The sequence below is a fragment of the Pipistrellus hanaki genome, assembly GCF_964339955.1.
Source record: "Pipistrellus hanaki genome assembly, chromosome: 1".
Classification (NCBI taxonomy): domain Eukaryota; kingdom Metazoa; phylum Chordata; class Mammalia; order Chiroptera; family Vespertilionidae; genus Pipistrellus; species Pipistrellus hanaki.
The window spans coordinates 165,432,410-165,720,767 of NC_140503.1; the positions used below are offsets into that span (position 1 = coordinate 165,432,410).

At 43.2% G+C, this 288,358-nt stretch overlaps 5 protein-coding genes across 12 annotated transcripts; 3 read left to right on the plus strand and 2 right to left on the minus strand.

Moving 5' to 3' along the window:
• Positions 1-25,144: 25,144 nt before the first annotated feature.
• On the plus strand, positions 25,145-25,746 carry LOC311621199 (RNA-binding motif protein, X-linked 2-like; the record flags this gene model as incomplete). The annotated part of the gene is given in 2 exon segments (XM_084881022.1): positions 25,145-25,520; positions 25,523-25,746. Coding segments are annotated over 2 exon segments (597 nt in total). The 5' UTR covers positions 25,145-25,147.
• Positions 25,747-49,129: 23,383 nt separating this feature from the next.
• On the minus strand, positions 49,130-58,178 carry CCNG2 (cyclin G2). 2 transcript variants are annotated; one of them, XM_084884074.1, is made up of 8 exons: positions 57,849-58,178; positions 56,781-56,918; positions 55,952-56,089; positions 54,637-54,887; positions 54,378-54,456; positions 54,179-54,277; positions 51,905-52,110; positions 49,130-50,567 (listed from the first exon to the last, which is right to left on the minus strand). In XM_084884074.1, the coding sequence occupies exons 2-8, from the start codon at positions 56,916-56,918 to the stop codon at positions 50,444-50,446; spliced, it is 1,035 nt and encodes a 344-aa protein (XP_084740200.1). In that variant the 5' UTR covers positions 57,849-58,178; the 3' UTR covers positions 49,130-50,443. The 2 variants fall into 2 exon arrangements, with proteins under 2 accessions (XP_084740200.1, XP_084740199.1); XM_084884073.1 differs by lacking the exon at positions 57,849-58,178 and adding an exon at positions 56,999-57,139.
• A 48,690-nt stretch (positions 58,179-106,868) lies between these two features.
• CCNI (cyclin I) lies at positions 106,869-131,511 on the plus strand. Its single transcript, XM_084883604.1, is given in 8 exon segments — positions 106,869-107,448; positions 116,238-116,291; positions 116,293-116,394; positions 119,756-119,884; positions 122,912-122,986; positions 123,126-123,266; positions 123,557-123,787; positions 129,950-131,511. Coding segments are annotated over 8 exon segments (1,248 nt in total). The 5' UTR covers positions 106,869-107,376; the 3' UTR covers positions 130,394-131,511.
• On the minus strand, positions 131,218-228,077 carry SEPTIN11 (septin 11). Of its 7 annotated transcripts, none has more exons than XR_014794857.1 (11): positions 227,856-228,076; positions 179,554-179,668; positions 165,595-165,790; positions 158,037-158,223; positions 154,194-154,355; positions 152,528-152,624; positions 149,950-150,118; positions 147,641-147,773; positions 145,665-145,852; positions 139,888-142,165; positions 131,218-137,364 (listed from the first exon to the last, which is right to left on the minus strand). XR_014794857.1 is itself a non-coding variant. In XM_084881933.1 (11 exons), the coding sequence occupies exons 1-10, from the start codon at positions 227,880-227,882 to the stop codon at positions 139,931-139,933; spliced, it is 1,299 nt and encodes a 432-aa protein (XP_084738059.1). In that variant the 5' UTR covers positions 227,883-228,077; the 3' UTR covers positions 131,218-137,364; positions 139,888-139,930. The 7 variants fall into 7 exon arrangements, 6 of the variants coding, with proteins under 6 accessions (XP_084738059.1, XP_084738058.1, XP_084738062.1 ...); XM_084881933.1 differs by having other exon boundaries at positions 139,888-139,955; positions 227,856-228,077; XM_084881932.1 differs by having other exon boundaries at positions 131,218-138,010; positions 139,888-139,955; positions 227,856-228,077.
• A 30,085-nt stretch (positions 228,078-258,162) lies between these two features.
• Positions 258,163-262,286, plus strand: SOWAHB (sosondowah ankyrin repeat domain family member B). Its single transcript, XM_084881541.1, has one exon. It carries the CDS (start codon positions 258,303-258,305, stop codon positions 260,742-260,744), a length of 2,442 nt encoding a protein of 813 aa, XP_084737667.1. The 5' UTR covers positions 258,163-258,302; the 3' UTR covers positions 260,745-262,286.
• Positions 262,287-288,358: the final 26,072 nt, after the last annotated feature.

Below are 288,358 nucleotides of genomic sequence, written 5' to 3' on the forward strand. Positions count from 1 at the left end.
TACTCATACACATTCACCAGAAATACCACTTAATAATTGGGGCATTGTCATAGGGCTGTGCTCCATCTACCACCAATGACAAGGTCCACGTGGCCAGGCAGACAGTGAGTAATCCAGCCTAAGTTGAAAACCATTATTACCGCCTGCTTTCTTGGACCTCTCCTGACACCAACCATCTCAGGTGAGATTGTCTAGAAAGATGAGAAAGAATTTGGTGTGCAGGATATTAGGAATGAATGCTTATGGAAGGGCAGGGTAAGTACTAGAGTTAGTCAGAGGGAAAAGTCAAACTGCAATGGAGACCTTAAAAAAAGCCTCAGCCAGCTCTGTGCTGGGACATGTCAGCATGGTGGTCTTCGCATGGACAGCCCAGCCCAGCCGCTCCTGTCCCTGAACCACAGGAGGATGCCAAGGAGGTGGCTCAGGCCTGAGGGCAAGCAACTAAGAAACAAGCAAGAAAAAGAAAAACTTACTCCCAGAGTGATGTGGGCCACCTACCTCCAGCACTTTATGAAATTCGGCTCCGAGCATATTTCTCCTAGTTTGGCACTGTTATGAGATTCAGGCTGTCCAGAAGTAAAAGGACTAAATAGCAGAGGCTATGCCTTTGTGGAATTTGAACTTGAAGATGTTGCCAAGAGAGTTGCTGAAACAATGAACAACTCCCTTTTTGGTAAAAGACTCTTGTAGTGCCGAAACCGGTTTGGCTCAGTGGTAGGGTGTCTGTCTGCGGACTGAAAGGTCCCGGGTTCGATTCCAGTCAGGTGCATGTACATTGGCTGCGGGCACATCCTCGGTAGCGGGTGTGCAAGAGGCAGCCAGTCGATGTTTCTCTCTCATCGACATTTCTAGCTCTCTATCTCTCTCCCTTCCTCTCTGTAAAAAATCAATAAAATATATTTTTTTTTTAAAAAAAGACTCTTGTAGTGTCATTTTATGCCACCTGAGAAAGTACACAAGGAACTTTTTAGAGAGTGGTGGCATCTTCTGTTTAAGAATCCGTCTTATCGTGAAGCCGGTTTGGCTCAGTGGTAGAGCGTCGGTCTGCCGACTGAAAGGTCCCAGGTTCGATTCTGGTCAAGGATATGTACATTGGTTGTGGGCACATCCCCAGTAGGGGCTGTGCAAGAGGCAGCTGGTCGATGTTCCTCTCTCATCGACATTTCTAGCTATTTCTCTCCCTTCCTCTCTGTAAAAAATCAATAAAATATATATTTTTTAAAAAGTGTCAAGTAAAATTTAGTATTATATGGTCAGTAAACATGAAGACTATAAATTGGCCATCCTTTATATGCCATTCTAGTTAAAATTTTGTTTCTTGTTCTTTTAAATTGGAAATAAAGTGCATATCAGGAAAAAGAAAGAAAACACCTCAACCAGTCCCACAGAGAGTTCTGGAGGATATACAATTCTGAGTTATCCCACAGTGGACCTAACTGGCCTTAACACTTGCAATATAGTAGATGCTAACATGTGGAAGGGTTATACCTTAGAGTGGTGTGTCTCTGCAGCTAGAGCAACTTGAAAAAGCAGAGAGCTGGAGACTACTGACAGCATCCCCAATAGCTTGGACTAGTCATTCCATAAAGGGAAATCCGAACATCCTATTATTGATCTTAATAGCACAATAACAATCACCCTGGTTCCCGATATGACTAGACAAGTTGTTCCTACAGGATTTTGGGGAACTGTGCCACCAGGAATATCAGGTTTAGTCCTAGGAAAGAGTGAAAATACACTAAAAGAACTTTTTCCTGAAGTCAGATTCAGAATATAAGGGAGAAATCAAAGTAATTTTAGAATGCAAACATATTATGCAAATTATTCCAGGACAAAAAATTGCTTAGCTCCTGCTTTTACCTTATATTCAGAAAAGTGAAGTTATAAATAGGAAGAAAGGGATACAAGGATTTGGAAACTCAAATATATATTGGATACAGAAAATTAACAAGATCCATCCTATAATTAATCTAAGAATAGAGGGAAAACTGTTTAAATGATTAGTAGACACTGGAGTAGATATTAGTGTCATCAATCAAGAATTCTGGCCTCGCCCTAACTGGTTTGGCTCAGTGGAAAGAGTGTCAGCCCGTGGACTCAAGGGTCCCAGGTTCTATTCCAGTCAAATGTACCTTGGTTGTGGGCACATCCACAGTGGGGGTTGTGCAGAAGGCAGCTGATCGATGTTTCTCTCTCATCAATGTTTCTAACTCTCTATCCCTCTCCCTTCCTCTCTGTAAAAAGTCAATAATATATACACATTTTTAAAAAGAATTCTGGCCTCCAGTTTGGTCCATGGTAAAAGCTATAGGCTCTATCACGGGTGTTGGAATTCCTAATAACAAGCAATGCAGCGCTGTAGTGTTAAAGTGGAAAGATGAGGAAGAACAAACAGAATGTTTTCAGCCCTATTATATAGCCCTATATAGTCTCTGGAATTACAGTCAACATATGAGGCCGAGATGTTTTAGAAAGTTTACAAGCTTGTATTATTACCCGCAAGGGACAATAGTTAAGAACTCAGATGGGATATCGAACTGATCAAGGTTTAGGAAAAGAATCAGGAGATTAAAGAATCCATTCAGGCCAAAGAAAACACAGGAAAACAAGGATTAAAACATCAGCCTTTTTAAGGAGTGGTCACTGCTCAATCTCCTCACTCCCATGCTGAGCCTATACAATGGAAAGATGACAGGCCTATGTGGGTGGATCAATGGCCATTATCCAAGGAGAAATTAAATTATATTCATGAATTAATATAGAAACAAATAGAGGCTGGTCATATAGAACCTTCCAATAGTCCTTTGAATACTCCTATATTTACAATACCTAAGAAGACAGCAGGAAAATGGCGATTGTTACATGATCTTAGAGCTGTTAATGCTACTATGCATACCATGGTAGCTTTACAGCCTAGACTCCCAGCGCCTTCACAAATCCCTCTAGATTGGTCTTATAGTAATAGATCTTAAGGTTTGTTTCTTCACCATTCCATTGGCACCGCAAGATAAACAAAAATTTGCCTTTTCAGTGCCACCTATCAATAATATAGAGCCTATGAAAATATCAGTGAAAAGTTTTGCCTCAAGAATTGCCAATAGCCCTATTTTATGTCAAAATCATGTAGCTCAAGCTATTCAGCCTTTAAAGGACAAATGTTCCCAGTGTTATATTGTCCATTACATGGATGACTTGCTCCTAGTGAATCCATGGGAAGAACAGACTTTAGCAATGTTTTCTCAATTAGAAAAGGAAATTCCTAAATGGGGTTTAAAATTTGCTCCAGAAAAAGTACAGAAAGAAATACCTTTTAAATATCTAAGTACCATAACTGAAAACTGATAGGTCCTCTCTTGCCCCAACTGATGGATGGAGAATGACGTAAACTCCACCTGCAGCCCAGACATTCCTGAGCACCTAACAAGGCACCTTATATGAACTGTACATTAAACCACCAATCAGCACCTGCCAAATACTCTAAGCCCCCGATTCCTAAGTCCCTAGGTCCCTAATCATGTGCCTTACATGAAACCACCAATCAGCGTGTGCTGAGTGCCCTAAGTCTCGGTCCCTTTTCCTCCCCTCAAAAGGCATGTTCACCCCAGCACATGTGTTCTTTCTCCTTGAAGGTAGCCAGGCAGGGGTCTTCTCCTTCAATAAAGCCTGTATCTTTGTCCTGTCTCCGGCCCTCTGTTCCATCTTTCATATTGGTGCTGAACCTGGGTGAACATGGATGATCCTCTGGCCCTGCTCGGTGGCATGGTCCTGGGGTCGATTGGCCCGTTCACAACACTTCTCAAACCCTGCCGTGCCAGGACACGTGGGAATCTTGTCGCTTCCTTCTAACATGCAGGATTCAGGGATCTTCCTGACATGTCCCCCCCACCCTGGTTCCCTTGATCTGGAAGGACCTCAGAGTTTTCCTGTCTACTCGGCTACAATGCTGGGAAAACTCCGCTCTACTCCACAGGAAAAGTCTCAGGGTGACAACCTTGAAACCTTCTCTCATTCCTTTCTTTCTACAAGTTGGCTGAAAAGAAGGAGGCGTCTTATTCTTTCCCCAACTTCTCGGTGGCCCTTTCCCTCAGGTCATGGGAACCTCTCAATCCAAAACACACCCTTAGGGTGTCTCCTTGCCAATCTCTCAACCCTTGATCTTTCTGGCTACATCAAACCAAAAAAAGCTCATTTAAAACAACACTTTTGATTCCAACACCCTCCAAGATCTAGATAATTTTTGCCACTGGACAAGGACACCTCAGAGATTCCTATGAACAGGCCTCCCCGCCCACCCCACCCCACCCCACCCCCCCCCACACACACACACACACCACTCCCCAACTCCCGCTCTCATCCCTCGCTTTACTCCTCATGTTCCCCATCAGATCCTCCTCTGGAAGTCCTCTTTACCCTCTCAAACCCCTTTCTATGTCTTCTGACTCTTTCGACCCAGCGGAACATCTCTCTCCACGTGTCTCACTCCCACCACCTCCTTACAACCCTAAACCTGTCCCTCTCTGACGAAGCACTTTTTTTCGCAGGTCAGCGCCAGAGTGCAGGAGTCCTTGGCGGACTTTGGGAGTACTTTTACCAACTTTTTTCCTTTCCACACACTGGTCCCATCCACTGACCTGCGGTGGCTGCTGCAGCCACCACAGCATGGCGGAGGAGCTCGCACGCCCCTCCCTGCGCAGCCCCTCCTGGACCCGCCCTCATTACGGGAGGAGACTGAGCTCCCAAGCCCACCTTCCCCTGTGCTCTCCGCCTAATCTCTGCTGCAGTGACTGCCAGCAAACAAATTCACAGGTGGCTGGCCATTTCCCTTCTCACTCTCTAATCTTTCTCAAATTGAAAAATGCCCAGGCTCTTTCTCTTCAGACCCTCTTAACCAGCAGCTGCCTTCTCCCCAGTCCCTAAGAGCTCAAATCCTGAGAACCTGAGCTCCAAAATAGCCTTTCCCATCTAACACTCATTCTCAGGCCACCCGAAGACTGCCTTCCTCAATAGTCTCTTCTATTCCCACGTCCCTTCTACCCCTGAGGGAGGCAGCAGGAACTGAGGGCACAGTCTTAGGTGGGGTTGTCAGATGATGAGAAAGAATTTGGTGTGCAGGGTATGAATTTTGAACCCTATTTAGGAAGTCCCTAAGATCCTCAAAGAGAAGAAGCTCCGCAAGCAGGGCTGGAGGCCCCACCCCTGACCTCGGGAATTGGAGGACCCACGCTGCCTGAGCCCTCACCCAGGACGAGCCGGGTTCTGGGAGGCTGGCCGTGGGTTTTGGGCCCCAGGACCCCCCCCCCTCAGGGCTGAAGGTCCTTACCGGGCTCCCCTCTGGGCTCATTTCCTTGTAAAAACCTTCACTTTGTTATGTTTGAAGAAACATCCCCAGGCTGCTTCTCAACCAGGTACAAGCTTAAGAGGACTTCCTCCTCAGCTGCCCCATGTTCCCCCGCCTCCCTTGTCAGTCAGTGTCATGTGCATCCACTCGGTTTAACCGTGGTCTTTGAAAAGGATTCCTTTCCCTTCATTTGTCAATGATTGCCTAAGACTTGGATAAACGCAGACGAGTGTAAGTAATAAAGCACTACAAATTCCAGCACTCAACCATAAAAAAAAACAAACAAAAAAACAAGAGTGGAAAATTCAGCACTGATGATCCTCCCTTCCCCCAACTGGTGGGTGGAGTACGAGTAGCCAGGACATCCCTGAGACATTGAACCACCAATCAGCGCGTGCTGAGTGCCCTGGGCCCCACCCCTTCCTGTTCCTCCCCTCAAAAGGCTGTCCACCTCTGCATGTGTAGCTGTCTCCCCAGTCTGCGAGACAGCCTGGTGGGCCCTTCTCCACATCCTTCTCCTCTAATCCTGGTTTTTCTATCTCTCTCATTAGTGCAGGATAACTTCCTCTTTTAACATGCCTTGGTTTCTGACTCCCGTTTCCTGTGCCTCGAACCTTACAAGCACATTACAGGAATACCATATAATTCCCAAGGACATGCCATTTTTGAATGACAGCATCAGTGGCTAAAATCCCAACTTGAAAAAAAGGGGGGATTATGGAAAAATCACCTGTGGGTAGGCTGCACCAAGCCTTTAGGCTCCGGCCCAGGAACCCAGCTGGGGAGCACCCTCTCGCAGGCTCCATCTGCCTTGCCGAGCTGCTGTACCCAGGCTCCCCCTTGAAACCTACATTTGCAGGCCCTGCAGCTGCTAAGGCTACAAAGAGCAGGGGCTAACCAATGGGCGGAGGGCAGGCTCCCAGGCCAGCGGGAGATAATCCCAGCTAACAAAGCTTTCAATCATCTGGGGATTGGGAAAGGCCAGGCACTTTTTCAAAATAACCAATTAACTTCCCTAGCTTCTAAGGGCTTTGCTGGGTCCGCCCCTTAAGCAAATCCAATCTTTCCCCTGCTACACTGATGGTGCCAGCTGAGCTCCTATTGGGCATGTCCTAGAAGCACCTTCCCCCACGCCATCTCGACTTCTATTGCTCACAGCTAAAGTTCTGTTGCATCATCTGGTTTCCACTGCAGGTGTCCCCATCAGGGGAACTTCCCTCTTTCTCCCCCATAATCCTGAGACCGCCCTAGTGCTCTAGGGAGACTTTTCCTGTTCCTCCAAGGATTAAATCTTCAGGGCAGGGTCTCCTGGGTGTGTAAGTGAGTCCATAAATACTATAGCTTCCTGGTAAATCAGGCTTAATAGAATGAACTTTCTAATGAAGCAGATTCCACTTCCCTCGTTTATTAGGGATAATATTTGATTCAGCTCCATAGTTGATGATGGTTAATGTCTGAGTTCCTTTATTCCCTTACTTTATTAATATCCAGGTTGAATATTGAATGTCCTGAGAGGTCAGACTGCTGTCAAACATGGCCCATAAACATGGACATAATAAAATGAACTTCCAGGTTATAAACAATGGAAGATAGAAGGCACAGTACAGGAGGAGCTATGCCCAGGCTCAGGAATCTGTGGGGCCACAGAGAAGCTTGGAGATACATGGTTGGCTTGACAAACAATGTTTCCTATGTTGATGAATTATTAAAAAGGATTTAAATAGGGATTTGCTGCATCTGTGGTAGCTTGTAGGGGTTGAATATTGCCTGGAATCCCAGAATAAAGGTTAGAACCATCAGGCCCAGCTAGTTAATACTGATCAGAACCTGCAATGCTCAGGGCCAGTTTATTTTTTCCATAGTTGCCAGTAAGTAAGAATCACAATTTTACACCAAACAGTCCTCATTATTGAATAAAATATCTCCCTCTCAACTATTGCCACAAAAGCCAGATTCCAAAAGCAGGTATATTCCTGAGCCATATGCCTTAATTTTTTAGGCATTTAAGGACCCCTGTCAGCATTTCTATAATAACACTGTCTCGGAATTAGGAAACAGAATTGGGTTCCACATGCTATCTAAACAAGAATCCCAACTTCAAAGCATCTTAGCTGTACTCCAGGATTATGGCAGTCTTGAAAATTTGCTTCTCTGACTTCCTCCTTAGGGGAGACTAGTTCATTGACAGTTCTCCCTACAAACCAACTATAAATGGAATGACAAGTGGCTTATTTGATCTATTTCCATTATCACTTACTTGAGTGTCTTTCTTAATAGAGACTGGCTTTAGTTTTTAATAAAAGGTGGGTAAGCATCCTTCATAAGATGAAGTATTTTATTGAAGCACTTTCAAATTGTGTTCCCCAGTACCCTGTATATTCTGAGCCCACTGGGGAAGTAGTTAGAGAAAGGGTTATGTACATTCTCCTGCTGCTCCTACAGCAACTTTTTCTTACTTCACCATGTGAAAATATTCCACACAAAAGGAGGTTCAAAAGCCAATGGCTTGAGTTACAACATCTAATACTAGAGGCCCAGTGCACAAAGTTTGTGAACTGATAGGGTCCCTAGTGGCTGCCTGCTGCTGGCTGCTGGCTGGGTAATCCCTCTTTTTCCCAGGCAGGCCTGGCTCCTTGGTTGAACTCCGGGACATCTCACAGTCAAGGGGACAATTTTCATACTATGCTTTTATTATATAGGATTGTTTCACCTCCATATAGATATATGGGGTTTGGAGGTCATGATCATTACAATCAGAAACAGCTGCCTTCAACAAATCCCTCCAAGGAAACTTAATAGCTTCTCCCAGAGGCACAGGTTTTACTTCACATGTTTGCAGTTTCTATCATTAAATTCCCTCACCTTTGAGTTTTCCTGCTACCCCCTTTTCATTGCTTAGTCTTATCTGAGTAGCATCTTACAATTCAGATAGCAATAGCTATCTTTGACCATAAAGAATTGCAGGTATATTGGTGCTAAGAAATATGACACATGGCTATACCATTCTCTGGGCAAGTAGCCACTGCTCTAGGTGAACTGCTCTAGGTGAACACTGGGTTCTAAGCAGTAACCTACAGAAAGTTGAACCCAGATTAGCCTTGGAATTTCAGTAAAGGCCACCCCCTAAGAATTAGTCAGGGTTTTGAGCCATTAAGAGTTAGTCAAACAAGTTTTAAGAGAACATATAAAAGGTTCAGGCTGTACTGTGCCCAATAGATAGAAAGAAGGCAGAAAACACTACAGATACAAGTTCAGAGAGGTGTCCACACAGAAGAAATGGCCCGAGGCACAACCATCTTCCTATGGCCAGGGAATCCTGCCCTATCCCATGTCTTGTTCTAAAAGAAAAGTCACAATTAAGAAGCTTCTTATTCAACCTCTTCTCCAATTACAGTTGTAAACTTGTCTCCTCCTTACCCTCATACCATGGTTTGATAACTAGAGCCACATGGCTCTCTAGAACCCGTATGCAGTTAACACCAACCACAAATAGTTTTATAGATCTCATCTGCCGTTGGGACCCCCTTAATTGATTAGTTGGGTAAAAGAGGATGGCAGTTGTTTTGCTCTGCATTTCTAAGGTGGGAACGGTGAACTTTTCAGTGTCTCCACTGTTAATATTGTATTAGGAAGTCAGTACTGTTCTCTTTGCCCAATAATCCACTGGAGTGTTTTGTATATAGGTTAACTTTTTGGGTTGTTTTTTTACTTTGTTTTCATAGTGGTTGAATTTACAGAAATGGAGAGGGTTTTAGTAGACAAAGCATGCCATGCATTTAGTATCTTAAAATTCACACTTAAATTTAACCAGATTCTTCGATAACAGAATTAAATCACTAGTCCACTCACTTTCAAATTCCTGGAAGTGAAGAAATGTTGCTATTAGTAAAGGGACTCAATTACAGGTGAGAACTCTACAGGATGAGTAGTCAGAAACTAGTTTTCAGTGATATCAGGCAGCTAGAGGCAGCAGCATCAGGCAGCACTGCCCTGGGGCCTCTTCCTGTAGAACCCTACCACACCACCTGTCCTGACACCCCAGTTCTAATTATCACCATTAACTAGCACTGTTGTTTGGAAAGACTGGGACTTTCAAGACCCTAGATCTCATATGCCATGTAATTATTTGTCCAACCTCGCTTTTCCGCACAGAACTATGCTTCTCTTGAGTAGGGAATCTACGCAAAGGCAAGGTCTCTGCTCTTCCCCTTGAACTCTGCTTCTTTCACACATACAGTGTAAGCAATGTAACTCCACTCATTGGTGATGAGGGTGGACACAGGAACACATTCTTCCTTTTACTTTTTCTCCATTTGTCCAGGTTTTTTCTAAAAGCAGGAAGATCTAGGTGTTTGATATAGTGTGATTTTTAAAAGAAACATCTTTATTCATAAAGTTGACAGAGAAACAGCAATACAATTTGCTGTATAGCAGCCATAAAATGGTCAGTCAGGATAATAAACGTATCCATCACATAGCATGCTCTTGATGCAGGTCACAAAGATGCCCCATTATCCCCTTTCCCTATGACATTTTTCTCTGGATAACCTCAAGAAAGCCTCACAGTTCTCAGTGCTCTGGGTAGCTACCATCTAACCAGATGAAGTTTCTTCCCTGTCCCAACTGGCCATTTACCTATCAGAAGAGTGCTCTCAGGTGAGTAAAGAGATTGAAGAGCCTAAGATGATATAATACATTCCACTTCCCCACCTCCACATTCAGGTGGAAGGGCTTCAGCCCACAGGTTTTAGATTATTTTCAGATTAGATGGCAGTTTTCAAACGGAGTAAGGTTAAGACCTTAACTCCCGGGTAAGAGGGTTCAATAGCTGCATGATGGCTGAAGTTCATTTTGAGATGCTAGTGAACAGAACTAAAGGACATTTTCTTCTCTCAAACAAATTTAATTCAAAAATAGTGTCATTTTTCCCCCATGGTTTTCATCCAAGCTGATCCAACCTATAGTCTCTAAAGCAAATAGGAAGGGAGCTAGCTTTTCCTCACCTTCAGCCAAGTCTAAAGAGGAGTTTCTCTCCAGTAGATATTTTAGGATCCAACTGAAGGCTAGAAGGAAGGCATTTAGAAACTTTTCATGAAAAAAAGAAAAAAAGAAAGCGAAGTAGGATTACCAAGTTTTCTTTAAGCATAGAAGCTCCAAACTTATAAAGATTTGTTAAACTGTAGTAAGATTATCTGGAAGAGTGATTTTGCTGAATTTTTGTTGATCCTCACCTGAGGATATTTTTCCATTGATTTTTAGAGAGAGTGGAAGGGGAGAGACATAGAGAAAAACATTGATGTGAACACATTGCCCTGACCAGGGCCAGGGATATCCAGCCTACAACCGAGGTTTGTGCCCTTAACCAGAATCGAACCTGGGACTCGTTAGTCCGTGGGCCAAACTGGCTAGGGCTGAAGTATCTTTTATGCAAAAGGTTAAACAGAAGTAGAAAAGCAATTGACTTCTAGAAAGATTTAAGCACGAGAGAAGAAATTTCAAAATTCAAGATTCAATTTTAAGCTTTAAGAACTGAGTCCCTTTAGAAACTCCAATAGTTAGAAAAGTTTCCCCTCTTTATTTCCAGGAAGAGACGTGCCTGACAAAACAACTTCAGGCAGTTACAGAGACCACCTATGTTCTGTCTGCGCAAACACCGGCTCCCCTTCTTTCCGGTTCCTCAACCTGTCAGCTTAGATTCTCTTTTCCTTTTTTCTTTATTCACCTTTCACTTCTAAAGGAAGCTAACCAAAATTTCCCTTGAGATCTGTGAAAAGTTTGGTTCATTTCCACTGACCCCTCCTAACCATCAGATACATTTTTAAGCCTAGAAAACGTTGGACTAAAGTTTGCCCCACACCACACCCAGCAACACCAGGGCAAGCAATACTCCCTCCTATCAGAGCTCCTCTTTTTTTATACTCAAAGCCCCGCCTTCTTCTTGGGTGTGGACCAAAGAGAATGCCAATTGGTCCCTGACTTCTGGCATGTGAAAACAAGTCTCTGGATGTTTGGCTGCCCTGGGGCCTTCTCTTTAAGCTCCTTGTTTTAAAGAGGCTCTGCTTCCCCTGCCTGCTTCTATACAACGATGTAAAAGCATCTGAGTTGTTAAAGACATATTTTGAGGAAATAGAGACATCTGCAAAGAATGGCTGAATCAACTGCCCTTTTAGCACTTTGTCCTTTTAAAAAAAATATTCTATTGATTTTAAAGAGAGAGGAAGGGCAGAGGGAAAGAAACATGATGTTAGAGCAGAACATCGATTGGCTGCCTTCTACATGCCCTCTACAAGGATGAAGCAAAGACACTGGGCATGTAATCATCTGGCAAACTCCTGGTGCACGGAATGATGCCCCATCGAGCCTCTCTGGCCAGGGCTAGCACTGCGTCTTAATATGGAAGATTTTTAGCATGCCCTGAGGAATTTCAGAATCATAAATATGAGTGACTACAGGTATACTTCGTTTTATTGCACGTCATTTTATTGTGCTTCACAGGTGTAGCTTTTCTTACAAACTGAATGAAGGCAAGGCCCTCCGCCAGCAGAAAGATCACAACTCACTTTACTGCAGCACTCTTTTTATTATGGTGGTCTAGAATCAAAACCCCATTATCACCTAGGTACGCCCTTATTTGGTCAGACACTAGTGTTAGAGTCAAACATCTTTACCCTCAGGTAACACTATTTTATTGCTCACTAGCGTGTGTCATTCTTTTATTCTTTAATTCACAAGTGTTAAAGCCTATGATTCAGAGAAAGCAAGGAAGTGACCTAGTGTGGCTTTGGGTTTTTTCTCTGTTTCTCAAACTGCAGGCGAAGTGTGTGAGATGCACATGTTTCTGTAAAGTCAATTCTACTTGTGGGTGTTAAGGTAAAAGGCATTGTTTTATGTTAGGACAATAGCAATCTAAACTGATATAAATGATTTATTTAATAAAGAAGATTCTTCACAAAAGAATTTAAAAATAATATATATCCATACTCCTCCATCCAGGGAGAATAGTTTAATTTACCTCCCCTTGAGTGTGGTCTGGTGTTAGTGACTCACAGTTCTAAAGAACAGAGAAGGAAAAGGGGAAGATGATAATATTACAGTGAAGAAACCTGGCAAACACTGCCCTAACCAAGTGATGCAGGTTAACATCACCAGTGCTAATTCCTGTTGCTATTATATACCCCTGACATGATGTGATGAGAAAAGCACCTCACCTCAAAACCCATCACCCCAATCTAACCATGAGAACAGCATTAGACAAAAGAAAATTGAGGGACATTCTACAAAATCCTGAGAAGTTAATCAATGTCATGAATAATACGGAAAGACTGAGAAACTGCCATAGACCACAAGACACTAAGGAGATATGACATCTAAATGCAATGTGGTACCTAGATGGAATCCTGGAACTGGAAAAGATGTTAGTGAGAAAATTGGTGAAATCCAGATAAATTTTGGAGTTTAGTTAGTATTAATGTATAAATGTTGATATTTTAGTTTTGGCAACTGTACCATAGGAATATAAGATGTTAACATAGGAAGAACTGGGTAAAGGTAATGGGGAACTCTCTTTACTATCTCTGTAACCTTTCAGTAAATCTAAAATTATTCCTCAATAAAACATTTACTTAAAATAAAACACGAAAAATTTTTCCAAATCTGCATAAACCTTTAGGATAAAATGTGAGCCTTTGAAGAAAGCTTATAGCAGACTTCTTTAAACTAGGCCCTCTCCATCCCCCACCCCCTCACTTGCGGATGCAGATTTACACTGTTAGGGGTCATTTGGAAGAAAAGTTTGAGAAGCAGCCTATTGAACTTGATAATCCCATAACTGCTTGGAGGGTTGAGGTCAGAGAGCTGAGAAGCTAGCTGAAATCGATCTGGGAGGTAACCAAGTCTAAGGCAGTAAATCAATATACAACTAGGAACAACTTGACTTATTAATTCCTGTGATGGCTACCAGTGCTTTCTGGGAACTTACTAATTCAAGCCACTCACTTTATCCTGAGTATTTACACACCAGTAGTCAGGAGAAATGAGATCCTCTTCTCAGGTAGTCAGAGAGCATCAACAGAAGTGTCTCTCTGTGGGAGACAGAAGTCGAAATTAGAACATGTTCTTTGGAGGCAGACAGAAAAAGCTGGGTTTAATTCTCAACTCTACTAAGAAATATCAGAATGGAGTCACATGTTCATTCCAATTATTCAACTTACTGTGCTCACTCCTTTATCTTCCCTACATGGTAAAAGTTAGATATCCCAGAGATCTAGAACAGTGTTTTTCAACCTTTTTTGGGCAAAGGCACACTTGTTTCATGAAAAAAATCACGAGGCACACCACCATTAGAAAATGTTAAAAAATTTAACTCTGTGCCTACATTGACTATATATAAAGTAATTCTCTTGAATAGGAATCAAATAAACACAAAGAAAGTATTTTATAATTACTTTATTATGAAATATTAAGTAAACAAAATAGTGAAAAATTATAAAATTCTTGTCTTGTCTGCACCTACGGCACACCAGGCAACATCTCGCTGCACACTAGTGTGCCGCAGAACAGCGGTTGAAAAACGCTGATCTAGAAAGCTCCTATGGTCAAGAAAGAATATTATGTGATGAAATATCCTAGAAGGAGATGAACCCACAGAAGACACACTTAGTTGCATATTATTCTGTCTAATGATGTATCTTCACTATGCATGGGAAAAAATGTGCATAGCAAATTGTATTTACACTTTAGGAAACATGATGCTCAAGCACAGGTGATTCTGAACACCCGATATCCTCGGCTATTATCACACTCACCTAGGTATGTGCATGACAAGAGCTAACTCTGCTTCTCTGATGCATTGGTTCTACTGTCTCTTCTAGAGTTAATTTCCCCAAGAGGTTATCTGTCTTCTTTCCCCTAAAAAGCTTACGTTTCTGCATCGTCTGCAGAGCTCCATTTTCCTTTCTCACTTAGCCCATTCCATTTTCCCAAAACTATCTCCCTTCAAGGATATCCATTAGGACCAACAAGTCCATCACTAATGGTTCCCTCCACCCAGAAAGCCCTCTCATACACAGCCCAGCTGGGGCTCCAACTCACCTGACGTGGCTCAGAGAACTCAGAGCTCCCCATAGATTGAATGCTGCCATCTCCTGGCCAAAACGCTGAACTCAGCCCCAGCACATCTACCCCACAGGTCATCCCTGGGTCTTACTTGATTCCTTCACCTGCACTTCCCGCCAGGATAGCAGAGATATTCAGAATACCCACAACTTAAGGCATCGATTTTAGAGAATTAGTTAATAGCAATGTCCTAGGGCAGTGGTCAGCGAACTTATTAGTCAACAGAGCCAAATATCAACAGTACAATGATTGAAATTTCTTTTGAGAGCCAAATTTTTTAAACTTAAACTTCTTCTAACACCACTTCTTCAAAATAGGCTCCTCCGGGCCGTGGTATTTTGTGGAAGAGGCACACTGAAGGGGCCAACGAGCTGCATGTGGCTTGTGAGCCTCAGTTTGCCAACCAAGATCCTAGGTAGTCAGAAATCTCACAGGGGTTTGCTCACAGAGGAAGATCCTGTCACTTGATCCTCCTAGTCAAATGAGCTGAGATCTACAGAATGGCTATGGAGCTATCAGGTTCAGACTTGCCTTGCTTGACGCTTCTGGTTTCTGAGTGACAGCATTTGGAAGGCAGACCTTCTCACAGAACACTCCATATAAATGCAGAGTACACCCTTTTTGATCTGCACGGGGAGATGGACTTTTGTTTCCCCCAAAGACAAACTGACAAACAAAATGCAACATTTCTACCAAGGATCTTCTCTCAAGGATGTGTAACCAAGGGGAAATCTCAGCCTGACCCACAAAACATGAGTCGACCAGTTTGAAGTGTAGCTTAAAATTATGGCTTTAGCACATATACATCAATAATACACCATTCCTCAACTTGTAACACCAGAACTGGCTCGATAATAGCTCCCCTGTTGATGGCCAAGTGCTCTTGCAATTGAGTGGGCCCAGGCCCCTCCATCACCCAGGACCATAGGCCTGCCTGTGGTCTAGGACTCCCCCTGACATCGAAGTTCACCACTATGGATACAGTTAGGCACTGACCTAAAAAGTTAGAGAGGACACACACATGTCCTTTAAGTACAGACATATTTGTACAGATATCTCATAGAGTTCTTCTTAGCCCTAGAATTTTTGCCTGTAGGAAATGGGGAAAGATAAGCCTTCACACTTAGCTAGATCTACACAGAATCTTAGAATAGGACATTAGACCTTTCATATGTCACTACTGATTTCCTTCTCACTGTGAAGGACAAAAACAATGATAGATGACTCCTAACATTTATTCAGAAAAGAAACAGAGCTTGAGGTCAGGGTCTACCAACTGGATAAGAAATCTCACTGGCAGATGACAGTCCTCGTTTCCTAACCTACATGGAACATGGATTCTGCCATCAGGACCAACTAGTACTGATCAGAACGTGCAATGCTCAGGGCCCGCTTATTTTTTCCAAATTTTCCAGTAACAGAGAATTGCAATTTTACATCACGCATTCCTCATCCTAGCTAATAAAAGAGTAATATGCAAATTGACCATCACTCCAAGACACAAAATTACCGCCCCCATGTGGTCAAAGATGGATGCCTCCATGTGGACACAAGATGGCTACCACAAGATGGCCAGCAGGGGAAGGCAGTTGGGAGGGACCAGGACTGCAAGGGAGGGGAGTTGGGGGGGACCCAGGCCTGCAGGGGAGGGAAGCTGTGGGTGATCAGGCAAGCAGGGAGGGCAGTTAGAGGTGACCAGGTTGGCAGAGGAGGGCAGTTGGGAGAGACCAGGTCAGCAGGGGAGGGCAGTTAGGGGGAATAAGACTGCAAGGGAGGGCAGTTGTGAGAGGACCAGGACTGAATGGGAGGGAAGTTGTGGGGGAGGCGGAAATCAGGCCTGCAGGGGAGGGCAGTTGAGGCAGACCAGACCTGCAAGAAAGGGCAGTTGCGGGGGGTGGGGGGGAACCAGGCCTGCAGGGGAGGACAGTTGTGGGTGATCAGGCCAATAGAAAGAGCAGTTAGGGGTGACCAGGCCAGCAGAGGAGGGCAGATGGGAGAGACCAGGTCAACAGGGGAGGGCAGTTGGGGGGACCAAGGCCTCGGGGGAGGGCAGATGGGGGGAAACCAGACCTTCAGGGGAGGGCAGTTAGTACTTGAAGTACTAATGCACAGTACTTATTCTGCAGAAGAGCATTTAGTGCAATAACTATACTTTAATTCTTGATAATACCAATCTATCATTCTGCAATTGTAATTCTTTTATTAGTCACCTATTATTGTAATTAATATAAAATTTATATTTTCCCCTTTTGTTCTGATTATGTTTATAAAAATGTAGTTTTATGTCTATTAAGTTTAATAGAATTTGGCTTTTATTTTTTCTAATAGTTCATTTTACAGTATTTCATAAGATGTTGGCCCATGACAGTTTAGAAACAAATTGGTTCTACACCAGATAGTCTGAGATGCTCCAGTCTGGGCCACTCCAGCCTACTAAACTCATTTGATAAAAATGATTACTGCCTAGAAAGTTAACCATTTTTTTCCTGTCATCTCATTCGCCCCAGGTCCTAAAATTTCCATCTAAAAATAGGAAAATATTATTGGGGAGGGGGAGTATGTCTTTTGGAGACCAATCAGAAGCTGGTGTTCAGGGTCCCAACCAGCTCAAAATTACCAGTTCTACCCATTCTCAAATATCTTGAGCAAATGAGACCAAAGCAACTAGCCTTTGGTGGGGAGAATGAATATCAACCCCAAAGATATCAACCTGGGGTAAGAAACAATCTAGAAAGTATCAGTCTTGACAAGGAAAGGCCCCAACAATAAGACCATGTCAAATACATGTCAAAGCAAAGGCCACAGGGAGATGACGTAGGCCCTAAGTCCTAGGTGGTCTAATGTCATGGCCTCGTGTTTGAGAAGCCTTGGTTCAGGTATTAAATACACAGGGCCTTGCTATTTGAGCATTTTTTAAAAAATATATTTTATTGATTTTTTTACAGAGAGGAAGGGAGAGAGACAGAGAGCCAGAAACGTCGATGAGAGAGAAACATCAACGAGCCGCCTCCTGCACATCCCCTACCGGGGATGTGCCCGCAGCCAACGTACATGCAGCCAACGTACATGCCCTTGACAGGAATCAAACCCGGTACCTTTCAGTCCGCAGACGGACGCTCTACCACTGAGCCAAACCGGTTTCGGCTATTTGAGCATTTTAGAGCACTACCACTAATGAGAGCTTTAAACACATCTTCCAGCAGAGGGCACTTAGTAACCGTAGAAAAAGAGGAAAGCTTTAAGTTAAAAAACCATGACCACTTTTACTAATTTGCCTGAAGTTTGGGGTTGAAAGTGTGAATACTGCCACTTTTAAGAGGGATTTGCTTTACCACAGTGAGACAGAGAAAAATATTTTTAGTTGGAGAACACTAGAAGATACTTGTTCTCCATTTCATACAATCTTCCAGGGGGAAGGTGGGGCATGACTGTTTTCTGAGCTTGTTAGAAATAGTCACACAACGGAGTGCAGCGGGGGTGGCGAGGGAAGGTATGGGGGAAAGGGGTTGCTGCCACCGCTGCAGCCATCGTGCCAGCCCCTCGGGTTTCAACGAGGCTGGGTGACGCTCCAGAATGGGAGGCAAGCCACTTTGGGAGCAGATTAGATCCAGCTTCATCCAACATTATCAGCAGTTATTTGACAACAACAGAACCCAACTAGGCTCAATTTACATTGACACATCATGCCTTACGGGGAAGGACACCGTGGAGAAGTTGTCTAGCCTTCCGTTCCAGAAAATCCAGCGCAGCATCACGGCTCAGGACCGCCAGCCCACGCCAGATATCTGCATCCTCGGCGGGGCTGTGGGCCAGCTTACGGCCGATGGAGACCTCATCATGGGGTTCCACCCGATGTTCCTAATGACATGTTCAGGCTTGCCCTGCACAACTTCGGCTGACCTTCTCCCAGCCAGGCACTCATGCTGTTTCCTCCTCCCTCCTCTTCCAGGTACTATTCACACTCTTCCAGATGCTCCAAATATCACACACAAATGAGCAGAACCCAGGAGGGAGCGGGCGCAGTGCGCTGCTGTTGCCTATGTATTGTGCATGTTTGGACACTAGACTAGTGACATCTGACAGGAGAAGTTTGTGTTGTACCAGCGCTTGCCTTGGAAAGACTTAAGTAATGCAAAAGGTTGTCTTTTTTTTTTTTTTTTTTTTTTTTTTTTTTTATCTACTGACAAGTTGCTCTAGTAACCCAAGGAAGTGAAGGAGAAAGCAGCTGCTGCCTCACCGTCCAGATACTGATTTGTTCAGATGTTTCAATGCCTCATGATACAATAAAACCACAAAAATTTTCTTAACAAAAAACAAAAACAAAAACAACAACAAAAAAAAAAAAGAAAGGAAGGAAGGAAGAAAGAAAGAAAGAAAGAAAAGAAAAGAAAAGAAAAGAAAAGAAAAGAAAAGAAAAGAAAAGAAAAGAAAAGAAAAGAAAAAAGAAAAGAAAAGAAAAGAAATAGTCACCCAAGGCCTCCTAATTAGGACAAGTCACTCAGCATAGTTGTGGAACTTCCTCATATTCAGAGCCTAATGTCTCAAACTACCTTGTAGAGTTTGACATTATTTGTGTCTCATTACACAGTCCCAGGACTTAGTTTCTAATAGATACCAGAGGGTGATTCAGAAAGGAGTCAGTGGGAGGAACCCATCTTAGAGTATGGCAGCTACTTAAATTGGTGAGTTTAATATGACAGAAATGCTGAGAATAAAGTCAAAACACAAATTTCAACTCATACTACATCAATTTGTGGTCATTAATGCATGTTTTACCAACTTATTTATAATCTCTGAAGTGAAGGGGAAGTTTTTGTTGTGAGAAAAAAGCAAAGGTTACTTGTTGAGATTTTTGTTTTGTGTTGTATTGTTGGTTGTGCTGTCATGTGGGTTTTTAAAGAGAAATGTAAGCTTAAATTGCCCCGAAATTTTGTTTTTCTGGCTTATCCCCTTACTCCCCTCTGCTGTTTGGCAATTGGGAGAATCCAAAGTCACTCATGAATTTAAGGCATATTATTCCACCATATTCTTTAATAAGTACCTAATTAATATTACCTATTTCTTTATTATATCATTATTAATTTACCCAAGTTCTACCTCTCCAATATTAGGGCAAAGTAGATACTTTGGTTCATGCTGTGTTGAGGTTTATTAGAAAGGCATTACAAAGAGAGTTATAAAATTGTTACTTGGGAAAAAAGACAAACTAACCAGGAATAGAGTCAGCAACTGGAATATTGAGATAAATTAAAGAAGGCAACAGACCGGAAATCCATATGCAGACATAGAACAATCTTAATAGGACTGAAGTGGGAAGACTTAAAAATGCAAGCTAGGAAGGAAGACGGGTCATTGAGTGAAACAACTGGGTTAGTTATTTGGGAAAACAAAGTGCAAGGTGTTAACCACCCTTTCAAAAGGAAGTAGAATAAAAGCAATGAACAGTAAGGTGAGTCAAGGGATGAGGGAGGCGTTTCCATAAACATCCCATCACACCTGCATGCAGTAGAACTAGCACCTGGCTTTGGAAGGTGACCTGGGGCTCAAAAATCCCAGTCCCTCTTATAAGGGAGACTTAAAATAGACTCAGCTTCTATGCGTCACCTATAAAATTGATCGCTACCTAGGACTGATTAGTTGAGATTAATTTACCTGACATTGGGCCAGTATTTGAATGCTTTCTTAGTCAGTGGAGGTAGAAACTGCTGTAATGCCTCAGAGTAAGATTTCCACATCAATTCTAGTTTATCAGGTGAAAGGTGCCGATTGCTTCACTGAATCAGGTATTCTGTTAAGTGAACCTAGATTTTACTATTAAATAGGAGAATGAAGTACATGCATGTGATAATCATGTATGACAAGCAGCAGCCCTTAACTGTGTTTTACATTATTATTATTATTATTATTATTATTACTATTATTTTAAATATATATTTTATTGATTTTGTACAGAGAGGAAGGGAGAGAGATAGAGAGTTAGAAATATCGATGAGAGAGAGTCATCGATCAGCTGCCTCTTGCATAACCCCTACTGGGGATATGCCCACAACCAAGGTACATGCCCTTGACCGGAATCGAACTCGGGATCCTTCAGTCTCCAAGCCGACGCTCTATCTATTTAGCCAAACTGGTCTCGGCAATTATTATTATTATTCAAACATCCCAGAGACCTACTGCATGGAGTTAAGCCACAAAATAAAGAAACAAGAGCAAGATATTGGCACCTCCGGAGCACCTTTCCCTTCCCCCTTACCATCCCCCACAGGCAAGAATCTCCTCCATTCTAAAGGACCCCACAAGACCGGCAATCAGGGGAGCAATGGGAAGCAGGAGCTCGTCCCAGGCTAACCTCCTGAATCTGTCCCCCTTGTCTCCGATTCTCCGTAAGCTGGCAGCAGCCTCACCCTGGCTCACTCTTTCCCATACTGTTTCTAGAGAGCCAAACCAGCCCCCATCAAGTCCCTCTCCTGTTGCTTCTTCTAACCTCAGCCCTTCCTTATTTCACTGTCTCTAGCTTTAATGTTTTTCAAAGGAAAGTGTGTTCCAAATTATTATGACACTTATTCCACCTTTTTATGTCTATTTGGTCATTTAGTCTGATGCAAACATGCATGACTAAGCTTATGATACTCAACCAGTCACCTTGCCTCACCAAAAGCTTCCGTTCGCATAATGGTAGGAGCTCCCTGTTACCCACAGGTGACATTTGAGTCAGTGTATACGAGACAAGTAAACACATCGGACTTTGTGATACAGGAAGTGACTATTGTTCCCTTAATACATTTAGTTTCCTGCTCAGCAAGGTAGGAATGACATCTACCTCATTATGTGTGGTTTGGGTTTATTATAGACATTTGGTTTGATACCTAACTACAATATTGAGCATTAAGTGAAACATTTGCTCTATAGTAGTGCTATAAAAAGCCACTGTAAGGGCAGTTTAATTTACACAAAAACAACTTAGGAAATTATTTGTTTTACGTTGAGAGATTGAGAAAGTTAAGGTTGACTTAACCTCCTGGCCTCAGAATTTTTTTCTTTATAAAGTGATGAAACTGCCTCATAAGGCAGTTACTACTAAGGAATAAATCAACCAGTACACATAAAGCATTCAGAGCAATGGTAGAAAGGCTTAGCTACTGTTGCTACTGTTCCTGGTCCACATCCACACATTTTATTTTATTTTATTTTTTTCAACTTTATTTATTTTTATGCTTTGTATTCTTTTTTTAAAATAAATCTTTATTGTTCATATTATTACAAATGTTCCTCCCCCCCCCCATTGCTCTCCTCCACCAGGTTCCCACTCCACCCTCTGCCTTTTCCCCACCCCCCATTGTCCTCATCCATAGGTGCACAGTTTATGTTTAGTCTCTTCCCACATCCCCCTCTCCCCTTTTCCCCCAAGAATCAGTTCACTCCCCTTCCATACCTCTGATTCTATTATATTCAACAGTTAATATTGTTCATCAGATTTTTTTAATTTCCTTGGTTTTTAGATTCACATGGTGATAGTTACATATTTGTTGTTCATAATTTTTATCTTTACTTTCTCTTCCGAAAGAACCCCCTTCAGCAATTCATATAATTCTGGTTTGGTGGTGATGAACTCCTTTAGCTTTTTTTTTTTTTTTTTTTTTTTTTGGTGAAGCTCTTTATCTGGCCTTCGATTCTGAGTGACAGCTTTGCTGGGTAGATTATTTTTGGCTGTAGGTTCTTGCTATTCATCACCTTGAATATTTCTTGCCATTCCCTTCTGGCCTGCATGGTTTCTGTTGAGAAATCAGCTGACAATCATATAGGTGCTCCTTTATAGGTAACTACCTGCTTTGCTCTTGCTGCTTTTAATATTCTCTCTTTGTCTTTTGCTCTTGGAATTTTAATTATGATTTGTCTTGGTGTGGTCTTCTTTGGATTCCTTTTGTTTGGAGTTCTGTGCACTTCCTGGACTTATAAGTCTAATTCTTTCACCAGGTGGGGGAAGTTTTCTGTCACTATCTCTTTCAGTATGTTTTCGATATCTTGCTCTCTCTCATCTTCTGGGACCCCCATAATTCTGATGTTGGTTCGCTTGAAGTTGTCCCAGAGGTTTCTTACATTATCTTCAATTTTCTGGATGCTCTTGCCTTCTTGCTTTTGCGGAGGAGTATCTTCTGGCTCTTTATGTTCCAAATCTTTGACTTGATTCTTGCGATCTTCCAGTTTTTAGGACTCTGTATAATATTTTTTATTTCAGACAATGTATTCTTTGTTTCTTGTTGATCCCTTATTATTTCTTGTTGATCCCTTATTATTTCTTGTTGAGTCCTTATTATTTCTAGTTGATCCCTTTTCATATCCTCATTGGTCTCGTTTATTTTATGGGCCTTTTCTAGGAGATTCTTGAACAACCTTATAAGTGTGGTTTTGAACTCTATATCCAGTCGTTTTTTGTCCTCCATTTCTTTCATTTGTGATCTATTTCGTTGCCTCGGCATTTTCGCAGCTTCCCTAATGGGGCGGAGTTTCAGGGTGGAGCCTACAGGTTTGACTTCCGTCAGCCATGCCCTATGCGGCTCCTGAGTCTCAGTATTCCTTAGGGTCCTTCAGAACTCCCTGCAAGCACCTCTGAGAGAAAAGTGCCCTCGATTTTCGCCTCTATCAAACAGTCTAGGCTCTCCCCCAATGAGCCCAAAACTGGGGTTCAGTTCAGTTGGAAGTGGGGTTGGAGGTGGCATTCGGAGCAGTCTGGAGCCCCTGTCTCCTTCCTGCCAGGGCAATCCTGCAGCACAGCCAACCGTCCCTTCTCTGTGCACAGTGTGCGCGCCTCCGGGGGCTTTGCCTTTTGCCGCTCCCCCGGGGTTCCACCTTATAGCCCAGCTCCCTCTGGATCAGCCTGGGTCCCTGGGGTCTGGCCTAGAACTGCGGTTCAGAGCAGTCGGAACTGGGGCTCAGCACAGTCTGGAGCTTTTGTCTCCTTCCCGCCAGGGCAATCTGGTAGCAGAGTCAACAGTCCGTCCTCTGCGCAAAATGTGCGCGCCTCCAGGAGCTCTGCCTTTCGACGCTCCCCTGGGATTCCGCCTCACAGCCCTGGCTCCCTCTATTTGAGCCTGGGTCCCCAAGGTATGGCCTAGAACTGAGCAGTCGGAACTAGGGTTCAGCACAGTCGGAGCTTTTATCTCCTTCCCACTAGGGAATGCCAGCCAGGCACTCAGCTGCCCCTCCTCTCCGGCTCCGTCCTCTCCACGCACGCCACGTGTCTCCGTACCTTAGGCTTTTACAGCAACTCCGCTTTTCCTTCTGTTTTTTTCCTTGCTTCTCATTGTAGAATTTCCCGTCAGTCGACTTTCCTATAGTTCTGGGTAATGTACATTTTATATTTTAGTTGTATTTTATTGAAATTGTTGTGTGCGGCTGTGGCTAGGTGTTTACCTGTGCAGCCATCTTAGATTCTCCCCACATCCACACATTTTAAATAGTCATGACTCTAATCTACTGTTCACATAACTGTCACCAAGGTCCTACATATTTGAGCAAGAACATGTATGTAGCCTTAAAGTGCTTATGAGATATGGAAAGGGGGAACCAAAATATTCAATATCCACTAGAGATTAAAGTAACGTGGTAAAAATGGATTAAGGATTGAGGACAGAACGCAAACATAAATGGTCAAGAGAGGTGAGGGTAAAGTGGTATAAAGTTAGGCAAGAAAAGCAGCCAGTTCCACAAAAATGGAACCAGAAGAATTTTAAAGAGACCCCAAACAAGGTGTTTTTCTTTTCTTTAATATATTTCTTATTGATTTCAGGCAAGAAGAGAGAGAGAGAGGGAGAGAGGGAGAGAGGGAAAGAGAGGGAGAGAGGGAGAGAGAGACAGAGAGAGAGAGAGAGAGAGACATCAATGATGGGAGAAAATAATCAGCTGCCTCCTGCACGCCCCACACTGGGGATGGAGCCCACAGCTCCAGCATGTGCCCTTGACCAGGATTGAACCAGGGACCCTGCAGTCCACAGCTCCACCCACTGAGCCAAACCAGCCAGGGCAAGGATGCTGGGTGTTTTGTTTTTTCCTAATCTGGAACACTGCGTAGAGCTGCCTCTTCTTCCCTTTTATTTTAAGGATACAGGGTGTTTTTTAGGAAGATCTCTGGAGCCAGGCCTCCTTGCCAGCAGCCAGGCCACGACGCTCCCAGCCAGCGCCCAGCGACTCGGTGAGGCTGGTGGGCAGGGCCCCAAGGATGGCGCCGCCCTTGTACCCCATGGACTGGGAGCCTCTATTTGCTATGGTAACATTTGAACTCAGAGCTTGTTATGTTTTCAACCTGGCATGGTGTCTGCACGTGGGAACAAGGCCACGCCTGGCCACGCCCACCTCCCTGAAGGACTAGAGGTTCCGATGATGACGAAATAAAAGAGCGACAGTTACCTCCCATCCCCCGCTTCCGCCTTGGCCCGTCGACGCCGCAGTGTTTCATGGGAAAGTAGTTCCCGGGACGGCCGTGGGCCCAACACACTGAGCCCAGACTGACCTTCCCAGCAAGCAGCGCGCCGGCCCAGGACCGGAAGCCAGTGGGCGGAGGGCAACGAGGGTGTTGTGCGGCCGTAGGACCTTCCGCTGCCGCCATTTCCTTCAGCTTCAGGCGCCGGGGATGTCCATTGAGGCCTGGGCGCGGCTCCGGAAAAGGAAGGTTTGTTGAAGACACCCCACCCGGCAGAGATGAACCCTTTAACTAAAGTCAAGCTGATTCAGGAGCTGAATGACCGCGAGGCCCAGCTCGGCGCGGCCCCGGGGGTGTCCTGGCACTCGCAGTACAAAGACAGCGCCTGGGTCTTCCTGGGAGGCCTGCCTTACGAGCTGACGGAAGGGGACATCATCTGCGTGTTCTCACAATATGGGGAGGTCGTGAGGATCCACCTGGTGCGCGACAAGAGGACTGGGAGATCCAAAGGATTCTGCTTCCTCTGCTACGAAGACCAGAGGAGCACCATTTTGGCCGTGGACAACTTGAACGGGATCAGGATCAAAGGGAGAACCATCCGAGTGGATCACGTGTCTCATTATCGGGCCCCTAAGGATTCAGGAGAAGCCGATATGTGACCAGAGAGGTCCAGGAGAAGGGCTGTGGAGCTCAAACCCCTTCCCCTGGGGGCTCTGAAGATGACAAACCCACCAAAACACACACACAGAGACACAGAAAAATAAAAAACAAGACTGATCTGGAAGTACCCGCAGAGCAGCCAGCCTCCTCTTCAACTCCCAGAAGCAAGACAATAATGGAAAAGGATGACCCCTGCTCCAAAAAGCACTGCTGGTAAAAGAATTGATTCTGACGAGAACTGCTTTGATAAACCAGTTGTGATAAGGAAGAGAGCAAGAGAGCCTGCCACCAGGTTTCTTACAGAAAAAGCACCTCCTTCTGGAAAATAAAGGAGGAAAGGGAAGGAAAACAGGGTCGGATCCGTTATTGGGGTGAACTTAAGAGGAAGACAATGGCTGAGGACTAGAAAGAAAGACTTGGAGGAAGAAATAAACCTAATGGAAATTTTTCAAATGAAATTATGGGTAACCTGTGGTAAGATAACTTCCTATGTATTACAAATCCAAAGTAAGAATGAAAAAGTAAAGCATGATGAGTTCAGTTTAATGGATTTCTTGTATAAATTAATAAAGGGATTGAGTTGACCACAAGATTGGTACAAACTGGGCTGCCAAACAAAAGGATCTGAGAAGAAAGACACGTTTTTTAGTTACACAGAAGAAACGGGTGTTCAGAGAGGTAAAGTCATTGAGTGAAAGGCATCTATAATAATAAAAGCCTAAGCGACCATCAAAACCGAAAGGATGACCAAACAGGCCAGCAGGGGGCGACCAGGCCAGTAACGGAGCAGGGAGGGGCAACCAAACAACTGAGCAGCAGGCTGCATGGGGCAACCAGGCCAGCAGGGGGGTTAGTGAGACCTGGGGATCGGGCCTAAACCAGTAGTCGGAGGGGTGCCAGATTGGAGAGGATGCAGGCTGGGCTGAGGAGACACCCCCACCCTGTGCATGAAATTCGTGCACCTGGCCTGTAATAGTGTTATAAGAAACAGGGCAGGCCCTGGATGGCTTGGTTCAGTGGATAGAGCATCAGCCTGCATACTGAAGGGTCCTGGGTTCAATTCCAGTCAAGGGCATGCAGGAGGCAACCAATGTGTGTCTCTCACATCAATATTTCTCTTTCTGTCTCTCCCTCTCCCACTCTCTCTGAAAAGCAATGGAAAAATATCCTCAAGTGAGGATTAAAACAAAACAAGAAAAAGGGCAGGATTCAAAACCTACTCAAGCTGCCTCCTTTCATTATGCCTCTGACATGGCAGAGGATAGGTGGGCACCAAAGAAGACATACTTTCCTGAATAAAGAAAAAATGCCACATAATTTTTATATTATAAGTATTATATATAAATATTGTAAATATTAATATGAGCTAGAATTTATGGAATATATACTATTAGTGTGCCAATGGATTTATGTGAGTTAAATTATCTTGCAAGACTAACCCAAGAAAGCTTCTATTACTCTCTTACTTTACAGATGAGGAAATAGATTGGAAAGACGAAGTAACTTTCCCAAAGTACACAGAATTCAGAATTCAAGCTCAGGCAACCTATATTTCTGGATCATCTCAGCAGCTAGCCTGAATACATTAACTCATTTTAAGCATTGAACAAGGGAGTATTTATACCTTTTTATAATAAAAACCTGCAAATTGTGATTTTTTTTATTTTATTTTTTTTTTTTGAGGTTGGGTTGCTACCAGCAACAAAATACTCTAGATTTGTGATCACACGGCTCCCTTGATTTTTCAGCCCCAATTTCCACTGTCTTGGGTACTGGTATTTTTCATATTTTCTCTTTGAAATGAGACTAGCAGTGGCAGCTTTGGAATCCCACAGTTTCCTCAGAACACCATATGTTAGAAGAGGCCCCCTGCAATCATCCTGGCAGCAGCTCTTGATCCTCTCTGTGGGCCTCCTTCAGGTCCTGGAGCTCAGGAAAGAGGGGGAGGGGAATTCTTTCAAAAGAGAAGAGGAAGAGGAAGCATTGTTATTCTCTGTGGCACATGTTCCTAACAGTAATATCGCTGGGCACTTCGATTTTGACGGTAATGTTACTTCATTCAATAGGAGTGATGGTCTGCCTTTTATCTGGAATGTTCTTGATGAGCACCATGATCAAAGATGCTGCTTTGACATTTCTTGGACTTCTTAAAATACTTTATATAGAGATATTAAAGCATTTGTTAACATTGTCATTACATTTGACATCACCTGTAAGTTTTGAGAAGATATTATTACTTCCATTTTATAGACAGTAAGAAAACGCCACATCGAAAAGTAAGCGACTTATCTAAGTAATAAGTCAGTGTCAAAACTGGAACCAATATCCAGTGTTTCTGACTCCAGATGAGATTAATTCATTGATAGATCCTCCCTTCCCCCAACTGATGGACAGAGTATGACGTAACTGTACCTGCAGCCTGGACATTCCTGAGCACCTAACAAGGCACCTTAAATGGACTGTACATTGAACCACCAATCAGCACCTGCCAAATACCCTAAGCCCCCGAATCCTAAGTACCTAAGTGCGTAATCATGTGCCTTATATGAGACCACCAATTAGCGTGTGCCAAGCACCCTAAGCCCCACTCCTTTCCTTTCCTCCCCTCAAAAGGTACCTTCACCCCTGCATATGGGCTCTCTTCCTTTGCAAGGCAGCCCGGCAGAGTCCCTCTCCTCTAATAAAGCCTGTAGTCCTGGTTTTCGGCCCTCTGTCTCATCTTTCACTTATCTCCTAAAAATATCCTGTTTTTCCTCTCCATATGTCCAAAGCCGCCATTACCTGCAGAATAAATACCAGTCCTTTAATAAGAACCAGTATCTAGTAAATACCTAATAAGTACCAAGTCTCTCATGATGCTACATGTTTATGTAGGGTAAAAAGTCAGAACCAACCTTCCATGACATTTCTTTAGACAAGTGGACAAAAGCATTTGTTTTTTATCTTTAAAAGAGAAGATCTTGAATCCCAGACTCATCCCTTGATAACTATGAATTTGGGGGATTATTCCTTCACAGCCCTGAGTTTTAGTTTTCTCTAAGATGGTAGATGCTGCTAGTTGCTGGCCCAATATGTACTCCCCTTTCTTTTTTCTACCAGAAACCTGAGCATCAATGTGCCAAGTAGAAACTCTTGCTTCCCCAGATTCCCTCACAGGTAGGGGTGCCCACCAACCATGTGACGAAGTTCTAGGCAATGAGTCATAAGTTAGGGTTTCTGCAAAGCTTTGCTTCCCTCAATAAGTGCTCTCCCTCTTCTTGCTAGTTGGTCCCACTTTCCTTTTTCTTCAACACTTGAATGCTCGTTTCCACATATATTCCCATTACGTTATGTCTTGGATAAAATAGTTACTTCACTAGTGAAATGAGAATTCTTCCTTCAATACCAACCAAAGATACATTCTAAATATCCTCCTCAGCACCTTCTGACACAGCCTGCTGAATCCAAGGCTTACTTGAAAAACTGGGGGTTTTATTTATTAGTGTTTTTCAGAACTTCTCAAATTTTAAAGACTAAGTAATACCATGTTCAGATGATCCAGACCCAGTTTCCTTATCCCTCTTCCTTGACTTAGTCCTTGAGGTGTTCAGCATCATCTCTACAAAAGTATAAACAAAGGAAATGACAGAGTATCTTCTCTTTGTCCTTCAGATCTGCTCTTGGGTCTTCTCTCTGTGTTTTCTACCCAGGAAACAGAATTGATGGACCACATCAAGGAAGCTCTCTGGCTTCTAATTGGGCCAATGGGGAGCCCTTCAAGAGACCAGAGGGAAGGAGGAGTGTAATGTTGAGATATTTATTCCCCCGGTTCCCACCCTCAGGTGAGCTATGCCTCCTGAACCAAAGTCACAAATCCTGTCTCTAGTTTTCTCTCCTTTGGGGTTCCACTGAGTATATCCTCCTTTTATCTCTTTGGGCATAATTTGTTTACAGCTTTGTTGTTTCTAGCTCTGACTCACTACACTATCCCTTGCGCTTTCCCTTCATCCCACCTTCGCCTTTGAAAATAGTCCTCTTATTAAATCCTCTTTAAATTATCCTAATTTCACTGTGTCATCTGATGATGAGTGATACAGATGAGAAAATCAAAACAGTCCATTTTCACTTATTCATATTGCTACTCAGATTTCGCAGGTGTCCAGGGCTCACACACTGAGGGGACAGATATCCAGAATTCCCAGCAATACAGTATTCTCCACTTAGTCTCCATTCTCACCCAGACTTTTTTAAAAATATATTTTCATTGATTTCAAAGAGGAAGACAGAGGGAGAGAGAGATAGAAACATCAATGATGATAGAGAATCATTGATTGGCTGCCTCTTGCACGCCCCTTATCCATTGAGCCAAACTGGGTAGGGCTCACCCATACTTTCTTCAACCATGTTTAAAGCTTAACTATTCTGGCCCTGGACAGTGTGGCTCTGTTGGTTGAGCATCATCCTATGCACCAAAAGGTTATCAGTTTGATTCTAGTCAGGACACATGCCCATGTTGCAGGTTTGTTCCTCCATTGGAATATGTATGGGAGACGCCAATAGATGATTCTCTCTCTCGCTCTCCCTTCCTCTCTCTCTCTAAAAACAATAACACTTTTTATAAGTTAACTATTCTGTATCTTTTTCCCATGACTCTGTCTCCCAATGTGACAGTTAACAAATGTGTACACCAGTGCTAGTACGTTAATGAAGAAGGCTGACAGTGTTTAATAGTCTTCTATAAGAAAAAGCTGCATCCACTGGTCATCTCCCTAGACACTGCTCATTGACTTTCATAGTCTATAGCAGTGTTTCCCAACCTTCTCTCATGATGAGAATCACCTGGTGGAGTTGTTAAAACACAGATTCCTGAATCCCAACTAAGAAGTGCTAAACTAGAATTTTTGAAAACATATAGGTAAAATTGCATACCTAAGAGCACTAAATGCTAAACTAGAATTTTTGAAAACATATAGGTAAAATTGCATACCTAAGAGCACTAAGTTAGGTATGCAATTTTACCTATATGTTCTCAAAAATGAAAACATATAGGTAAAATTGCATACCTAAGAGCACTAAGTTAGGTATGCAATTTTACCTATATGTTCTCAAAAATTCTAGTTTAGCACTTCTTAGTTGGGATTCAGGAATCTGTGTTTTAACAACTCCACCAGGTGATTCTCATCATGAGAGAAGGTTGGGAAACACTGGTCTATAGAACTCATTATTGTCCCACAGACTATAATTAATTAAACCTGAAGATTCACCTAAGAAGTACAGGCTTTGCTTCATTGTTTCACTGCAGGAAAACCAATCAAATAGGTTACAAATGTCAGGTGTTTTTTTTTTCTAAATATGGTTGCTAACTGGGACTTATAACCTTAGTTTACTCTGGGGTGCGAATAAATGCAATACCTCTTGATAAGAGTGTAAACCACCTCAGGAAGGACACTGAGTGAATACACACCATCCTTTTTCCAGGTTTAGTCTTTAGCCTTTCAGACTTTAACACTATTTTCTTAGTGTACTCAGTGGATACCAAAATAACAAGAAATGGAGATATAAAACAAAATGCCAACTTACTAGTTTATATTAAGGTATATTAGGGGAGGATTTTTCTATATATGCTGTAAGTTATAGGAACCAGGCAATGGGTGTATCAGTTAAGTTCAAGTAACAGGAAAACAAACCAATGGATTAAACCAGAACACTATTGATGTTTTATTCAACAAGAAGAGAAAGCAGTCTTATCATTGTCGTCAAGGAACTACATCCTTTAGCATGTTTGCTCATGGCCTCCTGCTAACAAGACGTCTACCACTCCAGGCATCAGTGCTGCATTCAAAATCAGAAAACAAATAGCTGGTTGGGGAGGGCAGAATGCTTTCTTTTACAAAGCCTTGTCTTTTACCTGGTTAGCTTCCCCGAAGCCCAGCTGGCCAGAAGCTCCTTGTGAAATAAGAAACTTGGAAACAACTTTGAATAACGTGGCAGCTTGTTCAGCTTCATGAAGGGCATTTGGCTGACAGCTTCTAGCAACAGTGCCTTCAGGGTACACCACATGTTCAAGCTGAGGCCTCATTTTCCCTTCGTAGCCCTCAGCCAATACCGTCCAAGCTGGGAGTACTAGGGACAGGCCGTGTGGGCCCAAAGTGGGACTGCTCTCGTCTTTGTCTGGAGCTCCCTATGCAGTTGGTAAAGACGGGTTCAGATCCATCCACAGCACAGCTGAAGCTCTGCCTTCCCATTTCCTTTCACAGGTTTCAAGTCTGCATTGTGGTCTGAAAACTTTTTCTGCCCCACCTTGCTTTCCTCCCCCTTTATCTTACATGGCCATTCCCCACCCCCACCCCCACCCCACAATAAACCTCTGTACTCCAACTCCATCTCAGCATCTGCTCCCTGAGGAGCTGAATTTGCAGCAAAGGGCTATGTCTGCATAACTGTTCCCTACAAGGAAGTCTCCATGGAATTCAAATGTTTGTGCTAAAGAATATAGGGCCATTGTCCTGACAAATCCATTTTTACTGAGAGAATATTCCTAATGTGGATACTAGTCTCTCTCATTTCAGACAGGACGTCTATGCCCCCAGCCTACACGGGTAAACACTAAAATGTTGGTCTCTGATTCTCTGACTCCTGCTTTCCTCTTTCCATTCAAATCATTCCTGTTCTGTTGGTATGTTCATTCTTAGCCATGTTGATTCCCACATGGAATGCTATTGCCATGCCCTGTTTTTTCCACCTCGAGGCCCAGAAGACATTCTCTATTCTTTTTTCTTCATTTGTTTGCTTGTTTTGTTTTTTGCTTTGAGGAAATTCTCCAAATACCTGCTCTCTTCCAAAATGCGTTAACTTGGCCATTTTAATTCTCAGAGTCCAGGGGAAGCCTCACTGCCCCTCCCTCTTACTTATTATGGGATCTTACTGTAGGTCCTTAAAATAGCATCACTTTTAGAGCATAACTTCCTCTGAGAAGCCCTCAAGTAGCTTCATTTGTTTATGTGTTCATTCAACCTTCATTTGTTTTAAGCAGCTGCTATGTGACAAGACTCTATGAGATACTGGGCGTACAGCAATGAAGGAGACACAGGCACCCTCCCAAGAAGCTCATGGAAGCTGTTTTTAAATTAAACCAAGATGGGGGGAGAAAGTTAGAAGAGGTGAGACGTAAACCAAGAGATGAGTGAATCACTCATCAGAGCTTTTTTACATCTTAGATATTTTAAGCTTTCAATCCTCCATGAAATACAACTTCAGAGACTTTTTGGACTAGCATCGCCTCTCTACATGCACTTGATATTAAATATAGATGTGGCTTATTTTCTACTAATCTATGCTGCTTAGCACTGTCTGGTGCCATCCTAAGATCCCGTCTACTGATGGCTCTGCCTGCCTGCGATGGCTTCTCTCTCCCCAGGGCTTGGAAAATAATTTAGTTGCCCAAATGGGGACTGTTCCTGCACCAGGCACACTTGCAGCACATTCCCTATATATCTGTATGAAGGTTGTCATCCTTATCTTGGTTCTGATGTATTTGTGCTGAGTGTACTCATTCTTACTCATTAATGCTTATTATTCTATTTTCCCACCATAATTATTTATAGGTAAAAATTAACCAAACTCAGGACAGATGGACTGCATATAATCCAAAGCTTAAGACAGACTTGATTGGATCATGGACTGGATGTAATCTTAAAAAAAAAAGATTACAGGCCCAGCTGGTGTGGCTCAGTGGTTGAGTGTTGACCTATGAACCAGGCAACTAAGGTTCAATTCCCAATCACAAGCCTGGGTTGTGGACTCCATCCCCAGTGGGGTCAAGCAGGAGGCATCCAATCAATGATTTCTCTCATCATTAATTTTTCTATCTCTCTTTCCCCCTCTCCTCTTTGCAATCAATAAAAAAATATGTATATTTAAAAAAAAAAAAAAAAGATTACCACTGGGAATAATGACAGTCCCCTAGTCAAGGATTTAAGATACATTTTCCCAGAAGACACGAGTCTTAAGTTGCTTTAGCATTCTCTTCTAAGTTTTGGAATGAGAATGGCAAGCTACAGTGCACCTCAGAGAGACACTTAGCTCACCCCCTCACTGTATAGAGAGGAACGTTAGCTCCAGAGCAGTAAGGTAACGTGCTTAGGTCGGACAGCTTTGACAGACAGGGGATTAAAAGATTAAAACCCAAGATTCTTCACTCCCAGTCCATGCTTTTTCCGACAGCTGCCCCGCACTGAATTTGCTTGGTCCCACTGGCTTCCACAGCTAATTCTTCTCCCTTCCACATGGTAATCCCCACCGCACCCCCTCTACATCATCTGCTGTCCTCTGCAGCTTCCTTTCTTTCTCTCTTGCTTCTCCCTCCACGGTTTTATTTTTTTACATTTCTGTCAGTGTTTGAGTGTTCCCTCTTCCTCAACCCTTTGTTTTTTCTGTCTTCGTTATCGGTAGATTAGAAAACCAATGCGCATGTCTACCTTTGTATCTACATTTAGTACTTTCTTTTTCTTCTAAAAAAGCTCATGTATATGAAAATTCTGAACTATCTTTGAAATTACAATTCTATAAATATACTCTAAAGTCTACTGGAAACATAATACTACCAAATTCCCAAGACTTAATATGAAAGCTCTTCTGGAATGTGGAATGGCAGAGTAGGTTTTGAAATGATTGCTTAGGGGGCCCTCAGGACTTCGAGAAAAGATATAAAGTTTCTAAAGGGGAATTACAGCCTTTTGTAATATAATCAGATCAAAATGTAAGGGATGATATTAACTCTCTGTGGTGGCAATGGAAATGAATGACTACAGAGTGAAAAAAAACAAAAAAACAAAAACCAAGTCCTGCCAGGCCAGTGTGGCTCAGTGAATGAGCATTGATCCATGCACCTAGAGGTCACCAGCTCTATTCCTGGGTTAGGGCACATGCCTGGTTGTGGGCTCAATGCCCAGTAGGGAGTGTGCAGTAGGCAGCTGGTTGTTCCTCTCTAGTCGATGTTTCTATCTCTCCCTTCCTCTCAAAAAAAATCAAGAAAAACAAAAATTTTTAAAAGTCCCATCAGAGTAACTGGAGAAAGCTGTTTGGTGCACTGTATTTCATCAGGTCTGCCCGGCACCATGCACAGAGCCACCACGCCTACTGTTTGTCCTCAGACCGTTCCAAGCAAGGGCTCGCTAATAGGATTAGCTCCTCATCTATTCCACTAGCAGGAAGGGCATAATGTTAGCATTTTTTATGGCAGACATTAACATTCTAGATCCAAAGAAGGGAAATCCTCTCATATAAATTAACTAGTACCCCCCCAAACACACACACATATACACACACTCTTCCTTTCACTAAAAAACTGATCTACTCCATATGTTAGATTCTAGCTCTCAGCCTGCAGAGATGAGGTTCTAACCTTAAACTCCGGTGACCCCATGAGTGTTGTCACCATGATCTCTGCCCTGATGTCCAGCCAGTTTCCCTCTTTAGCATATTGGGGCCCTCTGTAGCTTCTGCAAGCTCATAGAATCACGACTATCTATTGAGCATAACTGCATGGCTTTGGCTGTGGTAGGTAACTTGCCCTTCAAGGGTGGAAAATCTCGTTGATTTAAACACACCAGGAAGAGTGGGTACTAATGAGTTGATGAAATGTATAATTTGACCTATCTCTCTCAAAGCCATCTTTTTTCATGTTCTTCTAACAGCATGGAGAAAGGAAGAGAAAGCAGTTCTGAGAATCCCTGGGCCTGGGCCTGGGCCTGGGCATGCACACACACAGTTCTCCGCACTCCCCACACAAAGGAGAGTGCCTCTGGCAAGACCCCTTCTCTTCTTGCTTGAGCAGTCCTGCCTATTCTGGAACACAGAGTCCTGGAAACTACATAAAGGAGCTGTGTCATTGAGCTTCAGACAGGGCTCCTGTAAGTCCAGGCAGCAGCTGTTCCGCAGCTGAGCCATTGTGCTCTAAAGCTGCTCAGTGTGAGATGCCCAGGGAAAGGGGACCGGCTCTGGGGCTCTGGGAGAAATAGAAACCCCTGTGACAACAGCTGACCAGGGATGTATATCATGAAGACATCTGTGGCATTCGAATGAATACATAATGGATGAGCTTTCCATTAGGATCTTAAGTTTAGGATAAAGCTTATACACTCAAGTATTTTCAATTTAAGAAAAATTAATAAGGAAAAAGAGAGGAAAAGGGACCATTCTTGGCAGCTGGTGCAACATGGGAAGAGAGGCCGGTAAGATGTGGCTCCCTGTTCCCCTCCTCCCCAGCGTCCCACCCAGAAATAGCATAAAAGGCTTCCCTAGAGCAACCAAGATAGATGTCTGCTCCTGAAGCCGGGTCCCAAGTTCAGGCACAGCACCACTTCTGAGGGCTGGCAGTTTGTCTAGCCTTTGAACAGTTTTCCTTCATGGACACGTCAGCTTCACTTCTCTTTAATGTGCAAGATGGGACAAGAGCGTGGGGCAGGCAGGTATAGCTGCAGGCAGGGCTTTCTCCAAGGCTGGGCAGAAAGGCTTTTGCTTGCCCAGGCCGAGGGATGCAGCTGCTGCTGCTTGCCTGCCCCAGTCTATGAAAAGGAGTGTGGCTTAGGAGGTGTGTGAGCGGGGACCTGGGACCAAACAGAAGGCAGACAGCAGAAACATAGACAGAGGCCCTATCCTACTTTTTGAGTCCAACTTTTGGGGTCTATGTTTCCCCCTATCCTCTTTAGGAATCTAATGATCTCATTCACTGTTTCTGAGCCCTTCTCCCCCGACCCCCTAGCAAAATCCTCTAGTTTGGAAATAAGAAAACTCACTGACATGCATTACTGGTGGGAGAGCAAATCTATATAGCCTTTCAGGGGAATAGGTCAACAAATATAAATTTTAAATGTCTATTCCCTTAGAATAGACCCAGGAATTTCACTTTTAGAAATGTATCCTAAAGAAATTATTGCATGGGTAAGCAGAAGTGTGTGTACAAGAATGTGTATTGCTGCTTTGATTAAAAGTACTGAACAATTGGAAGCAATGTAAGCATCCATTAGAAGGGGATCTTAAATAAATTATCACATAAGCATACAATGAAACAATCTGTAGCCATTAAAATAATATCGATTGACACTGACATATGCCCCATATACTGTTAAATGAGAAAAGTATATTATAAAAGAGTATATAGAGTAAGATCTCACTTATGTTAAAAAAAAAAAGTGTTTATATTTGCATCAAAAGAATGAAATGATAAATACCTTTTTGTTGACAGTAGTATCTCTGAGGGGTAGCATTGTAGGCCTTATCCACTTTCTCTATATTGTTTACATTTTTAGAGGAAAGATATATTAACAGAAAAAAATTTAAATCCTTACTCACAAAGTTAGGACTTTTTGCCATTGATTTTTAGAGAGCATGTAAGGAAGGGGAGAGAGGAAGAGAGAAGGGAGAGAGAGAGTGTGTGTGTGTTCGACTGAGATTGATTGTTTGCCTCCTGCTCAAGCCCCAACTGAAGCCGGGAATTGAACCTGCAACCAAGATATGCACCCTTGACCAGGAATTGAACCCAAGATCCTTGGGTCCTCAGGCCAACTCTCTAACCACTGAGCAAAACTAGCCAGGGCCAGAAAAATATTTTGATGCATTTTTCAAAGCACTCTCTCAGGAAAATATATGCAACCACTTGTATTTGTAAAAAGATTCGCAGTTTACAAACACTTTTATTTTTTCCATTAATCTGTTCAGCCCTCCTAGCCCTGGGGGGCAGGAAAGGCAGGTCTCAGAATTCTCAAAGACCAAAGGAAAGAGCTGAGCTCCTTTCAGATTCTGGGCAGAGATGACTGCGTGTTTCAAAGGGACATAACGAGAATGAAATGAGAGCTAAGGGAGGGGAAGCAAGTGAAGGCTCCATGAAAAATTACAGAGAGTCAGTGAGTGTCAATGTGATAGGCCAGCTGTGTCTACAAGCTGGCAATTATGGAAGCTGGAATTCTATCTTCCCACGGAGATTTGGAGACAGAGGCCCTATCCTTCCTGATGATTATATTTCAAAGGAATGGCTTTTAGATCCTCCAGAAAGATACCCTGAGTTATAGGAACTACGTGTACATCTCTAAGGGACAGAAAAAGGTTTCACAATGGTAAGCCCTTTTTGGTAAATGCTCTAGGAAAGGGCTGTCAGGTTTTGGCTAGAACAAACAGTCAATTCTGTTGACAGCCCAGAACTTTTCCAGACAGGAACTCAGAAGGAGGCTGGGTCGCCCAAGGGACAACACCTAAGGCTGCTAGAAGCTGTGTAAACGTTTGGTCAAGCCCATTGGTGCACGGGTTTGAATGGAATGTCCTTGTCAAGAATTTTTGCGGTTCTTAGTATCTCCCTTTTCAGATTAAAAAACGAGTTCTCAGAGAGGTTATGGAGGTGCCCCACAAGGATCCCCACACGGATCTCCCTCCAGAGCAGTGGTTTTCAACCTTCCTAATGCCGCTGCCCTTTCATACAGTCCCTCATGTTGTGGTGACCCCCAAACATAAAATTAATTTCATTGCTACTTCATAACTGTAATTTTACTACTGTTATGAATTGTAATGTAGATAATATGTGTTTTCTGATGGTCTTAGGTTGGGAACTGCTAGCATGGTCTTAGGTTGGGAACTGCTAGCAGGGTCACCTAAGACCATCAGAAAACACAAATATCTACATTACAATTCATAACAGTAGCAAAATTACAGTTATGAAGTATCAACGAAAATAATTTTATGACTGGGGTCACCACAACATGAGGGACTGTATGAAAGGGCCGCGGCATTAGGAAGGTTGAAAACCACTGCTCCAGAGAGAACCTGCCATTTTGCCACGAGGGTGGCAGCCGTAAGCCTCCAGCAGCAGCCCTTCAAGAGCCGCCTCAGCATTCCAGCTGAAGCCACCCTCTTCCTGAGTAATCAATCCTCAGGCAGCACCTGAGCACTGGGTGCTGGGCCTAGCCATTTCCATCCAACATGGGGTTCTTCTAACTGGTGACATGTGCTCCCAAGTCCCAGATTGGCTGAGTTTTGTCAGATCTGCATCACAGTCCCAGGCTCTCCCTGCCCAACCCTCCTTCCTCCTTCCTCTCTCATTCACAGGTGTCGCCCCCCATAAATCTATTGCACTCTGACTCCATCTGCTTTCTGGAGTACCCAAAATAACACATGTGCTTGCCCAAAATTATATGCATGGTGAATGGGTGCTCAGCCCCAAACCACAGTTTCTGAAACCCTGTTGGTGATATTTACATTTTATCCACACTCAGCATCTTTCACTAAAAGAAATGGGGATGACAGGATGAACTAGAGGGGACAGGGATGTAAGGGGCACTGTGAAAAGGACAGACCATCAGGACCTCCCTGGAATGACTGAAATCACACCAAATGGCTTTCTAGTTCCTTCCGGAAGATCTGAGAATACAGGCAGAAACAAAGCCAGGACACCAGCACAGGGCCGTGGACGTATTTCTAGTACTGTGCTTCTTCCACGGCATGGTAACTGATATGTCTGCCTTTCCTTGGAGTATGAACTCCTCAGTGTAAGACCTATGCTTTGATTCCTTTATGCATCCTCAGTGCCTCAAACACAACTCAGCATATCACAGTAGTTCACTAATACTGGTAGTGGAATAAATAATTGAGTTTTATCTCAGCAGGGAAGTAAGAGGATATGGACAAAAGTAAGGTAATAATGATTATAGTTAATATTTACTGCTTACATATCAGGCACTGTTCCAAATTCATTATCGTGTATTGTCCTGTCATTCAACACACAGAGTGACCCCATGAGTCAGTACTGCAGTTGGTGGTTTTCAGGTAGTAGATTCTGAGACAAAGGCTAGGTGCAGGATGTTCATTATGAAATGCCTTGGAATCAACAGCTGTGGCAGGAGGGGAAGAAAGCAAGGCTGGGAGGGAATTGAGTCATGAAGCAGCTTCAGCCAACCCTATCAGGAGCTCTGAGACCAAAATGATCCATCCTGTGTTATATCAAAGTAACCAAGCCTTTAGATCTCCTTCCACTTTAATTGATCACTAGATGTGGTCCCTCCTGGACAGAGCATGACACTGGGTCAGGCTGCTCCAGAGGTGAACATCTCTAAAGGGGCTGGCATTTAGGTAGCGCATTTTCGTATCCATCAAAGGTTGCTAATGTTATTGACCCCCTTATACAGATGAATAAACTGAGGCAGAAACACTTTAGTTAATAGTCAAGTCAGATAGTCAGTGGCCAAGCCAGGATCAAGTCCTGACTGTCTATTTAGAGAGCCTGTATTCCTGATCTCTATATCTTACTCTCCAATAAGGTGCACATAAGAGTGGCAGTGGGCTATGTCCCCCTGCACACCCTAGGAATGATTTGAAATCTTAACACCGGAGAGGGTGACTTCGTCCTTGAATGCATGGAAGTTCACCTTTACCAACTATGAATTGCTGAGATCAAGAATGGAAAAGAAAGTCAGGTGTGACATGTGTAAAAAATGTTGACATATGTCCCCGCTTTATGCTAGGCATGTTAAAGGATATGGTCTCTTTTCACGAGAAGCTCAGAGTTTAGGCAAGGGTGAAGCTGCAAACATATGAAATAATTATTGGCAAAAGCCCGGAGCAGTCAAGGGGCAAGTGGCAGGATGATTGCTATGTTGGATAACAGTAAAACAGGCAAAGGGCAAGTAAGGCTTCAACAAAACAGTCCTCTATTGTTACAGAGTTCCACCCTCCTCAACACCCAATGACTATGGGCCTTGGGACCGAAGATAATGATGAAGTATAAATTGCCGAAGTGTAAAAGGAATTAGACACACAAGGGTTGGGAAGGGCCCACAAGCCTGAGTACGAAGACGTTCCCAGGGCAAATTAAAATCCCCAGCTTTTGATGAGGCTTCATCTTCTCTACCTGGAATTTGCTCATGACCATATTTGACTCCTGGGTAAAGGATATTTAATTCTAAATTTTAGCCACTTTTTCTTTCTATAAGTGAGAGCAATTGAACAGGAAAATACTGTGGTTTATTTTACTGGTAGGATGAGTAGGATATTCTTTATAAGAACTTTTATTGTTTCGTGCATTATACAACTGTTTAATGAGTACCATCAAAGTTTGGGTAGTAGTTTAGTATTGTGGTTAAGTGTAGGGTTTGGCAGACAGGCTTGGTTTGAATTATAGCCCGGTTACCTACCAGATCTGTGTTAAAGTATTTCTCTAATTCTTAGTTTCTTCGTATGTAAACGGAACTAATAGTAGTGCTTGTCTTGTGGTGACAATTAAACAATTCCTGGGAGGTGCCTGGAACATATTAAGTGGTCAGTGAAGTTACCTGCTACCAGTAATTGCGGGAGGAGTTTGGGGGCCAGATACTGTGTTGGGAGCTGGAAATTCAACAATGAACAAGAAAGACAAAACAGCCCCTGCCTTCCCAAAGCAGACAGGTAAGGTAAGCAGACATGGGAGACAGACATAGTATTTGCTGCTAGAAAAATACAGTTATATGAAAACCTGCAGCACTGACAACAGAGGAAAGTTGGGGAGTTCCAGGAAGATTTCTTAGAGAAAAAAAACATCATCACAACCTTTAAAATTATATTATTTACTGGCCAAGTGGTTCAGTTGGTTGGAGCATCATCCCATTCATCAAAAGGTTGTGGGTTCGGAGAGAAACCAAGATGGCAGCATAGGTAAACACCTAAACTTGCTGCCTCGCACAACCACTTCAAAACTACAACTAAAAGACAAAACAGACATCATCCAGAACCACAGGAAGGCTGGCAGAGTGGGAGAAATTCTACAACTATTGATAGAAGGAAAGAGAAAAGCACACTGAGACTTAGAGGAGGTGCGGAAGGAAAGTGCAGAGATACAGAAGGCATGCGCATGGAAAGGGCTGGCAACTGAGGACAGGGCCATCCTTCTCAGTCAGGAGGGAGACACAAACTCCTGACTGCTCTGAAATCCAGTTCTGGGTAAGACTCTGGGGACCCAGACTCATACAGAGAGAAACTGGGCTGTCTGGCATTGGGCAGAATTTGAGGGCGGCTTTCTCTCAGAGGTGCTTGCAGCGATTACCATGGGACACTGAGACCCAGGCCTCTTAAGGTAGGGCTGACAGGAAGCCATTGCTGTTTGCTCACTGCCCGGTGAATTCCCTGAGACTCCACCCCATCCAAGCTGTGCACAGAGGCTTTTTCATATGAATGGCTTGGCCCTTTGCAATCTAAAATTACTGCAGCTGAATCAGAGAGAACCAAAACATCCAAAAGAAGTCTCAAGGCTCCACAGCAGCTTGCATTGTTTCACAGCTGGGCCTCATCTGGGCACCTCCAAACCCCAAACAAAGAAGAGGAATCTGCAGATCTCTCCATAGCTCTTGCTTGGTGGCCTCAGGCAGAGGCTAAATTAGCACCTCCTTGAGATCCTTGAGATCCAAGAGCCAGTGTACCCAATTGTCAGAGTGAGACCATCCAGATTACAACTCCTCAGATCCATAAGGGACACACTCAAGGGGCAGACTCAGTGAGCACCAAAGTCCCACTGAAGCAAGTCTTGCCCTATAAAAGGGTGTCTCCAGCACAGAAGTTTTCCCATCACAGACACAACTGATTCTCACAGCCAATTAGCCTGGAGGTCTGTTCCTCCCAGTGATACCAAGGCTTAACAATAATCAAGGCTTAACTACAATAAGACTGTGCACATAGCCCACAAAGGAAGAGCATCAAGAGAGTAGATAACTAGGGAGCCTGAGCCACTGGGCCCTATAGGACACCTAGCACACAAAGTCATTCTATCAACATCAATGAGAGAAAAATATCCATCAGCTGCCTCCTACACACCCCTTACTGGGGATGTGCCCATAACCAAGGTACATGCCCTTGAGCCGAATTGAACCTGGGACCTTTCAGTCCGAAGGCCGATGCTCTATCCACTGAGCCAAACCAGTTAGGGCTGGAGCATCTTTTTATATGATTTTTGGTTATGTGTGTCTTGTCTCAGATCCTTTGCCCATCTTTTAATTGTCAGGGGTTTTATTTTGCCTTTTATTGTTGAGTTGTAAGAGTTCTTTATATATTGTAATACAAGAAATGTGGTTTTCAAATATTTCCTCAATTTGTGTCATTTCACTTTAATGGTGTCCTTTGAAGAACAAAAGTTTTAAGTTTGAATGATGGTTACTTATGTTTTTGGAATAATATCTAAGGAACTATTGCCTATTTGGAGTCACAAAGACACTTGTGCGAGACTGATAAAAGTTTCCTAAAAATTCGCTGAAACTGGTTTGGCTCAGTGGTAGAGCGTCGGTCTGTGGACTGAAGGGTCCCAGGTTCGATTCCGGTCAAGGGCATGTGCGTTGGCTGTGGGCACATCCCCGGTGGGGGATGTGCAGGAGGCGGCTGGTCGATGTTTCTCTCTCATCGACGTTTCTGGCTCTCTGTCTCTCTCCCTTCATCTCTGTAAAAATCAATAAAATATATATTTAAAAAAAAAAAAAGTTTCCTAAAAATTCAAAATCAGAAATAAAAATGGGATCACTGAAAATTTTTAAAGACATTATAAAGATTATAAGAAAATATATGTTAATGACTTTGAACATTTTAATGAAACAGAGAAATTCCTAGAAAAATACAACTTAAAAATAACAGGAGACATAGGAAAAAAAAAAAAAAAAAAGTCATTCTATCAATACAGGGAAGCAGCCAAAATGCAGAGACAAAGAAACAGGTCACAAATGAAAGAAATGGAGAAAAACGAACTATTGGATATAGCATTCAAAACCACAGTTATAAAGTTTTTCAAGAATTTTCTAGAAAAAGCCAATAAATTTAGTGAGACCCTCGAGGATATGAAAAAGGACCAACTAGAAATTAAGCATACACTGACTGAAATAAAGAATAATGCTCAGAGATCCAACAGAAGACTAGATGATCACAAGAATCAAATCAAAGATTTGAAATACAAAGAAGCAAAAAACACCCAACCAGAAAAGCAAAAGGAAAAAAAGAATATAAAAAGTTGAAGATAGTGTTAGGAGCCTCTGGGACAACTTCAAGCATAACAACACCCAAATTATGGGAGTGCCAGAAGAAAGAGAAAGATATTGAAAACCTATATGAAGAAATAATGACAGAAAACTTCCCCCCACCTGGTGAAAGAAATAGACTTACAAGTCCAGGAAGCACAGAAAATCCCAAACAAAAGGAATCCAAAGAGGACCACACCGAGACACATCATAATTAAAATGCCAAGGGCAAAAGACAAAGAGAGAATCTTAAAAGCAGCAAGAGAAAAACAATTACCTACAATGGAGCACCCATACGATTGTCAGCTGATTTCTCAACAGAAACTATGCAGGCCAGACGGGAGTGGCAAGAAATATTCAAAGTGATGAATAGTAAGAACCTACAAACAAGATTACTCTACCCAGCAAAGCTATCATTCAGAATTGAAGGTCAGATAAAGAACTTCACAGATAAGAAAAAGCTAAAGGAGTTCATCACTGTCAAACCAGTAATATATGAAATGCTGAAAGGTATTCTTTAAGAAGAGGAAGAAGAAAAAGGTAAAGATAAAAATTATGAACAACAAATACATATCTATCAAGTGAATCTAAAAATCAAGTGAATAAAAATTCTGATGAGCCGAAACCGGTTTGGCTCAGTGGATAAAGCTTCAGCCTACAGACTGAAGGGACCAGGGTTTCATTCCAGTCAAGGGCATGTACCTTGGTTGTGGGCACATTCCTAGTGGGGGGTGTACAGGAGACAGCTGGTTGATGTTTCTCTCTCATCAATGTTTCTAGCTCTCTATCTCTCTCCCTTCCTCTCTGTAAAAAATCAATAAAATATATTTTTAAAATGCTGATGAACAGAATAAACTGGTGAATATAATAGAATCAGGGGCATAGAAAGGGAATGGACTGACAATTCTTGGGAGGAAAGGGGTGTTGAAGTACAGGAAGAGACTGGACAAAAATCAGACACCCATGGATGAGGACAGTGAGGGGAGGAGGGAGTAAAGGAAGAAGGGGAGGTAGCAACCGGGTGGAAGAGAGCTATGGGGGGAAAAAAGAGAAACAACTGTAATAATCTAAAAAAAAAAAAAAAAGATTGTAGGTTCAATCCCCATGACAGGCAATGGATAAATGTTTCTCTCCCACTTTTTCTCTCTCCCCAAAATCAATAAAAACATATCCTCCAGCCTGACCGGCATGGCTCAGTGGTTGAGCGTGGACCTATGAACCAGGAGATCATGGTTCTAGTCCCTGTCAGGGCACATGCCTGGGTTTCAGGCTTGATTCCCAATAGGGGGCATGCAGGAGGCAACCAACCAGTAATTATCTCACATGTTTCTATCTCTCTCTCTCCCTTCTCCCTTCCTCTCTGAAATCAATAAAAATATATTTTTAAAAACAAGAAACATATCCTTGGGTGAGGATTTTAAAAAATCTATTATTTCCTGTGAATTTAATTATTTGGTTCTGCCACCAGAATGTAAGTTGCATGAGGACAGGGACACTGTGCATTCTGTTTGGTTTTATACTTTAAGCACTTATGTGGTGCCTGGCACAGAAAAGGCACTCAAATATCTGGTAGGTGAATGAAAAGCTAATGAAGTAACTCCTAGGGTGATAAGTAGGATTTTACCTAATGGGGATGACAGGAAAAATGTTTCAGGCAGGTGAAACAGTGTGCATGAAGTCAGGTAGCGAGCAAAAGCGAGCAAAAGCATGGAGAGTGGGAGGAGCTAAAATGCAATTAGGCTGGAAAGTGTGTGTATGTGAATGCCATGCGAGAGAGGCTGAGAAGGGGCCAGGGACCAAATCAAACAGGGTCTTGTAAGCTATGGTAAGGGGTTTGAATTTAATACTTAGGAGCACAGGGAAGCCATGAATTATTTTAATTAAAGACATAATCAGTATTTAAAAAATATTTTTTAAATATACTTTGATTTTTTTTACAGAAAGGGAGAGGGATAAAGAGCCAGAAACATTGATGAGAGAGAAATATTGGCAAGCTGCCTCCTGCACCCCCCCTCCCCCACCAGGGATGTGCCCGCAACCAAGGTACATGCCCTTGACCAGAATCGAACCTGGGACCTTTCAGTCCGCAGGCCAATGCTCTATCCACTGAGCCAAACCAGTCAGGGTCATAATCAGTATTTTTAAAAGTTCATTCTATATTCTTTTAATACACTAATAATTCAAATCCATTTGGGGGGAGGATAAAGACTACAGATAAGCATCATTAGAAAAAAAAAATCACCTGTTAATCTTACCACTCAGATATGACCATCATTTGACTGTAAACAATAAGCAATCTGCCTCAGTTATCTGTTGCTGTGTAACAAACCATCCCCAAATCTAGTGGCCTAAAAGAACTTATTTTTCATGAGTCTCTGGGTGGATTGGGATCAGTTGGATGGCTCCTCTTCTGTTATGTAGTTAAGGATACTCTGCAGGTTACTTCAGCTGGGAGTTTAGCTGAGGCTGTAATATGCGAGATATGTCAGGAGCCTCTCTCCACATGACCTCTCATCTTCTCAGTTATCCAATCTGAGCGACTCTGCGGTATGGTGGCTGGCTTCCAAGAGGGATAAAGGGAGTTGCCAGCCCTCTTAAAGCCTGGGCTTGGGCATGCCCAGAACGTCTTCCACTGCACTTTACTAGGCAAGGCAGGCACAGGGCCAACTAAATTCAAGGGGAATAGACTCCTCCTCTTTTTTTTTTTTTTAATATACATTTTATTGATTTTTCAGAGAGGAAGGGAGAGGGATAGAGAGTTAGAAACATCGATGAGAGAGAATCATCGATCAGCTGCCTCTTGCACACCCCCTACTGGGGATGTGCCTGAAACCAAGGTACATGCCTTTGACCATAATTGAATCCGGGACCTTTCAGTCTGCAGGCCGACACTCTATCCACTGAGCCAAACCGGTTTCGGCTAGACTCCTCTTAATGTGAAGAGCACTTCATGCCCTGGGATGGGAAGGCTCATTTAACTATCAGGAAAACGACCACACAACCCCATTTGTTACATACAAAGACGGTATGTTGTTGATCATTTCTGGTACAAATAATTAGAAATACTGAGTTCAAAAGTGACAAATGAAAAACACAAGGTCTTTGTCAATATAAGAATCATATACTTTGGTTACCTAAATAAGCTGACAATTTGCATATGCACAAGGGAAGATGGGAGGCAGAAGGGAACATCCTATTTTAAGCCCAATATTGAAATGAAAGAAATTGAAAGAAAAAGCCAGAGCCTAGATAAAGAAAATGGTTTAAAATGTGAGAAGTATTCTGCAACCAATGCCTCTGTACTTCACCTGAGTATTCACTTGAGTGTGACAGAGGATTAAAACACATTATTTGTCCAAACTCACTTCCTGAAAGTCAAATTGGTGGAGACCAGGGACCAGGCAAAATGGGACTGCAGCATGTTTAAGAGCAGAAGCAGCCAAGTATGCACACCACATCCCAGGGAATGACAGAATCAAACCTGGAAAAGCCAAATCTCTTGCCCAAGTCAAGGATCCAAAATGGTAGTCTTCGCTCCCTCTCTACTCTAAATGGTGCAGGAGACTGAAATCTCAATTTTATTCATCAGTCATGGGAAAGCCACCTGGCTGAATGGCCTGAGGGCATAACCAGGCTCCTAGACTTGTCTTGAGTCTCCCAACAATGTCTCAAGAAAACAGATAGTGCTTCTCAATTCCTCCCTCTTCCTCATTTCCATTGCTTTAGTTCAGTCCTTCATCACCTCTTATATTTGTGCACAACTTTTTTTTTTTTTTAAATATATTTTTATTGATTTCTTACAGAGAGGAAGGGAGAGAGATAGAGAGATAGAAATGTCGATGAGAGAGAAACATCGACCAGCTGCCTCTTGCACACCCCTACCGGGGATGTGCCCGCAACCAATGTACATGCCCTTGACCGGAATCGAACCTGGGACCTTTCAGTCCGCAGACCGACGCTCTACCACTGAGCCAAACCGGTTTCGGCTGTGCACAACTCTTGACCAGTCTCCCTCCTACTCATTTCTACCTGCTCCAATCCATCTTCCACATAGCTTTTCGTTACCTTGCTTAACACACATTTTCTAGCTCTAAGAAATGGGAAGAGGAAAAATAAGGCCAAAGACAGGTGTAGTGTTCTGGTTAGGAAAACACTTGTATACAGACTTAGTTATCATACAGACTTTATTCTGATTGAGGTACCTATTGAGCAATTTTTCAGAGAGACATATTTGCATATCTTTAAATGATTCCCAGGCAGTAAGGGAATCAGGAGCAAGCCTGGAGGCTGAGAGATCACTAAGTTGTAGCAACCCTGCTGATAAAGTATACAGGTCTGAATTAAACCTGTGGCAGAAAAGAGAGTCATACCAGTAAAGTATAAATGAAATCGTACCAATGGTGACCTCCAGTAAACAGGTGGGAGGAGACTAGGATATCACTCAAGATTCCTACTTGGGTAGATAGAATACATTTCCACCAAGATAGATGATACAGGAAGAGCAGGTCTGGGAGTAATCAGGAACCTCCAAGTTAGATGACCAGTTGTGACTAAGCAGGTTGAGAATAAAGAGCCCTAGACAACACGTACTGAAAACCAGAAAGGAGAACAGCTAAAGCTACGTGTGGACAGATTCACACAGAAAGAGAATATAGTACGAAAAGTAATAAAACCCTGTAGGAACTAAAGGTTTCAAAATTTGGAAAGCCACAAATAACATTTACATCTTAGCCATCCAAAATCTAAAAGCAGCTCTAGCTCGTTTTGGCTCAGTTGATAAGAGCGTCGGCCTGCAGACCAAAGGTCTCAGGTTCAATTCCAGTCAAGGGTATGTACCTTGGTTGCAGGCTCCTCCCCAGCCCGAATCCTGGTCAGGGTGCCTCTCTCTTCCACTCTCTCTAAAAATCAATAGAAAAATAACCCAGGGTGAAAATTAAAAAAAAAAAATCTGAAAGCAAAATATATTGCTTACTATTTACCAAAATATGTAAGCAGAGACTCTCCACTAGCAGAGTACAAAAACATGCCCCTATTTCCAAGGAAGAAGAGGTATCACACGAAAAGCACACTCAGTATGATTCTCCAATCAACTAGAGAAAAATAATGGTCTATAAAATCAAATTCAATGGGAAACTTATGTAAAAACAAAACAAAAAGCAAAATCATCACTTGCAACACAAGCCGAAGGCTTAGAAAAAGAGGTCCAGAGCCAGAGGCTGGCAGGGTCCAGTCACAGCCAACAGCACCCCTATGTGCTGATTCACCAAGAAACCTGGTTAGAATTTGGTTTGTCTTCAGAGATTGTACTAATCTGCCAACCTGAGTATTCTGGTCTACTTGATACCTGTTGCCCTTCACTACAAGTTCATAGACATTTTGTTTAATATGAGTCCATCCCAGAGAGAGGTCAATTCTCAAATGACAGATTCACTTTCGGTATCTCCCAAGGCTATGAGCCAAACTGTGATAAGGAAATATTACCTAGAGGACTTCTGGTTACCAGATAAAGGGCTTATCCTAAGACACTCCAACCTCACTTCAAGCCACCCCACTGAAATAAAGCAAGCACTTTTTCTTTTACCAAGAAATTAAGATATGATTGCAAACAAGGAGTACAATTCGTTAACATTTTTATTTTGAGTTGTAACCCATTATTACTTCAAAAAGATCCACTTCAGAAAATATCCAATGGATGTTGACTTACCATTAAAAGTAAGTCATCAATGTTTGATTTGTAACACACAATACACAATAAATTATATTTACATGCAATTACTAGACTATCACACACAAGGTAAAAAAATACAGTATTTTATGTACATTTTTTTTAAGATTTACATTTTCATACACAATTTATAAAATTTAAAAATTCTCTGTACAGAATTTCATGTGTACAGAGTTTATAAGTCCCCTATTCTTATGGCTGTACCACCACACAGATAAGCTCAAAACTGTAACACTACACACACTTAAGTTTTCTTTACTTCACATTCAGTCTTGGCACTCATATACTAATACCATTATTTTTGAAATGTGAATTACAAAGGAAGTAAAATGGAATCATGCAGACTTTTTTTAATATATGAAAATGAGATAAAATGTGCTACTAGATCAACATTTACCAATTTCAGTTTCCTAGTTCTGATCAACCTTCTGCACTGCTTTAACATAGGTACATGCAAAACTATCAGATTATAGATTGTTTTAATAACATTAAAATAATACTACAGTCTGAGAATACTTAGGCATTAGGAATGCAATTACCTAATAACCATAGCCTGTTGATTATTTCTGCTTTGGCTAAAATCTTAACACATTACATACTAAAATTCACAGACATGGCAACATTATAATTCCCAAGTTTATAGAGTCTGCATCAGATAAGTGATTATTTTTAAAAAAAGAAAAGAAAGAAGGTGTTTGACATTTAAGAGTATACTAGTATTCTCTGTTCTGAGAATGGGGGTTAGGGAGCGATTTAAGATAAACCATTAAAGGTTTATCCATTTTCCCTGCTAAGGAAGTACTGGCCCACTCCCAATTTGTTTAAATAAAGACACCTGAAGGCTTTATAAAAAGTTTAAGATTACCTATACTATTCATCTTCAAAAATTCTTGAAAAGTAATAAAATTGAAGGTATTGATACCTTCCCTCCTCCCCCAAGTAGCTAAAGATCAACGAGAAAAATAAAGTGCCAATGTCTAAGTATTGTTAATTGTTCAAGAGGCACTAACCCATTTGATGGCTTAGGATTAAATATGAAAATAGGCCAGATCTGATCTGAATAATAAATAGCAAGTAGGTATATTCCAGTCTATGCAATTCCTGTCTAGATGGGGGTTGGATCAGAAAACTACCTACTCCCCCATTTATTGCTTGGAAACCTGAACACACACTTTAAATTCTGACACAGAACAGTAAGAATTCTAAGATGGGAAGCACAGTGTCTGTGCCACTTTGAAGTTGAAAAAGAAAGTGCACTCTTGATCACTGGAAGGAGAGCTACTGAGACTCTCTTCTCCACAACTCATATCTTCACAAGAGTCCTCACTAAAAAGAAAAGAAGAGACAAAGCAAAGTCCATTATTTTAAATACACTTAAATATTCTACAGACAAAATAAAACTGCTAAGCAAGTATCTCTAGTCTCAGAATTTTTATATTCAAAATTTAAGCTTTACAGTGAGAAAATTTTACTTATAAGGACTTCCTAAACTGAAGTCTATTATAATATCCTTGGGAAAAATACAGATTTTCTTAATAGGTTTAAACAAATTACTATTTTCCAAGCTATTATTCTTGTACCAATAACTCTATCATCAATTAACTGCACAATTTTAAGTATGTTAGATACAATAAATACAGGCTAAGGACAATGTATCTCCTATGGCATAATTTCATCATCTTTCTTGCATCAATAATTACATCACTAATACTTTCAATATCAAACCAAAAAAACAATTAAGCTATGAAATGGAACTTCTGGTCCTTTATCCCTACCACGTGAAACAACTTAATAAAGACAATGGCATTTGACAAAACTGTAAAAATAACTATAGAATTTTGCTACCTTTGTGGTGGTGGTGGTCCCTCCCCTCCCCCCTCCCCCAAGGCATTTTAACCACAACCTCTTCCCACAGACCATATTAGGAATTCATACTAACACTGAAAAGCCCAGAATGCTGTTTCACTTAAAAACAAAAAACAAAAAAAACCCTAAACTATATTTCAAAGAGCAAAGGAGATGGGAAACAACCAGTTTTGTAAAGGGGAGGAGTGAAACATCAGTGGAAAGACAACATACTGTTTAATCTAATACATGAAACCTAAAAACAAAAAGAAAAAAAAACCAGAGCTCATAAATTCACTAATACAGAGAACAGATTGGTAACTGGCAGAAAGCGGGGTTTGGTGGGTAAAACTGGTCAAAAGGTACACACTTCCAGTTATAAATCTTGGGAATATAATGTACAGCATGATGTTTTGTTTGTTTTTAGTAAGAAAAATGGGGGCCCTGGCTGGTGTGGCTTGGTTGGGCATTTTCCCATGCACCAAAAGGTTGCTGGTTCGATCCTGGGTCAGGGCACATGCCCAGGTTGTGGGCTCAATTCCTGGTAGGGGGTGTACAGGAGGCAGCCCATCAATGTTCCACTCTCTTCTCTCTTCCTTTCTCTCTAAAAGTAATTAAACTATTAAAAAAGGAGGGAGGGGAAGCACACTTCTAAATTATTAGCTTATTTTAATAATTAACTATTTCTGGCTAATTTTCTCACCTGAAGAAAAGATGCTATTAGACAAGGGACTTTCTCTGATGCCTTATAATATTCCCGGGTCCCATTTTGAGTGTATTTTGTCTGGGAAGTCTAATCAGTTAAGGAATCTGCTTACCTTTCACTTTCATCAAAACAACCCCCCTCCGGTATTGTTGGCAGCTCAGGGACACTATAGTAGCTGTTGTGGAGATTCTGGGCTGTGCGCCTTGAAACAATCCAAACCAATTTCTTAAGATCTGGTTTGCAACATTCAGGAGAAGAATATTCAGCGAGGCATTTAGAAACTAACTCCCTCCAGTAAATGAATTCAGTGTCATTAACCTGAAAAAAATATTTTAATCAAGAGGTTAAAAGAGTGGTTCCCAAGCCTTGCTGTACCTTGGAATCACCCTGCACTCCATAAAAAAATACTGATGCCTGGCTTCCACCCCCAGTATTATTTAATCGATGTAGGGTAGACCTGGGAATCAGAAATTTTTTTAAAAGCTCTCCAAGTGATACTAGTGTGAAGTCAAAATGTGGTCACCACTGGTTTAGGAGATGAGCACCAAAGGTATAGGTAATTTACATAGGATTCAATACACAGAAAGTTTTGCCTATTAAGAAAACACACTGACCTAAAAACACTTGTCTGTTACTAAATCAATTATCAAGTAGTATATTCTTTAATAGTCTCAATGCCAAGGAAATTAACAATTTGGGTTTCTATAACAATGCATTTTTTGATTGCTAAAAATATGCATGTACACTAAGATACCAGATATATGCTAATGAAGAAGTCAGCAGTATGACAGAAGAGGAATTTCCCCAAAAGGGCGTAGTTTCTCCATGACCAGGGAGTGCCCCAGTTTTATTTCAAGGAATCAATTTTCACTGAAGATATTTCCAGATAAATTATAAATGGTTTACATTAAAACTAATAAATTCCTGACTAAAACACAAGCTAGACGTTATCTGTTAAAAACAAAACACTTCACAAATACTTTTAGCACAAACAGAAGAGTTTTGTATCATCTTGGCCACCGTTTCCATCTAATCCAGCTACATCTTAACCCCCCTGCCTTCTGGCTTCTACCACTCCCTTCTCATTGTACTAACCTCATCTCCTAGGTATCCAATGACCTCCTTCAATTCCCATTATAATGGGCCTCTCATCAAAATTCAATACTCTTGGCTACCTTCTTCTTGAAAACCTCTTCCCAACCTGATAGTGCTCTTACCTGTCTGGTGTACCTTCCTTCACTTGGCTCCTAATGGTGAAACTGCCAACACTGAAAGCCCAGCCAACAGAATTTCAACCAACCTCTAAGCTAAAGACTCCAACTTTCTTAAGGCTTTAACTATTATTTCATGAGAAATTTCAAATCTTGATCTTAAACTATGATTTATCTTGAGTTTTTATTCCAGACTGCTAAATACCTGCTAGAGATCTACTACCTGGAAGGTAAAAATCATACGTCTTTGAACACAAGTTAATTTATCTCAAATTTCCTTCAATGATACCAACATTCTCTCCATCATTTGTTCCAACTATTGATCATTTGTGGCTCCTTGCCTCATTCCATGCTTGGCTTCTAAAACCACTCAACTTAGATATTCTCACAGCTTCTTGTGACCATCACCTAGACATTCTATCTACAAGCCTACCCTCAAATAATTCCCAAACCCTTCTATAGTCCACCAGCTTCCTGACTATAATAAGCCTTTGCTGCCCAAACTATCACTGTTAAGATTCTTTTAGTCTACACCTTCCCAATCACAGTGCCTCTCCTAGTTTACCTTACTCCTCTGCTAACAAAACTCCAAAATACTCCCTATGTTCAGTATTATCTGGCACTCAGACACAGAATAAATAACAGAACATACCACTACATATTAATTTCCATTTATCTCCAACTAGACTGTGAAAATGACTCTCTCTTTAATTGTTTTACACCTCTTTATAACTGCCAAAAACGTATTGGGCTGGCCTAAGGAGTTTAAAAAGAATAACATAGCTAATGTTATTTTGGTAATGCTACTAATGGGAGAATCAGCCCTAAAGTTGTAATGGGATGCCATCAGTTTATGTAGTAAGTCTACTTCCTTGTGTGTATTTTAGAACAGACCATTGTATTACCAATTTGCAAGAATACTACAGAAGGGACATCTGAATGCTGAAAGAAGCTAGGCTAAGGACAGGATTCCCTTCCAGCTTAATATTGATTGGATCAAAGCTGCATTTTGAGAATTTCAACACTTGAGATATTTTTTTTAAATGAGTGTAAAAGTTAAGAGAATCCCATAAAAAAGTATTATTTAATGTTTATGTCACCACAGTGGGGGGAAACACAAAGTAAAATATTAGGAAGAAAACTTGCTTTAAAGAATAAGAACTGAATATATTTACCTTGGAATGTTTTTTAACAAGCAGAAGAATTTCCAATAATTCAATGGATTTCAACCTTTCTACTTCCAAATTGAGAAGGCACAAAGCTAATACAGATGGCTAAAAAAAAAAAAAAAAAAAAAAGTGTTAAGTAAAATAAACATTTTTTTTAATTCAAAATAGAAAACGTGAATCATATATAAGCAAGAAATTGACTTACTTTTGCTTTTGAAAAGGTAAGTCGGCAGTTGCAAGCTTTCAGCTGAGCTTCTAGTTTATCAAGGTTCAGTATTTCTTTTCTATACAATGAAAAGAAAAAAACAATTTACTTACTAAACTTGCAAAGATTTAAACAAGTTTAAGGACTTGCCATTAAAAAGCTTGGTGGAAGTAAAACTATAAACTTCACTGCATTCTAATTCTTTACTGTTAGCAATAGCAATCTAAAGCATAAAATTTTTAGTTTTAATCCCACTGACCTTTCTGAAGTCTGACAAAATACAATAGTATGGTATAAGTGCAAAAAGTTTAAGGCAGTAGTAGCTTCCAATTCATAGTGCAATTTTTCCGAAATTATTTTTTCCATCCGCTTTATGTCAGAGGCAGTACATTTGCATTGACTAATCCTGATTACATCATGAGTAGAAGGAATATTGCATTCTTCTTCAACTATTCTAGCAGCCAGCAAAAAACAACAGACTCCAATGCAAGACAAATGTTTAGGTTTCACCTGAAAAACAAAAAACAAAAGTCTTCTTCTACCAATTGTTACTTGATCTAGCAAAGCAGACACTTAAGAATATTGTAGTAATGCCCCTACTTTTAAGACAGAACACAAACAAGCTGCATCTCTTACCCACAATTTTATTTAATCATTTTCACAATTTAAACTGTCTTAACCTTTCTTTTAAAAAGGGTATTTTGGGGCATTTAAATTACTTATTTAAATGGGGATAAAAATAATTAAGTACAAGTTCAAAAACCAAGTTTCTAATACTGCCTATACTTTGTATTTCAAACTCATGCAATTCGTGAATAGTACGTTCTTCCTCAAAATAACATAAAGCTTTCAACTCCTAGAAAATAAACTACTTCTTTGGATATAAAAATAACACATCCACCTATCTTTTAATCTTCTTACCTACTTATCTCCAAGAATCATCCCATACTTCAATGCAACTTTGACCAAGAGAAATATTGCATCAATTGTGCAGTGAAGCATGTGTAAAAGCTGCCATGGGCAGATGGCTGCCCTTTTCTTTTCAGTTTCCTGAAAACTGACCCCGCAGCTGACAGCATCCTACTGGCAGAAAAATCACCACATTTCCCTAACAGTTGCTGGTAACTGTGACTATGCCTCCCTGCTTTGAGCAGACTTATAGGAGAGGCAGTTGCTCACCTTTAATAGACTGATATACTTCCACCTATGGTTCAGTATTAAAAACATCTAGGCTCCAACAAAAACATGATGGGAGATGAAAACCTTACATTAAGGACTGTATACATACTGGTATAAAGAAACTACCTAAAAAACAGTAGTCTTCACTACGTTAAATCTTCAAAGGGAAGACATGTAAGACATACAGCAAAACCTAACATAAAATACAATACACTTAATTTTGTGGTCTCTTAACCTGACACTAAAGATCATAGTTCTAATTACTAAAAGTGTTTATGGATGGTGACATAAGTACATTCATTTGCGAAATATTTATCCAACCCTCCTATGCTGGCCATTGTAGTAAGCACTGGGTATAGAAAAGTGAAGATTTATAAAAAAAAATTATTAAATACCTTCATAAGAGCCAAGAATCTGTCCAAAATATTGACAGCCAGGACAAAAGTTTCAGTGCAAGATCCAAAAAAGTTGGTTAAACTCCTTAAGTCTTCTACTTTGGCATTTCTCAATCTTGGACACAAAGTGTTATCATTCTGCAATAAAAACCAAGAACCAAAGTTTACTATTTTCTTAGAACTAAATTGATAATACACACAAAGGTCATTTTTTCCCATAACCTTCGAGAATATGGGGGAAAGGGTAATTTTTAACTAAAGCAATACACTTTTTCAGATACAGAAGTGAGTGTGTGTGTGTGTGTGTGTGTGTGTGTACATATATATATAATTGCTTTTTGAAAATGTACAGCTCAAAAGAATTCGGCAATTCACTATAAAAGTGAACTGGGGCCACACTTCCAGAGGGTTATAGCAAATATAACTCCATTCCCTGTAATGAACATCGATTATTACTTGCTTGTTTTATGGGGTTTTTGTTGTTTGTTTATTAACTATTTGAGAACCTACAATAAGCATTCCATAGACAAAGGGTATTTCCACAAATGAACTGCTGAGTGACCAGGGAGTCTCCCACCCAGAAGCTGCAGGCTGGAGTGCCTCATCGAAAGAAAACGCTTCACTACAGTTAGCATCACTCTCATTCTTGTTAATCAACAAAAGCTTGACCCGGTATCAAATGTATCTCAGTACGCCTCCAGGAAGCCCCATGCTGGTCTTCAGAAACTTGTCTGTCCTCAGTCTCCATTCAACTCAACAACAACAACAGAAAGTCATCCCTCTCCACGCCCTATCGGCGGCAGCTCCAGCAAGTCCTCCGGCCACTCACCTCCGAGGTAGCCTCGATCAAGCTGAGCCCTTTTTCTCGAGGTTGGAATCGCGGTTCCTGCTCCAGGTAGAGGTTCAGCAACCCGAAGAGCTGGACCCCTTCACGACCTGCGAAGTGCTCGGCCCCCAAATCCTTCATCTGCAGCAAAGACACCGCACACAGTGAGTGTGTCCTGGGGGAGGTGGGACCGGGAGGTAGAGGGAAAGGGCAGGAAATACCTCCGGCGAGAGGCGCCCCAGCCGGCACACCAGGCGAGAGCGGATGAGGGGCCCGTCACGTCCCCGGGGCGAGCCCGCAGCCCCGCCGGGGAGGGGTGGCCGGGGCGGGGCGGGGCGGGTGACGTCGGGGGCCGGGCTGGGCTGGGGCTGGCCGGCTCCCCGGCCGGTTCACCACCAAGAAAATGTCCCCGGGCTGGGGGTGGTGTCCCAGGGCCCGCCCCACCAGAAGCCGGGCGGAGAGGGATCTCCCCCGGGCGGGATGCCCCGGGGACAGCTCCCGCCCGGTCCCGGGTGCCAGCTTTGCACAATGGGTGTGTGTGTGGGGGGGGGGGGGGCAGGGGGGTGGTGGTGGAAGGAGAACAAGTCTCGCGACCGAACAAAGAACCGGAGGGAGGAGACTCCGGAGCCCCGCCCTCCCGGGGGCCCGGCCGCGGAGCCCCCCAGCGGGACCCCAGCCCCGAGCCTTCCCCACCCGCTGGTACCCGAGTGGTGGAGACCCGGGGGGGGGGGGGGGAGGCCAAAGTCCAGCCCGCCCCTTGTCCCGACCACCCGGGCCAACCAGGGACGCCCCGGTTCCGCAACCGTGCGGGGCCCCGGCTGTCAATTCCAGGAGCACCACCCCAGCGAACCCCGGGGACAAAATGGGGGGCTGGGGGCACCCAAGAAATGTCCGAACTCTCCATGCATTCCACCAGCATCTCCCCAATCCGGTGCCCACGCCCCCGCAGCTGGAGCAGCTGGGGGCGGAGCGGAGTCGCTCCCGGGGCTGGGGGCTGAGGGCTGGGTACCCCGAAGCACCCCGCCCCCGCGTCCCGACCGCGAACAAAGGAGCCCGGGCAGGGGCACTCACCGTGCCGGAGACGCGCCTCCTCCACCGGCCGCGGCGTCGCCGTCCGTCCGTCCGCCCGCCCGCCCGCCCGTCGGGGACTGGGTGCGGCGGGGGCGTCCGGACCTGTCTCCTGAGCACCCGCCGCCTCAGCGGTGGCCCGGGACCCGCATCCGCCCCCTCCCCACCCCCCGTCACCGCCGCCTTTCCTACAGCCCCGGCTCCATGCTGGCCCCGCGCGCCCACCCTCCAGGGGCGAAGCGCCCACCCCGCCGCGCCCTGAGCCTCCGCGGGCGCTGCCCCCACGGCCGGCCGACGCGAAGCCCGGCCGAGCCCCTTGTTTTTGTTTTGGGCTCCCGAGGCCCCCCTCCCCCCGAGGGGCGGGGCACGTGACTCGCGCGGAGGGATCCTTCACTTCTGCACAGGGTTTGGTTAAATAGTCCCGCCTCTCAGCCACCGTCCCCAGCGGGTTTGGGGAGGGGGCCTCGGAGGCTTGCCTGGGCTTTCACGAGCCCGCTCCTCCCTCTCGGTTCCTGGGACGTCGTCTTTATTCGGCGATAGAGCCGGTCGGGGAAGAAAGGGAAGCGACGGGATTGACGCGCGGAAGGAGACTGCTTCCGTTCGCTTTGCACCTTTTAAAGGTCCCTGATTTGTTTTGTTTCCTCTGTTTTGAAAAATCCGCCCAAAGTAGCCGGCTCCCTGATTGGACGCTGGCCGAATGCCGAGGCCCTGGTTCACTCCCGGATCTAGATTGGCTAGTTGATTAGCCTTGGAGGCCCCTGATTGGCTGTCGCCGCGCGTTCTGCGCCTCCGTCTTCCTCGGGGCCTTAGCAACGCGGGAGTCTGCAGTGCGCATGCCCGGCGAAGGTGGGCCTGCTCTGCAGGAATGCATGGACCTGTGCCTGGGGTCTGCTCCCTCCCGCCGCCTCCGCCAGTCCCTGGGGAATGCCTCTCGGTTCTGAGCCAGAACGGCTGCAGAACCTAGGGATGCATACTCTGTGTTTCTTCTTTATTTTGTCGTGAGGGTTTTTACTTGTGTGGACTTTGAATTTTTTCCGTAATAAAAAAATAAATGTTCAATGAGGGGACATTAAAAAGAAATTACCGGTGCGCATTGACGAGGGCACCTAAACGTCTAATCATTATAATAGTGTGCCCCCAGAGGCTGTAGTTGTGCCGTTGTTTTAATGGAGTCGCTGAGAGGTTCATGGTCACCCATAAATTACCATTTACAGTCCATTATGATTAGCGTTATTAAAAGGTGACACCTCTCCTGAGGCGGTGCAAAAAGCAAAGCAAAGGAGACTGGAGAAATTTTCACACGGAATACCTTTGGGGGATGTGAGAGAATCCCTTCAACATTTATAGTAAAACTCTATTTTCTTCCTCTTCAGTTCTCCACTGTCATCAGCCAAACACACAAATCACAAGACAGCACGTTCTGAGTTGTAATCTAAATAATCAGAAAGCCCCTAGGCAAAGGTTTCTCTTTTCTGCTCTTCTGCATGTATTCTGTGAATTGTTTTATTACTTGTAAATTATGAGAAGTCACATAGCATAGCAGCAGCTTTCTCCTCTTTCCAGAGCAGCAAAGGAATTTTAGAAACAGATCCCTCTGCAAATTAGCTGGAACTAGACACAGACATCTGGAGCTCAGAGCAACTGGGGGGAGGAGAGCTCAGAGAGCTAATCCTCTTACTTCAGAGACTTGAGGCCTTGTTCAGGGTTTGGGGAAATAAATAAAATTACATTAAAAGTCACTGCTTTTAAGTGATTTACAGCTTGCATAATTTTGTTCAATACTTGTTTGATCTTTTAGACATTATTAAAACTCTTATTTGACATAAATCTCTTGCTGGAAATCTGTGCTGAAAAACATAAATGAGGGCCTGCAACCAAGATGGAAAATAAGAGCTAAGATTAGAATTACATAGATGAGGCCTCCTTGTACAGTGTATAAAGAAGCTCAGTGGACAGAGTCCAGAGAGAGAGAGACAGAAAGCAGCTGGATGGAAAACATGAGAGAAAGAGTTTGTGACCAAAACATGAAGGAGATTGGGATTTTTTCCAAGAAGGAGAGCAAAGATACAAAAGGAACATAAGATATAAAATAAGTGATGTGAAAGAAGAAATGTAAAATTACGTGGTAGAAAATTTCTAGAATAATAGAGAACATATCAGAAAAAGGAAGAGATGATGTCAAAGTTGTTCTTTGATTGGTTCACTACTAGTAAATGTAGTTGTACAAAATGTCTACTACAGTATATGTTGCATAGCTAGTATTTTATATATTCTTTAACAGGAAGCCAGCCTCTGGCATGGTGAGCACTTCTCTTAAGAGTAAGACAAGAAAGTTTTGCAAATGGTGTTGAATTTCCTGCTCCTGGCAGGTCCTGTTCAGTTCAGAAAAGACTAGTTAAATTGTCCAGCATGGAGTCCTTTATCCTCTTTTGTCCATTTATTGTTTTAAGGTAAAGCAATCATTGCCCTAGCCGGTTTGGCTCAGTGGATAGAGTGTCATTCTGTGAACTGGAAGGTCCCAGGTTTGATTCCAGTCAAGGGCACATGCCCAGGTCGTGGGCTTGATCCCCAGTGGGGCCTGTGCAGGAGGCAGCTGATCAATGATTCTCTCTCATCATTGATGTTTCTTTCTCACTCTCCCTCTCCTTTCTTCTCTAAAATCAATTTTAAAATATATATTTATTTATTGATTGATTTTTTACAGAGAGAAAGGGAGAGGGATAGAGAGCTAGAAACATCAATGAGAGAGAAACATCGACCAGCTGCCTCCTGCACACCCCACACAGGGGATGTGCCCGCAACCAATGTACATGCCCTTGACTGGAATTGAACCTGGGACCTTTCAGACCACAGACCAACACTCTATCCACTGAGCCAAACCGGTTTTGGCTAAAAAATATTTTTAAAAAGAAAAACAATCATTTAAAAATATTGGTCCAGCCCAGCCAGTGTGGCTCAATGATCAGGAAATAAAGTACATCAAATCCGACGTAACCTGAGGACTATCTATAGTTACATCATCCTTTTTATTTCCCCCAAAAAAACAGTTCTTTTTAACAATTATGATATTTTTGGGTAGCAAATGGTGCTGGTTTTCTCATTTTACTCTGCTGATTTTTATTTGTTTTTAATACTAGAGGCCTGATGCATGAAAATTCATGCACTGGAGAGGAGATCCCTCAGCCTGGTCTGCCCCTCTCACAGTCTGGGAGCTCTCAGAGGTGGGAGGCAATCCAGCGATCAGGGGAAGGCGACACCCCATCACACCTTTGCTGCTGCCACTGCCGGCAGTGCAAACCTCAGCCGGCCCTGGTTACCTGAGCCTTGGGCAGCCTTGGGTAGCTGGGCAGCCACCATCTGAGGTTTGCCTGTGCCTCAAGCTGGACCTGGGCAGCTGGGCAGCTGCATTCCAAGGCTTGCCTATGCCATGGGTCGGCCTTGGGCTGCTGGGTGCTGAGAGGACTTGGGGACTGCAGAGGCAGGTGTGCAGAGTGGCAGGACCTGCCCTCAGGCCAGCCTGGCCTTGCCATTCACCTGCCAACCCAGCGCGGCTGAGGGGACTGGGCACCACCATCTTGTGACTGTGGGCACTGCCATCTTTGAGGGTGGGACAGTCAATTAGCATATTCCCTCCTTATTGGCTGTGGGTGCTGCTATCTTTGAGGGTGGGGAAGTCAATTAGAATATTCCCTCCTTATTGGCTGTGGGTGCTACCATCTTTGAGGGCAGAGCAGCAAATTAGCATATTCTCTCCTTATTGGCTGTGGTACTCCCATCTTTGTGCATGAGGGTCAATTAGCATATCCCCTCTTTATTAGGATATTTTTAATTTTTTAAATGTTTCAATTTTTTTATTTATTTTTAATATATTTTATTGATTTTTTTAAAATTTTTTTTTACAGAGAAGTAAGGAGAGGAATAGAGAGCTAGAAACATTGATGAGAGAGAAACATCGACCAGCTTCCTCCTGCACACCCCCTACTGGGGATGTGCCCGCAACCAATGTACATGCCCTTGACCGGAATCGAACCTGGGACCCTTCAGTCCACAAGCCTATGCTCTATCCACTGAGACAAACTGGTTTCAGCTAAATGTTTCAATTTTTTAAAATGACAGTCTTTCTCCAGGCTCTATTGTCTGTCTGTCTGTCTGTCCATATCACTTTTGCTTACTTTGCTGCAGCCCTAGGTGTTATTTATTAAATAAGCATTCACCCTTAGGCTAATCTGCCTTTACCTGTCAACTACCTTTCTATCTTCCCTAAGTTTTCTTGAGGTTAACTTCCCTACAACACACACATACAAAACAGAGGATCAGAAACTTGGCAGTCCCCAGGAAGGACTTTGAGGAGATTTGTCCTATAAGAGGCTCAGTGCACAAAATTCAGCCTGCACCCTCTCCAATGTGGGACCCCTTAGGGGATGTCCAACTGCCACAGTGATGGGGCCTAAAGCGGCAGTTGGACATCCCTCTCATAATCTGAGTCTGCAGGCTCCTAACCACTCGCCTGCCTGCCTGCCTGATTGCCCCTAACCGCTTCTGCCTGCCAGCCTGATCACCCCCTTATTGCTCCCTTGTGGGCCTGATTGACATCTAACTGCTCCCCTGCCATTATGATTACCCCTAACTGCCCTCCCCTGCAGGCCTGGTCACTCCCAACTGCCCTCCCCTGCTGGCCTGTTCTCCCTAACTGCCCTCCCCTGTCAGCCTGATCACCCACAACTGCCCTCCCCTTCCAGCCATCTTGTGGCAACCATCTTGTGATGATGTTGCACAAATGATGCCACTTAGGCTTTTATTACATAGGATAAAATCCTAATATTCAAATTGTCCCCTCAGGAGTTACACCAGGAGTTTGACTGCTCACTATGACCAGGGGTCAGCATGTAACACGGCAGGCATCAGTGGCAAGGCATTGGCAGCGGGCAGCAGTGGAGGTGCTGCTGGCCCTGATGGGTCCCAACGAGAGCGGGACCAGGGCGGGATGTTGGAGCAGGTGAGCGGTCGGTGCCAAGTCAAGGCAGGTGCAAGCAGGATCACCCCACAGCTTCACCCCACAGATAGCAACCAGTGGGGGTCAGGGCCGCTGCCTGGCTTCTAGGCACTAAGGGAGGTCCTACTCTGATCAGTCGTCCTGCAGGCAGGATGGTGGAGCAGGTGAGGGGACGGCACCAAGCCAAGGTGGGGTGCCAGGCGGGGTTGTGGGGCTGTGAGCTGGGGCCCAATCCCCACAGGCCACCCCAAGGGACTCGCCGATGCAGAAATTTGTGCACCGGGCCTCTAGTTCCATTATAAGATACTTGGTCTACAGCACAGTGATAAGGGTGCAGCTGGAATGGGTTATCCTCTGCCCCCAATAACTCCACGAAGGCCTGACAGTGACCCTGTTGTTCTCAGTAACATCTGAGACCATGAAGCAGAAGGTGGGCATGGAACAGGAAACACGCAACGGCACACCCACAGAGAAAACAATGCCTTCTTTCAGCGAATTCTTGACTCTGAGGAGTGTCCTTACTCCTGCTTCTACCCAGAAGAGAAAACAGGGCATTCCCAAGAGGCTGCTGCAGAGCTTCCCTGAAGGCTTTGTACTCAGCTTCCCTGCACTTCATGAGGCATCATAACTCCCTCCCCACTTTCCAGAGATATCTTTCTCCTCAAAGGTGGTAGTTTTAGACAATAAATCCTATCTTTTCACTCAGCACCTTGCTTTTAGCTCAGTGAGACCCATTTCAAATTTCCGTCCCTTTGAACTAGAATATGGGAAATTTGTTTTAAGTCACTAAGTTTGTCATTTGCTCTAATAATAACATGAAATTAGAATAGAAGCTACTAGTATGAGAGTGCTGAAGCTGGTTCATAAAAGGAAGTACAGTGTTCACCTGGTTTTCTCTAAGCCTTATCTCCGTGCCATGAGGAAGTGGAAAGATCACACCAAGAAGCCACATAAGTAGGCGTTCCGGCCACCAGCTGAGGTCCCAGCCCATGGTCAGCATCAACTCTGGATGCATAAAATGCCCACAAGATGACTGCAGCCCCAGGCACCATCTGACAGTAACTTCATGAAAGACCCTAAGCAAGGATTGCCTAGCTGAGCTCAGACAACCCGAGAACTGTGAGGATAATGAATTATTGTTGCTGTTTTAAGCCACTAAGCTGTGGGTGATTCATTACACAACAATAGATAACTGGAGTGAGGATAGGTCAACTCTTAAGAATTTACACTTTTTCTGGATTTGTCTCATTTATAATAAATATTCACTTTTCTATCTAGTTTTGCTTTTATGAATTCTACTCTTCTCCCAGATAGAACCAGCACTGCTCCAAATTTAAAGCTTCAACTACCCTTATTTCCCTTCCCCAAATCTGTTTGTTTGTTTGTTTTTCTCCTTCCTGTAGTCGCAATTTCTTATTCAGAATGTGGTTGAAAAACATAATAATATAAAAAAAATTACAGACCTGAGGATTAATCTTTGAAATGAAGCAATCTTTCTTTTCAGAAGTTAAGAAAACTTTATTTTTAAGACATTTTAAAATGTCTTTTCTCCTTTTTATTGAATTTATTGCCACTTGTTAACAAAATTATGCAGACTTTAGGTGCAAAATTCCATAACATATCATCTGTCCACTGCATTGTGTGTTTACTACCCCAAGTAAGGAAAACGTTAATGAGAGCAAAATTTAAGCTTTTATTGCTTATTCATATTACTTTAAATGTCAATTGCCTTTTCTTTTGAAATCAAAATAAGATATAATTACTTTCACAGAAAATAAAAACTTCCTTTAGGAATAAGATACTTTTAACAGATGTGTCCTAAACGACTCTGCTGACAGTGTCAGCTTCCCATAGCACTGTGATGTCAAGACAGGAAGTATCAGACTTAGGTTCTTGGAACATGTCATAAAAGAAGAATGTGTTATGTAAATAATAATGTACAATGTCCCAGTCTGGGCCACAAAAAAAATAAATAAATAAAACATATTTGCTTTGGCTCATACCCATCATTTTGAGATAATCAGCTGATTTCAGAAATCGTCATAACCTTCGTTGCACTCTTCTTTGCCAGTCTTTCCACACCATTTCCAAGCTACTCCATTATCTCAGTTGATTTTTAGCATAACAGAAAAGCTCTGGATACTGAAGTAATGAATTGGGCACAGAGTCTAATGAGCATTGAGTTCCCAGGTTTCAGAGAGTGTTTACATAAGTCTAATTTACTTGCATGTTTAGTAGAACTTGGAGGGGCTAAAGTGACTTGGCTGGAAAAACTCCTGCTGTGGTCATTCACTAAGCTCTATAGCAGTATGGATAATTCCCACAATTCCAAAGCTGAGCATATCCATATGTGGGAATTAACTGTGTTGTGACTATCACTAACCCTTGTACAGATAAATATAAGTTCTCCTGGGAAAGATACAGGATGTTCTATCATTAACAACAACACCAGCAGCAGCAACAATAGATATGTGTATATACATATCCTATCTAATAAAGAGGGAATATGCTAATTGACCATCAGTCCTCACAAAGATGGTGGTGCCCACAGTCACAAGATGGCGGTGCCCAGTCCCTTCAGCCCCTCAGCCACGCAGGGCCAGCCCAAGGCACAGGCAAGCCTTGGATGGTGGTTGCCCAGCCTTCAAATCTTCAAATCCAGCATCATAGCATCTTCAAATCTTTCTCAAATGTGACTCTTCTGCCTTCCTTTCCCATTTACGAAGATCCTGGTGATTACATTGGGATCACCCAGATAATCCAGGATAATTTTTCTATCTCAAGGTCAGTTGATTGGAGACCTTAATTCAACCTATAATTTTAATTCCCCCTTGCCATGTAACAGGACATATTAGTAGGTTCTGGGGATTAGGACATGGATATCTTTGGTGGAGGGAGGGGCATTATTCTCCCTTATTCACCATTCCTTCAGCCACAGTCACATGTCTACTCAGGCTCAAGGCTCCAGGGGAAGAAACATACACTCTACCTCTCCATGAGAGGAATTCATCACCATGTAAAAAAAATTCAATCACCATCTGACATATGGGACATATGGCAGGGATTATCTCTGGAAATAAACTCTTTACACTCACAAACATGCAAAATCTAGGAAATAGCCTGAGCCAGTTTGGCTCAGTGAATAGAGTGTCAGCCTGTGGACCAAAGGGTCTGGATTCAGTTCTGGTTAAGGGCATGTACCTTGGTTTCAGGCTCCTCCCTGGCCCAGGCCCTGGTTGGGGCTTGTGCAGGAGGCAACCAATCAATGTGTTTCTCTCACATCGATGTTTCTCTTGATATTTCCCTTTCTCAATGGAAAAATATCCTCAGTTGAGGATTAGCAAAACAAAACAACAATAAAAAAATCCAAGAAGCGTCATGATATATATATATTTTTATATAAACTGCCTGACACATGGCTATAAAACTTTTGCCAATATTTTTGGCTGGAAAATCTCTGATCAATTCTCCATAAGATAACAGTATTGTAATATGGTTTTCTATAGAATCAAAAAGTTTTTTAATTTAGTTTTTCCTCTACCATGGCTATTGATATTTAAAGATATTTCTTTCAGTTTTATAACTATGATCATATTACATTTTGTGATTGATGTCTGATTTGAGAAAACCTTTATCAAGTGTTTTTCATGTATGAGCTGTAAAAATTCAGGGCATCAGTGAAAACTGGCTGTATTCAGTAGGTAGCTAGTTGTTCCTTTATTACAGAAGCACGTTTTGAGTTCTATGTTTTCTTTGTCAATGTCAGTATTTTGTAAGAAATCTCTATTTTTCCCAACTGACATGATTCCTCTCTCTTCACTAACTAGATTAGAATGTCAAACTATCTAAGAGCCTACCTTGCAGTTCTACTAGAAATTTCTTCCTTCTTTTAAGGAAATTATGCTTTTGGAATAATCTGGGCAGGAGGGATATCTGTTAAAATTAGTTTCTTGTTGTCCAAACATTCCATTGATTTCATCATGTACAGGGTATCCCCCCAAAAATATACACACTTTAACAGCTGCTAGCTCAATTTTGAAAATGAAATATATTTTATTAAACACTGCCTTTATAATTACTCAGTGTGTGTGTGTACATTTTGGGGAGACCCCCTATGTTTTTATCAGAATTTTCTTAGTTCTTTAATAAAAGTACTTACAAATGACCCCAAAAATGCATCTTCCTATTACATTCAAATCAGGAGTCTGTGGTTTCTCAATGGTTTTATTGAAACATCCCAAAATGTGTTTCCACATTTCAGTTAAAATGGTATGTCTCCAACTCAGCTTCCCCTTAGCCAGATTCATTTTATGATTGATGTCTGATTTGAGAAAACCTTCATCAAGTTTTTTTTTTTCATGGATGAGTTGTAAAAATTCAGGGCATCAGTGAAAGCCCCTCCAAACAAAAGGGAAAATGGTACAGTGGAATTTGACATGGGAAGAGACAGCAGCCTTAACTGATTGCAGTTAAAATGTCTTACTTTTACAAAACTCAAAAAAACTTATCTGTGAACACTGCCAGGGCTCATCCTGAGACTTTGGAAAGAACCTATGCATGTGCCCGGCTGGTGTAGCTCAGTGGTTAAGTGTCGACCTATGAACCAGTAGTTCATGGTTCAATTCTCAGTCAGGGCATATGCCCAGTTTGCAGGCTCAATCCCCAGTAGGAGGTGTGCAGGAGGCAGCCAATCAATGATTCTCTCTCATCACTGATGTTTTTTTTAATCTCTCTAGCTCCCTCCTTTCCTCTCTGAAATCAATAAAAATACATTTTTAAAAAGAAAGAACCTATGCACGTCAGGGGCCCTGAAACTAAATTTTATTAGCTTCACAATAAATCAACACTTAGTAATCAATAATTAACAGTGCTTAGTGATTTATAGGTATTGACATAATTTTAATGCCCATAACACACACAAGTGGTAAGTATTATTGCACAGATGCAGGGAGTTTAAGTAACTTGTTCCACAGGCAGACAGTGGTGGAATCAGCATTCAGTCACAGGCAATCTGACTCTAGGGCCCACATTTTCAACCACTCTGATTCTGCTATTCAGGAAGAAGGGAAAACTCCAAACTGTATATAAGCTTGGTCCTTTTAGTTATACCTTCTGTTAAATTCATGCAGAATGGTGCATCCGTAGTTTAGGTGAGCATAAACCATGGCAATTTGGATTTGGATGTTTCGTTAGGAAATTTCATCAGTGAATTACTCACTTGTGTGTGTGTTCTTCATTTTTCTTCAATAGCAAGTGGCGATACTTTTTAAAAATCTAAATATCTAAAAATCTGAATTTCTCTATCAAACTAATCTGAAAAGACATTGTCCAGCTAGAGACCAGGTCTACCAGGATTAACTGCCTTTGCCTGAAGTTTTGGATTAACATGTTTCTAACAAAGCAGGCCAACTGATGAACCAAAAGATAGATATAGAGACAGTATATCAACAAGTAGACTGTCAAATTACAGAGGGGAGGGGAGGAAGATCTGGGGGAGATAATAGATCAACCGAAGGACTTTTATACATGCATATAAGTACAACCAATGGACACAAAACTCTGGGGAGGGAGGGGATGTGTGGGAGGGAGGGAGGGGGGCAAAAAAAAAATCAATAAAATATATTAAAAAAAAAAAAAAAAAAAGCAGGCCAATTATTTCAGCACAGCCTCTAGGAAAGCAGCAGCAGAAGAAAAAAGAGGCTCTTTCTTTTCGGCCTTTCTTTAGATATCACAGAGAGAGCTCTTAAGGATGTTTGAAACATCATGTGAGTATGCTCTCCCAGTAGTTTGCAGATATTTTGGTGCCTGAGAGAAATTGCTGCTGTGTTGCTATTGGCCCTAAGGGCTATTTTGCAGGCATTTGAGCTGTTTTCCATATTATTGCACAGAAGCATTTTGTGACTTTATTACAGAAGATTGTAATCAGCAAATCTTCTGATTGCCTTACCATGGCTTGTTCTGCTCTCCTATTTGCAGAACATTCTTATCATCATGCTAAGTGGAAGTCAAGTCCCTCCAATCACTCACTGTTAAAAATAGCAGATTTGCCCAGCCGGCTGGCTCAGTTGTTGAGTGTCAACCTATGAACCAGGAGGTTACAGTTCAATTCCTGGTCAGGTCACATGCCTAGGTTGTGGGCTCAATCCTCAGTGTGGGGGGTGCAGGAGACAGCCAATCCATGATTCTCTCTCATCATTAATGTTTCTATCTCTCCCTCTCTCTTCTTCTCTGAAATCAATATAATATATATATATATATATATATATATATATATATATATATATATATTGATTAAATCATTCTTTAAAAAAATAAAGAAAAATAAAATAGCAGGTTTGAGCTTTCAGCTTGTGCTGATAGAGATGGGGAGAAATTGGGTATGTAGAAAATATTCTTGGCATGCACCTGGAAGTTACCAATTTATTGTGCTTATTGTTTTGGGCAATGTGTGTAAGTTTTTATGATGGACATAACATCATCTCTAGAACTTATATTTAAATATTGTAGAAAGGTACTGAATCACTCTGCATGAAGATGCACTTCCAAGAATAATCAGGTTTCCATAGCCATGTTTTATAAGCACAGCCCTAATTGCAGTTTGAAATCTTTGCTGCTTCTTTGGTTCAGCTTAATAAACACTGTCTTGGCAGCTACTTGTGCCGTGGTGGAAACAGGAGATACATGGTGACTATGGTTAGACCCTGCCTACCGGGAGCTCAGAGACTAGTGAGGGAGAGCTGAGTCAACAAATAGCAATGCTCCTATGTGGCCTGTGCAACCAGAGGGGTGTGGACAAAGTCTAGCAGCAAGATGGAGAGAAGAGTCATTTCAGGAGGAGGAGAAGGGAGATTAGGGAAGTCTGCATAGAAGAGGCAATTCTTGGCTGCTTCTAAAAAAAAGTTGCTTCTGCTGTGTGACTTTGTCTTTCCCCTTCAATTCAGAATGTTATATTCATTTTTTTAAGTGAACAGCTTCTGTCCTAAGAACAGATTAGTAGCATCTGAGCTACTCAGAAGGACATGTCAGTAGAACTTCCACTTTTAGGATGTTCTTTTCACACCTATGTTTCTCAAATATTTGTGAAATTCATTTTCTAGCTAAAAATAAAACTACTTCAAGTTATATTTTGTGACTTATTTAGGCTAAGTGAGAACATTGCCACTTCCCTATAAATGAATTGCTTTAATATATTTTAATTGTGAAAATAATAAAAACACATTACAGAAATCGTGAAAAACAGAAATGCCTTATAACCAAAGAATTTAGCACAACTAATGTTGTTGGGATGATATAAAATCTCCTGGTCTCTTTTCCAATATACATAAAAGTGAATATACATACAGGTTATGAACAATTTAAAGACTATTGATAAAATAAGTAATTGTATATTCACCACCCAAGGGTGATAAATAATATATAGTATTTAGCTTTGAAACCTCTGGATGTCTTCTTCAGATCACATCCCCACCTCATCCCACCCCCCTCTCCCACCCCCACTCTAAAAGTAGCCCAGGTAACAAATTTCAGTTAATTGTTCCTTTTCTTTTAAAAGTAGATTACTTTGGCCCTGGCCAGTACATTCAATAGTTAGAACCCCACACTGAAGGGACATGGATTGGATTCCTGGCCAAGAGCATGTACCTGGATTGCAGGTTTAATCCCAGCCCCAATATAGACATGTGTGGGAAGCAACAAATCAGCCTCTCTCTCTCTCTCTCTCTCTCTCTCCCTCAGTCTCTTTCGCCATCTCTCCCCTTCTCCCTCCCTTCCACTGTCTCTAAAAATCAATGCAAAAAATATCCTTGGATGAGGATAATTAAATAAATAAATAAAAATAGATTACTTTGTATGTATCCCTAAATAATATATTGTTTAGTGTTTGAATTTTATATAAGTAGAATTACATTGAATATATTTTCCTGTGATTTCTTTTAAAATAATAATCTCCACTTTAAAATTGTTTCAATTGATTTTGAGAGAGAGAGAGAGGAAGGGAGAGGGAGAGAGAGAAACAACGATGTGAGAGCAGGACATCTAGACATCAATCAGCTCCCTCCCACATGCACCCAAATTCAGCAACCTTTCAGTGTATGGGATGAAGCCCAACCAAGTGAGCCACACTGGCCTGGGCCTGTGACATCCCCCCCCCAAAAAAACATGGTTTGTTTGTTTGTTTGTTTGTTCCTTTCGGGAGAGGACCTGAATGGGAACCCCAGAAAATACCAGGTGCTGTCAGCTTCTGCTGCCCTCCCCAGCTCAGCATTATATTTTGGAGCTTTGTCCATGTTTGCCGACAGCCATAGCAATTTTTATTGCTATGTAATCTTCCATTGTAAACAAGTATGTCACTCTATTTGTTCATTCTACTGTGGATGGACTTCAGGAATCTTTCCAACTTATTGCTATTACAAAAATGCAGCAATTCATGTTTTCCCCATCTCTGTGCCACATCCAAGACTTTCTCTCTAGCAGATGCCTAGGAATGGACTTCTGGGTCTCAGACGATGAGCATCTTCAACTGGACTGGACAGCATTAACCAGTTTCCAGAGCACTTGAACCAATTTCCACTCCCATCAACTCTTGGCGAGAGTTCTGCTCTATATGACACATCTTCACCAACACATGTTACTTATTTTCACAATACTTCAAAACAAGGACCAGAATGACATACTTCTCTATCCTCCTCTTTACATAAAGCTAAGTACAGAGCAGATGCGCAGTAAAAATCTTTCGATTGCTTGATTTTGGAGGATTTATTCTATAAAGTTAAAGACTATACTGTACTTAAACATACAATTATTATTTCCACACATAGGAGAAAACTTTGCTTTTTCAAAAAATTAATGCATGCATACATAAACCTATATTCAGACACATGCATGTACACAGAAGCACATAAATACATAATGCTTGTGTATTAACACAAAAGGTTGGTTCAAGGAAATAGCATTTCTTTAGTTATAAAGAAATGTTTTGAATTTTTTTCCTTACACACATATGCATGCATGTGTGTATGAATGTGTGTACCTCTTAGATATTTGCATCTGAGAATAAAATGTCTTATATGGAAAGCTAGTTAACTTTTTTAAAGTTAGTTAACTTTTTAAAGCCAATTTCCTTACCTGAAAATGGTAGATTATGAAAATTAAATGAGACAATACATATTGAGAGCTCAAGTACAGAGTAGATGATAAGGGTTTGGTAAGGGTAACTATTATTCCTCATTGTTACTTATCTTATTACCTATATAAAGAGAAAAATTGCTTTAAACAATTCTTTCAATAATAATAATAGATTATATCAAATGTGGGAGAGTCCTGAATTGGATAGCACACAGCTATGGCAAAGGTACAAATTTTTCCTTCTATAGAGCTAGCTAACCAAGGTGAAAACTGACCCTTGTCCTTATTAGGTAACTGGGTGAACCAACCTGGACACAAATTGCATAAACAAATTTCACATGCAAAGAATATTGTTGCAAAGCCCAGATATCAGTATCAGTATACTCTGATGAATATTACACTCCATAAAATGCTTGGGTAAGGATTAACATTGCTTGTTTATTTCTTACAAGGACACTTCAATCATATGACCTATTTCTTTCTCTTTGCTTTGGTTTTCATATCACCCTGTCCTTGAAAATCTATACTATGTACTTCCTTATCACCCATTTCTACAACCAAATGCCTTTGGCTATCTCCACCCAGCTGCCTTTTTTCCATGTTTTTCTGAGAGGTGGACAAAGTGGGTTACCATGGAGAAAAGCCACGTGCTGCCTCTCACAGGCTCAATTCTCTTCCCCTACAGCCCTTGAGGTTAGACATCTCCAAAATGTTTATGACCCAAATTCAGATCAGCAACATGTTAGGGAAACCAGACAGCTGTATGGGACAATTCTGGCTCCAAATGATGCTAACCCTTTATGTGATTTCATTAGAAACAAAACAAAACAAAACTAAAGGGACACAGTTGAAAAGTTCAAAATGTTTGTTGTATTGTAGTGTGTGGCACACAGAACAACAGTAATGTGAACCAAGAAGTATTGTTTTATTTGTCCATTAAGTAGACAGCACTGTGTGCTTTCAGAAGCCAATTTCTGATCTTATCCCAACCAGTTGTACAAGTACTGAGAATCATACACCTGTTTATTTGTTAATGCAACTGAGGAAGCTCGATTATTGGGTTTCAATGACTCTGAAATATACACTCTCATTCTATTTCAGATCAAACAATGTATTTCCTTCCATATATGGGTTTGTTGTGATAATCAATTTCCTTTATTTGCATTAATGACATTATATCAATTGGACCTGATCAGGACCTGAACAGAGAATAATATTTTCTATGATTTAGTAAGACATATGTGAACAAGAAAATAGGAGATAAAACCTCTGAAAATTCAGGGGCTCATTATCCACATGAAATTCCTGGGAATCAAATGGTATGGAACACCTCAAGGTATCTCCTCCAAAATGAAAGATAATGCTGCTTTTTGCATAATCTACTGCTAAAGAGGCACTGGGTAGATCTTTTTTTTTTGGATTTAGAGGGAATATGTACCACATTTGACTGGCATTGAACACAGAGCTGGAAAGAGATCCACACAATTGCTCTCATGAGCCAGTGCCAGTGAGGTCTAACATGCCACTGCCTTATTAAATATTGTTGAGGACCTGAAAGAACTTTATTTATGTGTGTTATACCTATAAATATGTATAGCATTAGAAATTAGAATGAAGAAGTTCTTAAAATTTTAATTTATTAGTTCCATTGAAAATAACAATGATGCCCGACCTGTGTGTCTCAATGGGTGAGCATCAACCTATGAACCAAGAGATCACAGTTCAGTTTTGGTCAGGGCACGCATGCCTGGGCTGTAGCTCAATCCCCAGTCTGTGCAGAAGGCAGACAATCAATGATTCTCTCTCACCATTGATGTTTATGTCTCTCTCTCCCTCTCCCTTCCTCTCTGAAATCAATAAAAATATATTTTAAAAGATAATAATGATAATCCCACTACTTGTTAGCATAAATAACATTTTAATAAAACATAACTATATTTTCCTGAACCAAAAAACAATTAGAAAGAAGAGAAGTGTTTTACATTTTGGCAAATCTTTTAACGTCTGGATTCTCATTTCTCTTTCTACATTCATTCTGTTGTGGTATGTTGTTTTGATTTAAGTATAGTATATGAAGAAAATCTGGACCAACTGGATATATTATTAGAAAAAAAATGAGTGTATAATTCTTTATATTTTTGTATTGATTCTCAAGAGAGAGGAAGGGAGAGGGAAAGAGATAGAAATATTGATGAGAGAGAAACATCAACATTAATTGGCTGCGTCCTACATGCCCCCATGGGATGGAGCCCAAAACCCAGGCATGTGCCCTGACTAGGAATCTGTGCAAGGTAGGGTCCCTAGCAGCTGCTGACTGCCAGCCAGGGCCGCCCTTTCCCAGCTGCTTGCTGCTGGCTGAAGCCTTCCTTCATTCCGAGTGATAGTGAGCGATCATCATAGTGAGCGATCAAACTCTTGGTCGGTCGAACTCCTAAGGGGACACTTCACATATTTGGATTTTATATATATAGATAATTTTGACCTCACAGACTCAAGAGGATCTCCCCAGGAGACTACTGACCACAAGACAACTGAAAAAAAAATCTAGCCATAAGTCCTCTTCTGGGAAGTTGAAATATCTATAAGGACCATACAAATGTGAAAGATTGGACATGTCTGGAAAGCTATTTCAGCAGGTCATTATGCTAGAAAGAAAGAAGAAAGGAAGAAAGAAAAGACTTATTGAGAGCTATACTGAACAAGTGACTCATATCCATATTCCTTCCTGGAGAGGCAGCTCTACGCTGTCATGATTTATCATGAGACCCTATGGCTCTTTCATAACACCCATCATCCTTATTACCATCCAGCTATGACCTTGGACTGAGGACATGCAACAGAAAGGTTCATAGAAATCAGGATATTATGAGGACATTAATGCAAAAGTTCTTCTGAAACAGAGAAAGCAGGGTCCTTCTTGCCAAGTTTTTGGGGAATTAAAGAAACCAAAGAAAAAGAATCTGTCAAGTGTAGGTGGGGAATAAGCTTGGAGAGAAAAAGTCACCCAAGTAAGGTAGTCAGAGTGATAATAGGTCACAAACATAATAAAAGCTTTAATAAGCTGAAATACAAGAAAGGAGATACCATGGCTTAGGAGTAACAACGAGGTAGAGAAAGTGGGCTGAAAAGAGAGTGAGCAAGTGGGTCAGTAGAGGCAGAAGCAGTGAAATCAGAAACAAAGAGGAATCAAGTCACCATGATGGTGGAGGGTCAACAAGATTCTGCTGCCAAAAGGCTAACTAGAAAATCCAGTTCTTAGAATCGCTCTGCCAGGCTCGGCTCTTAGCTGAGATTCCTTTTGTCCTGTATACCTTTCCAAAAACCTCCTCCTTCTCCTTCTTCTTCTTCTTCTTCTTCTTCTTCTTCTTCTTCTTCTTCTTCTTCTTCTTCTTCTTCTTCTTCTTCTTCTTCTTCTTCTTTAGAAATGAGTGAGTCTCTGTTCCTTGTCTCCCTTGGAGCCTAATTAACTCTACTGGGGAAGGCGTACTAGGTGCTTTCACATCATTATTTCAATGTTAACCATCTTTCTCGATTTAAGTATATGCACCAGCTATGCTGCCACACATCAGGTGCAATGAGAAATGACAGAGTTGACATGATTTTCATATAGAGGCCACAAGTCAGAGGGTACTATGTAGTTGAAGATTTTTGTTAACTTTTGCTTCCTGGTTCAAAAAGAGAACAACAATTGAACTACATAGCATTGCAGGGGTCTTCAAACTACGGCCCGCGGGCCACATGCGGCCCGCAGAGGAGTCTGATCCGGCCCGCCAGGTTTTTTGGGCAGTGAGCGCAGCCGAGGTGTTACAGTAGGAATTAGTAGTTCATATAGTCCGGCCCTCCAGCTCTCTGAGGGACCGTGATCTGGCCCCCACTTTAAAAAGTTTGAGGACCCCTGCATTAGGGTGATAAGAGAAAGGGGTGTATCCAGTTGGGATTCTTTTAGTTACTAAAACAAATCCAATTGTATTACATTAAGCAAACAAGGACAATTTATCCTAAGACACAGGGATATCTCCTGAAAGCATTAAGAAAGGCTCCGCCTCAGGAAGAGCCACATCTGGATTTCCTTTGTGTCTCTGTTTCTCTGAGTCACCTCTGCATTCTTCTGTCCAACCTTCCTCTGTTTTCCTGTGTGGGCCAATAAGGCTCCCCGCAATTCCTGAGTTTGCAGGTCTTTGGGTTACCTTGCTGGGACATTGAATCAATCTCCTTTTCCTTTCCTTCTTTCTTCCCTCTACTCTTCTTCCATCTCCATCCCAAATTCATCAGGAAAGTGCTCTGATTGGCCAACTTTGGTTAAATATTCATCACTGGTGCAGTGAACTGCAGCTGAGAGGCAGAGTCAAGGAACCACCTTATATAAAACGGAAATGATGGTGGAATAATAATTTGGGAGCTGGTCTAATCACCGTGGATCACCAGATTGGGGCAGTTAGGTGGAGGCGGTGGGGCTATTTATTAATAGTAGCTGACTCCAGAAGATGTCCACGAAAAGTATGAACCATATTCCTCCACCACATTAAACAAAACAACTTTTAAGTGATCCCAAATGGATGATGCTCCATCTCATGACCTTGGAAAAGAACATTCCAGATTCACCACCCTCAAAAAATAAAAAAAATAAATGCTGACCTTCAGCAGTGATGTCAAAATGTGTTTTGGGAAATCTCTCCCTTGGCTGATGTCCCTCTACCATGTGCCCATGCTTCTCAGAGCCCCATTTGTTACTAGATTTGGGCTGGTCATCCCCAGGCAATACCCCCATTCCAGACCTGTTCCTTTCCTTTCCTTTACTCAAGCAAAATCTATCACAGTCCTTTGTTCCATAATAACAGCTGGAAAAGTCACCTGTGTGACTGGGGAAGGCGTGCTAGGTGCTTTCACATCATTATCTCAATGTTAGCCATCTTTCTCGATTTAAATATATGCACCAACTATGCTGCCACACACATCAGGTGCAATGCTTGAATGGTCTGATGCTGTTAACCATTTCAAATAAGAGAAATTTTAATTAGATATAATTTTGTATTTTAGAGGAGGGATTCTGATGATAGCAACAACCTTGAGCTGATTAGAAAAAAAGGGAAAGGAACGTTAAGAAAGGAGGTCTACCACTGTACTCCTTGTCATGCAACCCATTTCTTCTAAAATGTGGGACTCGACCTTTCCTTCTGTTTCCATTCCAAACTGGCAACATTGTCTCACGGATCTACTTTGTAACTTTTGTCTCTGGGTTTTCCCATCATAGTTGTACTCTTCTTTGCATAACAAATAACATCATAAAACAGAGACATTAAAAGCAGAATGTCAAGGTGTCTGCATTTGTGCAATGCCTTCTAACACCCTAAAGTAGGGGTGTCGAACTCAATCAGAGAAGGGGCCAAAATCTAAAATCCAGCCTAAATCGCGGGCCCAATGGTTTACTGAAAAGTCATAAACTGACAATGTCATAAACTGACAGTGGAGTGCAGTGATGACAGCGCGGTGCGGGCCACATTGCAAGGCCTGGCGGGCTGGATTTGGCCCGCGGGCCTTGTGTTTGACACATGTGCCCTAAAGAATAAACAAATTTGTTTTTTTTTTTAAAGCTCTGAGAGCTTTTAAAGATGAGATTTTTCTAATATTTGCAGTTTCTGTTTTCTTAAATGCAAATTTACAAATGCCCAGTAAGAACTGTGTGGTTTTTTATTTTTTTTTTAAGGAAACATTGGTGTATGCATACATTATAACAAGTATTACTTTTACTTGCAGCTCCCTTTTCATTTAAGAGTCTATACATCATTTTAGAAACTGACCTACTTAATTTAAAATTCTGTCTGTAACTAAGGTACAGCAACCAGTGAGATGAGGTTATAAATTATTCTGTAAGCCATTCCAGCTCACTCTCTCAGTTATAAAATTTATAGCCAGATCTTAGGCTTTGATTTTCCTTATCTTCCACACAAAAAGGCAGTATGTCTTACTAGACAATGGGTTCAATGACTTCCTAAATTTAAATCCTTCAGTTGGGAGACTCTGGGAGGGTTGTTAAGCTCTCTGTGCCTTAGTTTCTTCACCTATAAAATGGGGATAATAATACCAAAGGTTATTATTTCACCAACTTTATAACCGTCATAGACTTTTGGTTTCTACTGATAAAGACTCTCGTCTTGGACTAATTTTAACAGGAACTTTCTGTTGGACTAGGCCAGATCTTGAGCTTTCCTCTTTCTCCTTATAAAATCCATTTGAGCAATAATCCTGTTAAAGCTGCTTAGCAAAAAGCTCCCAAACCTTAATATCTTATCACCCTGGCCTGCCTTCAGCAAGAATTCTGTGACTCTTCCACCAAGAATCCTTCTTATCCCTGATATTTTCTCCTAGTAATTTGTTATCCACTGACCCAGCCCCCCCCCCCCCCCCCTGCCTCGGCCAGAAATCCCACTTGTCCTTGATGGAGTTGGAGGTGAGTTAGACCTTTCTCCCCTAATACAAAAATTCCATTGAAGTAGCCCCTCTTGAATAAAGTCTGACATACTGTTTCTAGTACATCATGACTTTTTTCCTTTTAATTTGTGATTTTATTTATTTATATATTAATCTTTATTTTTTATATTATTACAGATGTCTCTCCCCACATTTCCTCCTCCACCTGGATCCTGCCACACCCCAGGCCCTCATCACTATTGTCTATGTCCATGGGTAATGCATATATGTATATAAGCTCTTTGGATACTCTCTTCCCATCCCACCCCCTTTCTCTCTGAGATTCATCAGCATGTTCCATTTTTCCATGCCTCTACTGGAACATGTTCCATGTTTCCATGCCTCTATTCCATGGTTCTATTTTATTCATCAGTTCATTTTGTTCATTAGATTCCTTGTTTGTTTATTTCGATTTTTAGATTCAATTGTTGATATGTATTTATTACCATTTTATTGTTCATATTTTTCTCCTCCTCCTCCTCCTCCTCCTCCTCCTCCTCCTCCTCCTCCTCCTCCTCCTCCTCCTCCTCCTCCTCCTCCTTCTTCTTCTTCTTCTTCTTCTTCTTCTTCTTCTTCTTCTTCTTCAAGAGACCCTTCAGCATTTCATATAATACTGGTTTGGTGGTGATTAACTTCTTTAGCTTTTCTTGTCTGTGAAGCTCTTTATCTGATCTTCAATTCTAAATAATGGCTTTGCTGGGTAGAGTAATCTTGGTTATACATCCTTGCTTTTCATCACTTTGAATATTTCTTGCCACTCCCTTCTGGCCTGCATAGTTTCTGTTGATAAAACAGCTGACAGCCAAATGAGCACTCCCTTTTAGGTAACTAAACTGCTTTTCTCTTGCTACTTTTAAGACTTTCTCTTTGGGCCATCTGGCATGACTCAGTGGCTGAACTTCGACCTATGAACCAGGAGGTCATGGTCCAATTCCTGGTCTGGGCACATGCCTGGGTTGTGGGCTCCATCCCAGTTTGAGGCATGCAGGTGGCAGACAATCAATGATTCTCTCTCAACGTTAATGTTTCTATCACTCTCCCCCTCTCCTTTCCTCTCTGAAATCAATAAAAATATATTTAAAAAAAAATAAGATTTTTCTAAAAATAAAATTGTCTCTTTGTCTTTAACTCTTGGCATTTTAATTATGAAGTCTCTTGGGTGGGCCTCTTTGGGTTCATCTTGTTAGGAATTCTCTGTGTTTCCTAAAGTTATAAGTCTAATTCTTTCATCGTGTAGGGAAATTTTTCTGTCATTATTTTTTTTCAGGTAGGTTTTTAATTTCCTGTTCCTTCTCTTCTCATTCTGGCACCCCTGTGAATGTTGGTGCACTTGAAGTTGTCCCAGAGATTCCTTACACTATCTTCATATTTTTAGATTCTTTTTTCCTTTTTGTTGTTCTGATTGGGTGTTTTCCCTTCCCCACATTACAAATCACTGATTTGATTCTTGGTGTCCTCTACTCTGTTGATTTCCTGTAAATTATTCTTCATTTCAGTTAGTGTATCTTTCATCTCTGATTGGTGCTTTTTTTTGTCATTGATGTTATCACTAAGTTCCATGAAGTTCTCACTAAGCTCCTTTAAGTTGTCACTAAGCTCCTGGAAGTTTTCATTAAGTTCCTTTAATATTCTATAGGCATTGTTTTGAACTCGTATCTGATAGTTTTCTTGCTTCCATTTCATTTATTTTTCTGGAGATTTTTCTGTTCTTTCATTTGTGACATATTTCTTTGTCTCCACATTTTGGCTGCTTCCCTGAATTTGCTTCTATGTATTAGGTAAATCTGCTATGTGCCCTGGAATTGGGAGAGTGGCTTTGTGTAATAGGTGTCCTGTAGGGCCCAGTGGCTCAGCCTCCCCAGTCACCTGAGCTGGATACTCTTAGCATGCTCCTATGTGGGCTGTGTGCACTGTCCTATTGTAGTTAAGCCTAGATTGATATTGGCATCATTGAGAGGGATTGACCTCCAGGCCAACTGGCCATGAGGACCAGCTGTGACTGCAGAGGAAGAGCTGCTGTGCAGGAAATGCACCTACAGAGCAGGACTTGCTTCAGTGGGTCATTGGTGCACACCAACCCCACCCCTTGAATGTTTTGCTCATGGATACAGTAGGATTGTAATCTGGCATAGTTTGAAGTTGACTACCAGGTGCACTGGCCCTGGGGCCTCCCAGAAGGTGCAAAGTCAGCTACTGCCTGTGCCCACCCAGCATGAGCTACAGAGTGATCTACAGATGGCTGCTACTTGTGTTGTGCTTGGAGGTGCCCAGGCAAGGCCAAGCTGTGTACCTTGGAAGGCTGCTGCTTGTGCCAGGCCTGGGGTGACTTATCAAGTGAGTCCAGCTGCTACTTGTTTGAGAGATTTTAAGAAAGTCTGAGCCAGGACAGGCCAATGTAGAGTAAGCACTGGGCCAGCTTTACTTCATTCACCATGACACAAGCTTCCTTCCTGGAGCTAACCCCACCACGTGACTCCAAGCAGAGAGCAAGGCCAAAACTGGAGTCAGCCCACAGGGCTCCCGAAGACTGACTCACGTGAAAAGCATTTGGTTTTCAAGGGCTTTAACCTTCACAGAAAACAGGAGCATTAAAGCTAATCCTATGTTGATTCAATACAGAAACTACGTAAGAGTGCTTTAAGAAGAAAGGAAGACGGGGAACGCTATTTCCCGAAGGAGGAGGAAAGAGGGGTGCTTCACTTCTTCACATTTGCCTTCAGTGTGTGGACAAAAGGGGCCAAGTGCCGACCTGACAAGCTCAGGGGAGGCCTATATGGTGGTCTTGCAAACTCAGCCGCTCAGTAACCACAAAGGATGGTCTGAGATTAAACTTTAACTAAAAACAATTATGGTGAATAGTTATATTCTAGGCCGGTATTTTTCACTGACAAGCTCAACCTTTACCTTACTGAGCCTATCTGTCTTTTTGCATCTATAACATACCTTTGAAATGTCTGGGTAACTTGTAACTTCCCCTTTTCTGGACCTCTTGGGGCACAAACTAATGTGCTGGGCACCAGGACAGATACCACAAATTTCTTCATTGTTACCATGTTAATTGTTCCTGCACCCACCTCAGTATGTGTTTATCATTTTGCTTGTTATCCACTCCCAGGGGTTTCCCCACTTTGCTTTCTCCAGCTTCTCTAGTCTATCACCAATGGATTTCATGTAACCCACCTATGTCCCTTCCTTTGATTGCAACGTGTAAATATAGATGTAACCCGCCATTCTCCGGAGCATTATCCCAATCTGTTGAGATTCTGCTTCCCAGCAATTGTCGACAGACAACTCAATAAACTCACAGGAATCATTTACAGATATGAATGTTTTTATGTTGGCAGGTTGAACGCAGTGTTGTTATCAATGCCTGTGATTAAGAGAAAGCAGGCAGAGTGGTCTTTGGGCTGCAATGGCTGGAAGGGAAAGCTTGCTTAAGGAGTGAGCCCAGGATCAGAGTTGGCTTTTCTGGCACCTGGAGCGCCTGATTCTCAGGCAGAAATGAACCACACGAGCACCATCTCTTAGCACCTAACTGCCGGAGCGTGGACCTGTCCATGTGCTTTCCACTACACGCCGCTGAGCTCCATTTCCTTGTGCTGTCGAGGTCCAAGCTTGAAACTACACAGGGAATCCTGCTCTCGGGCTCCTGCCTCCGCCTCTGCCTGCAAAATGGCCATGGCTTTTTTCTTTGACATGCCTTGTCTTTGTCTTTGTCTTTAAATAATCATTCGCCTTTTCTGCAGAGTGGGGGAAGAGGCATATTTTGGAGATATTATGGCTCTAATACTTTATTCTTATCTCTAATAATTTAACCCAATTTATTAATATTTAAGAATTTGGTAGTGGAATATTTGTGACTTAACTATACAGGAGAGTCAAAAAGGAAAATATGATTGCTTTGAGGGACCAGCCTGTGAGACTTAGCGAAATGTACAGCAGGAGTTGTCTACCATAAAAACTAGTATTATATTAAACAAATTTAATTTAATTTTTATTTTTTAAATATATTTTATTGATTTATTTACAGAGAGGAAGAGAGAGGGATAGAGAGCTAGAAACATCGATGAGAGAGAAACATTGATCAGCTGCCTTCTGCACACACCCCCACTGGGGATGTGCCCGCAACCAAGGTACATGCCCTTGACCAGAATCGAACCTGGGACCCTTTAGTCTGCTGGCCGACGCTCTATCCACTGAACCAAACCGGTTTTGGCTAAACAAATTTAATTTTAATAAGGTTTGCTTTAATACTGTTCTTTATTGTACAGTCACAAGCTCAGTTTGCTGAAATGTATGAAAAAGGAATATAATAGTTTATCTCCCAGCACCTTATTAGAGCTTTATCAAGGATGAATCCATTTCCCCCAAATGGTTTTTACTCTATTATTCTGTAAGAATCATAGAAAAACATTTTTTAAAACTAAACTGGTTTAAATAGCCACATAATTGTGGGAAAGTGCTAAAACACATATAATTCATGTAGATACATACATATTTATTGTCCTATTATGTTAGTTTATTCACCCCCAAAATACCTCTTATGTGCCAAAAGTATTAACTAAAAGGTCACAGTGAAAACTAGATTGTTTAGTCTTTAGCAGAAAAATAGAGGGAATGGGAGGTAGCATGTTACATGTCCAATAGATGGTAAAAAAATGTCGGGGTCTATTAAAAACTTTTATAGACCTACATAATGTTACCAATCCTATCCTGGACAATGCAGCTAGGAAACTGCTCGGCAATCTAAAGCAACACCAATTGTCTTAGGTTGGGTTTTGGAGTAGAGCCTAAGAAAGGGGTTCCAATGTATGTACTTTATTATAACCCTTTCTTAAGCAATTTCTAAATTCAGATTTTATTTTGTACTTTCGTTAAGTAACCTCATGGTGTTTTCCTTCATGCCCTTGTCACCACCCCACCTGCTTATATTTTCCATTTTTCTCTGCATATCAACAGGAGAGGAAGGATGTCGAGTCTTGTGGTCAAAAGAACAGCTTGAGAACCCAGAGATCCAAGCCTTATTGCTCTCTTCTCAGATGCCCAAGTGAAGTCACTGAACCTCTCAAAGCCTCCAGTTCTGGGAAAGGAGAATAAATGCTCTTTAGGGAAAACCTATAAAGGAGGAGAAGCAGCAGGATCAGAAAGAGCTGACTGAGGGTATGGTCTCAGGTAAAAGTTTGGGGAGGCATATGGAAGAGTGCATATGAGTCAGTCCTTGGCTACCCTTGGATAGGAGAGGCATGTAACCTCTTAGGAGACTCCAGTGAAGGGCTCCACGGAGCCAAGGTCAAGTCTCTGGAAAAGGTCACAAGTTGGAGCTCTTAGCCAAGGCACTGACAGCGGCTGAACAATGGGCTGCCCCAGCTTATAAAAGGGATATGGGCTTGGCAACAATGTCTGCCACACAACTCTTCATTGTTCTTCAGTGATGATTTTTAACACACGAGAGTGGGAACTTTATTCTGCGCATTTCTGTGTTCTTGGCACTTAGCATGGTGCCTAGGAGATGGTACATTTTTAATAAATTGTTTCATTCATTTAAATTACACAGCGAGAGCCTCCTATTGAATTGACAAAGCAATTTCCTAATTCAGATTTTATTTTGTACTTTCGTTAAGTAACCTCATGGTGTTTTCCTTCATGCCCTTGTCACCATCCCACCTGCTTATTTTTTACATTTTTCTCTGCATATCAACAGGAGAGGAAGGATGTAGGGTCTTGTGGTCAAAAGGACAGCTTGAGGACCTAGAGATTCTAACCCTATTGCTCTCTTCTCAGATGCCCAAGTGAAGTCACTGAGCCTCTCAAAGCCTCCAGTTCTGGGAAAGGAGAGTAGTAAATCCTTAAGAAGATCTGTTTTCTTTCCTCCAAATATCCACAAGATGACCCAGACTACTGTGTGTAGGTCCTACCTGAAGGTCAAAGTGGAGATGGCAGGACCCATCTTAATGACAAGTATGGCTATTAATTGCTTCAGAATCTTAAAGGAAAACCTTGTGGACCATGTGATATGGGATATTTAGGATAACATATCAAATTGAATATCCAAAGAAGGCATTCAGATGATAATTTATGAAATCTGGTGATTGGCCTTCTCTCCTATACTGTTGGCTTCCTAAATTTATCTACCCATCTGATTTTCTTGAATTTGATATTTATGTTTAAAAGTGTTTGTGTATGTATGTAAAAAGGAACCATACATTTTGAGACTTAGTAAAGTAAGAGACATGACTATGTTAAAGTGAGAAGAGGAAGATAGCTCATGTTTGTTTAAGGCCACATGTCTTTCATTAAACTTTAGGGATGGTGCTTTAAAAAAAAAAAAATGATGATCTGTTTTTCTTCACCTGTGGCTACATCTTTCATACCTTTCTTTTTATGTTAAGCCTGTTTATGTTACACATTGTGACAATGATCTAAAGCACCTTCCTGCTGATGATGGGAATCTGGAAGTGCTGCTCTTTGGAGAAGAGAACACATTCCTGGAATTTTAGAATCCTGAGATACTGGGCTTGTATACACTGCTAAGGACAAAGAGCTAATATCATCTAATGCACATGGGCAAAGAGGGTAGGCAAAAGGGATCTGAGGGGTGGAATCTGATGAGGTTACTAGCAAAAGGACATTGCTCCCTCAATAGAGAGGGCCCCGGGCCTCTCAAAATGCCTCTTTAATTCCCAGTTGGACTCCCTAACGGTACAAAAAGAAATGCCTCTCTAATTCTCCTCTAGGTTTCATACAACCTTTATTTCTGTTTACAATCGTTTGAGCATGCATGCCCACAGAGCAGAAGTCTGAGCCCTGCCCAAGAAAACCCTAACTTTTTGAAAGGATTGAGATAAATTGACCAAAATATCTTGGTATTGAAACTATGTAACTGAATGCATTAAATCATAGAAAACCGAGGAATAAGAACCAATGAGGAAAGTACAAGGGTCTTATTGTGAACGACATATAAACCCAAACACTGTAATGGAATTAATAGCCTAATTAAAGTGTTTGCTCATAAATTACATCTAGATTAAATTATGCATTAATAAAGTCTTTTTATAACCACACATTATACCAAGTATTTACCTCATGAATAATCATCTGGCTCCACCGGAGCTGAAGAAGGTTGAACTTGAAGAAAGGAAAGAGGGGGTTTGGAAACTGACATAAGGAGAGAATTTCTGAGGTTGACTCTGCAGGCTGGAAGCTCACTGTGAGTGTGGGTAACTAAATGTGTGAAGTGGGAGGAAGCGCTGGGTTAGGAGGCAGGAATAAAAGGCCTAGGCTACTTTGGAAGCAAGTAAACAGAAAGTCTGTAGACCTTTAAAGAGAAATCTTAAGTACTTCAAAGATTTTCTTACATTGCTGTCTACTCTCTCAAGGACTAAATAGAACTCACGTTCTCCTTTCTAGAAATTGATGCTCTTGAGAGAGAATTACACACCCCTTATCATTATGTAGTGATAGAGCCAGATGGTATACCATCTATCATACCATGGCAGGGATGGTGAATAAGTTTGAAGAAAGGAAAGCTGGTTTCTACTGGTTGTCCCTTCTCAAGCATGAGAATCTTATCCATTGAAAGGTTTAGCTTCTGTCCATACATCACCCCCACTATCCAAACCCTCTTCTTTCTTAGCCTCCACACTTTCCCAGAGAGGATTCAATTAATTTGTTAGAGTCATACACAGAACTCAGAGAAACATTTTACTTCCCGGACCACTGGTTTACTATAAAAAGGCTATAACTCAGAAACAGCTGAATGGAAGAGATGCATGAGGCAAGGTGTGGAGAAAGGGTGGGGAGCGCTCACGCACTCTTGTAATGAATGCTCCACTTTCCCCCAGTCTCCACGTGTTCACCAACCCAGAAGCAATCTAAACCCTGTCCTTTTGGGTTTTTATGGAGACTTCATTACATGATCTTGATTGATTAAAACATTGGCCATTGATGATTGGTTCCAACTCCAGTCCTCTTCCCAACCCAAGGTAGGAGTGGGGAAACCACTGAAATTTCCAACCCTGTAGTCACAAGGTTGGCTGCCTTGTCCACCAGCACCCATCCTTAGGTGCTTTCCACAGTTACCTCCTTGTCATAGCAAAAGACACCTTTGTCCCTCACACTTAGGAAAATTCTTAGGGAGCAGGGAGCTGTTAGCTTGAACTGTGGATGAAGCCCAAATATACATGAGAAATACATTTTGCTCATCTGAATGACCAAATATATATTTCTTATAAATCACAGTGTTGCACACATATTGTGAGGATTTTTTTCATTCAACCTGAGTAAATTATAAATGAAGTTAAATTTGTCTGAGAGAACAGAAACTCTGACTTCCTAAATTCCAACTTACTTTGATGAAACCATATTTGTTTTTTGGTTCTCCATCTGTTCCTATAGTAAATCTTTTTTTTTTTTAAATATATTTTATTGATTTTTTACAGAGAGGAAGAGAGAGGGACAGAGAGTTAGAAACATCGATGAGAGAGAATCATCGATCAGCTGCCTCTTGCACACCCCCCACTGGGGATGTGCCTGCAACCAAGGTACATGCCCTTGACCGGAATTGAACCCGGGACCTTTCAGTCCGCAGGCCGATGCTATATCCACTGAGCCAAACCGGTTTCAGCAGTAAATCTTATTATCTCCAAAAATAATTCAAAAGATTTAGAGAAGCTTGCCAAAGCCGGTTTGGCTCAGTGGTAGAGCGTCGGTCTGCCGACTGAAAGGTCCCAGGTTCGATTCCGGTCAAGGCCATGTACATTGGTTGCGGACACATCCCCGGTAGGGGGTGTGCAAGAGGCAGCTGGTCGATGTTTCTCTCTCATCGATGTTTCTAGCTCTCTATCTCTCTCCCTTTCTCTCTGTAAAAAATCAATAAAAATATATTATTAAAAAAAAAAAAAGATTTAGAAAAGCTTCCATAAGATTTCCATTGAGGAAAATCAATTCATTGTCTATGTTAAAAAAAATTTAAATTAATTTGAGTAACAAATAATGATTCTTTTAAGTTTTCTAAGTGTTTCTTTTTTAACTAAAATTCTAAAAATTAGACAGACTAATGGTGGTCTTTTAATTTTATTTATTTATTTATTTTTATAAATAAATCTTTATTGTTCAGATTATTACAAATGTTCCTCTCCCCCCCCCCCCAATTGCTCCCCTCCACCAGGTTCCCACCCCACCCTCTGCCCTTTCCCCAACCCCCCATTCTCCTCATCCATAGGCGCACAGTTTATGTTCAGTCTCTTCCTGCACCCCCCACTCCCTTTTTCCCTGAGAATCATCAGTCCACTCCCCTTCCATACCTCTGATTCTATTATATTCAACAGTTAATATTGTTCATCAGGTTTTTTAATTCCCTTGGCTTTTAGTTTCACTTGTTGATAGTTACAAATTTGTTGATCATAATTTTTATCTTAACCTTCTTCCTCTTCCTAAAGAACCCCTTTCAGCGATTCATATAATTCTGGTTTGGCAGTGATGAACTCCTTTAGCTTTTTTTAAATTTTTATTTGTGAAGCTCTTTATCTGACCTTCGATTCTGAGTGATAACTGTGCTGGGTAGAGTATTTTTGGCTGTAGGTTCTTGCTATTCATCACCTTGAATATTTCTTGCCATTCCTGTCTGGCCTGCATGGTTTCTGTTGAGAAATCAGCTGACAATCGTATAGGTGCTCCTTTATAGGTAACCACCTGCTTTTCTCTTGCTGCTTTTAATATTCTCTCTTTGTCTTTTGCTCTTGGAATTTTAATTATGATGCCTCTTGGTGTGGTCCTCTTTGGATTTCTTTTGTTTGGGGTTCTGTGCGCTTCCTGGACTTACTTGTAAGTCTATTTCTTTCCCCAGGTGGGGTAAGTTTTCTGTCACTATTTTTTCCAATATGCTATCAGTATCTTGCTCTCTTTCTTCTTCTGGGATCCCCATAATTCTGATGTTGGTTCACTTGAAATGGTCCCAGAGGTTTCTTACACTATCTTCAACTTTCTGGATTCTCTTATCTTCTTGTTTCTGTGGAGGAGTGTCCTCTGGCTCTTGTGGTCCAAATCTTTGTCTTGATTCTTGTGATCTTCTATTCTGTTTTTAGGACTCTGTATAATATTTTTTATTTCAGACAATGTATTCTTTAATTCTAGTTGATCCCTTTTCATATCCTCATAGATCTCATTTATTTTATCGGCCTTTTCTAGGAAATTCTTGAGAAACCTTATAAGCATGGTTTTGAACTCTATATCCAGTCGCTTCTTGTCCTCCATTTCTTTTGTTTGTGATCTATGTCCTTGTCTCGGCATTTTCACTGCTTCCCTGAGTTGGTAGGGTGGCTTTGTGTGCTAAGGTGTCCTATATGGTTCAGTGGGTCAGCCTCCCAGTTACCTGAGGTGGACAGTCTTGGTGTAGCTCTTTGTGGGCTGTGTGTGCAGTCTTGTTGTTAAGCCTTGCTTGTTGTTATCACTGGGAAGCGTTGATCTCCAAGCCAATTGGCTATGAGGGTCAAAAATGTCTCAGCTAGGAGGGTTTCTGTATTCCACTTGGATGGGGCAGAGTCTCAGCAAGCTTTGGTGAATCCCACAAGATTGGTTGCAGGCACACACACCTCTTTGGTATAGGCGCAGACAAGCTTTGGATTCCTGTTTCCCCCTCCCTAGGAGAGTCCTATTAGCGGCGAACGAGAAAGCTAGCCACTGGAAGGGCTTCTGTGCTCCCCTTGGATGGGGTGGAGTCTCAGGTGGTGCAGACAAGCTTTGGTCCTGAGTCCTGCAGTAATGGCTGCTGGCTTCACACACCTCTGAGAGATCTCTGCCCACTGCCTGACAGTCTGGCCTCTCCCTGTCTGGGGCCTTCTATCAGAGCAATAGGGTGGTTTCTGTTTTCCTCCCAAACAAGAAAGCTAGCCGCTGCGCATTAGCTGTCTGCCCTCTCGCGCACTGGGAGTAAGCCAGCGGCGAACTTGGCCAGCCCTCTCCGCACTCCTCAAGCAAGCTAGCAGCAAAGTCAGGTGCCCGCCTTTTCGCGTGCACAGTTCACCCCACCTTTACAGTTCCTGAGGTCCAGTGTGCCTTCTTTCTCCTTCCCAGATGGCAGAGTCTCCTCTCAGCCAGCCATCTGGCGCTTCAGGGAGATGTTTCCCCTGTTTTCCAGTTCTAAATTCAAAATTGTTGTGGTAGGCTGCATTCAGGTATTACCCTATGCCGCCATCTTGATTTCAATCTGGTCTTTTAATTTTAAATATCCCAATATATAACCACTAAATATAGACTCTCTCATGTTTTTCCTTTTGCTGCTTTAATTTGCTATGTTATTTGAGTAATTTAAAACCTTCATGAATCTTGGGCAACATTCAATCTATTATAGATGTTAAAAACAAGACAAACAGTGCCCAGCCAGTGTGGTTCAATAGTTGAGCATAGACCTATGAACCAGGAGGTCACGGTTCAATTTAAAAAATATTTTTTAAAATTAATTTCAGAGAGGAAGAAAGAGAGAGATAGAAACATCAATGATAAGAGAGAATCATTGATTGGCTGTCTCCTGCACACCACACAGTGGGGATTGAGCCTGCAACCCAGGCATGTGACGGGAATCAATAAAAATAAAGTCCTAGCTGGTTTGGCTCAATGGATAGAGTGTCAGCCTGTGGTTCGATTCCATCCAGCGGCACATGCCTGAGTTGCGGGCTCAATCCCTGATGGGGGGCATGCAGGAGGCAGCCAATCAATGATTCTCTCTAATCATTGATGTTTCTATCTCTCTCTCCCTCTCCCTTCCTCTTTAAAATCAATAAAATATATCTTTAAAAAAAAAAACTCAAGCTATAATAAGAACATATCAGAATCTGAATACTAATAATGAACAGCCATGGTGTCCAGTACCCAAACAAAATACAAGATATGTGAAGAAACAAGTGTGTCTGGTTTCAAGAGAAATAACCAGTCAATAGAAACCAACACAGAAATAACAGGGTTGATAATAAATCACAGGAAAATGTAAAAAGTATATTCAAGTATTTATAATAAACATAAAAATAAACAAAAAGAAATGAAAGAATACACACACATACGCACACACACGCACACGCACACGCACACGCACACGCACACGCACACGCACACGCACACACGCACACCCCGGGTCCTCTATCCTAAGGGTTTTAAGGGGGAAGGTTTTAGGGGAGGTCCCAGGAGATCTCAATAGACTATTCAACAGTTTTCCAGGTGTGTCCTTCAGGGGATCATTATTCGATGCAGCTGGTCCAGACACCAGCCCAGGCTGGTTTTATTGCTTATCTGGGCCTGGAGCTAAAATACAACTGAGGCATTGATGTTATCGCTGGAGAGGAAGGGTAGGCCCAAACCGTGTGACCAGCACTATGCTAGGGGAGGAAAGGTCACCCTGAGGGCAAGGTCCACCCTAAAACTGATGATTTGTTGCTAGGCACCTGGAGCTTTTCCACCCTGGTGACCTTCTGTACCTGACCCGTCGTCCTTGCTCTGCTCATGTCTGTCCAGCTTCCTACCACTAAATGACAGTGGCAAATACAAGAGTAATGCCTAAAGCCAGCATGTCAAACTCAAAGGCTAGCACAGGCCAAATAAACAAGGTTTAAATTTATGTAGGCCGCAAAAAAACAACAGCTTCAATTCTCATAGAAATGTAGGTTTATTTCGATGGAGACATGCTGAATACAAAGGGCTGAAATAAATGAGTGATCGTTAACATAAAATAATGGAACATTTTAATAAAAATTAATATCTTTTCTCGAACATTAACTTACCAGACACTGAATAACTGCATAATTTAATAAGCGTAACACAAACAAACCTATTTTTCTTGTTCTCTGAAAGTGAAATATTTCCTGTAGCGCACACCAAATGAGTCAGTCCAAGGCTAATGACGTAGCAATCGGCTGCTAAAATATTTGCTGCTGGTATTATGCACGTAAGGGAAATGAATGCAACACGATTATGGTAATCAGTCATTAGCAAACATTGTAGCTTGTTGCCCTGACTGGTTTGGTTCAGTGGATAGAGCATCAGCCTGCAGACTGAAAGGTCCCAAGTTCGATTCCAGTCAAGGGCGTGTACCTTAGTTACGGGCACATCCCCAGTGTGGGGTGTGTGTGTGTGTGTGTGTGTAGGAGGCAGTTGATCGATGTCTCTAACTATCCTTTTTCCTTCCTCTCTGTAAAAGAATAAATAAAATATATATTTAAAAAACATTGTAGTTTGTTAATAATTATGTAGAGCAGGATATTGTAAAAATTAAATGATGAAATGTTTATTAAAACGTTTCTTACACACCGTTAAATTGGCTGGGCCCCAAACATATTCATTGTGGGCCACATGCAGCCCGCAGGCTGCGAGTGTGACATGCGGGTCTAAAAGAAGCCCTGCACGAATAGGCACTACATTGGGAAGGAAGTTTCTATATGAGAGCCTAGAATTTCACTTGACCACACTACGGAAAAGTGCAGCGCAGGAATGAACACAAACCCCACTCAGGTTAGCATAGGTTTATTAGTGACTTAAACAGAGCATTCTGTAGGTGCTCAAGTTTGCAACTAAAATGAGTAAGGCTGTAAATCACGTTATAGCTTTAAAACTCTTACAGGAATGTCTCCAGGAAGCAGCGCGCTATGGGATCACCTGATGACGGGTTCTGAAGCTGCGCTCATCAGGGACATTGTGCTTTGTGTCCCAACGACTCTCTTGGGGCATATGACTTACCTGGAGTAGGTAACCCAACTCACTGGAGAATGCAGCCCGCACTCCAGAAGTGCCTTTGTGCTTAGCACAGGGGTAGGACTGAGAACCGGGTTTGGCCTGGGGCAGGGAGATACTGATAGCAGCTGGAAACAAGGAAATTTTGTAAATGAGCCACTGAGCCGCAGGGCTTGGACTGCACCATGGTTTCCTAACTTTCTGGCAGAGAGGTTTTTTTTGTTTGTTTGTTTGTTTTATAAAGTAAGAACGGTTCTTTTTTCCATTTGGGGCTAGAGCGTTTTGTGTCTAAAATAAACAGGATTCATGTCCCAAGAAAGCGCTGTTCTAGTGAACTCTGTACCCTTGGCTGACTTATGCTCCAAATCCCCTGAGAACCTGGTCTCTGATTCCCAGCTCTGAGGTGATACCTTTGCCCTTTATTTTCCCGGCCCAGGAGGACCGGGTCACCCTGGAGGAACCAGTCTCCGATTGGCTGTGTCTCAAGTGTGATCACTCTGTGGTTTTCCCTACCTCATTTTGCTACCTCTGGAAGTCCCCTAAATTTACTGAACAGGATTTCCCTGAAGCTATAAAGTCAGGCTGTTGTGGTTTTCTTCCTAACTTAGGAAGGCTTTGATTGCAAATATGAATTCCACAAAAATTCTGCTGGAGTACCACAACTTAGGCTGTCAAATTAGTTTTGTATGTTAATTCAGTTAATTCCATGAACTGACTTTTTTCTATCACAAATAGATATATAAATAAGCTTTTCAGATATGCATGTTTTGAACTTTAAGTATATTAGCAATACGTTAATCTGACCATTATGCCACTCAGAAAAACCCCTATTAACTCAGAATATCAATCAAAGTTTATTTATATCATTATTAAATCTCTATGTACATATAGGCATTACACATGTATCATAAGCATATATAAAGAACCACATATAGCCAAAACCGGTTTGGCTCAATGGATAGAGCGTCGGCTTGGGGACTGAAGGGACCCGGGTTCGATTCCGGTCAAGGGCATGTACCTTGGTTTTGGGCCTGTCCCCCGTAGGGGGTGTGCAAGAGGCAGCTGATCGATGTTTCTCTCTCATTGATGTTTCTAGCTCTCTATCTCTCTCCCTTCCTCTCTGTTCAAAATCGATAAAATATATTTTAAAACACACACACACACACACACACACACACACACACACAAACATGAAAGATTTCAAAAGAAGCTATGTCCAAATAAAAAGGAACCAGGGGTTCAGATGCATCCCCATTTCCAGGATCTGATACCACTGCAGAAGAGCCTGCAGTTGCCAATTCTTGAGCATGATTGGATGAAGACAAGAGGCAGTAAGTTACCTGGTGATGGGAATGGCTGACCTGTAGTGCCCTTTGGGGAATCACCCCTGGTACCAGGTAAGGTATTTAGTTTGATGGCATTTTGTAATTAATCTCATGTTTAACTCTCAGATGATTTCAATAACTCTGCTGAAAGTCTGGGCTGGGATTAAAAGTATAAAAAGCAAGGTCTACACTAGATGTCTCAGTCATCTTCTCATTCACAGCCCATTCTGAGAGAATCCTCCTTCTACCCTCTGCCTATACGTGCCTCAGGTGACTCCACTTTCCTGGCTACCACTGGTTGAACCAGGGATAGACATCTGATTTAGACTGAGCCAATCCAATGTTTTTGTGTGTGTGTGTGTGTGTGTGTGTGTGTGTGTGTGTGTGTGTTTAATATATTTTATTGATTTTTTACAGAGAGGAAGGGAGAGAGATAGAGAGTCAGAAACATCGATGAGAAACATCGACCAGCTGCCTCCAGCACACCCCCTACTGGGAATGTGCCCGCAATCATGGTACATGCCCTTGACTGGAATCGAACCTGGGACCTTTCAGTCCACAGGCCAACGCTCTATCCACTGAGCCAAACCGGTTTTGGCCCAATGTTTTCATTTCAGAAGATGAACCAAAATACAGAGATTGAGGCTTTTCACATTGTGCAGAGGAGCTCTCCGCTGTGCGAGCATTGAGGCAAACATGACATCGTGGCAAATGAAAGCCTCAGGGGAGAGCTGAGTGAACCTCAAAAGCCTTGAAAAGATTAGAAATTGGTGGGTTAGAGGAGAGGAAACAAGTGGACATATCAGAGAAACAGAGATGCGAGATCATCTGATTGATCCCAGAAAGAGTAGCTGTCTCATGACTCTTCATTTCCTATGAAATAGAACTACATTCTGAAATTAGATTCCCTGATATTCCTGGAAGCCCTGTAATAAATGTCCTTCCAGCTATACTCATAGAGCTGAGTTGAGGCAGTTTTTGTTTCCATCCACAGAGATCCCCAATCAAGACAATGGTGTGCTGCACTTCTTGGCCAGTGTTCAGAGCGGCTAAGGAAGGAAACACATCCGGTGGAATGTGCTGAGGACTGCAGGGCTTCCTGTGGGAAGCAAGCAGAGTGTTGAAGGTCAGCCTGGTGGGCATCAAAGAAGCAGGAGGCTGAGGGTCAACAGGGTGAGGGTAATGAGGGCCCCAAACAAGAAGACACCCTACCTACAACCCGTAAAGTGAAGGCCATCCACATTATTGTGATTTTAGCCACATTGGAAAGGGGTACATTCAGCTTCACAGTCCTACTTGTGTAAGTTATAGCTTTTTAAAAATATATTGAGTTCAGAGAGGGAAAGGGAGAGAGAGATAGAAACATCAATGATGACAGAGAATCACTGATGCTTGCCTCCTGCATGCCCCCTACTGGGAATTGAACCACAACCCAGGCATGGGCCCTGACCAGGAATAGAACTGTGACTTCCTGGTTCATAGGTTGATGCTCAACCACTGAGCCATGCCAGCTGGGCTATAAGTTATGTCTTTAACATGTTATAGAGTGAATGTACATTCAGGAGAAGGTGGTGAAAGAGCAGTCATCTGGCTCTTTGTAATCCTCTGGCAGAGGCTACACTTTTTTGCTGTGACAGTCAGTACAGGTGCCCCACTGAACAGCGGGCTGAGATCAGATCTAAAAGCTTTTCTTTACTTTTCTCCACCTGCTGCCCCAAATACTAGCAAGAATCCTAAGGGAATGAGGATGGAAGTGATACATCAGCCAAAGCACCAACTACAAGTTGTTGCTTTTAAAAACCGTTTTTAAAGAGATCTGGATCATGTTCGTGTGTGGTCAAGCTTGCTAACTATCCTCTCAATAGCCTTTATCGTCCATACTAATAATAGTGCAAGCTGGGCCCAAATATAGCATAGTGCGTGGAATGTGGGCAAAGTGACGTAGGCAACTGGTGAGTCAGGTGCTTCCCTCACTCTTTTCCCTTCAAGTGGGCTGGAATCAGGATGTGAGCCATTTTCTGCCATAAAAAAGGAAGCCAGCCGAAACCGGTTTGGCTCAGTGAGTAGAGCGTCGGCCTGCGAACCGAAGGGTCCCGGGTTTGATTCCAGTCAAGGGCATGTACCTTGGTTGCGGGCACATCCCCAGTTGGGGGTGTGCAGGAGGCAGCTGATCGATGTTTCTAACTCTCTATCCCTCTCCCTTCCTCTCTGTAAAAACTCAATAAAATATTTTTAAAAAATAATAAAAAAAAGGAAGCCAACTCCCTAAGGATGGGGAAGCAGCAAGATGGACGGAGCTGCATTCTCTATAGAGCCACCACTTCAATACCTCGGTATTTTTGAGTCTGTTGCTTCAACAGTCCGGCCAGTTTCCTAAATAAGGCCATTGTTATGCAGACCTCCCAGATGATTCTACACATATTGAAACCTGACACAAATCTAGAAGAACACAGAACACGTTTAGAGAGATAATAGATATATCGCAGCACAATGAACCTACAACATGAGCAATAAACAGAGGCCTGGGAGGTGAGCCGGATCCACTAATACCTTAATAGGATCTTAGAATAAAGGAGTGCATTTAGGTAGAAAAGTGGGAACTCTATTTCTTAGGACACCTAGGAAAGTGTGAGGAGAGGTATAATTGTAAGGAAGTTCACTGGTAGGTGAAATAATAATAAAAGCACAAAATAGCTGACAAGTGATAGTTTCCCAATGATGATAGCATTTTGTTTCCTTTGGGGAAGGAATATTTTGGGGGTCTCCAAAAAATGTATAGCTTAGTAAAACCTAACGGCCAAGATCCTAGTTATTTAAAAGGCAGTAAGAAGCATTTGCCCTACTTACATCAGAAAAATTTTCATATCAAAGCAATGAAAAATGACTTTTAGGGCATTTGCTTCCTTTCTATCTAGTTTAGAAAGAAAGCAAATGGCCTTTCTAAACCCCAGCGAATAAGCACAAACCCAATCAGATATCAAAACAAATTTTAAAAATGTCCTCTGAATTAAGAGCTCTGTGACTTGGTGAGTAATTTCATTCCAGATGTATTATATACAGAAATTTCTAACTTTGTTCCATAAACTATCTGCATAGTTGTTCTCAATTTTTTCTTAACATTATGATCACTGCAAATAGTATTTCCCAAAAGACATACTTTTGTTTGTGATAGTATCTCCTGGTTTTGTTGTCAGGCCCTGCCCAAAGATGGTGCTCAATCAGTATTTAAATGAATGTTTGTTAATTGAGTCAGAAAGAGTCTGACTAACTCCAGCTTTTATTAGTGGCTCGCAAAACCCCCTCCAGCTGCTATGGAAGATGAGGATATGTAGTAAAGCAAACTTTACTAAATATAGAGTGTCTCTCCCCCAAAATGTATACACTTTAACAGCTGATAGCTCATTTTTGAAAGTGAAATGTGTTTTAATAAACGCTGCCTTTATAATTATTCAAAGTGTGTGTATACATTTTTTGGGACACCCTATATTTAAATGTAAAATGATTGCCTCAAAGAAGGTCCCCTACTCAAAAAATTATTTTGAAAAATCTTTCCTGCCCTAACCGGTTTGGCTCAGTGGATAGAGCATTGGCCTGTGGACTGAAGGGTCCCAGGTTCAATTCCGGTCAAGGGCATGTACATTGGTTTAGGACACATCCTTAGTAGGGGGTGTGCAGGAGGCAGCTGATCAATGTTTCTCTCCCATCGATGTTTCTAACTCTCTATCCTTCTCCCTTACTCTCTGTAAAAAATCAATAAAATATATTTTGTAAAAAAAGAAAAATCTTTCCTAATGTTGGATTTTATTCTAATTTAACTCCTAACATTAGGAATAATTTTAGTATTATTATAAAGAATTCTGACTTTGGTAGCATAAGAAAGTATACTTTGCCTTGGTTCTGTTTATTGTATATCAAACTTATAAAATTTGATATAACCTATGTGACATTATCATTTTCATAAATTCAATTTGAATTCAGTGATTGAGAACTTAGTGCACTACTAAGCTTTTAAACAGTTTTAGAAACTAAAGCAGTAATGTATTTTAAAGGTAAAGGCAAATAGCAAGATATTATGTATAAATATAAAAGCAATTCTATTAGTAACATAGCCTTTTTTTTTTTTTTTATATGGATAAGACATGTTCATGACCTTAACTGTAACTTTCTACAGTAAGGAATATGGTGCATGCAAGGTGGGGCAAAAGAGGTTTATACTTGTTGAAAAGTAATGCAATAAATAATAAATAATGCAATAAATAATAACATAAGAATAAACTCTGTGTTTCATGTACTCAAAACTTTAAACCTACTTCTGTTCCACCTGTATATTATAATGTATGTGGGAGTAGCTGTCAAAGGAAGTCTATTGTTCTATTCAATAATCCTCTGGGTGAAAACAAATGACTTGGCGTTCAAATCAGTCTTTTAATAGTCATTACCTATTTATATGTATATTGAAAATTCCTGATCGTGGTCAGGAGGACAAGTTTCAAAGGATGTATAAAAATTGATCAGTAGCCCTCTCTGAGAGGTATGATAGATTATATCGGATATTGTGGGAGGAAAGAAAGGCCCCATAGAATATTGCAGTTTCTTTAGCATAAAGGTTAATTCTTTTCATCGTATTTCTCCAGCATTATCTTTCCCCCTTACCCAACCTTATTCTCAAAACATTCATAAGACATTTTAGATTCAGGAATGTAATTATTTTATGCTTTAGAGTTGTGGATTTGGGGTATGTAAATTTTTGTTTGTTTGTTTGTTTGTTTTAAAATGCAAATGGTTAAAGTATAAATAAGATTTAGGCCAAAATTAGCTGCCCATTTTCTCTGTGGGTTGAGCAAAAGAGTATTTTGTATGGTTAGACCTTTGAGTTTTAGTTTTTGTTATCACACAGTTCAAATGAATAACATATTAAATTTAGCTTCCTGCCCAGCCAGCAATGTGGGTGGGCCTTACCCAATCAGTGGAAGACCTTGGTATAACAAACACTGACTTCCCCTGAGCAAGAAGAGATTCTGCCAGAAGACTGCATTTGGACTCAAACTGCAACCCTTCCCTGTGCCTCCAGCCTGTCACTCTGCTCGGAGGATTTTGGATTTACTAACTCTCCATAATCATATGAGCCAATTCCTTATAACTCACTCTCCACAAAGATATAGATATGGATATAGATCTAGACACATCCTGTTAGTTCTAGTTCTCTGGACAATGCTACCCAATACAGGTAGTGATAATATCATGGATTCTATAATCTCAAATATGGGCTCAGGGTATCTTCCATTTACTAACTGTATATTTTGGAAAAGCTACTTTGTCTCTCTAAGCTTCAGTTTCCTCATCTTTAAAATTAGTATAACAATAATTCCCTCCATTCTCCAGCTATAGATTACATGCCATCTAATCTCTCCCTCCCTCCCTCCCTCCCTTTATTTTCTCTCTGAAAAGCAATGGGGATGGGGGATAGGGAGGGGTGATTACCCTGAGGATTAACAAAAAAATAAAGGGCTTGGCATAGGGGAAGCAACAGGAGAGCCCAGGCTGGGCTCTTTAACAAAAGGGCCAAAGTGAAACAGAAGGGGCCTTGGGGACGGGTTCCAGGGGTTTTCCCGGGAGAAACTCCCCACTGCCCTGGTTGCAAGTCTGGTGAAGTCCCTTAGAGTCTAAGAGATGCATGCTTGCAGGGAAGAAGAGGGGATGGAGGCACGGAGGCACTCCTGGGAGGAACAGTGAGCCTCACAGCTTAAGTTTTGAGGCAATGTGTTGCACAGCAAATAATGCTACATTCAATTTAAGTCTATAAGAGAAGTCCCTCACCAATACACAAAATGGCTCCTTTCACAGTTTCCCCATAGCATTCTGCATATAACTATAATAAAACTTTTCATGTTATATTAACAATGTTTTTATTGGGTGCTTGTTTCCTTTCCAATTGTATTAAGTGGAGAAAAAAATCAAACTCAAGCCTGGCACATAAAGAACTCTTACAGTAGTTAAGGTAACAATCAGTTTTTCCTGCGAAAAACCGGTTTGGCTCAGTGGTAGAGTGTCGGTCTGCGGACTGAAAGGTCCCAGGTTCGATTCCGGTCAAGGGCATGTACATTGGTTGTGGGCACATCCCCAGTGGTGGGTGTGCAAGAGGCAGCTGGTCGGTGTTTCTCTCTCATTGACATATCTAGCTCTCTATCTCTCTCCCTTCCTCTCTGTAAAAAATCAATAAAATATATTAAAAAAAAAAGAAAGAAACCATCAGTTTTTCCTATGTGTTATATGTTGTTCTAAGCCTTTTATAAATATTGTCTTATTTAATCCTCATAAAAACCTAGGAGATTTATTATTACCCCCATTTTACAGATGATGAAACTGAGGTCAAGTTATAAAAAGAGCTGATTAATTTAATTGTGATCATACACTTAGTAAATGTTGCTGAATTAAAGAAGGAGTGAGTGAAAAAGTTTCCTATAAGCAGAACCATACATGAATCACCTCAGAATCTCTTACAGTGCCCGGCCCATGATGCAACTGGGACTCAAATATTTATTAAATCATCGACTGGTGATAAAAGCAGCTTAGTTATATGAGAAAGAAGTCTTGGAAACTTTGGTTATAGATCATTTAAATGGATTCCTAAAACATAATTATTTTCCTTTACTGATAAAAAAAATAAGGTTTATAGTAAACAGATGTCCTGAAGAGACTAAAAATACACTTTGGAAGATGTTTACCTTTCTCTCCACCCCTTCTCCATAAATACTTGACAAGAAATAATGTAGGTAGTTTAATTACATAATATCTAAAAAAATAATAATAATTTTTTTCCCCCTGAACTTACCAAATTTGGTGGCTCAAGGTTCAAAACCAGCCGAAACCAGTTTGGCTCGGTGGATAGAGCGTCGGGTCTGTGGACTGAAGGGTCCCAGGTTCGATTCCGATCAGGGGCATGTACATTGGTTGCGGGCACATCCCCAGTAGAGGTTGTGTGGGAGGCATCTGATCAATGTTTCTCTCATCCACGTTTCTAACTCTATCCTTCTCCCTTCCTCTCTGTAAAAAATCAATAAAATATATTTATTAAAAAAAAAATTCAAAACCATTGTGAGAGAGTAAATGGTGTTCTTTCAATGATGTATTTTTCTTCCAACAGCACCAAAAAAAGAAATACTTCTACGGAAGCTTTTAGATTTACAAATTCAAATAGGTGGCTGCTATGTGACTGCTGGGGCTCCTCTTAATGAAGCATGTGACCAGTGATCCCAAGCGAGGTCTTTCTAAATAAGAACCTAAATATGAGAACCTAAAGCCAGTTCACAGTCAGAGCTGACCAAAGTCTGAGAAGCAGCTTGAGACTTCCTGTTTTAGAATTTTTTTACTTGTTTGCTCTGAAAATTTCCTAACGGTAAATAGGAAGTCTTTTTTTTTTTTTTTTTTTTTTTTTAAATATACTTTATTATTATTATTTTTTTTTTTTTACAGAGAGGAAGGGAGAGGGATAGAAAGTTAGAAACATTGATGAGAGAGAAACATCGATCAGCTGCCTCCTGCACACTCCCCACTGGGGATGTGCCTGCAACCAAGGTGTACATGCCCTTGACCGGAATCGAACCCAGGACTCTTCAGTCCGCAAGCCGACGCTCTATCCACTGAGCCAAACCAGTTTCGGCAGGAAGTCTTTATATTGGTGAATTGGCACTCCTTTTCTCTTGATATCTATATGGGATATTTATTCCTCTTACATTCTGTCTAGGTAGAGTTTAATGAAAGCAAATATTTTGAAAGCTGTAAGAAGGACCTTTGACCAGCCAGTATTGCTCAATGGTTGAGCATCAACCTATGAACCAGGAGGTCCCAGGTTCGATTCTTGGTTGGGGCACATGCCAGGATTGTGGGCTCTATCTCCAGTGTGGGGTGTACAGGAAGCAGGTGATCAATGTATCTCATCATTGATGTTCCTATCTCTCTCTCCCTTTCCCTTCCTCTCTGTGGGCAGATGCTAAAAATAAGCGATTATAATGATAACTAGAGGCCCAGTACATGAATTTGTGCACTGATGGGGTACGGTTGGCCTGCCCCCATCGGGGCGATGGGACCGGCTGGCCAGCCAGCCCCACCCCCTGTTGGAACTCCCTGTCTAGGGGACAATTTGCATATTAACCTGTTATTATGTAGGATAAATCACTTCCTTTGTTCCTGTGGGCCAGAGTATTTACTACAAGATAGTACCTTCACAGAGTGTCTGCTGGAAATATTACCCTAAAAGTTTCCTTTAAGACCATTGAGTTCAGAAATGTCTGTTATTAAAAATTAAATAGCCTGGTCTTCTGAAGTCATAAAAATGTAAGCAGTGTCTTGAAAGATTAAGTCTAGCAAACCTCTTTGTGCTCATCAGCTTGATTCTCTTTAGTTGTCCTGGCTTCTGAAGGGGTATCACTTTACACTGTTTTGCACTTCAGAAGAGAGCTTTCATTATAAAAGCATGCTGTTTCTTAGGTGCTTCCTTACTCTGCCACTCTGCAAGGCAATTTATACATCAAGAGTCAATATGCCAGTCAAGAAAAAAACATGACTAAGAATATTTCAATAACTCCTTTCCAAGCAAAGTTCAACTCTCCAGCAACACAAATATAAAGTGCTTGCTAAAAAATGCGTGTGTGTTTTAACATTTGTTCTAAGATTTAATAACCACAGTGTGAGTATTTCTTGTTTGAGATTTAATGCAAGCCAGAAATACCCACAGGGTGAAGCAGTAAAGGGTAGTGATTGAAAGCACAAGCTGAGTTTGAATCCTGTTGTGGTTCTCCAAGCCGTGTGGATTTACTTGATCTCCTTGTCTTCTGTGAAATGGGGACAACAAAAATCCTTCTGGAGAGGAGTGCTGTGGGGATGAAAAGGAGAGGATGCAATAAAAGTGCATAGTGTAACGCCTGGCACATAAGGATACACACACACACACACACACACACACACCACACACACACACTTTAATCTTTACCCAAGGAGTAAGGCTATTTCTCCCATTGGTCTTTAGAGAGAATGAAAGGAAGGGAGGGAGGAGTGGAAAGAAAGAAACATCAGTGTGAGAGAAACACATCAACTGGTTGCCTCTCATAAGTCCTGGACCGAGAATAGAACCGGGTGCTCTAACCACTAAGTAATGTCAGCCAGCGCGGTAATCAATATATTTTAGTTATGCCCTAACCGGTTTGGCTCAGTGGATAGAGCGTCGGCCTGCGGACTCAAGGGTCCCAGGTTCAATTCCGGTCAAGGACATGTACCTTGGTTGCAGGTACATCCCCAGTAGAGGGGGTGCTGGAGGCAGCTGATTGATGTTTCTCTCTTATCAATGTTTCTGACTCTCTATCCTTCTCCCTTCCTCTCTGTAAGAAGTCAAATATATATATATATATATATATATATATATATATATTACTATTATTCTAAAATACAATGTAAAAATGTAGTTTATTTTTACTATTTAGGACATAAGGGAAACATTCCTAAACATATTTTTAAAATGAAAAAAATATGAATTCTTTACCAATATATGATATAAATGTTTTCTTTATATACTTCATTTATTTTCTCAGGGAATTGCAAAGGCTTTCTGTTTTTTTAAAACTATGATTCATTGTAAAAGCAACATTACAGTTATTGAGAAAAAAGAGATGTTGATGAAAAGATCTTACGAGTGAATAGTGAAGAAAAATAATGTCCATGTTTTTTGTTAGGAAACTGAAACTTGTTCCTCACCATTTTTTAATTACTTGTAATTATATGTATAGTATTGCAGATCATATTGTCACTGGCAATCTCACAGACAGAAAGACAGTTTTAATAAACATAAACTTCAAAAAGGATAAGTACATAATGAAGTGGGAGCTCTGTTCCAAGTTACATTTTAATTGGTTCAGCCCCTCTGCCAAGCAATTTGGCAAATTGGTAGCCATCAAAAGCCTTAAAACTATAAATACCACTGGACCCAGAGAAGTAATACAAAAAGGTTATACCTAAATATATTAATTGTACTGCTTTTTTCTGTCTTTTCTTCATTTTTATAGGGTAAAGCAGTACTGATATATAATTGACATTTCATACAATTCACCCTTTTAGTGTACTACTTAATGGTTTAGTTTGTTCAGAATCATGCAACTATCCCCACATTGATCTCAGAACATTTTCTTCAAAAAGAAACCCAAAAGCCCTAGCTGGTTTGGCTCAGTGGATAGAGCATTGGCCTGCAGACCAAAGTGTCCCAGGTTTGATTCTGGTCAAGGGCACGTAGCTTGGTTGCAGGCTCCTTCCTGGGCCAGGCCCTGGTCAGAGCACATGCAGGAGGCAACCAATCAACGTTTCTCTCCATCTTTCCATCTTCCTTCCACTCTATATAAAAGATCAATGGAAAAAATATCCTTGGGTGAGGATTAACATAAAAAAGAAAAAAAAAAAGAAGAGAAAAAAGAAACCCAACAATATAGTTATCATCCCCAATTCCATTTCTGCCCCTATCATAAACGCTTATCTACTTTCTGTTCTACAGATATGTCTATTCTGGTCATATCATGGAAACAGAATAATTATGCTAAGTGAAAGAAGCCAATCACAAAGGACTGTATATTATATGTTTTCAAAGGTTACCATGTTACACCATATATCAGTACATATTTTTATGGCCAAATAATATACTAGAGGCCCCGTGCATGAAAATTCATGCACTGTAGGGGGGTTCCTCAGCCCAGCCTGCCCCCTCTCCCAGTCAGAAGCCCTCAGGGGTGGGAGGTGAGCCAGTGATCAGGGGAAGGCAATACCCCCATCATAAGCTTCTGCTGGCCCAGGTGGTTCTGGGCTGAGGCTTGCCCGTGCCTCTGGCCGGCCCTTTATGGCTGGGGCACTGAGGGGACTGGGGGACTCCAGAGGCAGATGTGTGGAGCAGTTGGACCCACCTGGGGACGGGCCTGGCCATGCCACGTGCCTGCTGGCCCCGAGGGGCTGAGGGGACTGGGCACCACCATCTTGTGGCTGTGGGTACCACCATCTTTGAGGATGTGGCAGTCAATTAGCATATTCCCTCCTTATTGGCTGTCAGAGCCGCCATTTTGTGACGGCATGATGGTCAATTAACATATTCCCTCTTTATTAGATAGGATACCACATTTATCTTATACATTCATCAGCTGGTGGACATTTGTGTTGTTTCACCTTTTTATTATTATGAGTAATGCTATTGTGAACTTTCATGTAGAAGTTTTTATGTGGACATGTTTTCATTTCTCTTGGCTGCATACCAAGGAGTGTTTTTATATTAGAGGCCAAGCAGGTGATTGAAATCACGTGAGGAGGTGCCCCGCCTCCAGCTGTGGGAGGTGGTGCCCTGCAGGGGGCTGGGACCTGTGCCTGACCCCAGTAGCTCCTGCCGCCTTGTTGTGTCCGCTGGGGTGGGTGCAGGCACTCCTGTGTGTTGTGTCTTCACTATGGCTGACCCCCAGCCCGTCTCATGGGGCTGGGGACAGCATGCAGTCCCCTCCCACCCATCTGTGCATGCAGCTCCTCCTGAGCAGTTGTGATGCCCGGCTAATTAGCATATTCCCTGTTTATTTATATATATGTATATATTTTTTTTAATCAGAGTAAAAATCATGGTCCAACAATGTAATTTTGCTACACTCTCAAAAGTATTATGCAGAAATGCAACATTCTCAAGAGTATTACACAGAAAAACATGGTTTTGTAGAAGGAAGAGCACATAGTCAAACGGAAGAAAGACTACACAAAGTGAAAAAAGCAGAATGTACGACCACTTCAAATCCTTCCTGGGCTGCTTCCCACTCCCTGCTCCATCCCGGGGCCCTATGCACCTCTGCTCTCTCCCCCTCAATTCTCCGAGGGCCAGCTCTACTACCTTTCAGAGATTTTTTTAGACTGTCTCCGCTTCAGAGCCTTTGCAAATGTTGTTTCCTTTGCCTGTATCACCCTTTCCCCACTTCTTTGCCCAGTGGTTTCAAGTCTCAGCTTAAATGTCACTTCCTCAAAGAAACACTCTCTTATATCCCTAACGAGGCTAGGGTGAAGTGTTTCCATGGCAGCCTGCAATTTTCCATCTTAATACTTCTGATACTTGTAATTGTTAACTCAGTCGGTAATCAAATACTGAGAGCCTTTTACATGCAGGGATAAAGAGTGAAAAACATGGAGGATCCCTGCCATCCAAGACCTTATATTCTAGGGAGGGGAATACAATGTACACGTAAACAAATCAATACACTGGGTAATTTCAGATAATGACAATTAGCTCAATGTTTATCCCCTAGAAATTGTAAACACCATTAAAGCAGGAGCTATTTCTATTTCTGTCTGCATTACTTCCAGTTTGGTAGAGCTAAGCGCTGAGCCTGGCCAGGTGAATAAGCTTTAACACGAATTTGTTCAATGTCTTCAAATAGGCATATGAAAGACAAATTACAAACACAACGAAGACTACGCCTGTAAATAACTGAGGAGTCTTCTCCCCTTTTCTTTTTCAAAACTTTCTGTAATTCTAAATATTATTATAATTAAGACAAAAGATGAGCAAAAATTACCCCAGGTGAGTAAAAGAGCCCCAAATAAAAATACATTTGTATGTCACCACACACTACTTGTCAAACACCTGGCAATAAAACCCAGCCTGAAATGCTCAGATGGGTTGGTTAAGCGGATAGGATTTCCTTGGCGCATGACCAAGTAGGTTCCCGGCCTTCAGCGGTATAATTTACCGTTTTAAGAGGCCCTCAGCAAAAAAAATGCTTAAGGATATGATCACCCAAATGTCCCCATTTCTAAAGCGCTTTGGAATCTCCCCCCACCCAGGATGTGGCAGAGAAAACACCGCAAATCTTTTCACACGTCAATGACAAGGGAACACAATTGTTTGTTGTTTTTTGCGAGATCAACAAAGAATACAATACCCTGACACAATATATATAGTCTCCTACCAGCCCCAGAGACAGACTAGCTTGGAAAAACCCAGATAGCTCCAGCTTCGGCCCGAGAAGCATCCCCGACAGGAGCCCTCCCCCCGGAGCGGAGCGCTCCGCTCTTCTTTCTTCCCGGGGCGCGTGCGCAGCAGCGGGGCTGGAGGGGGCGCTGACGTCATCGCGCGGAGGAACCCGCCGCTCCTCCACGGAAACGAGTCCGCGCACCTGTGGTTTCCGTGGCCCACAGGACATGTTCTCTCTCCCTTTGCCCCAGTGCCAAAGCTTCCCCAAGCTCCTTTCAAAAGGCCTAGGTTTTTCTCCCCCCTCCGGATTCCTCTGTTCGGTGCATGGGAAAGGAAAGGGGGATGGAAAGAGTCCCACACAGTGTTGTTTACAAAGCGAGCGCGGCCTAGGGATCCGTCCGCGGGGGCGGAGCCAAGGAGCCGGCCCTTCTTCCGCCCTCCCCTCCCGCCCCAGCCTTCCCCGCGAGCGAGCGGACGCGGCAGCGCCTCGGTCTCGCTCTTTCTTATTTTCCTCCCCCTTCCCCTTCCTTTTTTTTTTTTTTTTTTCTCCTTTTTTCCCCCTTCCTCCCTTTCACCATTTCCCCTTGGAGGCGCTTCCCCCGGGCAGGGGCAGAGCCGGTCTCCCTCCCCGCCTCTCCCCGGCCCCCGCCGCCCTATGGAGAGAGGGAGCCCCCTCCCCACCCGGGCACTCGCGGCGGCCGTCGGAGGAGCGAGACCGGCGCTGGCGGCCTCAGGCCCGGGGTCGTCATGGAACTGATTCGCTGACCGACCCACCGGCCGCAGCCGTGCTGTCCTGCTCGACTCCCAGGTCCCCCGCCCCCCGGCCCCGGCCCGGCGCCCCCTCGTTTCCCTCCTCAGTCGGCTCGCCCGGCCCTGGTCCCGCGCGCCCCGCCGCCGCCGCCGCGCGCCCAGGAAGATGAGGTGGTAGCGGGACCCCGGATGACCCAGCGTCACTCCTGCGAGGCCAAGAGCTCTGCCCGGGAGGAGGAGGAGGAAGAGGAGGAGGAGAAGGTGAGCGGGCGGGGGCGGGGGGCTGCACGAGTCCCGGGACCCGCGCGCGCCGCCCTCCGAGGCCCTCCCATCCCCAACTCCCACAGCACCTCCCCGCCCCCCAATTCCCTCACCCCCCCCATCACATCCCCCCTCCCTCAGCATCCCCCCCTCCAGCCACATCTCCCCCTCACCCCCCGCCCGCGCCTTCGCGGGGACCTTCCGGACGCTCCCCCGCCGCGTCCACATAAGAACAAACTCGGCACCTGCCCAGTTTGCCAACAGATCTGCTCTGTTCCTCTTGTTTCCTTTTGGGCTTTTTTTTTTTTTTTTTTTTTTTTTTTTTTGGTCACCGAGTAACTTTTTTTGTAAGGACTGCAGATTGCCTGCGCTGCCGCGCATGTTCTGTGCTCGGCGAGCCTGCATTAGTGCACAAAGAAGGGGACTCACTCTCCCTCCCACCCGGAGACCTCGGCGCTCATGGCGGGGAGAGCGCCGGAGGGAGGTGGTTCCCATTGCCGCCAAGCAAGCGGGGCGCTTGCCCAGGGAATGGGGTGAACACAGAAGAAAGGGAACGTTACCCAGGGTGTGGGTGGGGGAAATGGAAGAGGAGGTGAGATTTGAGTTGCACCCTGAAGGGCAGATGAAAAAAAAATAGCGAGTTTTTTTGGGGGGGCTGGGGGAAGGGAGGAAGGGACACGGCTGAGCTCTTCTAGGTTCTGTTGGTGATCCTAGTGGAAGGAGTGGAGAATTGGATAGCAAAACAGTGGAAAGTGTCTCGGGAGGCCGGATGGCATCAGATTGAAAAACCTCAGATTGCTAAGCTCAGCTGGTGAGCCTTTGTCCTGTCACTGAGGAGTCGGCCAGCACTTCAGCAGCCGTGTGAGGCTGTGGTCTCATGGTGGTAATAACACTTGTTGAGGCTTATCAGGCAGTTACTGTTGGAAGTTGTTTGCAACTCACTGAGTCCTCAAGGACTCCGAGGCAGGTTTCATTGAGGAGGCTCCTTTCACAGATGAGGGAAACTGAGGCTTCAGAAAATGAAGTAACTTCTTCCGTAGATGGCACAGCTAGAACCCGGTGGACAGAGTTTAAACCCAAGCAATCAGGTAGTCTCTGTTCTGAAAATGCATCTGTCGAAAAGATTAACAGTGGTATTATCTCTTTCTAGCTTTTCAGGTCATTTGTGGCAGCCAAACTGAAGGGAGTGGATACATAGAGTAAGACAGAATGCTGCTAATCTGGGACCAGCCAGATGAGTGAGTCTTGAGTTTCTGGACCAGGAAAATCTTAATGCTGATGAAGAGCAGACTGGTAGAATTAGTGTGTTGGGAAGGCGAAATAAAGATGATTTGCCTTATAGATGACTGAGTTTATGTGGCAGTGTGACATCCTAGTAGGCTAAAATGGAACTCTGCAACATTTTCCGGTCAAGTTTAGAAGCTCACAGTGTGTGTACTGGCTTATTCTGATTGTATAATGCTTTGAAAAGTGTTCACATGTCTTTGCATGTTTCTTCATCTTTAAAATGAACTTAATAATACCAACTTCATAAGGTTGTGTGAGGATTAAATCAGTTAATATGACAGACTTTGAATAATACCTGGCCACGTAGCACTCACTGTTTTTGTTGTTAACTGTTATCTGAGGATATATTTTCCATTGATTTTTTTTAGAGAGTGGAAGAGAAAGGTAGAGACAGAAACATCTGTGTGAGACACACCAGTTGGTTGCCCAGAGGTACATCGTCAAGTGTCTGTGCCCTTGACTGGATCAAACCCTCACCCCTTCAGTCTGTTGGTTTATGCTCTAACCAGTGAGCAACCGTCTAGGGCGCACTCACTATTTTTACTTGTTAATCACAAGTGTAAATTGAAAGAACTGTGGAAAGGCATGGAGATTGGAAAAGAGAGCAGCCTGTTTAGGAATTATAGGTAATGTAGTTCATTATTATGTTAAGGGCATAAAGTCAAGAAAGTATATTAGAACATGAGGTTCTTGTATGGTTACATTAATAAATCAATCTCAGAAGATGAACTTAAGATCCAGAAGTCAGCACCAGTACAGAATAATTAATATAGTTGGAGTTATAATGACAGTAAATATAATTCCATCTTAGTGAAGTTGTTTATATTATACTAGAGGCCCAGTGCATGAAATTCGTGCATGGGGCGGGGTTGGGGAGTGGGGTGTCCCTCAAGCCAGCCTGCACCCTCTCCAATCTGACATCCTTCTCACAATCCAGAACTGCTGACTCCCAACTGTTCGCTTGCCTGCCTGCCCGATTGCCCCTAACCACTTCTGCCTACCAGCATGATCAACCACTCCCCTGCCAGTCTGATCGACACCTAACTTCTCCCCTGCCTCTCCCCTGCCGGCTGATTCCCCTAACTGCTCTCCCCTGCAGGGCTGGTCACCCCTAACTGCCCTCACTTGCAAGCCTGGTTGCCCCCAACTCCCCTCCTCTACAGGCCTGGATACCCCCTGCCAACTGCCCTCCTCTGCCAGCCTGGTCCCCCCCCAACTGCCCTCTCCTGCAGGCCTGGTCACCCCTAACTGACCTCCCCTGCTGGCCTGGTTCCCCCAACTGCCCTCCCCTTCTGGCCATCTTGTGGTGGCCATATATCCACATGGGGGAGGCCATCTTTGACCACATGGGGGCGGCCATCTTGTGTGTTGGAGTGGTGGTCAATTTGCATATTACTATTTTACTAGATAGATATTCATCACTGTGCAATAGTTTCTCTCAGATGAGCAGGAGGCCCCATATATCCTATATAATCTTATATAATAAAAGCCTAATATGCAAATCAAACAGCAGAATGACCAGTCCCTATGATGCGTACTGACCACCAGGGGGCAGATGCCTAACACAGGAGGGAGCACCGCTCAGCCAGAAGCCAGACTCATGTCTGGCTAGCGCAGTGGCGAGAGCCTCTCCAGCCTCTGAGGCAGGGCTAAGGAGCAGCTGGCCAAGTGGTAAGAAGCAACGAGCAGGCAGGCAAGGCAGTAAGGAGTAAGGGCTTGTGTTCTGGGAGAGAGCCAACTTCCAGCAGGCAAATACAAGGGGTCCTGGACTGTTGGTGCAGGCGGGGTTGAGGGACTCACCTAAGTGCACAAATTTTCATGTTCTGGGCCTCTAGTAGATATATAATATAGTTTATGCTGTACAATAGGATTTTATAAACTGCACTTAGACAGTAAGCTATTTGATAAACATGGAGAAAGAAACAGAAGTAGCAATTGAAAGAATAGAGAGAAGAGCCCTACCCAGTTTGGCTCAGCGGATAGTGTCGACTTGTGAACTGAAAGGTTCCAGGTTTTATTCCAGTCAAGGGCTGGGTTGTGGGCTCAATCCTCAGTGGGAGACTTGCAGGAAGCAGCCAATCAATGATTCTCTCTCATCTATCTCTCCCTCTTCCTTTCTCTTTGAAATCAAATTAAAAAAAGGGGTAAGAAATATGAAAGAAACTATCATAAAGTTAGAAGTGTGTGTAATATGCCAACCAAAATACAGCCTTTTTGGTTTTTAGTTCCTTTAGACTTTTCTATCTGAGCATTCAAAATTCTGGCTGTAACCAACAATGTGCAATATAATAAGATACAACTATAACATTCCATTACATAAAACAGTAAAATTATATCTTACGTGTTTGTATTTTATTCCTTAGCAGGATTCATTATTCATCTAACTCAATCTGTTTTACTTATTAGAAAATAGGCTGTGTTCTGCCAGTAAAAGAAGTAAAACTTAAGCCAGTGCTTTCTCCATTGTATTATATTATCTATCTTACTGGAGATTAAAAATGGAATATAGGCCCTGGCCTCATGGCTCAATTGGTAGGAGCGTCATCCTATACACCAGAGGTTTCGGGTTGGATTCCCAGTCAGGGATTGTGGGTTCTATCCCTGGTTGGGACATGTATGGGAGGCAACTGGTTGATGTTTCTTTCTCCCAAGTCAGTAAAACGTATCCTCGGGTGAGGATTAAAAGAAAAAAGAATGTAAATAATAGCCTGCTAATATAAGTTACTTCTATAAATTGTCTTTTTTTTTTCTTTTATACATTTTAAATAATTTCAAAAAGAAACCCGTTACCTGAATTAACCTATTAACATTTTGTTTGTTTTATCATTTGTCATCCATCCCCAATGTATGTATGTGTATAAGTTGTGTACATGATGGCTCATTATTCCTAAATTTTAGTATGTATTTCCTAAGAATAGGGATATTCTCTTCCAGAATCACAGTAAACATATTATTTTAGTAAATTTAACATTGTTACATTTACTTTTTTTAAAAATCATTTTATGTTTTCCATTACATTTGAAATAGATCATTATATTAATTTCAGGTATACACCCCACTGACCAGATATTACATAACTCAATGAGAGTTAACGACTTTCATGCACTGGGGCGGGAGTCCCTTCAGCCTGGCCTGTGCCCTCTCATAGTATGGGACCCTTCAGGGGATGTCCAACTGCCAGCTTAGGCCTGATTCTGGGGATTGGGCCTAGACATCCCTTTTGCATTCTGGAACTCCTTGCTCCTTATGGCCCTGCCTGATCAATGCTCCTTATTGCTCAGTTCAGCTTGCTGCTCCTGCCATCACCACTGCACTTACCAGGGGGCAGCTCCTGCGTTGAGCATCTGCCCCCTGGTGGTCAGTGCACATCAGAGTGGTCGTTTAGCCTAAGGGTAGCTTAGGCTTTTATTATATAGATAATTGACCACCCCAATAAATCTGGCACCCATCCTGCAACATGCCTAGTTACTAGAATATTTTATTAACTATGTTCTCTGTGCTTTACATCCCCATAACTATTCTGTAACAACCAATTGGTGGTTCTTAATATTGTCACACTTTTTTCTGCTATGTTTACTTTTATCTCATCTGTCCATGTTCCCGTTATGTCATTTGACCCAAAAATTACCTTTTTAGCATTTTTCTTTCTCCAATACAAGATCAGCCTAAGGTCAGATTCTATAGTCATTTAATCTGGAGCATCCCCACAGATGCCCTCCATTCTTTTTGTCTTTCACTTGCATTATTTATAGCCCATTTTAAAAAAAAGTTTAAGCGAATTTAATCTTTCCTTTTGTTTACATCTTAGTGTGAGCAGAGAATGATTCCTTTTTCTTCTCTCTTTTTAAAAATATATTGATTTCAGGGAGGAAGAGAGAGGAGAGATAAACATCAATAATGAGAGAGAATCATTGGTCAGTTGCTTCCTGCATTGCCCCCACATGGGATTGAGCTTGCAACCTGAGAATGAGCCCGCAACCCGGGCATGTGCCCTGAGTGGAATCGAACCCAGGACCCTTCATTCCACAGGGTGATGCTCTATCCTCTGAGCCAAACCAGCTAGGGCCCTTTCTCTTCTCTTAATATGGTATATTACATGAATTGATTTCTGAGTGTTAAGTCAACTTTGCATTCCTGTGCTAGATTACATTTCGTTATGGTGTATAATCTTTATGTTGGGAAATTCAGTTTGTTAGTATTTTGTTGGGGCTCTGTATATTTAGAAGAGATACTGAGCTATATAGTTTTCTAGTGATGTTGTTTTTGTTTGGTTTTGGTAACAGGATAAGTAACTAGCCTCATAAAATGAGTTGAGAAGTGCTCCTCATCTTTACTTTTGGAAGAGTTTGTGAAGAATTTGTATTAATTTTTCTGTTAATGTTTGGTGAAGCCATTTGGGTATAGGCTTTTCTTTGACGATAATTTGTTTTCTAATTCAGTTTCTTGTTATATGGCTATTCAGCTTTTCTGTTTCTTCATAAATCAGTTTTGCTGGTTTGTGTTTCTAGGTATTTGTCTTCATCTAAATTATTTGATTTATTTGTATATAGTTTATAAAATTTCTTTATAATCCTTTCTGTAATGTAGGTAGTAATATATCCCCACTTTATTCCTGATTTTAGTACTTCGTCCTTTGTTTTTCCTTGGCCAGTGTAGTAGAGGTTTGCCAGTATAACAAACAACTTTTTGGGGTGGAGGATGCCAATTTTGATAATCTTTTCAAAGAACCAACTTTGGTTTCATTGACTTTTCTATTCTTTACTTTATTCATTTCCACTTTGATATTTGTTCTTCTGGCTTGCTTTAGATACAGTTTGATTTTTAAAAATATAGGCATCTACAGGTATTACTTTGTCTGTAAGCACTGCTTTCATTGCATCCCATAAGTTTTGATATTTAGGTAGTTTTTTTCATTCATCTCAAAGTATTTTATAATTTCCTTTGTGATTTCTGCTTTGACTCAGAATTCTTTGTTTTAAAAAAGTTGATAAAAGCATCTAAATAATGGATGTCTTACTGAGGACCTTAATTGGTAGGAGATTGGAGAATATGAATTTCTTGAACCTGACCGTATTTTTCTTGATGTTCCCTTTACGTTCTCCCTAAAAATAATCTTCAAAGGAAGCATTGTAGGGGAAAAGTAATCACCAGGGGCAGCCAGCCATTGGAGTGCATTGAGTAGGTTGGCTAAAACTAATGGAATGAAATAAATAATTAGTCAAGTAAAATCTTGAAGTTGTGTGATTCTTTTTTTAATTTTTTTTTTTTTTTTTTTTTTTACATTGATTTTAGTGAGAGGAAGGAGGAGGGAGAGAGAGAAACATTGATCAGCTCCCCTCTTCTGCTAGGGATTGAAAGAGGAAACCCAGACATATATCCTGATTGGTAATGGAACCAATGATCTCGTGGTTCATGGGACATCACTCAATCCATTGAGCCACCTTGGCTAAACTAGTAAACTTGAAGTTTTGAAAAAAGTTAATTATAGACTAAAATTAAGTTTACAAGAATTTATAATCTGTGAAGTTCAATGTCCATTCAATATAGGTGTTTTTTCTAAATATCTTTTGACAGGTGGTCATCTAGTTTATACTTTATTTCTAAGGTTACCATTTATGCCTGCATCAAATGAAATTATAGCGAGTCTATTCAATGTATCCACTTGTCCCCTCAAAAGGCAACAAGTTCCCACACACAATTGGATGGGGCAGGTAAAGGGGATGTACTTAAGAGTTGTATAATTGACCATAAATTATACTTAAATAGCGTGTTGTGGCCTCTAAAAAATAGCTAATCTTAGATTGCATATGTGCAGTTAAACTGGTGCTAATTTAGAAGAGCAAACATCTTGTCATTTGAGGAACTCTTGAACAGTTTTTCAGATATGGAAAAGATGAATTAGTGATATCATTAGCAGCCTTCAAACATTTGAAGACTTGGCTTGCTAAAGAGAGATTAAATTTGGGCTTGTTTTACTTTTTTTTAGTCCCAAAGGTTGAAAGGAACTTTTGGTTGAGTCCCTATTTCATCAAGATACTGTGCTGTGGGCACAGTGGGTTAATAAATAAAAAAAAATGATATTAGTAGGTGTGATCACAAAGGAATTTATAATTTAGTATGGGAGAGAGTAGGAAGCTGCTTTCTCCTATACTAAATTATAATTTTAGAAAACAAGCAAACTCTGAAGCACATACAGAATACAGGTACATAGCTGAGGAGCTGAAATAGTTATAGGAGGTTTATAATAAAAAACAGCATTTCCCTTCTGCAGGGCTCCTCACACTTTTCTCTAAAGGTTAATTGTTATCAGCTCTTACCTGTTCAGCTTGTTATTTAAGATCATATTTTCAAATAGCCTTACTGCTATTTTTTTATATTTTAGATTAGTATAAATCTAGCTCTCACTCTGTCTTTCAACATCCATTATCCTCTCAACATATAGTTTTAATAACGTTTATTGAAATCCCGTTTAGTGTTTTCATTATTATTGCTGTGTTAATAATGTGGTGTATAATTATATTTACCTTCTTACATAACCTTCTTATTTTTCTGAAGTTACCTTTCCAGTTGTTAGCTTTTCATCACATCTAAGTCTTCAGCAATTCTCAATTCAGTTTTCTACACACAGTCATAACTCTCAAAACTAGTTTTCCCTTTAAAATTTTATTTTTTCAGAAATTTCTCTTGGACTCTCAGTTGCCTGATCTAAACTGTGGCTCTTTAAACTTGCTGCTCGATTTAGAGTGCAAGTCATCTTACTATTGAGTTTACTGATCAACCCTGCCCAATAAAACTTACTGCATTGATACAAATGTTCCTTTTTTGTATTGTCTAATGCCATATCTGCTAGTCACTTGTAGTTTCTGAGCACTTGAAATGGGTCTAGTGTGACTGAGGAGTTATATTTTAACTTTATTCAATTCTAATTTAAATATTCACATATGAGGCTAGTGGACACTGTATTGGAAGCTCATTTCAAGATTGTTTCATAATGCCTTTTCTTTATGCTATTTGTGTTTTTGAACCATGAGAATTAATGAAGAAAATCAAATAAATTTAAAATTAAAAAGTTTCATACTTAAGTGATGGTTTTATACTGATTAAGTGGCAGTGGGTTGGATTTAATGTAATTGATGTAACTTTTTTTTAAGAGGAATATTTGGGACTACTACTTCTAAGAATTCCTAGAATAAAAAGTTCATGACTTAAAATTCTTTGTCAAAGTTTGACACAGTAATAATATAGTTTGATCAAAGTCCAGGAGTTCTATCAGTCATAAAGCCATGTTTTCTCTTTATAACTGAGTTTCCAATTTAAGGTGAGAATGCAGTAGATAACTATTGTAAATTTTTAATACATATTTTAAAGAGCTATAAAATCCTATACTGCCTAATAATCTTATTTTGTTTTATGAATTGCTTAATAAGAGCCAACATATTTTTGCAGTGCTCTCCTTATTCTATAATTACTTAAAGAGCATTGTCTTATGTTTGATTTTCTAGGTAGCTACATCAAGCTGGGAGCCAGGCAGAACCAAAGGATATCATGAAGTTTCCAGGGCCTTTGGAAAATCAGAGATTGTCTTTCCTTTTGGAAAAGGCAATCTCTAGGGAAGGTCAGATGTGGAAGGTAAATGTGCCGAAAATGCCTACAAACAAGGTACTGATATTTCTCTTTAAATAAATTACTTTTATTAGAAATAAGCGTACTGCTGTCGTATATAGTATCTTGACATGCACTACAGAATTATGTACACTTAAAGGAAATGCTCTATTCTTTATTTTAGAAATATTTCCTTGTTTTATTCAGAAACAAAACAAGAACGAACTGTTTTTGTTTGCCTGTTTGTTTTATTTTTATTTGAATTACAGCTTTAGGAAGATAGGTATGTCTGTTTTCTTTCCTCAGTCTGTGCCGAGCCAGCACAGCCAAGGGTTCGGTGAGCCTGAGTGAAGGCGGTGAAGGATTGAGAAAAGACAGGCAAGAGAACATAGCTGGGTCTCTAAGGCCACAGAGAGAGATCCAGAGGGCAAGCTGAGCCTTTATTTTATAGCCAGAGGTAAACAAGGTAGTGGTCACCATAGTTAAAATGTTCTTAAGAGTTTCACTGCACCTCCCACAGCCCATTAGCTACCAGATAGGATCTAGGGGGCTTCATAAGGTCAAGCTTAATTATGCCAACAGCCCTAAGTTTGTGGCTTTGCCAACAGGTCAGTCTGAGGCTTCAGAGTGAGTGTTTATATAGCCACTCCCTCCAATAGTCAATACGTACAGTAGTAAGCTGCCTTTATTTCTACATAAATAGCTAGCCATGGAAGCTGAGTATATATCATTGTCTTTAGGAAACGAAACAAAACAAAACAAAAAAAGCACCATATTTCTTGTATATTTATGAGGAGTTCAAGTAAACTAAGGTAATACAACGTTGGAAGCTTCTAGGGAGATAGCCAATTGACGTCTCAACTACTGTTGGTTATATGCCCTTTTTTTAAAAAAAGCAAAAGTTCAGTATAAGTCAACATGAAATTGCTGCCAAAACAAAACAAATTATAGGGTTAGATTAATGAAATAACTAATCTAAGACAAAGTGAAGTAATAGTTTTACTTTATTGCTCATTCATGACAAATGTCTCAATTTAAGACACACACTAAAAAGAATATATATAGAAAAAAAATGAATGGTAAAAGGGAAATCATGTCAAACATAAAATGGTTAAAGAGCAAGGGATGTTTAATCAGGAAAAGAGATGATTTTATGGGTTTAACACCTGTCTTTAACTAAAGGGCTATTGTTTAAAATACGAAATGGCTCTATTCTATATTATTCCAGTGGCTAGAACTAGAACCAATCCAAGTGACCACTAGAAAAGCAGGTTAAGATTCAATTTAAGACAATATTGTGAATATAGTGAAGAAAAACTTTCCAATAATCTATATAGCTTTTCCACAGTGGAATGAACAAATATCCAAAGCAGAGGATCACTTATCAGAGATGTTAGAACTTTTACGTTTTATGGTTAGACTGAATCAGTGTTTCCCAAACTGAATGCATGTTAATAAAATTATGAAGATTTTAAAAATACAAATTTCCACAGTTGCCACTGCAAGCCCAGTGGGTGTGGGTGGGGCCTGGAAGCACTCACTATGAAGGGTCTCCTAAATTATTCTGATTTGCTTGGTAGCCAGTGGTTTAAGATCCTCTATTTGAAAACCACATAATTAGATGGCCTTTAAGATTCCTTAAGAGTTCCAAAATAGTGGAAGCCGTCTTTATATAAACAGCTTGAAGCAGTTTTATGTTTGTATATGAAAAGCACTTGGAAAAATAAATTGGAAATATCTAAAAGTGCATGTCACTTTTACCATTCTTTAATCCCCCAAAAAGCATGTGGCGAAATTATCTTATACTTAAAAGTGCTATTATTATATAAAAGAATGTCTCTAACCTGGATGAATTATAAAGAAATGATCATCAGTGTTCATTTAATGAATGTGTACTGTGACCCCATTATATGCCAGTGAACAAAAATGTTACAACCCTACCCCAAGAGAACTTAGCCAAATCACCAAGAAACTATAATGTTATCTCAAAAGGAAAGTAGAGTGCTATGGGTGTAACCACTATCCTAAACTAAGGGCTAGGAGATGAAAATTAAGAGAATTGTGAGAGATCCTTGAAGTAGGATTTAGGTGGGGGGGAAAGAGTAAGGTAAAAAGAGGGAATTGGAGAAAAGAAGCAAAAGGTTGGATTAAACCTTTATTTGTTTGGAATACTCACTGAAAATACTCCTCTACTAATCTCAGAGTCATTTCTGTACTTTGTTGTGTTTACCTGGTAGAAGTAGTACTCATATGGATCTGTTTTATATATTAGTAGATTAAGTGTTGCCAGATTTGTTTTGTTTTATTTTTATGATGCTTCAAGAGTAAAGGCATCTAAACCATTATTGCTTTAAAGTATGTACCTTCTAAAAATTAAGCCTATACTCACTCAGCAGTTAAAAAATAAGATATAGGAAGATTGAAACAATGTGCATTGTGTTTGTGGAATCTCTCTAGTAGTAAGTTAGTTCAGGTGACTTTTCCTCTTCAGTATTTTTTATCATTTTAAAATGTAATTTGTCTGTTGTCCCTTGTGTCTTTTATTTATTCCTGTTGACTGTAGCTTTGTTTTCTTAATCATCACCAGAAGACGTTAGAGAAGAGGAGGTGGAAGGAGGGAGGGAGGGAGAGAGGGGGAGAGAGAGAGAGAAACATCAGTGGGTTGCCTCCCAATTGATCTACTGAACGATGTTCCAACCAGCTGAAATGAAGGGCTAGCTTTGTTTTTAATGGGCTATCTCATTCTGTTATTGTAGTCTATTTATATTTCCTAAGATAATTTAATGACTATTATTTGTTGTCTTAGAAAATCACTATATTATTCTCAAGAATTGGAAAAACTTAATTCCAAAATTGCTATCAATTAATAACAGTGCTATCTAAATTAAAAATTATATTATTTGAAAACTTCAACATAATTATCAGTAAATGGTGAGATGACATAATGAATATTTTATTTAATAAAGTGAGAATATTAGATTTTTAAAAAATATATTGATATTAGAGAAGGGAGAGGGAGGGAGGTAGAAACCTCAATGATGAGAGGTAATCACTGACTGGCTGCCTCCTGTATACCGACTACTGGGGATCAAGCCTGCAACCCAGGCACGTGCCCTTGGTCAGAATTGAACCTGGGACCCTTCATTTCCCAGGCCAGTGTTCTATCCATTGAGCCATGCCAGCTAGGGTGAGAATGTTAGATATTGATGTTAAATGCTATACCTAATATATAAATTTTTATCTTCATTTATCTTATTTGCTAGATTTTGAATAAACTTGAAAACATTTTTAACATTTAAACACTATTGCATAGCTCTTGCTAACCTTTTATAAGAGAGAATTCTAAACATACTCTTGATGATAACTTGAAACTTTTCTTGTTTTATTTTAATTTTATGTTTTAATTGTTCCCTTATAGAATGTTTCTCCATCCCAGAGAGATGAAGTGATTCAGTGGTTGGCCAAACTCAAGTACCAATTCAACCTTTATCCAGAAACATTTGCTCTGGCTAGCAGTCTTTTGGACAGGTTTTTAGCTACTGTAAAGGTAATTAATTATTTAGGATACACTTAAACACAGCCTCTGTTTGAGGCTTTATATGCTAAACTCTTGGCTATTAGTAAACATTCTATAAGATGGAAAGGAATAGGAAAACCTTCGTGGATTTGATACATGTACCTATAAGAAAGCATGATGTCTTTTATTGTTTTAAATTTTCAGGAATGTTTCTAATTGTGTAATTTTGTTGCTACGAGTATTCCTAACTTATGCTTAACTTGTGAAATTTTTTTATCTAATTTTATTGCTCACCATATAGCATTGGCAGAATGTTTAGTCACCTTTTTACATAATGTGGACACTGAATCAAATTAGAAAAGTATAAGCCTATTACACATTTTTCTGTCACTTGTTTATTGAATATTGTCTGGTTTTCTGAACAATATATACTTTCTAGAGGTATACATTTGGAGCATAACAAGATGAACTGAACTGTCATAAAATAACTTGTATTTTTGTTGAATGGCAAATATATGAATATGTTTTATATTGACCCTGTTGGTACATTTTTGGTTATATTATGCAGAATCAGTCATATTGGACCCTCAACAGATTTAAAGCAGAAAGTTAGCGTTTATTTAATGTCAAGGCATAAAAAATTTAAAAAGCAATTCAATTGTTACTTGTATGTCTAGGATTATATAAGCTGGGGGAACTATGAATTCAGTACTGAGGGTTCTTCTATACTCTTTCTTACTAGGTATGAAACATAGAAACATTTGGATGGCTATTTAGTTAGCTTTTTATGTTTCAAACTAATACTCTTAAGAGACTTTAAAAAACCTTAATTACAGTGATACTAATTGCCTGAAATCGGGGTTACTGTATCTGAGATGCCTACTTTTATCTCAGTATCAAGTCCCCCACCCTTCCATCCTGGCTCCCTATAACAACTAACCTCCCTTTCATAGAAAAAGATGCTTTTAAGGTCAGTATCTTTTCTTGGGTCATACTTTCTTCAAAAATTATTAATGAACTTATAGCTTTTATTAAAGAAAAGATTACTGACCTTATTAAATGTTTTAAATTGATTTGGGCAAGTTTTGAAACAATTTTGCCAAGTATAATCTGATTTTTTTCATATTTCTTATTTAATGGGTCCTGTCATGTTGTTAGCATCAGATATAGTACTGTTAATTCAGATGGTTAGTCTGCATTGAAGTAATCTAAAATGTATTCATAGTTTAAATAAAGGCACTTAAACTTTAAATAAAATTTAAATAAAAGGGCTACAGCAAAGAGTGGAACGTTAATCCTAGCTGTGCAGAATAAAGTGCTATGAAGCTCTTTAAAAGTGTGGACCCTGAGTCCTCTCCCAGACTTACTGATTGTGAATCTCTAATACATAAGATCTGTATGTTTGTATGTGAAGAATACATCCTGATGTTCATCCAGGACTAAGAACTACTGTTAGTTTAAAACCAGACATTTGCTGCTGGGAGTCTTTATATTACTATTTTTTTTATTATTTTTATTTATTTATTTTTTTGTGCCCTTGATTCAGGGGTTGCGTTGCCTACTTGAAGTTATTAACTGTTGGGATCTTTGTAATGAACTCTGATTACCTCATAGATGTGGGTTTGATATGTTGTATACATGGGAAAATAATGGAATCTGGAAGACTATCTTAGCAACAAGATCTGGCTCACTTCCTAGATCACTTGGTGTCTCTAACCTCTGAGACATGTTTTCTCATTTATAAAAAGATGTAATAGACATGACAATATTTATGGAAGTACTTTCTGAACTGTATTAACTGGTTAGTAGTAGTGATTATTTTAAGATATTGGTAGTATTAGACCAGCTTTTATTATCACATACAGGCAGAAAATTTAGTCTAAGATTCCTAGACAGTATGCCACTTGTACTGAGGCGTAGTGGTCATTGGCATGTTTGTTAAAAGTTACTTAATCAGGGTTGTACTATGATCATTGGAAGGGTCTCTCGTTTCACAGAAATGAATGTAATATTGAAGTATAAAATACATGTTGATACAGGCTTTCTTTGTGCTGTATAACTTACCTCTGTCATCTATACATATAAAAGACTAACATGCAAAGTGTCCCCTTGGGAGTTGAACTGAGAGACCGGGAGTTTCAATTGCTTGCTATGACATGTTCTGACCACCAGGGCATGGCACGGAATGAAGAAAGGCCCCAACTGGCAGCCACAAGGCCCCTAAATGGCCCTGATTGCAACTAGGCTTAGGGACCCTACCTGTGAATGAATTTTCTGCACCAGGCCTCTAGTACAATATAATAGGACTAAGTTGTTTTGGTTACTTAAAACTGGATTCTGATGCTGGATTGGCAAACCCTTATTCTACCAGTAAGGTAGGAAGTGGACTAACTTTATTGTAGATATGGAAAACAGGCAAATTCCAACCCTACTATGGGTGTCAAACCCAAGAACTTCTTTTAACCCACTGATTAATTCTGTATATATTTAGGATCCTTTCATTCTTATAATGGAGTTTGAATATATAATTTTGTATGTGTGCACATTAATGATTAGAACATTTCTACTTGTCGGCTATCATCTTATAATTTTTTTTTAAAGCATTTGAAATTTATTAATTGCTTTCTTGTATGTATTTTCTTCTATTTAATTCTCCTAACACCTCATATGTTAATTTTACTGATGGATAGGTAAAGAGAATAAAACTAGCTTAAAAATACACATACACTAATATTTTTTTTTACTTTGGAGAATTTTGTTTATTAAACAAATTGTCTTCTAAAATCAAGCTCTTGTCTGCTGGATAGAAATGAACTTTGGCTAACTAGCGTTGGTTGAACTTCTAGCAATGGGATGATGCTAGTCTTTCCATAGAATAACAAATGGCTAGGGTTGTGAAGTTAAAAGTCAACTGATCTTAGAAAGCAACGGGTGGGAATCAAATGAATTGCTTTCCATCGAATATATGCATACTTATCTGCTTACCTAGTTTTTTTAAATAAACTCTTAACTTTTGAAGAATCACTGAAGTTGCTTTTTCACTCTTTATAATTGTAGGCCCATCCAAAATACTTGAGTTGCATTGCAATCAGCTGTTTTTTCCTAGCTGCCAAGACTGTTGAGGAAGATGAGGTAAATTTTTTTTAAAAATTAATTATTTCTCTTTTGAATATTTCTCTCCATTTATTCACCTGCTTTTTGTTTACTAAAACGAAAGTTAAAAATGAAAATTTTCTGTCCTTTCCTCCCTGTCCCTCTTTGGTTTGGATAGAGAATTCCAGTACTGAAGGTGTTGGCAAGAGACAGTTTCTGTGGATGTTCTTCATCTGAAATTCTGAGGATGGAGAGAATTATTCTGGATAAGTTGAATTGGGACCTTCACACAGCCACACCATTGGATTTTCTTCACATTGTAAATATACCTGAAGTTTTTTATTTTCTTATTTGAATATATAATCCTATTTCAGTAACTTGAAAAGTAGATTGCCTGCTCATTTGTTTTATTCTGAATTTTAGCTAAGGAAAAATTAGCAATTTAAGGGTGTATGTCAAATCACTGAAACTAACATTTCAAACTTAAATTTTTATACATAATTTACCTAGACATTTAAGTAAAACTAGAATGATGGTCTTGTGATTTTTTAATTTATTATTATTATTTATTTATTTATTTATATTTATTTATTTATTTATTTTTACCAGTTCCATGCCATTGCAGTGTCAACTAGGCCTCAGTTACTTTTCAGTTTGCCTAAACTGAGCCCATCTCAACATTTGGCAGTCCTAACCAAGCAACTTCTTCACTGTATGGCCTGCAACCAACTTCTGCAATTCAAAGGATCCATGCTTGCTCTGGCCATGGTTAGTTTGGAAATGGAGAAACTCATTCCTGATTGGCTTCCCCTTACAATTGAATTGCTTCAAAAAGCACAGGTAGGTGTCAGTCTAATTAAATGGTGTTCATTTCAAGTGTATCTCTTACTTGGATAAATAGGATTACTAGATGGTTATAACACTAAGAGACATTTCTAATCTTAAAATGGCAAACCATTTTTAAGAGTAGGTAAAGGTAAAGAGTAATTTACACTTTAAATTTATGGGCTAATCTTTTTTCTTCTGTAAAGCTTATATAGTATTTATTGATTCTTTTAAACCTTAAACCCTTCTAGATTACTTAAAATCTTTTAAGAGTCTTGAAAAAGTTAATATGATTTTCAGTTATATATTTTCCTTTAGTTTTGTATGAAAAATCTTCCTAGCTGCATTTGTAGGTTTCATTGTAGTACTTCCATACTTCACTCATTTTATAAAAGATGCATCAAAAACATAAATTGTAAGAAGTTGTTTTTTTTAGGTTAGAAAGTGAAGTATTTGTACCAGAGTTTTTGGAAAGTAGAAGCTCTCTTTCTGAAAGAGGGTTAGTCCTAATAGTTCCTGTTTTTGCCTGAGATTAGTCCATCACTTGTATTTGCAAATTGGTATAAAATGTTATGGGTCATTTAGATTTTTATCAGCCATCTATATAAAATGTAAGGGTTTAGTGGGAAAAATATCATTCCAGTGGAAAGTTGATAGTGGTGCTATATGTTACTAATTATTTTGAGAGAATTATTATTAGTTCTACTCCTGTGACCAAGTAGAACTTACAGATTTAGATCTGCAAACCTACTCCTGCCAATTGAATCCATAAATGACTTATGAACTTACTTTCCCTTTATATGTCCCTATTCTCATTTGGCAGTAGTTATTCTTATTTGTTTTATTGGATTTTGTTTCAAGAAAAGGCTTAAATTCTGAGCATAAACACATTTTTAAATATATATATATATATATATATATATATATAATTGATTTTTTTACAGAGAGGAAGAGAGGAATAGAGAGTTAGAAACATCGATGAGAGAGAAACATCGATCAGCTGCCTCTTGCACACCCCCCACTGGGGATGTGCCCGCAACCAAGGTACATGTCCTTGACTGGAATTGTACCTGGGACCCTTGAGTCCACAGGCCTACGCTCTATCCATTGAGCCAAACTGGTTTTGGCACATTTTCAATATAGAAACTAATTTTAGCAGAGACTGCAGTTTTATTAATAAAATTTATAAGAGAATATTATAAAAGAAAAATGAGAATACTTGAGTTTGGTGTTTTGTATAAATTAGTTATAACTAATCATGTTACAGATGTGAGCTGTAAATGTCAGCAGACATACAAGGGCTACCTCTCAGCTTTGAGAATTTCAGGTCCTAGTTTGTGAGCAGAGAAAGTCAAGCTTTTTTATAAAAAGGGTAGCGATCAGAGTAACACATTAGCCAGAGCACTACCATTCTTCTGTGTGTTTTGTTCCACTGTTTTTAGCATGGTTCAGCTTGTTCTTTATTCCTAGGACATGTGATGTTAATGTAATAAGGGTATTTCTTCTTTATAAGTGAGATGATTCTTTTAATAGCATATGTTACATTGAAATCATTGAGCAGTGTTCATTTCCTTTGAAGTAAATGCTATGTTGAAAGTCAGTCCTAGGAGAAAGTTGCTATTTCGTGAGAAGGTTTAGAAACTATCATAAACCATCATACCATATATAAATAGTATAGGACAGAAAATTTATTTTGCCTACCTAGAGTGTTGGAAAAATGAAATTTAATATTAACCATTACATTATATTACATTATGTTAGACATATGTGGCAGTAGGGAATGGGCATTAATAGAAAACCACCTATGCTATATTTTACTAGAGGCCTGGTACATTAATTTGTGCACCAATGGGGTCTCTTGGCCTGGCCCGTGGGATCGGGCCCAAATTGGCTCTCTGACATCCCCTGAGGGGTCTCAAATTGTGAGAGGGCACAGACCAGACTAAGGGACCCCCAGTGCATAATTGGGACCTGGGAGGATGAAGGAGGTTGGCCAGCTGGGGAGAGACCAAGGAAGGGCTTTATGGCATGTCTAGCCTGTCCTGCTCAGTCCTGATTGGTCGGACCCCAGCTTCTGCCCCCTTGTGCATGTCATAGCAACTGGTTGACTGGTTGTCTGCCCCCTTGTGGTCAGTGGACATCATGGCAAGGGGTTGAGTGGCTTTAGCATATCATTAGCATATTACACTTTTGATTGAACAGATGACTAGACACATAGCATATTAGGCTTTTATTATATAGAATTTTTTTTATTCAAACAAATGACATCCTTCTAAATGCCACTTGATTTGGTCTCTGTGCCTATTCCCAAGCTAACACAGAAAATTTTGAAGTGTTACTATTACGGAGAAAGGACAGACTTTGAAGCATAAATAAAAAGAATGCTTTAAATAGCATGTGTATTTGTAGCTTTAAGGGCTGTTCTCTACTGAAAAACACTGGAGAAGCTGCTGCTTCTCTCTCATAAGTCTGGTGCTGGAAGAAGGAAGTGTTCACTGAGTCTTGTTTCCCCTTTTACTGAAGGAGTATCATAAGCTTGGAATTGAAGGCATCTTCTTAGAAATAATTTCACTCAACTCCTTTATTTTATACCTGTTGTCCAGGGAACATGAGGCTTTTTCAGAGATACACAGGACTCCTTAGTAGTAAAAGTAGACAAAAACACCGTGCTTTTTCAATACCACACAAACCTTAAAGATTCCAGTCCAGTGGTTTTTAGAGTTTTTGCAGAACTGGAACTCTTCCCCTCACCCCCAACACACAATCCCAGAATACAAAATAGAAAAGTATTACTTGATTATGTGTTTGGGACAGAGACCTTTTGGGTCCAAAGTCCTACTCAACATGGCCTCTTCCCTTCTGTAAGCTGTTTGGATATAGTTTGAAAACCACTGTTCCATTCTTTTATATAATATAAATAGCTATAGTCCACAAACATTTATTTGGAATTTTATGATCTAGGCACTGGGAATACAGTGATTCTAAAAAGAAAGTCTGCCCCATGTAGTATGCAAGTTACAATGGGGGAGATAGTTAAAAACAAGGTCAGGAAACTTTAGAGACTTTGGGATTTGATCTTAGCAGTTCTCTAAAATCATCTTGGATTGGTGGCCAACCCTTGTGGCCCAAACCTGATGACTCCTGATTTTTCAAGATTCAGTTCTGTCTTCGCTAAATTCGCCTGTGTTTAGGTAATCATTGTGATTATTGATTTTTTGCAGAGAGGAAGGGAGAGAGATAGAGAGCTAGAAACGTCTATGAGAGAGAAACATCGACCAGCTGCCTCTTGCACACCCCCCACCGGGGATGGGCCCGCAACCAACGTACATGCCCTTGACTGGAATCGAACCTGGGACCTTTCAGTCCGCAGACCGACGCTCTACCACTGAGCCAAACCGGTTTCGGTAATCATTGTGATTAGACCTGGGACAAAGCCATAGTAATATCAGATATTCCCTCTGGATTTCTGATTCTGGTGTAGGAATTACTTCTGACATGCTCCCTTTTGCTCTGAGAGGACTGTCAGTGGCTCATCATAGACACTTTGTGCTATGCGGAGACCACTGTCACTAGCTCTGCCTGTGTTCCTTCCAGACTTAAAACTACAGTGAGTGTTCCCTGGTTTGAAAAACAAGCTTCCTCTTGTCCCTCCTAGTTTCCCCATTCCTATTAGCTCGTATGCTACCTGTTAGTCACCATTCTGAGATGCCTAAGCCCTTTTCTCTTCTTACCCCTTCTCTCATTACTTTCTGTGGCTAGCCTCAGTATCCTCCTTTTCCTGACTGATGAGGCCCTCCTTGATAGTCTTAGGATGTTAAACCTCATCCAAATTCATGTAGTGGTCTCTCGATCACTAGCCAGGCAGTAGTCAAAATAGATGTTCCTTACTGTGGTATAATACAAAAATTAGAGTCGTGAGTTAAAGAAGCATACTATCCTTACCAGGATCTCCCAGTTCTTCTTGAAGGTGTCTAAGGTCAGACTGTTTCAGTAGGATTTCTCAGAGCTTCATACTGTGCAGTGAACCCAAATTCAACTGAACCTATTACTTAAGTCTTGCTGTTCTGTCCCCCCTTTCCAGCAGTAAACTATTTGGACATCTACCCTGTAAACTTTCAGTGTTTTAATCTCTAATTTCTTTTTAGTTGTTATCATTTTTAAACAACATATTTTTATTGATTTCAGAGAGAAAGGGAGAGAGAAAAAAAATCAATGTTGAGAGAGAATCATTGATCAGCTGCCTTTTGCATGTCCCCTATGGGGTGGGGATCAAGCCCACAACCAAGGCATGTGCCCTTGACCAGGATCGAAACTGGGACCCTTCAGTCCACAGGTCAGTGTTCTATTCACTGAGCCAAACCAGCTAGGGCTATTTGTATAATTTTCTGCTAGTTCTCATCTCTGTAACAACCCATTATTTCACAGAGAAAGATTATAGTAACATAGTTTTTTATTTGAAATTCATCTCTTTTCATAATTTGCTGTGATATTATGCCTAATGATTAAAGCAATAGAATATTTGTAGTACTTGTATTTTCGTATACGTGCTGCTGAAGCCAGCACTGTAGTACTTGTATTTTTCTAGGCCACTAAGTATCATTCATTTGCTAAGGCACAGTTTATTACACTAGGTATTTACTTTTTAGAAATAGTTTTTACACTACAGTCTTTTTTCACTTCCCAGTTTCTTTTATTTCTATCACCTCTTTTTTGTAGGCTTCTTGAAGTACTGGATAGGGTACCAATTGCTTTAAGGAACTTTGAAATCCCATCCCTTTTCTGTGTGCTTTGTCCCACTGTTTTCCTGGTTAACAAGTAATGAATGTATTTAGAGATAAAAACAATTTGTGACCACATGTGTTCTTGTAAAGTGTGTTATTTTTCTTTATTTTTCTGTGGTATTGCAAATAGTCATGCTTGTGTGCTACAGGTTATATATATATATATGTGGATAAAACTTGGTTAAGAAATATCCAAAAATGCTTATGAAATATATGACTGAAAAGTTAACCTTTGATAGTTAAATAGTCAAGATAGGCTTCCAGAAAGATGGTGGTAATTAGCCAGATCTAGAAGGTATTAGGTAGGTAATGCAATTTCAACAAGTAGAAACAGGATGAGTAAGGGTAAAGTAAGAAAGGGCAAGATTTGTACAGAATAGAGAGCAGGCCCATTTGGCAGGAATGGAGAGCACAAATTGGAATATGTTAGGAAATAAGGATGGATAAGAAGGCTGGTGTCAGATTGTGTAGACCTTATTAATAAGCCAAAGAAGCGAGCTTATTGCTGTTAGGCATGGGGTGCCACCAAAGAATTTTGAATAGGGAAGAAATATATGTTGCTAGAAGAAGATTATTTTGAGTACAGCTATAATTACAGAGAACAGAAGGCCAAGAGACTAATGACTCTTTACCAGAGGTAAGATTTTGAAGGCCTTCCAAAAGATCTTGGGATCTTGTAGTCTATAATAGAAAAGTTAAATGTTTAAATAGATCATGCTGATACAATGTGATTGACTTTGATGTCAAGTTGGTATAGAAACAGATGATTCTGGAGTTTGGGTGGAGTCAAGGGTGGCTTCAGGAAGGATTGATATTTAAACTGTCCTCAAGGGTAACAAGGACTTAACTCCCAAATTAAACAAAAACATTTCTTCCTAGTGTTGTCAAGCCTGTTACTTTTCTACAAAAATATGTCTTGTCAAAAGTTCTCACTTACTGTCTAAAAAAGGAAAATACTTAAATTATTCTCAAGGCCCAGAAGCCTTTCCCATTTCTTATTTAAATTTTTTTCTTGCCTCTGGCTTCTTCCTTCAATTCTTAATTTTAATCACTGAAGAGATTAGAAGAGGCAGGAGAATGGACTGGACCAAAGCAGATGTGGGTATGTAGCAGTGAGCACAAGAGCTCACGATTTTACTTTCATGAAGATGTTCAGCATATAATTGCAAATACAGAATGCAAGTTTCAAAGATATTTATATTAAAATACTGCATTTGGGCAGAATTCCCAAGATGATAGGTAAGCTGGAAGAATAGATGGGTTTGAGGTAAAAGATAAGAGGCAAGGAAAGGAAGCTGGGGTACAGAGGGCACAGGATAGGAAAGCAGCCAGCAAAGATGACAAGAGCAGCTTATGTTAATTAAATTATCAACTTTTTTCTTCCCACCCCTCCCAGATGGATAGCTCCCAGTTGATCCACTGTCGGGAGCTTGTGGCACATCACCTTTCAACTCTGCAGTCTTCCTTGCCTCTAAATTCCATTTATGTCTACCGTCCCCTCAAGCACACCCTGGTGACCTGTGACAAAGGAGTGTTCAGATTACATCCCTCCTCTGTCACAGGCCCAGATTTCTCCAAGGACAACAGCAAACCAGAAGTGCCAGTCAGAGGTACAGCAGCCTTCTATCATCATCTCCCAGCTGCGAGTGGGTGCAAGTATACCTCTGCCAAACGTAAAGTAGAGGAAATGGAAGTGGATGACTTCTATGATGGAATCAAGCGGCTCTATAACGAAGATAATGCTTCAGAAAATGTGGGGTCTGTGTGTGGCACTGATTTATCAAGGCAGGAGGGACATGCTTCCCCTTGTCCTCCTCTGCAGCCTGTGTCTGTCATGTAGCTTCAGGTGTTACCTTTAAGTGCAAGCTGAGGTCTACCACTATGGGAGCAGGAACATGGAAGACCAGGGAAGGTATATACCGAATCAGGCTGATTTGACGTGAGCCAGAAAAGAAACAAAACCATTTATTAGTGTGGCTAATTATAATTTAACATTAGACATTATTTAAGCACTTAAAGACCCCCAAAAAAGTATAAAATTTGAAAGATCCAACAATTTTAAGTAAAAAAATTCTTTGTAGTTTTTGTCAGTTCTGCCATTTACTCTGCTAAAATGTAATGTAGGTTTCCCCATGTCAAAAGTTCACATTCAGTGTTTTTTTTTTAAGTTCCAAAATTTCATAGCTAACAAACACAATCCCATGTCCTGACTTTTTTGCTTGCTTTTATATTGAATATTAGTGAATTTTATGCGTGTTGATCAATAGCCTGACTTCCACTGATTAGGAAACCCTCAAAATTATTTTTTTAGCAATTCAGTGAATAGATTATTTCAGATTGACAGCCATATTTAATCCATGATTCAAATTCAAATTAATCTGAAAAGGATACCTCAGAATTGCCCCAAAGGAATCAGAGATGATAATAGAAAAAGGACTCACATTGATTTTTATGTTTATCTCATTTGTTTCTAGGATTTGGAAAAAAAAAAATTTATTTTTGATGATCTTAAACTGAAAGTTAAAAGTGTCGTATAATTAGGATACTCTTAGATTTGCTAAAGCATTTTTGACATTTGGATAAGAAATTTGTGATAAAGACGTCGAGGTACTTATCAAAGAAACATGTAACAACTAAAATTTAGATTTTGTTTTTTTGTAATTTATCAGCTCCTTTTCACTCTGTAATCAGTAGGAGAGACTGTTGTGATGTTGGGACAGCTCTATGATTGGGTCTGTGACATATAATAACTGAATTTAGTTCCCTAGTTTTATGTTAAGCTATTAGGATTTTCTGGATAAAAATTATTCTCTGCCTCCCAAGCTACCTATTGTATATTTCTCTTAATGACTCCTGTAATCTGAGCTCCCTTTGCAGTCTGAAGAAGGTATTTCAGCCAGAACCAGCCATGTACTGATGATGATAAAAGCCTCTGGTAGCAATAAATGTTGTCCTTAACCTTGTCGTATCTTTCTTCTACTTGTGAAGAGGTGCGAGTTTTTGATTGCTTAGGCACTCCTATTTAAACTGGAAAATAATAGAAGTCCTAAGAATGTGCTTCATAGAAAATAATACATGAAGGAAGTGATTTAAATATGAAGGATGCTTGGCTTCCTCCATCCCCTTCCTAGAGGCAAACCATGCTTCCCGCTCACTCCAGCTCCATGGCCGCCTCCATCTTTGTTGGGTTAATTTGCATACTCCAGATTGGCTGGTGGATGTAGAGGAGTGATGGTCAATTTGCATGTTTCTCTTTTATTAGTGTAGATAATGAGGTAATATGCAAATTGACTGTCACACCCTCAAAGGATGGCTGCCTACAAACCAGGCCAGCAGGGGAGTTGGTGAGGGACGACCAAATGACTGAACAAGCAGGCTGTGTAGGGTGACGAGGCTGGTGGGCGGGGGGTGGTTAGTGAGGGATGACTCAATGACTGAACAGCAGGCTGTGTGGGGCAACCAGGCTGGCAGTTGGGGGTGACCAGGCCAGCAGGAGGGGCAGTTGGGAGCCACCGGGCTGGCGGGGGGGGGGGGGGGGGGGGAGTTAGGAGTAACCAGGCAGGCAAGGAGGGGACAGTTGGGGGCGATCGGTCAGGCAGGTTGGTGAGCAGTTAGGAGCCAAGGTCCGGGACTGTGAGAGGGATGTCGGGGATTGGGCCTAAACTGGCAGTTGGACATCCCTCAAGGGGTCCTGGATTGGAGAGAGTGCAGGCTGGGCGGAGGGGGACACCCTCCCCCCTCCCCCCCCTCCCATGTGCATGAAATCTGTGCACTGGGCCTCTAGTTTAATCTATAGTCAATTAAATGATAGTGCTTTGGATACCAGACCCTTCTGAGCACTCCCATAAACCTGGGCTGTTGTAGAACTTTGTCTCTGAGGGGTCTGAACTCATGGATTGGGACAGAAAAGCACAGTATTCTTTAAGAATGGGGAATTTTTCATTAATATTTCTGTTAAATTATATCCTGTTTTACCTGAAACTATTCTCATTAGCCTACCCCAGGTTACTTGACTTAAATCTTGGCATCACATCATAAGCTTTTTTCTTCCAAGATTTGAAAACTGGACCTTTATGGATCATAATTGTCAGGTGCCTCCTGGTGGTTAGAAAACCTATCATTCATTAAAGCCTGCACGAAGGTAAGAGAATAAATTGGATGGGCATAAATCATTTTCTTACCCTCCAATCAATAGAGATGAAAAGTGCATACTGAATCTCGAAGATCAAACTAAGAGAAGCTAAATGTGTACTTCATTCTTTTTGCAAGATTGGTATGAAGTTGGTTATCTGTGGAGAACTAAGTGTTTTATCTATAGGTGATATCTAATATTAGTGTAGAAGGGGAGGGGAGGTTTGGAGAGGGGTGGTACTCCAAATGTCAGATACAACTGATTATCAGAAATGTTCTTGAAACTATGCCTCTGGCTCTGAAGGAACTAGATCATAGGTCTTCACTCAGCCAAGCTGATGTGAGCATCTGAGCCTGCATTCCCACCATTGAGGAAACTTAGACATTGCTTTCTGACCTCACCCCAAGAAGTATTCTTTTCTCCTGTGTTGTTAAACAAATATGTGTGCATGTCCTCTGCACTCCACATACCTGGGTTTTCAATCTGTCCAATGTACTCAGTCAAGGGTTCCTGAAACAAGCAGCACAGTGGCCTTTCTCTAAAAATGTGATTCAATCACCAAGGCTTATCCAACATGGTGGGAACTTGTTATCTTCATCCTTAAGGAAGTTTGTACACTTTCAAATGGAAAGGGTAGATACCGTGCCAAAGGTTCTCACAACCATCCTGGGAGAGAGCATGCCTCATCACATTAGCAAGTTGGGAGTTGGATAATTGTCCAGTGCCATATAGCTAAGACTTTTTTTTTTAACAAGTTTCAGATTCCAACTCATATCTCTAGCCTTTACATTTGATATCATGAAGTTTCTAATGTAATTATTACTTCAGAAGCCTCCAGAATTCTTGAAATTAGCCTTTAAACTGTGTTAATTCAGTGTCTCCTACACCTGTTATTGTGTTGAGATTTGGCCACTAGATGGTGCTTCCAGGAAAAGGAAACATCTTACATTTTTGGGAGAAATTGAGTTTGGTTTACAGTACCCGGAATGCGTAGTTGAATACTCATCTCGTTACTAGGCAATATTCAACATCAATTGCAGTTACATATTCATGTCACTGTACACGTGGGACTGAGGGAAAATAAGCAAAATCTGTGTTGATATGAGACAGGTGGCTGGCTAGATATGTCTCTTACCAAAAAAAAAAAAAAAAAAAAACAAGCAAAGCAGTTTTACAAATTAATACCTTGATGTCCTCCTTTTGAGTTGGCTGTGACCAACCCTTATGTCAGAAATGACAAGAATACAGGTTTTTCCAAGGAAATTAAAAAAAAAAAAATCTGATGAACAATATTAACTGTTGAATATAATAGAATCAGAGGTATGGAAGGGGAGTGAACTGACGATTCTTGGGGAAAAGGGGAGAGGGGGGCGTGGGAAGAGACTGAACATAAACTGTGCACCTATGGATGAGGGCAATGGGGAGTGGGGAAAGGGCAGAGGGTGGGGTGGGAACCTGGTGGAGGAGAGCAATGGTGGGGGGGGGGAAAAGGAACATTTGTAATAATATGAACGATAAAAACTTATTTAAAAAAAAATAAACTGAAGAAATGCAAAAAAAAAAAATACAGGTTTTTGTAGCACAACTTGCATTAAGGACTTAAAATGAAAGAAAGCTTCCCTCACAATATTGAGTTTAGTGGTTTTTATGATGTAATATGTGCAGTCCGTGTGTAGGACAGACATAACTCTTTGACATCTCTTGGTTATTGAGAAGGTGTAATAAGAGGTAACTAAGAATGACTTTGTCAGAAGAATGACTGTCACAACTCTAGTTCTTTAGTTCCCAGGGACTTCTGAGTTAAGGATGAAATGGGAAGAACCCCTCTCTCTTAACTCTTAAAGTACAACCTTTTAGAGCAGATAATATGCCAGAATTGTTGACCTCTGTGTTACACAACAGGGCGGGGGGGCGAAGAATAGCATAGTGAACTGGCTTCTCACTTCTCAGAAACGCTTAGTTGGGCAAGAGGACACTGCAAAATAAAGGGCAACCTTAAACAAGCAACTACTGAAAAGCAATTGGTGGTGGTGAGCTTTTGCTTTTCAGAATATGATCCATCCAGCAATTTAGCATTCAAAGGGCTTACCTTTTTACTCCAGAAGTTTGCTCATGAGGTATACAGAAAGACAGCACCTGATGTAGGCCTAATGCTGAATATAGAATAAGTATTTGGAAAAGAGGGAGGGTGTGGAAAAGGTGGGTGGATGGGTGGGGTAAGGGCAAGGAGAGGTCTAAAAGCATTGTACAGAGAATGTGTAGTTGGCCAAGCTCTCTATAGAATGCTATTCTGCACTCTCCCCCATACACACTTGACTTGGGGGACAGGGACCAACCTCGTTATATAATAGCCTTTGCCGCCTCTGATCTATCAAGATGCCATAATTTAGAGAAGTTTCCACAGTGAACTGAAATGTCATTCAACTCACAGCACTGAGTGCATAACTGACTTTGATCTGAATGTCTCACAACTAAAAGACCTCACTTGTATATAGCTGCTTGTCAGAATAGTCAAGTTGGGGAGAGAAGTGAGTGGGTACCTAGACTCTCAATGAACATATCCTCACCCCTCACCGCCATGGGGGTGAAGTTGCCTGCTAGAGATTGTTCTGAGAGCCAGATGGGGTCCATCACAAGGACTAAACACCAGGGCCTTCAGAAATCAAGTACAGGATATTCAAAGTGAGCGGCTTTGCCATCAGTGCCAATCTCCAGGGTAGAAAGATAGTAAGTCATCTGCCAAGCAAAAGGTTTTGTGTAAAAATGTCATTTGAATACAGTGAAAGTTATGCCTTTAGTTTTTCAGATATTAGAACTTTTTTATCCATAAGCTGGACCAACGACAGGCAAAAATAAAACCAAAAAACTAAAGTAACTATGAAGGACGTTTCATTTAAAGGTATAGTTGGTGGGGAAAAGTTTGGCCAAGCATATTAGAAAGATGACCTAATTTTATCTGCCCCACTTCAGCACATACTGATTCAGGAAATCAATCTCTCCACCCGAGCTGTGGCAGCCTCCAGCAGACCATCCAGGCCACATCTGGGGCAATAAAGCACTGCCTGTATTTGAAACCAAGTAATATTTTTAAAGATTGAATGGAAAATAGCTTGTTATCAATGCAATATATAGGCTTTGGGGATCAATTCTTGCTTTACTTTTTCAGTCTACCATGGAAGTGAATTTTTATTACTGAAGATCATTAGCTCTGCGGTTTCATAGCCAGAACTTGAGAACCTACCAGTGTTATCAGCACTTGAGAAAAGGCACCCTATTGGAGTAAAAACGGTGGTGAGCTTTTGGGAGAGATGGCAGGCATCTGACCTGTTGTGCGTGTCCGTGATCAGCTTTTCCTTGGTAACTGAGCAGAAGCTAATGTACTTAGAATAGCTTGTTCCCCAATCCCTCCATTAAGATGATTACTATTACACTTTCTTTAATCTGAGAACTAAAAAGGGGGGAAAAAGAATAGCAACAATAGATTACATATTTCCCTACTTAAAATAATCCTGCCTAATTTGATTTTTAAATATTGGTCAATAAATGTCTACCACTGGATGCAGAATTTGTTTTTTAAATGATGGGTAAAGTTGATATTAAAATATTAAAAATAAGGAATTTAAAAATTTAAAGTTTTTTACTTAGTGACAACAGTAGTTTCACAGGCAATAGTTTACTATATAATTGATGTGTTAATTTGTCATGTTCCGGCATTAAATGAGTGAGTACCCACCCATCCACCCCCTTCAACTACTGGCCACTAGCAGATTTCTATCATTGAGGGATGGCTCTTTACTCATAATCTGATCATTTAATGGCTCAGACGAATCTGACTATTGCATTTAATCACAGTGTCTAAGTAAAAAAATACAGCAAGCTCATCTAATTGCTCTAAACTGCTTTCCAAGAATTAAATGATTCAAGAGGCAGGGGCTGTTCCTGTATCTCACCTTCCAACAGAAGCCTGTGCCACCATTCTTAAGGAGAGGGGACATTCATGCACTCGGGCCAACAACGTTTTTGTGATCTACCTACCTACTGGGGGCTGAAAAACGATGGAAAAAAAAGCAAAAACTACAGACAAGTAGTGAAGTTAAAGGGAAACTTAAAGCCGCCTGGGTGATTCTGAGAAGACGGGGGGGGGGGGGGGGGGGGGGTCAGAACCATTGCTGTGAGGCTGTTGTCTGGGCGGCCGAAGTGCTTGTTTGCGGTTCACTCCCCACGGTCCCAAACACAACTCTGGACAGAAGGTAAAGCAGAGCTTCACATAAATACAAAGGCAGGGATGGGCCAGGAAGTGATTTTAAGGTACCTTTAAATAGAAATTGAGTCCCAGAGGCAGAAAAGGCTCTAAACAGTACTGACGTATTTGAAACATGGAGGTCAAAACCTCAGTGACAGCAAAAGGTTTTGTGTGTACTTGTGTCTGAGATGAGACCATTTTAAGAGAATTCTGTGACTTAAATTTCTCCTTGAGCTTAAAACTAGCTTAATTTTGATACCAAAACTAAGTTTGAATAACCAATACATAAAGCAGAACTGGCTTGTTTTCTTTTTTCTCTCAAAACAGAATTCTAAAACAACAAGGGATGCGGGTAACAGAAAAAGTCAAAACAACAGAAGTTCGTGAATTTAAAGGATGGATGCCCACTTCTCTCTCTCAAGAGGCAGATGGTCAGCTGAAAAATAAAAACATTGTATCAATAGAACACACCAAATAGAAAAAGATGCAGCCATCTCTGTTCATGCAATACCAAATAATTAAGAAAACCAAACCATCCCAAACTCCAAAACAACCCATAAAAATAACAAAGGGAAGAAAAGTGTTGCCCAAATCTCATGGCCTGCTTTACGGTTGAGGGTCCTAATGGGGTGGTGGTTCAGAATGTCATTCATGGGGCAGAGGTGCGGAGTTAACCTGAGGTCAAGTGTGTGGACCCTGCAGGTGGGGCCACCTCGGGTCAGGGCACTTGCTGTGAATTCTTGGACAGCAGCGTCAAGAACCTGACGGCTAAGCAAGAGGGTCCCAGCACAGGGCTGCCTTGGGTGTTGGCCCGAGTTCTGTTTCACTCGATTTCCTTGTAAATAGTAGAGCTTTTTGGTAGTGATAAGTCACTTCAGTAACCACTCCGGGTAGTGGCTTGTAAACAGACATTGACAAATACAACAGTGAGATAGTCAACCCAGACTTGAGAAGGAGGCGATGGTGGAAATGAGGTAACTCTTCCCCAACACGTGTGAACAGACAGCTCCTGCTCTTCTAATGCTCTATGTCCATTAGGAGAGAGTAGGGCTTGTCAACAGGATGGTTACATAAAGAAGAAGCTACAGAAGAGAAAAAAGAAAGTTCAGATTCAAATGTGGTTCATAAAGGCTTAAACATACGAGTGTCTCTATTGTACTGGGAAAGGACAGCAGTCAGTTAAAGGGACGACTTTCCTAACAGGTGTGAGTGCAGCAGGGCCGGCAGCAAGGGCCAGGCAGGAAGAGGTGCCTCCGCTGGGCCCGGGCAGTGGGCACCCGGGGACACTGGCCAGGACGGAAGGGCCTGGGATGGGGGAGAAAGTGCAGAGATGGCATGTGAAGAACAGGACAGACACCAGGCGGTATCTTGGCGAAGTGGGTGCTGCCCGCCAGACCAGGCAGGGAAGCCGGGCCTCTCCCGTTTCCTTCCCCCGGGTGATCAGCATGGGTGCACATGCATATCCGACAGGGACTAAAGAACTCACAAAAGGGCACACAAGGTTTTGGGTAAAAATATATTTCCCCCCACGTTGTGTGTTGGCACTAGTGATGTATGCATAGATTACCTGGCCACACGCTCCTACCGTAACAGACACCACATTACTGAGCATGTTTGCTAAGTGATTACCTTCATACTTGAAAAAATATGCTTCACATCAATACAATTATTTTAGTTAAAAAAAAAAAAAAGACAAGGCTAACATGCAGCTTACATAGATGACAATTTTGCATTAACACTGAAAGTAGAGTACACAACAGTTTTAGAAACACAATGGTTATTTTCCAATAGCAAAATGACAACGATCCACTACATTTTAAGGCATATCAGCATATTTCAAAATTAGGAAATAGACAAAGTTCTAATGCTGTTCACAGCTTAATTTTCAATTTATTAAAAAAAAAAAATTCCCCTTCATACCTACATACAATCTAGACTTTGTAGGTCATAATTTCCACTCAAGAGTCATACATACATATTCTGTTAATGGAACCAAGACTTCTGGAAGCGGAGACTTGACAGTTTCAAACGCTTGCAAATGAAAGAGCAGCTGGTCTGAATGGACAGTTTTGGCAGGACCACACAGAGACAGTATGACAAGGGTGGCAACAGCTGAAAAACCTGATCAAACTGTGTGAAACACATGGATGTGTCAAGGAAGCGAGGAAACCAAGCCCGTTTGTTTGAGGTGCACAGATGTGAAGAATATTTTTATTGCTGGTGAGATTACAAAGCAGAGGAGGAAGATAAGTAGCCTGTGCCCAGCCTTATGTTAAACGCCCCCTTCAGGAGGTGCCCTTTCTGGACAGAACCCTGACCAATGAATAAAGAGCTGAAGCAGGAAACAGTCTGACCTCCCCAAAATTCTCACAAATGTTTTCCCACCACATCCTACTGCAGGCACAACTGCTCCGGTATCTAAAGTCCAGGAGAGGCACAAGGTTGGCCATTATGGTTGAACATGAGATGTGGGGAGGGGCTGGCTGGAGCCGTCTGGCTTAAAAAATAGAGGTGACCACTGCCAGCAGTCAGCACAAGGGCCAGGCCGTTCAAGCAAGATCACAAAATTTAAACAGCCACAGAGGCAGCCTAGCATAAGCAATGCTTCCTCTCAATTTTCACCAGTGGGAGGTGGCAGTTTCTCATTCTAACTGTATTTACATAGAACCAAGGCCCTCTGTGATACCTGCTGACACCACAGTGCTATGCGGTGGGGGGCTAGTGATTTCTGACTTCCATATTGATATCAAAGGAAAATTGAATTTATGTGTTTCTTGTGAAAAAGATATAAAATTGGCCGTTTTAAATATTGTGAGCATTTCTTTTAAACCAAAAGCTTCTTAAACCATTACCTCCCTTTCCCCCTGAAAAGAAAAAGAAAAAAAAAAATCCACCTATCCCATACGTTTCTCTAATTTTAAAGTAAAAAATCTCAAATGTTTCTTACTGCCGTACTTACATGCAAAGGCGAAAGCACATCCAATTAGATTGGAGGGTATCATTTACTCCGTGCAGAGCCAAGGACTACTGTGAAAAAAGGCACAGATACAGAAAGAAGGACAGCAATAACAAACTAAACAGGGCCAGGGAGCAGGTAGGCGAAAGTTCAGAAGCAACGCATTTTTAAAAAGCTTCTATAGTCTATTTCTTCTGTCTGTTTTTTTATTCTCTGACTCTCCATAGGATTTATCTTACTGTGAAAAATTTAACGGGGAAAAAAATCAATACTCTTAGAATCGAAGTCAGCCTGGTGCCTTTCAGGGCTAGGCTTGCCTTAAAGTGATGCATTTTGAGAATTTGGAAGTGTATTTTCCGTTACAAAGCACAAAAATGCTCACACAAGCAGCCGTTGGGACAAGCATACAACACAAGGATTCAAGCTTTTGTCTGGTGCAAGCGAATGAGCAAATTCAGCCCGTGGTTAGAATCAGCAAGCCATCCGACAGCCGCTGCTCCACAGCCAGCATCACACTAAGATCATAAAAAAAAGAAAAAGAAAAAAAAAAGACGAAACCTTGGCCCAGTTACTCTGAAACTTGTCTCAATACCACTAATGCTGCTCCTAGTTTGTAGTTTCTGTCCCTACTTCAATGAAACCGATTTCTTAACTTGGTCTAATTAAGCCAAATCAGTTCACAGACCATTCCTTTCCCCTACGAGTATGGTTGAGGACCAAGAGAAGGGGAAAATAATCTTTACTGGAATCAGACTTTATAGTGTGTGTGTGTGTGTGTGTGTGTGTCAGGGAAGGGGCAGTGTATTCTATGCTTTTTATGTAGGACTAGTAAGTCCAGAAGGAAATAAAGCATCGGGTTCATGAGAAATGCACTCTTTAATGTAAGAAACAGGAGACTATAGAGTTAGAGGGAAAGCTGGTAGGATCTTGGTATCTTGTTATTAGAAAGGGGGGGGGGGGAGAGAATCAAGACAAAAGGATAAGCCTTATAAAGGAACAGAATGGAAAAGAGGTTACATGTGCTATTTCCATACAACAATGGGGGTAGCCTATGTGATGGCATATGGGGTTAGTCCTAGCCTTCACTGACTGGCATAAAGAGGGAGGTGAGCTAGTTGTGAAGGGAAAGGTGAGGAAATTCCTTCAAGACAACTGGATTTGAAAGACCAGCTGTAACACTTTTTCTTCTCTTTATTGCCAAATAGCAAAAGGACCCTATGCAAGGAGATGGGAGGCTAAGTTGAATTTCTTTGACTTGAGGGTTTGTGTTATGTTCCTTCCCATTTCTACCTGACATGGACATGCCACCCTCAGATTTGTGCTGCAGATGGTACAGAATTTACAACACATTTTGTATTTGAAGGATTTCTGCAAAATTTCTTCTCATGATTATTGAAGAATGTTATTGGAGGTACCGAATCCCTGGCATCAGTCGTTAGATCTTCCTCTCCACTCACTGGGGGCAGATTTCGGTGTTTGTGGAAGACAGCAATTCTGAGGAGTAAGGAGGCTGTGGCAAGCTCACTATCCTTAGTAGCTTCTTCTAAGCAATGCTGTTTATCCAGCTCTTGAGACTATGATTGTGTTCACTTTTATCAGGGTAGCCTTGATCCGTTTACAGTTCAACTTGGCCAGAATTTGAGAGACGGGGGTTCAGACACATTTTTAAAGCCATAAGCAGAGATGGTCAGTCTGAACAGACCCACAATCCAGACCAAATAATGTTGTTATAATAATGAGCGATCCATGCAAGTTTAAAAGTCGCACACAGCTTACCCACCGGCCTGCCTACGTGCAAAGCTATCTTGGGTTTGGGGTGGGTGTGGAGAAGAGCCAAAGCGAATTCAGGGCTTTCGCTATCATGAATCATTAAGAACACCAAGTTGTCATGGATGTTCAGGTTTAGGGTTCAGCTGCTGAGGAGGTGAGTTTTCCTGTCAGGCGAACGTGTAGCAATGTACCCTCCTTCCCTCCGTCCAAAGCAACACACAGGCAGCAGGCATGCTTCCTGCCGCCACTCAGAACAGGCACGAAAGGCAACTCATGTACTTCCAGAGGCCAGTCCAGCTGCACAGAGCTTTTGCTGTCATTCCCTTGCTCTATCACTTTCCAGCACCCAACAACATTCAGCAAAATGAGTTAAGAGTTATTGGTATCTGGGGGAAGGTAAAAAAAAAAAAAAAAAAAAAAAAGGACACAGATGGCAGCGATACAATATTACTGCAAAAGCAGGTGAATGCGGGACCATCCTTGGCTTGCCAGGCTTTATGTGAAGCTTGCACTGCAAGTTAAAAAACAAAACAAAAAAAGTTAGAAATAACAACAAAAAAGAAAAGGGAAATTAGGAGCGCCAGCACCCGCGTTTGGTGATGGTGAATGCTCATGCAATGATTATGAAACTGACAGAAACAGAAACCAAAAATCTGAACAAGCTCTTCTACACGACAAGCAAAAGCAACGTTTTGGCACCGAATTAAAGAACACGTGGTTAGTCTCCACTTGCACGTGATTTGGAATTCACAGGTGGCTCCGGGAAACCACTGCATGTTCTCATGGGAGGATTTACGGTTCTATTTTCATTTTGCCCAATAACACAAAACCATTATCTACTGTGTTAGGTCTGGGTATCACCTCTGTATTAAAGAGGAGTCGCCTCTTCCATTTCTGAGCTCCTGGAGTAAGAGAATAAAAATGCTATAAATGACTCTGAATAGTTAACTTGGGGGCTGCGATACGGTGGATGGAGGGCATGCTATTAATCCGCTGGGGAAGGAAACGAGGAGGGACAACCATCATGTGGTCACAGCCAGAGCAACGCCAGGAGCCTTCCCCTCTTACAGGCTCAAGGCAGTGCCAAGTCCCAGACCCACACGTCTCACTGGAGGCAAGCCCAAACCATGCAACGTCATTCCTTAGCAAGGATCAATAAAAAAATAAATAAAAAGTGAGTGGATGATTGTATAAACTTAAGAGTTACCCGATGCCAGCCAGGTACAGTTTTAAAATGATGAATTTTAAAACTTATTTTGAATGTATTGTAGCCGGCTGATGGCTGCCAGCCGCTGTGCAAACGTCTCCGAGAAGATGAACCCTGTCGGCTGGACCACTTACCGTCGGCAGTCCCCGCTCTGCGGGGTGGCCGCAGACAAGGACAGGGACTTGGTGGCCAGAGATGGCGGGAGGTGGGGTCCAGCTAATGGCAGTGCCAGGGTTAGTTCTACTTTGTCTGTAAATCTTAGGAAATGTTATATGATCTCATGCCACTACAGGTCAAGGAGAAGTATAAAGCCTTACCTACATTAGAAAGGGAGCGCGTCATTAAAATAGAAAGACAAAAAAAAAAAGAATATAGAACTATTAGAAACTGAGTCAGGCTCTGAGGTGGGAACATGGCAGGTGGGTAACTAAGCATCTCTCCTGTGGCTCTCTCCCTGGAGCCAGGCCCGCGCCAAGGGGCTGCGCGGGGACTCAGCCTCTCCCGTGGCAGCGCAGGGAGGAGAGAGTCCTCCGTTTACCTTAGTGCTGCTCTGGGCACCCCGGCTACTGTCTGCCTGTGGTCCTCCCTCCTCAGCACTCTCCACTGGCAGTCGGGGGAGCGGTGCTCCTTTTGTTTTTGTTTTGTTTAATTTTAGACGTCAAAACTCCAACGGGCAGTGCATCTCACTGCTCAAAGGGCCAAGTGTGGACAAGGGTGGAAACCCTAGACGTTTCCGAAAAATACGTGCCGTTGTCAGGCACAAAACCTGGTGATTCCTGCGCCCCAAATGAAGCCCGATTCCACGAATACTACATGGGAATCTGTAAATAAGGCTGAAGTAGAATTCACACATACTTCACACATGTACACACACATGGGGAGCTTCAGACATCGCTCAGGTCCAGGGATGGGAAGAAAAGAATCTGCCATGCTGAGCAGGGCGAGGAAAAGCCTCCCTGTGCTGGGAAGTCTGTCCCGGGACAGATTTTTTTTTTTTTAATGGAGGCACGATACCCATTAGCTCTTGGAATTTTTATTGCTTGAAGGCACATCCAGTAAATGTGAAATATCCTTATAACATTGCTGGTCTTTTATAAACACTTTTAGTTCTAAAATATATACTTTTACATACATGAGTGCTTCAGGATAAGAAAGACTTAGCTTTGGGTTTCCTAAGCTGTGAGTCAGCAGCTTTTCCCGTTTCATTCATGCCTATAGACACACACACACACACACACACACACACACATTCACCCCTATACCTATCTCTGTCTCGGGTGAGTGGATCAACAAAGGTCTGCTGTCCGATGGCTTTCCGTTTGTCTCCACCACCACAGCTGCTGAGCTGGCTCTGCCCGGGAATGTCACCGCCAGGGGCCGACGCCCTGTGGCGTGTGTAGCCACAAAGAGCCTTCCTGAGCTAGATTATGTTCGAGGCCATCGTTAGCCAGAACTCACCTAGCATAACTAAGTTTTCGGCCCTTGAAATCCTCTCATCACTTGGGTCTGCACCAACCCCGTTAAAATCACACCTCCCTTCCCTACCCTGACGCCTGTCTGTGGCTTAGAAACGTGCCTGCCCCTTGCCCTCCGCACGCACTCTCTGCTGCCTCCGAGCCTGTCCCGTGTGCAGAGGACAACGGAAAGCACCCTCCGTGGGTCACGGGAGCAGTGTTTCAATTTCTACCACGGGCTCCGCGACACGATTCCTCAAGGGGAGTCTGTTCACCAAGACACGGTGACCAGTCAGTCCCTAGGGCAGGTCTCAGTTCCTGTGCAGACTCAATCCTGTCTTCCACATCTAAAAAAAGGGTCTTTGCCCGCTCGAGTGCCACCACTTTTATGGTTTACTTGTCAGCTTCTCCCTTAGAATGTTAGGGAGTCAGGATGGAGAGCAAGAACCCTAAGCACATTCCGAGTGGTCCTAGTGCTGCCCTGTGGTGTGTGTAGCTACAAAGGGCAGCGTCCAGGTGGCCATCCAGCCGCATACAGCTCTTCCAGGCCTCTCACTGACCCCGAGCCTCCCGTCAAACCAGCAGCTAATGCCTTAAACTGCACTGCCTGGTCTTTAAGGGATTTGACATGAACTTCAAATCACCGGAGAATGACAAGGCAGGCCCTGAGCTCCAGAGGCTACGGGAGCTGCCCCTGGAGCATCATGGGAAGTGACCAACACGAGAGCAGGCTCTGACCCTTTGGCTCATTAAACCAAAGCCACGTTTAAAAATGTTTTTTCTGGGCGTGGGTACAGGCGTGTCTTGAGGGTTGTTGCGGGTGGTCTTAACTGGATGGGATTGTGACCCCATTTTTGCAGTAAAACAACTTATCATCTTGTTGAATTTAGAGGAAAACTAGTGGCCACTAGTAGTTCTTCCAAATCTTTCCTTTGGGGATCAATGACCGGCTTATCAAGCCTAACAATGCGGACTAGAAAAATAGCTGTAACCATCGCAACTTTGGGATGCTCCTTACAGGGAGTCACGTGGACCGTCTCCGAAGGGTCGGGAGAGAAAGAAACCGTCTTCCCCAAAGTCCTAGTGTTGGTGCAGAAGACGAGACTGGAGGCAAAAGTGAGTCCAGTCCTGACTGCTTGGCCATGCGGCCAAGCCTCGTAAAGCAATGTTTGTGTACCCTTCAGACATACTTTAAAAACCCGTGTCTTCTTCCCTGCACGGTAGAGAAAACACTTGCTTGGATCTTCCTGGCAACAGACCAGTTTCCAGTCTGGAAATGGGGAAAGTGGAGACATGCAAGAGGAATGAACGGTTAGAGGGCCCCGGCACCGGGGGGGACACCTGCTTACTTTTTCTTATCCTTGTCCTTCTTGGTCTGCTGGGCCCCAGACTGCTGGGCCTGGGTCTGCAGCAGCTGGGCAGCCGCCTTCTTCTTCTGGAAGTTGTTCACCTCCTCCTCCAGCTCCTTCTTCTTGTCTTCCACCTTCTTCTTCTCTTCCTGGTGTGTCCGCTTCAGGAGGTCGAACTTCTCGTGGAGCTGGAGAGGGCGGGACAAGCGTGGTGAAGGGAATAGCCAGCAGACAGGAGTGAGGTGACTCGGACCCGCTCAGAACAAGGCCTGCGCCACGTTGCTGTCTGTGCTCTAACTACAGAAGCGCAGCGGCGGCCAGGGCTCCGGGAAGAGCCATGTGGAGGCAGGAAGGCACCCTGTGGAGCCCTGTTCTCCTTTGACACGTGGACCCTGTGGAGCTAAAGGGGACGCTTGCACACTTCTATGTTATAAAAGCCTAAGCGACTGTGACTGCAGAACAACCGGCCGGCCGCTATGATGTGCACTGACCACCAGGGGGCAGATGCTCAACACAGGAGCTGCCCCCTGGTGGTCAGTGCGCTCCCAAAGGCGAGCGCAGCTCAGTCACAAGCCGGGTACATGGCTGGTGAGCGCAGTAGTGGTGGTGGGAGCCTCTCCCGCCTCCGTGGCAGCTAGATGAGCGGAAAGGAGCAGTGAACAGGTGGGTGATAAGGAGCAAGGGGAACAAACTACGAGAGGGTGGTCTAACTGCTGGCTTAGGCCCATTCCCCATGGGAGCAGGCCTAAGCCATCAGTCGCATATCCCCTAAGGGGCCCTGGACTATAAGAGGCCGCAGGCCAGGCTGAGGGGACCCCCTTCCTGCCAGTGCATGCATTTCGTGTACCGGGGCTCTAGTTTTCTGATGATACATATTTATTATAAAGAGCATAAGGGAGAAAAATTATCCATGCTCCGAATAAGAAACTCACCCTAGTGGGAAGAGTAGTTCTTAATCTCTAAGTTTCAATTGTCTTCTTTTAAAAATATATTTTTATTGACTTCAAAGAAAGAGAGAGGGAGGGAGAGGCAGAAACATCAATGATGAGAGAGAATCATTGATTGGCTAACTCGTACACACCTGGCACTGGGGATCGGACCCACAACCCAAGCATGTGCCCTTGACTGGAATCAAACCTGGGACTCTACAGAACGCAGGCTGACACGCTGTCCACTGAGCCAAACCATCTAGGGCTCTAAGTTTCAGTTGTCTTTATCAGGATCAATTAAAAAGGGGAAATTACACAGCTTTATTTGTCAATGTATTGCACTATCAGCCAAGCACTTGAGATACTCATGGGGGCAAACATATTTCTGTCTCTTTCTCTCTCTCAATAGGATGAGTGTCCTCTCTCTCTCTAACTCTCCCTCTGGGATGAGTGTTATTGCAGAAATCCATGGGAGCTTCTAGGAAGCAGTTCATTGGCCTGGTCCTGGGGAAGGAGACAAGCCAAAGGGATGTTGGCGCAGAGAGCTCACGCCCACGAAGGGAAGCATGAGCAGAGTGGCAAGCATGTCAAACTCGTGGCCGGCGGGCCACATGCCTCGAGTTCGACATACTTGGTATATAGAGACCATCACCTATCAGTGCTGAAGAGCCATCCACTGTTTAGCTAACTGAATTGGCTGATAGAATAAACATAATAACAACCACAGAATCTGAAATCTCTTATTTCAATACAGAGGAAATACAGAGGTACAAAGAAAATGGGACCAGGTCTGGAGACCTGAGATTGAGTTTTAGTTTCAGCTTTGCTATAAACTAGGTGTATGACTGCATAAATTGCTTAACCTTTATAACTCAGTTTTACCATCTGTAAAATGGGGATGAGAATATCTCGCCTGCTTTTCTCGCTAGGATAGTTTGCCATGCAAGCGATAAAATGTTTGTAGAAGGTATTAATACTTAACGTAAAGGATTAATAAAGCACCTTGCTTATTTCTCTCCCTTGAAAAAGGACAGGTAAATGGCTTACCTCTTTCTCTGCCTCTTTAAGCTCAGCTTCTTTCTCCTTCACTCTCATAACAAACATTTGTCTCATTTCTTCTTCTTTCTTCTGAAGTTCTCCCAGAAACTCATTCCTTTTCGCTTCGTATGTCTCCTGAAGACTATTCAAAAGACACAAACAGGGACAATGTCATAAAATTGCATAAGAAACTTCAGTTCATAGAGTTTCTACCCACCGTCTTCCAAAAATTAGAAAAGGCTGCCACTGACCATGTCAAAGACATGGAAAAGGGCACATCTTCTCTCTAGCGGTGATCAGAAAGACAAGTGCATCAAGAACAAGGGTGAGCCCATAGGAAGTGCCCAGTGGTAGCACAGGGCAGCACTAGCAGGCTGTCTCCCACTGGCCAAGTTTTACCCACATGTTCATACACAGAAAGCCTGGGCTGGGCTGGCTGGTATATTCCAGATCAGCTCACCAGGTAGACCCCAAAGACACGATTAAGACTTTTCGGAGAGAGAGGTGGTGTGTGTAGGGAGAGAAATGCATGGGGACTAGGGCCAGACAGATCAAAGCTTGGATTCTGGCCATAGCGTGGGACTGGCAATTCTAGGGAAGGGCACAGCCTCTGAGCCTCAGTGTAGAAGATGTGGGTGGATGGAGCAGGACTTACCTTCCGGGGATAGGACTCTGGGAATGAATGGGGGCAAAGTGAGTAAAGCACTCAGTGCTTAACGAATATTACCCTCCCCCCTCATTCCCCTCCCGTCCTGTTTAGAAAACAGACTCAGCGAACTATCTCAAGAGCCACTAGGACACCTAAAGACATTTCACAAAATTATTACTTTTAAAGTTTAATTACCAATCACAATAGAGCAGGGAGGAGTCCTATTTTTATTTTAAACCATATCCTCCCCCTGACCGTCTCCCCCAGAACGTGGAGCCCAATAGTTTAAATCGAATGCCATGCCTCAGCTTGATCTCTAAGTCAGAACAAATATATTTACAGAAATATTACCTTCGGTAACACAGCTTAAGAAATCCCACATTCGCACCCGTACAAACAGAGAGGCATTTGCTGGAGTTTATAAGGTGCTATTGCTACGTCTCCCTAGTTTCCAAACTGCCTCTATAGCAAATCCAAAAAAAACCACCACCCTAGGGCAGCTCAGATCTGGGGGCATGGAGTCTGCTGCCCGCACACAGGCTGCCGCGGGCACTGTGGCCAGCCAGCTCCCAGGTATCAGAGTCTGAGTTACAGTAGCCATAAAGGAGGAGGAAGATAGTCTTTCCTGAGGACCTTTGCCACACCCCCCTCTCCCCTCAGTAAAGACACCGAGCCCAAATACATGGCACATCCACATGAAGAAATTGTGAGGGCTCAGTGTGGACAAAGCAATCCTTTCCTGCGAGCCTGGCGTGGCAGGCCCCCTCCCTCCCTTCACCAGGCCCGGCACCCTCCCCGGGAGGCCCCTCTCCATGTGGCTCTGACAAGGCGTGGGCCTTTGCTAAGCCACTAATTACGCATTCATTTCCATATTTCCCCCTTCACATGTTGCCTCTTCATCTCTATCCATCAAATTTGTAGACTGTAAGCCATTTTCTATCAGTTATCCCCTTTCCTACTCATTTGTTGTCAGAACTGCATCAAACCACCGGAAGCTAGTGGAGCACTTCTGAAAGAGCAAGCCTGGGGAAGTCACACCGATCTGGCACAAATGAGTGAGGCAGACGTAAGGTGCAGCTGCGCCTTTGTAAATGCCTGGGCCAAGCTCTGTGCCTCTGCGAGTAATGATGAAGAGCATGGGTTCAAAACTTCCCCTCTTGCCAAAACTGGTTTGGCTCAGTGGATAGAGCGTCGGCCTGAGGACTGAGGAATCCCAGGTTCGATTCCAGTCAAGGGCATGTATTATACCTTGGTTGCGGGCACATCCCCAGTAGGGGGTGTGCAAGACAGCTGATCGATGATTCTCTCTCATCAATGTTTCTAGCTCTCTATCCCTCTCTCTTTCTCTCCGTAAAACCTCAATAAAAAATACTAAAAAACAAAAAAACTCCCCCCTCGTCACTTCCTACTTGTAGGACCTCGGGCTGGTGGTTTACACTCCAGCGCCTTAGCTTCCTCCTCCGTCAAGCGAGGATGATGACAAGGACATCAACCACACCTCTGGAAGACAATCCCGATAAAGTGGTTGTCACCGCGCCTGGCAACAGGAGATTACCTGCCCCACCAGGTGCTTTCCTCCGACAGTTCACTCCAACAAGCACTCCCGCGACTCACAACGCCCCGCCTTCCCCACTGTCCCGGAACCCCGGACTGCCCGGGGGCCGCATACCTGAAGGGCTTGCTGTCGGGGTCCGTGTCCTTGAACCCCATCTCCTCCAGCTTACAGCGCCGGTACAGCTCATAGTGGCGGGTGTGAGTCTGTTCCCGCAAGTCTTCCATGTTCACGCGGATCAGCATCTCCCGCAGCTTCACAAAATCACAGTGGTTTTCATTCTCCACTGCAAGAGACGGGGGAGGGGAGGCGGAGGGCGGGGCTGCTGTCAGTCTCCGAAAATCAGAGGGGACGGTTCCAAGATATTGTGACCACCGCTCCTGAAATCGCTCAAAGCCACCGGAGAATGCTCTACTGCAGTGTTTCCCAACCTTCTCTCATGATGAGAATCACCTGGTGGAGTTGTTAAAACACAGATTCCTGAATCCCAACTAAGAAGTGCTAAACTAGAATTTTTGGGAACATATAGGTAAAATTGTATACCTAACTAGTGCTCTAACACAGATGTTATATACAGAGCACTAAGTTAGGTATGCAATTTTACCTATATGTCCTCAAAAATTCTAGTTTAGCACTTCTTAGTTGGGATTCAGGAATCTGTGTTTTAACAACTCCACCAGGTGATTCTCATCATGAGAGAAGGTTGGGAAACACTGCTCTACTGGATCCACCTCCCTTCCCAACGAAGACCACGTTTCTGACTTTGACCAGAATATTGGTGACAGGAGTGACTGCCAAGTGCCTGCCCAGAGCCGGGCACTGTGGGAGGAGACAGACAAATACTGTCTTTACTCTTCCTAATGACTCCTGCTTTGCAGACACAGAAGCATGGATTAGCTCACACAGAGGAAGCAGAGTCTACATTCAAACACCATGACGTCAGGCCTACCCCGGCAGGTGTGGCTCAGTGGTGGGGCATCCACATATGAATCAAAAGGTCATGGTTTGATTGCCAGTCAGGGCACATGCTTGGATTGCCAGCTAGATCCCCAGCAGAGGGTGTGCAGGAGACAACAGATCAATGATGCTCTATATCACTGATAATTCTTTTTCTTTTTTTAAAAAAAATATATATTTTATTGATCTTTTACAGAGAGGAAGGGAGAGGAATAGAGAGCTAGAAACATCGATGAGAGAGAAGCATTGATCAGCTGCCTCCTGCACACCTCCTACTGGGGATGTGCCCGCAACCAAGGCACATGCCCTTGACTGGAATCGAACCTGGGACCTTCCAGTCCGCAGGCCGACGCTCTATCCACTGAGCCAAACCAGTTTCGGGCATCACTGTTATTTCTATCTTTCTTTCCCTTCCTCTCTGAAATCAATAAAAATCTATATATAGAAAAGCCTACATGACCGAATGGTTGCTATGACCCACACGGACCACCTGGGGGCAGGCACTCAATGCAGGTGCCCCCTGGTAGTCAGTGAGCTCCCACAGCCAGCCTCCCACGGCTGGCCAACCTCTGATGGTCCCTCCCCTGCACTGGCCTGCCCTGAATGGGACTGGGTGATACAGCCCTGGATCGCCTGCCAGGCCGAGGGACCCCACCTGTGCATGAATTTGTGCACTGGGCCTCAAATATATAATAAAAGAAAAAGACAGGCCTATTTCTTCCTGCTGTCTGGAGCTAGACAAGGATTTTTTTATATACCATCTCCTTTAATTTATCAATAACACTATGAAGAAAATTTTCTCGTGGTAGAGTAATTGATAAGATTCATAAAAATTACAATTTTCCTAGGATCTCAAAGGCACTGTTTCTTCTCACAGACTATTGCCTTTATTCTGAACAAAGGAAAAGGAGGATGCACAGATCTCAAACCAATGAAGACCTTTCTGGAGCCATCGTGCTAATCTACAGCGTTGGACACCCGGTCAGAACACTCGGCAAGGGCAGGTGACACCGTCCTTGCCCATAAGGTGGCGTCTGGGAAGCTTCTTCAGGTTAGAGACTGTGGTCATGGTTCCCAGCGCCAAATATAGGCCAGACATCCTCTTAATTCTCAGATATTTACTGAGATAACATTTATTATTTTTTCAAAATAAATTTTATTGATTTCAGAGAGGAAGGGAGAGGAAAAGAGAGACAGAAACATCGATGAGAGAGAATCATAGATCAGCTGTCTCCTCCATGCCGAGGGATGTGCTCTGACAGGGACTCGAATCATGACCCCCAGGTTCATAGGTCGACGCTCAACCACTGAGCCATGGTGGCTGAGCCTGAAATAACATTCAATTGGAGGACAATGTTCCCAGAGATGAACAAGTATGGAGAGATAAGTATTCTCTTGTTTGCAAGAAGCTCTTTGCAGCTTTCTTATACTTTACTGATGACAATGGTTCAGACTCCTAGGGAGGAACTCTCCTATCAGGAATTTATACTGAATTTCCCACACGCCATTTTTTAGGGGCTGCCTCATTGGCAGTAGGGCTTTGCAGCCACTTCTCTCCCCTGTCACCATCGTCCTACCTGGTCCCTGTTCTTTCTCACCTCCACAACTGCAGGTGTACAACCCTGCCACTCCCTTCCACCTGCCCACGGTTAAGGAGCCCCTCCAAAACGGTGGGGAGGGAGGAACGTGGTCCATTCATGGGCTAAATGTGAAGAATCCCTTCCTGCCACACACATACCCTGCACCACGCCCCACGGGTACTGCCTGGCCTTGGCCATCTTGTTGCCGATCTTCACCTCTTCGGTGCTGCCGACCACGGCAAATGGCAGGTGGACCTGCCAACAACACAAGGATGGAGAGCACAATGAGTCCTCTTGGAAGCTGCAACCTTAAGTGAAACGACCATAAAAAGAGATAGTTTTACCAGAGTCTAATTGACAACAACAAGAGTTAAGTTCCTATGGCATACTGCTGGTCACAAAAACATCACCAAAATTATATAAAGACCCATATACTTCTGCACATGGAAACGCATGTGAGCTACACATACAGTGAAGGAAGATTAATAAGAACAAGTAAGATCACTATTTCCCAACATGCTGGCCAGGGCCTCTCCCGGAAGCTCAGAGCACCAGAGGGGACCCTCCCTGGACAGGACGCCCGCTCTTCCACCACAGGGTGCCCTCGCACTCACACTCACACCCACGCCCACCCCCACACACACACACCCACACCCACACCCACACCCACACTTGAACTGGGACAATTAGATACACGTGGTTCATCCAACATGCACATAGAGGATGTGGGGGAGCACAGAGTATCCAGAGAAAACCCACGCAGATATGGGGAGAACGTGACAACACCACAGGGACAGTGGGCCTGGTCAGGAGACAATTTTTCCTTCACGCATCGAAGTTGTAAGGAAGCGACGGTGAACAAAGTGCCGTTATTCAAGGACCTGCTGCAGTAATCCTCCCCAGCTCCACGAAGGCTGGCTTCCCACCTGCCTCTGTACTCTCCCCGCTGCTGCAGGCCTCTGCTCAGGGGCAGAAGCCGGGAGGGGTGTGTGTGTGTGTGTGTGTGTGTGTGTGTGTGTGTGTGTGTGTGTGTGTGTGTGTATCCTACCCAGCCACACCCATTCGGGATATTTGATCTGAGCTAGATCCATGGGTAAACTGCCTGGGTCTTTGCAACTACACAGAAAGCTTTAGACACAAGCTGTCCAATACAGTGGCTGCTAATCTATGTGGCCCCTGAGCATTTGAAATGGGGCTCGAGGAATCCAGAAATGGAATTTCACTTTCCTGCAAACCCAAATCTTCAAAAAAAAAAAAAAAAGAAGAAGAAGAAGAAGAAGAACCAGTTTTGTCAATGTGGGTGCAAGTGTTAAGGAAGAATGATCTTTTGGGTATTTATTTTATACTTAAAAAACCTTTAAGTTTGTTAGGAGTAACTAGGTGCACATCCAAGTTGGAATGTTTTATGAATGTCACATACTCGTTGGATTTCAGACTGACTCTGAGAAGGGGGAAAGGCAGGAACCGATCTCAGAAGCGAAGTGGGGCAGTGGCCATGTTCCTGCCAACCCTGGCACCAGCGGGCAGAGATCTACTTCCCTCACGCTGCTCCGTGCCAAATGGTGCTGGGCTGGCACCCCCTCCAAGGTCCGCTGTAGACACTGTAACTGTGGGGAGGAGATGTGCGGTCACCTTGCTTAATGCTCCCATTAGACAGATGGGAAAACTGAGTGGCACAGTGGCTACATGACTTGAACTGGAGGCAGAGCTGGGCCACACCGAAGACATCAAATTCCAGTGTAGGTCCTAGTGGCTCTCCCATGCTAATACGAAGAAAAGCCTCTGGAAAATCACTGCTCGGTCCTTTCTCCCTAGAGGACTTACACTCATTGTCGCGTTGATCTCTGCCACCGTTTCTTCGTCCGTGGGGAACTGGTATATCTGGACTCCATTGCTGACCAGTTCACTCATGATCTTACTCTTGAATTTGTGTAATTCGTTCTTGGCGATGGTGTCAGCTTTTGCAATTATTGGGATGATGTTCACCTATAAAGCAGATATAATTCCAACGTAAGAAAAACAGACAAATGAATAAAAAAAAATAGGAAATAGATAAGTGAAAACGTTAAAACTTCACTTAAAGAATAGATCCTCTGACATAGGTGCAAAATTAAGAAGATATAGGATGATTTTTTAGTTCCACCTGCGAACACTCTCACTCCCCCCTCGGCGCTGGAAGCCTGCTTGCCATTTCCTTCAGCACAGAGTAAAAGGAAGTTACTCTGTGAGAATAGGCGATAACAAAGAAGCCTATCCTTGGAATAACCAGCCACTCCTTTGAGACCCCTCCTGCTCCTTGGGAAGCTGATTTTTGCACGTTCATTCCTGGCAGTGTAAAGTTTTCGTTCGTTAGAACAGTGGAACAGTCAGCTCTATGCAGGAAACATCCTTTTGTCCTTCTGATAACCTGAGGGGAGCACCTAAGTATTTACCAAAACAAACATGGTTTCGCCTACTTTTAAACTTTTCAAAATCACACCAACCAGTTCTCCAGGCCAGAAGGAGACCTATGCCCGAGGCCGAGCTTGCTTTCAGTATCAGTGACCTGGGCCAGGGGATGTGACAGCAGAAAGCCCCGAAGACAGCCTAGTGTCCTGCACGGCTAGCCCCGGACCCTGAGGTGCGTCTCCCAGCTTCTGTCAGCGCTGTCCACAGCACACAGTCTTAACAATTCACCTTTAAGATTTACTTTCCTCCGCTCCCTGGCAGGTACTGAGGCTCCAATAAGATGCTGCTGCTGCCATCCGGTACCTGCGACCCTGCTCTCCACCAGCTCAGGAGAAAAGGGCCGGGCTCCAGAGAAAGTGGCCTGGCCAGAGGAGAGGCTCTATCTAGGGAGGCTTTCCAGGTCACATCTGCATTCCTTTGATTCTCCTCTTATCCCAAGAGCCAAATAAAAAAATCCTTGATAAACCAGAATGAGACGACATGTGGATAGAAAACCCTGCTCCTCGACCAACTCCCAATCTCATCACGCTTGGGCTTCCCCCAGCAAGTGGCAAAGTGGCAGACTAAGAACAAAATCACACCCCTGACCGGTGGGCGGAGGGATAGGGGAGGAGAGGGGAGAGAAATGGTGGGACATTGGGATCGGGACCTAAGGAACAGCTCTCACTCGGGCTGGTACACACTGACTATTCAGGTAATATCCACACAGACAAAACGTCAGAGGCCACTGGTGTTGGGCCAATAGGGTCAGAGTAGACAGACAAACCAGGCAATTTAGACTTCAGGTGTCTTTGTCCTCATCCTCAGGGACTTGCAAACCTTTTCTGAAATTATCCTGGTCTTAGTTGGAGTTTGGTAAGACTTGGTATTGAACTCAAAAGGAGGTTTGGATATAAGAGAAAATGCCACAGCTTTGTTCTGTGGTTGTCCTCATGTGCTGCTGATTTATTTCAGAAATCTATTACCTTCCATTTACCTCAAAATGAAAAATTTAATGAACTGAAAGGTAGATCAGTCCCTTGCAAATCTTTGCAGAAACTACCATACCTAGTTTCAGTTTGACCTTAGCTCTCCACTTGACTTGTATAAACAAACCGCTGACAATATGTTTTGTTTTGTTTTGTTTTTTGTTTTGTTCAGATGCCCCTTAGTACTAACTACTCCAGTTCTCTGAAAGCAGTATAACCTGCTTTGTGGTGACTTTTCCTTTGTCAGCTGTTTGTTTTTCCTTTTAAAATCAACTCTACTGCTGAAGCTGGTGTGGCTCAGTGGATAGAGTGTCGGCCTTTGGACTGAAGGGTCCCGGGTTCGATTCGGTCAAGGGCATGTACCTCTGTTGCGGGCACATCCCCAGTAGGGGGTGTGCAAGAGGCAACTGATCGATGTTTCTCTCTCATGGATGTTTCTAACTATCCCTCTCTCTTCTTCTCTGTAAAAAATCAACAAAATATATTTTAAAAAATTAAAATCAACTCCACTCAACATTCTCCTCTTGGATATGAGCATTAGCCCTGCCTGGTCTATCCACAGCCATCTGCCTCTCGGCTCTTCCCCGCCCGCTTTCCAGGCTGGATGGCAGGGAACAGCCTCTCTGGGCGGGTCCCCCCACCTCGGTGCAGATGTGAGGAAGGGTTTCTGTTTACCCTCCAGCAGCACTCCAGCTGCAGTCACCCTTCCAGGCTGCTGGGGTGTTCTCCTGTGAGCCAGTGCTGGGCGCCTGAGGCGTTGGCCCTGAGTCCAGCCACTGCAGGCCCCCTGAGGGCCATCTACCCGGAGCCACGGGGACAGGCTGCCTTCCAGCGTTCTCTCTGTTATGTCCCCCTGGAGAGAAAGCATCTTCACACAAGAGTTGTCTGGACAAAGATAAAATAAAGTAACACCCAACAAAACCGCCTAAGAATGACAAGACTTTGTATGGAACTCAAGAGGAAGTGAGAATTTAGGAGAAAATACCATAGCTTCGTTTTGTGGTTATTCTCATCTGCTGCTGATTTATTTCAGAAATCGACTATCTTCCATTTACCTCAAAATGTGAAATTAAATGAACTGAAACGCAGATCAGCTCCTTCCTTCAAATGCTGTGGAAAAGAGAGGTTATCAACGTGGAAAGCTCAGGGGTCAAACTGAAACCAGGACTTTACTTGTTTTCAACTCATGGGTGCAGTCAGCTTCAAAATCTAAGATGGACTGTTATCACATAGATAAAACATTAACTTTTTTTTTCATTCTAAACTTCACATTAAAGCCACACCTTTTAAGAGACTTAGTGAAAGTTTTTAAGAAAACCAAGAAATGGTAAGTTTATGCTTCAATCTCGCTAAATGTAACCCCTCTTGTGACCATTTCCCTGTCTCCACTAAGTAATTTCCCAACTCACCAGACCATACACTGATGCTAATATAAGAACCAAAAATAGCCCTGGCCAGTGTGGCTTATATGGTTGGGTGTTGTCCTGTGTACCGGGAGGTTGCCGGTTCGACTCCTGTTCAGGACACATGCCCAGGTTGCAGGCTCAAAGCCCAGTAGGGGGCTTGCAGGAGGCAGTCAATAGATGGATGTTTCTCTCTCGTTGATGTTTCTCTTTCTCTTTCTCTCTAAAAAATCAAATCAAATCAATCAATCAATAAACTATTTAAAAAATAAGAAAAAAAAACCTAAAAATACTTTGTAACAAAGCTACATGGCTTTGTTTTTTTTGTTTTCTCCTAACATCCAGAGAAGTTTTGAAGCATTTTTCTCAAGTTGCTCAACCCTATGGTTCTATAAACCAGAAAACACAAATGATGGGGTTGGGGGAAGAACAGGCAGAGCATGGGGGTTTTCAGGGCCATAAAACTACGGTGTCTGATACTATAATGATGGACACATGTCATTACACATTTGTTCAAACCCACAGAATGTACACCAAGAGGGAACCTTAATGTAAACTAGGGACTTTCAATTGTAACAAATGTACCACTCTGAACGAGGACGCTGGTAATGGGGGGGGACTGGGCATGGGGCAGGGGGCGGGGGTATGTGAGAAATCTCTGTCCCTCCCTCTTAATTTTGCTATGAACCCATAACTGTTCTAAAAAACGTGTTGTTTTTTTTTTTGTTTGTTTGTTTGTTTTGCAACAAAACAAAAAACATTTACACTGAAAGCAGAGAATAACGTGGGGCCTTGGAACAAAGGTGAGCAGACAGGAGCGTGGCGGGGAGCAGACGGGCGGTGAGTACCTTACTGTCCAGCTTCTTCATGGTGACCAGGTCCAGGGACTTCAGGGAGTGCCCAGTCGGGGCGATGAAGTAGAGGCACGCGTGAATCCTGGTGTCGTGGTAGTTGAAGAGAGACCGTTTGATCTTCAGTTCCTCCTGTAAGTAGGCCTCAAACTGGGCATCGATGTACTCCACGATGGGCTTGTAGCTGGAATGCAGAAGAACGCTCTCTAAAGCACACTTCCCATCAGCACGCTTCTAGTCGAGACCCTCTGGCAGTTCAGCATGGTACAGTGCTCCAGGAATGTCTACGGTTCCCCTGGCCCGAGAGCTAAAGCCCACTCCCCTGCATCCGGGGCCTTCTGTCTGTCTTGGGTCCCACACCATCCCGGCTCATTGTTTCTGGCCGAGCCACGCACACCAAGCTCTGCCTTCCCGCCTTGGCTCACACGAGCTCTTCTATCTGGGACAGTCTCCTTCCCATCACTGTCCTGCCGAACAGTCATTCTCTGAAACAGAGGATAAACAAGTGTAGCCTGCGGTCGACTCCCCCATGGAACCCTTGAAGAGACTGCTAAGAGGCGGTGGCATTCTTTCCTCTTGGGGCAAAACTGAGCCTGCAAGTCTGTCCCAACAAAGTGATGCTGACGGCCTGCACCAACAGACTGGCTCTGGTGCACAAACTAAAACTGGTCTGTGACTTCAGGGTATGGCCTCCTATTGGGAGCCCTGGCCTGGTCCCCTGCCTGCTCCTCCAGAGGTTAGGCGTCCTCTGTGCGCCCAGAAAGCCCTGTGCACATGCCAGGATTTCAGCTATAAACCGAAATGCCTGGACCACTGTGATCTTCTAGGTCCTTTCCAACTCTAAATGTTATGACTTGAAGATGCATTTTATAACCCTCTGCTCACCAAGTTATAATTCAAATCTTTTCTGGGTGATTATGTATGGTTCGATGACCTGACCATAAACACACCATTAAAAGCACATCAGGTGGTGTACAGGTCACTGGATAAGCCATGAACTCTCCCGGGTCCCAGGGGACTAGCTGCTCAGGAGAGGTTGGTCAGCAGCAATGAGACCAGCCTATTGGGAATACAAAAGGTTGATTCTCCCCAACTTACTATGGTGCTGAGGAATGATTTAAACTTTAAGAAATATAAAAGCCTTCCAACACTAAACCCCAGGACTATAAATTAACTGAAACCCCTGAAAGGGAACTACAAATCTTTTAAAATGTAGTTGACATCAGACACCATAAGTGAAAAACAAAAACAAAAACAAAATAAAAATGAAATAGAGAAACCAAACAAATTTATGACTCAAACCAAAACCGTCAAATAAAAAGCTTTACGATGACATTTTTTTTTGAAACTTATCACAAAATCCTTGGTTCATTTTAAGCAGACAAGTCTCTAGAGGCTAAAAAAAAAAAAAAAAAAAAAAAAGAAATGGAATGTGCCTCAGCAATAAGCACAAGGTTCTCAATCATGGCAAGCAAGATTCCAATGAAAAGGATGAGCAAGGGATAAGTCTTCTACGTTTTTCAATTTTAAAATATAGGCAGGCATTATATAACAATAGTAATCCTCATCTTTATTCCAGAATAGTTATATAGGATGGTGGTTAGAAGCATAGATGCAAGCTAGACCACCTCAGACCACAGTCAGGCTCTACAACTTAGAGCTGTGTGACTCCGAGAAAGTTACTAAATCTCCCTGTGTCTTAGTTTCCTCACAGATAAATTCAGGACAAAAATGGTATCTATATGGAAAGCTACTGTGGTAAACAAGTGAGCTAATATATGTGAAGGATGAGCACATAAAGTAAGATATAACTATTTCACTGTCATCTAAGAAACAACAAATAAGAAATAGCGCCCTAACCAGTTTGGCTCAGTGGATGGAGCGTAGGCCTGCAGACTCAGGGGTCCCCAGGTTCGATTCCAGTCAGGGGCATGTACCTTGATTGCAGGCACATCCCAGGTAAGGAGGTATGCAGGAGGCAGCGGATTGATGTTTCTCTCTCATCGATGTTTCTAACTCTATCCCTCTCCCTTCCTCTCTGTAAAAAAAAAATCAATAAAATATATATTAAAAAAAAAGAAATAGCATGCCTAACATTTTTATTTATTTACTTTTAATATATTTTATTGATTTTTTTTTTTTTTACAAAGAGGAGCAGAGAGAGATAGAGAGTTAGAAACATTGATGAGAGAGAAACATCAATCAGCTGCCTCTTACACACCCCCTACTGGGGATGTGCCCCGCAACCAAGGTATATTCCCTTGACCGGAATCAAACCTGGGACCTTTCAGTCCACAGGCCCGACGCTCTATCCACTGAGCCAAACCGGTTTTGGCTTGCCTGACATTTTTAAAAGACAAAGGGAAAAAAAAACAAGAGAACTTTACCCTCACCTGGTTCCATGGCAACCCCTCTGCCACTGAGCTCATACCCAGTCAGGGAGGGGCCAGGCCCCTCCAATGAAGGCCAGTCTCCTGACACTGAGCATGTGTTGGGGGAATCAAGACCCTCCCCCAGCACCCTCCCAGCCCCAAGGGGAGGAAAAGCAGCTCACAGCAGCTGTTCCCCAGTTCCTGATTTGCTTCTCAGCACCTCCTCCCCAGCAGTTGTCCAAGCATGTTCTGCTTTCTATTAATTTCCCTTTTAGCCTCTGGTTTGATTCTGATGTTCCGTAATCTTGGAGCATCAGCGGTCTGGTAGAGTTAATTATGCTGATGAAATAGTTCCAGTGGCTTTATCCTCTGGTTCACAAATATTTTTCATGTTAAAAAAAAAAAAAAATGGAGAGAGAAAGAGAATCATCAATGATGGGAGAGAATCATTGATTGGCTGCCTCCTGCATGAGCCCCTCCCCCCCACTGGAGATTGAGCCTGCAACCTGGGAATGTGCCATGACTGGAATCAAACCATGACCTCCTGGTTCATAAGTTGATGCTCTATCACTGAGCCATACCAGTCAGGCCCATCATCTCTCCATTTCAAGTGAGGAAAGCTTTCTGCCCTAGATTCAATATAGCTGAGGAAATCTATTGTGCTCTTACACCTCAGGCCTCCTCTGACTTCCTATTACGAAGTGCTGGCCAATCTTTCCATCTCCTTCTTTTTCTCTGCATGGTCTCCCTGGAAAGTCACAGCTTTTCCTGTTTCACTTGCCACCCACCCGATGATGATCCACAAATCTCCACTTCCAGCTCAATCCTTCACCTGAGCATCAGACCCATCCATCCGACTGCTTACTAGATGTCTCCAGATGCTCTCCTAGCGAAATGAGTCTAAAACCAAACACTTCAGCCGGGACGGGTTTGGCTCAATGGATAGAGCGTCGGCTTGGGGACTGAAGGGTCCCGGGTTCGATTCCGGTCAAGGGCATGTACCTTGGTTGCGGGCATATCCCCAGTAGGGGGTGTGCATGAGGCAGCTGATCGATGACTCTCTCTCATTGATGTTTCTAACTCTCCCTTCCTCTCTGTATAAAAATCAATAAAAAAATATATTTAAAACCAAACACTTCATCTTGCCCCCAAGCCCACACTTTCCCACAACCCCCAGCATAGCGATGGCACCTCCATCCACACCGCTGGTCAAGGCGGAAACCTCGGTTTCCCCTTCCTACCTCCCACACACAAAAGCCCATCTATTTTGTGTATTGATCTAACCCAGTATTTCCCAAAGTGTGGTACGCATACCCCCAGGGGGACGGGAAGGGTTTGGTGGGGGTACGTGTTGCACCGGAGTTCAGTGGGGATATGCACTGCACCGTGCTTAGCTGCGCCTAATTCTATGTTCTCATGAGTACGAAGGGTACCCAGCGTTACGAAAATTATAGAAGGGGTACACAGATGTCAAAAGTTTGGGAAACACTGATCTAATCTAATAAGAAATGTACTCCGGGAGAACTCTACCCAAATCACTAGTCCTGTGTGGAATATTTAATTATGCTGATGAAATAGTTCCAGTGGCTTGATCCTCTGGTTCACAACCCTTCACACAAATCCTCTGCCCTGTCTCCTCTCCTCTCCACTTCCCTTCCCAGCATTTCAGTGACAAAGACAAGGACGCTGACTCCCTATTTTGCCTTTTGCCAGTTTCCCTTCTTATAGAAAGGACACCTATTTATATTCAGTGTGGCCGATGCTAACGTCCCTGGATGGCAGCCATGTAAACCAGAGGAAATGGGGGGCGGGGAGAGCACATCATATCTAGCCCTTCCATTTTCACATGATTTCCTTTTATGGCATGGGGCTATTCCCTTTTACCCACCACTCATTTTTTTCACATTCCTCCAGCCATGAACAACACAATAAAAGGGCAAATGTTTGACTATGAAACTGAGGGACTATATGTCCACACAAAATTTCTTATCCACCCACTGATCATTCTTGCAAAATAGCCAATGCCATCATTCAGGGCTGACTCTCCATTTTATAAATGACCAGGCACCTACCACGTATTTTTTTTTTTTTTATCTTGCTATCTGTTAGCCAAAGTCAATTTTCATTATTAAAAAAAAACAAAAACAATTTTTGCCCTAACCAGTTTGGCTCAGTGGATAGAGCATTGGCCTGTGGACTGAAATGTCCCAGGTTTGATACTGGTCAAGAGCATGTACCTTGGTTGCAGGCACATCACCAGTAGGAGGAGGTGTGCAGGAGGTGGCTAATCAATGTTTCTCTCTCATTGATGTTTCTAATTCTCTACCCCTCTCCCTTCCTCTCTGTAAAAAAATCAATAAAATATATTTAAAATTTTTTTCATGTTAAAAAAAAAATTAGAAATCAAAGACCAAACAGTCTACTTCAATTCCACTTTTATAACTCTAATGAAGACTTCATAAGTTTGAGGATTCTCTCTAAGTGAATTTTAACCATTCATGCTTTTCAGGGCTGTTTATCATTCTAGTTAATAAGCCACTGACAGTCTATCTCCAAGTCCCAAAGGAAGGACTAATTATTCGATTTCCAGCTCTACAGCAACATTTGGTTTCCTTCTTCTCCAGACCCCTTTCCTTCTTCACTGAAGAGCACAGACAACAAAACAAGGAAGTCCTTAATCCACAAAGAGTTAATCGTGCTATTAAACATAACAGGAAACCTTACCAGATCTCTCTTCCTGCCTCCTTCTAGCTAGCCTGGTCCCAGGCAGATAATGCTGCAGGAAGGCTGACATGTCCGAAGCCTATATAAACAAACTGGGACATTCTTGAGGTCTTGCATCAATGGCAGAAAAGCTTGCCTAATCCCCAACTGGTAAAATAATCATGGGTTCAGAGACACAGCACATCCTTTACCATACGGTTACACATCAATGCAAAAATGCGTATCCCACTTCCAATTTTTTGATGGACGCAGGGCCTATCTGAACAACTATTTTAAACAGTAGTCATTTGGGCTCACAGTCCATAGTGTCAACACTGCCTTCTGGGGCACAGAGTTCTAAATGCCACTGAAAGAGGTTATGCAACAGCTATCAAGAAATTTCAGAAGAAAAAAAATATTTGGTATCTAGGTTAGGTTAATATCACACTTCCTCTCTTCGAAATCTCCTTGGAGACTACTATTTGACCCAAATGAGTCAGATAATTTCTTAAAGAGGCCTCCAACTGCAGCGATGAGGATCGGCACAGGACCGGCCACTTGCTGGTCTGAGCGGGTGAGTGCAAACTCACCCATCTAAGGCAAAGTCCCTGGTTAGAGGCGGGGCACAAGCGTAGGGGCAGGACTGAGGCACGGCGCTGAGCTGGAATAGCACGTGGCATATTAGCAGCTGGATGCTGGAGGACAGTCTTATTCCCGCAGAAGGGGATCCTAAAAAGGTCCAGTTGCTGCCTTCCCAATGGAGTGCACACACTTTAAGCCCAGGGAGAAACCGTGCGGGTTGGAGATGGAGACACGCCTTGCTCTGAGTGTGCACTGGGATTGCTCGGTGACCAGGAGCCCCAGCTCTCTCCTGGGCTCCCACAATGCACCTGTGCTCTTCATCGGGTCACCAGGGTTTTCTCTTCATCCACTCCACTTGGCATTACCAACAGCCTTCAGGCAGTACCCTCGCCATCATTGCTTGGCACTGAGGCCGTAAGTTAAGAGCAACTGCTCAGCTGCAGGGGCTGAGCTCAGCTGTCCCCGACTCCTACACAATGTACAGATAGTCCATTTTGACCAGCAAAATGACATCTCTCACTACGTCTAACACGTTCTCCTGTTATTACCGGACAATGTTTATTGAAGAGCATTTAAATTGCTCTATAGATAAAAATAGAGCTCAGCTATATAAGGAATTAAGTATTTCTTTGTCACTATCATGGTGCTCATATAGATAAGGGAGAGTTAAAATCCAGGGTGGGCAAAAGTAGGTTTTTAGTCGTGAGTACACGAAACAGACTTAATTCTTATATTACTATTTATTAATTATTGTATTACTTTCCATACAAACAACTGTAAACCTACTTTTGCGGCCTTCCCCCTCCCCCCCCCCCCAATCTATCTAGGCCAGTAGTCAGCAAACCGCAGCTCACGAGCCACATGCGGCTCTTTGGCCCCTTGAGTGTTCTAACGCCACTTCTTCAAAATACACTCGCCCAGGCCAAAAACCGACTTCTGCACATGGGCCACGAAGTTTCAATCGCACTGTACATGTGCACCCGCACGTGGTATTTTGTGGAAGAGCCACACTCAGGGGCCAAAGAGCCACAGGTGGCTCGTGAGCTACAGTTTGCCGACCACTGATCTAGGCAATGCACATTTCTAGATAAGAAATAGTTCAAGTTCCTTTATACAAAACACATGTATATAACATACATAGTTTTGAATAAAAATCCAAACAGGAAAAACCTAATGAAGTTTCTAAGCTCTAAGTAAACATACCATCATTTGTTGACGTGGTGTTTTATTCCCATAATGCTGTCACTGCTCAAAAATGTCCCTGGAAGCCCCCCTCCTGAACGCATCTTTGGGCCTGAGACAGTTTTATTTTAACTTTCTCAAACTTCTGTTGAGATAAAATGTGATATTTAAAAGTCAGCCAGACACTAAGATTTTCCCAACAGATCTTTCATAAAAAATGTTTTCTTCACTTAGGGTTTTTAGGAGCAACCCAAGGCAGAAGTCACACAGGGAAAAGGGTTCTTCTTGCAGGCGATGGTGGAGGCACCTGGCTATCTGGACGCACTTGGTGGCGGTTCTAGGGACCTAGCCCAGGGTCACCGCTGGCTGGTGGCAGGGGTTTCCGCTAACTGTCCTGCGGGGCAGTTACATGTTTCTATTCCTTTAGATTGACTTTCCCGATGGGAAATCCCCCAAACCTGGCTCCATGGTCCTCCTGGAAAAATGCCACAAGTTATCTTATTCCTCCCAACACATCCCGTTTCCGCTTACACTAGCTGGAATCAATCACACAGGCTGTTTCTGACCTGAAGAAAATTTCTCAGGACGAGAATGTCTCATCTTTTCGTCGATACAGTTGGACCAACTCCCATCATCAGTGAACAGTCAGCATTTGAATTTACTGGTCGTGCCATTGGCTCATCCATTTATATCCCCCACGAAATCCCAAGATATACCTGTCGTCTTTATTTATCTGGTCTCCAAATCCCACGGTGTCCACGATGGTTAATTTCAGCCGGACGTTGCTTTCCTGGAGCTCGTAACTTCTGGCTTTTAACCGGACGCCTGGCTCGTTGTGAGTAGCGGGGTCACTTTCAAACTTGGTGTTGAATAAAGTGTCCATTAACGTGGACTTGCCGATGCCCGTCTCACCTACGTGACCACAGGGGAGGAATCGGAGAGCGTGTCAGTGCCTCGCAAGAGTGTTTCATGACCATGTCTGTACAACTTCTAAAAAAGTCACCATCACCAGTACGCCCTCCACAACAAGACCATTCTTTCCAGGTGAGCTGTATCCAATACCTCCTTAGAAATGTCTTAGTAAGTTTTAGAAACGATTCAGCAGAAAAAATCTTGGACTTACTGATCAAGGTACTCTTCTTTAGCTCTAGAGAAACAACCTGTTTGTACATTACAAAGACATAACGGGTATCTCTTCTCCTAATTGTTGGTGTGTAAAACTGTTACCTAAAAGAAATTATACTGCTGAGTTTCTGTTACTAGAAAGAAAGACATACTCCTTTTATATTGAATTATCTGACACCAGGTACTGTTGCCATAAAAGATGACATTTTTCAGAACGACGCTTTTGAGAATAACAGTAATAATCACACACCCGCTAAGTGACGGAGGGCTGATTTTGTACCAGGTGCTGTGGCAAGAGCTTCCAATGCCTGAGCTAGTTAAGCCCTATCACAATCCTCCGTGAAGCAAGCAGGTGCTCCCGTCCCCTCCGTTTCACAGATGGGGCACCGAAGGCTCAGGCAGGGTGTAGGTAACTTGCCTGAAGTCACATTATTAAGTGGCAGAGCAGGGTGCTAGCCCAAGTCTGTGTGACGAACACCTACACTGAGCCAACAGAGCCAATCCTGACTTTCCTATTACAGCAAAAGCTGTCTGCCTATTATTTCCCAACTATAGTTATGAGTTTGTGTCAGTCCTCTATATCAGTGGTTCTCAACCTTCCTAATGCCTCGACCCTTTAATACAGTTCCTCATGGTGTGGTGACCCCCAACCATAAAAATATTGTCGTTGCTACTTAACTGTAATTTTGCTACTGTGATGAATTGTAATGTAAATATCTGTTTTCCGGTGGTCTTAGGTGACCCTGCTAGCAGTTCTCGGCCTGTGTGTCTCTCAACCCATGTGTCTCGCAACCCATCAGAAAACACAGGTATTTACATTATGATTCATAACAGGAGCAACAAAAATAATTTTGTAGTTGGGAGTCATCACAACATGAGGAACTGTATTAAAAGGGTCGCGGCATTAGGAAGGCTGAGAACCACTGCTCTATATGATCCTCACTGTCTTTTCCTATTCAGCAGGAGTCCAGATGGTAAACATTTAGTAGATAGCTCTCCCAGCTTCAGAGTGATGTCTGCAACAATGAAACTGAGTCATGTTAAATGACCTGCAACAGTGGCCTTACTAATTCACACGGATAATTTAAGTCACTAAGTGTTTACCGAGAGCCTAATATGTGCAGAGCAGAGTGGCAGGTGCCTGGTACCACTCTACCAATCAAGTGGTGAGACTCAAATGAGGAGCTACAAAGAGCTTTAGCCTAACCTTCATCATAAAACCAAGCAAAATTCTCCTTCATTCTAATTCTAATTCCCAAATTAATTCTGAATCAAAAATAGTTGGCAAGGAGAAAGAACCCACCCCACCCTTGTCACTGGTGCTGGTGTTAGTGATTAAGTATGTGATGGCGGGAAAAGGGAAGTAGAAATCAAAGAATATTATCCATCAGAAAGACTTTTTATTTTGAATTTGGAAAATCTCCCTGTTAGATTTCCAACTCAATCTGAGCATGCTAATATGCTGCAACCCTCCCAGCAAATCCTAGAAACAGTTCCTTTTCTCAAGGGTCTCGATAATGCCGGTCAGGATGGTGACCACTGCACGGGGAAAGAACAACTCTGGGACTTACAGCCCTGAGGCAAGTCTCCCACTGTAATGGCAAAACCCACTTAACAACTGTAAACTCCATATTACTCACTGTTTTCCAACATAATGCAAAAGTGAAGTGGGATGGAGTTTTTCTGGATCTGAGCTTTCTCTAGTTAGCAGCCTTGTGTGGCTTGCCATTGACTGCAATGATTCACTTAGAGGATGAGTCGGTCAAGTTTGTTTGCCTTACTTTTTAACCTTGCCCAGTGGGCCCCGGATACACAAAAGATCAAAGCATTTCCTCTCCTTTCAGCCTTCATTCAGCCAGTATTTTTCCACTGCTTACTCCGTACCAAGCACTGTGTCACATTCTGGGACTACGAGGAACTAGCCTGCAGTGGTATTCTCCCACACCATAGAATCTGACCCGGAACAGGACTGAATGAATACCAATCCGACGCTAATTTATTATGGTGGGGATAATATTCTAAGTGTCTGCCTTAACCACGTTCCTCTTCTGAGCAAGACGATACTTTATACCTAGTGACCACAGGGAGCTAAACCAGGACTGGCGCCCTCAACAGAGGCACCCATGGAAGCCTAACCATGATGCTCTGAGACAGTGCCCCATCCTGGGCAGTGACCTGTCTGTCCAATCAGAACCCTCCCCCTTGGCAGTCTGGGTGAGAGATACACAATCTGCACACATGGCAAAGGCATAAGAAAAGATACACAGAGCAGTGGGTAAGCAGAAGCCATGAGGCAACAAAGGCTTCCAGTAAATGGAAGATGCTGACAGACCATTAGCTGGGAATATAGGAGAAAGAGAGCAGATAGACACAAATAGAGCTAAGTGTCTGAAATTCAATCTATACTAAGAGAAGGGTAATATGCTAATGAGGGTGGATGTCTTCCAGACGACATCCTGACAAAGCCACAGCCGCTACAAGGCCTGGGGCTCAGGCAACTGCCGCGGCTGGCAGTGGCAGCAGCGGCAGCAGCAGGGTGATGGAGATGGTGCCTTCCCCTGATCAGCCCGGTTGCCTCCCGGAGAAGGAAGCGTCAGTAGGACATCCCCTGAGGACTCCTGGACTGTGAGAGGGGGCAGGCCAGGCTAAGCCCCCCACCCGCACCCTACCCCCAGTGCACGAATTTTCCATGCACCGGACTTCTAGTCATTAATAATACTTGAGCATTTACTATGTGACAAGCAAAGGTGCTGGGCATAAAATGGTGAATAAAAAGAGACAGCATACACTGAGTGAACTTCTGTAACATCCTGAATGTCATTCCAGATGTCTGTGAAGTCTGCCTGTGTAGCAGTTGAGACGTTTTCCTGTCTTCCTTACCTTCCTGAATATTCTTACTAGAAGGCCTGTAGTGAGAGTAATCTAAACTAGTCTGTGCTCCCTAACATGACAGAGCTCAACAAACTCATACCCATGATTCATGGCCTAACAAAATAACTTTGAGCAAAACAAAGTTACTGTATAATATATACAGAAAGAAAACAGGGATCTCATTCTTTTTTAAAAATATATATATTTTTTTATTGATTTTAGAGAGGAAGGGAGAGGAAGAGAGAGATAGAAACATCAATGATGAGAGAGAATCATTGATCCACCACCTCCTGGGGATGGAGCCCACAACCCAGGCATGTGCCCTTGATCAGAATCAATCCTGGGACCCTTCAGTCCACAGGCTGACACTCTATCCACTGAGCCAAACAAGGTAGGGCAGGGATCTCACCCTTAGGGTACTTAGAATCAGGTAGGCAACCCAATATTGTAGGTACTCCAGTCATTTTATGTCCCTGTCACACATGTAACTTTTTCAAGTGCAACAAACTTCTTTTCACGATTTACTTATTTTCAGGCCACGGACAAAGGGACGATAGCAGAACTACCTTATAAGGTAAAGGTTCTGTCCGTAGAAAGTGATCCATTCAACTTTCATCTCTTTCCCTAAGGACAGCAATAAAGCCTTCCATTTCCATGGTAGGGACTCTCGGTTACCATTGCAGGACTGAAATTATCATCTCACTGACTTGGCTGAGAATTAGCTAAAGCTCTCGTCAATCAGGAACACTATGTGCTTTGCTTTTTTTCCCCTTTTTTTTAAGGTAATTTTAATTATCATTTACATTAGGGAGGAAATTATGAACAATTAGCATTCCAGGCCCTACTTACAGCTCAGGGTTAATCAGTGGGTTGGGAAAACCACTGTTCCTTTAAATTTCAGAGGGCTTTACTTTCCATTTCTAGGCCCTGTGCTTTTAAGAGCTATAATTAGATACAGCTACTCCAGAAGCAGTGTGATTCACCAAAAGCAGTTCAGTAAGAAGTGACAGCTTTTGGGATAAAAGTAATTCTAGAACCAGGAGAGCTTTTCAGTGCATTCGTTTTTGAGGCCTCTCTCTAGCCTCCCAAAGGAGGACATTTTCTCTACTTTTGAGAAGAATATCTCTGTTCATTCTAACTGAGTAACGGAAAGTGTACCAGGCATAGGTTCCAATTCAAACTAAATAGCGGTGACACTATTTTGAGAAAATTAATGACTGACACCAACCAACTCTGAAGTATTTCCAAACTCCTTAGCAGAATACCTGGCCTTCATTAAAAGTTCATTGGAAAGAAAAATAATCCTGATGATCTTTTATGCTGAGATTTGCACTTGGATAGATTTTTCCAAGTTTGTTGTTTTTGTGTGTGTGTGTGTGTGTGTGTTTTTTTTTTTTGTGTGTGTGTGTGTGTGTATGCTTTTTCTGTTGTAAATTCATCTACCTGAATGCTTAGTTGTTAGAATAATTAGAGATTTACTTTTGTAGCTCCCCACCTCTCACCTCCCCGCCTTGGCTTCTGTTTTTCTGCTCCAGCTGACACTGGTGAGCATGACACCAAGGTCACAGCGGAAAGCAGCCCCGCCCCTTCCGTTCTGTTCTCAGGCTTACAGAATCTACAAGCTCTTAGTTGGACATTAAAAGAACAAACAAGCAGCCAAAACCGGTTTGGCTCAGTGGATAGAGCGTCGGCCTGCAGACTGAAAGGTCCCAGGTTCCATTCCGGTCAAGGGTGTGTGCCTTGGTTGCGGCACATCCCCAGTGGGGGGTGTGCAAGAGGCAGCTGATCTATGTCTCTCTCATCGATGTTTCTAACTATCTCTCTCCCTTCCTCTCTGTAAAAAAATCAATAATATACAATGGTGCCTCACACAGCGAATTTAATTCGTTCCAGGAGCAAGCTTGTTATGCGAAAAGTTCGTTATGTGAAACGCGTTTTCCCATAACAATACATGTTAAAAAAAAATAATTCGTTCTGTAGCATAAAATATGCTAAGATGACATAAAAAAAGATAATTTTTTTGTTATTGTTTTTATTTAGATACATCTAAAAACATAATTTTTAAAAAAAAAAAACACACATTTTTTTAATTTTAAGACAGACTAAGTAGAGTCTACCGAATCTTGCACATCTTCATCCATTTTCTGCTTTTTGGCCGATGGTTTCATGAAAAACCTGTCCAAAGTCGTTTGTTTTTCTCTTTTCTCCAACATCTGCCGGAAATAACGGACAAGAGTATCGGAGTAAAGATCGTTGATCCTGTTTGCTTCAGCTGAATCCGGATAGTGGGCATTGGTAAACTCCTGAACTGCTTTCCATTTGACCAGGATGTTCTTGATGTCAGCAGTTAGGATTGGTTGATTGTTTGATTGTTGCTCCTCGTTATCAGATGACGCTTCCCTTTGAGCATTGTCCTGTTGCTGGACCAGAAGTGCTTGGAGCTCTTCAGTTGTCAGCTCTTCTTCGTGTTCCTCAATAAGCTCCTCTACATCCTCTTCCTCTACCTCTAATTCCAACCTTTGGGCCACTGTGATGATGTCCTTCACCACTTCTGTGTCATCAACTACTGCTTCTTCCTGGGTCCACGAAGGCACAAGCATCTTCCAAGCAGAAATGAGGGTCCTTTGTGACACTTCTTCCCAGGCCTTCTGTATAAGTCGTATTGCCATAAGGACATCAAATTTCTCCTTCCAAAACTTTCGGACAGTCATATCGTCTCCATCAAACTCGCATTCTTCAAACACCTTATTAAAGAGGGCTCTAGTGTAGAGTTTTTTAAAGTTCGCAATAACTTGCTGATCCATTGGCTGAAGAATGGATGTGGTGTTTGGTGGCAAATACTGCACCTTGATAAAAGGATAATTTTCCTGCAATATTTCCTCTAGGTCTTTTGGGTGAGAAGGGGCATTGTCAAGTATCAGAAGGGCTTTGAGCGGCAGTTCTTTTTCCAGCAAGAATTTCTTCACGGCAGGAGCAAAGGTTTCCAGAATCCATTCGTTGAAGATAACTTGGGTCACCCAGGCTTTTTGATTGGACTTCCAATGGACGGGCAGTTTGGACTTAATAACGTTATTTTTCTTGAAAATTCTTCGATTTTCAGAGTGATAAACCAATAGAGTAGGGGTGTCGAACTCAATCAGAGAAGGGGCCAAAATCTAAAATCCAGCCTAAATCGCGGGCCGAATGGTTTACTGAACAGTCATAAACTGGCAATGTCATAAACTGACAGCGGAGTGCAGTGATGACAGCGCGGTGCGGGCCACATTGCAAGGCCTGGCGGGCTGGATTTGGCCCGAGGGCCTTGTGTTTGACACATGTGCAATAGAGGTTTGATCTTGAGGTCTCCGCTGGCATTAGACGAAAACATAAGGGTAAGTCTGTCCTGGCAATTTCTTTTCCTCTTTTGTAATGAAGGTTCTGCTCGGCATTCTTTTCCAGAAAAGACCCGTTTCATCGGCATTGAACACTTGTTGTGGGCAGTATCCTTCATCCTTAATACATTTTTGAAAGTTAATAGAGAACTTTTCTGCTTCTTTCTTGTCAGCACTGCCAGCCTCACCATGCATAGTAACACTGTGGATTCCACACCTTTTCTTAAATCTAAAAAACCACCCCCTGCTGGCTTTGAATTCTTCTTCATTATCTTGATTGCTGCTACTTCCAGGAACGTTTTTCTTTAGATCGTCATAAATTCTCTTGGCTTTGTGACAGATAATATCTTGGGTTGTTACGTCACCTTTCACCTGCCTGTCCTTAATCCAAATCGCTAATAGCCTCTCCATTTCCTCGTGGATTGAAGACCTATATTTTTCATGAAATAGTTTTGATACTCCTTTGGCTACTTTGGCTGATTTGATTGCATCCTTATTTGTCAAAATGGTGAAAATGGTGGTCTTGCTGAGGCCAAACTCTTTGACGAGATCACACTGTTTTACCCCACATTCACTCCTTCTAATTATTTCCTGTTTCATTTCAACAGAAATCACCTTCCTGCTTTTTTCAGAAGCCATGATATAAAAAAAATATGGAGTTTAACTTAAAAGGACGACTGTCGTGATACGTGCGTGATTTAATTCGTAATAAAGAACGATTGCCGAGATACGTGCTTAAGTTAAGCGCAGTGACTAACAACTGCCTGCAGTGCCTGCGCGGAAGGATGCAATACATCGGCAGCGATCGTGGAAGCTCGGGCGAAGCAGTCGTGGAAGCTCGGGCGACTTCGTTGTGTGAAACGAAGTTCGTTGTATGAATCATGAAATGACGTTCGTTGTGTGCAGCGTTCGCTGTGCGAGGTGTTCTTTATGCGAGGCACCACTGTGTGTGTGTGTGTGTGTGTGTGTGTGTATATATATATATATATATATATATATATATATATATATATATATATATATATATATATATATATATTGGGTCGGCAGCTAAGTAATTGCGGGTTTCACACATATATGGCTTCAGTTGAATTTTTAGGTTTGCAGACGTAGTACAAATGTAAAACACATTTTGTTATTTGATAGTTGGCTATTCAGCTGTTAATCAGTAAAAAAAGTTTTTTGATCTGTTTTGTAGTTTTCGTTTGGCGTTCGTTGAAAAATGGAAAATCAAAAGGAACATTTTCGTCATATTTTGCTTTTTTATTTCCTCAAAGGGAAAAACGCATCGCAAGCTCATAAAAAGTTATGTGCTGTTTATGGTGCCGAAGCCTTAAAAGAACGGCAGTGTCAAAATTGGTTTGCCAAATTTCGTTCTGGTGATTTTTCACTCAAAGATGAAAAACGCTCTGGTAGTCCAGTTGAAGTTGATGACGCCCTAATCAAAGCAATAATCAATTCGGACTGTCACAGTACAACACGTGAGATTGCAGAGAAGCTTCATGTATCACATACATGCATTGAAAATCACTTAAAACAACTTGGCTATGTTCAAAAACTCGATACATGGGTTCCTCACGAACTGAAAGAATCACAGTTAACGCAACGCATTAGCAGCTGCGATTTGCTAAAGAAACGTAATGAAAATGATCCATTTTTAAAATGACTGATAACTGGCGATGAAAAATGGGTAGTTTACAACAATATCAAGCGGAAAAGATCGTGGAGCAGGCCAGGTGAACCAACTCAAACAACATCAAAAGCTGATATTCATCAAAAGAAGGTTTTGTTATCAGTTTGGTGGGATTACAAAGGAATTGTCTACTTTGAACTCTTACCACCCAACCGAACGATCAATTCTGATGTTTACATTGAACAACTAATGAAATTAAACAATGCAGTTGAAGAAAAGCGGCCCGAATTGACAAATCGAAAAGGTGTTGTATTCCATCATGACAATGCAAGGCCACACACATCTTTGGTCACTCGGCAAAAATTAATGGAGCTTGGTTGGGATGTTTTGCCACATCCACCATATAGTCCTGACCTTGCACCATCTGATTACTTTTTGTTTCGATCTTTACAAAACTCCTTGAATGGTAAAAATTTCAATAATGATGATGATGTCAAATCATACCTGATTCAGTTTTTTGCTAATAAAAACCAGAAGTTTTTTGAACGTGGGATTATGATGCTGCCTGAAAGATGGCAAAAGGTCATTGATCAAAATGGGCAATACATTACAGAATAAAGTTATTTAGTTCCGTGAAAAAATTCTTTGATTTTCTTTTAAAAATCCGCAATTACTTAGTTGCCGACCCAATATATATTTTTTAAAGAACAAATAAGCAAAAAAAACCAACAACAACAAACTAGGAGAAGCACTATATTATTAATTAATTAGAAGGGAATTATAGATGGATCAAACAGTTGCTCTGTGATGCAGCATTTTTACTCTGACGGCCAAGGCTGAGTATTGGAATGATTAGCCAGTCCCTGTGCAGGAAGGCCTGCCACCTGCTCTAAAGACTCTCCCTTTCATTCTTGGTTGGAGCCAGATAACCAGAGAGCTGTGTGCCTAAGCTGTGTCGTTTCATCTTGGAGAATCGCTTTTGATGGAACATGCGTTGGCTAATCCCACAGCCGGCATGAGGGATTCGAAAGAAAAGCATGTGACTCCTGGCGTCGCATGGGTCCATCGCACTGACCTGGGGACGCTCAGGAATCAGACCGAGATGTGGGGACATGTGTCTTTTCTTCTTCCAGGTGAAGTTGTGCTTCCCCTAGGGCAACTCTTATTTTAACTTCACGATACTATAAACCTGCCATTGTTAAACTGTTAACATATTTGAACCATAACAAGTGCTCAATACGCATCTGCTGAATGGCTCTCCTCCCTGCTCTGCCCGCTGGCTGAAAGGCAAACGCCTTCCTGACAGGCAGGTCTGATGGCTCTGAGTTCGGACTCCATCTCTGACTTCGCTTTCCTTTGGCGGGTTAATTGTATCTATTCATTTACTCACTCATTTCACCCTGTCAGCCACTTTATATGCCTTCCTAGATACGCAAGATGGGATTTAAAAAATTTCACGATTTGACTGTAAAATCCTACAGTTTATGTTGGCATCTATAGCCTTGGCTAAAATAATCTTAAATTGGTCAGTTTTCTATTCCTCTTCTGTCATTCTCTCAAACCAATTATCGTTGAGTTACTTTAAAAATATCTATTTTCAAAAGGCACCGTTAATTTACTTTGGCCCTGCTATTGAGCTGGTTCCCCTCCCAAAGCTGGCAGCTGGGGCGCTGCCGTGTTTTCTCCATCTCTGCCTGTGCACAAAGACCCCACAAACGGCCGCATCAATGCTGGCGTTTCACTAGAGTCATTTTGGAAAATGAACGAGAAAGATATTTAAATTGTAAATGGTGACTAATTTAGATTCTCCGGAGTAATACAGCATGGGTAAGACAGAAATGGCTTTATTTAAACCAGCGTGCAGCTTTGGGGTGTCTCGGTGTGTTGCCAGCAAGATGGAGAGTGAGGGAACCATGAACTCCTGGGTGCTCTGGTACCCGGTTCGGCTTCCAGAGTTCTCTTCCCGGTGAAGTGCACACTACTCTCTCGCTCTTGGTTACGTTGCTTTCCAGAGCTCGAGAGAGACGGATGCTGACAACAGACCTTTAATTCAATGCCTCTAAAACTAGACTAAGCGCATGCCAGGGTTAGTTTCTGCCCCGGTTCATTTCCTCTGTCTGCGACCCACGGTACCTTGCCACAAAACGAATTCTGAGAATCATCATCAGTTTCCTTCCTAGGCTCCTAACTTTTTAAAAAAATCCTCAATTCCCTTCCATACTTACCACGTGAAAATAACTTAATGATGCTATAAACAGCAAACACACACATACTGTATAAAAAACAACAGACAGACAGTGGGATGACAAGGCGAAAAGAAAGTACCATGGATGCTCTGAAGCTAAATAGGACACCTATTCCCCCGAGGGCTGTCAAAAGCTAGAACCCTTTTTCTCACAGACTCTTACTTTAAAAATAGATGGGACCATTGATTGACAGAGAAAATTGTTTTCTTCTACAGATATTTTGCTGTAAAATATTTATGGTAAGAAGATTTGATGCACTTCCCTCTCTGAGGATAAGTATGCTTAATATTAATGCCGACACCCCCGTGTCCTAAAGAGTGAACGTTGGCTTTCACCACAGGGCGCCAAAGAGTCATGGAAAAGAATCTGTGGGCTTGAGATACTGGAAGGACAGCCAGGACTTACTGTGGAGAGAGAGAAAGAAAACACAGCCCGGCCAATGTGGGGTCGTGGTTGAGCATCAACCTATAAACCTAGAGGTCAGGGTTCCATTCCAGGTCAGGGCACATGCCCAGGTTGCAGGCTCAATCCCCAGTGTGGGTCGTGCAGAAGGTAGCTGATCAATGGTTCTCATCATTGATGTGTCTATCTCTCTCCATCCCCTCTGAAATCAATTATATATATATCAAAACCCAGAAGAATATGATCTCTAAAACCAAAATTAAGAAGTTCTTGTATAATTGTGAAAGAGCTGCTGTATATGTTCTCTCTCATGCCCGTCTGCCTTCTGACCAAGTCTCCTTTCCCATTGAAATCTCTTGTGTTTGGCGCTGGTCTCCCCACCTCCCTCCCTGAGGACTCAGGCCACCATTCAATATACGGCCTTTTTGGTGTGGGGGGTTGAGGAAGAGTCTTAACAGAGTGTAAAACTGGATTTTAGCAATTCTCTATGGAAATTTTCCTACTATTAGAGTGAGGGAGAGAGGAATGCAATGCTGCTGGCTTTGAAAATGGAGGGTCCAAGAGCCATTAGAAACTAGAAAAGCAAGGTCATGAGGTCTCCCCTAGAGCAGTGGTCGCAAACCTTTCGGACCTCATGGACCACCAGAGGTCTGTAGACCACTGGTTAGCGACCACTGTCCCAGAGGTTCTGGAAAGGACCATGGTCCTGCTGATGCCTCGAATGGAGCCCGGGGGCACACAAGCTGAACTTCTAGAGAACCACAGGGTAATACTGATAGTAATAAACTGGTGTTGTTTTAAGCCTCCAAAAATAATTTCCAAGTACAGAAAGATGTAAAGTTTCTAGAAGAATATCAGTGTTAATTCTGTGGAATGGAAATGAGGATGAAAAACGAAAAGGGAACAGGGGATTGTTTTTTTAAACAGAAAGGATGAACTGTTTTTGTTCGTTTGAAAAACCAATTTTAAACATGTCTAAGCATAGAACCAGAATCTAAAAAATAATCTAGGAATCATAGGTATTGTCACCCACCCACGTGAGTTAAAATAGTAGCTGCTCTGCAGACCCAACAGGGCAGCATGGACGTGGCTTGGGAGGAATTCTGGCCAGCACTGTAACGGTGCTATTCATTTAACACGAGGGGTCAGCCCAGGAACCAGCACCCCCACCTCACACCATGCACCCTGTCCAACCAGGCCGTCCAGCAAGCCCAGTCCCCCTGGGAAATTTCCCAACCTGCAGGAGCTGGGACACAACTCTCCCATGTGTTTGTGAAGCTGATGTTGAAGACAAGGCTGGGGAGGCAGGGGAGAGAAGCCAGAATAGTAATCAGCCTACAATTTAGCCCACTTTTCAATAGGGAAAAAAAAAAAAAATCAACAAATTGCCAACAAATTGCTATGCTAATGAGGAACGGCAGGCTCTGCAAGCAGCATTTACTGTAAGAGAAAAGGCAATTCATTTATGCCACGTTGCACAGCTAGCTGCCACTCAGGAGGCGCCCTGCTGACTTTTAAATGGCTCCACTTCACGTGGGGAAAGGAGAAGGCAAGCTGCAGAGCGGGCTGCCTGGTCCTGTCTTCCTCTCACGCAGTGCCGAGGACCGCCCGCCAGAGAGCGAGCCGGTCCACGTGCCAACCCGCGGCGGCTTTCTGCTGACGAGCACCCAGTGCAGCGGCTGCATGCAACATGTCAGGATACTTCCAAACAGGGGAACACCTGCCCCCCGCACCCCAATGGGTATCCTTTAAAAATGGTGGGCCCGCCGAAACCGGTTTGGCTCAATGGATAGAGCGTCGGCTTGGGGACTGAAAGGTCCCGGGTTCGATTCCGGTCAAGGGCATGTACCTTGGTTGCGGGCACATTCCCAGTAGGGGGTGTGCAAGAGGCAGCTGATCGATGACTCTCTCTCATCGATGTTTCTAACTCTCTATCTCTCTCCCTTCCTCTCTGTACAAAATCAATAAAATAAAAAAAATTAAATAAAATAAAAAAAGCTTTCCTTTTAATAAATAAATAAATAAATAAATAAATAAATAAATAAATAAATAATAAAAATGGTGGGCCCGCCGAAACCGGTTTGGCTCAGTGTATAGAGTGTTGGCCTATGGACTGAAGGGTCCCGGGTTTGATTCCAGTCAAGGGCATGTACCTTGGTTGCGGGCATATCCCCAGTGGGGGGTGTGCAAGAGGCAGCTGATCGATGACTCCCTCTCATCGATGTTTCTAGCTCTCTATCTCTCTCCCTTCCTCTCTGTACAAAATCAATTATATATATATATAATAAAAATGGTGGGCCCTAGCTGGTTTGGCTCAGTGGTAGAGCGTTGGTCTGCTGACTGAAAGGTCCCAGGTTCGATTCCGGTCAAGGGCATGTACCTTGGTTGCGGGCACATCCCCGGTAGGGGGTGTGCAAGAGGCAGCTAGTCGATGTTTCTCTCTCATCGACGTTTCTAGCTCTCTCTCTCTCTCCCTTTCTCTCTGTTAAAAATCAATAACATATATTAAAAAAAAAAAAAAAAAAGATATTCCCAGAATCCTGATGGGACCCTCTATCCTAGGGCAGATCCCGTACCCTTTAAAAAAAAAAAAAAGAAAAAAGAAACCCCTAATGGAGGTTATTGGTGCCCTGCAATGAGAGACCCTAGAAACACATGCTTCAGAGGCTTCTGAGTGGTCTTACTGTGTATGTACATCTCAGTTCCTGCTTTTAACTAGTGACTAGTTATGGTCTAAGTCCCTCCCCCTATCAAACGTGAAAATAAATGACTTAATAACAATATTAAACTGACCACTAAATGAAAATAACTTGAGTAACACCACAAAGCATGTACCCACATACAAGAATCTTGGTAACGGTGGGAACATATAGACAGTGGGCATTATTGTCCTGTTTTTCTAATGAAGAAAAAAAAAAAAAAAGTGAAAATGCCATCCTGCTCACTTCCTGAAACGAGTCCCTGTCCCAGGCACCTGCCAGCTCAAGGTCAGCCTCCGTGCCCGGCAGCAGGTGAGGAGTCACTTACCAACACACAGGATGTTGAAACAGAACCCTTGGGAAGTGGACTTGTTGACCAGCTGGTCAGGAAGACTGTCAAAGCCAACATGGCCGGAGAGGGACAGGTTCCGGAGCTCTTCGTTCTGGAATCACAGAGGGGACACGTTTGAGAAGCCACGAACGGCGCCACCTGGGCACCACGCGCACAGACAGCGCCCTCTCCCTTCCTTCCTTCCGGGCATGCCCGGAAGAGCGTGCCTCTCTCCCCACACCCATCTTGGCTTCTACACAACTGAAGGTCCAACAACCCAAAGCCACGCTCTTTCCCCAAAGTCACATCCACTCCAGGTGGATGGTCTCCAGCACACCTCACTCCCTGCTACATGTGCACGGGTCCAGGGAAAACAGAGCTTCTGGAGGTGACTATTTCAGATACTTACTAGTAAAAGACATAAAAAAAAAAACAAAACTCCAACCATTTTGGGAGCTTTGAACACTCAAGAAAAATTTTCAAATGACTTCCAGCCCACAGTAAAAACTAAGTGACACTCTCTCCAGATACAGGGAAGGAGCTCTGAGCAGCTCCCAGCGGAGAAGCTTCCTGCATCCCTCTGGCAATCTGGGACCCCTTAGGAGATGTTGGACTGCAGGGTTCGACCCAATCCGCAAAGGGACCCACCGGTGCACGAATCCATACACTAGGCCTCTAGTATGCAAATAAGATATTTGGCTAATCTCTTCATGCCCTCCCTGCACCCGCTTCCCTCTGAGATTTATCAGTCTGTTCCATGTTTCCATGGCTGTGCATTGAGTGTCTTCCCCTTGGTGGTCAGTGTGTCATAGCTACTGGTCGAACGGTCACTTAGGCTTTTCTATATAGACTAGAGGCCCAGTTCACGAAATTCGTGTAGGGGATGGGAGTAGGGTGAGGTGTCCTTTAGTCCACCCTGCACCCTCTCCAATCTGAGACCCCTCGAGGGAGGGATGTCCGACTGCCCATTTAGGCCTGATCCCTAAACGGGCAGTTGTACATCACTCATAATCCAGGACTGCTGGCTCCCAACTGCTCACTTGCCTGCCTGATTACCCCTAACCACGTCTGCCTGCCAGCCTGTCACTCCTAACTGCCCTCCCCTGCTGGCCTATTCCCCTCCCAACTGCCCTCCCTTGCAAGCCTGATCATCCACAACTGCCCTCCCCTGCTGGCAATCTTGTGGTGGCCATCTTTAACCACATGGGGGCAGCCATGTTGTATGTTGGAGTGATGGTCAATTTGCATATTACTCTTTTATTAGATAGGATGTCTACTGCCTCCATGACTTGGAAGGCATCCCAAGGATGTTAGAGATGACCTGTGAAACCTTTCCTTCCCAGGAAAGCAGAGGTCAGTGACAGTCCTTCAGTTATAATACCACAATCTTGGGATTCCAGAAACTAGACACTGAAAGCCTTCTTGAAAACACGACTCCTGGTGTTCTGGTTATGTTGCCCATGAACTTTATATTCAAAATGCTAAAATTTGGATAAGAAAAAGAGCTCCCAATTTACAGTTTAATAATAATTTTTTTAAAAAGGCATTGGCCAGGGTCACTTAGTCAACATTTTTAAAAAACAAAACGCAGGTTTCCTTTATGCCTATTTGTGGTAGATAATGATGGGAGGGATCTCTTTAAGTAATCTGGGACAGAGACTCCACGTCCAAATCGCCAGGGTCACTACAGAGGCAGAGAAATGTGATTCCCTGGACCAAGTGGTTTTAAGGGACTGTTGTCTGAACGCTATAATGTCCAAGGTCCTTGCCAGCTCTAGAATCCCGATTCTCCGAACAAGACTGAAAGCCATCGCGCTGCCTGAATACCATGGTGGCAGCTGCAGGCTTGAGGTCAATGGGACAGAGAACAGATGCTCCGTCTATGAATAGTTTCCTTGAAACCTGCCAACAGTGAATACGAGGCTCAAGAGTGGGCACTTATCCTTGAACAGGATGGCACGGTGGGCAGCTCACCAACAGCTTCCGGAGCAGGCTCCCGTGGGCAGCGGGCCCGGTAGCTGGCCCGTCCCTCCTCCTCCCACCCCCCGCACATACCACACGGCCCTAATTCTACTCTCTCACCCATCCCTTCCTCTTCAGATACCTCAAGACTCAGACAGCAGGTATTTTTAGGGCGTGGACCACATCCGCCAAGGCTGGGGGAGGAGGGTTTGAAATGAGTCTGGGTTATATTTAGACCTCTTTCCATCGCAGCTGTGCAGCTGCTGCTGTGTGTCAGGCTAGGAGAGGCCACACCAGCCTGCATTTCAGTCACATCCCTGATTCGGACCCTCAGCAAATGGCACAAGAGAAGACAAGGCCCAGAAGAGCCATCGTCCTACCTCCCCTCTCCTCTCCATCACACTTTTAATTTCCAGGGATGGGGAGGGGGCGTGGCTCCCTGCTCGGGATTCTGGAGTGTTGGGTTTTTAATCTCAGATACCCACCCAGGAGCCAGTCCTGGTAAAGAATCAGTTAGTAATTATAGCTCTCGTCCCAGGACCCAACGCTCGGCATCTCATATTCTCACCATTTCCAAAACACGAGAAACCACCCCCACGTCCACTGAGTATTTTTATACCCACGGAAAAACCACACACAAAATGAAGGGTTATAAAGCAGTTTGGTCCTGAAAAAAATTTTTTTTTTTATTTTAATTTGAAGGTATGTCTTCAGTCTCCGTCTTCTAATGTTGTAACAAAAAATATGTAAATGGTATAGGGCCGTTTTAAAATTCCATAATCTGAGCCCAATTCTCTGCCCAATATTAAAGGAATCCTGGGAGTTACTGCCCATCAGCATGTGATGGGGAAAAGGGAAACCGGCATTTCTCTTTGGATCCGTGAACAGATTGGAGAAACTGGAAGGCACATGGGAAATGTGAGGAGAGGTCTAACTCACACCGACCAGCGGCATCAAACCCTGCACTCCAGGGCTTCCTGCTTCCTGCCTCAGCTGCTTCTGCCCAAAGAATGTGCGGTCCCTTCGGAGGCTGTGGGCATGGCCTCAGGCAATCTCCTCCTTTCTGTCTTTACCACTCTCAGAACCCAGGCACTTGATCTCCGACACTGATCTCTCTGCCTGCATTCAGTTCTGAATTCCTTTTTTTTTTTTTTTTTTAAATATATTGTATTGATTTTTTACAGAGAGGAAGGGAGAGAGATAGAGAGCCAGAAACGTTGATGAGAGAGAAACATCGACCAGCCGCCTCCTGCACACCTCCACCAGGAATGTGCCCGCAACCAACGTCCATGCCCCTGACCGGAATAGAACCTGGGATCTTTCAGACCTACGCTCTACCACTGAGCCAAACCGGCTTCGGCCAGTTCTGAATTTCTATGAAGGGGTGTTTTTCTTGGGTTGTCCTATCTGTCCCTCAAATTGATTTTCTCCAAACTGAAATCCTATTCCTCCATCCTACACCACCCCTATGCCAGAGTTCCCTATGCCTGTTAGTGGCATTTATCTATGCTTGAGACCCACCTACCCCGGGTATTCATTCCCAAGTGCCAGCAATGCACATCCTCTTCTCTCGTCCTATTAATCCAACAGCCTCCTAGCTGTCTCCTGGCCCAGATCCTGTTCCCTCTAATCCCCTCCGTGCCTCGCCGGCAAAGGGACCTCAGCACTCAGAGGCCCACAGTCCCAAACCCTGGCCGGCCACCTCAGGACCTCCCTGGGCTAACCCCAAACCTCGATTCCTCCTGGATCGCCCACGGCTCCCCATGGAGCACAGGACACTGCGGTTCACCTGAGTTCCTCGCCTTTTCTGGGCCAATCCCAGGTTCCTCCCGTCAGAGTTCACGCTCACGGTTTCCTCCATCTGGGAGGTCCAATGTTTACATAACCTAACCTTCTAGATCCCACTGAAATCTACCTCCATCGTTGTCTTTATGATGAAATTCCAGTGAACATGCTCCGTATCAAGAAGAGAAAAAAAATGATGGCATACAGGTGGCTCAAGCTATTTGGTATTCCATGATCATCATAACAGCTAGTATTTACCGACCATTTCCAATGTTCCAGAAAAGCGTAACCATGAATGAACTAGTTCATGTACCTTAACAATTCTATGCGGCAGTTACTATTATTAATTACCCAGTCCCAACTCACAGATGAGAAACCAGAAGCTCCGTAGCTTACCCAAGGTCAGACAGCTGGTACACGGAGGAGCTGAAATGTGCCGTTAGTCATTGCTGTCTCACAACCTGAGTCAGCCATTTCCCACCTTTTTCATCTCGTGGCACACAAACTAACTACTAAAATTCTGGGGCACAGCAAAAAATATCTTTTTTGCCGATCTGACAAAAAACAAAACAAAAACACAACGGTATAATTTTGAATCATTCACACTGGACAGCTATTGTTATGTTGGCTGTTGTCTTTTTTTTTTTTTTTTTTTTAATTAAAAAAAGGAGGGGGGAAGAGGTCAGGTCTTGCATATTTGTTGTTGTCGTTAATTCTTACCCGATGATATTTTTCACTGATTTTTTTTAGAGAGTGAAAGGGAGGGGGATAGACAGAGAAAAAGAAACACTGATGTGAGAGAGACACATCGATTGGTTGCTTCCGCGTGTACTCCAACGGGGGCCAGAGGTGCAGCCTGCAACAGAAGTGCATGCTCTTGACCAGAGCAAACCCAAGACCCTTCAGTCTGCAGCCAACGCTCTAGCCACTGAGCCAAACCGACTAGGGCAGTACTGTGTGTTTTAAAAGAGTTCTTGCCGAAACCGGTTTGGCTCAGCGGTAAAAAGCGTCGGTCTGCGGACTAAAAGGTCCCTGATTCGATTCCGTCAAGGGCATGTACGTTGGTTGAGGGCACATCCCCGGTGGGGGGTGTGCAGGAGGCGGCTGGTCGATGTTTCTCTCTCATTGACGTTTCTGGCTCTCTATCCCTCTCCCTTCCTCTCTGTAAAAAATCAATAAAATATATTTTTAAAAAAAAAGAATTCTTGCAGCACACCAGTGTAAACCAGTGATCTAAGTTCCTGGTAGCCCCAGACAATACAATGATTTGAGTGTTATAAAAATCTAACATGTTAAAATAGAAAGGAAAAAATATTCTAACCTTGTCATTCTCTAAAGTTGGTAACTATAGGAGGTAGAAGTCAAGGGTTCGTATTGGCAAAGCAGCTCCACATACATTTTCACTGGTCCTGGCAAGGCTGAGAGTAGATGTTGATTTTCGCAACTGTGGCACATGAAGCCAATAATATAAGGCTTAGTTTTGACCAACACGAAGCACTAAGTAGCAGACCTTCATTGATGTAGTCCTCCACTTGCTAACCTACCTAGTTTTGTACTTGGATGATCTGCATGCTTCTTCTACCTTGGAATGGGCTGTGACTAAATTCTGTGATATGAAATAAAATCACCAGTGTTTAACTTGACAATCCTGTTTTTCTCTTTTCAGAGTATCTCCACATGGATACAATTATTTGTTCATTCAAAAATACTCACTGCTCAGGCACAAGGGAGCAAAATATGCTATTTTTGTAATTCACTGAGAAACACTTCTCCTGCCTTTACAACAGACACAATGCAGGGACAGAGAAAGGACATAAGTAAAGATAAAGCCTCAAGAGTAACAGCAATAAATGCCATGACTTTAACTATGGGGTGATGGGGGGATGGGGGGATCAGAAGACTCCATTTAAGAAGGCCAGAGCTTCCAAATCTACCAGGATAACAGAAGCCCAGTTTGCAGAAGACTTCCAGATAAACGCCCTCAATGCCTACAAGGTCTCTTTGTTACGAATGTGTGCTTTGAAGTGGATCATTCATTGACAAGTATTTCAGAAGATGCCAGGCTGACTTCATTACTGAAATCGTTACAGGACAAATTATGTAAGAATGTGTGCGCACACTTGCATTGAGTGCTGCTTTAAAATACGTTCTATGTTCCGAACCTTGCGTAACCAGAAGCAGGAAGGTGAAGGCTGGGCCTCAGAGGGCCGTGGGTTTGAACCTCAGAGCCTTGCTTCCTACTTGCTCTAGTCCAGGGGTCCTCAAACTTTTTAAAGTGGGGGCCAGATCACGGTCCCTCAGAGAGCTGGAGGGCCGGACTATATGAACTACTAATTCCTACTGTAACACCTCGGCTGCGCTCACTGCCCAAAAAACCTGTCGGGCAGGATCAGACTCCTCTGCGGGCCGCATGTGGCCCGCGGGCCGTAGTTTGAAGACCCCTGCTCTAGTCTGTTTCTCCATCAGTACAAATAAAGCATTCAGCGGGGTGCTGGGAGGAGCCAAGGAAATGGCATGTATGAGAGTGCCCAGCCTTTAACCAGTCCTCAGGAAACCTGGGTTTCCTTTCCCTTAATGGGGTGGGGGGAGGAGAAGGCGGTGATTTCAAAGTCTGACGTGAACCCGGGGCTCTCCTGCGGCTGGAGCATGCCGGGAGAAGGGCTGATCAGGCTCACCAAGGAGGAGAAACCACAAAGGAAAGAACCGAGTGAACAACAAGGAAATGGAAGAGCATGGGGATTGTAGCAAGGAGAAAATCCACCCTAAATAGGAGTCATTTACAAAGCTGGGGGAGAGCCAGAGACCCCATTCCTGCTGGGGGAGGGGGATGCCATTCAGGCTGGAAACCATTCTGGACCCCCACCTTCTCTCTTACTTCTATTTTAATCCAGCCCGAAGCCTCTTGAAATTAACCCACTAAATGTGCTCAGATGGGTTCTATTCACCATAACTCAAAAGTGAAGTGCTATCCTTCTTTACTTTTAAAACGGAAGGCCTCATCTACAGCAGCTGATCCTTATCAGTGGCGGAAGCCTGGGCCTGTTACCAAGGCGATATGTGCTTTAATGTATGCTGAAAACAACAGACTTCATCTTCACCTTCGAAAGTAGATATTACAATTTAGAAAGACCTTTGCCCCTTAAAAAATTTAAGTTATTTTCTAATTTTAAGAGAGTACTTCTTTTTCACATTCATTTAGAAAGCTGGAGGTTTCTGTTGGCAAGAGGTGCTGATTCTAATCTTCTCAACGCCTCGTTTTATGATAATTACATTGATCCAAGTCACTGAAGCCCCAGTCATATGTTTTCTCATTGGTTAAATGAGGAGATCTAAAGAAGCGACCTCTAAGCAGTCTTCTGTTCTAAGGTGAATTCTAAGGTTTCCTGAGGCTGGATGTCAGAGGTGCATAAATCTAAATCTGTCAATTTGCTCAAGGAAAGCCAACAAGGGATGAAAAATTCCGGGCCGTCTATTTTCTGTTGCCAGATCAGGACGGCTCACTTTCTCAAGGACCCTTGGAAGGGATCTTCTATCAGCCGGCCTGCCAAGCTCCAAACCTAACAGAAATCTGTGTGCATACCTCCGTGTTTCCCACCCAACTTTTTTAATGTTTGCGTGTGTAACTATAATAATTATGACCTGGTTTCAAGAAGTTATAAACCCACCCTCTGTAAATGCCCTGCTTGGAAACATCCCCCTCCCCGCCTTCAGCTCTATCTGCAGCCTTCTACAAGTTTTTGAAGAGTGGGTTTACAGCCTCAAAACAAAACAGGAAATAACTCATGTGTAAGTTCATCATCTGTCTTCAGGAAGAAAAGTAAACCGTTACTCATGCTTTCATTCATTCAACAAATATTTATTGAGTACCAACATGTGCTGGGTAACTGTGCTAAATGCTAAGGGGATGATGGTGAGAACACAGAGCATGCCTCACTTTGGAGCTCACACAGGTGCTAATCAAATAGCCACAGATGCACTCCCATAAGCAATCCGAAGTCCCAGTGCTCTGCAACCTTAGAACTTAGGTGATTAACTGGTCATCCTTCCCGTGACCCCACCAGTCTCCGTGGTGTGTGAAATCACGGATTTGTCTGCAGCATTGTTAACTACTATTAATTGAGTAGGTAGCTCCTATGCACAGGCAATATATGCAGGTTTTATATATTCACATGAAAAGAGAGAGTCCTTCTGACAAGCATTGCCTAATGCGAGGAGATAGAAATGATGAAGACTCAAGTCTTAAGAAAATGAATGCCCAATTTTAACTGGAGCGGAGATGGAGCCACGGGGCACCCTCCCTTTGCTCTCTGTCTTTTCTCTAAAAGGAAGATGCCCACTCAGAGAAAAGAAGGTCATATCCCTTCATCGCGGGTTGTCTTCTTTTTTCTTTTCTTTTTTCTTTTTATGTTCTGTTGAAGAGAAGCAAAGAAAACATGCTGCTTTTCACATTAAATCCCTGACTGACCACTGGCCACTTGCTGCGATTTTGAGAAATTCTAGCCTCACAAACAGTCCAAGAAGTTAAGTTTTACCCAAGTGCCTGATGGATCGCTTTTGTAAATACATACTCTTACATAAGTACATCTTAGAGTGAACTGAACTGGTGTCCCAGTCTCTCTTAAAGAAGGGAAAGTTGGAGGGAAGACGAGGGGAACGCCCTCAAGTTCCCATGCAAAAGGGAAAACACTGGAATGCAAAGTATCAACCCAAACCACAGCTATGGAGCCTGCGCCGGGATGCTTTCCAGGCGAGGCATTGCTGGGGTGTAACGCTCATACCGTCGGTGTCCGAGGCATCTCATTACCAGTGAGGGTCGTGTTCTGTAAGGAGGACTGGGACAACATTTGCTGTTCTGCTTGTCATCTACACCACGGAATCCCAAGGCTGGAGCCAAGAAAACCCCCAAGGAAATTGTCTCACACATTCAGCAGAATAGAGAGCGCCAAGAAGGAGAGGGGGACAGTCAGGAGGAAAACCATATGAGGAAAGAACTTGAGTGCAGCCCAGCTAGTAGCGATGAGTGAGACGCAAGGGGACAACTCCCAAGTCACAGAGCCAGGGACTGAAGGAAGCCACCCGAGAAAACACCACCAAGGACCCAGAAAAGATCTCGATTAATACTGAGTAGCTGCCCCAATTTCGAGTGCCATCTCTAAGGAACTCTCTCTGAAAGACTGCCAACGGAGAGCAAAAATTTGCTTTACCAGATCCTTGCAAAAATAATGTGGTGTTGCGGTTTTTCTTTAGGGGTGGTAGGATTATAGGGAAATTTTACTTCCTAATTGTTATGTTTCTGTAATATTTGAATTATTACCTCCCCCACCCACAAAAAAAACCAAACCCTACCTCACACTTTTTAAAAATAGAGAGTGAGATTTTAAAAATTAGGGTATGCTAATAACAATAATAAATACTAAATAGTAAAAAATCTTTTTAAAGGAGACAAGCCTGAAATTTTTATTGCAGCAAATAGGTGGGTATAAAATATATGAGGAAAATATGAGTTTTTCTCTAATAACAGAAGATAAAAGTAAGCAGAACAGTGGGATAGTTCAGCTGTGATCTAGGGCACATGTGTCAAACACAAGGCCCGCGGGCCAAATCCAGCCGGACAGGCCTTGCAATGTGGCCCGCACCGCGCTGTCATCACTGCACTCCGCTGTCAGTTTATGACATTGTCAGTTTATGACTGTTCAGTAAACCATTCGGCCCGCGATTTAGGCTGGATTTTAGATTTTGGCCCCTTCTCTGATTGAGTTCGACACCCCTAATCTAGGGTAAGTCACTTAACCTCTCAGCACTACCTCACAGGGCTGCTGCAGAAATTAACACTTGACACGCTTTTCTTAAACGACCTCTTCCTTGCCAGTGACTTTAGTGACCAACCATGGGCCAGCCACTCCCCAGTCACAGCCCCCCCTCCCTCCTGTGCATCCTCCGCCCGGCCGGGCATCTCGAGGCCGGCATCTCCTCGTGGGACTCAGCCTACCCACCCCACCCCCACTCTCAACTCAAATCTGTCCTACTTCCAATTTCTTATGTCAAATGGCAGCATCTACTTCGCCATGTGAGAGAGGCCCTAGACCACATGTGTCAAACACAAGGCCCGCGGGCCAAATCCAGCCCGCCAGGCCTTGCAATGTGGCCCGCACCGCGCTGTCATCACTGCATTCCGCTGTCAGTTTATGACATTGTCAGTTTATGACTGTTCAGTAAACCATTCGGCCCGCGATTTAGGCTGGATTTTAGATTTTGGCCCCTTCTCTGATTGAGTTCGACACCCCTACCCTAGACTAACAGCAATTGGCGTGAATACCGCTAAAAGTCTGAATAAATGTACAGCCCGCCCTCCCTTGCAGAAGGAAAAGCCCACTGCTTTAACCAATCACCTCACACTCTCCACCACCATCTGAGTTGGAGAGTGAAGGCTTCTTGAAGATACTGCCCCAGATTAGCTCTTCTCCTCTACACCCAGATGCAACAGCCGCCTATCACACCTTCTCTGTGGTCAGCCTCTCCCACCAACACTCTTAACTGGCATAAGTGCATTCCGGCTACCAGCTGACTTCCATTTCTGAGCCCATCTGCTAACACTGCCCCAATAAGACCACACCAAAATTTGTACCCTGTGTGATGTTCTCCAGAAATTCTGTTTTCCAACCTCCTTATGCTCAGGTAAGGAGGCAGGTACACTGACAGGGCCGGGTGGAGGAAGAACCACAGCCAACACCCGCAGCCCAGTGCCCGGGCCACCCTTTCCTCCATTACCCGCAGGCCAGCTTCAGAGGTGAGAACTCATACGGCTGTGGAGGGAAGCCTGACACCCAAGGCCAGAAAAATACAGTGTCATTTCTGCTCTCCTTCTCCCACCTCTGCCTCCCGTTCTGTCTCCTGCCCGTCTTCTCTACCTCCCACCTTCACATAAAACAGCATCTGCCCACGCTCCCTCCAGAACCGTGCTGGTGTCTCTCCTCGGCATTCACCTCCGCCCCACCAGCGACCCGATGTCCCTCACAGCAACGAGCCCCAGGCTGTCATGTCACACCGAGAGCGACAATCCCAAAATGAAGAAACGTGGGAGCACTTTCTTCTTTTACTTTTTAAAAATATATGTTATTGATTTTTGCAGAGAGGAAGAGAGAGGGATAGAGAGTGAAACATCCACGAGAGAGAATCATCCAGCAGCTGCCTCTTGCACACCCGCTACTGGGGATGTGCCCGCAACCAAGGTATGTGCCCTTGACCGGAATCGAACCGGGGACCTTTCAGTCTGTAAGGCCGACGCTCTATCCACTAAGCCAAACCGCTTTCGGCAGGAGCACTTGTTTCCTGCAGACGGGATGTTTCCCTAGAAGTCAGTGTCAGCGCTGAGAGGTTCCATCCACCCCGGTGCTGAAAACGAGCACCGCCACCAACACAAAAGATGTTTCCTTTAGTTTCCCAAGACCAAGTGGCGAGTGCCTGGAACAGCCGAATGCCACAAAGTGCTGATCGGCAGAAAGGCTCGTGCTCGGGAGAACAAGGCCCACATGTGCATTCCAGGGACTCACACATCCGGCCGTGCCCACAGAGGACGGGGTGGGAAGGGAGCGATGTGACAAACAGGCCGAAGTGTTTATAAAGGCTCGATCCGATTAGAAACAGATGCTCTGGCTGCTCCCTCTCACCCCGACATCCCAGAGACGGTGAGAAGCCCAGCCCCCTAGGAGAGCTAAGGAGACGGACAGCCACGGAGGGTCAGTGTAAAGCCTGCTGGCCCTCCAGGGCCATCCCAAACAACCCGAGCCCATTTCAAACACAGCCCCTAGCGTCTTGCAGAGGAGAAAAGCCACCAACCAAATACTCACAGTTGCTCATTTGGGTCATTTTTGTCCCATCTGCCCTGCCTTGACGGTAAGGTCTATTTTTTTCAGACAAGCTTTTTCAAAACAGTGATGAATAGGAGGTCAAAGATAATGAAGGGACCCACATCAGTCTTGTCCTCAGCTTTTAGTTACAGTTTGTCTCCTTATAGTCACACATCCATTCCTCGGTGCTTCCTATCTGAGAAATATTGTGGCTCAGTTCACGAATTCTAGGCGCCGCATGCATTCATCATCAAGGAATGAAATATAGATCGGACATTTCCTTCCCTGTGCCACCGTTTCTCCCTACAGATATAAATTAGCTACTTCCTTTTGGAAAGATATTGTTTATTTCTGTCCCTTTCTGGAAGTGGAAGGGGCTCTTAGTTACTGTGATGACCGTGTAATGACAGTCTCTGAGAAAGAAGAAGAAACACACGCAAACCAGCTCTCCGGCAGCCATCGACAGAAGCCCCCGGGACGTCACAGCCTGGCCACTTCCTCCTCCTCCTCAGGCACCTTCGGTTCCTCGGCTGGGCTGAGGGACAACATCGCTGAGTGCGGAGAGTACATTTCTAGCAACAGGAAATTGAGGGCCCACATCAAAAAATGGCCGAAGCCATGGCAAATACATTCTTAGAAAATAAACGTACACGTTAGCGTGCGCTATTGCCTTGCCAGCATGACTTGTAAACAGTCCTGCCGGAAATACTCCAGCTCCCTCATCGGCATCCTCATCACAGCCCGGGATGGAACACCACCGGGATGGAATAGAGGTCGTCGATATAAATTTGGGGCATGTCTGAGTTTCCTATCGCCATGTAACAGATTACCACAGACTTGGTGGCTGGAACAAAGCCTATTTGTTCGCTCTTGGTTCTACCCGTCAGAAGTCTGGGTGTGGGGTGGCTGGATTCTCCACTCCAGAATATCACAGAGATTTCGGGTATCACAGGCTGAAAGCTAGGTGCTGGCCGGGCTGAGTTCTCATCTGAAAGCTTGGGGGGTGGGGGGGGATATTTCCCTTCCAGGCTCATTCAGGTTGTTGGCTGAATTCAATTCCTTGCAGCTGTAGGACTGAGTCTGCACTCAGCCCTGAAAGGTCACCCACAGTAATTAGTCATACGGGCCACCTCAGCGTCCGGAGAATCCCTCTCACATTTCAAATCCCCGTCTTCAGGAAGAGCCTTATCCCTTTTAAGGGATTGATGAGGTCAGATGCAGCCAAGACAGTCCTATCTTCAAGTCAGCGGTGCCGGAACCAACCCAACAGGGAATGAGGCCCCATCCTATTCACTACTCTGAGCCAGACGGCCATTTCCACACTGTCTGACACCCATGTGATAAGGCCGCAAACAGCTAACCAGCTGGAGTGTCACTCGCCTTTGGAGGAAGTAATGGAAGCAAACTGCAAATAGTTAGGTGGGTCTTGAGGAACAAGAATTCTAGGAAATGCAAAAGCTTCTTAAGGAACTTACGCCTTGCTGGGGAGAAATGACACTGCAATAAAGGAGAAGGCAAATGCAAGATGTTTGATGGTGAAATATAGCACAGAGGTTATCGGGGGGTGACAATAGAGAGCAGCGGGGACCAGAGCCAAGAAGGAAGGCGTTCTTAGAGGGAGTCAGACCTGACCAGGGTCAGGAGAAGGTAGAGACGATCTGGGTGGCTGCTGAGGAGGAATGGAGACGGGAGGACAGGAAGGGGGAGAGCCCGCCGTCAGGGAGGCAGCAGGAGGAGAATGAGGTCCAAAGCTCATGGACAGCAATGGGCTGGAAAAAAACTGAAGAATAATTAAGAATGGAGGGCATAAGATTTTGAAACCGATTCACATTTCAGTCTGTTGCAAATATTCCTTTAAGTGAGGCATGCTAAAGACACACATCAGCCATACGTAACGAAACAAGTGTGTGCCCGCACTGTCCCGGGGTGTCCCAGCGCTGAGGGACAGACAGATGCAGGAACAATCACTGAGCAGCCACAGCGTGAAAGAGTTTTCTGTTTCCCACCACCCAGGGCACTTACTGAGGAGCACAACCTCCAGGGCACAGCAGCCCAAAGGATCTCCGGTATAGAATTGCGTTTTAGCCAAGGTTTGAACCCAGATTAAGAGCCTGGGCAAGGATCCAAATGGTAAGCTATTTGATACAAACGTCCTTCCCAGCATTAAAAGAACCGAACGCATATCTTGCAGAGAACGTAACAGATTGACTCCATTAGTTATGGCTACAATTTCTGCCATTCTAATCAAGCTAAAGCTTTCTTGTTTCTTCCTTACTTGATTCTTCTAAAAAAAAAAAAAAAAAAAATAGAACCAATTAATCCCTAAAAAACAAATGCTCCCATTAGCAGAACAGACAACTTGCTGCCATACAGAAGATGGACCACACGTCATAGAAGATACAGGGGAAACTGGGCTTAGGGGTTTCCTCATGCCTATTGGTGTGCTCAGGAAAGCAGACCCGAGAGGCGGCATCACAATTTTCCTCTCTTCTCAAATGTTTCCTACTGATGGATCATTTCAGATGCAGGCTTTCTTGTCTGCATCAGCTAAGGCAAAACAAACCTTCTTTTCACATGCGGCCACAAAAGAATGTTCCCACGGTCCCTTCCCCCTTCCCACCGACTCTTAAAGAGGCATTTCATTATCATCATTACCCTGGTATTTCTGAATAATCAAGGAGGACACTGGGAAACCTCTACTATGGACAACAATCTGTTTATAAAATCCCAGCAGCTCTTAAACATAGATGGTCAAATATGTGCAGCAAACACCAGAGGCTTCATTTCCAAGCATGCAGTTCCCACAGAGCACAGGCTTCACGCTGAGAAGGGGTCCAGTCCCACCTCAGTGCTCCTAGATTACCAGATTAAGAGTTATGGGATACGTAAACAGGAATACGCCTCTGACCGGCTCTGACGGCATGATTACAGGGAGGCATTAAGCTGAAATCGAAACTTGAGAGATTTTAGCTTGGCAGGAGATCCCTGCTGCAATTCATACATTCTGTAGGAAGGAGACACGGAGAAAGCGAAATGGGACCCAGGGTGAAAGAAAACAGAATTAGCAAAAAGTCGTAGGCACTGATCCAAGTAGCTGCCCTTAAACTCTTCCAAAGCCCAATGGTTCATTAGAATAATTGTTATGCAGGTAGCAAAGGTGAAGGGCAGGCGGAAGGAAATAAATGATAATTATATGGGCAAGAAACAGGAAGAACAACTTTGGCCACTTGGATTTGAGGAAAATCCAAGCCTCAAATCCCTCCCACAGAGTGAGGGTCAGGCCATCTATCTGGCTGTAATCATGGCTGCACAGAGTGAGCTCCGCTGGCCACAACTGCACCAACGGCACATACTTAGGTTGGTTATTACCACGAGTGGGTTTCGTGCAATGTGGCGACTGCAACCACCAAGGAAAGGAAACAAGGCTTGCCGGCTATCCCCCAGAATGCTCGGTCCAGCTTCCTACACACCCTGCAGCCCAAGTCATCTGGCTGCTCGCTTCGGTAAGACAGTATGACAACCCCAAGTCATCTGGCTGCTCGCGTACACACTCAGGGAGCCGCCACTGTAAGACCAGCTGTCTCCGGACAGAAACAGTGAAGCTTCCCTGCTCCTGGAGAGCAGAACACTAACAAGTGTTCCTCGTATCTCACCTCATTCTGGGGTCAGGGTGGAAAGTAGATTGGTATCTTTTAAAAATACTCATTCAAAGTTGTCTGGGGTACCCCAATAAATGAGGGTTAAAGTATTCACAGAGGAGCAAGGTCTGGCCAGTGTTGCTCAGTGGTTGGGTGTTGCCCCATGGACCAAGAGATTCCCTGGTCAGGGCACTGGGGTGTGGTCTCAATCCCCAGTAGGGAGAGTGCAGGAGGCAGCCGAGCGATGTTTCTCTCTCATTGATGTTTCTATCTCTCTATCCCTCTTCCTTCCTCTCTCTCTAAAATTAAAAAAAACAAAAACAAACAAACAAACAAAAAACACGTAAAAAATATTCAGGCAGGGAAAAGAAAGAACAAGCTCTACCACTTCTTTGACCAGAGAAGTAAAAAGCAGGGGTTGAACACTTCTCTTGATCAATCAACCAAAAAGCAATCATTGAACACTTACGTAAAAAACACAATGCTAAGTGCAGCTTAGCAAAAAATGAACAAGATACTCCAAGACCACCATGCTTGGTCTGCCCTTCAAACGTTTCAACGCTTTCTTCCTTCCATCACAACAATAGTTTACTGGGCACTCCTTTGTCAAATACCATACCTGGACCTTTAAAAAAAGCCTTCCCACTCAACCCTCAGAACCCCGTGAAGCAGATTACTATTGGCTCCATTTCACAGATGAAGAAGCCAGAGCTTAAGTAAATGGCAGAGCCAGCACTCAAACCGGTTTTTTCAGATTCCAAGTCCATCGCCACCCAGCCACCCATACCTCAAGCCGGACAACCGATTCTCTTCAAAGCACTCACCTCTGCACAGAGAACGCCTCCATCCTCAACTCTGTCAAATCCTACCCATGCCTCAAATTCCAGACAAAATGCCATCTTCTTCATTGGCCTTCCCCGTTTCCTAAACGTAAACACCATTGCGTTGTATTTTACAAATGTGCGTTGAATTCGGGCCACTTGTCACATCCTGCACCTAGTAGTACACTTTGCCAGGCCCCCAGAAGGATGTAAATTTCCTGAGGACAGGAAGTTATCGAATAAACTCAAAAGAATCTGGAGGCTGTGGCTAGAAATAAATGATAAAGATTTATGCAAGGGTTTTAGGGTTTGCAAATGGGAAACCCAACTGGGCCAAAGCCCAGAAGTGTCCGAAGTAAAAGGAAAGTTGGGAGTGATAGTGAAAAGCAGATCCTTAAGAAGAATCAGTCCTGCATTCTTCGCTCTGTCTAGGAGTGGTCCAGGATGGTTATTAGTCAGATGTCAGGCAATCTGGCTGACGATGCCAAGTGGTCTGATGTATATCCGGGCATTTGACGCAGGACTGGAAAGTTCAAAAGTCTACATTTCCAGGCTAGTTGAAACAGGAATAGAATCACTTCCCCATACCTCAACCTACTTCATTCTAGTAATTTAGCAGCTTGACTATAGTAACTCTATAGTTTATTTCTTCATTCTATTTCTCCAACCCTATCTTACTCATTTACTTTGAACTTGATTTACCCCAATGTCACATGTAGCCACTACTGTATGTTTAGGATGAATGAATACAGAGTCTCAGTTCTCACAGAGTGAACAGCCTGTCCCTCCCTCCCCCAGTGAAAAACAACTGCCATACAGAAGGGAGAATTCATTATGCTAAGGTGTGTGTGGTGGGGGAGGTGAGGTCTAAGAGGCCTTGTAGAACGGAAGAGACAGAACCGCTAGTGATCCCGCAGCATGCTTCGGTAGGATCCCTTCCCAGCACTTAGCGGCAACCAACGTGGCCTAGTTAGAGGTCTAACACCACAGTGGCACTTGCTCTCAGGAAAATTGTTCTGCTAAAGTTAGTATGTACATATGTATGTATGTATGTATGTATGCATGCATGCATGTATTAATGAATATATATAGTCATGCACCACATAATAACATTCAGTCAAAGATGGATGGCATATACGATGGTAGTCATACACATACACACACACACAGTATTTTCCGGTGTATAATTCTACCCCCTAATTTTACAGTTAAAACACAGGTTTAGGCCTATATTCGCTGTATAAGACTACCCCCCCACTTCAAAGAAAAGACATACTTTGCCATCAAGATCTGCAGGTAATTTTTGTGCAATTTTGGTCTTTTGCCCCCCGATTTTCGGTTGACTTTTTTCGTTTCAAAAGTCGTCTTATACACCGGAAAATACGGTGTGTGTGTGTGTGTGTGTGTGTGTGTGTGTGTGTGTATATATATATATATATATATATATATATATATATATGCCTAAGTGACCGTCTGACCAGTAACTATGATGCACAATGACCACCAGGGGGCAGATGCTCTGATTGGTAGCTATGATGCCACTGACCACCAGGGGACAGACACTCAACTCAGGAACTGCTGAGCAAAAGGAACTTTGCAGAGTGCCCTCTTGCACTCCGGGACCCCTTGCGGGATGTTGGACTGCCGGTCCCCACAGTCCAGACAGAGGGACCCTACCTGCTGGAGGGACCCCGCTCACTCCACAGACGCCCTTCGAGCCCCAGTGCCACCCCAGGTGCAGCCAGCTGGGGAGGATGGCGGGAGGTTGGCTCCAGGGTGTGTCCGGCCCAGCTCCCCCAGTCCCACCCCGCTGGCCACCTTCTAATTAATTTCCTTTCAATGTGCACGAATCTGTGCACCAGGCCTGTAGTAAGATTGTAACGGAACTGAAAGATTCCTATCGCCTAGTGACATCCTAGCCATTGTACTACTGTCTGAGAGCAATGAATACATTGTGTTACAACTGCCTACAGTATTCAGTACAGTAACATACTGTACAGGTTTGTAGCCTAGGGACTGTAGGGGAACAGAAGTTGTCACCCCAAAATGTTTCTTTGGCATAAGGATTATTTTAGGCTGGCTCATTAAAAGCAAACACACACACACAAAACCAGTAAGCCTGGGGGAAGCTCTGAAAACAAAGTAGAAGTTACCCTTTGTATTGTAACTTTACCATTTATATGAGAAATCTCCATTTGCTAAGGTGTCTCCCTCCCTGGACGGGTAGAGAGGGATGACCTTATTGCTAGAAACTCTAATCAATGCAGAAGACAACCATTAATGTCTGGGTAACAATCGTACCTGGTTCACTGGGCTTTTCGGGGTAAACTCCCATAACTGACTCCTTCCACACCAGCTAGGGATGGTGTTTAAGATGGTGGCTTCAGCCATTAAAAAAAAAAAAAAAAAAAAAAAAGGTAAGTACTCAGTTTTCCTGGGGTCTGTTCCTTGTATGCATGTTATTAAACTTTGTTTTTCTCCTGTTAATCTTTTACTACCGGGATATCTCAGCAAGAACCCAGAAGGATAAAGGGGAAATGCTTTTTCCTCCCCTACAGACCAATAGTCTATACCATATCGCCTGGGTATGTAGCAGGCCATCCCATCTAAATTTGTGTAAGTGAACTCTACGATGTTCGCACAACGATGAAATCACCTAGCAATGCATTTCTCAGAACATATCCCTGCCATTAAGCTGTACATGACTTTGTGTGTGTACTAATTCATTCCAGGCCCGATCCTGGGTACATTACATTGAACTCACTTTTCTCTCACCATCTCCTCTCAGGTATGTACTATATCAGTGTTTTTCAACCTTTTTTGGGCAAAGGCACACTTGTTTCATGAAAAAAATCACGAGGCACACCACCATTAGAAAATGTTAAAAAATTTAACTCTGTGCCTATATTGACTATATATAAAGTAATTCTCTTGAATAGGAATCAAATAAACACAAAGAAAGTATTTTATAATTACTTTATTATGAAATATTAAGTAAACAAAATAGTGAAAAATTATAAAATTCTTGTCTTCACCTACGGCACACCAGGCAACATCTCGCGGCACACTAGTGTGCCGCGGAACAGCGGTTGAAAAACACTGTACTATATTATTCCCATTTTATAGTTCAAGGCAACTGAAGCTCAGAAAAAACTACTTCTAGTCAACCTTTTATGAACCGCAGAGTGATGTGTGTGTGTTGGTCATCAGGGGACATCCGCAGCCACACACGAGTGTGTTACACACCCTACAGGGTGTTCATCTCCCAATGCTGGAAACAGCCGGAGAGGGCAGCTCTGCCATGCACACGGCTCTACGCCATGTGGGAACACATAAGGAAAGGCAAGGGGAGTGGGGAGAGCAGAAAGCAAGAGGAAAAAGAACCCAGAAGCGATGCATTTCCACTACCAGTACTGGAGTGGATTTCTTATATCTCTCACACAGAAGGCACCGTCTAACCTAAACATTACAGGTTAAAGTTGAGCAGTCTACAGCCATCACTCTCACTTGTGTAAAAGCAAAGATTATCAAACCTTCTTTCTTATTTACTCTGGCAAAGCCATAATAAAAAACCAGATTATCAAACCTTAGCTGTTTTGGCTCAGTAGATAGAGTGTTGGCCTACGGACTGAAGGATCCCAGGTTCTATCCCAGTCAAGGGCACATGCCTGGGCTGCGTGCTCGATCCCCAGTGGGGGGCGTGCAGGAAGCAGCCGATCAGTGATTCTTTCTCATCACTGATGTTTGTTTCTAACTCTCTCCCTCTCCTTTCCTCTCTGAAATCAATAAAAATATTTAAAAAAAAAAAAAAAAAAAAAAAAAAGCAGTTCCAGAGAAAAATCAAAGCTCACACAGAAGATGTAAAGAAAATGCATCAAGGATGAAGAAAGAGAGTATGCAGCTAGCAGTTCAAACCACAGGACTAACACATCAGAAACTCCTATCACAATCTCCTCTGCTTCTCATGGACCACTATGAGGAGCAAACCCACAAATGGTTGTATCCCCTTTCCCCCATTAAAAAAACCCAAACTCAGAAGTAAGGGCTAGAGAAGAAGAAATGTCTTCTGTACCCCTACGTACTACTATGTGCAAAGAACTAGCAAGCCATTTTACCAACTTAATTATTCTAAAACATCTTTTGAGATGAAAGAACATCTCCAGATTCATTCTCTCATCCTTAGAGCAGAACGCTGAAGAGCTTTATCATCCAGACTACAGAAGCAAGAAATACCTTTTAAAAAATTTTTTTATTTTTACTTTTTAATCTTTTTATTATTATTTTTTAAATTTATCTTCATTGTTGAAAGTATTACAGATATCCATTTCTGGGTGTGTTTTGTTGTTGTTGTTTTTCCTCACTGACCCCCTCCTCCCTGCACCTGCCCCTCCCAAACCTTCGTCACACTATTATTGTCTGTATCCAGGGGGAAAATATTGATTTACTGATGGAATAATTGATTTACCACTTTTTCTTGGCCAATATTAAAAAGTAAGCCTTTTAAAGCTAATAATATTTTCATCTGCAGGGAAACTAATATTAATATTCACAACTGTAAAGCCTATCCTGAGCTAGGCATGAGCTGGCAATTTCACTTTCGTTGTTTCACTTAATACTTACTTAGACTCCCACTTCCGAAGGCATTTTAACTGGATTCCTTTACGAGCAGTGCTCTTCAGCTTGAAATTTGGGACAAATGGTTAAGCCATCAGCCACTGTGGCACCAACACAAAGTACCTGTCTTTATTATTTCCTAATAATCCATGAGGAAATTACAAATAGTTTGCTCAATCATGTGAAAACATATCCCAGGGTCACTTCTTTAGGCAATAATATTTCTGTAAGTGCAACAAATGGCAAAGCATTCTAAATCAAATTTTAATAAATTTAAAGTCACATGTTATTTAATATCACTTTCTCCTCTTCCAGTAAAAAAAAAAAAAAGTAATTGCTTCCTATTGGACTTTTTCCTAGGGTCTAAATTTCTCTCCCACCAATGCTTTCTGATTTTAGAATACTATACTCTCCTCTCCATTTAGTTCCACATAACATTGTGTAGCTGCATCAATCCACCTTAAAACAAGCGAGCACATACATATACACAAAGACTCCTTCAGCCGTTCCATTCCATAGCTAAAAATCCACCAGGACCCTAACTGGTTTGGCTCAGTGGATAAAGCATCGGACTGCGGACTGAAAGGTCCCAGGTTCGATTACGGGCAAGGGCATGTACCTTGTTTGCGGCACATCCCCAGTAGGAGGTGTGCAAGAGGCAGCTGATTGATGTTTCTCTCCCATCAATGTTTCTAACTCTCTATCCCTCTCCCTTCCTCTCTGTAAAAAATCAATAAAATATGTATTTTTTTAAAAATCATCCAGGGCTTCCAACCCAATTGCTGCTTTAAGTGGCAGGCACTACCACTGCCTGGGCTTCCGTGTCACCCTCTGTGACACAGATGAGGGGAGAGGGACTGTGGAGAAAGGGTCCATGAACAATCTCTACTTCTTAAATTAGGGGTGTCGAACTCAATCAGAGAAGGGGCCAAAATCTAAAATCCAGCCTAAATCGCGGGCCGAATGGTTTACTGAACAGTCATAAACTGACAATGTCATAAACTGACAGCGGAGTGCAGTGATGACAGCGCGGTGCGGGCCACATTGCAAGGCCTGGCGGGCTGGATTTGGCCCGCGGGCCTTGTGTTTGACACATGTGTCTTAAATAGTGGTATTGTATCCCTCACAAGGGGGAAAGAGGAGAAAGGCTGCCAGGGCCTGCATTAGAGTGGCTATCAGGCTTCAAAAGAAACCTCACTAGAAGTATTCAGTCATCAAAACAGAAGTATAAAATGCTCACGCCAAATGAGAAGGCACAGCAGGCAGGGGAATGGATCCAAATGCAAGTCAGTGGGTTACTCTGTCCAAGAAGCACTACTTCATATACAATAGTTTTAAGACCACAAAACCAGCCTATTATCTAACAGAAAGCAAAACACCCCACCAGCCCTCTGTGGGCCTGGATCACTGTGAGGGGACGAGGTCACTGTCACCAGGCCACGCCCGCACCAGAACACATGGGTCTAGCACCATCTCTAAGTTTGAGTCTCCAGTGGTCTATTCATACAGCAATGAGCGAATCATGAAGACAATCACATTCTACATTAACACGAATACAGGAAGTGAAAACGGACTGGGGCTGGGGATGGAGCCTGAAACCGAGGTACATGCCCTCGACCAGAATGAAACCCAGAACCCTTCAGTCCGAGGGCCGACGCTCCAACCACTGGACCAAACCGGCTTTGGGATTTGTTTGTTTGTTTGTTTTTCTTTATAGTATTTCTTTACACACCACTCTCAGCACACAGAGTCCTAACATCAAAGTAATAATAGTGCCCACTTCCTTCTCCATGCCATCTATCCGAAACTCAATGCTCGTCCCCAGAGGGAACTGAGTGGGGATACAGAGGCTGGGAGAGCTCCTTTCGAGGAGTAATGTGTGGTCAGCGGCACCCCAGGACCTCCCCAGGAAGCTTTCCAACCACGTATCTGTGAGCTGGATCTGTTTGGTACCTCAACCAAAGCCGTGTATTGCACCAGAGTGAATGAGAGAAGCAGCTGTCTTCTATTAAATCTGGCATTAAAAAGAAAACACACAAATGTAAAACAATGCGTCCCTCACTAATGTTTTCTTTTGAAACATTATGTAATTACCTTACATTTCATAAAATGTAATGCTAACATGTAATGAAATTATTCTTCCTAATGAATTAATAAGGAAATGTTTTTGAAGCTTAATAAGAGCATAAGTGGATTGAAGTTACAGCAAAACCTCATGGGAATGGCTAAGTACTCTGCTTTGGTAGAAAGTATACCAATTAACCAAAAATGCCCCAAACTGCCAAAACCAGTTCGGCTCAGTGGAAAGAGCATCGGCTTGCAGACTGAAAGGCCCCAGGTTCGATTTCAGTCAAGGGCATATCCTTCTCCTTTCCCCTCTGTAAAAAAAAAAAAAAAAAAAAAAAAATCGATAAAATATAATAAATAAATATATTTTTTTTAATGCTCCAAACTGACACGGCCGAAGTGAGCACTGGCGGACGGTGGAGAGGCTTTCAGACAGTGCTCTGTTAGTCTGTATTCTGTGGCCCACAGGCGTGAGCACCCACAGGAACCTGGGCTGGGCTCCGGGGGCTTTTACAAGGGCTCACATTTTCTACGAAGGGTGGCTCACCACAAATACCTGCCCTACGTGCTGCCTGACTCGCTGCACCCATAGCACAGCCCCCAAACTGTTAAGATTTTTATCACCACACCTTAGTCAGTGGCTGTGTTCTCACACCTGAGGTAAGGGGCTGGGAGGGGAGTTTGGGTTTCCGCCCCCTGGGCAATGGGAAACTTCAAAGAATTTGCTGACAAACCAACTATCTATTCTGCCTCGGTGGTTCTGCCCTGGGACTTGTAGTAAGAGCCGAAGTCGGGGGATCTGGCTCCAGGTTGGAGTCTGTGGGCTCTAAGGAGGTCACTTACTCTCCTGGGTCTCAGCTACAAAATGAAAGAGCTGGGTGAGATGATTTCTTTAAAAGTCCCTCCTTCTTGACGATCTACGAAAACCCCAAGCAACAGAAACCGCATGTGGTGTTCGCTCCGCCTCCCCAGCACCTAGGACAGAGCAGGAGGGCCCACCATGGTTTCCCCAGCTGTAAACAGCCAACAAGGTCAGGGCAAGGAGGCAGAGGGCCATGGGGAGAGGAAACAGGAAGAGTCAGCACAGACACCCAGGATGTCTCAATCCAGATTTCAACTGCTAAGGGCTGTCCAATCACCACCGATGCTAAATCAGAGAGAGCACAATCCTTCAGGTTTAAACAAGGAACTACATCCGAGTGACCCGAAGAAGGTGGCCGTGGGGCAAGAGGGCGGACCAAAAGCCAGAGGCAGCATTCCTGGGGCTCAAAGAAGCCCCACTCCTCCACAGGCCACAGAAATGCCTTCGTCCTTAAGGGCAGGCAAAAGTGACATCAATTCACCCAAACAGTCAGAGATAAGAAGATAAAGGTGTCCATGAATTACCCTGATGTAGTAGTAGTAGGACCACCAGTCTGGAAATGGCAGCTTATTGCTTTAAATTTAGAAAACTAGCTAACATACATAATATGCCTGGAATTATTCTAAGTGTGTTACATGCATTAAAGTTCAGGTCCTCTCAACCTGGTCAGATCGCCGATTTACAGATGCAGAGATGAAGTCACGGGGTTATAAACTTGCCCCGAGGTCTCAGAGCCACTATGTAACAAAGCCTGTGTTTTTAACCCACTGTGACACTGTATCAATAATTCACCGCAGCATTTCTTCCACGTACACACACGTTTGTTTCTTCCTGTTTGCTTGAGATGTGCCATGTGCTCACTGACGGGGAAGGCTCTGAGCGGGGTGGTCTGAGGAAGAAGACCGAGGGAGGCGGTCATGCTCTGAGCATCGGCAAGCGGGCTGCTGCCCTCACGTATGCTGTGTGTGGTAACCTCCCATGCGTGTGTGTGTCCCATACATACACGCTGACAAGGTCCACCCCATCCCCTTGCACCACAGCAATAGGTAGGCTTACCTGCGACCTGCCTCGGGAGGGCTGTGGAGAGCAAGGCCAGGCCTGGCGGGAGAGACTGACCCAGGCTGCGCCCTGGCAGAAGGAAGCAAAGCCAGAGGAGAGAAGCAAGGACCCCAGGAGGGGAGCGGTTTGATTTCCCTTTTTAAGGGCTTCAAGTGTAGAGTCTTGCAAAAATGTTTCACTTCCATTAAGAGCAGCTAACTCAGGGGCATGCCCTCAGTTGCTTGATATGAGCTTAATTTTAAAGCAAAATAGGCACAATCATTGACTTCAAGGGCTTATCACTCAGTATCATCAAATATACTTTTTATTTAAAAAAAAAAAAAAAAAGTGGAACAATCCCATCTGGGTGGCTCTGAGATCAGAAAGAATTGAATTCAAATCCTGGTCCCATTAACTTACAAGCGGTGTGCCTTTGAGCAGATTATTTAACCTCCTTGGGCCTGTTTCCTTATCTGTAAAATGACATCATGACAGCACCTCCTCATAAATTGATAAAATGAGGCACATAAAGTGCTTAGGCACAGTATCTGCTGGTAAAGGGAGTGTCCAATATTACTTACTATTATCAATACCAGAACATTACTTTGATTTATGCACCTGGGCATAACCCAATTGAAAGGAGTTAAACCGGGATCTCTCCTCCAAAAACAATAAACTTCTAACTCAATTAATGACGCTATTGCTAATTCAAGGGTTCCCATCTAGCACAGCGTGCCCTCAAATGCTAATTGCACCTTAGGTGTTAATTATCTCACAGAAGTTTCTTCAGATCTCTGCATTAAATGCCAGTGCCTCTCGAAAGGACGGATTGCTCAGCTCTGTTCCTTTTCATGTTCCAAGCTCTTCCCTTTCTGCCTCCACTTTGAGTCGTTTCAAAATTTAGTGGTCAGGACACCTTCCCCAGGAGACATGGCCTCTGCTGCATTCTTGTCTCCACTAAATTACCGAGCAAAAGTCAAAACAGTTGTAAAACACAATTAAATGAGCTTCAGTGAAGAGTGAAGTAGTTTATTATTTTTTTTTTTTAAAGAGGCCAAAACACAAAACAAAAAGAGGATGGTACTTTAAAGCTTCTCTAAACAAGAAGCCAAAACAAAAGTGAAGATACAGCCGAAACTGGTTTGGCTCAGTGGATAGAGTCGGCCTGAGGACTGAAAGGTCCCAGGTTCCATTCTGGTCAAGGGTATGTACCTTGGTTGTGGGCACATCCCCAGTGGGGGAGGGGTGTGGGTGTGCAGGAGGCAGCTGATCGTGTTTCTCTCTCATCTATGATTCTAACTCTCTATCCCTCTCTGTGAAAAAAACAATTTTATATATATATATATTTATATAATTTTATATAATAAGTGAAGATACAGGGCAGACAGGGTGAAATTATTCACACACAAGATAGAAAGAGTCCAGTTGGGAGTGGAGTGAGCAAAGCAGGGATGTGGGTAGGTTCTTCACAGGAATAAACGCAAAGGAAAAGATGTCCGACCTCACGGTCATCGCAGTAAGTTGGGCAGCTTAACCAGGTTGAGATTGCTGAATCTCGTGGAGCCATTGGCCACCTTTACTTCAGAATTACTTTAGGAAAGTGATATGATTTCCCCACATTTTAAAAGGCCTCGTTTTTAAAGGACCAGGTGAAGCTGGTTAGAAAAGTCACTGTGACAACATCTTGACATTTTACACCCAGACCCCCACTGGCTTGTCCTGATTTTTTTTTTTAATATATTATTTTTTATTGATTTCAGAGAGGAATGGAGAGGGAAAGATAGAAACATCAACGATGAGAGAGAATCATTGATCGGCTGCCTCCTGCACGTCCCCAACTGGGAATCGAGCTTGCAACCCCGGCATGAGCTCTTGACTGGCATCGTCTCTCCTGAGCCAAACCGGCGAGGGCTCGTTCTGCTCTAAGATGAGCAGCCCATCTCTCTCCGGCAGTGCTGGCCACCCCACGACAATATGCCTCGCACTCAGGCTCCCCTCCCCCCCTCCCCAGAAGAACAAGGAAACACAGGAGGAAGCATCTGGTGCAGAGCCCGGGTTCCCAGGTCTCGGGTGTGAAATGCTGTAAAGCCACTACCATCTTTAGTCGGCACAGACGGTGGTTGGTGTGCTGGCTGCTCCACTGTCCTCCTCAGCCGACAGGAGGGAGAGCAAGGCTCCCAGAGGATGCTCCTGCAGGAGGAGGCAGCCCTAAAAACACCCCGAATCAAGATGGGTGGGAAACCATCCCAATAAACACATTTTGTTGTTTTTTTGTTTGTTTTGTTTTTTAAATATATTTTATTGATTTTTTTTTTACAGAGAGGAAGGGAGAGGCAGAGAGAGTTAAAAACATCAGAGAGAAACATCCATCAGCTACCTCCTGCACAACCCCTACTGGGGATGTGCCGGCAACTAAGGTACATGCCCCTGACCAGAACAGAACCTGGGACCCTCAAGTCTGCAGGCCGACACTCTATCCACTGAGCCAAACCGGTCACGACAATAAACACATTTTGGATTAAAAAAAAAAAAAAAAAAAAAAAAGAAGAGATGAGCAGGGCATCACTGAGCCCAAACACTGTGTCCATTTTTTTCTTTATATTGTATTGATTTTTTACAGAGAGAAAGGGAGAGGGATAGAGAGTTAGAAACATCAAAGTGAAAAACATCAACCAGCTGCCTCCTGCACAACCCCTACCAGGGATGTGCCCACAACCAATGTACATGCCCTTGACCGGAATCGAACCTGGGACCTCTCAGTCCGCAGGCCGAGGCTCCATCCACTGAGCCAAACCGGTCAGGGCAACACTGTGTCCATTTTAAGGCACTTTACTTTCCCTTCATTTCCCAAAAGCAACTACTAGCCTTCAAAGAAGCTCATAAAAGTCTCGGCATGTTCATAAATGTTGTGCTACACCCAGACAAGATTCAAAGATCATACTTAAGCAGTAGTTAGCTGAAACAACCATTGTAATAATTTGCTCTAGAACAATCGCTAAAATGATTTAAATTTTTAAAATAATTAGTGTTGCCTTTCATCAACATGCATCGCAGACAGGTATGCTTAAACTCTGTGGTGCCATTTTTAGATTTAATATTTAAATGTCAATATCTTAAGTGATGGGTTGGAAAAATCTCTCTGTCATTAAAACAAACTATAAAGCAGCGTGGAAAAGTATCACAAACACTGGCTACAAGTCAGTCAGGAGCACAAATTCCGGCTCTGCCATTTTTGAGCTCAATGACTTTGGGGCAGGTTTCTACTCAGTCTCTCTTTCTTTAGTTGCAAAGTGAGGATAGTATCTATTGTCAGAGGTTTGTTACAGTTTCAGCTGAGAGCATAGAAAGCACCTGGTACAGTCTTGTCCACATTAAGCAGTTTCATAATAGATAATATTTAAAATGTTTTCCTTATCAATTCCATGTCAGTTCTGCTAGTCATTTGGGTATGTTTATATAAGATATATATATATATATATAATATATATATATATATATATATATATATATATATATATATATATATATAATATATAAATTTCTAAAATGTAAATACTTGGTCTTCGCCTGAATCCCACACACCACAGAGACCTTTGGATAACCTCTTCTCACACTATTGCTTCTAGAACTTCCAGCAAGCATGTTGCCAGCTCTCTGGAAGGTAATAAGAGTGATGAAAATGAAAATACTGAAAGCAGCCCACTAATTTCCACACAGAATAGTCTCAAGAGTCTTTGCTCTACACATGTAATTCCAATCATCAGGAAGAGTAAGCCGGGGAAGGCCATGAATACAGCACCAAAGAGAACTACCCTTTACCAGGCTGCCTTCCCCAGTCCCTGCCATACACCTGGTGGACAGGAGTAACGTACATTATGCTCTGCCAGTGCCCACTGGCATGGTCTGAACAACCCAGGGTTGAGACAAGAAACGGGCGAAATGAAAATTAGAATCTTCAGCCCATTGCATTTGTGGTCACTTCTTAGCCCTCCTTGAGTTCCCTCTATCATGTGTTCAACCATCTCTATTAAAAAACCCCAGTGCCCTCACGCCCTCACGCCCAAAGACCAGTCACAGGAGGCTGCGTGCACAGCGAGGCACGCGCGGGTGGGCAGGGGAGCCCGACCCGCAGCAAAGCAGGGCGGGGGCGGGGCTGCGCAATTTCACGCTGGGCATCTAGCTAACCAATAAGAACTGAGAATTCCTCCCAGGATGTTCTGCCACAGTAATATTTACTGGTTAAGGCTTTCTACAAAGACAGAAACCTGTGCACGCTTATCTGTGAAGCATTTACTGGGGAGCTCCTTTGGGCCGGGAACTCTTTTCTGCTGGATTTACGATACAAACATGAATAAGGCATTAAAATGGAGATGGTACCACAAGATATCTGCTTATCACAGGGGCCTAAGGTACATGAGCATTCGGAACAGTAGTCCTCCTCAGCCTGGTGAGGGGAAAGCCTGGAGTCTGGAAGGAGGAGTGAGCAGGTGTGGGCAGCGAGGAGAGGCCGGGGGAGGCATTTAGGTGATGCAAAGACAGGAGTGGGAAAGAAGGGGATGTGGACAGCCCAGCAGGCTGCTGGCAGCAAGGGGATTGTGGGAGGAAAGGCGCCGAGTCACACGGAAGGATGTGCACGCAATCCTGGGGAGGGGAGCACTCATCCTGAGGAGAGCAGGGTATGGGAGGGCCTTTTTTGCCGAGAAACAAATGAAGGGGACACAGGCTCAGCCTCCCCAGTACCTTTTCCCTTGGAAAACCTTGTCTCCCAACAAAGGGGCCCTTGAGATCTACAGCTCATAAACAAACATGAAATGCTTTTTAAGAACTTGAGGTAGCACTCGAATTTTGAACTAATAGTTCGAAAATGTCAGAAGCAAATTTCTAACTAAACCCTCTGGCTCGAAGGAGTGCAGAGAAGGCCGCTGCCAGGTTGCTGCTTGGGATGCTTGTATTTGCTCAGCTGTGGTGCGCCGATGTGGACGAGCCATGTAGCTGGTAGAGTTTGGCTTCCTCCTCAGTGCCAAAAGTAAAAAAGATTTATTTTATTTGGTTAGGGGTCTTAGATATGACTCAGAGGCCATAACATCTCTCAAATAAATTTTTCCCTTAACTATCCGAGTTGAGTGCTCAAATGTCCTTTATTTTATACTGATATTTGTCACCTCCAAAATATGAAAATGGCACTTCTACAGAAGTTGGTTTTGACAAAGCCAATACCAGCGGATTCCATTTAGAAAGTTAGCAGAAGGAAAAGGTCTCAAGTTTACAACAATGCTTTCTTCTGAGCCCTTTCCACGCCCTCACGCCACCCCCACTCCCAACTCCCCCTGCCAAGTCAGGATTAGGATTCAATTACAACAGGGCAAAGCTTTTACGGGTCTCACATATTCAGTAAGAGTTGTAATATTAATATAACTGCATATCAAAGTACGATGCTTGGACCAAGACTTCCATCCTAACTTGCTTCTGTTGGCCTGGAAAATGGGAAACAAATCCAGCATCGGACTTTAGCCGGGTTGTCTTTTTCTTCAAGACAAGGGAGGCTTTTCAGGCCAAACACAACACGTGGAAGGAAGGCTGTTCCACGTGAGCACACGTGGCTTCGACTCCACATTTCTCAGTAAAAATGCTCGGATATAACAGTGTTTGAGCAGAATAAACTGAGAAGGGCTGAATGGTCAATGACCATGAAAAATGCCACGGACGTCTTTAAAAGAACAGAAAGACCTCCAGGACTCCTCACTACCCTTTTGCTCAAGTTACACTCTTGAATCATATGAAACTACCAGTTTTGTCATTCAGAAGCAGCTAAAAAGTCAATGACTTCCTGCGATTCAGCCTACCACTAGGAAATTCTGCAGAAGTATAGGTCATTTCGCCACGTTTCTCTATGAGCTCACTGGTTTATTTGCTTCTCAAGAACGTCATGAAGAGTCGGCTTTAAGAAGGATATCACACCTTCATAGAAAAACACATTTTATCAATAAAAATGTCCTAACAATTAGAAGAAGAAAAAAGTTAAATCAAACTGCTAGGATGACGTTTTCTAAATATCCTGATGACTATCTGCTTTTCTTGTTTGTTTTCCTGAGACTCTCTAATTGTCCCAAGTTTTTCCTGGAAAATACATGCTTCAATAGGCAGAAAAGGGAGGAGAGAAAAGGGGAGGGGAAAGGTTATTGAGAAATGTAAACCTCGGATGACTCCCCAGGCCTGTTTTCCTCACCTCGAAGGAAGGCCCTGGGTCAGGTGACCTCGGAAGCCGCTCCTGGCTCTAGCACTAACCATTTATTGGAGTAACAGGCCATGTTGGGGTAACAGGCCTTATTCTACCTATATCCACTTGCATTTTACATCATCCTACTGCCAGCTCATAAATAATTCCACAGCCTGTCAGGAACAGCCATTAGCTGTCATTGGATCTCAACCAAGAAGAAAAATCTCCACCCCCTTCACTATATATAGCACATATTTTTGCAGAGGGACATTTCTGGGGGCAAGCACACACTCCACAAGCCCTCTCTCTCTCTGCTTTGGGTCCTGTAGAGCCGTGTAACTCTCAACTCTGGTTCTACTTCTCCCAGCTTGGCCTCCTACAGCTCAAACCTGTTTGGAGAGATATCCTGTTAAGGAGACAACTTAAAAGTTTTGATGCTGCCCTCAAACAATAATCTATACACTCTCATCTTAAGAGTTCAAACAATTGTTTCACTTCTATTTTAAAAACAAAAAAGTCTTTAAACGTTCAAATGTTAAAACATTCTAAAAGGAATAACCCCCCCGCCCCCCCCCCAAAAAAAACAAACAACTTCAATGCTTTCTTTATTCAAATACAAGAAAAATAAATGAATTATTTCCAGTGGAAATCAGATTGCAAATTGGCAGTCTCAGCCCACAAACATGTTTATGTGGCCCACACAGTACTTAAAAATATTTGACCGAGTTGCCAACATTTTCAGATGGAAAATATTACTTCATACTCTAAATGTCCATCTTCTCTTAAAAAACTGAAAACTATGGCAACACTAAGGTCCTCATTTCTCCATGTGGAGTGAAGAGGTGGTCTGTGCTTGCCCGTTTTCAGCGGTTTGGAGATCTGAGCCTTGTCCTTTTTGGTACTTTTCTCCCTCAAGTAAATGAGCCATCTGATGTCCCTCTGGTCAAAGATGGTTTCTGCATTTCTCTCCCCTACAATCCTTACCATGGCATAAATATTCAATCCAGAACCACACTGGGGCCTTCCGAAGCTGTGTGATAAACCATTGATCATGAACCACTTTAATGGGATTATATAAAGTAAACCTCTATTTCTTACTGTTATGGCTATATCAAGTTAAGCATTTTTCTAAATGTAACGAAGTGTAAGTAAGCATTAATTGAGATCTAGATTACATGAATTTTTAATTTTATTTTTCAAAATGTGGTATTGCTAGATTTAAATTTGATCGATTATAAAGGCCTTTCAAAATCTATAAGCTTTTAATATATTAACATACACACACACACACACACACACACACACACACACATACACACACACACACACACTGCTACGCATACTCATTTTCTGCCCTCTTTGCTAAAAATAGTTGTTATAGTTTCCTAATCAGGTCACAGTCACTTCAAAAGCCTTAATAATTTCTTGTCTCTACCCTGCAATGAAAAGGACAGAGCAACTGATTTGACAAAACATCTTCCTAAATCTTATTCTTGGCCCTACACGGATTCAAATAGCTCTCGTCAAGTGGAGATAAGAAGGCTCATTTCACAGGAGTATGATTAGCAAAAATGGCCCAAGTCTTGAGTCACGGTAACATTAATATGTAGGGTGTCCACTAACTATTCACCATCTCCCCGAATCATGGAAAAACAAAAGCAACCTGAAGTAAGCTGCAATGTAGGTAAGATTTAAGCATCGCTCTTTCCTCTCTCCCAAGGCCGTGGTTGACAGAAGATGAAGGGACCACCACAGGCAGACTCTATCAGAGACTTGGCCATGGAAAAAAAAATAGCATCCCAGGCTGGCCACTTTTCAGAATGTTGCTGACATTTTTAATAGCGCTTCTTCCGAAGTATACTATCTTTTCCACCAATAGGACAGCTGAGCCAGGGCCTGGGAGCATTTCTGATGATACAAGATCCTTTCTCCATCACAAATTCATTCCCCTTCATACCTGAGATCCTAAGGACAGGGCTCCAGATTTAGACTAGATATATTCTGCACTCCATCACAGGGAAGAAAAATTATTACTAACTCCTAAATCCAACTTCAAAAGCACAGCAACAATTATGCTTTATGTTACAAAGGAAAAATGCACGTTAAATATCGCTGATGCAAGCATTATTTCCTTCAATGTATCCACATGACCAAAATATGCTTGCTACAAGAGTTTCTTTTATAAACAGAAATAGTGAAAACAAACATGCATTTTCTATAATAATCTCTGCCAGTAATAGGCATAAATCCTTAGCCCAAAGGATACCATTTCATAAATGACTTCTTTATACTGGTTAATTACAAAACAATTCTCTCCAACAAGGAAAACGTACAGTAGCGAACACAGACTTAGAAATCACATCTGTGCTCTAAAAGTGGTCTGAAAAACCTGCCGTTTTAAAAACTAGGTAGGAGTGACTTAGTGCTGCCAGTTTCAGCTCAGCACTGGGTGTGACCGAAAGCACTGGGCCATGCAATGTGCACTCAAATCCAGGACCGCTCTCTGGAAATAAGTGTTCCAAGGAGATTGGGCTCAAAATGGTCCTCAGCTTGCTTTCCACCTTTTAAAATTCCTAAGACTCTGTAGCACTGTTGGCATTCAATAAAGCTCAATGATAAACACTGAATACGGGTAATGTTTAAATGTTTAAATGATCCATGAACCAAAAGTTCAATATAAGCACAAGGCCTGGCACAGTGACTGGTCCACCTCTGGGCTCAAGCCTGGCTTTTCATTATGAGGATGATGGTGATGAACTTATTTCAAGCATACAGACAATCCCTCATCTCTATACCCATTACCTGTTGTCAAACCATAACTTTTACCATACATATACTGTACTTCAGTATATGTATGGTAATATACATATACTGAAGTATATGTATATATTTTTTTAATTCACAAATACACTAGAAGATCCCTGAGTACCTCTTCCTTCTGCCAGCTCACCAGCTTAGCCCTTAAATAAAAATAGGACTGTACCTGAGATTTACTTAAAAAATAACTTGGGGAGCAGAAGTACAGAGGGGAGACAGGAAGTTGGAGAGGAAGAGAAACAGATGACATAACTTTGGTTTGGGTGGAGATATAAAGAATAGTGTAGGGAATATAGTCAATAATATTGTAATAACTATGTATGGTATCAGATGGGTACTAGACGTGTTGGGGTGATCACTTCATAAATTATATAAATGCCTCATCACTATGTTTTACCTGAAACTAATATAATATTGTGTGTTAACTGTAATTGAAATATCAAATTAAAAAAAAGATTGGGCTGGATGACATCATTATACCATTCTCTCTACTCACATATGTTTAAAATTTTCCTTAATAAAACAGGCTTTTCCCCCCCTAAAATAATAGAGAGGAAGAGAGCGAGAGATCAGATTATCAATACTTCTAGATTATACTCCTAAAGCTTCACTAAAGCCATTTAAATTTAAATTAAACAAGGTAAAAAATTAATTCCTTCATTCCATCAGCCACATATCAAGTATTCAATAGCCACATATGGCCAGTGGCTACCATACTGGATGATGCAGTGGTAACACATTCCTGTGGACACAGAAAGTTCTGTTGGACAGTGCTATTCTGCAGGCCAGGGTAGTGTCTCCATCTGGTAAGCAGAGGATATACCTGACAGTCAAAAGACTTGGCCTTAACCTCATCACTTTCTATCTAGGGTAAGTTTGAATCCAGATCCATCAAGTAGGTGAAGGGGTTGGGTCAAGGCTCTAGTCAAACTATCGCAGGGTTATTTGAAGACCAACCTTTACCCACTGAAACCCAATCACAGGGGAAAATGTGTGAAACTGCACTTCAATGTGTGCAGTGAGCTTAGCGGTGAAGCCAACGTGCAAATTAGCAGCAACATTCCAAATGTACATTTAAAGGCAAAAAAAAAATCATGAGAAATGACTCCAGTTTTATTATATCTTCAAAAATGGAGAAATCACACATTTTAGCTTCCAATTTGTTAAGTCTTCTCCTCCCACTTCTTTTATTTTGAAATAGAAAAACACCTATCTACTTGTTTGTTTTTAACACAATTTTCTCATGGTTAGGATTAAAAAATTAAAATCAAATTGTTGATGGGAGATTATCCAAGAATAGCTGGAATGAACTATTTGGGCCAAAAAAGTCAAAGCACCAAAATCCAAAAACCCTGGAAGGCTGACTATGAAGACTGTGGTTCAAGCTTTCCTCTAAATCCAAGGCGAGTTTCTGTTTCCTTTGGTGTGCCGTTTTTATCCTGCCTTAAACCAAAGTAATAACTTGTTAAAGGTAGCCTAGGTCGGAAGAAAGAAAGTTGGGGTTATCTTTAAAGCACTCCCCAAATTACATTACAAAAAGGGAAGAGAAATAAAATGGGCCCTACTCTTCCTGACTTCTGAACCACGTTCCTGATGTTTACCTACTACTATCTTGAGAGACAGGGGAGAGCTGAAAACCGGTTTGGCTCAGTGGATAGAGCGTCGGCCTGCGGACTGCAAGGTCCCAGGTTCAATTCCGGTCAAGGGCATGTACCTTGGTTGTGGGCACAACCCCAGTGGGGGGAGTGCAGGAGGCAGCTGGTTGATGTTTCTCTCTCATCGATGTTTCTAATTCTCTATCCCTCTCCCTTCCTCTCTGTAAAAAATATATTGAGAGAGGGGGGTGGGGGTGGGGAGGGCTGGCTGATGGTTTGAAGACCCTCCCAATCATGAAGTTGAACATCATCTGAGCCTCAGACTTTTCTTCTCAATTCCATCGTCGGCTTCTCAGTAGGAGCTACGTCTTATGTGTTTCCAACAACGGGGGGTGCCAGGCTGGAAACACTGAAGATCCTAAAATACCTGCTTGGCCGACGGTGCGCCCTCAGGAACCAGGCTGCCAGTCGCTGAGACTCAGGTGGGAAGGACAAACACAACTTGCCAGCTCACTCCTGACTCAAAAGGTATTCCAAGATTTTGAACCTCAGTGAGAGGGAGGTCCATGTTCCCCCAAAACTGATTTTGGTTCTGGCTCGATTTGGTGGGAGAATGAGAAGGAATATGGTTTAGACATCTTCACTCAAGTATGGTGCTGGCTGGGGCTCAATGTTTGCTGACTAAATGAACGGGAAGTAGGAAAACCCACCTAGAAACAAAGCACAAGTTCTTCAAGAAAGAAGAGTGAGTAATATTAAGCAGTATCCCTAACCCCACAATGCGCCTGTGTAAATCTCTATTACATAACGTCCCTAAGAGTCCTCTTCACCTCAGCTTTGACCAGGTGATGGAATCCAATTGAGACTCGGATTTTCTCCCGCACAGCTTAAACATCTGCTTCGGAATAGCAGCCAGTGGCAGCAAATTAATTATTAGTCATGTCAATGGCTGAAACCATACCTTAATTTAATTTTCAGCCTTAAGGTCATACAATACTTTGGAATTCTGTTTTCTGAATGGGGCCGATTTGATTAGCAACAACTACCAGATTTCTTTAGAGGGCTCAGAAATAAATTTGTTCAACTGTGGACCATCCAACATTCCCCAGGGCAGAGCGATCACAAAGTTGGCTGAGGACTGAAATGGCTTTGCAAGCGAAGAGGTATGTAATAGATAAATAATTAAGGTGTTCCATCAGGCAGAGGTATAATCTTAGATTACCCACCCACACCAAAAAACTCAAACCAAATCTCAAAGAGTGAAGCAAACCTGACAGATTTGGGGAGATTTTAAAAACAAATCAGCTTGGTTCATACAATTTCTGAAATGGCTATTAGAAATCTTCTCTGGATTAGGTACATACAAAGTGAAGAGATGACTTAAACAATTTGCCTACAAACTCTCAAGCAGATACTTAATCTGGGTCCTTAAAATTGCTCAATATTATTAGTTAATGAATGTTGTTTCAAGAATCATGACCTCATTTTTTCCTAATCCATGCAGACAGTGTAAACCCAAACTTTCTTTTTTTTTTTCCAAAGCAGTTTGAAGCTTTGGCACAAGTTCATAGCTCATGTATCAAAAACGTATTCCCCTCCCCATATACTCTGTATCTAGTTTCTAAAATAGATAAAAAGTAATCGATTTGAAATGGGTAAGTTACAAAGTAGGCACTAGCCACTCAGAAACAAACACTTCCATCCTGACAAGAGGGTGAAGACTTCCATTGCAAGGAACTAGAAATGAACATTACAGAAAAGTTTAGGTGATATATCCAGCCTTTTCCTTTTCTGAGTCTAGTTTTTAACAACAGTTTGAGGTCTGCCCTCCAATAAACTGTAAAAATGTGATAAAAGGTTAGTTCATTCTGAGCATATTTTTTGTAATGTCCAGAGTAATAGGGTATGCTACAAAAGTAACGCTAATGAGCCCCAAACCAGGAAACAAGGAGTTTTCACCCAGGTTTCCCCCAAATGCAGGGGCCTGAGGCAAGGACACACATGCACGTAGCTATTTTGAGACATGATCCAGAGAAACAGGAGCGGGGATTAGGAACAGTTTAACAGGAAAGGACAGCCAGACAGCGTAGGGGAATACATACTAGTAAGGATGTATAATCACCCCTGCTGACGGGGGCCCAGGTGGGACCCCCCCAGGTTGTGCCTCAGAATTGTCCGACTTCGTGACAAGAGAGAGGACTCTATTCACCAGCTTCCATCCGCATCAGCCTACATTTGGCCCATGGGATGGTAATTCCCTTAGGCCCAACCGTGGTCGGCAAACTGTAGCTCGCAAGCCACGTAGGGCTCTTTGGCCCCTTGAGTGTGGCTCTTCCACAAAATACCACGGCCTGGGCGAGTCTTTTTTTTTTTTTTTAATATATTTTATTGATTTTTTTACAGAGAGGAAGAGAGAGGGATAGAGAGTTAGAAACATCGATGAGAGAGAATCATCGATCAGCTGCCACTTGCACACCCCCAATTGGGGATGTGCCCGCAATCAAGATACAGTGGTACCTCACATAAAGAACGCCTCGCACAGCGAACGCTGCACACAATGAACTTCATTTCATGATTCATACAACGAACTTCGTTTCACACAACGAAGTCGCCCGAGCTTCCACGACTGCTTGTGCCTTCGTGGACCCAGGAAGAAGCAGTAGTTGATGACACAGAAGTGGTGAAGGACATCATCACAGTGGCCCAAAGGTTGGAATTAGAGGTAGAGGAAGAGGATGTAGAGGAGCTTATTGAGGAACACGAAGAAGAGCTGACAACTGAAGAGCTCCAAGCACTTCTGGTCCAGCAACAGGACAATGCTCAAAGGGAAGCGTCATCTGATAACGAGGAGCAACAATCAAACAATCAACCAATCCCAACTGCTGACATCAAGAACATCCTGGTCAAATGGAAAGCAGTTCAGGAGTTTACCAATGCCCACTATCCGGATTCAGCTGAAGCAAACAGGATCAGCGATCTTTACTCCGATACTCTTGTCCATTATTTCCGGCAGATGTTGGAGAAAAGAGAAAAACAAACGACTTTGGACAGGTTTTTCATGAAACCATCGGCCAAAAAGCAGAAAATGGATGAAGATGTGCAAGATTCGGTAGACTCTACTTAGTCTGTCTTAAAATTAAAAAAATGTGTGTTTTTTTTTAAAAAATTGTTTTTAGATGTATCTAAATAAAAATAATAACAAAAAAATTATCTTTTTTTATGTCATCTTAGCATATTTTATGCTACAGAACGAATTATTTTTTTTTAACATGTATTGTTATGGGAAAACGCGTTTTACATAACGAACTTTTCGCATAACAAACTTGCTCCTGGAACAAATTAAGTTCGTTGTGTGAGGCACCACTGTACATGCCCTTGACCGGAATTGAACCTGGGACCCTTCAGTCTGCAGGCCGACGCTCTATCCACTGAGCCAAACTGGTTTCGGCTGGGCGAGTCTATTTTGAAGAAGTGGCGTTAGAAGTTTAAGTTTAAAAAAATGTGGCTCTCAAAAGACATGTCAATCGTTGTACTATTGATATCTGGCTCTGTGGACTCATGAGTTTGCCAACCACTGCCTTAGACATTCAGATGTGTACACAGGTCAGAGGAGCTAAGCAGAGAAGCCTGGGGCACAACGCTGTTGATCGTAGATACCTGCCTAAAATTCCCACAGCAACAGCGGGAATAAGAAAGTAGGCTGAGAGGATGCGGGCTGCACAAGTCCCACCCAATCGATCCACAGGATCTCTTCTCACCCCTCCAGACAAGTGTTCGTTACTGGGGGGGCACCACCCCGTCCCTTCCCGGAAGTCCTTTTCCATCCTCCAGTCCAGCAACACAGGCTGAGAACATAGGAATGTGCTCAAGGCTAGCAGGATACATTGTTTATGATAATGAGATATTTTAACAACTATATTTGGTAATTCCTCCTCACTTGAAAAAAAAAAGTAACTTAAAGGAAGTGGGAGGAGCACCAGAATACTGTAATGAGTGACACATAAGTGTTGGAGGCCTGGAGAGAAAGAGCAGGTTTGAGCCGAGCCTCAAAGGTCAGATGTGACTGAAAAAAAGGCAGGACTGCACATTTCCGGTGCGGGAGAGAAGGGGCAGATGCTCCTGCTGAGCCCGGTCTTCAGTTAAAAGCCCTCACTGCCCTGGCTGCTGTGGTTCAGTTGGCTGAGCCTTGTTCCGTGCACCCAAAGGTCACTGGCCCGGTTCCCTTTCCCAGTCAGGGCACATGCCCTTTCGGGCTTTGCTCACAAGTACGCGTCATGCGGGAGCCACCCAATGGATGTTTCTCTCTCTCTTTCTCCCTTCCCCTCTCGGATATCAATATGAATGTATTTTTTTAAAAGCCCTTATTATTTCAGTATTTGTGTGCCTTTCACGGAGGGCGAATATTTCCTGCATCATTGTAAGTGTGTTGTATTTAATCCCATGAGCCTCTGAGGGAGGTCCTGTTATACTGTGACAGTTTCACAGATGGGGAATGTGGGGTACACAAGGTAAGTCACTTGCCTGAAGCCCCAAAGGTGGGTCGAAGGCAGAGAGATTCCCCAGAACACCAGCAGTTTGGCTCCAAAGCCCACAATCTTAACCAAAACGTTACATACTACAGGTTTTCAGTAGAGAGAAAACAAAGCAAGAAAAGCAGGGTGCCAGCTGATGCGTCGGCCTTGAGGAGCTGAGAGAGGACTGGTTCAGAGGCATCCCCAGGGAAATGCTTCTGCTCTGTCACGCAGCTACAAGTCCTAGTGGCCTCAAAACCATTTCCAGGAGCGCAGTCCCAGGGCTGGGGCCACAGCGCGTGGACCAGCAGGTCTTTCTGAAGGTCACCACCCCTCCCTGACCTGGGGACGATACTCCTGGACACTCGCCGTTATTGAACAACAGGGATAATCGTGCTCTTTGCCTTCAATTCATTTAGGCTCCTAACACACACACACATTCTCTCTCCCATCACTGGACCCCGCCTCCTTCCCTTTGTGCAGTTCCTTAATCTTCACTTCCCTTATTGCAGGGGTCCTCAAACTTTTTAAAGTGGGGGCCAGATCACGGTCCCTCAGAGAGCTGGAGGGCCGGACTATATGAACTACTAATTCCTACTGTAACACCTTGGCTGCACACACTGCCCAAAAAACCTGGCGGGAGGGATCAGACTCCTCTGTGGGCCGCATGTGGCCCGCGGGCCGTAGTTTGAAGACCCCTGGTTTAAGGGCTCCATCTGCCACTTCGGCCATGAAAGTGAACCAACCTGCCTGACCCTTTGCCATCTGCCCTCTACTGTACTGACCCCTGGAGAATTACTACTATGCAGATTTTCAGTGTCTTCCTTCAACCAATTCCAAGAACCTGAGATATCCCAGGTTGAAAGACAGGGGTGGGTGGAATGTAAAACGTGGAAAGAGCTGTGTGGTGACGACGCACGTGCCTGGGAGAATGCTGCCTGGCGCGGGCTCTTCCCACAGCCCAGCCTCACTCCTGTCCACTCTCCGGACACCGACGTCCCCGCGACGCTGGGTTTCCTTAAGAGGCTCTGCCTGGCCCCCAGGGCTGCGCGCATGCTGCTGTTCCCTTGGCTCAGAACACTTTTCCACCCCGTTTTCCTCGCTAAGTTCTGCTGCTTACTCATCCTTCAGAGAAATGCGATGGCAGCGTCTCCAATACTTAACATCATAACCTCAGCACTGCACAGAGAAAAGTACACAAGAAATATCGGATAAAGCAGATGGGTTAGGAAGCCAAGAATAATTATTGATGTGTTTGGCTACTGAAGGCTGTTTTGTTCTGCAATTTCTAACCTGCCTGTATCATTGGGATTATACTTCGACAAGAAGAAAATTTAATAAGAAAATCACAAGTTCTTCCTTAAGTAATGTTACTTAATCACCAAAAACAAGCAGATACAGTTTAGGTTATATATATTTTTAACCACAATTTTTTTTTCAAATGCAAAACAAATAAAACTGCAGGAACAAAGCCTTCATTCAGGTACCAGAGGCTGTTCTTTTCGGAGCAGGAAGCCTCGGCCTCAGCCTGTCCCCTCCATCACACAGCACCCTCTGTTCCACGGGCCAGGGTTCAGCGGGCGGAGAGAATGCATCCTTCGGCCTGAGCAAGGCCCTCACCCTCATGGGCACAGATTCCGAATAAAGGTGCTCTAACGCCTTGGTGCTGGTCCTGTCAGGGAGCAGACTCCCGATTTCCACCACAGGCCAGGTCTGGGGTGATGCGCACTTGACTTTAGATAACCCAGCAAATTCTTTTTGGAAGTCGGTCTGTATCACCTCAGCCCAAGTACTGTTTTTACGTACAACAGCGGCTGCATTGATGGGCTGCCAGCAGGCCTGAATGGGTCAGGAGAGGCATTGTTTGGTTGGAAGGGAGCTTTCTGTCCATCTTGATTTTTTAAAAGGGCGGGGGTATCAATTGTATTGTAAAGTAGGTCTCCTTGGGGAAAAGAATAGAAGCTGTATACATGGGTCTTTGTTTTAAAAAAAAAAAAAATGATTTAGTTTCACTTGTCCCAATGGATACGGGCTACAAGAAACAGATCTCCATAAATAATAAAAATCCAAGAGCAGAATTGGAGAACATCATGCTGAGTGAAATAAGCCAGTCAATGAAAGAGAAACACCACATGACCTCACTCATTTATGGATAATAAAGAACATTATAAACTGATGAACCAAAAGATATAGAGACAGTAAAGCAACAAGCAGACTGTCAAATTACAGTGGGGAGGGTAGGGAGATCTGGGGGAGATAAGAGATCAACCGAAGGACTTGTATACATGCATATAAGTACAACCAATGGACACAAAACTCTGGGGAGGGGGGGCATGTATAGAGGGTGGTGGTAAGATATGTACACAGATAATAATTTAATAAATAGATAGATAGATAGATAGATAGATAGATAGATAAATATCCAAGAGCATCCCCTACCCAACACTCCACACCCCTGCCTCAGTCCTAACCACGCTGGAGGTCTTACAAAGAGAAAGCCAGGCACAGAAAACTAATTGCAGCCTGCTCCACAGGGAGTGTAAACCCTGAGCTCATTATCTGCGGTGGCATCACCATCGGGCATAAGCACTGGGTCTTTTGGCAATCAATCAAAGCAGGCCATCCGAATCATTCACTCCTTTGTCTGGACAGACACAGGGTGGCCTCTTGGAAAGCACTGAGCATCTGTTTCCTTCGTTATACGAGTGCCCAAACAGTCAGACACGATCCACACAGGCACACAGTAGCAGTATATTTGAAATGAGTTGTGCTTGCTGGTGCAAGCCTCAAAAGCTAATAAAAATACACTGTCCATTGAAGAGCTTTTATATCAGGCTGGTGGAATAGGTGTAATTTTTATCTTAATCAGTTCCAAGAGTCTTTTTCATTGTGATGTAGACATATCATTTTTTCAAAAAATATTTTTTATTGCTTTCAGAGAGGACAGGCGAGGCAGAGGGAGACAGAACACCTATGATAAAAGAGAATCATTGATTGGCTGCCTCCTGCATGCCCCCAATTGGGGATAAAGCCCACAGTTCACATATATTTTTAAAAGGATATTTTAGCCCAGCCAGCATGGCTCAGTATCAACCTATGAACCAGTGTGGGGTGTGCAGAAGGCAGCCGGCCAATGATTCTCTCTCATTGATGTTTCTCTCTCTCTCTCTCTCCCACTCCCTTCCTCTCTGAAATCAATTTAAAAAAATTTTTAAAATATACTTTAAAAGATAAAAAAATAATTTACAACTGTCAAAAGATTTTTTTTTAAATATATTTTTATTGATTTTTTTACAGAGAGGAAGGGAGAGAGATAGAGAGCTAGAAATGTCGATGAGAGAGAAAGACCGACCAGCTCCCTCTTGCACACCCTCTACTGGGGATGTGCCCGCAACCAATGTACATGCCCCTGACCGGAATCGAACCCGGGACCTTTCAGTCCGCAGACCGACGCTCTACCACTGAGCCAAACCGGTTTTGGCTGTCAAAAGATTTTAAAAGGAGAGATCACTGCACCTCAAACACTTCTTGGATTCCTTAATAATTGCTTAGAAAGCCTCAATGTGTATAATTTATATCACTGATTAAAGAGTTTTAATTTTTAAAAACCTCACCCTGCATGGCAGCCCCCCCTTCATCATTTGGATGGCCATTCCCTGGACTTTTTTCAGCTCCATTAATCTTTCTCCATGTGGGCCACATCCTCAAGTCTAGAAATGGCACTTTTCCAACACGGGAAAATAGCATTTCATTGTCAGTCCCCCTATTCCCCCTGCTGCAGACGGACCACATCTTCAGGGACCGTATGCAACGACCCTCAGACCTACGAGGTCCTTTACCTCCATCACCGTCCACTCAGTCAAGCAGGTCCCTTCTCCCTAAACGGCTTACATGCGCCACTGCAGTCTGTCACTTTAACGCACAGGCCACTGAATCTCTCAGAAAATAACAGCTCGCGGGGAAGAAGGGAATTTCTCTAGTCCACTGATAAATAGTCTTAAATGAGCGAACGAATGAACTCGGTTTTCCATTTCTTCTTGCTCAACAGAAAAAGAAACATGTTTCTTAAAGGGTTTCATAGGGGAACGTCCACCCCTGGAAAAGTTTAAACACATACCTTCTGCTAGGAATAAATATTTCCGCACTGGGGAGGAGGCGGAGCCAAATGAGCTCTAAAGCGCCTATCAACTCCTGGGCTCCGGAACTGGGCGGGCTCCACGCCTTAAGAGAGAGCGGCCAGCCGCACAAAGTCTGAGTCCCAGGTAGAGCCAATTACCACGCTCTGTTTAAAATTAAAATAAAAGCTGCCCTGGGACTTGGATGCAAAAATACTAACTCATCCAAAATGTGGACACGTTCCCGGGAGAGAAACGCTCTTGCTAACCATCAGTTACACTCTGGAAACCACAGATGTGCTTCAGGGTCTTCTCACAGCCAAGCCCAAAACCACCCGTGGGAAATGGAGAAACTAAGGGGTAAGATCAAGACGCAAATATAGCCGAAACCGGTTTGGCTCAGTAGCTAGAGCATCGGCCCGGCTGACTGAAAGGTCCCAGGTTCGATTCCGGTCAAGGGCATGTACCTTGGTTGTGGGCACATCCCCAGTGAGGGGTGTGCAGGAGGCAGCTGATCGATATCTCTCTCTCTCATTGATGTTTCTAACTCTCTATCCCTCTACCTTCCTCTCTGTTAAAAAAAAAAAAAAAAAAAAAAAAAAAAAAAAAAAAAAAGATGCAAATAAAGAGTGTCACACTAAACTGGAGTTTTTGTTTTCTTAGCCAACAACAAATCCACTTAAAAAACATCTGAATTTAGCCTTGAGGTTTAAATAGTTACAACTAGATATAAAGTAACTCCTCCCCCTTATCTGGTGAGATTATGCCTGAAACCACAAATAGTACACACATACCTGTGATAAAGTTTAATTTCTAAATTAGGCATAGTAAGAGAGTAACAATAATAATAACAAAGTAGAACAATTATAATAGTATACTGTAATAAAAGTTATGTAAGATGATCTCTCCGCATGAATTTCTTTTTCCTTCTTCACAATTTCATGGGTAGAAGATCTGTTCTTGCAGGAGATCTTAGCAACCTCAGCATAAGATTGTTTTTCTTTTCTATACTGAAAACTTTCATCCTTTCACTTAAAGCAGGGGTGGGGATGTCCAGCCCACCCGCCTGATAAGGCCTGAGAAATCATTTGGCCTGGCCCTGGCAAGGCGTTAGGGGTGAGTTAATGAAACGTTTGACCAAACAGAGCAGGCTAATTTTTAGCTGACAATTTTGTATGGCCTTCGAATGATGTTATAAAAATCCAAATGGCCCTTGGCAGTAAAAAGGGTCCCATCCCTGACTTGGAATCACTTCTCTGATTTAAAGGAATCACTTTCCGACTTCTCTTTGCATATCTGAATGCTTAGGGGCCATTATTGGGTAAAATAAGGGTTCCTTAAACAGAAGCACTGTGGTACCACAGCCTGATAACTCAGATTGCTACTAAGTGACTAAGGGGAGGGAGCATACGGTATACAGCATGGATAAACGGGACAAAGGAGGACAAAGGGATGATTCACATCCCTGGGCGGGACTGAGCAAATGGCCCATCATCGAGCTATTCAGAAGGGCGGGCCAATTTGAAACTTATGAATTGCTTGTTTCTGGAATTTTCCACTTAATATTTTTGGACCAAGGTTGAAACTTCTAAAAATGAAACTGTAGATAAGGGGGGGGGGGGGGGGACTGTAATCCCTTTAAGATAAATTATTACATTTGTCATATAAGGATTTTTGCTCAATAAAAGACCATATTACCAGAGATATCACACTAACATGTTCAAATTCAAGAATGTCTAAAATTGAAGGCAAATTATTCTGAATGAACTTTCCTTCGATCTGGATGAGGGAGGCAATTTTCAGGGAACGGATATATGCTCATGTTTTCCTAACAACTTTTGGTGGAAGAACAAATTCTAAAGAAATAACTGGAGAAACTCCATTCACATACAGATCCCTTCCCGAGGGACTATGTTCTCTCCACACTCTTTCTTTTGTTCTCATCACCACAGAATAGATAAGGCACCAGAAGGTATAGAGAATTCTAACAAGGATGCAATGCAGACGTCTTGGAGTTGTGTTTGGAGAATCTACATGTACTCAGGCTGTTTAGAAGACAAAAGGCAGACACTACACTTCAGACATTTACAGGGTGAACAACAACGTGAAGCAGTTCAACGTTTCTTCGGAAATACACGGAAAGACTTCAACTCTGTAGTCAATTCCTGATCACCCATTTACCACAGCTCAGGCAAAGAGAGACATCTTGTTTTTAAACGTAATGTAATTTAATTCCAGGGACAAAAGAGAATGTGCAGGGAAAGCAGTTCCCTCCTCTGTGCACACACACACACACACACACACACACTTGTAAAAATCTCTTATTATTTGCATGAGCGAGGCCCTTCCACAAGAATTCTGTGGGATTAAGCTCACATCTGGTTGACAGACCTGGTGTTGGATCTGATTATGGTCACACAACTAAATCTTAAATCCACATACTGTTCCTATTGAACTGGCATGTATGAACTAACTAATTTATAGACAATGTGCAGCAAATTATTTCTTCCACCTCCCCATGCCTCAAGAATGCACCAGCCATAAGGTATTCAGAAAAAGACACCCCCCCCACACACACACACACACACAGACACAATATTGCATTCCCAGATGCTCTCCAATTATCTAGAGTAGATAGTGTTATTTTAGTTATTGGGATCTGAAGTAGCGTGGGGGAGGAAGTAATTTCACCAGACAAACTTGACCTCTCTAGACCAGTTTTCTCACCAGAAAAGAAAAAAATAAAAATAAAAGATTAGCCCAGAGACTACACATCCCCTCAGTAACAGCAATCTCTGACCACCAATTATCAAGAGTACAATTTGCGTGCAAGAAATCTGGATCCTTAAGAGTCTGCCATTAACTATTGAGAGTTTTAAATGCCTGAAAGACCCATAGGTACACTTCAAATATGACCACTGCACATTTTCTGACCACGGAAAAGGTCTGAGAATATCTCGGCAGCGGAATCACCACACTGAGTTGGAACACGCAGAGGAATCCCCCGAATTTCCCGGGGTGGGGTGGGGATGGGGGTGCGGGGGTGAGGGCGGGGGAGTATGCATATCTGAGCAGGAGTTAGGACAATGAGCCCGGGGTTTGGGGGCACAGCCTGATTGTCTCTGAGTTTCTGGTGCCTCCTAAGGACTTTTGTCTATGTCTATGAAATCTCTCGAGCGACCACCTGCAGCTCCACACTAACGGGCAGGAGAAGAAAAGGAGATGGGAAGAAAGAGAGGGGGCAGAGCCGGACAAACCTCGAGGGAAGAAGGTCCCCCAAAGTCGGAGGGGTGAAAGTGGACTTTGAGCACCGACAAAGCAATGGGGGTGGGAGGGAGGGAGGGGAAGGGAGAAGGAGAGAGAGAGAGAACTCCGCCTGGCCCACCCCACTCGGCTCCTTTCACTAAAAAGGAAGGACGGCCGCCGCCCCTTCTGCCTTCCACCCGGGATGCGGAGCGCCGGCCGAGGCCGCGCCATCCACGCCCAGCCGGGCCGGGAGCCGCGCACCCCGCGACCCGGGGCCGGAGCATCATCCTCCTCCTCCTCCTCCTCCTCCTCCTCCTCCTCCTCCTCCTCCTCCTCCTCCTCCCCCCGCCCCCGCGCCGCGCCGAGGGGTAGCCGGCTCCCCGGGCACCCGCACCGCCCGCCCTTCCTCTTCCTCGCGCCCCCGCCTCCGGGACTCGCCGCCCCCAGCCTCCCACCCGCAGCGCATTCTAACCCTCCACCCCCCCTTCCCCCCCCACCAGGGCGCCTCCGGAAACTTTGTGTGTGAACGCGGGGCTTCTGAGCACATCCTGGGCAGGGCCCGGGCACCCGGGCGTGTGTGCCTGAGGGTACCCGGGACCTCACAAAGCACTGGGGAACCCACCCCGGAATCCCACACCGCTTTCTTTTGGGCCCGCTTCTTACTACACCGAGGGACCCCGGGGCTGGGCGGGGCTCAGTGCCCACGCCGCCGCCTCTCCGCGCGGGGGACACGGGAGGAGACCCCGGCGCCCGGAGCCTCTCCCCGCTGTCACGGGGGGAAAGGCGAGCGCGGAGAGGGAGGGAGGGAGGCAGCCGAGACCCACCGCGGCTCAAAGGATCCTCTCCTAAAGGGAGCATTGGGGAGAGGTCTCTTTCCTCCCACAACCCCGGGAATCTGGGCGCACCGAGGCGACACACTGTTGCATCACGCCACAGCCGAGCCTGGGGGGCTCCGAGCCCGAGCCCCAGACGCGCGCCCAAATCCATGCATGCACATGCACACACACACACACACACACACACACACACACACACGGCCACCGCAGCCGGCCTCCGAGCCCCCGCAACGGGTTCCCCTAGGCGCGCCGGCCCCCGCCCCAAAGCAGGGACCCCCCGTGCCGGAGGAGTAACGGGCCGGGGGGACGAGGCGCCCCCTGCACTCACAGACGGTCTCCCCACGGCCACGGCCATCGCGGCTGCGCCCCGGCTCCGGCTCCGGCTGCGCCCGGCTGCTCCCCGCCAACACCGGCTGCTGCTCGGCTCCCGCTCGCCGCCCCCGCGCCTCCCTCGCGGCTGCGCTCCGCTCGCTCCCGGCTCCCGGCTCCCGGCTCCCGGCTCCGCGCGCGCCCAGCGGCGTCTGCTCGCAGCTCGCCGCCGCCCTCTGGCTTTATCCGAGCAACATGGCCCCTCGCCTGGAAGGCACCATCTGCCTCCCCAGCAAGGGGGGGGACGCCTTCCACGCGGGGGCCGGGCGACGCGAAGGAGGGTGGTGGGCGGGCCCCCGGACTCAGGCCGCCAAGGCTGGCCCTCCGGGGATGTAACCGGGGGGAGGGGGGCCCGAAGCGACCCTCGCCTGGGACACCGAGCCCCCCCACCCCCCAGCCGGTGGGTTGGCCGCCACCACCCGCTCCACCACGTGCTGGAGCCCGAGGGGAGCCGGGGCGCGGAGAGCCGGGCCCGGGTGCCGCCGAGCGCGCGGCGGAGCGGACCCTGGGCCGCGGGGAGAGGGGCAGGGACGCGGGACGGGAGGGTCCGCGGGAACGGAAAGCTAGGCCGGGGCCAGCACGCGCCGCCCCCCGGAGGAGCTGGCTCGGAAGGGGTGCGGGCCGCCGGGGAGACACGTGGGCGGCCCCCCAGCAGGGCAGCGTTGCGCCTACGGAGATGCGTTCCGCAGGGAGAGAGAGGCCACAAAGCGGGGCGCTGGAAGCGGGGTGCTGTGGCGGAGGCCTGCGGCCGGGCCGGGGACCTCGGGGAGAGGACGAGGCCGCCGCAGTGGCTGGTGTGCACGGCGCTCCGCCGCCGCCGGCTGGAGAGGAACCAGAGGACTTCCCGCTGGAGAATCCGTGCAGCTGTGCACGGCCCGGAGCGCAGGGCCGAGCTCCCCTTTGTCTCTCGCCCCCCCCCCCCCCCCCCCGGTGTAACGGAGCCCGCGGGCCGCACGTGGGGGCTTAGCCGACCTTGTGTGATCGCTGGATGCGGACCCGGCGACGCGGAGGCGCGCGCGGGGGGGGGCGGCGGCGGCGGCGGCCGGCGGGTGACCCGAGTCTGCGCGGCCCCGGGCGCGTGGGACCGGGGAGCTCCCCCGCCGCCGTAGGGGAGGGTTTTTCCAGCAAACGTTGGGGTACGTGACCGTGTGCCGGGCGACACTCAGCGTCCTAGTGCCTGCCCGGCGGCGCGGCGCCCACCGGGGCCACGGCCCGTCCGCGGGGTGTGACCGAGGAGCCGCGGCTTCCCCGCAGAGAGGGGGCCGGGACCACAAGGTGATGGAGGGCGGCGACCGGTCGGGGAGGGAGCCGGCTGCATAGAAGAGCGGGGGCTGTGCGGAGGCGGGAGGGACTAGGGTCAGCCCGCTGGACTGCGCCCGCAGGGAAGTCCACGGCCTATGGGATTAGGTCAAAGCAAACCGCCTCTTTAGGCTTGGTGCCTCCGAGTCTGACCTGAGACTTGCAGGAACTATGTTTCGTGGGGGCCTTGCGTCTGCCCCTCCTGCCATTTCGGGGGTGGGAGGGGAGGCTGGATTCGAACGCGCCGGGCAGGGGGTCCAGCTGTTGGGGGGACTGGAGCTGGGTTGCCCCCTGAGGGATCGAAGGGCTGCAGGCCGCCCAAGCTGGATCCCACCAACAGGACGCAGGGGGAACCCTCAGGGATGAGAGTCTGACCGTGAACGAAGGGCGAGAGGCTCCGAAAGGGGACCGCTAAGTCTGTGGGCGGGCTCAGACCTGCAGACGCGAACCTCTTCCGTGTTGGCCGATGTCTGCCCCCTCGTCTTCAAACCTTTGCAGGCATGGGCCACCATTTCATGTGAAGCATACAGTAAATGCTCAGTGGGTGTGGAATGACGATGACCACGCGGATGGCGGCAATGCGAAGGGAGGAGGAAGAAGAGGGCCTCCCTCTGCTGCTCTCTGTATGTGGGCGTTTTGTTCCTTCTCTCGTAGACAGCCTCACTGCCCGTGGACCTGAGGTCTCAGGCAAACCCTATGAAAAGACTGCTCCAGCCCTAACCCGTTTGGCTCAGAGGATAGAGCGTAGGCTTGCGGACTCAAGAGTTCCCAGGTTCGATTCCGGTCAAGGGCATGTACCTTGGTTGCAGTCATGTATCCCAGTAGGGGGTGTGCAGGAGGCAGCTGATCGATGTTTCTAACTCTAACTCTCTATCCCTCTCCCTTCCTCTCTGTAAAAAAATCAATAAAATATGTTAAAAAAAAAAAAAAAGACTGCTCCACAGGCTGTAATGGTAATTGCGAACCAACTGGCTATTCTTTGTTATGTTGCCCAGGCCAGACTTAATCAAAATTGTTTTATTTTTATTTACTTTGTAAATGCTCGTGTTGAAAACAGCTGGTTATATGTTTAGATAAGAGTATGAATTCCAGCCGAAGCCAGTTTGGCTCAGTGGTAGAGCGTCGGTCTGCGGACTGAAGGGTCCCAGGTTCGATTCCCGTCAAGGGCATGTACATTGGTTGCGGGCACATCCCTGGTGGGGGTTGTGCAAGAGGCAGCTGGTCGATGTTTCTCATCGGCGTTTCTAGTTCTCTATCTCTCTCCCTTTCTCCTCTCCTTGAAATATCAATAAAATATATTTGGAAAAAAAAAAGTATGAATTCCCTACCTTTGTGGGTAGGTTAGTTTATTCTCATCAGAAAAGCTTAAAGTCACCTATTCCATGATCTCAATTGTTTGAAGAAACTTTTAGGACAAAATCATTACAGTTTACCCAGCTTCTGCCTGATTTTTTTCACTAAGTAGGAGCAATGCCTTAAATTTCCACCTAAATGACTTTTGGGTAGTTAGGCATAAATGTATTTAATAAAAATATTGAATTACTGTTGGCCAAGAAAGTCTACTTCAGAATGTCAGTTTTCATTCTGGGAGTTATTTAAACATCATTCTACAGCCATTCTACCCAGATTTAAAACATAGCTATGTGAACTTGAGCAAATTGCTTAACCTTTCAGTACTTCAATCTCCTCGTCTTTAAAATCTATTTAATGATAGTTCCTCCTTATTAGGGTTGCTAAGGGGTTAAATTACCTTATTAACCCTGTGCTCAGCTCTGTGCTAAGAACTAAACATTTTAAAATGAGGATGCCTCTTCGACTGTTAATCAGTGCACAGTCTGCTGAGAGATCTTTAAACAACGCTGATAAATAATCCAACTCCTAGAAATGACCCAGGAATTAAGGGAGTTTAAAGCAGAGTACAAGGAGCTTGTCACTCTCCTGTCAAACAGTGGGAATGCACATGGATATTCTTTAAATTGATGTCAGCTGAGTCCGAGGTTACCGGCATGGCCATTTCCCGGAAAAGGCCTTTCCCTAAATGGCGGGAGACTTATCAGTACTGACTTCTTATCTTTATCCATGTGCTGGGAATAAGGGATTGAATAGGACTTTGGCCCACCCAGGCCTTGATATGTTAAATCCAGGCCTAATACTGGGAATGAGGGAATGAATAGGACCTGGGCATACCCAAAACTCCTTTGATCCTAAGCTTTCCAGGGAAACCCCCCTTTATTCTTTTGGAAATAAATAAATGTGCCACGTGGCTCAGGTGTTGCCTGTCTCTCCAGCAAAAAGGGCAGCGACCCACCCGGGACCCAGCTTTGAATCTATTTCTGTGTCGGCTCTCTTTATTTCATATATTTCTCAATCCCCGGCCACCTCTTCCAAGAACCTGTTTCATCTCTCTTCCGGAGCTGGACATGGAGAAGGGAGATCCCCGCCAACTCAGGCCCCCACAAACAGGAAAGGCTTCACCAAGGAAAGCGGAACAGGAGGAGAGCGAGGGGGACATTCCAAACAAGGGAATAGGATGGAGGTCCCAGTCTCCTGGTGATGGTGCTGTCCCAAGAACAGGTGTCCTGGCATTGCTGGCGTAGGATCCTTAGAGGGAACTTGGCACATTGGGGAAAACGGCCCTGAGACTCCAGTTTATTACTCATTAGCTATGTGACACTGGGCGAGATATCCTCTCTTCATCTCATCTCTTTAAAAAAAAAACAAAAAAAAACATTTTATTGATTTTTTTACAGAGAGGAAGGGAGAGGGATAGAGAGTTAGAAACATCGATGAGAATCATTGATCAGCTGCCTCCTGCACACCCCCCACTGGGGATGTGCCCGCAACCAAGGTACTTGCCCTTGACTGGAATCGAACCTAGGACCTGTTACACCCAGACTTCCTGATCCCCAAGGACCACCAGGGAGCTGAGTCCGATGCAATAAACAAAAGAGCCTTTTCCATGCTAGCATGGGCTCTGTCCCACTCACGCCGGCAGCATGGCGGAAGAAGAGCGAATTTCACCCAGTCCAGGGATTTTATTCCGGTCGGTGGTGATGTCACTGCCTCGGCTAACCCTGATTGGTTGGGTGAGGGCTTGGGATAACTCCACCCTGCAGGGCGGAGTTGGGAGCTCATCCTGGCCTCACCCTGCCCTCTCAGACCCTGTAGTCTTCAGGCCGACACTCTATCCACTGAGCCAAACCAGTCAGGGCTTATCTTTTTCTGTTGTGAAATAGAGCACTAGCAGTGAGTCCTGATGGGGCACACATTTGCCAGATCCACTCTTCACCTTCCATTCTGCCCCCAGAAGCTGGAGCTCAAAGGGCTTGTCTTCCCTTTCCACCCATTTGAGTTCAGGCAATGGTGGGCAGCCACAGAACCACAAGGAAAGGAGTGCTGGTACTTATCCCCCAGGCTCTTTTGCTATGGCACCATTGCAGGCTGGCTGCATTCCTCAACCAAAGGCCAGTTACTTCCCTGGGATAATCCAGGGTAAACTCCTTGTGGTTTTGCTACATTTATCCCACAGACTTGCAAATAGTCGTTTGATTAAACTCTACTCAAATTACCCATTGAGATTGTACCATCTCATTTCTGCTAGGATCTTAACAGACTAAGTCCTTCACAGAATTGTTTTGCTCAGAGTTAACAGAAAACAGGTATACTATAGTTAGAGTGACCTAGAATTTATTGTTCAAACTTAGAAACTTTTGAGATTGAAAAAAGGTGGTTAGCTTATTAAGATAATAGGCAAAGACCAGGACTTATGGTCACCATAGCTATTATTACAAGACAAGTTAGGTAATTGAGAGGTGATCATACTTAACATCTTTACTAGGCTCTGAGTGCCTCAAAGCAAGATAATTTATTTGTATTTCAGCTTACAGCACAAAGTCTGGTATCCTCTATAATAAAGAGGTAATATGCAAATTAACCATCACACCCTCACAAATGGCTGCCTATGACCAGGCCAGCAGGGGGGTTAGTGAGGGACAACCAAACGACTGAACAGCAGGCTGTGTCAGCAGGGGGGAGAAAGGGGAGTTGGGGGCAATTAGGCTGGCAGGGGGGGAAGTGAGTAGCAACTAGGCCAGTGGGGATGGGGGGTGGGGAGCAGTTGGGGGCAACCAGGCTGGGGGGGGGGGGCAGTTAGGGATGACCAGGCAGGCAGGCAGGTGAGCAATTAGGAGCCAGCGGTCCAGGATCTCAGGAATCGGGTCTAAACCAGCAGTCGGACATTCCCCCAAGAGGTCTCAGATTGGAAAGGGTGCAGGCTGGGCTGAGGGGACCCCCCCGCATAAATTTTGTGCTCCCAGCCTCTAGTATCCAATACTTGAGCTGCACTGGAATAGAAATGAGGCTAGGGGCTGGGCTAGAAAAACCTTTATTGTCATACTAAGGATTTAGCACTTGATCCTGTGGGAAATGAAGAATCAAGAAGGCTAAGCATAGAAGTGACATATTTGCATTTTAGAAAAAATCTCTAGTAAATATTTATTGTTTGTTTTTTGTTGTTAATCCTCACCTGAGGATATTTTTCCCATTGATTGTTTAGAGAGAGTGGAAGGGAGGGGAAGAGACAGAAACAGCATGTGAGAGAGACACATTGGTTGGTTGCCTCCCACACACGCCCCCACTGGGGTGGGGATCCAGCCTGGAACAATGGGGACCCTTCAGTCCATGAACAGACACTCTATCTTCTGAGCCAAACCGGCTAGGGCCCTAGTAAACATTTGGCATTGTTAGTAGTGCTTGATCTATTACTCCCTTTTTTTTTTTTTTTAATATATATATTTTTATTGATTTTGTACAGAGAGGAAGGGAGAGAGAGTTAGAAACATCTATGAGAGAGAGTCATCAATCAGCTGCCTCTTGCACCCCCCTGCTGGGGATATGCCTGCAACCAAGGTACATGCCCTTGACCGGAATCAAACCCGGGACTCTTCAGTCCCCAAGCCGACGCTCTATCCATTGAGCCAAACCGGTTTCGGCTACTCCCTTTTTAATGGAATCTGTTTATTTGGGGAGATTTCCCAATGAATGTGTCCATCTTGGTGGAAAGTAAATGCCCTACAATAGGGGTTCCTAAAGTTACTTTTCATCAGAATCTTCCTTTTACTACAAAATATATCCAAGAGAGCTTGTGATGTAAGCTTGCCCAGACACTGCTAAGTTTGAATCTTGAATTAAGTGATACAAAAACAGTACAAATAGAGTTTATGCATTCCATAATTTATTTTTATTTGTTACCTTAAATTACCTAGGGTTTGTTTCTGTGGCTTGCAGTCAAAGAACCTTATCTAATACAAGATCATCGTGACTCCAGTAAAATTGAATTGGGGGGGGGGGGGGGGACATTAAGAAACAGCAAATAAGTTAAAAATTATTGTCACTTTCATTTCAGGCAGTATAACTGACAGCAGGTCCTGAACTCCTCCTGCAACTCTATATGTAAAAATGGACCAATATTTTAAAACATCTAAACTGGAGAGAGAAAAGTAAAGCTATCTCTATTCACAGAAAACATGAACTTGTGTATAGAAAATCCCAAAGAACCCATTTTTAAGAATCATTAGAACTCATAAAGGAGTTCAATAAGGTTGTCTCAGTACAAGATTAATATACAAAAGATGAACTGTATTTCTACCATTTCAATGAAGAATCCAAAAATGAAATTAAGGAAACAACTTAATTTACAACAGCATCAAAAAGAATTAAATACTAAGAAATAAATGTAACCAAGAAACTGTAAAATGTTCACCCAAAATTATTGAAAGAAATTTTTAAAAATCTAAGTAAATTTTTAAGATGGAAAAACATCTCAAAAAGAAAAAAATCTCATGCTCATAGATTGAAAACTTTAATAGTGTTAAGATGATTTAAAGATTCATCATAGCCGAAACTGGTTTGGCTCAGTGAATAGAGCGTCGGTCTGCAGACTGAAAGGTCCCAGGTTCGATTCCAGTCAAGGGCATGTACCTTTGTTGTGGGCACATTCTCGGTAGGGGGTGTGCAGGAGGCAGCTGATCAATGTCATCGATGTTTCTAACTCTCTAGCCCTCTCCCTTCCTCTCTGTAAAAAATCAATAAAATATATACTTTTTTAAAAAAGATTCATCATAATCCCTATTAGAATCTTAGCTGGCTTGTTTGTAGAAATTGACAATCTGATTCTAAAATTCATATAGAAATTCAGGGACCCAGAATAGCTAACACTTAGAAGTCTCCCACTTCTAGATTTCTAATTTTACTACAAAGCCACAGTAATCAAGACAGTGTGGTGCTGGCATAAGGACATGCATAAATATCAATGGAATAGAACTGACAGACCAGAAATAAACTCAAATGTCTACGGCCAACTTATTTTGACAAGCCTGTCATTCAATGGAGAAAGAATAATCTTTCTAACAAATAGTGCCAGGACAACTGTACAGGCAGAGCAATGGAATAAATTCAGCCCCTTACCTCATATCATGTACAAAAATCATTTCAAAATGTATCAAAGACCTGAATGTAATAGCTAAAGCTATAAAACTCTTAGAAGAAAATATACAGGTACATTTTCATGATCTCAGATTTGGCAATTTAGGTATGTAATCTATTTTGAGTTATTTTTTTTTTCCGTATATGGTCAGATAAAAATTGATGTTAGTTTTCTCATATATACAATTTTTCCAGCATTATCTCTTGAAAAGACTACCCTTCCTCCATTGACTTGCCTTTGCATCTTTAGTAAAAAATAAACTATACGTGCTTGTCAATTTTTATCTCTCTTTTCTGTTTCATTATTAACTAATATGTCTATTCTTTTGCCAATACCACACTGCCTTGCTTTCTATAGTTTTATAATAAGTCTTGAAATGGGGGATAATCAACTCTCCAACTGTATTCTCTTTCAAAAATTATCTTGTCTAATCTAGTTCTTTTGCCTTTCCAAGTGTAAATTTTATAATAAGTTGTAAAGGTCTACAAAAATTATGTTTGGATATAGACTAAGTTGCTGTAGAAACACCCCAAAACTCAGTGGCCCTCCCCAAAAAGATGTTTATTTCTCTCATAAAATAGTCCAGGAGGCAGTGAGCAGTCCAGAAAGGCGCAGCAGCTGTGCTACTTGTGGTTATCCGGGAGTCCACATTCCTTGCTGTTATCTTGTTGCTCCATCAACTTCTGATTGTTATCTCATCCACTCAGATCAAAACTGATTCACCCACATCGTAGCCCAAGTCTAGCCCGGGAGAAGAGTGAAGAAGAAGTAGAAAAGCAATTTCCTTTAAAGGAAGTGACATGAGCATAGCACATTTCACCTCTGCTCACAATTCTTTGCAGAACTTCAGTCACATGAAAATAGCTGCAGGGGAAGCTAGAATATGTAATCTCTTATATGGCACTAACACGCTCCACTGAGACATGGGGGCGGGGGAGGGGGGTGGATGCTATTTTGAAACGAAGAAATGAAAAATAAATGCTGGGGGGAAATCAGTCTCAGAAATAATTATATTTATATGGTTAAAAATAGTATAAAGTGGCATAGAATAAAGTCTCCCACTGATTTACCACTTGTATAGTTCCCACCCCTCTCCTCAAGAAATAAATACTTTATTAGTGTTTTGTGTATCCAGAGTTTAAAGAATATATATGACTACATATATATATTAGTTTCAGAAAGAAAGGGAGAGGTAGAACATCAATGATAAGAGAGAGTCATCAATTGGCTGCCTCCTGCACACCCCCAACCCGGGGTTGAACCCACAACTCAGGCATGTTCCCTGACCCGGAATTGAAACTTGAACCATGACCTCCTGGTCCCCAGGTCGATGCTCAACCACTGAGCCACGCCAGCAGGGCCATAAACTTCTTTAAATGATCACAGAGAAGGCATTAAGTAAATATGTTTCAGTATTTAAACATCAATTGGGAATTCAGGCAAGGCTTAGATAGAAATTACTTTTAATACTGTAAAACTCTTCTGATAAAAGAGCAAGCCCATGATCAGTAACCTGGGAGCAGATGATAACATGGAGTTTTGTATGCATGACGTTTATTGGAGGTAAAACTTGGGGCGAAAGTGGGAAGAAGCAGGATTGGGCACAGAGAGAATCTGAATCATAATGTGGATCCAACCAAACCTCAGCCAACTGCTGGGGAGAGAATAGTGCCCGTCAGAGTGGTGTGTCTTCAGGCAAAGATGCCTGGGCTCTTACACCCACCCTGCTCCGTCGCCAGATGGGCAGCTTCTAGAAGCGGCTACCTTAGCAGGGGCATCTCTCTGCAGTTGAGGCAGATCCTGAAGGAGCTGATAGTTGAGATTGTTTGCTAAATGCACTCCAGACCTGCATTACCACCATTTGTCCACCAACCAGATCTGAAATATCATGGCTGACATGTACACATAAGGAACTATTTGACATTGAAATTGGCACTCAAAAGAACTTTGGCCCAGAAAGGAACTCACTACAGACTGATTCATTTGCGTCTCAGCATAACCATTATGGCTTGTTGCAGTTTAAGTTCTTACAAGGGTATTTCTTGGATCACATGATCTCACACATCTAGAGGAAATAATGAACAACATAAACTGATGGACAAAAACAGACCAAGAGAAAGAGAAGCAGCGATCAGATTCTCAAACCTCAGAGGGAAAGTAGGGGAGGGTGGGGGTAAGGGGAAGAGATCAACCAAAGGACTTGTGTGCATGCATATGGGCCTAGCCAGTGGTCGTGGACAACAGGGGGTGGGGACATATGTAGGGAGGGGTTTGGGATGGGAATGGGGAGATAAGGACAATTATGTGAGACCATAATCAATAAAATTAATTAATTTAAAAACAAAAACAAACAAACAAATAAATGCACTCCTGGTGGCTGGGAAGCAAATTCCTTGAAAGCTATTTGTGTTTGTGTTTGTTTATCACAAGCCATAGGTCCTTTTAATTTTTTTCCAGTTTTAAAGTAATTTTTATTGACTATCATTTTTTAATACGCTTTCTATTTAAAAATGTTTTTACATTTGCAAAAAAGTTGTGAAGATGGTATATATAGTTCTCAATCCATTCCCAGTTTCCCCCATTAACATTTTATATTAGTGTGTTATATTTGTTATCAATGCACCAACCTTGATATATTATTATTAGCTTAAATCCATAACTTATTCAAATTTCCTTTGTTTTCTCAATGTTCTTTTTCCTGTCCCAAGATCCCTTACAGGATATCCCATTCCATTTATTTGTCACATTTCCTCGGGCTCCTCTTAGTTTCTCAGACTTTCCTTGCTTTTGATGACCTTGACTCCTTTGAGGAGTACTTGTCAGGCATTTGGCAGAATGCCTTTCAATTTGGACTTGCCTGATATTTTCCAAATGATCAGACTCAGGTTATGAGTCTGTGGTAGGAAGGTCAAAGTGGTAAAATGCAATTCTCATGACATCACACAGTGGGAGAAAGTTGATAAACAGTTACCTCAACCAGACGATTGAGGTCAACATCAATAATGAGTCATGCTGATAGTGTAGTACCCTTGATATGATGTAATAGGAATAACATTGGGAGCTCTTTCAGTTGGTTACTGTGTCCCTTTAACACAGCCTTATCATTGGTTTGGTTTGTTTGTTTGAGCACTTCCTTACTTTCGGGCACTACAAAATGTTCCAAGCATGTCTTGTATATTCTCTGCCCCAACCCTTGAATCTGCCATTTTTTTCTAAAGGGCTCTGGTTCCTTTTATTGGTGAACTAGTGACTCGGTGTATGAATTTGTGCACATGGGAAGGAAATTAATTAGAAGGTGGCCTGTGGGGCGGGACTGGGCAAGATGGGCAGTCCCTCCTCAACTGGCTGCACCTGGGGGGGGGGGGGAGGGTGTGTGTGTGTGTGTGCAGTGGCTCATCTGCATCTGTGGAGTGAGTGGGGTCCCTCTGGCAGGTGGGGTCCCTCAGCCTGACCTGTGGGGACCGGGTGAAACTGGGTCTCCGACATCCCCTAAGAGGTCCCAGAGTGCTAGAGGGCGCTCCGCCAAGTTGCTGTCTTACAGGGTGTGGAACACAAATGCAAGTGTGTAGTAAACCAGTTCAGTACCAACAGTGCCCCAGCAACAACATAACTCACAGCCGAAAGTGGAATCACACGACTCCATGAGGAATCGGTCTCCCTCCTCTCTGGTTTTGGGGTGCATCACTCAAGAACCTCACCCAAGGACTGTCACTACAACTTGGCAGCTCCTGCATTGAGCATCTGCCCCCTGGTGGTCAGTGCACGTCATAGCTACCAGTCAGATGGGACACTTAGCATATTAGTCTTTTATATGCATAGATAGTATTAGAAACCAAAACCTGGGCTTCAGGTTTGCTTATTGCTCATTGGAGTGTGGTGGAGGCCATCTCAGGAGTCTGAGTATGGAAACGATATGTGTATACCAACCTGTTCATGTGCACACACAGTATCTGTAAATATTTCTATGTGTAGCTATTTGTGTCTATTGTAAGATAAACATAAGTTCATTCTGATGACGCCAACTGAAACCCATTACTACATAAATCATTCTAGCCTTCTTCCTTGTTTATCGGTAACCTCTTACCCCACCAGTGCGAAGCCCAGCTCTCACCATCCACAATCCATTTACCTCGTTGTTTCAGTGTGAGTGTACATTTGTGGTAGTTTCAGAATGTTAACAAACACCCCATTAGCAACAACTGTATCACTAGAGCACAATGTCTGTGTGTTCTACATTATATACAGTTTCTTTTGCTTTTAATCTAAAGACTCCACTCATTTCCAATATTACTCAGGTCAGCACCTTTCCCCTCCCACTCCTTTAGTGAGGCTGTTCCCTACATTTGTAGTATAGTTCGAGTCTTCCATCACACTCTGTATTCCATCCTGGGGTTCCCCAACATCCTACGTTATTTTTTTTTTAATTTGCATACATTAAGGTACGCAGTTTATGCCTTAAAGTTATGGTTTTGACAAATGCATCGTGTCACGTGTCCATTACATTTATGATCCACACAGTATCCTATAGAACAGGTTCACCACCCTAAAACCTCCTCTGTCCTGTATTGAGCCAACCCTTCCTGAACCCCTCACAGCCACTGACCTGTTTACAGATTTTATAGAATGTCTCAGAAATGGAGTCATGCATTATGTAGCCTTTTCAGATAACAATATGCACCATATTTCCTGTTTACCTTTCATTCAAAATCTAACTAACTTGGAGAAGAAACAAGTTCCTACAGAAAGATTTCAAGAAATCTCAATTAGGCTATGGATATTTTTTTGCCCATTTTGAAGTTTGGTTTTTTTAAAGAAATATATTTTATTGATTTTTGTACAGAGAGGAAGGGAGAGAGATAGAGTTAGAAACATCGATGAGAGAGTCATTGATCAGCTGCCTCTTGCACACCCCCTACTGGGGATGTGCCCTCAACCAAGGTACATGCCCTTGCCCGAATCGAACCCGGGACCTGTCAGTCCCCAAGCCGACGCTCTATCCATTGAGCCAAACCGGTTTCGGCCCCATTTTAAAGTTTTTGATGTATATTGTTATTTTACAGAAAAGCCCTCTGCCCTCTGAGAAGCACTGGGTACATATTTTAAAATCCTTGCCATGTTCATAGTAAAGAATGATAACATAGATTTTTACATTTACGTTTATATGACCATTAGTGATTGAAGCTTAAAAATATGTTTACTATTCTTTTTGTTGTTGTTGTTAAAACTTTGCTACTCACTTGCCTATTATTTCCATATGGAGTGTTTAACTTTTTTTCTTTTTAAAAAAATACATTTTATTGATTTTTTACAGAGAGAAAGGGAGAGGGACAGAGAGTTAGAAACATCAATGAGAGAGAATCATTGATCAGCTGCCTCTTGCACACACCCCCTCCCCCGACTGGGGATGTGCCTGCAACCAAGGTACATGCCTTTGACCAGAATCGAACCTGGGACCCTTCAGTTGCAGGCCAATGCTCTATCCACTGAGCCAAACCCGGTTTCGGCTAACTTTTTTCTTGAGCTATAGAAATTTTTATGTATGTATGAGATATCAACCATGTTATAGATAAATAAAATTATCCAACTGAAAAATAGTCCATCATATGAGCACATCAAAATTTATGTAGCTATTCCCTGGTTATTGAATATTAGATTCTTTCCAATTCTTTTTCTTTCCTCCCTTTTTTCCTTTCTTCTTTTCTTCCTCCTTTCCTTTCATTCTTCCTTCCTCCTATTATAAAAAGCATAACAAACACCTTTGCACACATGTGTCTAAATTTCTAATTATTTCCTTAAGAAATGCTCCTGGCAGTGAAATTACTAGACCTAAGAGTATGAATAATTTTAAACTCTTGATACACGAGTTATTTTTCAGAAAGAACAGGGGCAGCGAAGGAGACCAAGGCAGGCCCAGAGGTGAGAGCGGGCACAGTATGGGGAGCTGTGTCCTGTAGCTGCAGTGGCTGAGGGGCTGGGCGGAGGGGCAGAGCACTGACAGTACCCGCTATGGTATTATCAGGCCAGTTTTAAAGTTGAGTAAACTGGAATTCAGAGAGGTTACCTGTCCACAGTAACATTGCAAGTAAGTGGCAGACTGGGGATCTTTTTAGTGTGACTGCAGTCGTATATTATTGCTGCTCCTAACACATGTTAATGTTGTAGGCACAACCTAAAGACTATGGAATTAGTCACAGAAATGTGGAGCTAGGAAGTACATGAGAGATTCTTTTAAAAAATATATGTTTTTTTTATTCACTTCAGAGAGGAAGGAACAGGGAGAGACAGAAACATCAATGATGAGAGAGAATCCTTGATTGGCTGCCTCCTGCTCTCCCCACACGGGGGATTGAGCCTGAGTATGTTCCCTGAGCGGGGATTGAACTGTGACCTCCTGGTTCATAGATCGATGTTCAACCACTGAACCACACTGGCCAGGGACTGTTTCCTAGAGTCAGGATCAGGAATCAGGAATGTGACGTCAGCTTGGAAGCCTGAGGTCACAGTGCTGGGTGGTTTCAGACAGGATCCAGCACAACGCTGTGACCGCCGCACACAGCGCTGCTTCCACAACAAGGCACAGCACTGAAGGTAAATATATTGAACTCGTTTAGAAATAAAAAGATGCATATTTATTTTTATTACAAATGTAATACACATTGGACTAGAAAGCCAAAATTATGGAATGGCTTCATTTCTTCTAAATAGTACCATGAGCTCTGTGCCTGATGGAATCTTGAACATTAGTACATATTTGATTATTGCTCTTCTTGCTGCCTAACACTTTTTTCCTATGAAGTCATTTCCTAAATTAAAGTGAAATTAAATTAGCAATTAAAAATAAATGAGCTACTTGTTATAGTCTCTAGGAAACACTTGGGATGAACTAAAGTGTTATTCAATTAGCAAACTAAAAATTGTCTGCATAATCTTATTCATGTTCACCATTTCCTTGGGGTGCTATTAATAGAGACACCTGTAGTTTTAAAATATTAGGAAACTAACACCAGGTGCTTTTTTTCCGAGCACAAAAGGCAAAATCTATAAAGGCCCATTATAAGACTGTAACTGCAATCTCTTAAAATGAAAAAAAAAAGTCATTGTACCATTTTTGCCACTATTTGGTGAACTAATTCAATGAACTATAGTAAATATTCTCATTTGAAATAACAGTAAAACCATTGCTTGTGTTTAGTGGGGGAAACAGATATTTTATTAAACAAATCTTTCAATATTTAACTTGTGAGTTAAAGTGGGGATTCTGACTTAATAAGAGCAGTCACAGATGTGATAATGATATATCATCCTTTCTTCATAAGGAAGATTCTATATCCATACACATTGACCAGTTATTTTCTTTATTATTTTTGCAGTTGATTAAAAAAATCCTTATTTATGTTCATTTTAAAAATATTTATTTTATATCCTGCCATACCAATTGCTCTGAAGCTTTATCCTTGTCTAAATCTGAAACTATGGTCCTTACTTCCCTACTCACCGTCATCCAGATCAGGATATAACATCCTTTATTCCCATCTTTCTGGAGCGATATTAATTTTTTTTTTTCTAATGCACTGTTTCTTGGCCCTGTCAAGTGCTGAGTATTTCTGCCATTATAAACATAAATTCCCTAGAAGGTCCTTCTTCCACCTGGGAGTGGAGGACACAAAAGGAGGAGAGTAAGGGGAGAGGAGGGTACAGAGCAAGTATGGAAACAATCAGCTCTTTCCAGAAGAATCCATGTAATAAAACTTTGTATTGAAAGAAGGATCATGCGTTACATTCACACCACCATTCATATATATTTAGATAGCAGCAGCTATTTTGTTTCAGCATCCCAGGAGATACTCTCCTCATGGAAACATGTGTAACCACACGGCTAACGGAGAGCCTCTCTCTCCACCCTTTCACCGCCAGGCAAATCCACCCCTGATCATGTTGGGTAAACAGGACTCATTATCTTTGAAAAGGGCAATAAGAAGAGAAAGTAGCTTTTGAAACATACCCTTAGTAAACATTCGTAATGTGAAGCACAATTCATCTCTGAAAATGTCAATACTTAGCCTCTCACTTTAAGAAGTGCCTCTAAGTTGCTACCTTCTTTCTGTATTCAAGATTGGGTGCTTTTGTACTAGGTACTTTCCCGTGCTGTAGCGTTCTCAGACTTTGTAGATAATGGCCCACTTAGCAAATGCTACCTCCCCGGTGCACTCAAACAACTCTCCAACACCAAAGGGGTGTTTAACAATTCCATTCAAACCTGACCCTGTACGGACCACGCAGGTTGACAGCTCAGCCCCAAAAGACTGCCCCGGTTCAGACCCCAGCCACGAGTCCAGGGGGCCATCCACACTTCTGATGGACCAGTTTGATTATAAGTTTGGGGGTTCCTATGACTCCTTTTAGATTAATTTGCTAAAATGACTCAGAAAATTAAGAAAGCACTATACTTTTAAATTTTTTAAAAATGTTTTTAATTTTTTTTTTTTTTCCCAGAGAGAGGGAGAGAGGTATAGAAACATCAATGATGAGAATCATTGATCAGTTGCCTTCTGCACGCCCCCTACTGGGGATGGAGCCCCCAACCCGGGCATGTGCCCTGAGCAGGATTCAAAACTGACAACCTGGTTCAAAGGTTGATCTCGACCACTGAGCCACACTGGCTGGGCTCCATTCCTTTTCATTGCCAAATAGTATTCCATTATAGAGATCTACCACATTTTACTCATCTACTTATCAGCTTGTGGACATTTGTGCTGTTCCCACTTTTTGGCTGGTGTGGATAACCCTGCTATGAGTATTCATGTATGAGTTTTTATGTGCACGTGTTATCATTTCTCTTGGATATATGAGTGGGAGTAGAGTTGCTTTGCCATTTGGACTATGTATATTTAACCTTCTGAGGAGTTGCTAGACTGTTTTCCAAAGGAGCAGAACCATCTCACATTCTCATCAGTAGCGTATGAAGAGTACTAGATCTAATGTCTTCCCTGGTGAAGAAATTAAGATTCTTCCCCTAGGTCCAGTTTTTTAAAAACCTGGGAAAAGATTTTATTTGGCCTGGCCTGAATTAGAGACTCACCTATTTTCTTTTTTAAAAATATATTTTTATTGATTTTTTACAGAGAGGAAGAGAGAGGGATAGTCAGAAACATCGATGAGAGAGAGTCATCGATCAACTGCCTCTTGCACACCCCCTGCTGGGGATATGCCCCCAACCAAGGTACATGCCCTTGACCGGAATCGAACCTGGGACCTTTCAGTCCGCAGGCCAATGCTCTATCCACTGAGTCAAACCGGTTTCGGCTATTTTCTTATCTCTGTTACTAGAAAAAGGATTACATGAGAAGGTGGCTATCCAACACAAGGCTATGAGGAAAGTTACATACTACTGTCCTGGGCAGACAAAATGCCTGCCACAGGAACCTAACACGGAAGGCTAGTGCTACCTCCTGCGTCTGTGGGAACACTGGGTTGATACAACGACTGGCATTGTATGCTACTGGCATGTAGGTGTGTCTGGAGCCTGGAGGTATAAATGTCCTGAAATGCAGAGACAGTCTCATTAACAAAGATGTGTCCTGCCCAAAAGGCCAATACTGTTCCAGCTGATGAACCCAGTCCTGTGACAATGAACCCCCCTTTCCATAGTTGGGGGCATACGTATTCAATATAAATTTTTTTTCCCCAGCCTGCCTTTACAGCTAGATGTGGCCATGGGACCGAGTTCTGGTCCATGGAATGTATGCCTAAAAGCTGTATAAAACTTCTGAGAAGTATCCTTGGAGAGGGTTTGTGCTCTCCTCTTTGTCCTTCTTCCTTCCTGCTAGCTGGATGCAGATATTGATGGCTGCTGCTTGGACAGCCAACTAGACCTATAAAAGGTCTATCCCATTTTGAGAAATTGTGAATCAACAAGATGTAGAGCAAGCATGTCAAACTCTTGGCTCACAATGAATATTTTTGCGGCCCAGCCAATCCAACTGTGTGAGCAGTTATTTACAACTATGGAAGGAAAGAGGTCCCCTGTCAGATCCAGAATGACTGACACTCACCTTGGGTCAGTTTTGGAAGTCATCGCTGTGAACCAGATTTCCCCCGAAGTAGGAAAGATATAGCAGAGGAGAGATGCCAAGTGTCAGGAAGAAAACATGACTTTTATCATAGCTCTTGTTCTTGTTCTTTTTTTTAATTTAATTTTATTTTTATTTATTTTTCACAAGAAGGAAGGGAGAGGGATAGAGTGTTAAAAACATCAGTGAGAGAGAAACATTGATCAGCTGCCTCCTACACACCCCCTACTGGGGATGTGCCTGCAACTGAGGTACATGCCCTTGACTGGAATCAAACCTGGGAGCCTTCAGTCTGCAGGCTGGCGCTCTATCCACTGAGCCAAATCTTTTTTTTTTTTTTTTTTTTTAACTATACCAAATAAACCTACATTTCTAAGGAAATTGAAGCTTTTGGTGTTTGTTTGTTTGTTTGTTTGTTTGCGGCCCACATAAGTTTAAACCTTGTTTATTTGGCTTGTGTTAGCCTTTGAGTTTGACATGCTTTCTGTAGCGCCCATGATTCTGTGTGAAGAAATAAACTTCTATCTTTAATTAGACTGCAGTTTTAGTTTTCTGTCACTCTGAGCTGAACCAAGTCCTACTATCACCACGTACTATGTGCCAGCACCTTCTCTAAGTGCCATCTGTGAAAACACTACACGCATTAACTCAATGGCTGCCCACATCACACCAATGAGATAAGCACTTCCGCCACGCACTCCCATTTTGAGATGGAAAAGCTGAGGCTCAGAATAATCACAGATCTTGCCCGAGTTCACGCCGATTTTACATGGAAGTCGCTGTGTCTCCAGAGCCCCTGCCTAAAGCTATCCCGTGAGAAACCAACAAATGAATGAACCCAGAATAAGCCAATAATAATAAACACCAAATAGTAATACACTATTAATAAATGAAAAGACTTGTCATCGGAACCCCAGATACCTCAATAGACTAGCGATGACACATGGTAAGAAATTAGCCCTTTGAAATTTGGGAGAAGCCCAACTCTCTGCATATGTGCACTTGCCAAGCGTTTTTGTGGCTGCCAGGCTTTTCAGTCGTGTGCTAAATTAGAAGCCTTAGCACTCTAGATGTGTGCCAATTGCCGTTTATAAATATTAAATGGTAATAACGCGTGTGGGAGATGACTAAGTGTCCCCTGGCTGCATGCAAAACTGAAAATCTGTGGAATTATGCTTCCTTCCCGTGAAAGGAAGATGTGCTTTTGTAAATTCAGGGGGAACCTACAGGCCACACCTTGAAAAGCATTCTTATAAAATGCTGCCTGTGCAATGAAGCCTCTTGTTTTAAATCCACAGCCCTGTGTTTCTTGTTCCTTTATATCTCGAATTGTCTCATATGCTTCTGTATTGGGTAGAGTCTCAGTCCCTTGGGCTTAAAGTTTAGTATTACCTTTAATTCATAGTTTCTTTGTGAGAATTACTTTAAATCATTTGCCTTCTTGGTAAAGATTAATTTAAAACTAGATAATATGATCTGCATTGCCCACAGGGATAAAAGGACAATCAAGTTACAATATGTATTGAAAGAAAACAGATGAGGATGATGCCATGAACTCCTTCCCATTACAGTCTCTTCCTTTAATGCCTGTGATATGAGCTAGTCTATCTGTGTATGTGTGGGGCAGCTTCCTTACCAGCGTATGAATGCAATGAGCATAGCACCCAATATATAGGAGGCATTCAATACATATGTGTTCAGTGAATGAATAGGGAGGAAAGGTAGATTTTAAAGATCTTGATCTTGTAAGCAACAGAGGATCAATTTAGAGTTGTTTTGAAGCTTTGGTTGTTGTTTCAATAAGAGGGTAACATGATCAGTTCAATTTTTAGGCCTATAAGATGAACATCAGAGTGGAGGATGGACTGGAGTTGGAGCGGGAAAACTAGAGGCAGGGATGCCATAGTCTAAGGGAAAGGTACAAGAGCCTGAAACAGGTCAGTGGCCAAGAAAATAGACATTAGACAAAGTTCAGGAGATAGAGCTGACAGGACTTTATCACTAATTGGCCTGGGGGTGAGGGAAATGTCCAGAATTAAGTCAAGTTGTCTACCAGTAGTTTGGATGCCTGGGAGCTAGATAATACAGAGAGAGTGACTTTGCTGGTCTGGACATACTGATTTGGGCCTAGACATACCCAGCAAGAAGCTGGCAATGTGACTCTAGAGCTTGGGAGGAAGACCTGCATGGAGCTTCATATTTGGAAGTGATAATTATTTGATAAATATTTGATGAAATGTCTCCCAAGGAAAATATATGTTTGAAAGAGGGGTTCATCCTGTTACTTCTTGGTTTTAAAATGCTTTTGGTCACATGATAAAAAGATAAAGTCCAAATGTCTTAATTTGATACTCAAAAGTCTCCCCAGTCTAATATCAACCCATCTTGTTCAGTCATTTATTCAACACAACAGCCTTTATAGAAAGGCTGGATGCACCGTGCTGTGTCTTGGGGACAGAGAGATGACTATGTAAGTCTTCGTTGCTGCCCTGGAAGAGGTATATTGGGGGAAAGAGACAACAAAATAGATGATTAGCATTCAGTAAAATAAGGATAGTAAGAGACCATCTCAGAGGGTTGTAGCAAGAATTAAGTGAGTTCATACACATAAAGTACTAAAACTGTTGACTATGCAATAACTATTATTATTATTATTATTATAGGAGGGATATGTAATTGAACTGGAGTATAATTCCCTTGATTGGGCAACTACTGAGTTGAATTTTGAAGGAAATTTGAATTAGCCAGAATAAAGGTTGGAGAAACACATTCCTGAACTTCCCCCTGTTCCCTTGTGTAGTGGGTTGAACTGTGTTCCCTTCCCGCTCCTACCCCCCCCCCCCAAACGATATGCCCATGTCTAAATTTCTGGAACCTGTGTATATTACTATAAAGTAAATAACTGTAAAATGGTAACAATTTGCAGATGTCATTAAATTAAGAATCTTATGATCAAATCACCCTGGATTATCTGAGTGGGCCCTACATTCAATGACAAATGGCCTTGTAAGAGACAGAAGAGGAGAACCACAGGAAAGAAGAGAAGACCATGTGAAGACCGAACCAGAGGGGAGTAGTGTGGCCACGGGCCAAGGAAGCCAAAGAATGCAGACAGCGATCAGGAGCTGGAAGAAGAACAGAAGGATTCTCCCTAGTCTCCAGAGGTAGTCTAGTCCTACCAACACCTTGATTTCTAATGTCTAGCCTCCTGAAACTGTGAGAGAAGAAATTCCTGTTATTGTAAGCCACCCAGGTTGAAACACTGCATTCTAGCAATCCTCTCCACAGCTAATTCTTTGCTGGTGGTGAACAGAACACGGTCCAGGCCCTCATGGAGTCTGTGTTCTGGTTGAGGGGGTCACACAAAAATAAACAAACACAGAGTTAAATTTACTTTTATTATTTTTAATATTTATCTTTATTGTTGAAAGTATTACAGATATCCCCTTTTTTTCCTCATTGACCCCCTCCAGCCCTCACCCCCCAAACCCACTCCTCCAGGCCTTCACCACCCTATTGTCTGTGTCTATGGGTTATGCATATATGCATATAAATTCTTTGATTAATCTCTCCCTACCCACCCATCCACCCTACCTTCCCTTTGAGATTTATCAGTCTCTTTCATGCTTCTATGTCTCTGGATCTATTTCATTCACTGGTTTATTTTGTTCATTAGATTCCACATATACGTGAGATCATGTGATACTTGTCTTTCTCTCACTGGCTTATTTCGCTTAGCATAATTCTCTCCAGGTCCCGCTATGCTGTCTCAAAGGGTATGAGATCCTTCCTTTTTATAGCTGCATAGCGGAGTGTTAGGTACTTCGAAAGTTAAACTCCAGAATTGTATACCCAATTGTCCACTTGCCACTTCTACTTAAATGTCTAACGGGCATCCCAAAGTTAACTTTCCACAAAGAGAAGTGCCTGGAGGTAGGAAGCTGATTTTTTCTAAGAGTCTGGATAGGCTTATGGGTCGAGGTGACAGTACAGGAATGATGAGCCTGAGCAGATGAGGCTGAATGAAAGGGGAGTTTTGTTTGTTTTGTTTGGGGTTGGGGTTGGGGTGGGGGTGGGGGAGGGAACAGTGCTTGGAGGGGAAGAAAGAGGTTGAAGATTCAGGGAGGAGGTAACAGGAGCAGATTCGGAGAAAGCGGAAGTGACACGGGGCTTAGGTGAGAAAGGAGCACAGGGATAGAGGCCTCTGAAGGGAAATAGTAAGAACAGAGCAGGGACTAAGGGATGTTGACTCAGAGGAAAACTGTCTGGGTTTGAATCCTAGCTTTGCCACTTTGGTAATAAAATAGCAGGAACTTACATAATCTGGATCTTGATTTCCTCAACTATAAAATAAGGATAATAAGAGCTCCAACCTCATAAGATTTGTTAGGAGACTTAAATATGTTAATATACGTATAGTACTTGGCTCAATGGCTGGCACTGAGTATGCAACACATGTCATTATCACTATTAAGATTATTAGAAGTAGCATCAGGTCTAGAATCAGAATGTAAACACTGGAAGGAACTTCAGAATACTCTAGTCTAATTCTCTTATTGTACAAATGGAGAAACTGGGGCCCAGAGAGTTTGTAAATTGGCCAAGTTTAAAGAGCTAGTTAGGGGCAGAGTCAAAACTAGACTTCTTGAAACTGTGTGTTTTCTAATGGGCTTCATGTAGAGATTCAGACATTATAATGATACAGGCGGTGATTGGGGATCTGGGGAAATAGATGACGTTACTCAGGTAGAATCCAGAGAATGAGCAAAGAATCTGGAAAGAAAAGTTAGCAAGGCTGAACTCAGAGTTGGGTCAGGGAGGTAGAACTAGAAAAGGCTAGAAGCCAAGACAGAGACCTGAAGCAGAGAAAATGGTCAATTGGATCAAATACTCCAGAGAGTTGAAGAAAGATTATGATTCTAGTGCAAAATGCTATTGTATATTTGGGTTAACTTAATTCAAGCATGAGTTCCCTAAGACACTAAGCTCTAAAACTGTTTTTTTTTTTTTTTCAATTTGCAAAATCAGGATGTGCATGGAAAATCTGCTGACTAGTTTAACAAATTTAAATCCATACCTTGTAAAGTTGGCAATGGAGGGAGACTTTCTACTTGGAAGGGACCTTGCTCCAGACCCTGACATTAACTGTGGGTGTCTCTCACACTAATGTCTGCTGCAGACACAATCAGACTGGCCTTAGGAGGATAAAACATGGATTTTATAGTATAGCAGAGACAAGATTTAAGCAAGACATTACTAAAAGTTGGATCCCTAATGTTGTGGCTGGTCATGAAACTCTTTTCTTCTCTTTCAGAGTCCCTTCATAAGTAAATTCATTCAACCCCATAGCTTTAAAACACCATCTCACTGTCCCAAACTCTCAAATGTATTTCTCCAGCCTGACTTCACCCTGAGCAATTGCCTACTCTAGATCATTACTTAGACGCCTGGCGGTCATCCTCAACTTAACCTTTCTAAAAGCAAACACTTGACTTCCTGACCACAAACTAGGTCTTACCTCCATATCCCCCATCGTGGTAAATTTATGTCCAATCCACAAGCACATTCTCTAGGGTTTCCTCCAGAATATTTTCCAAATCTCAATCCTTCTGTATGCCTGGTACCTTGCTATTCCAAGTTGCCACCCTCTCCCACCTGGCCCTCTGTAGTAGTCTCCCAACTGGATTTTCTGCTTCTAGTTTATAGCATTTCCTTTCATCTGTTCACACAATAGCCACAAATCTGTTTAATACATAAATCACATGCTATTCTCTTGATTATAAACCTCCAAAGGCTTCCCATCACATTAGGATTAAAACCCAAGACCCATGAGACCTTTACAAGATCCAGACCCTTCTCATTGCTTTGACTTCTCACACCAGCTTCCCTCTCTCACTGGGCTCCAGCTTAGTCCTAGTTTTCTGTTCCTCAAACACGTCATGCTGATTGCTGATGTAATATTACCTCATCTCTCTATCTGGAATGGTTTTCCCCACCCCGCTCCCCTCTTCTCCGTCTTCACATGGCTGCCTCCTCCTCGCCACAGAGGTCTCTGCTTGTGGATGTTTTCTAAGAGCAGCTTTCCCAGTTCATGCTTGTAGAGTAGCTCTCTCCAGTCAGTCTCTACTGCTAACTTTGTATCTGATCACTTATTGAGCAATATTTTCTTGTTTACGTTTATGTTTATTGTCTGTTTCTTCCCCATTGGAATGTAAGTCTTCTGAAAGCAAATTTTCTGTTTGGTTTAACCATTTTGTATTCAGCCCCAGAAAAGTGCATACACATGGTAGGTATTCAATAAATACTGACAGAGAAAGAAAGAAAACAAAGGAAGGAAGGAAGGAAGGAAGGAAGGAAAGAAGGAAGGAAGGAAGGAAGGAAGGAAGGAAGGAAGGAAGGAAGGAAGGAAGAAAGAGTAGCCCAGAACAACAGAAGAAGGGAGTTATGTACAGAGCTCTCTATCATTACACTATCTGGTTTATAAATTGGAGCCTTCGCTTCACTAGAAAATGCTTTTTTCCTTGTTACTCTAGAGCTTTATTTTATTTTATTTTTAAAATATATTTTATTGATTTTTTACAGAGAGGAAGAGAGAGGGATAGAGAGTTAGAAACATCAATGAGAGACAATCATCAATCAGCTGTCTCTTGCACATCCCCCACTGGGGATGTGCCGGCAACCAAGGTACATGCCTTTGACCGGAATGGAACACGGAATCTTTCAGTCCTCAGGCCGACACTCTATCCACTGAGCCAAACTGGTTTCGGCAACTTTAGAGCTTTAGAGTGCCTTGGAGATAGAGAGAGAAGGGAGGAGGAGGAGATAAAAGAGAGAGGGAAAGATGGAGATGGGCAGGTGCTCAGATTTTCCCTCCTGCCTTTCTGCTGTCCACCTTAGCTCCAGTTCCACCTGGGGATCTGCCCACCGACCTGGATGACTGACATTGGGCAGGTCTACTTTCTTGGGTGGAGATGTCACTCTACATTCACAGTAGAAGTTTGTACTGAAGGCAAAGAATAAACTCATCAAAATGTATCCTTACAAGAAATTCATACATATTAAGAGCAAGGACAGCTACTTTCGGCAAGGCAATGATCTCTGTTCTACACACTTCCTATACCCGATCTGAGGATCCGATAAAGGAGAGTGATCTGGAACTTGACACATGTGTGTAAGTCATTATATCACACTGTTTGCTGAGTGTATCTGTAAATGAGAGCACAGCAAGTACCGCTGGCAAAATGCCATCTATGTTACTCATGCCAAAATGCTGTATTTCTACTATTTTTAGAGGCATATTTTTTAAAGGATTTACACAGATTATTCTTGGTGTCCTCTCCATCCTAGATGGCTTCAGTATCCTTGTGTAAGACTCATTCAGCACCCCTCCAATGCCTTTCACTTCCACTATGCTTCATCTCCGTGGTCATACTCTGAATCTTGTCATCATCTCCAAACTATCCTCTTTGCAACTCTTAAGCCCCAAGACTTAAGAATATTTGAGGTTCTGCCGAAATCGGTTTGGCTCAGTGGTGGAGCGTCGGTCTGAGGACTGAAAGGTCCCAGGTTCAATTCCGGTCAAGGGCATGTACCTGAGTTGCAGGCACATCCCCAGTGGGGGGTGTGCAAGAGAGGCAGCTGGTCGATGTTTCTCTCTCATCGACGTTTCTAGCTCTCTATATCTCTCCCTTCCTCTCTGTAAAAAATCAATAAAATATATATTTTAAAAAAAAGAATATTTGAGGTTCTGCTCATAATATCCTAACCTTATCATTTTATATCCCCCTTACTCCCATCAACCTGCTTTTCGACTTCAAAGAGACTTCCTCAAAACTTGTCGCCCAACCTCTTAGCCCCCTAATTAATATAAAAGCCACTTCTCAAAGACAAAAACGGCTCTGCCCTGTCCTGTCCCAGAGAACCACCCAACCTGAACTCTGGACTTCAGCCCCACCGCCGATTTCATTAAATATTTACTCTCTCCTCTAGGTCTTCCACTTATCTTCTCTTGGCTTCCTTCCCTCCGCACATAGACAGGATGGTATCTCTCCTAACAACTACCAAAAAAATAAATACATGATCTGATATTCTCCTTATCTAGCATCCCCTCTTCTCTTTCCTGTGGTGGTCAAGTCCTTTTCACCCTACGCTAATCACACTCACTCCTCGCCCCTCTGTAACCTGACTTCCATCTTCACCTCTCTTCTGATACTGTTCCAGACCGGGCCGCAGCGACCAAATAGGCTACGGTCACATTTCACTTCTTATCTAACTTGGCGTCGGCTCTAGAAAGCTGTTCCTCCTTCTGCCTCTGTGCTTCCACCTCCATGATACCCCGCTCCGTGGGGCTCCTCTTCCCCGCCAGCTGCTCCTAAGCCTCCCTAACACAGGCTCCTTTTCCTCTTTCTCTTTGGTAAATGTGGATTCACCCCCCCCCCCCCACTGCCTGTATATCTCTTTCTAAGCAATGCTATCATTGCCTGTGGTTTAAATGGCCGTTTATAGATGCTAAGACATACATTTTTAGAGCCTCATACCTATATTGCCTTCTTGTTTTTATGGTATCTAAGGATCTCAAACTTACTACACCCCAAACTGAATTTATCATCTTTCCCATTTCCAAAACCAACTCTTCCGTTTATATTTACTGTGGGGGTAGATGTTAGCAGTCATCATCCAGTAGCTCAGGCTAGCCACATGGGAAAAGCCACGCTTGTTCCTCACCACGAGGCTCCTCTGAGTTCACTCACTAAGTCTCTCTTCAATGCATCTGTTCATCTCCCTTTTTTCTGACACTGAACTCAGACCTTTGCATTCCTGTAATGAATCTTCTCAGTAATTTCTGGACGGTTCTCCCTGCTGGCAGCTTCATCTGCCTCTTCCAGCAAAAGATTTGATACTGGGTGTGTTTTTTTTTTCTTTGTCGCTGTTACTCATTTATATTTTATTATCTTTAGTGTCCTTTTCAAGCTAAAAAAAGCATATTATATTTCAATAATATGCTTTCATTATAAAATAGTTTATAAGGCTATAAAAGAAAGTTAAAAGTAACCTTTCAGTCATTCCTCAAATCTTACTCCTACACACACACACACACACACACACACACACACTTCCTAAAGGTAAGATTTTTGTAAACATGCTGCATTTTTTCTACTTTAAGAGGCATCTTATTTACTTTTTTACATTTTATCATCTCTGAAAGCAGTATATACCATACAATGAATGGTGTCTTAGATTTGGTCAAATACACTATTCTACAATTTGCTTTTTTACTTGGTAATATGGGTCATGATTTCAAACCAGCGCTTACCTTCAGGATGATCTTTCTGAAACACAAATCTGGTCAGGCCACTGCCCTCCCAAGAACTCTTCAGAGGACCTCCTCCCTGCTCCCCCGCCTCGTCTTCTGATGCCCTCCTCCTTCTGTGGTCTCCTTCCCAGCACATCCACAAACACCCTCTTCCTTAAAGCCAAGGGTATCTGTTTGCGGTTCGTTCCCCAAATACACCATGCTGAGTGTTTGCACCACTGTTCTCTCTGCCTCTTCCTCACCTCTTCTCCTCGGAGTTGCTTCTTATTGGAAAATTGTTCTGACTCCCCAAGCCGAGCCAGATTCTTCGTTTATGCACCGCCCCTCAACTTTCCCAGCTTCTGGTGCATATCTTTGTGAAGCCACTTAACTCACAGGTTTGGGCCATTTCTCTTGTTAGTTGCTCCCAACAAATAGTGAGTTCTTGAGTATGTTTTCTTCTTTCTATCCATTTCCAGTAGTGCCCAGGCAACATGGACACTCCATGAATATTTTTGGTAATAGTGAACGGTACTTGAAGGGGGGCATAAAAATGCTCCCTGAGATAAGGTGGAAAGCATCCGAATTAACCATCCCCGCAACCAAGAGAGAGAAGGAGGAGTAGAGAGGGTCTGAATGTGAACCCATCTGGGCACCCAGAAATCTAAAGCAACTGCATTCCCCCCGCCCCCCTTCTCCCTTCTGCTCCTCCAGACCCACTAATTCACTCTCAACTAAAGATTATATCACATCAGCAACCATGTCTTGATGACCCCTTCCTTTCTCCCCAGCCCTTATAAGTGCTTCAAGTCCCCTTGCCACAAAACCCCATATATATTTTTAATTCTCACTTGAGGATATTTTTCCATTGGTATTTAGAGACAGTGAAAGGAATAGGGAGGGACACACAGAGAGAAACATCGATGTGTGAGAAAGACACGTCGATTAGTTGCCTCTAGCACGCACCCTGAAAGACAGTCTGTACCCGAGGTATGTGCCCTGGACTGGAATCGAATCTGGGACACTTCAGTCCATGGGTGATGCTCTATCCACTGAGCCAAACTGGCCAGGGCACAAAAACCCTATATTTAACCAAACGTTTTGAAAAGTATCAAAGGTTTTTTTGTTTTGTTTTGTTTTGTGTGTGTGTGTGTGTGTGTGTGTGTGTTTTCATTTGCCACTCTTAATCACCTACCTGAATTTCCAGTCTGAACTCCTTTCTGTCCCAGGAGTGGACACACCTCTCCATCCCTCTAAGATGCAACACCAGGAAATAAACACAAAAAGAAGCTGGAGTTTAATACAAAAATCTTTATATTAATGACCTTCCTGAAAAGCTTGAAGCTAATGTTCCACCTAGTGGAAACCCCTCTCAGCCCAGGATTGGGTTTAAATCTAGAAAATGCCAAAAATATTTCCCACTTCTCCTTTCTGACATAGATAACAAAGCCAAAGATTCCAATTCATTCACAGAAAAATATCAGTTACTGTTGGGGACTTAAAATAAATGGCAGTTAACGTGACCTACGTGGCCATCACGAAGATTGACAACTGTGGGGCCAACTTTCAAGACCCTCCCTTGGCAGAAAGGACATGGACTCATGACACAGTGAGGAAGGGCCAAGAAAAGAAGGAAAGTGAAAGATGAGGGTTAGTATAGAAAGAAGAGTGGCAAATGGCAAGGCAGGGGAGAAGAAAGACTTTACAATTGGAAATAGAGCTGACAGGATTTTAAGAAATAGTCTTGCTGTGACATTTGGGGTTATCATGACGGGGAAAGAAATGCAAAGACAGCTAAGAGGAGTGGGGGAGGGCATGGAGCCAGATAGGTGAGTAGATAAGACAAAGCATCTTGGGAATGTAAACAGGACTGATAAAGAAACAGGACCTCTACTCAAGGACCTCAATAAAAGAAAGAGCAGGACGTACAAATTCACCGATAAAATGAAGGGAGAAAGCTGCTGCCGGGAAAAGCGTTAAATTCTGCTGTCTGGAAGAGGCCGGTGAAAAAGGCACCTCTAGCTACACATGGACTCTGAATGAGAATGAGAATCTAGAGACATTCTAAGGCTCAGGTCAAGTCAGGCTACTCTGTGACATGCTCAACACGCTGGATCTGTGTGTGTGTGGGGGGGGGGGGGCGGAGGGGGGTAGGGAACTTACATTCAGAGGAGAAAGACAACTTCACTTAAGCCCACACAAAAGACAAGCCCAAAAGTCCCTTTGGTTCACAAATGTGAGGGTAAATACAAACGAAGGAACACCTGGCATCCAATCCAATACCTTAACAAGGCATAACCCCTGATCATTTTAGCTGGTGGGATAATGGACTGGCAAACTGATTTTCCTTGCACCTGAATCCGAAGCAATCACAAAGGAAAAGGCAAGGCCGAAACCCCCCTGGAACCTGCACAGGGACCTTCCTTTCAGCACAGACTTGGGTGCGGGCGCCTGGGCTGCCTCTCCTGACGCGGAGAGGTTGTTTGGGATGCAGAGTGAGTCCTCCCCCCGCCACCCCCTCTCCCCGGACCCGCAGGGAACCTGAAATTACCACCCCACCGCCCGGATGAAGAGAGAGAGGCAGGCACCTCTTAGAGAGACCGCGGAATGTGGGTTAATAAGCACCTTCCCCGCCACCCATCGGCTTCAGCCGTGACTTAGGCAGCTCCCGGAGAGGCCAGGGACGGGTCTTCCGTGGCTTTCGTTTCCTGCGTGGCTGAGACCAGGAGGAGAGGCCGGTCCGCTTACCTGCCTGCCTGGCGTCTCCCGGGCCAGGAGCGGTCCGCGGCCAGCGCCCGCGGCTCCCGCCCGCACCCAGGCTCTCTCCCGGGCCGCACGGGCCTGACTCACCGGGCCGGGTGGCACGGGTGGGGAGACCTCAGAGGGCGGAGGGACAGGAGGCGGAGGAGGCGGGCCGGGCCCAGCCCCCAGGGCCAGGCAGGAGGCGTCACCAGGGCGCAGGTGAAACCGACTCCGACCTGCCCGGGGAACGTCCGCTGCTGCCGGGGCTCCCGGCGCCAGAGGCCCTGCAGCCGCCCTCTCCCACCCGGGGGAGAGAGGGCTCGTGCGGGGACTCAGCCGGGGTCGGGAGGGGCTCCTCCCCTGGAGACCCGCGGCCCTTTGGCGCGCTCGGCGTCTGCGGCTGATGGAGACGGTGGCGCCGCCCCGGGTGCAGGTGCCACTGGACAGGCCGAGGTTCGGAGAGCTCGGGGAGGGAGCCAGACGGACACCGGGGGACCCGGGGGCGCCCCGGCAGCAGCGATGGCCCGGGAGCTGAGCCAGGAGGCGCTCCTGGACTTCCTGTGCCAGGCCGGGGGCCGGGTGACCAACGCCGCCTTGCTGAGCCACTTCAAGGGCTTCCTGCGCGACCCCGGCGCGTCCCCCGCGCAGCACCAGCGCCGCCGCGAGCTCTTCAAGGGCTTCGTCAACTCGGTGGCCGCCGTGCGCCAGGACCCCGACGGCACCAAGTGCGTGGTCCTCAAGAAGCGGTACCGGGACCTGCTGGGGGAGGAGGGGCTGCAGCGGCCCCGGGGCCCGCCCGCCGCCGCCGGCCCTGCGGGGGGAGCTGCGGCCCGCGCCCCGCCCCGCGCGCGGCCGCCCGGGCGGCGGCATCGGCCGGAGCAGGAGGAGCAGGAGCAGGAGGAGCAGGAGGAGGAGGAGGAGCCAGCAGGTGCCGCAGCCCCGGCGGCAGCTGATCCAGGTTGCAATGGACTCTCCGCCCGGGAGGCGGCCCGGGGAGGCGGCGGCGGCCGGAGACGCGGCGGCGGCTCCGATCACCGGGCGCCGGTGCCCGCGGTGCCCGCTGCCCAGGTCGGAGCGAGATGCGCGGCGGCGGAGGCGCAGGGCCGCTGCTGCTGGGAATGCCTCCAGAACGGCCTGGAGGGGCTCCCGGGCCAGCCGCCGGCCGGAGGAGCGCTCCCGAACCCCGCCACCGCCACCGCCTCCGTCACCGCCGGGGAGGAGCCGGCGCGGGCTCCCGCTGCCCCCGGTGACCGCGGGGCCCCCGGCCCAGAGCGGGGAGGCGCTCCCGCCGAGTCCGCGCCCGCGCCCGTGACCGTGACCGTGACCGCAGCGCCCCGCTCGCCTCCTGCAACCGTCGAGGCTGCTGGCAGCGCGGCCTCCCCGCCGGCCCTCCGGCCCAGCTCTCCTCCTCCTCCCCCCGGAGACCCGCCGGAGCTGCTGACCCCGGGCGACCTGCACCACCACTCCAAGCAGCAGCGGCGGCAGCTGCAGCAGCAGCAGCAACGCACCCGGGAATGGGTGGCCAGGCACCCCCACACGCCCGAGGCCCGGGACCAGGGCCCCACCAGAGCCTGGTCGGTGCTGTCAGAGAACTTCCCCTTGGAGCTGGGCTTCGGGGTCCCAGAAGCGAAGTCAGCGCCTTCGGACCCTCCTGGTTCCCCTCATTCGCTCTACCCGGCTGTCCCCGAATCCTGCCCCGGGAACCCCCCGTTGGCGGTCTTCCGCAGCATCCGTTCCCAGCTGTCCCTCCAAGAACTGGATGACTTTGTGGACCAGAACAGCCACAGCAGCGAGGAGAGCAGCAGTGGGCCCAAAGAGTCCCCGGGGGGTTCCGAGGAGGGGCTGCCCGGCGGCGCCCTAGGGACCCCAGATTGGAGAGAGCTCAGGAGGTCAGCTGGCGGCCTTGCCCCGAAGGAGGGCGGCTGCACTGGGAGCCCTCCAGGCCTCAGACACAGAGGGGATGGGCACGCCTCTCAGCCGGTGCCAGCTGGGGCCAATGGTCTCGCCGCCCGCCAGCCCCAGGAGCCTTTGCCCTGGCCGGCTCCCAGGTTCAGGAGATCCTTCAGGATGAGCTCTCGGGCGGGGAGAGCCAGATTGTCCTCCTCCGATGAGGAGGGTCTGGAGGAGGACTTGCTGAAAAGGAGTCGGCGCCCACCACGGTCCAGGAGATCCTCCAGGGCAGGAACAACGGCGTCAAGCCCCAGGCTGGATGCTGCGTTGACACCAAGCCCTGCTGACCTGAAGGCTGCTGTTGCTGTGAGGGGTCGGCTACCCAGCGCGTGGGCCCCAGGCAGGCAGGCGCCTGCTGCAGCCTTGGTCCCGCACAGGCCCGAGCACAGGCCATCTGTGGTCCCCCTGGATGCCCGGGAGCACCAGTGGATGGTGAAGCTTGCCACCGGCTCCTGGATTCACGTGCTGGCCTTGCTCTGGGAGGACCCGCAGCTGGCTTTGCACAAGGACTTCCTGACTGGGTACACCGCTCTGCACTGGATCGCCAAGCACGGGGACCTCAGGGCCCTGCAGGACTTCGTGGGCAGTGCCCAGAAGGCAGGGGTTGCCCTCGACGTGAACGTGAAGTCCAGCGGCGGGTACACCCCGCTGCACCTCGCAGCCATCCACGGCCACCAGGGGGTCATGAAGCTGCTGGTGCAAAGGCTGGCTTCCCGGGTGAACGTCCGGGACAGCAGTGGGAAGAAGCCTTGGCAGTATCTGACCAGTAACACCTCCGGGGAGGTATGGCAGCTCCTGGGAGCCCCTCGGGGCAAGCCAATCTTCCCCGTCTTTCCCTTGGTCCGAAGCTCTTCCCCCACCAGGAAGGCCAAGAGCCGAGACGTATCCAGACACGTCACCCGCAAGACTTCCCTCGCGGCGCTTCTCAAAAGTCAGCACAACAAGTGGAAGTTGGCCAACCAGTATGAGAAATTCCCCACTCCGAGGGAAAGAGAGGAGTACAGTGATTGAGGTGGGCCCCTCTCTCCGACACACAGCCACTGCACCTCCATCCTGTAGCAAAGAAAAACTGCTGAGGAACTGGTCAAGAGAGAGACTGAGAGGGATGGCCTACCCAGTATTGACCTGCCTGGGTGTTTTGTCAGCACATTGTGGATCTCAGGGATGATTCAAGCTTCTGACAGCTCACGACCTTGGGCCAGGGAGACCTCTACAAGGGGCAGAGCCCGGTGCTTACAAGCAGCAGGTGTCTTCCTCTTCCTCCCATCTGAGCACAGAAAGCCACATTGTTCTCCCGAGGGGCAGTTACCAGGCCTTGGCCAGAGAGGGAACAGCTGTCTAACAAGAAGGAAGGCACTTCCAGGAATTGACGAGGCTCAAACAGAATCCTCTCTGGCTGTTAGTGCTCTGGCTTCTGTTCATTTGGAGAATGATTTGGCTGAGGGTGGAAAGCTCCAGATTTGAAATCAGATGGCCCCACTTTTCTTTTCTTTTTTTTCATTCTTTAAAAAAATCTTTTTCTTTATTCATTCTTTTTCTCCTCTCTCCCTCCTTCCCTCCCTCCCGTTTTCCCTTCCCCCACACGCTCCGTCCATAACTGCTTTCCTCCCTCTTCCTTTTCCCATTCAAATCAGTGAGATAAATGTATTATCAGAGAGTAGGATTTGATTTAAAGAGATGCCTCAGCTCTGTCCTGGTTTTCCTTTGGAAGCTAATGTATGAAATGATTAGTGCCTCCTTTGGGTTTCTTCTCCATGATCAGAGAAGTTGTTGGGTAAGATCCAGTTATGACTGATATTCAGGCTCTGTTTTTTTTTTTTTGTTTGTTTGTTTTGTTTGTACCTGTAAATCAACCTAAGGGAAACTTTCCAAATGTAAACACTGGTGGCTCATGTGCCTCGTGATTGAAACCAGCTTTCGCGGAAGCTCCCTGTGTTACAGACAGCAGAATTAGCAGTAGCCGTTCTCAGTAGGTTTGAATGGCCAGGGTCCACACTCACAGGGAGGAGAAAAATTATTTCTCTCTGGGGAAACAGTGAGGGTTAAGAGGTAAACGCCTCCCCACCAGGAATTTTCAACGCTGCTAAATATAATTTTATTTGCACTGAACTTGTTGCCAATTGAGATTAAATATTAGCCTGAAGTGCTCTCTCTAACAGGAAGCGCTCCTTTTAATTACTTGTGACAGGCCTGATCTTTGTGGATCCATGAAATGAGACCATCAAGATTTCAGAATATAAATTCAGAGAGGGTTGAAAAAAATGAAATGTCTAAGTGGAAATTGTTAATTTTTTTATGGAAATGTTTTCATGTGCTGTGGAAATGATGCTGTATTTTAAAAGTATTTTTGTATTCTGGTTATCTTCCCCCCTCCCCATTAAAATTAAAATGTTAACAAATCTTTATAACTTATTATATTTGTGCTGATTACTGTTAACTTTCTTCTTTACAAATATGTGTCTCAGTGAATGTCAAGTGTTTTTTGTTTGTAGGTTTACTTTATAATTTGGCTGAAATAAACATATTATATCTCTGTCCTATTATAAACCACATAGGTATAATAAAGAAATCTAAGAGTTGTTTTTTCCAGAGACTTACACAAGGGCTGACACTTTGAGAAATAAAAAAATAAAATAAAATAAAAAAGCCGAAACCAGTTTGGCTCAGTGGATAGAGCGTCAGCCTGCAGACTGAAAGATCCTGGGTTCGATCAGGGGCATGTACCTTGGTTGCGGGCACATCCCCAGTAGGAGGTGAGCAAGAGGCAGCTGATCAATGATTCTCTCTCATTGATGTTTCTAACTCTCTATCCCTCTCTCTTTCTCTCTGTAAAAAATCAATAATATATATATATATATATATATATATATATATATATATATATATATTTTTTTTTTTTTTAAATATGTTTTATTTATTTTTTACAGAGAGAAAGGGAGAGATATAGAGAGCCAGATGAGAGAGAAACATCAACCAGCTGCCTCCCGCACCCCCCCCACAGGGGATGTGCCCACAACTCAGGTACATGCCCCTGACCGGAATCGAACCTGGGACCCCTCAGTCCACAGACCATGCTCTACAACTGAGCCAAACCGGTTTCGGCAATAAAATATATATTTTTTAAAATTTTTTAAAAAATGAGGCCAGCCCTGGCCAGGTGGCTCATTAGTTGGAGCGTCGTTCCGAACACCAAAAGGTTTCAGGCTCCATCCCCTGTCTGGGTGCATTCCGGAGGCAACTGATTAATGTTTCTCACATCAATGTTTCTCTGTCTCTCTTTCTTCCTCTCCCTCTAAAATCAATACAAACATATCATTGCTTGAGGATTTAAAAAAAAAAATTTATAGGAACAACCCTAGTGGAGCCATGGTTAAGAGAGATGAAAATAAAAAAATAAAATAAAAAAGATAAACACCTAATCCAAATACTTAATCAATAGGTGTTTTTCAAGGAAAAACATTGCAAAAATAACTTCTTTTAAAAATCAAAGAATGTTTTTACTTTACCATATTTTTTCACTACTTCAATTTATTCAACAAATACGTTTTGCTTCATGCTGTGGGATTTATAAAGGTGATTGGGAAGTGACCTCTTCCTTCTTGAAATTAAAATCTAACAAGATTTGCTGTTGAGTGATTTATACCCTATCTTGCTCCAAAGGTGTCTTCTAAAGTTGCATTACATTAGATATCACCTTTTAAAATGAGGCAAAGAGATAAAAAATGTGATACCAGTAATGAACACAAAACAATCATAAAGCAAGAAAAAAAAAAAAACTTCAAAGTGTCCTAAGTACAGAACTAAGTGCTGGGGAAATCAGAGAGGGCTTCACTGAGGCCAGGAATCTTTCAGTGAATGATCTGGCTTTCCATAGAAACCAGCTTTGTTGGTTCTACCACATTCTTCACTTCTGCCCCAGTGTGTGATTTGCATAGCACTGGTGTTGGCTGATTGCTTAATGGTTAGAACACCGTCTTGGGTTTCAGCTTGGTTCTCATGAAGATTCAGAGCACTCTGGCCTTTGTCCACATGTCACACTTAGAACTCTGGTCAACTCTCTCACGTGGTCAGCGTGTGTTGGGAGGGTGCAGGCAGAGAAGGGTGTTGAGCACAGAGCTAAAACACACAGATCTGATCAAATCACCCTCTTGCTCATGTTGTGAAGTTCAGGCTAGGAGAGCTGCCAGGCCAAGCACATTTTCCCAGCCTCCTGCCAACCAATGCCTGCCATGACCCCTCACCCCCACCCCGGAAGCCACATCAGCCCACTGGGGGGTACTAGCCTCCCTACCCTCTCACTTTCTGTCTTGGTGCTGAATTCCTTCAGCTTCGAACCCCTTTGGTTATACTCCTGGCGGACTTACTGTTCGTCTTCCAGGGACAGTTCAAATGTCAGCCTCTTTGACGAGTCCAGGGTGAAGACCTGCAAGCCAGAAGAGGTAGAGCTCCTTTATCAGAATTCTCACAGTATTGCACACACATCCCACTTACAGTGTTTGCCATGTAGTATTTTAGCAAATTGAAAGTTTTGTTTTTCCTTAAAAGACTTTGGACATCTGGAGATTAAGAAATATATTTTCAGTTCATCTAAATGTACTAGGTACTTATGGAGCATCTATTACGTGATAAAGACAAGAAGAGCGTGAGGGCGGGGTCACTGAAAAATAATTCCAGAACAGTGAGGTAAGCAGATAGACGTGCGCATCGAGACCGTGAGAATACAAAGACACATTTGTGGAGCATTTTCTCCATACCAGGCTCTATGTTTTTTGCTGAAAATACAACATTCAGTGAGATACACATGTTCGCTGCTCTCACAGCACTTTCGTGGACAGGGCAAGTCAGAAGGGCTTCAAAGGGGCAAGTGGAGAAAGGAGGACAGAATACCCCAGAGGAGAAAGGAGCAGAAGCAAAGCCACTACTCGTGGTTGTGAGGGATGTGGGGCCACTGCTGTGGGGCACAGGGAGGTGGAGTGGAAAGAGGTGAAGACAGACAAGTAATTGAAAACTGGGTTGAAAAAAAAAGACTTCCTTTAGGGTATGTCAATGTTGATACGGCGTTTTCTAGGATGCTGGAATCGTCAGAGCTCCTCCAGAAAGCCTAGCATTATTACAAATATAGATATTTTCCTAAAGTCTCAATTTGAAGACAAAAAAACAACAACAGCCGAAACCAGTTTGGCTCAGTGGATAGAGCATTGGCCTGCGGACTGAAGGGTCCCAGGTTTGACTCCGGTCAAGGGCATGTACCTTGGTTGCAGGCACATCCCCGGTAGGGGGTCTGCAGGAGACGGCTGGTCAATATTTCTAACTCTCTATCCCTCCCCTCCCTTCCTTTCTGTAAAAAAAATCAATAAAATATATTTTAAAAACAACAACAACAAACAAACCAAAAACACAACACATCAAAGTATTTACTTAGGGAAGTGCTCAAGTTTAAAGTTTCTCTTTCAGCCCTGGCCAGTGTGGCTCAGTTGGTTGAATGCGTCCTCTTGCACTGGGAAGTCACAGGTTCTATTCCTGGTCAGGGCATGTGCTGGGGTTGTGGGCTCGAACCCCAGCACAAATGGTTTTTATTCTCTCTCCCCTCCTCTCTCTCTAAAGTCAATAAAAACATACTATATAATTTTTTAAGTTTCCCTTTTAAATTTTTCTCTTTGATATTAATGCTTACTTCCTAGTAGGCAGTAAAGTAATATAACAAAGGGCACTTTAATATTAAAGGCAAACATTAGATATGGCTGATAATCTTAGCTCAACCACTTGCTTTTTTTATAGTTGTAAAGTAGTGAATTTTAATCTTGTAAATATATGAGCGATAGACCATATTCTTATTTTCTGGTAGTGAAATTGCTTTCGGTTCACCATTTCAGGATCTTACACATGGCATGCCATGATTTCCAGATGCTTTGATTCCTCTATATCAACTTTATTGAGATATAATTTACATACCATACAATTAACCTGTTTAAAGGGTACAATTTAGTGATTTTTAGAGTGTTCACAGAGTTCAGTGACCACAATAAATTCCTGTCTAAGTGTGAGAACCACTGACCCAGGCAGAGGAAGCCATTGACAGCTCACCACAGCGGAGTGACATAAATAGGCCGAGGTGAAACAAAGAGTTCTCCTGCTCCTGTGAGCAAGACAAGCTAGAAGCAGAAGTCCGTCAAGTGTTTATACTGCCTTAGTTTCCTGTTGGGAATCTTAGGACTGTGGATTCAATCAGCAGAATAAGGTGATTGATTCAGATTGGATGTCTACGATGTGGGGAGAAAATTTTGGTTGGAGGGGCTGCTTTGGTTGGTAGGAATTAGAAAGGAACAGGTAAGATTTAAAAAGAGCCCCGTTTCCTCTCACTGCTCACATGCCCTGTGTGGTTCATTGCTGTGATGACAGCCTAGGTTCCTGGTGGCACTGATCTAAGAGTGCACGTTCCATCTCAGGCGGGTTAGCACAGCAGTGCTGTTGTGTGCGCTTAGGTTCGCCAACGTCAAACACGTGATTAAAAAGGTGGATGAGAGGGTAGAACAGTGCAGCGCTCCAGCTCCTGGCAGTGAAGCCAGGCTGCTTGCTTTCCTGTCCTAGCTTGGAGAAGGTCTTCAACCTCTCAATTTTCTTATGTTTAAGGTGGATTTTTTGAGAGGATCAAAGGAATTAATGCAGTACCTGGCACATAGTAAGTGCTCAATAAATGTTAGCTATTATTATTATTATTTTTTTATTTTTTTATATATATATTTTATTGATTTTTCACAGAGAGGAAGAGAGAGGGATAGAGAGTTAGAAACATCGATGAGAGAGAATCATCTATCAGCTGCCTCTTGCACACCCCCTACTGGGGATGTGCCCGCAACCAAGGTACATGCCCTTAACCAGAATCGAACCCGGGACCTTTCAGTCCGCAGGCCGACGCTCTATCCACTGAGCCAAACCGGTCCCAGCAGCTATTATTATTTTTTAAACACCATAAAACACATACAGCTCATTTTAAATTTCATCTATGCTGAAAAAATAGAAATCCTCTAGTTGACTTTGAAAGTGCTACACGAATAAGATTTACTAATAAAGCCAAATATTTCCCCCTATACTTCTATATAAAAAATATGCTTGTGTTTCTTATTTCAAATGAAAAAAAGACTGTTCAACTATCTCTTGTGAGTAACAATCACTAGCTATTATGATATGGCATTAAGTAGAACTATGTCTAATTGAAGTTACATTCACTAAAACCCAACAAATAAGCAACTCTGGTGGGGCCTGGAACTAAAACCCAGGCAGAGCTCTTAAGGGGTGAGGCTGATGGGGAGGTGTGTGTGTGTGTGTGTGTGTGTGTGTGTGTGTGTGTTGTGTGTTGAGCCAGTATCAGTTAAGAAATTTAAATATCTAAATTCAGCCATACAGTAAATTTTATCAAAATTCCACTGACGTTGTCAAAATAAAGTCTCATCTTGAATTAAAAATTATTGGCCTATTGAACTATTGCTTCTCCTTGGTGTGGAAATAGTACTTCTTGATTTCTAGTTCCCATGTTGGACTTCTCCTTTCTACTCCTTAAACTTGAGCTTTTTCAAAAGGGCATAGCTGCATGTAAATTATACCTCAATTAAAGAAGAAAGTGACAAGACAAACAGGAGGAAGATATTTATCAAATTGCCTGTTGGTGCCAAAACCAGGACTCTGTTTTGAGAGGGTCTAATTCTTCCGTGCGTTCGATTTCTCTTCTTGAGAAGAGTGAACACTCTCAAACCTAACAGTTATTAACAGGTGTTTCTGTGCCATCACTCTTCCTGAAACCATAATTGTTAATCTCATAAGACTTAAAGCTTTTTGTTCGTATATTTTTGTCCCCAAATACAATTAGCCTTCGAATGAACCCTTATCCTTTGGTGTCAATCAGGGAAGAGCCTCAGGGATGTGAATGTGGTGAACACAGCAACTTACCACAATCCCACAGCGGGTGTCATTGCCTGAGAGTCTGGGCTGGCTAAGGTAGGGCTGAGGCAAGGAGACACAGGGCCAGAAATGGTCCCATTTCCCTAGTGGTTTGAGGAAGTAGGCTTGCCAAATCATATAAGGGTTTATAGATCAGAGCAATTGAAGTTTTGAATTAAAACACATTTTTGAAAGTGAGCAAAAGAAATATTCATTTAGCAGGTGACAATAGCTTTGCCTGAACTGATGGTCCAGGGAGAGTCACATTCACTTTTCCTTCTGGGAAGAGCTAGGATATACCCCTTACCCCCCAACTCCCTGCCCCCCCCCCCATGGAATAGCCACGCCCTTCTAGCGGTAGGTTGTTGACTGGGGGTTCTCCTCAGCTTCCCACCTATTAACGTGCCAAATGTGAAATCTCTGTGAGCCTTGATTTTTGTGAAGAAAGGAGAGGTGAGGAAGGAGAAAAACATACCAATAGCGTCAAGTTGGCCTCAGATCTTCAGGAAGGACCATGCAAACATGTACAATATTACAATAGATAACAGCAAATGGAGAAAAAAAGGACAGAAGGCTGATTTTGCTTTATCCGGAGGCCAAAGACACTCAGAATAGAAATTTTAACTCTTGATTCCTGAAGGGCATGTAAACTAAGTAATTTTTCATAATAATGTACAATGAGCCTACCTGTGGAGCCATCTTTCTATGCTTTGAGGAGAGATCACAAAACTGCCCTGATTCTTGATACCTGTCATGAAGTCTTGGGAACACTGAGTCCTAGAACCTCTTTTCTTTTCTTTTCTTTCTTTTTTCTTTTTTTTTTTTTTAAATCTATTTTATTGATTTTTCACAGAGAGGAAGAGAGAGGGATAGAGAGTCAGAAACATTGATGAGAGAGAATCATCAATCAGTTGCCTCTTGCACACCCCCTACTGGGGATGTGCCCGCAACCAAGGTACATGCCCTTGATTGGAATCGAACCTGGGACCCTTCAGTCCCCAGGCTGATGCTCTATCCACTGAGCCAAACCGGTTTCAGCTAAAACCTCTTTTCAAATATGGGTTACACTGTATACACCTCTCTCAGGAGCACTGTGTCCAGCGTGAATGATCTTTTACGTGCTTTTTTCTTCTGAGCTTTGTTTTTGGCCAACTGTGGCAGTCAGTTGGGAAATGACAGGGGCTGGAACTCAAATAGTATGGAAATAGATTTTTTAATTACTTGAAATTTTCAATTATTCATGTTATGGATATTCTATGCCACTTCACTCTCCCCTCTCCATACAGTTCTAGCATGGAAAAAGGAGAAATGGGTTATTGTATCTATATTTTTACACCACAAGATGTGTTGTATTTTTTAAATATGTTTCCACCTGGCCAATGTGGCTCAGTGGTTGGGCATCAATCTATGAATCAGGAGATCAGGGTTCAATTCCTGGTGGAGCAACTGCCCAGGTTGTAGCTAATCAATGAGTCTCTCTCATCATTGATGTTCCTATCTCTCGCCCTCTTCCTTTCCCTCTCCCTTATTCTCTTTGAAATGAATAAAAACGTATTATCTATCTATCTATCTATCTATCTATCTATCTATCTATCTATCATCTATCTATCTATACGTTTCCCAGACTCTTGGTAGAGGAAGGCTTCTGTGTGAGGAAGCTGACCCAGTGACTACTAAAATTCCTAATTCTGTGAATAGCCAGGGATTCTTTGAGATCCAGGTGTTTTCCTGCTAAGAGCTTTACAAGGCCACTTGGAAAAGTAGCAGAAGCGGTGGACCAGTGTCACCAGGCAATCCTTGCATTGTAGGCACAGAGTGGCTCTATTCTGCCATAGTTAATGTTTTCTCTTTATTGTGGTATATGGCTGACTCAAATTTCATTTTGGAGGTTTGTGTGTGTGTCCGCCCCCCCCCCCCCCCCAATAAAGACTCCTTATGTCTTTATTTATTTTCTCTGATTGAGAAAAGAAAATCATTATCAGTTATAAACTTAAAGTCATAGCATCTAGAATACTGGCTTATGTTGGAAATGGTTTTGAAGTAACTAACAGTGATTGTTCTCTAAGGAAACAAAACATTTATATGAATAGAGATGAAGCAGTATTTTGTGATGTGTGTATATACCACCACAAACATCTGATAGGTTTGAAAAATTGATTGCTTTGATTAATAAATTATTCTAGTGAATATGGATTTCTCACATACACTTTACATGATTAACAGTTTAACAAAATGAACGACACTAAGTACTTAACAAAGTATTTTTTTCTTTCAAAAAACCATTCAAGACCCTGAAATGTTTTTTTGTGCTTATTATTGTGAATATCAATCATCTTTGCACTTTAGATGCCCAGAACTAAAGTCAGTTGATGAAAGGTTGGGTTTTGTAAATTTTACAACTATTTTTACATTTTTAAAAATTGAAAAAATATACAAATAATACACACTAACTGTAAAAAATTAGATAACGGATGAAGTAAAACAAGAAAATCCCTAATTTCTCAACCTTGAGGTAATCACAGATAATATTTTGGCATGTGTACTTTCAGAATTTATAACAAAAAATGAAACCACAGAACAAAGTACTTTCCAACTTATTTTATTGCTTAATATATATATTTTTTTCATGGAATTGGTATTATATCTTGAGTTCAAGTAAGGAAAAGTTTAGGTCTTCTGACAATCTCATAAAGAGCAGGCAGACAGCTCTGGGAGGGGTGCTGGGGGTTGGTGGTGGAGGGAATGAGCAAAAAAGAAAACAAGAGAACTCACGGACAAGGATCATAGTGAGGTGATTCGGGGCTGGGCGTGGAGGGTAGATGGAGGTGGAAGAGAGCACAGAGGGGATAAATGGGAATGGGGAAAATAAAATAAATTTAGCTCTTTAGGTGGCTGAAGGTGGAGCAGTTCACAATCTTTGTAGACTAGACTTTTGCTTCAATGTTCACTTCCATTCTCTGCAGTCAAAGGCTATATCCTGAGTGTACCAAGTGTTCAATTATCTTAAAAATCGTTTCTTGAATTCCTCTGACTGGGAGCATTCATGTTCTTGTGTCTCACCGGCGTCTTGGCCCGGGTTCCGGGCGCCTGCCTCTTCAGTAGGAGGCCTCTCCTCCGGGAAACAGAGCGACAGGAGGGCACGCCTCGCTGTGACCGCACCTCTCACACCTGTAGCTTCTCTGTGTGTTTGGGGTCAGGGGAGACAGGAGACAGGTGTGAGCGAGACCTGATGGAAGACTGTTTACTATGCTTGATTTCAACTTAAAATGGGCCGGATCTACCAGTATCACTGATCTGGAAAAAATATCCTCAGGTGAGGATTAAAAAAAAAAGAATAGCCGTGGGCTGGGCTGGGCTGGGCTGGTTGGCCAGGTAAATAAAGGTACAAGTGCCATCCAAGAGGTAATCCCAGTAACGGGCCTCCTGAGGCCTGTCTCCTCTGCTGGCGGTTTCCCAAGGACCTCACCTTCCCTAGGGTCTTGCCCACGGCCTTCGGCCCTAACCCCTCCCCTACCTCACCGATTTCATAGAGAAGTCTTCTAGGGCGGGGAAGAGGTGGACCTCCAAGCAGGCACCAGCCCTCAGCTTGAATAAGAAAGAAGAGGAAGAATGAAAGAGGGAAGGAAGGAAGGAAGGAAGATGTTATACAGGGAAAGAGTGATGACAACGCAGCAGTTGTCTGATTTGTTGAGGCTTTTTTTTTTTTTTTTTTTCTTTGTGGCTCTGATTCTTTAGGAGTCATTGCCACTTAACTGTACACCTGATAGAGAAGAACTCAGGGCCTGCTACAAATGAAATTAAGTTCCTTTTAGAATTAGTTGAAAGCTTCCAGCATAGATTCCATTTTCTTTCCAGCACAGACTCCAAGCAGCTGGCTATGTATTTGGCGATTGTGGTCACATGGAATGTGTCCGTGGGAGAGGAATCCCTGCCAGACAGGGAGACTCGCTGCACCTCCAAGTTTTAAGATAATAGAGGTAGGTTGCTGTGCCCATGAGGTGCTATCATTGCTCATCCAGACAGTGGCTGAATAGCAAAGGTTTTTGGAATTAGAAAGGAAGCTTAACGTAGTTTTGTAGCTTATTTGTATATATAAAAGCCTAAGCAACCGACTGTCCAGTAGTTATGACGTGCACTGACCACTGGGCGGGGGGGGGCGCTCAACACAAGACCTGCCAAGCGACAGCAACTTTGCAGAGTGCCCTCGCACTCCGGGACCCCTTGGGGGATGTCAGACTGCTGGTTTTGGCCTGATCCCCGCAGGCCAGGCTGAGGGACCCCACCAGTGAACGAATCCATGCACCGGGCCTCTAGTATTCTATATTAACAGAACCATCAAAGGAACCAGCTTACAAATGATACGGGCAACTAACTGCTCATGTAATGCATTGTTGTCCCAAGGTGGCAAGACACTCCTTCAGATTTAAAGCCCAGGCATTTTCTGTGTTTTTGTTTTCTGTTTTTTCCCTAAGGGCAAGCAAATTAACGTGAGGTGCTCCAATTTGGGGTTGCTGGGGTCAGCTGTGCTGTAGGCTAGTGTGTTTTGTGGAATTTATCTTCCCCAGCCCTCATTACAATTCACCACTTCTTAATTAGAGGCAGGTCAAGACCTTGGAAGATGAAGGAAAGCATGTTTTCTCACGTGTGGTCTGTGACTCATCTGTGCCATTGCTTTGCTTGTCAGCTAAACATGGCAGGGGCTTGAACTCCATCCCAGATTTAGTGGATCTGAATTTCTGGGGCCAGGACTGGGGAATCTCATTTAATCCAGAGGCTTTGGTAATTGTTCTGCTCACTGAAATGTGAGGACAAATTTTTGCCTTCTCCAGGCATTGTAAAATAGCAAACCATGATAAGAAATATATCAACATGCTAACAATGGTGTGGTTTGTGTGGTAGGACAACATATGGGTTTCCTGCTTTATTTCATTTTTCTAAATTTTAAATGTGATTTTATTACTATTGTATTTTTCTTTTATTCCCCTTTTAAAAAAAATTAAATTCTTGATTGTTTAAAGTATCACATGAGTCTCCTCCTCCCACAACCCCCCCGCCCCCCGCCTTGACCTCCCCTGGCCGCTCCCACCCCCCAGCACTCTATTATAATTTCTAAAGTAGAGCAAACGTTGAAGCAAATAACATGAAAACCTTTTTTCTCTAAAATGACTAAAATGGATGTCTCTGGTGGAGTTTTTGTTTGGAACTTGCACTTTGAGAGTATGTGGAGGGACAAAGATTTATAACGTGCATAAGGCTGCTCTGACTAGTTCTGCATCGGCTCTTGTGTGAACATATGTTTCCAATTCTTTTGAATATATACCAGTATAGCTAGGCCTGAAATGCTCAGTCATAGGGTTACTGTGTTTAACTTTTTGAGAAACTGCCCAACTGTTTTCTCCCAGGATGTTTTGTTTGTTTTTGTTTGAGCCTCTGGGACATTTTGAATGTGCCACTCATCCTGATGCTTTCCTCCTCTCAGGGCCCAGCTCCTCATTACTTCCTCAGGAAGCCTTCTCTGGCAATTTCATTCGAGGTCAGGTGTCCTGAAATCTGAGGTAGAAGGTGTCATCCCTGCACTCACCGTATTCCTTCGCCCTGCTTGTTTCTCTCTTTCCACCGGCACACCCTCTCAAATTAATAAAATATATATTTTTTAAAAATCTTTATCCATGAGAAAAAGATATCTTTCCATTTATTTAGGTCGTTCCTGGGTATGTGCACTGCTCTACCATTTTGTATACTTCCTAATGGCTAAGGAATTAGTGGGACCTTTTCAAAGCACCCTATGAATATCTCATTCCTCAGCTTTTCCTTTTAAGTGTTTGGTCAGCTTTGTGTTTGTGTCCATAGTTATCAAGGCCAAAGGTAGTTGTGATGGTAAACAATTGCTTTTGACTGTTTTTGACAAATGCTCCAGGGAAAGTCTGTTCTGAGTCAGGTTAAATAAAGACCAGGTCTTAGAACAGGGTTTCCAGGTACCGCCAGACCTGTCAGATAATGGCAGTCCTCTGAGAATGGCATTTTGGGGCATTCCAAGCCCATTCTGCCCCTCCAGTGGCTGCTCGGCTGCTGGTTGTCACTGGGAGTGCTGCTTGTTTTCCAGGCTGGCGTGTTGCTGGGGATGCGGGGAAGGCAAAGGGCAAGTCAGAAAGCTCGCTCTGCTGAGATGTAGCCTTTTTAATTGTTTTTTTTTTTTTTTTTTTTAAATAAAGGCTCCCCTTTAGTTAATTTCCTGAGATCTGTAGATGTGGTTTTGACAATTTTTGTCAGTGTTTTCCTTGTTTTTGTGGAAGAGCAGGTTTTCAGAGATCCATACTCCACTGTTTTCTTATTGTCACTGCCTCCTCGCCTCCATCTTACCATTCATTTTTTAGCAAATCACTGAATATCTGAGTCTCTGCTTCTCCATTTGAAGAAAAAAATGGAGATAATAATTCATTCCTTAGAAAACTGTAAAATCAAATTACACACACACACACACAAAGGCTGTCTACAAAAGTTATACAAATAGAGTGCGGTTGCTATGCCCTTTTTTGGGGAGGATAGAAATTCTCTACATTCTATTTCATGCCAATCTTAGTTCTTTATTTTTTTAAACATATTTTTATTAATTGCAGGGAGGAAGGGAGAGGGAGAGAAAGATAGAGACATCAATGATGGGACAAATCATTGATTAGCTGCTTCCTGCACACCCCACACTGGGGATTGAGCCCACAACCTGGACATATGCCCTGACCGGGAATCAAACCAGTGACCTACTGGATCATAGGTCGCCACTCAACCACTGAGCCACACTGGCCAGGCCAATCTTAGTTCTTAAACCTTTCTGGGTGTGTGAATTAATCTATTTCTGATTGCGGAAACAATTTATCACGTTAGCTAGTATTTATTACCGATAATTTCTCTGTCACCCTAGGGTCCAGACTAGAGAGAACTGGGAAAGCTCCTCTGTCTACCTTTTCTGTAGAAAGAAGGATAAATCAAGAATTTGAGGCAAAGAGCAGTGAAGTGATTCGTCTAATGTTACACAGCTAATAATTTGTAGACTCAGTATTGATTCTTTAGCCCGACTGAATTGCTACTTCCATTACGTCATTAGGCCTCCCAAAAGGCCATGAAATAGGAATCACGGAGTTCTTTGGGTACAGCTTGTTATTTACTGTGTGTGTTATTTTTAGAAACAGTGGGGAAAGATGAATAATCTGACATAAAACCATAAAATAAGATACATTTCTATTTTATTTAGAATTGAAACATTATTAGTATATGTAAGTCAAGAACTTATTTGGCTTTTTGCAAATCCTGGTTAATTAGTCTATTATAGGCTACAGATGAGACTGAACCATCTTCATAAAGTGGACCAGGAAATTTCCCCAGAATCTATGGCTACTAAACTAAATTTCAACCAAGATAATTATTAGTTGCTTCCTTTCAGCCTACGAAGTGAAAATGATTGCATAAATAGTTCAGATCATTAATATACAGTTACCTTCTAAGCTAGTGACACTTGTTGTGGGCCCTTGAATAACTGAATGTATTTCTGTTGCCTTAAAGCACCTCGGCTTGGCATAGACCCTTGGACCACAAATGTTACCCCTTTCAAGGTTTAGACTTCCCAATTGTTAACATAGAATTTCTTTTCTTTTTCTTTTTTTTTAATATATTTTATTGATTTTGTACAGAGAGGAAGGAGAGAGATAGAGAGCTAGAAACATCTATGAGAGAGAGTCATCTTTCAGCTGCCTCTTGCACACCCCCTACTGGGGATATGCCCACAACCAAGGTACATGCCCTTGACAGGAATTGAACCTGGGTCCCTTCAGTCCCCAAGCCGATGCTCTATCCATTGAGCTAAACCGGTTTCGGCTGTTAACATAGAATTTCAACATTTCATGAGTTCAAGAGAAGGGATATGTGTCAGTTACAGAAGGGACTGCACAGAAAGCCTCAGGCTCTGGTTTAGGTGTTCAGATGCGTCTGAAGGGATCCACTGGTGTCTTTTAAAAGTCTAACTGAGGAGTAGTGACTCTGCACTGGGGAGTGCGGACAGATGGATGAAAAAGAGATCAGTTTCCATGACAACATGTGTAAAAGCCTAACCAAATAAACTGACCTCCATTTGTTGCAATTACAGGTTCAAAGGTTCCAAAAGTTCAAAGATCTGAGATCCAGCTTCCTGCTGACAGCAGAAAGGCATGGAGACTGGGGCCCAGTCAGACTCACTAGAAGATAGAGCACAAAATTATTAACCCTTGCAGTGGACACACCAAGGCCAATAAATGCCAGGGTGACTTAATAATCCCCTTTCATTTCTATGACTAACCAATGCATATGGCTTAGCATATCACACTGTTATAATAATAATTAAATGTTATAAATGTTTATACATATTAATTCATTTAAGTCTCACAACCACCTTAAGAGATAGTAACTATTTTTAAAAAAATATATAATTTACTGATTTTTTACAGAGGGGAAGGGAGAGGGATAGAGAGCTAGAAACATCAATGAGAGAGAAACATCGATCAGCTGCCTCCTATACACTCCCCACTGGGGATGTGCCCGAAACCGAGGTACATGCCCTTGACCAGAATCGAACCTGGGACCCCTCAGTCCACAGGCAGACGCTCTATCCACTGAGCCAAACCGGTTTGGGCCCTATTTTTTTTTTTTTTTTTCATTTTAAAGATGAAGTAATTAAGGCAAAAAAAAGGACAAGTCCTTTGCTCAAGGTTACAGCCTTAGCAAATGATAGAGCAATAGTAAAACTGATTGAGGCCAACATCAAAGAATCTGCTTCTCTTAAAAAAAAAAAAAAGAAAGAAAGAAAGAAAGAAAAAGCCTGGTTGGCTTTGCTGTGATTGGAATGCTGGCCTGCTGCCTGAAGAGTCCCAGGTTCAATTCCATGTACTTCGGCTGCAGATTCAATCCCCAACTCTGGTGGGGGTGTGAGCGGGAGGCAACCAATAAATGTGTCTCTCTCATGTCAATGTTTCTCTCTCTTCCCCTTCTTCCCTCCCTTCCACTCTCTCTAAAAATCAACAGAAAAAATATCCTCACTCCTTGGGTGAGGATTAAAAAAAAATAATAATTCACTTCTCTCCACACCACACTACATTGATATAATGCCATAGTAAAACATTATCAATGAAAATTTTTTTAAAGTTTTACTATTGTATTATTTGTAAAAAAGAGAGCTTACTGATAGTCACTATTGTAGGAAATGTTTCATGAACACATTAATGAGTACAAATTTTACCTTTGCTTTGGAATAACTGAACCCTTTATTTGGGTTCAACTCCTTCTGCTACCCACTGTTACATCATTTTTTCCCCTTTGCAACTACTTCTATTACTTTCAAACACATTTCTTAACATTCCATGTACTGTGAAGGAGTTTAGATGAGATAATCAGTCAGGTTTCTTCTAACTCTCGTATTCTGAGATCCTGTGAGAATTGTTAAAGAGCGGTGTTATGCTTATTAAAGTCATCAAAATAAACTGAAGTGATAAAAGCATATTGAATATGCTGAGAGACACGGGTGCCGTCATATATTGCATAGTTCATGCATGAATTTTTTTCTTGAGAGCAATTTGAACGTGTGCGTGCACACACGCATGCATAGGCATACAAATCTGGTATTACCACGTTTGGAAGATCATGTTAGTTAGGAATGCTTTGGGGCATATGAATAACAAAAAGACACATTGATTTACAGTGGCTGGAACGCATAAGGATTTATGTTTCTGGCCTAGCAAGAGTCTAGAGGTAGGCGGTTGCTAGCATGTGTCCAACCCTAATCAGAATTGACCTCTAGGATGCTCTTGGCTTCTCTCCTTTAGTTACAAAAGCACTGTCTGAGGCAGCCATGGAAATTCACCATCCAGCTCTCTCTCCCACTGCGGGAGAATCACTGACAGCCCAGCTGCCCGGGTCTGCTGTGGCCTTCACGCTGAGCTGCTCCCAGCCAGTGACTGGCACGGCAGGGCTTACAATGCAGGTTCAAGCCCTCAAGATGCTGAAAAGGACATTCATAAGACCACTGACAATATTGGAATGAGATCCGTAGGTTAGAGTATAGTAGTATATCTGTTAATTTCTTAATTTTGATCATTGTTCTGTAGTGATGTCAAAAATGTCTTTGTTTTTTTTTTTTTTAGGAAGTACACACAAATGTTTAGGGACAATGGGATATTATATTTACAACTTACTCTCAAGTGGTTCAGACAAATGTAAATATTTAGAGAGGAAATAGTGAGGTAAATGTGGTAAAAATTAACATTTGGGTAATCTAGTATAGAGAAATTATTATTTTATTTTATTTTATTTTATTTTACAACTTTCCTAAAGTTGTTTCAAAATAAAAAGTGAAACATATGTAAAAATATACTCTGAGATTCAAACCAGGTCTCACAACGGTTACTAATTTGCTAGGTTTTATGGTATCATAAAGGGGAGGACGGGTGTGAGGGGGGAAAATGGTACATTGTTACCAGATTACCTCCTCTGGTATTGTATTTCCTTATCACTTAGAAGTTTCTGTGCTAATTTATCTCAAGCAATAATAATTTGCTACTTTCAACATAAATTAAAAACCAAAATCAGTACTTAAAGCCCTACTTTTACGAGGGGAGACCAGTGGGAAGCAGGTCATGCAGGTGTGTAACCCTGCTGGGGGTGGGGGCTCCGTGCGTGTGCCTCGCCCTCTCCCTCCTGCTCGCCCTCTGACATTCACTCCAATCTGTGGTCTCCGCAGGCTCAGCCTCGGTTTCTGTCCATCCTCTTCAGTCTCAGTGCTGTGCGTTTGTCCCAGGATGAGGGCCTTAAAGGTCCTCTACGTTAACTTCAGCTCAGGTTGTCTCTTTGCCTGTAGTATCTCTCCTTTTTTAAAGTATATTTTTATTGATTTTAGAAAGAAGGTGAGAAGGAGAGAGAAATGGAAATATCAATGATGAGACAAAATCATCATTAGCTGCCTCCTGTATGCCCCCCAATGGGGATCGAGCCCACAACCCAGGCATGTGCCCTTGACCAGAATTGAACCCAGGATCCTTCAGTCCACAGGCTGACACTCTATCTACTGAGCCAAACTGGATAGGGCCGTAGTATCTCTTATTTCCTTAAGTAATGTTTCTCTTAAAAAAAAAATATATATATATATATGATATATATATATATATATATATATATATATATATATATATATATATATATATATAAACCAGGCTCAGCCTCGGTTTCTGTCCATCAATATATATATATTGATTTTTTACAGAGAGGAAGGGAGAAGGATAGAGAGTTAGAAATATCAATGAGAGAGAAACATCGACCAGCTGCATCCTGCAAACTCCCTACTGGGGATGTGCCTGCAACCAAGGTACATGCCCTTGACTGGAATTGAACCTGGGACCTTTCAGTCTGCCAGTGATGGCAGCCAGGGGAAGGAAGATCTACTCTTGCACAAATTTTGTGCATATATATACTAGAGGCCCGATATATATATATATATATATCCCTAATATGCAAATAGACCAAATGGCAGAGCAACCCAACAGAGCACTGACCACCAGGAAGCATGCGTGGAACATGGTGGGCATCAGCCATGGCGGGATGGTGGAACAGATTAGTGGGGTGCCAGACCAAAGAGGGGTACAGGTCACTGTCATTGGGGCAAACCTGTGGTGGTTACTGAAAATTCTTTGCTCCCACGCACTGTGGTCCTGTCTAGCACTCACACCTGTAGCCGGTGCTGGCCCTGTTCACACCTGCTGACAGCACCCGACACCAGTCCCAATCAATCACCCCTGAGGGTTTCTCTACTTCCCCCTGCTCCTGAGAGGCAATCAGGGCAGCAGCAGCCGCTGCTCACACCCTCTGACAGCAGCAGCTCCACTTGCACCTGCTGCTGGTGCTGGCCCCAAATTGCTCTGTGCTATCAGTGAGTGTGAGCAGGGTCTGGCACCATCAGCGTGTGGGAGCAATGGCGGCAGGAGTGGGGCTTCCAGTAATGAGGGGACCAGGGGCCATGGTGGGAGGGGCCTGGCAAGGGTATGGAGGATGGGCCAAGACCTGCCCCTGTGTCCACTGCAGCATCATGGCTCACAGTTCCTTTCAAGATGCATGAATTTGTGCACTGAGCCCCTAGTCCTTTTATAATAAACTGGAAAACAGTAGGTTAACTTTTTCTGAGTTCTGCAAGCTGCTCTAGCAAATTGATTGAACCCAAGCAGAGGGTCATGGGAACCTTTCATGTACAGCTAGTTCGTCAGAAGCACAGGTTGGACATGTGATTGGTGTCTAGAGTTGGGTGGCAGTCTCTGAACTGAACCTTTGACCTGTGGGATCTGATGTTATCTCCAGGCAGGGTGTCAGTACTGAGTTAAATTACAGGACACTCAACGGGTGACTGCTTGGTCAATCACAGGATCTCCTCCCTGCCCACATCTGGCGTCAGAAGTGGTGTGGGCGTGGTAGTAGTGTGAGAGTCAGGGGAAAACACAAGAGGAGGACTGAAGCTTCATTTACACAACTTGAGGAGACAGGCAGTTTTGCTCTCCCTGTTTCACTGGTAAGGAGCCGGGGGCATGGAGAAGGACAGTGCTATGCCCCAAATCACAGAGCCAGTGAGTTAAGAAACCGGGACTCGAATCCAGGCTTTGTGCTTTTATTATTTGATCTGTCTAAATAGCAAATAGCCCATTTCAAACTCAAATCTAATTCTGAAGCAACATTTCTCATTCTGTGCATTCCACGTGGGGTTTAAATTGTTTTCCATTTTTTGGAAATCCAGTTCAGAAGATTCCATGTCTTTTGGGAACCTTACCAGGTAAAGTTTTCTATTTTTCCGCAGATTCATCCGGGATCGTTCTCTAGTTTGGCTGCAGAAAGCTTTGAGTCTTTGGTTGAGCATTAGTGTCGGGGGAATCCTGATAAATAAATACAGGTGTTCTTTTTGTTTTCTGTGATGTTTTTTCATCACAGGTGGTCTGCCCATTTGTAGTATGCTGAATAGTGTCCCCCAAAAAATTCATGTCATGGAACCTTAGGATGAAGCTCAAATGAGATCATATTGATTAGGTGGGTCCTGACATCAATGAGAGTTGATGAAACAGACCCAGGGGGCCCAGGAAGAAGGCCACGGGAAGGCAGAGAGATTGGGGTTTTGCTGGTACAAGACAAGGGCACCAGTAGCCACCAGGAGCTGGAAGGGGCAGGAAGGATTCTCTCCTAGAGACTTTGGGGGAGTGCAACCCTGCCAGCACCTCCATTTCAGACTTGTGGACTCCAGAGCTAGGGGAGAAAGAGAGTCCTGTTGTTTCAAGCCACCTAGGTTGTGCTAATATGCTACCGCATCTCCGGGAAACTACTGCGCCATCCTTCAGCCTGACATCCACCTCCTTTCTGTGGCCTCCCCCCTCCTCCCCCCTCCCCCTCCCCGCTTCATCTAGGAAAGGTGTGTCCCCTCCTCTGAATGCCAAGGGTGCTTGCTGTCTGGGCCACTGCGGAGGACTCGGTGTTTGTTGTGTGGATGTTTATTCTCCAGGATGAAGGTTTGTTTTTGAATCCTTCCTTGAGCCTTGCTTAGTTCCCTACTCCGTGGTATACACATATTAAGTGCTTCATACATACTTGTTGAAGGAATGGTTTTTTTCCAATTCTTGTCCTTCCATTTAATGCATTCATTCATCAAATATTTACTGAGCGCCAATGATGTGCCAGGCATTTTTCTTACCCTTGGGATAAATCCATGAACGAAAAGAATAAAATTCTGTTATTGTGAACCTTACTTTCTGGTGAGAATGTAGGTTTGTGTATTGAAACTCAGATGCTCCGGTCTTTTTTTTTTTTTTTTAATTTGTTTCTGTAACTTTCCCTTTATTTTATTTTATTTTATTTATTTTATATTTTATATATTTGTTTTGTTTTGTTTTGTTAATACTCACCTAAGGATATAATATTTTTCCATTGATTTTTAGAGAGAGTAGGAGGAAAGGGGAGAGACAGAGAGAGAAACATTGATGTGAGACACATTGCTTGCTTGCTTCCCGTACATGCACTGACCAGGGCTAGGGATTGAGCCTGCAACCAAGGTATGTTTCTGGAATCAAACCCGGAACCCTTCAGTCTGTAATCCGATGCTCTATCCACTGATCCAAACCAGCGAGGGCTCCCTGTCCCTTTATTGCCCAGAGCCCAGGTTGCAATGCTGGGACTACTAGGTCCGTTTAGATATTCCTCTTGACGCCCAGGGCCAGAGAGGGGGAATGAAGGGGTTTGAGGAGCATCTCAGTTCTCTCAGAATGGTTCTCTCTCGTAAGCCATATCGTGTCCTGAACTTCCCCCTGCCCGTTTAAACATGTCTGTAAGCTGAACAGGAGCCAACTTCTGGAGATAAAGTTTTTAAGTTTGGATGCAGGCCAAGAAAACAGGAAGGCACATGCATATCTGGGCACAGTGTTAGCTAGGACCCATGCCTTGATCTAGTCCCAGACAGGTGGCAGGTGCCACATTTGCCAGGGTCTGTGGCTCATATTGCTGCCAACATAAAGGATTCTTGCTTTTCTAACTGGGGACATAAGCCAGGTATCAAGATCCCATGTATGGGATAAGTATGGTGTATGTTATGATCGGGATATGTGTAGAACAAAGAATGTTCTCTAGTCTTATTTTGATTTTCATTGTTTCTGTAGCTAATTTGAGGATTTGGGGGTAGGTGGTGGTGGAGAAAGAATACCAGTATATTCTCAGCCTGTCCAACAGGCAAATGCATGGTTTAAAAATAATAGCTATTTTAGAGTATAATAAAATGGCACTCTCATAAACTCTTAGGAGGAGAAAGATTTGAATACAGACTTTCTAGTGAGCATTTTGGCAACATGTTTCAAAAGCCTTAAATATGTTCTTCCTCTTTAATCAAGTAATTTTATTCCCAGGAACTTTTCCTGAGGAAATAATTCTGTATTTGCACAAAAGCGTACTCAGAATGCTTTTCTTTTAAGTGTTAATTTACAATAATGAAAAACAACACAAATGTTCAACAATACAAAATTGATTAACAATGCACATTTATGCATTAGAATATGAGGTGGCCATTAAAAATTATATTCAGCCCTGGCTGGCATGGCTCAGTTGTTTGGGCATCATTCCATGCACTGAAGATTTGCTAGTTTGATTCCTGGTCAGGGCACATGCCCAGGCTTTGGCTGGATCCAGGTCTGGGGCATACAGCCAATTATCAATGTTTCACTCTCACATCAATATTTCTCTCTCTCTCCCCCTGAACAATAACTGGAATTTGCATAGCGTCAACATTCTAACTCCAACCAGCCAACCAGTCGGTAGACTCCAGAAGGGCCACACCAAGGAGTTAGGTGAAAGCAGTCCTGAAATGAAGGCTACTTTATTTTTTTAAATTTAATAAATCTTTATTGTTCAGATTATTACAATTATTCCTGAAATAAAGGCTTCTTTAGACCAGGGGTCACCAACCTTTCATACCTCATGGACCACAGGTTGGCGACCGCTACAATCTTCTCAAAACTTGAAAATCAGCCTCAAAAGACCATCTGATCCCTGGCTAAATCAACTGACTACAAAAATAAAGCTGAACATTTTCAAAAGGGAAACAACAGAAATCCAGGCACTAAAATGCATGACACTCACAGTGTCCAGAATCCAATTAAAAGATTACCAGGCACCAGAAAAAAAAAAACCCTTGAAAATAAGATTCCTAACCAGGAGAAAAAAACAGTCACTAGAAACAAATCCAGAAATGATGACAGAAACTAGTAGACAAGGACTCTAGAGAGCTTTTGTGAATATGTTTAAGGATTTAAAGAAATATTCAGTGAACATAATGAGAAACACGGACAATTATGATAAGAGAACCAAATGTAATTTTTAAACCTAAAAATCTGAACTGTATAATTCACTGGATGGTCTTAGAAGCACACTGCCAAGATCAGTGAACTTGAAATGTAACTCCCCCCCCCCGCCAAAAAAAAAGGAAAAGAAAAAGGTCCAGATTGAAGCTCAGATAGAAAAAAGCTAAAATTAATTAAGTAAGTAATTAATTAATAGAGCCCCAATTAATTAATTGCCAGCCCTCTGGGACAATATTAAGCAATCTAACATGAGTAACTTGAGACCCAAAAGGAAGAAGTGTGGGAAAGATATTTAAAGCAGTAATGGCTGACATTCCAAATTTAGTTTTAAAAATATATATTTATCAAGAGATTCAATAAACTCAACAAATCCCAAACAGTATAAACACAAAGAACCACATCAAGACATATCTTAATCAAATTGCTAAAAGCCAATGCTAAAAGCAGCCAAAAAAATAAAGACATTTCTTTAAAGGAAACAAAGATAAGAATGTCCACTGACTTTACACCAGAAATAATGTAAACCAGAAGACACAGAGAAACATAGAAAGAAAATGTTATCTTAGAACTCTATATACAATAAATAGAACCTTCAAAAATGCAGATGAGCCGAAACCGGTTTTGCTCAGTGGAGAGAGCTTCGGCCTGCGGACTGACAGGTGCCGGGTTTGATTCCAATCAAGGGCATGTACCGTGGTTCCGGGCACATCCCTGGTGGGGGGTGTGCAGGAGGCAGCTGGTCGATGTTTCTCTCTCATCGATGTTTCTAGCTCTATCCTTCTCCCTTCCTCTCTGTAAAAAATCAATAAAAAATATATTTTTTTAAATGCAGATGAAATATATTTTTAGGTAAACAAAAGCTAATTATTAGAAATAATTGTTGCCTATATTACAAGAAATAAAAAAGGAAGTTTTTTAGTCTATAAAGAAAAAATACTAGCTCTACACATTCAAAACAGTAAATAAGTTGGTAAAAGTATTCTCATTATTAAAATTTCCTTCAAAGATAATTGAGTAGTTTTAAAAATACTTTTATTGACTTCAAAGAGGAAGGAAGAAGGAGAAAGATAAAAACCTCAATGATGAGAGAGAATCATGGATCAGCTGCCTCCGGCATGCGCCCTTTACTGGGGATTGAGCCTGAAACTGGGGCATGTGCCCTGACCGGGAATCAAACCATGACCTCGTGGTTTATAGGTTGGTGTTCAACCACTGAGCAACACTGGACAGGTAATAATTGAATATTAAAAAAAATAATAACACCAATATGTTTGAGGTCAATAATATGTATAAGTACAAGGAATGACAATGGAAGCAGACTGTTATAAGGTCTAACATTATCTATGCAGCAGTATGATTTTTAAAAAATTAATTTTATTGGGGTGACATTGGTCAACAAGAAGAACAATTTTATTTGAAGGTAAATTGTGATAAAGTAAATAAGTATATTGTAAACTTAAAATTATAAAGTTAAAACTATGCCTGGCACTATATGTGTTAGCCTTTATGACAATGAATATATGACATTGAAAATACTTAATCTAAAAGAACATGAGAAAATGAACAAAAAAGAGGTGGGGCAACTAGAAAATAAATAGCAAGATAGTTGATGTAAAAAAACAAAAAAACAAATCCCAACATATTAACAATTACATTAAATGAAAATGGACTAAACACATCAATTAAAATTTGAGGTTGTCAGACTGGAAGAAGACATGATCCACACAGCTGTCTGAAAGAAATACACTTTAAGCCAAAACCGGTTTGGCTCAATGGATAGATCGTCGGCTTGGGGACTGAAGGGTCCCGGGTTCGATTCCAGTCAAGGGGATGTACCTTGGTTGCAGGCATATCCCCAGTGGGGGGTGTGCAAGAGGCAGCTGATCGATGACTCTCTCTCATTGATGTTTCTATCTCTCTCACTTCCTCTCTGTACAAAATCAATAAAATATATTTTTTAAAAAAAGAGCAGACACCTTATGTATTAAAAAAAAAAAAAAGAAATACACTTTAAATACAAAGATAGATCTTTTAAAAAATGAAATAAAATATACTGTGCAAGTATTAACCAAAATAAAGCTATATTAAAGTGGACTTTAGGACAAGGGATATTACCAATGACAGAGGGATGGACATTTCATAATAATAAAATAGCCAAATCATTATGAAGACATAACAATCCTAAAAGTGTATGCATTCAGTAACAGAGCTTCAAAATACATAAAAAACTGACAGAATTAAAAGAAGAAACAGATAAATCCATAATTATTGAGATTTTAGCACTCCTTTCTCAAAAAATGATTTTAAAAAAAGTAGTAAATAACCAATCAGGACATAGATTTATAAACTATCAACATGACCTAATTGGCATAGATAAAAAACTAAGCCCAGCAGTGGCAAAATGCTTTTTTTTTTTTCAAGTATAATAGTCACCAACAGAGACCATATGCTAGATCATAAACTAACTCTTAATAAATTTAAAATAAGTATTTTTTTATTATAAAGTGATTAAATGAGAAAATATATCTGTAAAATCTCCAAGTATTTGGTAATTAAATAAGACATTTCTAAGTAATCCATAGGCCAAAGAATAAATTATAAGAAAAGTTATAAAATATCTTAAGTGAATGATAATACTATATAAAAATATATAAAATATTTTATATTTATAAAAATGTTAAATATCAGAATTTGTAGGATTCAGAAAAGCAGTGCTTAGAAAAAAATTATAACACTAAGTGCTTATATTAGACACAAAGAAAATTCAAAAATCAACATCTAAGAATTCTACCTTAAGAAGATAGGAAATAATAAAGATAACAACAGAAATAAATAAAATAAAAAATGGGCATGCCCTAACCGGTTTGGCTCGGTGAATAGAGCATCGGCCTATGGACTGAAAGGTCCCGGGTTCGATTCCGGTCAAGGGCATGTACCTTGGTTTCGGGCACATTCCCAGCAGGAGGTGTGCAAGAGGCAGCTGATCAATGTTTCTCTCTGATTGATGTTTTTAACTCTCATCCCTCTCCCTTCCTCTCTGTAAAAAATCAATAAAAAATATTTTTTTTAAATGGGCAAAAATAGAAAAATAGAGGGGATATCACTACAGACTTAAGACCGTTGGTGACAACACATTTGACAACTTAGATGATATTGAGAAATTCTTTAAAAATACAAATAACTGAAACATAGGAAGCAATGGAGTCTATTTAGAGCTTGGATTCTGGAGCTTGGATGCTAGAGGTTGAACCTGTGTTCTTTCGCTTACTAGTTGTGTAACTTTGTGCAAGTTCCTTAACTTCTCTGTGCCTCAGTTTCTCCTTCTGTAAAATCAGGATAATAGGGTTCCTGTGAAGATGGAGTATTTTATAAAGATCTGTGCCTGGCACTATATGTGTTAGCCTTTATCATTTTTTTTTTTTCAAATCTTATATGATTTTTCTGGATTGAAACTTACAATTCTGATGGCTCAAATGAGAGTTGGAGATTTTGGGGTAGTGCTAGCAGTAGTTTTTTGGTCAATAAGATGGTTGTTGCCAAAACCAGTTTGGCTCAGTGGATAGAGCGTCGGTCTGTGGAATCCCAGGTTCGATTCCGGTCAAGGGCAAGTTCATTGGTTGTGGGTACATCCCCAGTGGGGGGGGGGGGGGGGGGTGTGTGCAGGAGGCAGCTGGTCGATGTTTCTCTCTCACCGAAGTTTCTAACTCTCTATTACTCTCTCTTCCTCTCTGTAAAAGATCAATTTAAAAAAAAAAAAAAAAAAAAAAGATGGTTGTTAATAGACACAGCTGGAAAGTTCATAGATTCAGTTCAAAAGTCCGTTGGCAGTTTGTTTAAATTCAACATAGGAAATCTATCATTCCCCCCTTTCCAAAAAAGAAACAACCCCTGATAAAACACATTCCCTTTTGCCATGACCCTCCGAGCCCCTGGCATCACTCACTTCCCCGCGTAATTCCGAAAGAGTTGAAAGGTTGACCTCACGGCTTGCTGGGAGCTTATGCGTGTTCAGCAGTCACAGTGCAGCTGGAAGAGGCTGTTGGGAGCAGGAGGGCTCCTTGGGTCAGCTGGCAGATGGGAGGAAACGCATCTGGTCTAGTTTCCAATCAATTAGGAGCAGAGTTTCTAAGCCTCGTTCTGAAACCCTGGAGGTTTCTTGCCCTTCCAATTTCCTTCTTTCTGTGCGCCCCCAGAGTCTGAGCCACGCCTTGCACTCTCTCAGGTCACTGCTGTGCAGAGGACTCACCATCCTGCTTACCATTCATGATGCCGAAAGCCCTGGCATGAGTCTCAGGGCTCGTAGCCGGCAGGCGACGCTGCCCTCCACCCTCCCCGTGGCCAAGGCTGGCTTCTCCGGAGGGCCTCTGCCTGCTGCTGGGTGAAGCCAGAGGTTGTCCCTTCACAGTGCCGAGCTTCGATGGCTGTTGTCCTTCGTTACTTTATTGGGATTCAGTCCCCACCAAACATCCGTTGGGTGGCAGTGCCTCAGGCGGAGACGTGAGCCAAGAAGTTATCCACACAAATGAACCCAAGCTGAATTTGAACATCTGTTTCCTGTGTAATGCCCTTCAGAGGGCATGGCATTGTTTGCTTTCCAAATCTGTTCCCAGCAATACAGGGAGGGGAAAAAAAAAAAAAAAAGACGTCAGAGTCTGAGGTAAAACAGCTTTTTCTCCAAGAGGGCAATAGTCCTTCCCTCTGAACCTTGGAGTCCTGAGGGATCCCCAAATTATCAACATTGAAAGATGATGCAAACAGATGTCCTGGCAGAGGCGATGACTGCTCTTCCTGAGAAATCTGGAGCTC

Excerpts from the sequence above, each read along its gene's own strand:
- SOWAHB (XM_084881541.1), top strand. The coding sequence starts at position 258,303 with ATGGCCCGGGAGCTGAGCCAGGAGGCGCTCCTGGACTTCCTGTGCCAG.
- SEPTIN11 (XM_084881933.1), bottom strand. The coding sequence starts at position 227,882 with ATGGCCGTGGCCGTGGGGAGACCGTCT. Across the intron at positions 165,791-179,553 it reads TTTCAACATCCTGTGTGTTG|GTGAGACGGGCATCGGCAAG; the intron begins GTAAGTGACTCC and ends GTGGTCACGTAG. Across the intron at positions 145,853-147,640 it reads TTAAAGAGGCAGAGAAAGAG|CTCCACGAGAAGTTCGACCT; the intron begins GTAAGCCATTTA and ends CGCCCTCTCCAG.
- CCNG2 (XM_084884074.1), bottom strand. The coding sequence starts at position 56,918 with ATGAAGGATTTGGGGGCCGAGCACTTCGCAGGTCGTGAAGGGGTCCAG. Across the intron at positions 54,457-54,636 it reads TTTTGTCAGACTTCAGAAAG|AAAAGAAATACTGAACCTTG; the intron begins GTCAGTGGGATT and ends TTCATTGTATAG. Across the intron at positions 52,111-54,178 it reads TTGTTAAAAAACATTCCAAG|GTTAATGACACTGAATTCAT; the intron begins GTAAATATATTC and ends TATTTTTTTCAG.